At 45.0% G+C, this 227,723-nt stretch overlaps 3 protein-coding genes and 2 pseudogenes across 4 annotated transcripts; 4 read left to right on the forward strand and 1 right to left on the reverse strand.

Moving 5' to 3' along the window:
- The first annotated feature begins 3,065 nt into the window (after positions 1–3,065).
- Positions 3,066–125,700, forward strand: SH3PXD2B (SH3 and PX domains 2B). 2 transcript variants are annotated; one of them, XM_065905144.1, is made up of 13 exons: positions 3,066–3,285; positions 35,972–36,052; positions 51,677–51,752; positions 58,310–58,386; positions 69,471–69,562; positions 77,661–77,686; positions 85,548–85,682; positions 91,081–91,185; positions 95,890–96,007; positions 99,012–99,238; positions 100,799–100,848; positions 101,736–101,860; positions 124,616–125,700. In XM_065905144.1, the coding sequence occupies exons 1-13, from the start codon at positions 3,211–3,213 to the stop codon at positions 124,707–124,709; spliced, it is 1,281 nt and encodes a 426-aa protein (XP_065761216.1). In that variant the 5' UTR covers positions 3,066–3,210; the 3' UTR covers positions 124,710–125,700. The 2 variants fall into 2 exon arrangements, with proteins under 2 accessions (XP_065761216.1, XP_065761215.1); XM_065905143.1 differs by lacking the exon at positions 124,616–125,700 and adding an exon at positions 113,127–119,526 and having other exon boundaries at positions 101,736–101,861.
- Positions 125,701–136,530: 10,830 nt separating this feature from the next.
- Positions 136,531–137,320, forward strand: LOC136146538 (protein archease pseudogene; annotated as a pseudogene).
- Positions 137,321–145,007: 7,687 nt separating this feature from the next.
- LOC136146778 (U6 spliceosomal RNA) lies at positions 145,008–145,078 on the forward strand (annotated as a pseudogene).
- Positions 145,079–150,764: 5,686 nt separating this feature from the next.
- Positions 150,765–209,551, forward strand: UBTD2 (ubiquitin domain containing 2). The gene is made up of 3 exons (XM_065905590.1): positions 150,765–151,265; positions 193,947–194,183; positions 207,056–209,551. Exons 1-3 carry the CDS (start codon positions 151,196–151,198, stop codon positions 207,451–207,453), a joined length of 705 nt encoding a protein of 234 aa, XP_065761662.1. The 5' UTR covers positions 150,765–151,195; the 3' UTR covers positions 207,454–209,551.
- A 4,050-nt stretch (positions 209,552–213,601) lies between these two features.
- Positions 213,602–219,981, reverse strand: EFCAB9 (EF-hand calcium binding domain 9). The gene is made up of 5 exons (XM_065905309.1): positions 219,189–219,981; positions 215,892–216,040; positions 214,936–215,112; positions 213,871–213,993; positions 213,602–213,619 (listed from the first exon to the last, which is right to left on the reverse strand). Exons 1-5 carry the CDS (start codon positions 219,472–219,474, stop codon positions 213,602–213,604), a joined length of 753 nt encoding a protein of 250 aa, XP_065761381.1. The 5' UTR covers positions 219,475–219,981.
- Between the last annotated feature and the right edge of the window lie 7,742 nt (positions 219,982–227,723).

A 227,723-nucleotide genomic window follows, 5' to 3' on the forward strand; every position in this document is an offset into this window, starting at 1 on the left:
CTTCCCTGGCGGTCCAGTGGTTAGGAATCCTCCTTGCAAAGCGGGGAACATGAGTTTGATCCCTGGTGAAAGTAGGAGTCCCACATGCCGTGGGGCAAGTAGGCCCACGCGCCACCACTGAGCCTGCACGCCGCAGTGGAAGGTCCCACACGAGGCAACAAAGATTCTACATTCTGCAACTAAGACCCAATGCAGCCAAACAAATAAATATTTTTAAAAATTAGGTTTGGCATCTGGATGTAGGTTAAAAAGAGATACTTAGGGGTATCAGATTGGCTAGTAGCAAAATAACAAAAATAAGAGTGCTTTACCCATATTGTCTCATTTAGAGATCAGAACAAACCTACATGGTCAGTCGATATTCTTATCGCATCATAGAGATGCGGAGGTGGAGATATGGGGAGGTCAGGTAACTTGCTTAAAGTCATACACTTGGTAAGAGGTGGTTGCCAAGGGCTTGGGGAGGGGAAATGGGGAGTTAGTGTTTAAAGTGAACAGAATTTTAGTTTGGGAATATCAAAAAAGTCCTAGAAGTGTATATGTGTCAGTTGAGAGAGTAGTTAAAACAGATGGCTGGGGACCATGTTTAAAACAGACCGCTGGCAGGCAGCTGCTACAGAGTACAAGGGTCTCAGCTTGGTGCTCTGTGATGACCTAGAGGGGTGGGATGGCAGTGGGGTGGGAGGGAGGCCAGGAGGGCGGGGATATATGTGTACATAGACCTGATTCACCTTGTTGGACAGCAGAAACTTACACAACACTCTAAAGCAATTACCCTCCAATTTTAAAATTAATTTTTTTTAAGTTCTAGGGATGGATAGTGGTGATGGCTGCACACCAACGTGAATGTACTTAATGCCACAGAGCAGTATGCTTACAAAGGGTTCAAATGGTAAATTTCATGTCATGTGTATTTCAGTACAATAGAAGAAAAAGGAAGGGTGGGCATGGAAGGATGCAGGCATTGTATCTCTGCTACAGGCAGGTAGGGGGAAGGTGTGTCTCCTCCAGCCAGGCCTGCCACAGCGGACGAGGGGAACACACTCAGGAGGACCAGCTCCACTGCAGAGGGTGTGACTGAGGACAGGTCTCATTGCCTTTCTGGGAAAACCAAGGAAGCAGGCTGATTCACAGACTTCCTCTAGCGTCTGCCCTCCACGGTTCTGCCTTATTAGGAAGGCTTGGCTCATGCACACGATGAGGCAAAAGGCACCAAAAAGCCAAGCCTTCAAGCCACTGGACATTTCCATGTCCTTTAACTTGTAATTATGATTCAGAAGAAGGTGCCTTACACAAGTTACATCAATGAGGGCCCCACAAAACAAATGTCACCCACAAACTGGGTTACAGAGGAAAGTTTATTGAAGAGTCTATTTACAAAGTTGTGGGCAGGGCTTGGAGAGTCAAAGGAGAAGGGTGCAGTATAGGCAGGACTGTCACCATCCGTGGAGGGAACGCTGAGAGAGCCGGTAGGGGAAGGTTGCTTTGGGTAAGGACAACCCAGCAGGAAGAAAGTTTGGGAAGTGAATGCCCATACCTCTCTCTCCTCCTGCCCTCAGTGTCTTGCCCCCTATTCACCCAGCCCAACACGAAGCCAAAGGACAGGGAACCCATCAGTGAAATCCACACCAGTCAGCCTCCAGTGCCAGAGCAGGGTGGTAAAACCTGGCAAGAAACTTAGAGAGGCAAGGGGTGGCACAGAGCTAAAGGGAATCTGTACTGAAATCTCTAGGGGCCTGGCCAGGGCTGCTGAGAAGCATCCTCTCTGAATGACCCCCACCCACTTTCAAAGGCTGACCTTGGACCCAGGGTGGTGAGGAGCCCTGGGCTCTCACAGGCCTGGAAGGGAGCTGTGCGGTTTTTTGGACCTGCTTACTACTCACTATATGAGAACATTGGCCAGGAGCCTGAACCTCCTATCCTTGCACTGTGTACGCTCATTCAGACGGTCTGTTCAGTCAACATCTCCTGAAAATGACTCAGAGCAGAGCCAGGCCTGGGAGGCACTGGATAAAGAAATGTGGAGCGGCCCCAGGCACCCTCAGCTTCAGCCTGTGAACCGTGCCTAGGGCTGGCCAGCGACAGGGCCTCTCCCTCAGCTCTGAGACTCCAGAGGTTGCCCTCATTCGCCTTCTCGGCGCCTAAGTGCTAAGTCTTTCAGTCCTGTCCGACTCTTTGCAGTCCCATGGACTGTAGCACCCCAGGCTCCTCTGTCCATGGGCTTCTCCAGCCAAGAATACTGGAGTGGGTTGCCATTTCCTCCTCCAGGGGATTTTCCCGACTCAGGGATGGAACCCGAGTCCACTAGTACACCTGGGAAGCCCACCTCCTCCGTAATATGAGTCAACCACCTTTTCCCCCCACAGTCGGCCTGAGAATTCAAACAGAAATTATTTTTTACAAAACAGGAGGCGCTGGGCCAGGCATGGAGTAAGTGCTCCCAATTTGGGAATCAGTGTCCTTGTTACCAAGCACCCGCGGCGCCTCCCTCATTCACCACCCTCTTGCCCGGTTTTGCTGCTGTTATTGTCCTTATACCACACTTGTATGTTGGGGGTGTGGGGCTCTTTTCTGGCTCCTCCTTCAATACCCATGGCTTTGGGCTGAGTTGACAATTGCCAATATTTATAGTGCCACTGACATGCGCTTAAACCTGAAGACAGCCCCGCTTAGCAGGCAGCAGTACTAGGCCCATTTTATAGATGAAGAAATTGAGCCCAGAGAGGTTAAGCCCCTTGCCCAAGGTCACAGAGCCGAATAGCAGCAAAGTCCGGCCCTCAAATCCGGCGCCAGACCGCGGCTACCACAAGGGTTGAGGGAGAGAACGAAGCCACCAGTAAATCAGGATCGCAGGGCGGACGCGCGCCCGTCCCCTCCCCCGACCGCGGGGGCGCAGCGCCGGGACAAAGGCCCCGCGGCGGCCGGACGTTGGCCAGCCGGGTCCGCGCGGGGGACGGGAGCGGGGGGCCGGGCCCTTTAAGCGGGGCGGGCCGGCGGCGGGCCGGGGGCGGGTCGGGGGCGGGCCGGGGGCGGGCGGCGGCGGCGGCGGCGGTGGCCCGGCCGGAGGGCGCGCGGAGCGAAGGGCGGCGGCGGCGGCGGCAGCTCGCGCTCGGCCCGGGCTCCCGATCGCGCCCGGCCCCTGGTTCCCGGCCCGCGGCGGCGCGCCCCTGCATCCCCCGCGCCCGACCCCGGCCCCGCGGAGGAGCGGCCATGCCGCCGCGGCGCAGCATCGTGGAGGTGAAGGTGCTGGACGTGCAGAAGCGGCGGGTCCCCAACAAGCATTATGTGAGTGCCGCGCGGCCCCACGCCCCCGCGAGCCCGGGCCCCGTCGGGGGCGGCCGCGAGCCCCCGGCTCTGAGAACTTCTGCCTCCCGCTCCTTCTCCCCCGCCGCCTGCCGCGCGGCCCGGGTCTCTCCCGGCTCCTCCCTCGCCCCCTCCCCCTCCTCCCTGTCGCTCCGTTCAGCTCCTCCACCCTGTCCCCGGGCATCGCCCCTCGTCGCCTCTGTGCGTGCCGTCTCCCCCTTTCCCTCTCGCTCTGGTCCCCCCAGCCCCTTCCTCCCCATCCGTGGAGAAGTCTGGCCCCAGCCGGTGTAGGCAACGAGAGGCGCAGAGAGAGGCGCCTGTTCTCAGGCCGCCCGCCCTGTCCCTCCTTGTCCGGAGGCGCTCAGACCCGCAGCGCCCAGCCACAGGTAGCCCCGCCGGGGACCGCCAGGTTGGCCCCGTCCTTCTGGAAGAGGCAGCCTGAAATCTCTGAGAATGGATCCTTTCAGTGCCTGCACCAGGAAAACGGTTTTTTGTTTTGTTTTGGGTTTTTTTGGCCCCTTCTCTCCAGTAACTTCTGTTTAAAAATGTATGAAAGTTTTTTCCTGATACCTCCCTGACAAAATGAGAACTTGTTTAGAGCTGGTGAGGACTTGAGAAAATGGGCCAGTGGCCTCATTTTGCAGATGGGAAGGCTGAGACTCTGGGAGGCATTGGGTTCTGGAACAAGGCTGAGCTGGGTTTGGTTTTTTCCCTGCTTCTGGAAGATGTGCCTGGGGTAGACGGTGACCCCCACCCCCCCAGATGGGAATGGGTTCCCTCACCAGCCTAGGAGCTCAATTTGTGGGTTCAGAGGGCCTCAGAGGTTCTAGATAGGGGGCTGGTGGGGCTGGGGGGTGTTGGGCCCGGGTGAGGCCCTGGGGAGGCCTCTCTGCAGGAGGGAAGGGGGCTGTGGTGTCTCTGGTGGTGAGAAGGGGGCAGTGGCAGCGCCTAACTGCAGAGAAGTTAACCAGGAAGGGAAAAAAGAGCAAGAGGGAGGGAAAAAAAATCCTAACAAAGAAGTGTAGAACAATAAAGAGCAAGGGGCGTTGGCTGGCTCAATTCAGCTCCTTGATATCTCTGCAAGTCCTCTTTGGGTCTCTTTTCTTAAGAGGCTCCTTCTTTTAAGACAGATCTACATGCCCTCCACGGATAGTCTACACAATTCTGAAAGGAGATAGCCCAGAATCCACTCTGCACTCCCTATGAGAAAGGGTGTGCTGTGTGAGCCTGTATTGTTATTGGCTGGGCAGCCAGTTATTCAAGCCTTAGCCAGGCGGTGGGAAGCTATTTCCTGGACCTGTGGCATCTTTAAATAGAGTGAAGTTTCCCTTGATTCCAAGGCTAGGTTAAATTGTCTTTTTTTAATTCCATTTTTTTTTTTTTAACTGTTTCAAATGCTGCCAAGTCTTGGTTTCTTGTTTGAGCTTGTTGACTGTGTAACTGTGTTGCCTCTTTGGTATAAAGACAGTTTTTACCAATTTGGCAACAGGAGGATGTCTGAAAGTCCCCATGCTGCCTTCCCCCAGATCTGTGAGCCTGGAACACCAGAATACACACAGCCACCAAGAACTGGGCATCATGGTCCACTCTCCTGTCCTCTCCTATCACATCAGGTGCAGGTTCTTAATTAAGCCTACTTGACGGATGAGAAAACTAAGGCTCAGAAAGGTGAGGGCCTATGCCTGAGGTCACAACCAGGGCCAGAGCAGGAATATAAACCCAAGTCTATTCAACACCTGGAAGTGTTTTCCACCAGGCCACACCATTTTGCAGATTTCATGCCCCATAGTTTCCCTAAGCAGACTCCCCTCAAACACTAGGAAATCTGCCATCATTTGTGATCACTCTGAGGCTTTTCATTCTCTGCTTAGATCCATCCCTGCCAGTTTTTTGGAGGTTGTGCAGCTCTGAAGGTCATCTTTCTAAGCCTTCAACCACTTTTTGGGGGCCCCTTCAGATAAATCTCTACATATTAACATGGATTTCGGGTTAAATCTTGGCATCACAACTTGCTAGCTGTGTGACCTTGGTTTCCTCATCTATGAAATGGGGGTAATGGTGCCCACTTCTTAGGGGAAAGACCTTGTGACTGGCAGGGCTGACATCCCATAACTGCTAGCCGCCCGCCTCCCTGCCCCGTGGTATCCATGTCACTCTGGCTGGGAACATGCCGACGACGTCATGTGAGGAGGGTTTCACCGAGAATTTGTTTTTCTGCCTGTGGGTTTAGTCACTCTTGCAATTCAAAAGGGCCCCATCCCTCCCAGCCAGGCTTTTGGGTTCATCAGATGAAGAGGGGCAGCAGGTTGAGCAGAAGCCTGAGTCATCCACGGGAACAGAGAAAATTACGTGCCTTGATGGCAAGAAACCCACCAGAAACTGCCAGTGATCCCCACTCATGTTCTCAGGTCGTACCTGCCTCCGCCCCTCTGGAAGAACTGGGGTGGAAGTAGCTATTGGCTGAACCTGAACGTTTTCCCCGCTAGTACCCTCTCATCTGGAGTTGGCCCAGCCTCTCTGGAGAGAGACCGTGGGCAGGGGAGTGGGATAGCCGTGGGCTCCGCCGCTTCGGGCCGTGTGACCTTGAGCTGGTTTACCTCTGTGCACCTCTCTGAGCCCCCCGTCTATGTCTGCAAATTGTAGATACTGCTTTCCTCTAGAACAGAGTTTCTGAACCTTTGCACTGTCGATATTTGGGGCCAGATCATTCTTTGTTGTTGGGGGCTGGTCCTGTGTATTGTAGGATGTTCAGCAGCATCTGTAATTTCTACCCCCTAGTTGCCCGTAGCATCCCCCTCCCTGATTATAACAACCAAAAATGTCCCCACACGTGTCCCCCAACCTCTAACCCCTTGCCCCAACCACTCCATGAGAACATACAAGTCAGTTACGGAGGGTTCCCCACCACCCGCTGCTCCCCATTTGCAGCTGCTTTGATCTCCACTGCTCATAGCTCGGTTGCCTGAAAAAGAAAAACTCATAGGTGCTGTAGATCTCCAACTGCACCTGGAGGTTAGGGCTGCCTGCCAGGACCAGGCTGCTTGTTCCACCTGAAATGGCATCTTCTCCATGTTCAAGGTGGCATCTTTACCAGGCCTGGTCCCAGCCACCTTCACCTTGTGGGCAGAGACATCATCACTGGGCCCAAGGGCAGAGTCATAGGCCACATTTGGAGAATTCAGGGACAGAAGTTCCCAGGGCCCCTGAGATCCCAGTGGGTGAGTAGGGATCATTGTTGACAATGGTATCAACAGTATTATCATTTGGAGAGGACTTCCCTGGAGCCACTGCCCTCTGGCTCTGGGCCTTTCTCTGCTGGCCTCTATCCAGGCTTTCTGAATGAATGGAAAGGGGGCTTTCACGTGACACCCTGGAGACCCTCCCAGCTAGATTATCTTCCAGCTTGAGGGGAGAAGGATGTGCTCCATGTACATTTTGCAGGTTTTATTTGAATTGCCCCAGCCCCAGCACTGGAGAGGGATGTACAGAAGCCTTGGGGTTAGGAAAAAAGTCTGTTAGCAGGGGCCAGGAGACACTGGCTTGCTTTGTCTTGAGATCTTTAGATGTTAAGAAGAACAAGATGCTAGGAATAGTTATAGAAGCAATAATCTTCACAGCTGAAATTTAATCTGTTGTTGTGAGCCAGGCAGTAGATGAGCTATCAGTGTACATATTTAGTCGTCACAGTGGTCCTTTTAAATAAGTAGTTTTCCATTATACTAATACATAATTTTAAATATACAGATACATAGAATAAGTTAAATACCTCTCTCCCATCCTGCTGTCAGATCTTTACATTTTGCCGTATTCAAGTCATTTTTATTGTTTAAGAAATAAAATATTGCAGCTGCAAAGCCCCCTGTGCGTTCATCCCAACAAGCTCCCCTACAAAACAAAACACAGTATCCCACATTTGGTGCTTGTCATTCCCGTGCACATTTTAAAAATAGCCAACAGACATGATTTTTTTAATTCACTAGTTTTATTGAGGTATGATTTACATGCCGTAAATTCAACCATTGTAAGTATACGGTTGACTTATTCTTTAAAGAAATGTATAGAGCTGCGCAGCCATCATCTCAATCCAGCCTTATCACGTCTCCATCACCCCCAGAAAGATCCCTTGTGCCCTGTGGCAATCACTCCCCTTGCCTCCGAGGCCCCACGTACCTTTTAATGTTCTTACCTTTTCAACATTCCCCAGGATCTTACATGGAAAGTTTTGAAACTGTACAAAAACATGCTTTTGAGATCTATGTTGGTATATGGAGCTCTAGTTCATTTCAACTGCTGCTTCATATTCCATTTATGAATGTGTCTGTGCTGGTTCGTGCTCTTGGGGGAGACTCTCAGAATGCTGGCTTTCAGCGGCTTTGCGCACACAGCACAGTCGGTCAGACCCCAGCTCAGACCCGGCTTCTGGGTCCTGGGCTTCGTGCCTTTTCTAGTGTGCACTCCGTGTCCCTGGGAGCCGTGTCTGCGCGTCACTCTGCTCTGCGTCCTTGCTGACACTCTGAATTGTCAGACTTCTTGTTGTTGTTTAGTTGCTGAGTCGTGTCCGACCTTTGTGACCCCATGGACTGCAGCATGCCAGGGTTCTGTGTCCTTCACTATCCCCTGGAGTTTGCTCAGATTCATGTCCATTGAGTCGGTGATGCTATCTAATCATCTTATCCTCTGCTGCCCACTTTTCCTCCTGCCCTCAATCTTTCCCAGCATCAGGGTCTTTTTCAGTGAGTCAGCTTTTGGAATCAGGTGGCCAAAGTGTTGGAGTTTCAGCTTCAGCATCAGTCCTTCCAATGAATATTCAGGGTTGATTTCCTTTAGGATTGACTGGTTTGATCTCCTTACCATCCAAGGGACTCTCAAGAGTCTTCTCCAGCACCACGATTCAAAAACATCAGTTTGGTGCTCAGCCTTTATGGTCCAACTCTCACATCCCCTACATGACTACTGGAAAAACCATAGCTTTGACTTTTTAGGGTACAGAGGAGTATCTCATGGCAGTGTTTATTTGCATTTCCCTGCTCGCTAATAAAGTTAAGCATCTTTTCACACCTTTCTCAGCCATTTGAGTTTCCTCTTCTGTGAATTAATTGCTTGTTTTATCTTTTGGCCCCTTTTTAGTATATTGAGTTATTGGTTTTCTATTAATTTACAGGATTTATTTATACACTTGGGATCCTGGCCCTTCAGATAGTTACATTAGTGTTCCTGTTTTCCCCTTGAGACCAGAGGTTCAGAGTGCTACAGGCACATACCTGAGGTCCCGCAGCAAAGCCTGGCAGGGTGGAGATTGACGTATATGCACTCAGCAGCCCTGTGATCCCACCCCTGAACCCAGTGACCTTGGGTGGATCATTTAAGCCTCTAGGCGCCAGCTTCTGCATCCTGGCCTTTCCTCATCTCACTGCCTGCCTAGCCTCGGTTGACGAAGCACAGGCTGCCGCCAGCCCTTAGTCATTCTCACCCCAGAAAAGCTTTGGGTTGATTGTGCCCCTGGAGTGACGGGTTGGCAGACCCTGTGCTCCTGGCTTTGAGACCTCCCTCCTCACTTGCCAGGCTGGAAGAGCTGAGGGTCTCTCCTCTGAGCAGCTGACTTTTGCAGGATGGATCATGCCCATATGAGGCATCATCAGCATTCTTGTTTCAGTCTATGGGAGGCCATTGGCTGGCAGGCTCAATGGTCTGGAACGGACTGTGAATCTGCTGCCCAAATTAGGTACATTCTGTTTTCCAGCCTCCCCCGCCCCTCCCCCCAGACATCCTGGCACCCCATTTTGCAGAAACATGCAGGGCGGGCCAACAAACTTGAGTGAGAAGAACTTGGGCGTCAGAGACAAACATTTCTGCCTTCAAATTCTGCATGGTCTCGGGTGACTCACTCAGCCCCAAGCCTTAGTTTCTGTATCTGTAAAATGACAGTGTCACCCTTCTAGGATGATTGTGTGCTTGTTTAGATAATGCATGCAGTCGATCCATTCTCCTTCCCTCCTGCTGAGGGATGAATGCCACCTCCTAGCGTCTTACGGATGCACCATTGCTTCGTGCAGGAAGGACCTGGCTCTGAGCTCTCTTCACGAGTTCCTAACCTGGGTGACCTCACACAGCGGCTCCCTGGGGGCCTGTAAAATAGGAGCAGTAATAGCGCTTACCTCCAGAGACGTGGTACTCCTCACATATTGCTGAGCCTGACGCCTCCTGTAGAAAAGACGCCCAACCGTTGGCCATCACGCCTACTACTAGGCGTGAAAACTAATGTTAATGATAGTAATTGCCATGACCCACCTCTCTGCCTGTCTCCTGCCTGCTGCCCTGGGGGCCTGCCGAGTGTTTTCTCTAGGCAAGGTGCTGCCCCGGGCAGGACGCTTGCTGCCCTGGGAGAGGCCCACGAGCAAGGCAGAGCCCACCTGCCGTCCGTATAGGTGGGTTCTGCTCCCTGTCTGTGTCCACAGAGTTAGTACCCTCAGCAGACGTTAAGGCCCCTCGGGTAGGTTGGTTGGTTGGTTGGTTGGTTTCAATGGCCGTTGACCTTGTCAGCCGTGCTGTGCCATCCCATTCGCTCTGGTCCATGGTTACAAGGAGCCAGGCCCCTCACCCCACCTGCCAGGTCAGTCTTATACTCCAGACTCCTGCACTTGTCTGACGATCCAAGGGGGTGAGACTATCATATCTTCATATTTACTTAAATGTCACTTTAGTTCAGACTCTGAATCAGTGCCATTCCTTGCTTCTGGTAAGCAAAGAAAGTGCACCAAATGGCTTAGGTTCAAATTCCAGCCCTGCCACCTATGGACAGTGTGACTTCAGACAAATTACTTACCTTTTCTGCACCTCATCTCTGTTTCCTCATCTGTAAAGTGGGAATAATAATGGTAGCTCCAATTTCATTGGGCTGATGTGAGGACTAAATGGTCCTGGCACACAATAAGGGCTTAATAGCTATGAGCTATAGTAGGAATGTGCAAATTTAGTATCATTTATGATAGTAAAAGTTGGAAACCACTTAAACACCCATCAGTAGAGAATAAGATAAAACATACCATGACCACGAGCTACAAAGAGCTAGGATACCATCAAGATGGCAAAAATGTGTTCTATCTTCTGTCATGGGAATGTAAAATAGTAAAAGCAGGTGGCAAAACCAGTGGCAAAACCACGTGCTCAGACTGACTCCCACCTGGTTACAAATGAAAGCTGAAAATATGTGTCAGTGAAAGCACAGAAGTGTAGCTGATGAAATTTTTGTCACTTTCTTTTTGCTCATCTGTGCATTTCTATTTTCCAAATGTTCTGCGGAGAACCCATATTCCTGTTTTTAGTTAAAAATTAAAAAACAGCAAATGCTCATTTTAAAAGAGCAGCAGTGCCAGGGCACGGCGGCTCCAGCCAGGCTCCCGCATCCCTGCCCCCCTGTCCTGTCCTGAAGCCACAGAATTTCCAGCTCCTCCGAGAGCCTGTACTCTCCAGACAGATTCTAGCCTCCAAGACTCTCCCCAACTCATGCCGCAGAGTCGGGGCTCTGCATGTGGTTTTCCAGTCCTTGAGCCCAAGAAGTGGCAAGAGATGAGTTTACGGTTCCAAGAGGGAAGGAAGTCCAGAGCAGATGCTTTTGTGGGTGAAATGCTCCTTGCTCGGGGGCCAGGCTCTCTCCTCACTGAGGGGCCTGGGGTCTCCCACCAGTCGGCCAGTGGGGGGGAGCTAGTGCAGCTCCTCAGGGACTCTTATATCCGTAGTGCTTATATCAGAATGGGTTGGCAAGACTTACAGGCTGGAGTTCTAGGGTCTGCACCATAAGGCCGTAGGGGCACCAGGAAGGTCATTCAGGTTTAGAGGTGTGCACCCACACCCCACTCCCCTGGACGGATCGTCCATTGGCTTGTCACCCAACTGGAGGTGCACAGGCCTCAACACACAGCAGACTCATCACACCGCCAGAAAGACCTAGCGGACTATTCCATGCATGGACACTCATATCCTGTTGCAAGTCATGCATGCTTTTTTCCTTGAAGAGAGAGCTCTGGGAAGGTGAAAGCTCTTCCCTGGTGGTGTGACTCAGTTTTCTCCTTCCCCTGGGAGGCCAGGGTCAGCTGCAGGTCACTGCCGCTACGAGACAGGCGGCCGCCAGCTAATCGTCTGTCAGCCTGGTGGGCGCCCGTCGTGAGGCGTGAGCGCCTGGCCCCAGCGAGGAGGCCTCTTCAGGAGGCCGTGTGGTCGGAAGGGCGCGCGTGACGTCTGCGCCGAGACTGGGCTCGGGGCTGGTTCTGTTCTTCACTCACTCTGGGACCTGAGCCTTCTCCCCTGGGAAGTGGGCGGCTTTGGTGGGGAAGTGAAATGAGCTTCTGTGCAGAGCGCCTGAGGGTGCTGCTGTACCTTGGTGCTTCCTGGCCTGGGGTCATGCCCAGAAACTGGGGCCCTGGGGCCCCTCTCACAGAGCCCTTGTTCGTGGGGTCACCCAGATCGGGGTGGAGCTGGTATCCCTGCCCTCTGCTGCTTCATGGGGACTGGCTGATGGGGTAGACAGGAGGCCTGGGGTCTCCCACCAGTCAGCCTGTGGGGGAGTTTGTGCAGCTCCTCAGGGACTCCACCGGGAGCCTGCAGGCCCGAGCTTTGAGGGAAGCATCCTCCTTTTGCCCCTTTTTCCAAACTACAGGTGTTCTCTCATCTTTGCTGGCCCAGGTGCCGACCTGCAGACAGGAGATGACCCCAAGCCTGGGACTTTTTTCTTGTAGCAAAGGGACAGGGACCTAGAGGTGCATCTACTGTGTATGTGTGTTTAGCGGGTGGGGAGGCAGAGCTCTCCTGCCGGCTTTTGCAGGCCTCACTCCGGCTGTCCCAGAGCTTAAGGCTGCCAAATTTACCAAAGAAAATACACGGATACTCAGGGAAATTTGAATTTCAGATAAAAATGCAATATTTGGGACATACTTATACTAAAAAGTCATTCATTATTTATTTGAAATTCAAATTTCCCTGGGTATCTTGTGCTTGATCTGCTAAAACTACCACTTTCAGTAAGACAACTCAAGAAATGTTCATACTTTGTGATACTGACAGTTCTTAAGAATTCACTGAATTCAGGCACTTTTGAGCAGAGAGATGATACCCAGATGTGCAAAGCGGGGATCCAGACCTCAAGGAGGTCAGTGTCCTGAGAGAGAGATAGATGGCATTTTAGGACCAGGCTGGCACTGGGGAATGAGCAGGGGCCTGTGCCCTTGGACTCCGGGACACTGGACTTGGAGAAGGCAGCAGAGTACCCAAGGCCGCTCACATGGCACTGGAGTGATGCTGCCGAGTGGAGAAGGGTAAGGGGGCTTCGGGCAGAGAGCAGGACCAGGAAGCTACAGCCCTGGCATCGGGCGTGTCTGAGAAAAGCAGGAGAGGCTGGAGTGATGGAGCTGGAGCTTGATGGGTGGCTGGGGTCCCCGAGGGCCTGGGGGCTTCTGACTGAGCCAAAAACCATAAAAGAATAAGAGCAAAGGGGACTCCCTGACAGTCCAATGGTTACGGCTCCACCCTATTGCTGCCAGGGGCCTGAGTTCAATCCCTGGTTGGGGAACTAAATTCCCATAAGCCACTTGGCACAGCCCAAATAAATAAACATAGACTGTACCTTCAAGAAGGCCATGCCGCCTCCTCTCACTGCCCCCTCCCCCCAACACACACACAGCCAGTGCTCAGAGTCAGAGATGTCCCAAATGAAGGTTGCTGGAGACGTCAGGAGGGGCCGGGACTCAGGGACACTCCCCCGGCCTGATGGGTGGGGACACACGTTTCACAGGAGGATGGAAGGGGCAGACACAGAGCACACCCGGGAGGCGAGAGGGAGAGAACGCTGTCCACAGGCGGGCTGTGCAGACAGTAAAGGTGAAGTCAGAGAAGGAGGGAGGGGTGGGAAACATCAGAGGGGCCTGTGAAAGCTGGCAGGGCTTCCCTGGCGGCTCAGCAGGAGACGTGACAGAGGCTTTGATCCTTGGGTCAGAAAGGTCCTCTGGAGACGGGGGTGCAACCCACTCCAGTATTCTTGCCTGGAGAATCCCCTGGACAGAGGAGCCTGGCAGCCTACAGTCCATGGGGTCACAGGTCGGACATGACTTAGCAACTAAACCACCAACACCAACACCATGAATTCTGAAATTTGGGAGGGATTAAACAACTCTGGATTTGTTTGGTTCTCAAGACTTGATGATCATTTATTGTTATTATCATTGAACAACTTTCATTTACTCGAGTGCTTATTATATGCTTAAAAGCTTTTCATGCTTTATGTCATAGAATCTGAGCAGCAGTTCTGTGACATAAGGAGTATTACTCAGGATTCTTGGGTAGCAAGTGACAGAAACGAACCTAGCTAAGTTAAGCTGGAGGAAGTGTATTGGACAAATGGCTCTGGCAGAACTGGCTTAGCCCGCAGTCACAGAAAGGACCTGGCCAGCTGGAGTCATCCAGGGAGTTGAAGCTGCCAGCGGGCATCGGAGCATCACCAGGAGCAGGCACCTGCTCCACCCCTCAGCCCTGTGGCCGCTCAGGAGTCCAGTTCAGGGAGAGAGAAACTGATTGGTCGAGCCGGATCACCTGACCCTCCTTTGGTTAGGCAAGGGTGAGGAACTGTGATAGACAGTCCCAGTGAAATCGCCAATAGTTGTTGTAGGGGACTTGGGGTGCTGTGTCGCTGGAAGAAGTGGGGCAGGGTGCCTGAATAGGCGGAAACAATAGATGTCTGCTACACAGGCACTGTTCCTAGCCCATTTCACAAATATGGGAACTGAGGCTTAGATGAAGTCCTTTGCCCAGAGTCACACTTGGCTCTGCTGCCTGTCATTGAATGTAAAGAATGGAACCATCAACTCGCCACCACCTCCACCCCTCAGACTTGCCTTTAAAGTACCTAAGGATAGGATTTTCTGTTCTGCTTAATTAGGCAGAATTGTAGGGACCCCCCTGCCTGCTCCACTGACAAAGAAAGCCAGAAACCCACACGGAGGCGTCACCGTTTCCTCCTTCCCGGCCAAGGTGTGAATCAGCAGCCGGTGGCGCTGGGCCATCCTTGGCTGCCAGTCAGTTGCACAGATGTGGTTTATTGTCTGCCCTGGGCCAGGCCTGGCCCCACGCCAAAGAGAGGCTGCGATGTCCAGGCAGCCTTTGTCCTCCCCGAGGTCACCATCTGTTTAGAATGTGTCACTATGGTGTAAGGGCTGTGGTGGGGCCTGCTATAGGGCCGTGGGGACAGGGCAAGGGTTCGAAGCCTGGCTTGCCCATGCCCTGCTAGGGCAGAGAGGTGGCATTCTGAGCTGGGGTCCACAGGAGATGGGTGTTCCAGGACAAGGAGAGCCAACTAGCGGAGTTCTTAATATGGGTAGAATTTGGAACGTCCTTGAACTTTGAAGTGGGAGGAATACATTTTTATCATCAATAACCTCCAATAGCAATTTAGCATTGCCTTCCTTTATGAAGACAGCGACCCTTGGATATTTACTAATGCCTGTGACTTTGTCACAGGTGGAGTTACAGGTATTTTCACATCACTTTACAGTTGTTGCATGGACCCCAGTAGATCATTTACACTTACCTCTGCTTCAGAATCACGATGCTCTTTGGCCTACTGCTGGATTTTGTTACTTACTGCATTAATAAAGTGTGTGTCTATTCATTGTCTTTTGAAACATTTTTATTCAGTATTAGTTTCGTTTGGAATGTTACATCTTTATTCATTTTTAAGTTATTTTGAGAAGGGGACTGTTGATACCATCAGATTGCCAAGGGGCTCCGTGGCACATATACTCAAAAAGATGAAAGACTTCTGGGTAGAAGTTTCAGAGTTTGGGCTTGGAACTCAGGTGTCACTTTGACCTGGCCCTGCTAGTGACTGGCTGAGTGTATGACCTTCCTAAGTGACTTGACTTCTTTGTGCCTCAGGTTTTTCATCTGTAAAATGAGGGTAAGAATAGTACCTACTGTGGGTTATTTCCTCTAAAGGGTTTAGAGCAGTGCCTAGGACATAAAATACTGAATAGTTACCTGTTAGTATTATATTTATCATCATTATCATTCCCTAACGAATGATGTGCATTTTTAATAAGCTGCCTTGGACGATGTGACATGGGTGGTCTAGAATGCCCACACCTTGAGAAACATTCTCTAAATGGACGCCCCCCACCTCCTAAGACTTAAAAGCAATATTCCCTGAAGATTTATGTATTCGGATATTTAACAGTGTGGTGATTAAAATGATATTGAAAATAATATCAGTGCTTATCAGAGGCATGATTAAATAAATGGACTACTGAAGATCCTTCAAAATTTTTTCTCAAAGAATTTTTAATGAAATAGGGACTCACCATGTAACACAAGTGAAAAAGATCATATATACAATGTGATCTTAATTTCATAAACTAATGTACAGAAAAAGGATCTGGGAAGAAATATACCCAAAGCGTCATCTCTAGTGGTAGAAACGTGCATGCATGTTAAGACCTCAGATTCTGCCATCAGACTTCATTAGCAGCTGGATGGAACAGGTTACTTCACATACTGGATCTTACTTTCCACCACTGCTGAGTGGAAACAGTAACACAGTGTGGCCTCGTAGGAAACACATTGGAGACCATTGGTGGTTGTGAACAATTACATTGTTTTACATTGGGCTTCCCTGGTGGCTGAGAGGTTAAAGCATCTGTCTGCAATGCGGGAGACACAGGTTTGATCCCTAGGTTAGGAAGATTCCCTGGAGAAGGAAATGGCAACCCACTCCAGTATTCTTGCCTGGAGAATCCCATGGATGGAGGAGCCTGGTGGGCTACAGTCCACGGGGTCGCAAAGACTCAGACACGACTGAGTGACTTCACTCACTCACTCACATTGTGTTATATTTTTATGTATTATCCCAGGTTTCTCTAGAGGGTAGGACCACAGAGTCAGGAAAGCGTCCTGAAGGGAAGAGAAGGCGGGACCATGCTTCCCCTGCTCTTTTTTCCTGCCTCATAGACTTGTTTATGAAGCCCCAGAAGCTGGTGGGAAAGTCCACATCGGGGCTCACTCCAAGGCTGGGAGGAATGGTCTGCTGGGCGAGGAGGCCGGCGGGGCACAGCACAGGGGTGGCCACGGAACCCGCAGAGCCCGACCTTTGGGAACCACACGCAGGTTCCTGCAGGAGGAGGGGCTCCTTGGATGGGCACAGTTTGGTCCCCACTTATGCAGCCTCCCCCCCTCTATCTGGTGTGAGAATCCCTCATCCTCCTCTGATACCCCTGCTAGATGGCTGTGCGCAGGGTGTGAGGGCTCAGTCCCTCTGCACGCTCACCTGTTCCTTTTCTCCCTCCTGCCCTCAGGCCCCGTGGGATAGGAAGTGAAGCCGTGCTTTCTTGGAGGGGCAGATGTTTGGGGAGTATCCTGGAGCGCCTTATTTGGCCTGTGTCTGCCTGTCACTCAGCCAGGGCCTTCAGCTGCGGTGCTTCTTCGTGGACCAAGCCCGTCCCGGTGCTCACACACTGGGTCTGCTGCTGTTAACTTGTCTCCTCTCCGCTAGACCCTGAGTCCCTCGCAGTCCAGGACCTGACCCAGAACAAATCAGTTCTCGTTCTTTCAGTGAACCCTCTTAGTCCCATGATTCTAGGGTGATGGCCCCTGATGGCATCCTTCAGCTGAGACAGAACCAGACGCTTCGTGTTGGCCCGCTCCTGCCGCCAGACCGAGCACTGTGCCATAATGGATAAGCCACAGGCTTCGGAGGCAGCCAGGCCTGGGTGTAAATCCTGTCTTTGTTACTTTCTACCTGTGCAGTTTAGGGTTTCTTACTTAACCTCTCAGAACCTCAGTATCTTCTTCATCTTTAAATAGAGGAGTCATACCAGTAAGTGACACATAATAAACCCTCAAGAGGAAAGTAACTAATTCTCAGTCTAGTCCAGTGGACACAGATGGAGTACTCTAACCCCTTGGGATGCTACAAGGTCGAACCATACAAAATTGCCAGTTTTTGACCTAACAAATGGCAATTTCACTTAGTTCAACCTAATAATCTAGTTCGATTTGGGCCTATGAAACCCACTCTACTTGCGTGGCAGGGTATCAGGGGCCACCACTCTACCAGGCATCTTACCGACATTATCCCATTTACACTTTACAACAGCCCTGAGAGACAGGTAATACTACTCCAATCATCCCTTGGTATCCATGGGGGCTGGTTGCAAGGCCTCTTGTGGGTACCAAAATGCATGGATTCTCGAGTCCCTTATATACAGTGGCATAGTGTTTGCACATAACCTTGTGTATCCTCACAAATACTTTAATCATCTCTAGGTTACTTATAATACCTAATACAATGTAAATGCTATGTAGATAGTTGTAAATACAATGTAAATGCTATGTAAATAGTTGCTAGCAAACAGCAAATTCAAATTTTGTTTTTTTGGAACTTTCTGGATTTTCTTCCTCTTTTTTAATCTGAACTTGGTTGAATTCACAAATGCCAAGGGCTGACTGTATTAGCATGCCTATTTACCAGATGGGGAAACTGGGGCTCCTAAGTAGCTTGCTCAAGGAAGTATATAGCCAGGGTTGGAACCCAGGTCTGTCTGCCTGAGTCTGTGGCTGTTTGCTTTGCTGCTGTCTTGAGACGGGGATGCCTGTCTCCCCGTGAAGTGGCAGGAGAGCTCCCAGCACTCTCTTGGACCCCCTGGCCCAGGGGCTGGCAGCTATAGGCTGAAACTCCCTGAGACACTGCTGTGGGATGCCATGTTTCTTGTTCTGGTTTGGACAGTTGGCTTCTGCAGTTTCTGCTGCAGCGTCTGTAGCTTTGGTTGGGGACTATGAAGGGCATTATGGAGTCAGACAAATCTGGGCTCGAATCCTGGCCCCCTTCTCAAGCAGCGGTGTGGTCTTGGACCCGCCCTCAGTTTACCATGCTGTGAAATGGGTGGATGGTAAGCCTTACTCCATACGGTTCCCGAGAGCAGAGTGCTGAGGATTTCACAAGTGCTCATTAGTGTTTGTCCTCAGCTGGAGAGTCCCCGTGAATCCCTCCAGATTCAGAGCCTCTCCAAGCTCCACCGACAGAATTAGCCCTCCTCCTCCATGCTCCATCAGTGGCTTAAGGTGCCCCCTAGAGGGCCTGTGGCCTGTGAGAGGATTCTACTTCTGTCTTCTCTGCTGGGTACCTACTGTGTGTCGGGCACTGTGCTGGGCCCTTGAGGTGTGAACCAAAACCCCAGGTAGTGCAGTGGTAAAGAATCTGCCTGCCGGTGCAGGAGATGCAAGAGACTTGGGTTCGATCCCTTGGTCGGGAAGATCTTCTGCAGTAGGAATGGCAACCCATCCAGTATGCTTGCCTGGGGAATCTCACAGACAGAGGAACCTCGTGGGCTCCAGTCCGTGGGGACACGCAGAGTCGGACGCGACTGAGCGTGCACTCACTAAGACCCATGTGACTGCATATCTTGGGCTTTTTTTCACCATGTCTCACAGTCCTGGTTTATTTTATGGCCATGCCGCTGGCACGCGGGGGCTTAGTTCCCCGATCACGGATTGGACCCGGGCCCGAAGCACAGAATCTTAACCATTGGACCACCAGGGAAGACCCCACAGCCTGGTTTAGATCTTAACTCTCATGTGCTGGCCGTGTGACCTTCTGTCAGCCAGTGTCACCACACCCTATGCCCAATCTGCCAATGAACGTGGCCACTTTGATTCTTTTCGTTACTCAGCCTTATCCCTACTGCCTGTGTGCTTGCACACAGTGGGTGCTCTTGTTGGCTACCCAGTTCTCCACGGAGGAGAGGCCCTGATTTAAAGTCTCTCGGTTCCACTTCCTGCATTGCCCTGGGCTCCTCTGAGGCCTGGCAACCTGGGCGATCTCCACGAGCCCTCAGTGCTTGCCCTGGAGGCTTTCCTAGAAAGCTAGCCTTCAGGTTAGTTTCAGCAGAGCCTGGGCTCCGGCTGCCAACACCTCTGTTTGCCATTGGAAAGTTCCCCGTGCCGCTCTGGCCAGATGTGTGCAAGGCCGTGAGCTGGCAGCCAGAGGCCCGGCTGATGCTGCAGACCCAGTCCAGCAAGAGTTTCCACCAGCTCCGTGTCTCCGTCCAGAAGAACAGAGGGGCTGGGCCTCCACAGCCCTGTGGGTGGGTCATGCCTGTCCTCTGGGTGAGACCCCAGCAGTGAGGGAAAGACGGGCTTCAGGGAGGGCAGCTGATTGGATTTCACAGCGAGACATTCCTGACTTTTCCCTTTAACATAGCTTATCTCGAAAGATTTGAGTCAGCCCCAGAGGAGGGTGGGGGACAGGCTCAGCCTGAGCCTCTAGGGCCCCATCTCTGTGACGGAATTACTAGTGATTCACTCGAAGCTTCCTGTAAGTCAGGCTGTGTGCCAAGATTCTGCCCTGCATTAGCCTGTTGAATCCTTAGCCAACCCTGCAAAGTAGGTATGACTGTTCTGTCCATTTTACAAATAAGAAAATGGAGACTTGGAGCTATGAAGTGACTTATGAAGTCCCACAGCAGCATTAAGCTATAGAGCCCAGAATCACCCAGGTACCCAGAAGCCAGTGCCTTTTTTTTTTTTTTAATGACATTAAAGAGTAGTTGTTAATTTTAATTTTTTATTTATATGTGTTCATGCAGGAGGATTCCCTTTTTTGGTATCACATTCTGTTAGCTTTTGTGCCTGTGTAGGTTCTCATAACCACCACCCCAGACAGGAAGAATGAGCCCATCACCTCCTAAGAGTCTCCTTGGGCTGCCCTGACTCTTGGATGATGTGGAATGCTGCCTCCACCCGCAGTTGGAGTTGCTCCTGCACTGTTCTTGTATTCTCCATCGCCCATCCAGAGAGGTCGTGGGGTGAAGTGTGGACCTCTCTCCCAGGGCTGGGCCCTATGCCTGCATTCTTCTCTGTAACAAAGCCGATTCTGTTTCTAGCATGCTTGGCAGTTGAACTGTTCACTCAGCCATTCCAAGAGCATTGTTACCCCAGACTCAGAGCCTTGAATGAGGCCACCTTGATTTATGACCGTGTGGCCCTGTCTTGGCTTTCTATCATTCTGCCTGCCTGCCTATCCGTCCACCTGTTGGTCTCCTACCAGGCGGTTCCTGGGAGCAGGCACAGCACAGACGAGGGTGAGCCCGACAGGCCTGACTTGAGGGCCCCCAGGGGAGTGGGCTGAAGTCGTGTGAACAGACTTCCCGGAAGAACATGTGCTGAGCAAGGGCAGCCCTAGTGGGAACCCAGAGAATGACGGTCTCCAGGGAGGCTTCCAGGAGGAGGCAACCTCTCCGCTGACACCTGGGAAGTGAAGAGTTGCTATACAGGTGAAGGGAGAGAAGATGCTCCCTCCAGAGGCAATGGGAGGTGCAGGGGTCAGAGGCAGGAGAGCACCTGGTCAGGTGGGAGTGGGAGGAGGCCCCCTAAAGACCCCACATGCCTTTGTTGTCTTCCCCATCTGAGTGGAAAGCTCCGGAAGGGTCAGGACTTCTGTCTCCCTGGTTCACGGGCGTATCTCCAGCCTTTGGAAGGGAGCCTGGTACACAGCAGGTGCCCTCTGTTTGCTGAATGAGTGAATGAACTGGAGAGTTTGTAGCAGAAGACTCAGTTCTACTTGCACTTTAGAGATAAACTGAGCCTGTCTCCCACCTCCCAGCGTGGCACCCCTCTTCCCCTAGGTACAGTCTGAGACCTCAGCTTCACCGCCCACCTGAGCATTTACTGTCTGTCCTAGGGGCAAGGAGTGCAGGCAGTCCTAAACCAGGGCGTTGTATCTGCCGCTAACACCACAAGCACTTGCGTTTGGGCCCCTTTCCAAGCATTCACTTAATTGAAAAGATTGAAAAGAAAGAACCTTGGCTGCCGGCCGCACTCAGTATGTCCCTTGCTGTGGTGCCTGAGCTTGGCAGTCCTGACACTGACTGGGGACAGGAAAACGCTGCCTGGGGCCCAGAGAGCCAGGCCTGGCCTTGGGGGTCTGGGAGGAGGAGCAGGGACTTAGGAGGCTGGAGGAGCTGGGCTTGAGACTGAAGTCGCCTGCTTCCCAGCTCCATGGCCTTGACATGGCAGCAAGGCCCTGCTCTCCCCTGGGTTTCTACCTCCTCCTCCGGAGGGCGGCCCGACCTTCTGACAGGCCTTTCATGATGATTGACATGATGCTGGTAACATCCCAAAGACAAAAGAGCCCGGAGAGCTACAGTCCATGAGGTCACAAAAGGGTTGGACACAAGTTAGCAACTAAACAACAGCAAAGCGCCTGGCACAGGGTCAGCATGTAGCCAGCAGATTTCCTGGCGTGGATGCTGCTTTTATTTCAGGCCCCCACTCGGCTTGGGAAGATCCCCTGGAGAAGTAAATGGCAACCCACTCCAGTATTCTTGCTTGGAAAATTCCATGGACAGAGGAGCCTGGCGGGCTACAGTCCATGGGGTCGCTGAGAATCAGACAGGACTGAGCAACTAACACACACACACCACTCAGCTTGGTCCTGCCTCACTCTGACATCCTAGGTCTCAAAAGTGGCATTTCTCCAGGATTAAACTTAATGTCTGGAGAAGGAAATGGCAACCCACTCCAGTATTCTTGCCTGGAGAATCCCATGGACCAGGGAGCCTGGTGGGCTACAGTCATGGGGTCGCAAAGGGTCAGACACGACTGAGCAACTAACATAAACTTAATGTACCTTCTTTAAAAAGAGGAATAACACGTTTCTCAGCACTTCCGGTAGTGATGCTGCTCTGTGGTGTTGGGAAATCAAACACACAGCAGGGTGTTGCAATTCCAAAAAGAGGTTGGGAATGCTGACCTACATAGGCCAGATGTTGGGCAGACATCTGGGGAGAGCTGACAGATTGGGAACCGAAGGGAACGCGTGGTCTCCATGGGGAACAGCAGAATCATGTTTCCCATTAGTTAAGCTGGTGGAGCCTAGCCAACTGCCCCTGCCTCTCTCTGCTCTCCCCTTCTCCTCCACCCTTCTCTCCTCTTCTCCCTCCCTACCTCATCCTTCCTCCCACCCCAGCCCCCATACCTCCCTGCCCCTAGCGACTTTGTCCTCCGCCTTAAGCCCTGGCAGCAGATAGCCAGTGAGGTGGGCCTAGAGCCCAGCCAGTCGTTAATTACCAAGCTCTTCCCAGGAACCACCAACCCAGAAACCCACCCAGTGTGGGAGCTTTATTGGGGTGGCCCAGAAGGTCGCAGTTACCTTTCAAAGTCGGTTGCTTAAACGAGGGTTTATAGACTCTTGGGCGCCCTCAGTCATATTCCCAGGAACCCATCTAGATCTTGAAACTAACACTGCTGCTTCATTTCAGGGCTGCACATGTTTTGTGTTTAATAAAGGTTGCTCTGGCTGCAGTGCAGGAAAGCTTTAGTTTTCCTGGGCTGAGGACTTGCTGTAGGAACTGTGTGGTCTGTGAGCAGAAGTCATAGCCCCAAGGTATGGAGGATTCCCTGGAGCCTGGCGGGCTCCAGTCCATGGAGTTGCGAAGAGTTGGACAGGACTGAGGAACTGACGCTTTCACTTTTTTTCGTGCTGCATGAGAGATGGAGCTTTTCCTCCCAATCCCAAAAGAGCTCCCCGGACCTGAGAAACAGCATTCCAGATGGGAGCTCCAGCATCCTCAGCACCTCCTAAGAGAGCCCTCGATCTGGTTCCAACTCTCCTCCCTGCTTTCTGTGTGGCCTTGGCAAGTCCCTTCCCCTCTATGGCCTCATAACCCCAACTATAAAATGAGGGATGATCTAGAGCAGGGTTTTTGTTTATTTTAAAGTCTTACAACCCTGTGCTGTCGGCGTGAAGCAGGCAAAGGAGGACTGTGAGCGATGGAGGAGCCTGAGCCCTGTCTCAAGGCTCCACTGAGGGTTGCCTTGTGGCAGCGTGGACCTGCAGGCTGCCGGTTACACCCTCTTCCACATATAGAAGAGCTAAAAGCGGCAGCGCCTAGTGGAAACCAGGGTGGAGGGGCTGGGGACTCACCCACCTCACCAGCAGCCCTGAGCTTCTTGCAGGCCAATTTGACCACTGGCTGATCACCTGAGAGCTCTCCAAATGTGAAGTCCTCTGGGGTGTCATTGTGCAGAAAGCCCCAAGGAACTTGCAAGGAAATTTGGATACTACCATGGAAGTTTAAAGAGTCCATAGCTGGGAGTGGAGCCCCTAGCAAGTCACGACACTTCTCTGAATCCCCATTTGTAGCCCTGATCAGGGCTGTGTGTGGTACACGTCCTCCCGGGGCCTAGGGCCCAGGGCAGACATTGCTAATGGACCACAGATGCTCCTTTCTCTCAGCCCTTGCAGGAAAACAGCCCCAACCCTGCGGTCCTACTGGTGCCCTTGCTTTAGATGTTTTCGTTGGTCTCCCAGGTCATTCCAGGCTGCCCATCAATACTGTAGAGCCAGGAGAGGGCTTCCAACTTGAGAAATGTGGGCTCATTGGCCTGTAAACAACAGAGGTCCAGACAGATGAGACTGGCAAGGAATTCCACTTAGAACAGCACTGCCCTCATTGGTGACTGTCCTGCCGCCACCATCCTGCCACAACCCCCTCTCCCATATATCCTAAATCCTTAACTCAGTGTTGTTCTTCAGACTGACTCATTTTTTTTTTACTTACATTATTTTTAAAGGAAATTTTAGCTGTCCACTGTAAGTGGAAAACCAGCAGCCCTCGCTAGAAATAGAAGGAAACTAAATAGAAAGGAAAAAGAAAATCAGCGTGTTAGAGTTCTTCCTGGCAAGAGTTGCCTGCCCTGAGGTCTTCTGTCCCTTCTTCAGGAAATGAGAGCAACAAGTGCTGGAAGGGGTGTTAAGAAACCACTACTGCCAACTTTCTGAGCCAGTCAGGGCTGGAAGGGAACGGCCGAGACTGGCTTTCTCACTGTGGGCTTCCCTGCGGTCGGGTGCCGAGCCCTGAGTCGCCTGAGACCGGCTGGTGTGCCCAAGCTCCTGCGTGCCTTGAGACCGTCATCTGAGCAAAGACTGTCGCTGGAAGAGAGCTTGGACCACACCCGTCCCCAGACCCTCCCCCAAACGTAAACCTCTGGCCACTGCACCCTCCCATCAAAATGTAATCCCTTTGTCCTGTGACTAGTGCAGAAGCCACGCCCCTTCTAATTAGCATCAGCGAGGAATTGCAGCCCTGAAACCCCACCACAGAGGCCTGCAGAAACACAGTGTGATTGGAGGACATTCCCCCGTGCCTCAGGGATTTTATTCTCAGGGCAAAACACCTTCTCATGTTTTGTGAGTTCACATGATGAAAGCATATGAGATCACAGCACTCCCGAGGTGGGGCGACAGCTGTTTCATATCATCCTGCCCTGGGGAGGCTGTATCGGTGGAGTTCTGGGGCCTCTCCCAGGGCCGCGGCTGTGGGCAGAGCTCTGGGCCAGTGGGTCTGAGGGAGAGGGCATGTCAGTTAAACCGAGCTGCCTGGGGCTTGCCCGTTTCTGGGCCACTGCTTAGCCGTACCCAGGCCTGGTTCCAGGCATTTTTTAAAGGCCTCTAAACTTTGTTCCAGTTTAAATCTTTATTCGTGGGTGACCTCTTGGCTGTTGTCACTTAAAAATGGAATGTAAATTTCTGTGTGTTTAATGGGGTCTTCCAGGCACTGATGCTGCTGCTAAGTCGCGTCAGTCGTGTCTGACTCTGTGCGATCCCATAGACGGCAGCCCACCAGGCTCCTCCATCCCTGGGATTCTCCAGGCAAGAACACTGGAGTGGGTTGCCATCTCCTTCTCCAGTGCATGAAAGCGAAAAGTGAAAGTGAAGTTGCCCAGTCATGTCTGACTCTTCGAGACCCCATGGACTATAGCCCACCAGGCTCCTCTGTCCATGGGATTGTCCAGGCAAGAGTACTGGAGTGGGGTGTCATTGCCTTCTCTGTTCCAGGCACTGGGAGCCCCCAACTCCATGGGGCTGAGTTGGACCTGCCAAAGGAGGTGACTGGAGGCGGTAGGAAGCATTTTTGGAATATTCTCTCTCAAATCCCAGCCATGAGCAGAGATTCTGACCAAGGTAGATTCCATTTCAGGAACTTTGAAAAAAAGAATACCTCATTCAATCTTTGCCCGTGAGATAAGAAGGACGAGCATCCTTATCCCCAGTTTTCAGAGAACGCAGAGGCTCAAAGGGGCAAAGGACCTCCCCAAACTTAGAGTGAGGTCAGGGCTGAGGCCCCCCGCTGCCCACTCCCAGCTCCTCCCCGCCCCGCACTCCTGCCTCTGTCCTCAGCTGTGTCTGCACCCAGTGGGTGCTCCGTGATCTGGCCTGGCGTACCAGAGGATGAGCCGCGGTAGTGCGGGAAGGTGGGGCTCGTTCCACCCTGGAGTTCACGGTGCTGAGTCAGACACATTTCTTCCTGTTCTCCTAGGAAAGTGACTTTTTTTTTCCCCCTGACTGTAAAAGAAAACAGACTATAGAAAATATGAAGACTACAAGAAAGCATCAAGAGAATTTTTTAATATTCATTTACTTTTGGCCATGCTGGGCCTTTATTGCTGCAGCAAGTGGGGGCTGCTTTCCCGCCGTGGTTCGGGGGCTTCTCACTGCAAGGGCTTCTCTTGTGGCAGAGCATGGACTCTGGGCGCATGGCACGGTAGCTGTGGCTCGTAGACTTAGTTGGACCCCGACTTATGGAATCTTCCCAGACAAGGGATCAAACCTGTGTTGCCTGTATTGGCAGGTGGACACTGGACCACCAGGGAAGTCTCAAGAAGAGAAGTTTTAAAGTCTAATATTTCTACCAACCCAGAGCAAACCATATATGTACATTTATATGTCTACTTATTTATATGTGTATATCAGTGGTTTATGTACATATGCACATTTATATATAATATAGTTAATCCGTGTTATTTGCAGATTTCATATTTGGGGATTTGCCTATTTGCTGAACTTTATTTCTAATCCAGCCAATACTTGCAGGGCTTTCCCAGTCACTTGCAGACGTGGGCATGTGCGTGGCAGCAGAAGTTGTGTGCACCCTGATGTGCGTGTTCCCAGCTGGAGTTGAACAAAACGACCTCTGCTTACATGTTCCGGCTCTTAAAACTGAACAAGTGTCTTTGTCACGATCTGTTTAGTGCCACATTCTCTCTACATTCTTGCGCTCTTCATCAGCCATTTCACTGCTTAAAAAGGCCTCAGACGTGGTGCTGAAGGGCAGTCTAGGGTTCCTAAGCTCGGGATGGCTGGCCTTTTTGGAGAAAGCATAGGTGTTAGGTAAGCTTCGTTCAAGCATTAGTTACAGTGCCGCTGGCCATGAGTTCAAGGTTAGTGAATGAACAATATACATTAAGTACAGTGTCATTAAAGAGAAACATACAACCAGGCTGTGTATTATTGGTTAGTAGAGGAAAATGCTGTGATCAGAGGCTTGCACGGCCCCAGCCCTCGTTTCCCCGGGAGCAGCAGTTCTGTGTTCACTGAGTCAGTGTTCACAGTGACTAGAACGCGACTCTGTGTGTGCACTCGGTGTCCAGCTCTGCGGCCCCAGGGACTACAGCCCACCAGACCCCTCGGTCCAAGGAGTTTTCCAGGCAAGGATACTGGAGTGAGTTGCTATTTCTTTCTCCAGAATGTAGCTACACAAATTAAATATACACAAGCACATGCATACATTGATATATTGTATTCATAATTTTTTTTGAGATTGAAATCTGTTCTTAAACCTGAGATGATGCCTGAACTTTCCGCGGAATCACAGAATCCCTTTAGTTGCACACGCACCTTCTTCATGCCTAGAGGGGAGTTCACTGGACGCCGCTCCCCTGCCCTGTGTCCCGGCAGCCCTGGGCTGGCGGGCGGGCCCCAGGGGCAGGATCTGGAGTGTGGGTGGGAGCCAGGCAAGGCTCCTCTATGTCTCCTTCCTTCACCCTCCCTGCAGACCAAATGTCTGTCGCAAGCTGGAGGTGGCTCGGGCTACAGAAATATCCTCTCAGAGCCAGCGTATTCAGGTCTGATTTCAGGTTCCTGAGAGACACTGACCACCCCTGGCTGTGAGGTGGGGCGGGAGGCACTTCTCGTGTAGGGGGTCCGGGGGTGGATTCTTGGCGACTCCCAGGGGGCTCTTGTGTCCCCCAGAAGCAGTCCAAGTTGAAGAAAAGTGGACTCTGGAGGCCCTAGGACAGGGTGGGTTCCTGTGGCCCAGGCTTCAGGACACCTACTGGCATCGCTGAGCAGGTGGGCTTTGCATCCTCTTTATGATGACTCCTGGTGGGTCAGACTGACCTGGGCCTCCCTGGGACGGTCCTCAGACCCAGAGAGGAAGGGTCAGGGCCGCTGAAGCCCCAGCACCAGGCAGGCTCACGTGTTTCTGGTGGCCCAGCAGACAACGCAGCTCCCCTCCGCCAAGGCGGGGGCCAGGGATTGGGGTGGGAGGGGACAGCACCCTGGCTCATTCAGCAGGCCCTGAAGGGGCAGTCCCTCTGCACGGCCGTGGGGCCAGAGAAGACAGTGGAAGAGGCAGGGCCCTGGGGAGATGGGGACTGGAGAGGGGGCTTTGGAGGGCTCCCCTGTCAGAGAGCATGGGCAAGGTCCCCTCAGCTTCATGTCCCTGTGTTTAGCTCTTAGTGAGGATGACGACGATCGTGGCTTCTCTTCGTGGAACGTTTACCCTGTGCCAGGGCCCATGCTAAGCACTCTCTGTGCGTTTTCCCATTTATCACACCAGGTTGATGCTATTATGATCCCCCTGTTTTTATAGAGGAGGAAGCTGAGTTGCAGAGAGGTCAGGCCCCTTTCCCAAGATCATGCAGCTAGTTGAGATGGAGGCAGAGGGTGAGTCCAGGCCCTCTTAAGCCCTGAACTCAGAAGCCTCCAGCAGGCTCTAAGGAGGAGCTCTAAGATAGAAAGCGAGCAGGCACCTCCCCAGTCCAGCTGTGGCCCAGCTGCTGGGCGAGAGCCTGGTTCCCGGGGCGGCAAGGCTGTTAAAAGTAACGAGGAGGGCAGAGTCCTTGCGCTACACAGTGTAGCTTGTGACCTCAGGCAAGTCCCTGCATTTCTGAACCTCCATCGCTCATCAGGACAGTGTGGAAAGTGTTAGCCTGACCTGCAAGCTCATGAGGATCTGGGGGAGACCAAGCCCACCTCGACCCCGAGCACCCTGTTATGGCTCATCGCCCCCGCTGTAGCCTGCCCCTCGCCGCCAGTCATCTCCCTGCGGACTCAGAGGAAGTAGAAGCTCAGGACGTCTGGCCCTGGTGACTGAGCCGCTGTGGGAAACCCAGGCCTGGGGAGTGTAGGCTGAGTAAATGGTGCAGACTCTGCTGCTGAGGTTGTGTAAGAAGGGATTTCGATGGTGGCTAGTTCCAGTTTAAAGCCTCCTGTGGGGGCAAGAGGAAGCCCTCGGGGCCCTCAGACACCAGTGTGGTCTCCATTTCCTCATTCCCAGAGGAAGGGAGTCCCAGCTGCTCCTGGCGAAGGGTCATGCTGAAGCAGGGCAGAGCCAAAGAGGGCTTGACCTCCTGGCTTCTCTGTTTCTTCCTCATCCGCCCCCCCCCCCCCCCAAAATGTAGATTTTCCACTGTACTCAGCGCTGGGCATATAGTATTCAGTGTGTGTATAAAACAGTCATGGTTCCTGCTCTCAGCAAGTGCTGTAAAATGTGATTGACTTTGTGATGAGGAAGTGGGTTCCAAGAACACATGTACCACAGAGACCCAAGCTAATATTGATAGGGTGGGAGCAGTCAGGGAGGGCTTTCTGGAGGAGGTAGCATTTGAACTCTGCCCTGTGAGTAGACTTGTGAACCATTCCATCTTCTGGATCTGTCTGATTGTTTCCTTTTGGTGTCATTTAGCTTGTTTCTCTACCTCCTCTATTTCCTATGAATTTAAACTTGGGTCAAGAGGCTTGAGATTCAGGTTAGATATTTTGCTATCAATACTTGACAGAAGGTTTTGTATCACCTCAGGGACCATTCAGTGTCTAATTATCCCTCTTATTGGTGGCGTTAGGTTTGATCACCTATTACAGCTGTGGTCACCTGATCTCTCCTTTGCTGGGGAGAGTAATTCCTAGGGTGGTATCTTCAGCCTGTGCGACCCTCCCTTTCTCCAATAACCACTCACCCAGTGGTCCAGCATCCATCAAGGGTCTTTCCAGAGAAGCTGTGCCATCTTGCCTTCCCACCAGCAGTGTCTGAGAGTTCCTGCACCCCACATTTTTGTCAGCACTTGTTTTTGTCGGTATCTCCTATCCTAGCCATTCTAATGGGCATCTGGTGATACCTCATCATGGTTTTAATTTGCCTTTCTCTAATGCCTAATGATGTTGAACATCTTCTCATGCACTTACTTGCCATCCATATATCCTCTTCAATAAAGTGTCTGTTTAGGTCTTTTCTCATCATGTGATCAGGTTGGCTGTTTCCTTACTGTTGAGCTGGTTTTGTGTTTTTTAAAATATATTCTGGGTATAAAAGTTCTTCAGGTTTGCAGCACATGTTTTGAGGACTACGCTATAAAATTATAGTGTCATTTCCAGGCAGTATGACAGGTACTGTGTAAATCTCTGAAGGATATCTGCTTGTTTATTTATTTAAATTGTGATAAAATATGTATGACATAAATATTAGCATTTCAGCCATTTTTAAGGGTACAGTTTGGGGGTATGAAGTACATTCACATCGTTGTGCACCATCACCACCATCCGTTTCCACAACTCTTCTCATCTTCTGCAGCTGAACCTCCATAGCCCATTAAACACTAACTTTCCATGCCTCTTTCCCCAATCCCTGGCAGCCGCCATTCTCCTTTCTGTCTCTATGAATTTAACTACTCTAAGTACCTACTATGAGTGGAATGACACAGTATGTGTCTTTTTGTGACCGGCTTATTTCATTTAGTATCTCATGTCCTCAAGTTTCATCCATATTGTAGCATGTGGCAGAATTTCCTTTTTTAGGCCGAGTAATATTCCATTGTATGAATATACCACAGTTTGCTTACCCATTCATGTATCAGTGGACACTTGGATTGTTTCCACCTTTTGGCTGTTGTGAGTGATGCTGCTGTGAAAAAGTCTAATTTCTTAATGCCAGGCCACTGGGTATTAACTGTGTTTGGGATGTAATCTAAAAGCCAAGATTAGATGTGTTAGGATTGCTTTGGTTGAAAGTAACAGAAACTCACTCAAACTGACTTAAGTAAGTAAGAGAAAGTTTGGGCCTGTGTCTATGAGATGTCCAGGATGCTAGGTCCAGGAATTCAAACAGTGTCATAGGACTTGGCACCTTTCTGTCTCTGAGCTCTGCTTGATGCTGCAGTTTCTCCGTCTAAGTCTCGGTGTGATGGTCTCCCAGTTAGTCAGTGCAGGGAGGAAAGCAGTCTCTTTCCTGATCGGGCCGTCAGAAGTCCAGAATTGAGTCTCATCAGCCTGGCTTGGGTGACGTGCCCGTCCCTGAACCATTGTTGAAACCAGGGACTGATGATACTCTGGTAGCCAGGCTTGGACCACGACACTGTCTGTGACAAAGACAAGGGAAGGGAGAGGAGTGACTCTTCGAGGGAAAGTGAGGGCTGTTGCCGAACGGAGAGGAGGGGGCACCTGGCCAGCCGGAATACCAGACGCAGCTCGTGGGTGCTGGCCCTGGACGAGGCCCGGTGCGCCTCGTCATTATAGTGAGCCCTCAGGGGAATTAGTGTCCCCGTTCCATTTAGTTCATCTTTTATTAATTTTTATAGTACACTTGGTTTACACTGTTGTGTTAGTTTCAGGTACACGGCACAGTGAATCAGTTATACTTACACACGTGTCCACGCTTTCTTAGACTCTGTTCCCATACGGGTCATTGCAGAGTTCTGAGTTCCCTGTACTACGCAGCAGACTCTTGTTAGTTGTTGAGTTTATATATAGTAGTGTGTACATGTCAATCCCAACCTCCCAGTTTATCCCTCCTCCACTTACCCCTTGGGAACCATATGTTGGTTTCCTGTGGCCCCCATGTTAGAGAGGAGGAGGCTGTGGCCAGAGAGACTGATAACCTTGTGAGTTTCAACCCACAGCAGAGCTGGCGTTAGAACCCAGCACACGGGCTCTTTTACCAGCCCCCAAGCCCTGGGCAAGGCCAAAGCCCTGCAGTGGGACAATTCTTATTAAAAAGTTATATCTGTGCCTAAAAATTGAAGCTATCAAATGGTGTTCAGAGGTTGATTCCAGTAAGCCAATTAGATCTGCTGCAGAGTTCTTGTACCATAGGGACAGAACTTTTAAAATTGTAAGCAAGAGATCAAGAATGAATTGTGTAAGCAGAATTGTTTTCTTCCATTTATGGGTGTATGCTTTGTGTTGGCTTTTACATCTTCAATTGTCTTTCTTTTCTTGTTTTTTAATCCATATTGGCGTTGTCCTTCACAGATAGTCATCTAAACTTTGCTTATACATCCCCCAGGATGGGGACTCTTGGTAAGGTATATGCTGGGCCTCAGTTTACCCATCTGGAAGATGGGACCGTTGCGTTGACTCAGTTCCATGGTTCCTTTCAGATGTGGAAAAGCCCATTTACTAGTTTCCCTGCCCCTTTTCAAAACCATTTTCTGCACAACAGCCAGAGGTATGCATGTGTGTATATATATCTACATATATATTTATTTTTAAACATACATTAAATTATACCTCATGCTTTTTCCCTAACCCCCGCGCCTCTCAAACCTTCAACAGAATAAAGTTCCTCGCCCTGGCTTACAAGCCTGCAGTGATGCCGCCGCTGCCCCTCCTGGGAACACCCCCTTCCCCGCCAGCTCTGTTCTGCCTTAATGGTCTTCTGGTTCCTCAGACATGCCAAGCATTTTCCAGCCTGCGCATCTTTGTTTGCACTTTTCTCTCTGTGTGGAATACACATTCCTCAGCTCTTCTCCAGGCCAGTTCCTCATCTTTCAGGTGTCAGTTCAAGATGTCAGGCATCTTTCAGGTGCTTCAGAGGGACTTTGCTTTCCAGGAACACCCACCCCCACCACTCGTGTCTTGCACTGTCACAGCGGGCTTTGGGGTCCTTCCTGGCACTGACTGTAACTTAAATGACACACATATTTCTTCATCAGCTGGTTTATTGCCTGTCTTCCCACTCTCTAAGAGTAGGTTCCGGACTATCCGACTGTCTCCTTCATTCTAGTGAAGCAGAATTGGTGTTTTCTTTTTCATAACACTGATGACTATTGGGGTGGCTTTGACAACAACTCTTTTTGTTGTAAAATCACTTTTCCAGGGTGACTCTGTGTCCCAAAGGATGCCTTGACCTGTTCTTTGGCTCCATAAGCGACCCAGGACTAGTGGGAGAAAAAAAGGAGAGAAAAGGGCCAAGATGCTTGAATCCCTGTGAAATCATGAAATCATTTCTTTCTAAAACAGAGGCTGGGTAGGCACTGGGGAATCAGAGTGCAGGATACTAAGGCTTCTTGAACCTTTAGCTCAGAGCTTTATCTCTGATAATCATCATAAGTCTATGTGAGATGGGCTTGATGACTTCATTTTACAGATAAGGAAACTGAGGCTCTGGGGGTTGGGAAACTGATTCTAGATTCCAAGTTCTTTCCTCCCTGCCTTGCCTCACTGAAATGAAATAGATGTTGGATTTGGAGAGGTTGTTCCCAGTGAACCTCTGAGTTGGGCATTCAAGGGCACCTCCCACCTTGTCCTGATTTGTCTATCAATTTTTCATCTCTTCTCACTGGGAGAACCTTCTCCCTTCAGCCCCCAGTGTTTACAATGGGCTCTGGCTCCCTCTGCCCAAAGCTGGTCCTCCTTTTCCTGTTTTGAATGAAGGTATCCTAGAAAGAACTCATTTGGGGAGAGACTTTGTTTAAAACCACCTTGGAGACCTCTGCCAGCCTGGCCCCTGTACTCCCTGAGCTGGCCTCTGCTCCGCCGCCGTCCCCCACCGCCCACCGTCTCTCCCTTCCCTTCTGCTCTCTGCTTTGACCTGCCCTTCGAGGTACACCACAATGACTTCAAGCTTCAGAGAGCTCTCCTGCCCCGCTTCCTGTGCCAGTCAGGACTAAATTACATGTGTCAAAAACCCAACTCAAACTGGCTTCAAAAATAATCCCGGAGTGTGGGTGTGGTCCAAGATTTACTGGCTCAGGAAACTGGAGAGACCAGGAGCAGATTGAGCTGCATGCAGAGCTGGCCCTAAGGTCAGACTGTGTCATCAGAATCTACTGACAGTCTATGGCCCTACCACCCCGAACGAGCCCCATCTCGTCTGATCTCATCTGATCTCGGAAGCTAAGCAGGCTCGGGCCTGGTTAGTACTTGGATGGGAGAAACCTACTGATACTAGCATCGTTCTCAGGCACATTCCTCCTCAGTGATGATGAGATAGTCCCCCAGCAACTCCGGGTCGTGAACTAACAGCAGAGCAACCTCAGGGAAAAGAGAACTTGTTTTTCTCAAGGTCAGAGCAGAAGTCCCAGGGCTGATTCTTAATGGCTGTGATTGGCCTGGCATGAGTCATATGATCACTCCTTAACCAGTCGCTATGGACAGTGGTATCCGGCGTGGTGCCTAAAGGACTATGTTGAGGTGGGAAAGGAGGTTCCCAAGAGAAAAGTCCAGGCACTCTGGTTGAAAGAAAGGTTTATCAACACAGTAAAATAATGATACGCAGGGGAAGGAGAGGGTGGGAAGAACTGAGAGAGTGGCATTGACATGTATACCCTACCATGTGTAAACGTGACTTTTGGGAAGCTGCTGTCTTAACACGGGGAGCTCAGTCAGCACTCTGCAGTGACATAGAGCTGGGGGTGGGAGGGAGGTGCAGGACGGAGGGGATGTATGTATACTCACAGCTGATTCACATCGTTGTGTGGCAGAAGCCAATGCAACATTGTGAAGTAGTTATGCTCCAACTTAACAAAAATTTAAATGCAAAAAGTAATGATGTCTACTTTAGTTGTTCAGTCACTCAGTTGTATCTGAATGTTTGTAACCTCATGGACTATCCCCATGGCATTTGCTCAAAATCATGTCCATTGAATCGGTGATGCCATGCAACCATCTCATCCTCTGTTGCCCCCTTCTCCTCTTGCCTTCAATCTTTCCCAGCATCAGGGTCTTTTCAAATCAGTCAGCTCTGCACATCAGGTGGCCAAAGTATTGGAGCTTTAGCATCAGTCCTTCCAATGAATATTCAGGGTTGATATCCTTTAGGATTTACTGGTTTGATCTCCTTGCAGTCCAAGTGACTCTCAAGAATCTTCAGCACCACAGTTCAAAAGCATCAATTCTTTGGCACGCAGCCTTTGTGGTCCAACTCTCACATCGTACAGCACTACTGAAAAACCATAGCTTTGACTAGATGGACCATTGTCAGCAAAGTGATGTCTCTGCTTTTTAATATGCTGTCTAGGATTCTCATTGGAGATGGCAATGGCACCCCACTCTGGTGCCCCACTTGCCTGGAAAACCCCATGGATGGAGGAGCCTGGTGGGCTACAGTCCATGGGGTCGCTAAGAGTCGGACACGACTGAGCGACTTCACTTTCATTTTTCACTTTCATGCATTGGAGAAGGAAATGGCAACCCACTTCAGTGTTCTTGCCTGGGGAATCCCAGGGACGGGGGAGCCTGGTGGGCTGCCGTCTATGGGGTCTCACAGAGTTGGACACGACTGAAGTGACTTAGCAGCAGCAGCAGCAGGATTGTTGTAGCTTTTCTTCCAAGGAGCAAGTGTCTTTTAATTTTACGGCTGCAGTCACCGTCTGTAGTGATTTCCACTGTCCACATGTTATTTATCTTTATTTATGCACATGCTGTCTCCCCAGCTCACTCTTCACTCATGGAGTCAGAAGCCTTGCCCATGGACTCCTCTGCCTCTAACAACACCCAGCCCCTCGGGTTTATTTCTGTTTTTAGACGGCTTTCACACATGTATGTTTTACATGTCACAGCGCCTTGTAACCCCAGACTGTTTGTGCAAAGCAGGAATGGATGTGCTGATCCCTCATCCCGAGTGCCCAGGTGGTGTCCAGGGCCACCAGTGTCCCCAGCCAGAGGCCTCTGCCCTCCGTCGTCACCTTGGTTTGCCTGAGTTTGTTGTCGATGTATTATTTCTGTGCGTGCTTCAGTTAGTGACAGAGGTTAGAAACATGGCCCTGTGATCTGTAGAGTGGTTTCCCATCTTCTGCTTTATCGGAGCCTCACGCTATCCTGGTAGGCAGCAGAAACAGGTGGTATTAACCCACTTTACAGATGGAGAAACTGTCACATAGAGGGAAGTGATGACTCGGCCCAGGCCCCAGCTGGAGGAAATGACTCGATGGCTTAGCTTATGAGAAACGCAGGAGAGCTGAGAGCCACAGGTTGCTGTGACTTCTGACAAATCCAAGTCTTAAGAATGATGCTGACAAAATAACCAGCCTGAAAACTCCCTGAATTGAGTGGAGAGTAAGAAATCCTGAAAACAGCAGCATCTCCTGAGATAAGCAGGGTGCTTATGCTTTCCTAGACTAGACTTCTTGTGATCCTTTGCACAAGTCTCAGAGGCGAGGGTATTATACCCATTTTACTGGAGAGGAAGCTGGGTCTCAGCGAGGGCGAGTAGGCTGTCCCAAGTAATTCAGCTGGTCGGGGGCAGAGCTGAGAGTCAAACCCAGGCCTTCCTGCCTCTGACTCTTGCGCTTTGCTCTAGGCTCCTGGCGATGCAGAGGCTGCCTTGGCGTTAACGGCTGTCTCCATTCCCCCCTGCAGGTCTACATCATCCGGGTCACCTGGTCCAGTGGCTCCACGGAGGCCATTTACCGGCGCTACAGCAAGTTCTTCGATCTCCAGGTAAGGATGTGGGGTCTCCAGGGAGCTGCAGGGTGGGAAAGAGTGTGTATGGACCTACTTTCCGCTTTGACTTCAGAGCCTGGATCCTCACCCACAGTGGATGCACAGTATTTATTTTCTAGACTTAAAAATGATGTCCATGTGCTCGCCTCAGCAGCGCATCTACTATAAAGATGTAGAGAAGATGAGTCTGGCCCCTGTAGGGATATCACTGTAGGGATAACACAAATTTGTGGAGCATTCCATATTAAAAAAAAAAAAAAATTAAGGTGTCCATCACTTTGGGGACATAAGTGATGGGCTGTATTGCTTTTGCTTTGATATTCAGTATTTTTCAAATAAAAGAAAGCCTCCTGTTGACTGCTCTAGAATGGAGGCTAGTCTGGAAATTGTTTGTGTTTGGCTTTGGCGTTCAGATCTTAAACTTGTGTAGTCATGTTTGCTGGTGAGTTACGTGTGATCAGACTTTATGGGGCTATTCTGCTCTCAAGACAGACCCAAATCTTCCCTCACCTTGGCCTCCTCTCCCCATCAGGCTCCATGCTTAGCCCCTGAAACACCTGCTGTGTATTGAGGGATTCGCACTTGGCCTTTCCTCGCGCCGGCCCTCGCCTGAAACGCTTCCTGCACCCTCCAGGCCCTCATCGGCTCACCGCCCTTCAGGACTCTCAGCCCCTGGAGAGCCTGGTCTGGCTTCATTTCCCAGCCAGTGGGAGCCACATCTCCTCTGCCCCGACAGCTCTGTATCCCTTTGTCCTGACTCTGTTGAAGTTGTCTGCCTGTCCCGCTCTAATCCATGGCTCTTGTGGGCAGGAACCGCGTCTTCTTTATCCTCTCCCTCCTTCATGTTTCACTCAAGGACACTGTGTGTAGCCAGTCAGTGTTTGTGAATGAATGAATGAGCAAGTGAACAAAGAGACGAACTAATATCCATACTGAGCACCACCAGTCTCGTATGGAGCCTCTGGACAGCTCTGTGCAAGCCCCTCCCCACTGGGGCAAAAGACCTCTAATCCATGGATCAGTAGTGTTATCCTGACATCCCCAACGGCCAGGAAATCAGAGCAAGTGTATCTCGAGAAGTCACAGTGCCTGAGATCATGTAGCAAATTTCTTTAGAAAACACAGGCCTTAGGAGGAGATGGGAACTTGCGTGGCTTCCTGAATTCACAAGTGCTCCTTGCCATGTGGTGAGGGGTTCACATGCCTGGCAGGCCAGTGTAAGGCCTCGTGGAGATGACTGTCTTCTTTTCCTCTGTACCAGTTAGGCTGGTTTTGTTGCAAATGACGGAAACCCAACTCAAACTGGCCTAAGTAAACAGGAGGATTTAGGGGACTGTTGTAATAGAATGCCCTGGGAGAGGGACACTGGCAAGCTTCAGGCACAGCTTGATCCAGGGTTTTCCACTGTGTCCTCTCATCCAGCTTCTCTCTCTTGTCCTGGATTCCCAGTTCCCTGGCATTGGATTTATCTCAGGTCTCATGTGGTTGCAAAATGCTCTGGGCTCACACTCAGCAGGAAAGAGTGAAAGGTCACTTCACAGAAGTGCCAGCAAACACAGTGTTTTGTAGGCTCATCTCTAAGACAGTCAACAGGGCTGAGGAACGTGATGGCCAACAGACTTAGCCAGTCCCTGCCCAGCCTCCCAGTCGCGGGGCCGGGAACTGAGATGTGGAGAGAACAGCTGTGATCCGAGGTAGGGAAGGCACTGTGGGGCCGTCAGAAGGGCGCTGGTCCTCCACACACCAGCCTGTCTCTGTGCCTCCCATGTTCTTTCTGAAGGTTAGGTGATACTAACCACAGGCATCCTTGGTTGAACAGACCTAATCTGCTCCTGAAAATGTCAGACAGAAGATTTTCAGAGCCTGTGTTCCAATATTTTAAAGGGGGAGGAGTAATGTTAATGTGCTCTTAACCAGTTTCCCCAGCATCACCGAACAGTCTACATTACACACTGCCAAGAGTCATTGTACACGGGCCAGCCGTTAACCCCTGTCGCCTAGCTACTTAAAATGTAATGAACCCAGTGATGCAATAAAACCAAACAGGATCATATACAAACAATATTTTTCTTCTGGTCCACAGCAAACATGTACCAAATGTCAATACCCAAAGAGGCTCTGTGTTAAAGATGCTAAGATACTATCCACAACTGACTCGGCAGGGGACTTCGCCGGCAGTCCAGTGATTAAGACTCCATGCTTCCACTGCAGGGGGTGCGAGTTCAATCCCTGATTGGGGAACTAAGATCCTGAGATCCCACAAACCATGTGTCACAGCCAGTAAATAAATAAAGGAAGGAGCAGACACAGGCTTGGTGAGGGGGAGTAGGGTAGGGCTGACCCTGGGGCAAAGGCGGGGAAGGTGATAACTGTAATGCCCAGCGCCTCCAGACAGCATGAGCCGAACCTCAGTCCTGTGTGAAACTGATGGAGAGCCACACCCTCTTTCCCAGACACAGGAGTGATTTATGCAGACCCATTATGGCAGATCTCTAAAGCATGGGTGTTGGGTAAATATTTTGCAAGTTGTTAGGCTGATTTTTTTTTTTTAAACATTTATTTATTTATTTGGCTCTGCGGGTCTTAACTGCAGCATGTGGGAACTAGTTCCCTGACCAGGGATCGAACCCAAGACTCCTGAACTGAGAGCATGGAGTCTTTGCCACTGGGCCACCAGGGAAATCCCTAGGCTGATTTTTTTATGCACTGAGGGTCTGCACTGGGGGGAGAAGGAGTGCTCCCTGCATTTTGCTTTCAGAGGCCTCTTCCCTGCTTGATGCATCCAAGAAGGAGCAGAGGGGGCAGAGATGGGTGACGTGGGTGACTGCTCGCCTAGAGAATAATGGCATGCACAGAACAGACACACTCCCAGCTAGCTTAGGCAGACAGAAGTGGGGTGGATTGATGCGAGGAGGCAGGTGTGCCCCCATGGAACCCAGAGCGAGGAGTGTAGTTGGCTTCACAGGGTCCCGGAGCCAGTAATAGAATGACCCTCCAGAAGCCCCCAGGCCACGTATCACATGGCCAGAAACTCTCCTAACAAGCTCCCTTTCCTGCCAACCCCTCTGGGCCAGCTTCCTCTGCTGGCCCATTGACCCACATCCCGCGATCATCACCTTCACTCCCGAGGTGAAGTGCCCTTCCCCGTGTCCAGGCGCTGGAGTTTGGGTGCCGATTCCAGCGTCTGAGAGGGAGCACCTGAGTGTCAGTGTCCGGGGTCAGAGTCCACCCCGAGCCTGCCTTCTGTGGCCGAAGGGTGGAGCAGGTGGAACAGCGTTGCCTGGAGGAGGAAGTTCATGGGAAGAGGGTGAGGAGGCGGCCTGGGAGGCACGGGTGGAGATGCTCGCTGCGGCCCACTCACCCCGTGGGCCGGGCATTGTGTGCGGAATTTGATGGGTCATCGGTTTGCCCGTCCCAGCTGAGCTCAAGGCTTCTGACCTTGACTTCTGGGGTTTGACCGACCTGGGTTCACGTCTCACGTGGTGTCACCGCTCTGATTCTGAGCCCGTTTCCCCACCCCCGTGTTAAGAATGAAAGCACTTTCCCCGCATCTCTTGTGACAGCTCCCTGAGCGGCGCCGGCTCAATGAGCAGTAGCAGCCATCTGCTGTCACTGTGCTCAGATGGGACCTGCCCAAAGGGACATCATTTGGGGACATTTGAGGCGGGGCTGGATCCCAGGGCGCCCTGGCCCAGAGCCTGTATTCCCTCCACTCTCCTGTTCTAACTCAACTTTCTTACTTCTCCCAGAACTTAAAAGTGAGGTTTCCTCCCCGCCTCACCATAATAGGTAATAATTGGAGGTTTACTGTGACATAAAGCTGCCTGAGACTCCACTCCCATAACAAAGTCGTCTAGAGGCAGGGCTTAAGGGAGCTTTAAGGAGTTCCAGATGGGCAGCTGGAGTGGGAGAGTCCTGAAATTCCAGAGGGGCCTGCCCTGCCTCCAGCCCCATACCGGATTGGGGGAAACTGGAAGAAGTCAAGGCAGGACCCCACCCGCCAAAGTGGGCTGATCCCAAGGACCAGGCGAGGAGGAGGCCCGCCTGCATGGGACCACAGCACCCTGAAGTCGGGTGATTTCATGACTCACCCCGCCCCCACTCCTGGCTGGCGAGTAGCCTTGGCTTTTTCAGAAGCAGCTTGGCTCAGAGTGTTGGGGCCGGTCGATCTTCCGTGGAGGAGCAGCTCGGCCAGTGTGGCGTAATGGAAAGAGCAGAGGACTCGGTCAGGAGACTTGGGGCCCAGCCGGCTGTGCTGTGTGGCCGTGGGCACACCTCTTAACCCCTCTGTGCCCGATGGTGACTTCTTCATCAGTAGCGTGGGGTGGCCGTAGTGGAAACAGCTGGTATTCCTGGGATGTTGCCCACTCAGCCTCGAGATGAAATGACTTGTTTCATCCTCATGTCAAGCTTATCAGGTAGTACAGATGAAGAAACCCAGGCTCAGAAAGGTTCGGGCATCTGCCCAAGGTCACACAGCCAGTGAGCATTAGAGCTTGGATTTGAAGCTGGGCGGGCAACACCGGGGTCGCAGTCTCAGCCACTCTGCTGTGCCGTGCGCCCCTCATGAGTCACTACTTCACAAGGCTCCTCTGGAGTTAAAAGTGATGACGTGTGTCCGGAAGAGGCAAATCCATAGAGATAGAAAGCAGATTAGTGGTTGCCAGGAACCAGGGGGAGGGAGAAAGGAGGAGAGCCTGCTAATGGGTACTGGGTGTCTTTTGGGGGTGATGAAATTGTTCTGGAATCAGATAGCGGTCATGGTTGCACAACCTTGTAAATATACTAAAAACCACTGACTTGTACACTTTAAAGGGGTGAATTTTATGGTATGTGAAGTATATCTCAATTCCTTTTTGTAGAAAAGTGATGATGTGTGCGAGAGCAGTTTCTGGGCTGTCAAGCCCTCAGCAAATGTGAGCTGTTGGGATTATTGATGGGCGTGGGTTGCTGCTAGGAACTGGCATGAAGATTAGAGCAGGAGATGATGCCAGTTTAATAGAGTGGTTAAGATCCTGGGCTTTGATCCAAATGCTGCCACTTCCTGGCCATGAGACCTTGTTTTAGTCAGAACTGTTTTAGTTATGGATGACAGAAACCTAGTCTGTATGGATTATTCAAAAAGAACATTGATTAGCTAAATGGAACTGAGAAGACAGGGTCCTTGGCATCAGGTACAGCTGGATCTAGGGGCCACAGTGTCAATGAGGACCTGCCTTCCTCTAGTTCATGGCTTGCTCTGTGTCCAGACAGGGTGTTGACTGGTATGGTGGTGGCCACAGCTCCCAGCTTAATCGAACATCTCAGCTCAGTGACTTCAGGGGAAAACAGAACACCCCAGCGGTCTCAGCACAAGTCTTAGGGGTTCACCCTGGGTGACTGGCCAGGAGCAGCCCAGGAAGTGGAGGAACCGCACCACATCCATGCTTGCTGACTGGCAGAGGAGATCCCCCAGAAGAAGTCGAGACTTGCTGCCAGAGAAGACAGCCTGTAGGCGACACAGCAGTAATGTCCCCTGGCGGGGGCAGGACACTTGGCCAGAGAAAAAGGCCTGCACAGAGGCTATCAGGGTAAAAGGAAGGAGCCTGAGTCAGGCTCCTCTGTGGGAAAAGAGACAGTTCCCTGCAAGAAAGGCCCATCTGTCGCTTTCTGGGGACAGTCACGCCCACTGCTACTGGTTGGTATCTGGCCATGGGACTCGCGCGAGGGTGTCAGCAGGAGAACCCTGGGCTTGGAGTGGAAAGGCCTGGTGTCCAGTCCCAGGCCTCTGACCAGCTGTGTAGCCTTGGGCAGGCCCCTCAGCCTCTCTGAACCTCCCTTTCTGCCCTCATCTGAGCCACTCTGGAGAGTCTCGCAGAATGTAACAGAGAGCTGGCCTCCAAGCAGGGCTTTGGGCGGGGACAGGAGAGCCCAAAGAGCCGAGGGCAGAGCCTTGAGGAAATGTGGTTGGTTGAGCAATGTCATAACAAACAGAATCCGTGGCTGTTTACCAAAACATGCCAGCTGCCTGATTTATGCACCATTTCATATGGTCCTTGGGCTCCCGTGGTGGCTCAGTGGTAAAGAATCCGCCTGCAGTGCAGGAGATGCAGGTTGGATCCCTGAGTCGGGAAGATGCCCTGGAGGAGGGCATGGCAACACACTCCAGTGTTCTTGCCTGGAGCATCCCATGGACAGAGGAGCCTGCTTGGCTGCAGTCCATGGGGTCGCGAAGAGTCAGACACGACTGAAGTGACTGAGCACACACTCACGTACATTAAGTCCTCATTCACAGGCATGAAGTCAGATGGGGGAAGGGACGCTTGGAGAGCATCAGAATCACGTGTCTGGAAGGCGGCCTGGGTGGGATTCAGCCCTGGGCGTGGCTGAGTTTGAAGCCTGTGCTCCTAACCGCTGCACCCCCACCTCCTGGAGGCCCAGGATTGCCTTGGAGTCTGTCTCCTCATGGAGTTCTGCCCTTTGAAGAGAGCTGCTCTTTGAAGGCCCGCTTGGCACCTCCTTGTGAGGTTCAGGTAGGACCTGTCCTGCGGCGGCCTGCTCTGAGCAGGACCCGGCCCCTCGCAGGCAGACCCTGAGTGTGTGATGGATCTTCTCTACAGGCCTTGTGACCTGTGCCCTCTGAGTTTTCCCGGGAGTTCACTGCATCCCCCAGGCCGAGGGTCATGGTTGTCTCTGGAACCAAGGCTTCCCTCACGGAGGGCACAGTTAAAGATTTGCTGAGCCAGACTCCAGATACTGTCTGTCCCTGCGTCCTCTGTCCCAGCCAGGGAGCTCGGGCAGGGCTTGCTTCCTGGAGGAGGTGGCAGCCGAGCAGTCCTGACTGTGAGTAAGGAGTTGCCTCTCCAACAGGGTGAGGGAGGTCATTCCACACAGAGGACACCGTGTGCAGAGATGCAGAAGCGTGGAAGAGGACTGTTAGCTTGGCATCTTGCAGAAGTCCCATGGCGCATGGAGCCAGCCGGTCACCCCGCCAGGCAGGGAGCTGGCGGGAGAAGCACCGGCCACTTGTGTCCTGTAAGCAGGAGCCCTCCACACTCAGGGGACTGCTTCTGGGCACGGGTGCTTTCAGTGGGGTCTGTCCACATCACAGAGCTGAAGGCAGGCTGCCGCATCTTGGTCTGAGCCTTCTGTTTTTCCCCAGAGAAGGGAACTGAGACCCAGAGATGGGAGAGGCTGTCCCACGTCATATGGCAAACATCGTTTGTTTCCACTTTCTGTTGCGATAGGACAGGCCTATCTCCCTTGGGTTTGACAGCCCCTGACACACTTTATGAACTCTGGGAACTGCCAGAAGCCCCCAGGCTCCACCATGGAAGCCTCGGGGAGGGAGTGTTTTCGCCCGTCTTTTCTGGGAGCAGGTGTAGGAGGGGCACAGCTGAAGCTCTCGCTCCGCAGGCAGGCCTTGCCCAGCTGGGAAGACTTCCCGGCGAGCTCGTAGCCAACACTTGGACTGGGTTTCCACCAAGCATCTTTACCCAGATACTGTCTTTGCTGGCTCCTCAGACACACTTTCTTTCCCCAGACATTATCTTCTGAAATTGGGGTGTTATACACACTGGCATATTTGTTCCCTTGTATCTGAAAACCATTGCCATATTGATGGTGTAGAGCTGAGGCCATATAGGAGTTACCTTTCTTCTCACAGCATCTGTGGGAGAATTGATTCCAGGACCGCTCCCTTTCACCCCCCAACGGATACCAAAATCCAAAGATGCTCAAGTCCCTTTTATTAAATAATGTGCATGCCTACTCAGTCACTAAGTCGAGTCTGATTCTGTGGTCCCCATGGACTGTAGCCCACCAGGCTCCTCTGTCTATGGGATTTTCCAAACAAGAATACTAGAGTGAGTTGTCATTTCCTCCTCCAGGGGATCTTCTGAGCCAGAGATCAAACCTGCATCTCTGGCATTAGCTGGTGGGTTCTTTACCACTAGTACCACCTGGGAAGCCCATTATATAGTGTAGTATTTGCATATAGCCTACATACATTCTCCTATATAGCTTTAAATGATCTCTAGGTTACTTATAATACCTAACGCAATGTAAATGCTATGTAAATCGTTGCCAACTGTAGTACAATCAAGTTTTGCTTTTCTGGAACTTTCTGAAAGTTTTTTCCCTCAAATATTTTTGATCTGCCATTGGTTGAATCTGCAAGTAGGAGACCCGAGGATATGGAGGGCCAACTGTAATTCTTTATTTGGAAAACAGAAAGAGGGAAGGTTGTATTGGTTGACTGCATCTAAGGCCCAAACCAGGGCCTGTTGCCACCACCTGGAAAATAATTTCTTCATTTCTAGACAGTGGCTGACCAAACCAGTTACCCAGTTCTTCATTCATTTGTTCATCCATTGTTCATTCATTCTTTGCACATATATGTCCCATGGGCCTACCATGTACCGGAGAGGAGGTGATGGGGAGAGGGGATGGGCCAGAGGGCCGCCCAGTAAGGGGGTCAGGCTGAGAACATGCAGCCCTGCCTGAGAAGGGGCCGTAAGAAGGAGAGAGGTGGGGCCGTGGATAGACAGGACAGACAGCGGGCTCCAGTGGAGACCAGGACATGCCGACATTTAGGCAAAGCAAGCTCGTTGAGGGGCCAGAATCCCAGAGGCAACCAACAATGCACCGTCAATGGGAACTGCAGTCTGTGAGATGGCTGTGTGCAAGGAGAGGTGGTCAAAGCCTGGGAGCTGTTTTGCTTTTGGTCTTAGCGTGTCCTGCCCCGAGAACCACATGGCTCCCCGCCAGCCTGCAGCTGCCCATGACGGTCACCCGGGCCCTTCCCCACTGCCCGCGCTGGCTCTGCTGGGACACGGGGCCTTTGTCACAGTGCGGGAGTGCACCCCTCCAAGTCCAGGCTGCCACTAACACAAACCACGTGTGGGCCTCCATGCCGGCCTCATGGTGTTTTCCTTGGACAGCCCGCCTCCTCTCCCTCCACCACAAGCTGTGTCCTGAAAACTGCTGATGGAGTGTTCTCCCGTTCTCTTGTGATGTGGCCTCTTGACGTGGCTCCCTCTCCCTTCCTACCCGCCAGGCTGACTCACTTTCCTCCGGGGTTTCCAGTCCTCCTCACTCTCGGCACCACTTCCTTTCATTCTCTGAGGGGCGGGGCATGGACGTCCAGTCTCCAAGGGCACCGTCTGCAGTGGACTTGCCTGGCATGCCTCTGGTCCTGCTGGGGCAGGCAGCCTGGGGTCCCCACAGAGGGTCTGGGATGCTACCCGGCTCTGCTTCAAAGCCTGTGGGGGCCAAGTGTGACAGCTCCCTGGCTAGAAGCAGCTTGTGGCCTGTGAACTCCAAAACACTAAGACCTAAATAGCTCCCAGGCTTTGATCGCCTCTCTTGGCGAATAACAGTCATACAGATTGCAGTTACCATTGATGGGATAATAAAGAAAATGAAATAAAACTAGATATGGCTAAAAGAGGAGAATGAGTATTATAGTCCAGCCCTGTGCTATGCAATATGGTAGCCACTAGTCATGTGAGGCTACTTAAATTTAAGTTAGTTAAAATTGAATAAAATTAAAAGTTCAGTTCCTCCATCCAGTGAAGGGTCCATCTCCAATACAGGAGCTCCCTTTCAAGTGCTTAATAGCAATCCAGGGCCGATGACTACTGTAAGGGACATCACAGATGTAGAACATTTCTTTCATCATAGAAAATTCTACTGGAAAGCCCAGCTCTGGCCACTGTGGGGAGCTGGATAGTGGGAGGAGTTGGGCCAACCTTAAAACACAGCCTCATGGTGGAATATTATTCAGACCTAAAAAGGAAGGAAATTGCAGTGCATACTACAATATAGATGAAACTTGAAGATATTTTTCTAAGTGAAATAAGCCAGACACAAAGGACAGATATTTACATGCAGTCCCTAGAATAGTCAGATGTATAGAGATAAAAAGTAGGGTGGTGGTTGTCAAGGGCTGGAGGAGAGGAATGGACATAGAGCTTCAATGTGGAATGATGAAGAGGCTCTGAAGATGGAGGGTGACGATGGTGTACTTAATGTACAATGTACTTAATGCCACTTAATTGTATACTTGAAATGGTTGAAATGATCAATTTTATGTTATGTATGCTTAACCCAAAAACACAGTCTTATAAAATACTGATAATTACTCCCAGATGATTCTCAGAATCGCGTTCCTTGTGGGCAGAATGCAAGGGGGGGCCTTCCTTGTTGGGCACCTGCTGTGCCCCCATGTCCAGGCCACACAGCACTCATTTACACAACCCCCTGCCTAGCAGGCTGCATCCGTCGTTCTGCAAATGGTGAGTCAGACTCACTGGGCTCGGTCTCTGGCCAGGGGCACACAGCTGGCATGAAGAAACACCGGGATTAAACCCCAGGGCTGTCTGGTCTCCAGGGATAATGTCTGTGGTTAGACTTTGCAACATTAAACCGGAGACTACTGCTTCAAATTAATAATACCTGCCTCAAATTAGTACCACTTGGGGAGACACTTCAGCTCTTTGAGCTCCACTTATGTGGGTAAAAACAAGTTAGGACAGAGGGTGAATAACCTCCCGACAGCGGTGAAGGCCACAGGGCAATGCGGCAGTGGGCCTGGCCTCTGAGCCTGTGTGCGCACTCAGACAGAAGCTCAGCAGAAGCCTTGACGGGTGGACATAGGCAGGGTGTGGCTGATGGATTACCAGGGCATACCTTCTAAAAAAATGTCCCCTGTATTCCAACATTGCCTTCACAAGTAAAATTGAGAAGAAGAAAAGAAGATGCATACACTCTAAGTCACTTCGGTCGTGTCTGACTCTGTATGACCCTATGGACTGTAGCCCACCAGGCTCCTCTGTCCATGGGATTCTCCAGGGCAGGATACTGGAGTGAGCTGCCGTACCCTCCTCCAGGAAAAAAAGGATAGTGTTAAGACAAAACTTATACAGTGCCAAAAAGACTCTGCAGCTGAGCTTGATTAATCACTCTGCTTTTAAAAAGAAAGCATACTCCACCTGTGCATGGAATATGAAACTTAGCCTGGTCTCAGGCTGATTTTTCATGTTCATGTGACAGTCTGAAGCTGCCCAAGAGTGTGATCTTAGGGGAAAAGAAGAGGATTTAGGTTAAGGTATCTGAACTGGCTGCACCGCCACTTGAGGTGGTGACTGTGAGGTCACTGTGTGACCTCAAGCGGTTCACCGTGTCCTTCTGCTCTGGAGCTTCTCATCTGTGACATGGGGGTTGTGCATTGATTTCATAGGATTATTCTGAAGGACAGACGAATCCAGGTGTCTGAGAAGGCTTGTTAGCTGTAAACTGTCAAACCAACGTTCATAGTCATTACTAATTATTGTTTGTTATTAGTAATGCAGTGGCTCAGTGGTAAAGAATCCTCCTGCAATGCAGGAGTCGCAGGAGATGCGGGTTTCATCCCTGGGTCAGAAAGAGCCCCTAGAGGAGGGCACAGCAACCCACTCCAGTTTTCTTGCTTGGAGAATCCCATGGACAGAGGAGCCTGGCGGGCTACAGTCCATGGGGTCGCAAAGAGTCGGACACGACTGAAGTGACTTAGTGCACACACTCGTGTGTTAGTAATGTGAATATTATTAAGCAGGGATACTTCACAAGTATCTGAAGCTGCCCCTATTTCCAGATTTCATTTACATGCATTCATTGGCTTAACCATTTTTTACTGCATGCCTACTATGTGTCACCATTGAAAAGCTCTTGGATTCAAAAAGGGAAGCCTGCCTTTCCAGCAGGTCCTTTCCAGATGCTGATAAGCCTCAGTTCCCCATCACTACACAGCATAGCAGAGAGTAGGGGCCAACTGGCAATCACAAATAAAACCACAGCCTCGTGGGCAGCCCTTCAGGGTTGCCAGCCAAGTTGAGGGTGACCACCCCCTACTCAGGGGTGTCACACTGAACAGTACTAAGGAGACAAGGCACTCCTAAATGACCCTGTTTCCTGAGTACTGGGGAGCAATCCTTTTTAATGACCGCTGTAGCATCTCAGAGGCAGGTGACAGAACGGCAGAAAAGCCATGGGCTTCTGTCTGTGTGCCTCCTTTGCTGGCTGCAGGCCCATGGCCGATTTCTTCACTCCTCTGGACTTCAGTTCCCTAGATGATAATGTCCATCTCTTGAAGGGGTGTTCTGCAGATTTTGTGAGAGGATGTGTCTGGAGAATCTAAGTGCTTGGCGTGTATACATGTTTATCTGCTCCTACTTCAGGCCTCTCCTCCCTCCCCCTGCACCATTGCTGAGCTTATTTTTCCCAGGCTATTCAAAGCTGCTTTCATGCTATCAGAGGTATGCATCTTTTTTTTAATCACAGTATAGTTGATTCACCAACTTCCCTAGTAGCTCTGTTGGTAAAGAATCTGCCTGCATCGCAGGACACGCGGGTTCAATTCCTGGGTTGGGAAGATGCCCTGGAGGAGGAAATGGCAACCCACTTCAGTATTCTTGCCTGGAAAATCCCATGGGCAGAGGAGCCTGGGAGACTACAGCCCATGGGGTCGCAAGAGTCAGACACGGCTGAGTGACTAAATCACCACCACGTTGATTCACAGGGTTATGTTAGTTTTAGGTGTATAACATGGCGATTCAGTGTTTTTGTAGATTATACTTCATTATAGTTTTCTACAAGATAATGGCTCTAATTCTCTGCGCTATACAGTATATTCTTGTTGCTTCTTTATTTTATGTATAGTAGTTAGCGTGTTAATCCTCACCCCTGATTAGCCCCTCCCTCCTTGCCTTTCTCCCGTGGTAACTGCAAGTTTGCTTTCTGTGTCTCTGAGTCTGTTTCTGTTTTGCATATACATTTATTTGTATTATTTTTTAGATTCCACATACAAGTGATATTGTTAATATATAATGTTTGTCCTTCTCTGACATTTCACTAAGCAAAGTATTCTCTAGGTGCATCCATGTCACTGCAGATGGCAGCATCTCATTCTTTATGGCTGAATACTATTCCATTGTGTGTGTGTGTGTTACATGTATATGTGTGCACGCGCCCCCCACACCGTCCTAACCCGGTCACCTGTTGACGGGCCCTCGGGCTGCTCCTTGTCATCGTTATTGTAAATAGTTCTGCTGAGAGCGTTGGGGTGCATGTATCCTTTCAAATTGACGTTTCCATTCTTTTCAGGTATACACCCAGGGGTGGAATTGCTAGGTCATATGGTAGTTCTGTTTTCAGTTTCCTGAGGCACCTCCAGACTGTTTTCCACAGTGGCCACACCAGTTCACATTCCCAGCAGCAGTGCACTAGGGTTCCCTTTTTCCCGCGTCCAGAGGGACACATCTTAAGATCCAGGGTGACTTTCTCCTTGAGGTAAAATGATGGACAAGTTTCTCACATTCGGCCACCACTGTGGGAGGCTCAGGACTCGCTTTTCTTCTCCTTGAGTCCGGGGTCTGCACACTCATCAGACTGGGTTGAGATAGTCTGCTGTGAGACATAGGGAACAGACACGTGGACACAGCGGGTGAGAGGAGGGGGAGAACTGAGCGGTGCTGGCGTGTAAACGCACGGCCACATGTGGACACAGCGGGTGGGAGGAGGGGGAGAACTGAGCGGGGTGACGTGTACGCACGGCCACACGTGGACACGGCGGGTGAGAGGAGGGGGAGAACGGAGCGGTGCTGACGTGTACCACGGCCACACGTGGACACGGCGGGTGGGGGGGGAGAATGGAGCGGTGCTGACGTGTACACACGGCCACACGTGGACACGGCGGGTGGGAGGAGGGGGAGAACGGAGCGGGGTGACGTGTACGCGCGGCCACACGTGGACACAGGGCGTGGGAGGAGGGGGAGAACGGAGCGGTGCTGACGTGTACACACGGCCACACGTGGACACAGCGGGTGGGAGGAGGGGGAGAACTGAGCGGGGTGATGTGTACGCACGGCCACACGTGGACACAGCGGGTGGAGGGGGAGAACTGAGCAGGGCTGACGTGTACGCACGGCCACACGTGGACACGGCGGTAGGGGGGGGGAGAACGGAGCGGTGCTGACGTGTACACACGGCCACACGTGGACACAGCGGGTGACAGGAGGGGGAGAACTGAGCGGGGTGACATGTACGCACGGCCACACGTGGACACGGCGGGTGGGAGGAGGGGGGGAGAACTGAGCGGTGCTGACGTGTACCACGGCCACACGTGGACACGGCGGGTGGGAGGAGGGGGGAAAACGGAGCGGGGTGACGTGAACGCACGGCCACACGTGGACACAGTGGGTGGGAGGAGGGGGAGAACTGAGCGGGGTGACGTGTACGCACGGCCACACGTGGACACGGCGGGTGGGAGGAGGGGGAGAACTGAGTGGTGCTGACGTGTACGCACGGCCACACATGGAGCAGGTGGTGAGCAGCGCTGGACAGCACGGGAGCTCATCTCAGTGCTCCATGATGACCCGGGGCGGGGGAGGCAACTCCAGAGGGGTGGGATGTATGTGTGCATAGAGCTGATTCACTTCACTGCAACAGAAACTAACACCTTATAAAGCAGTTATATCCAATCATACACGGTTTACTTCTCACTCAGGAAATAAAGGCCGTCCATAGAGGTTACTGGGGGCTCTGGGCCCTCCCTCTAGGCCCCTTGCTGACGGAAAAGCCACACTCTGACCATGGCTGTCGCATGGCGGGCAGAACTGGAGAGGGATGAGTCAAGTGCCACTCCTAGCTCTTCTGCCTCAAAGTGAGCCATGTCCCTTCTGCTCACCTTGAATTTGCCGCATCTCATTTCAGGGGCATGGGGAGGTAGGAATCTACCACGTGCTGAAAGGAAGAACCAGAAATTGGAGACAGCATTAATGACCACCACATCCCAGCTTTAATCTGGAAAGCAACGCTGGCAGTGGGTACCATTATGGTCAACTAAGGATGAGGCGCAAGATATGTCACTTCCTCAGATCACAAATAAGAGATCCTGATGATTTTGTGTATCCGATCAGATACTCCACATTAATTCCTTAAACTATCAGAGATGCATTTGCTGTTATCAGAAGATATGAAAGGTTTTTGTTTGGGGTGTCCCATCCCTCTTCTTCATCTATGCCCACAGCAGCCTGTGCTACCTCTCAAGGTGCCTCCTACACCACCCTTCAATGATCAGTTTACTTTTCAGTCTCTCCCTAGACTCTGAGTCTCTTCATTGCTGCACCCCACGTGCCTGACTCAGAGCTAGGAACGGAGCCAGCCAGGCAATTCTTCCTGCAGCAGGAGTGTGTCATGACCTCACAGGTGGAGACCTAACCAGATTAATTGAGTCTCCATGGTTTGTTCCTGAGTACCACCCAGTGGTTCTTAGGAAACAGGATGACCTGCCATCCATGGAATTTTGGGAGCTGTAGTGAGCATTGTTCATGCTTCAGGTCCTGTGACTGGAGCCCACGGGAAAGCTGAGATTGGTCCCTCCCAGCCCTGAGCCTTCGCCAGGCCGCCAGCTGTGGGTCTAGAGAACTATTTGCATGGAGATCCTCCATCTGGTTGCCTTTGTCTTCCGTTAGTTTGGGTTTCTGGAACGCTGAACGAAGTGAGCTTTTCTCTATCAAATCACGTACTTCACTTAATTCCTGTAAACTGTCAGAGATGCTTTTATCATTTAAAGGTTTTCATTTTGTTATTCTTCCCATTTAGATGCAGATGTTGGACAAATTTCCCATGGAAGGAGGACAGAAGGACCCCAAACAGCGGATCATCCCCTTTCTCCCGGGTAAGTGGGACGCGTGCTCTCAGATGAGGCCTCGAGGCTCTCATGCAGCTCTTGGATCGCTCCCTCTTTGTCCCTGTCCGTTGTCCCAGTGACCAATAGAACTCAGTGCTTAAGAATATGGGTTTTGGAGTTAGATGCTACACCATTTACTAGCTGCATGACCTTAGGTAAGACACTTCACCTCTGGGATCCTCAGTTTCTCCCATCTCTGGGAGTAGGGACTTCCCTGATGGTCCAGCAGTTAAGACTATGCTTCCACTGCAGGAGGCATGGGTTCGATCCCTGGTTGGGGAACTAAGACGCCACATGCCAGGTGGCAAGGCCTCCCAAAATAAATTAATAATAAAAGGAATAATTTGAGCTTATGAAGTCTGTGTAGTGAGTGGCATCTATTTTAATGGCTACTGTATTTGTTTTCTGTTGCGTATAACAGATTACTACCCATTTAGCAGCTTAAAATGACACCCATTTATTATCTCATAGCTCTGCTGGTCTGGAGTCCAGGCAGGTTCAGCCGGCTTTTCTGTTTAGCATTTTAAAAGACCAAAGTCAGGGTCTTGACTGGGCTGGCCACTTACATGGAGGATTTAGGAAAGAATCCCTCCCCGTCTCACTCAGGTTGTTGGCAGAACTCGGTTCCTCACATCTTTAGAACCTAGATGCCTGTTTCCTTCCTGGCTGTCCGCTGGGAACTCAGCTTCCAGAGGCTGCCTGTATTCCTCATCCACCTTCAGGTTGGCAACAGGGCATTGAATCTCTCCTGGGCTTGGAACGTCTCTGACTTCCCCCGCCTGCCACCAGTGGGGAAAGTTGTCTGCATTTAAAGCCTCATGGGATTACCTTGTACCCACTTGGCTAATCCAGGATAATCTCCTTCTCTTGAAATGAACTGAGGCCTATCATGTAACATGATCCCAGGAGTGAGATCCCACTGTGTTGACAGGTGCTGAGATTAAGAAGAGACATCTTTGGGAGCCATTTAAGAAATCCTGCCTGGCTGCCCGCCTGCCACAGCCACCAAGTACCTTTTAAGGGCCAGGCTTAATGCAGCCATCACTGGCCCCTGCTCTCAGAACATCCCCCCCAAAGAGGTCTTACTAAAAAAATAGCATCAGGGCTTCAACTCAAAAAAATGAGCTACCCAAACCAGTGTTATAGCTTCCAGTAATAGCTACCATTTATTCGGTATCTGCTGTGGGCCAGTCACGGGGCTAAGTGCTTTCATTCGTTCATTTAGTCCTTAGAACAACCCAGCAGGGCAGACATTACTATGCCCACTTTGCAGATGAGGAAGTGAAGACTCAGAGAAATTATGATCACTTGCACAAATGGCAGAGCTGGGATTCAGACACAGGTATGGCAGGCTCTAAAATTTATGCCTAAAGTCAGATACCACAGGCTAAAATCCCAGTGTCTCTAATCATCCACTCTGTTCTCTTGGGTAAGTTACCTAAGCACACAGAGTTTCATTTCTACACTTGCACATTGGAGATCATAATGGTACATAAATGATAAAGTTGTTTTGAGGATTAGGTAAGTGCCTGGTGTGTAATTAGCAACAAGTAAGCACTTAACTAGTACTTTTCTGTACAGGTAATCAGCAAATTGACAATCACCCTAAATCACAAATATCACCCTAAATCACAAATATTTGGCCCTTAAGTCTTTTTCATTTTGAGGGGACAGCAGGGTAAGCCCCGAGATGGGGAGACTCTGAGTCAGCCAGGAGCTCATTCTCCCCTCTCCCACTTCAAGGTTCTATCAGCTTATCACTGTGGTCTTTCAAATACTGTCATTGTTGAGTGAGTTTAGAAACAGGGTAGATGTGTTTGCTAGGCCCCCATTTACTGGGAGTGTCGTTTACCTAAAAAATTATTGTTTTTAGTTCTTCCACGGGGAAAGAACACTGGAATGTTTTCCTCTATTGGAGATAACCCAGTGTGCCGGCTGCAGGAGTCAAATCTCAGTGCCCAGAGCACTTGCCGTGGAGTCCAGCAGACCAAGTCCTGTGACCTCAAGCAGACATCTCCCACCACCGAGCCTCAGTTTCCCCTTCTGTAAAATGGAATAGTGACCCCTGCTTCATAAGCTTCTCTCCCTGGCACATAGAAGGTTCTCAATAAAGGCAGAAACAGGGTTCGGGGACATTCGTTTGGAATTTCTGGGTATTTAGTATCATGGAATCCTGCTTAAGTGATCCATCTGGATATTCAAGTTGAAATGGGCTCTAAATGTATATTTTCTTCAAGACAGGAAAGGAAAACCGTGAGTTAGAGCTCTGCTGGATGAAAGGCAAAGCCAGCTCTGGAAAAACTTCCCAGAACAGGGAAGAACTTGAGCCGACCCTCTCCCCAGCCCCTGAAAGCTTTCGTGGTTACGTAATCCTCTTCCACCCACGAGTGCATGGAGGTGCAGTTCTCAGGGACTCGGCTCCACTGGCCTGCTCAGGAGACCCACTTGCAGCTTGGGGAGACCCCGCTGGGCCCCAGGGACCCTGGAGCATGCTTTCCAGGCCACCTCTTAGCTTTTCCTCGAGGCCAAGGCCAGGGGCAGGGATGGGTGGGAGGAACATCTCCCCCTCCGAGGGGTCAGTTTTCTGCCAAGACTGCCGCGTCAGCAGAACAAAAGCAAGTTTCTTGTTAGCACAAAGGCGGGGGAGGGGAGGGGAGAACAGGCCTGTGCAATTTTCCATCCCAGCAAGAGCTGGGGAAAGCCAACTTGGCAGAGGATGTGGCTTGAAAAATAAGAATTACAGTTTGGCCTTCCTCCACTATGGAAAACAAAAGCTTGCTCATTCCCACCAAAGGCTCTTCTCTCCTCTGAGGACCCTTTCCATTCCAGCAAGGCTGACCTGCGGGGAGGGCTGGGTGCAGGCTCGCTTGCCTTCCTTCCCCACAACTCGCACAGAACCCAGGCCGGGGGTGCGGCCCCATCAGCCTTTGCACCAGCCAAGCGGGTGCTGGCCCCGCAGTGCTGCCCCCCAGCCTGAGCGGTACTCCAGCTCCGCTGGGGATAAGTGATGAGGGAGCCTGTCGGTGACAGGTCTTAAGAAACCAAGTTAGGAATTGAAGAAAAGACATGTGCCCTTCCTAGTGGAGTGTCAGGCAGGTCCTGTAACCTTTCTTGTTGTTTTAAGTAATTACCTTTTTTAAGCACCTAGCAAGGGCCAAGCCCAGGGCTGGAGTGTCTTGGAGATTACTAAGACATGGGGTGGGTCTGGGGCGGTTCTCCCTTTTTGCAGATGAAGACACTGAGGCTCCAACAGGAAAATGCATTTCCCAAGGCAGTGCAGGAAGGAAGAGGACCCCCTGGGATTGGCCTGGGGCGCCCTGCTCATCACCCCAGAGCCTCTGCGTGTCTCCCTGCGCATGCTAATCTGCCACAGGGCTTCCTGCCCACTGTGTTGACATGAGCCCAGAGACTGTCCCACTAAGGCCACACGGGGAAGAGAAGAGACACTGCTGTGTCGCACCCCCAGGAGACGCTGAAGGCGCTGAGGTCCCCGTCCTCTCCCAGCCCCTGCAGGCCAGGCTGCAGGCAGATTCTCTCGGGAGGTGGCCCCTGCTGTTCCAGGGCCAGGGCCAGCCCCGCTGTAAAGATTTCGAGTCTGGTCACAGCCTTCTCGGTCAGCCTGTACACCCCACTCTGCCCACTTCCTCTGATTTTACAGAAGGGGAAATTGTACCAAACCGAGACCAAAATGTTTTTGATAGGGACTCCTCCTCCCATTTTGAGAAATGGATTAGAGGCAGGAAGCATTTGGCCTGTGGAATTTCTCTTCACAGGCATGCTTTTTTTTTTTTTTTAAAGGCTTGGGATTCTCCTAGAGATTCTGATCTTCAGGTGGTCCCACCCATGAGGGCGGTAATTTGATTATCACTGGGGCTGGGATGGGAACGGGAAGGCCAGCAGCCTTCTCTGGATTGGAGGCCAAGGATGCAAACCCCCTGCAGCACAGGGGCCCTGTTCCCCTCCTGGGAAACAGCAGCTGTCCAGTGTTGAGAAGGCAGGCCCCCAGTGCCCTGCACACGTGGGGCTCACACAGAGCCTGCACCTCGGGAGTCAGTGAGGGAATGCCGTCAGTTCTAGGAAGGCCAGGTTGTAAACCCCTTCCCACTTCCCTGCATAATTTCCTTTTTTCATTTTAAATGACATGAACGTTTTCGATTCCAGAAGTAATCAATGTTTAGGGTAGGGACTTTGGGGAAAGTATAAAGAAGAATACAAGAAGGCTTTGTCTTCCACCCTCAGAGACAAGCACTTTCCTCTGTGGTGCATTTCCACTGTGATGCATTTTCCTCTAGATTTTTTTCTCTCTTCTAACAGCCGTGGTATATCAGAAATTTGACTGATTCATCGGAATTAAACCCGTCACCACTATAAAGAAAGGAGAGCTTTGTTATTAAGGAATATTGATTTCATCTCCTTGTGGGTTTTTCTTTTTTTCCTTGTGGGTTTTTTTTAATTGATGGAAATGAGCAAAAAAGGATGACTGTTAGGTCGACCTTATCTACCTAATTTCCTGCTTGTGCCTTTTTGCCCAAGAGCAAGTTGTCCGATTATTTTACATGTGACATTAAGCATATGGCCTCTTTGGGTGCAAATCTCCTGACCACCTTGGATTGCAAATCTTCAAAAGTCAGAGGCTGTTTCCCATTATCCCTTCCAATTCTGTCCTATGACAAAATTCTTTGTTGACCTTTCCTGCCGTCTTGTCCCTGCTCACCCAAGCGTGACCCAGGCAGACAGCAGCCCCCAGCGCCGTCTCTCCTCACCCTGCCAGTTTTGTAACCCAAATTTGTTTCCATGACCTACCTCCTCGGACCAGGAGTAGGTGAAGTTCTCAGTAGGTGTCCGAGTTCCGCTGTCTGGAGGGCTGTGGCCTGCCCGTGCCGTCCTCTGTGAGCCCTGGAGACCCCTGGTCCGCCTGCATAAGCGTGGTGTGGGGGCTTGTCTGCGGCTCCCCCCGGCCCTCCTTGCTGTCTTATTTCTGGTTTTGCCTGCCCACTGTCTGTGTGGTGTGGCCACACTGCCTGGATCTTCAGTGCTTGAGCCTTGCCACCATCTCCCCATGAGAAGTGGCAGATCAGAGGGAACCCACTGATTTGCTTGAAACAAACCTCACCTGTAACATTTCAGCCTCTTGGATATTTCCCAAGGCCCTTGGTGACACCATTTATATACTTGCCTTTGCCCGTGACCCACATCCTCTGCCTCTGTGTCACATTGGAGGCTCTGGTATCACACCCCAGCACTCAGGTGTCAGCAGGCAAGCAGTGAGTGGGCCTCCTGTTAGTGTTCGGTGGGGGGAGGCGTGGAGCCTCTGTGACCACAGTGACTGGGGAAGGGATCGGAGGGATTTGCTGTCTTGGCAGGAAGAGTCCACCATCATACGTGGATCAGACGTGAGTGAGCGCCATGTGGCGGGGGCACAGAAGTGACTAAAACCCAGTCAACCCCTGTTTGGGCAGAGCCCCGTGACTGGTAGGAAGGAAGAAGAACTTGCAAATCATCAGTGTGATGTGTACAATAAGAAAGAGACAGGAACTCTTTTTTCTTTTTTATTAAAGTGTGGTTGATTTAAAATGTGTTAATTTCTACTATACAGAGAGTGACTCAGTTGTATATACTTTTTCATATTCTTTTCCATTATAGTTTATCGTAGGATATTGACTGTAGTTCCCTGTGCTCTTCAGTAGGACCTTGCTGTTTATCCATCCTGTATGTACTGGTCTGCTCTGCTGACCCCAAACTCCCAATCCACCCCCACCCCTTGGCGACCAAGTCTGCTCTGAAAGACACAGGAACTCATAGCCCATGTGAAGTGGGCAAGAGTTTCCCAGCAGGGATAGTGGGCGAGGTTGGGTGGGGAAGGTATTCCAGGAAGAGGGAAAGGCACTGCATTATGAGAGAGTACAGCACACCAGGGAAGCGTCAGGTGAGAGCAGGAAATATACAAAGAAGGAGGGGGGAAGGAGGCTGAGCTGTTGGGTGAGGGCATATCTGAGTGTTCCCTGAACTGCCCACGGTCTGAGAATGTTAGATTTAGACAGGGGGCCTCTGATCATCAGGTCTTCCTTCCTCGCTTCCAGTCTCCCCTATCTCACCAAAACTTAACCACTAAGTCCCACTCTGTCAGACCCTTGTACTAGAACTGTGGACAGGGTTTTGGGGGACCGGGCATGGGGTCATCCAAACCCTGCAGATGAGCAGCAGTGGGTATTGATGGCAGCCAGGAATTTAGGGACCACTTCTCAGATGGTGCAGTGGTAAAGAATTCGCCTGCCAGTGCAGGAGACCCAAGAGACGAGGGTTCGATCCCTAGGTTGGGAAGATACCCTGGAGTAGGAAATGGCAACCCACTCAAGTATTCTTGCCTAGAAAATCCATGGACAGAGGAGCCTGACGGGCTACAGTCCATGGGGCCCCAAAGAGCCAGACGTGACCAAGCACGCACACGCAAGCATACCAGAGGCAGCCACGTCCTCATCCTCCCAAGCTGCCGAGAGCTGGTCACCACTGCCTCTCAACACTGTATGCACTCTTGTCCTCCACAGGCAAAATTCTCTTCCGACGAAGCCACATTCGGGACGTGGCCGTAAAACGCCTGATACCAATAGATGAATACTGTAAGGTAAGTCTGAGAAATTCCAGTACTTTCCTGTGTCCCGTCTTCCCCTTGGATAGTTTTTTTTTTCCCTTCTCTTTTTCTGACTAAATGATGCCCATTGTGAAAGATCTGTACAGGTGAAAGAAATGTAAAGAAATTAGAAAAACCAACACCCATGACCCTTCAACTCAAAGGCAACAGTCATGAAGGTTTTTACATATTTCCTTTCTTTTTGTGTGCCTTTCATTACGACATTGAGACCATCCCATATGTGTTATTTTTGTCGCTCTTTCTCTTTTCTTTTGTATTATAAGAATTTCCCATGCTATTAAAAAATCTCCTTGAACCTTCTTTTAGTGGCTTCATAGTATTCCATTGTGCGTGAATGATCTAGAAGTTATTCAGCCAACTCCTGTTGTTGGACAGTGCAGCTGGCTTCCAGTCCCTTGAATGTTCTCAACCACGTGGAGCCTGTCTGCCTTTTGCTTTTATTTTGTTTGATTTGAGGTTGTGGTTGCGAAAGAAGCTTATTTTTCTTGTGTTTAGCTTCCTTAATCTTTAGGGTTTTTTTCTGTGACTCAAAATCACTAGCAGTTTGATTGGAGAATGGTGGGAATAGCGAAAACTGCCTTAAAAATGGAGCAGTGACTGCTTTTTCCCCCTAAGCTCAGGAACAAAGCAAGTGTGTTTGCTCTCTCCTCCTCTGTTCTGTGTTTGCCTGGAGACTGTGGCTGGTGTAAGCAGGCGAGAAAAAGAAATACAGGTAATACGGATTAGAAAGGAAGAAGGAGGGGTTTCCCTGGCGGTCCAGTGGTAGGAAGTCCACACTTCCAGTGCTTAGGCTCAATCCCTGATCAGGAAACTAGGATCCCGCATGCTGTGCGGCATGGCCAAATAAAAGGAAGAAAGAAGTAAAACTGCCTTGATTCACAGATGACATGATTCTACTATAAAAAACCGTAAGGGATCCACAAAAGCCTGCAGAAACTAATAAATGAACTTGCTTAGGCTACAAGACAAATATTAAAAACTCAATCGTATTTCTATATACTAGAAGTGAAAATGCCAAAAATGAAATTAAGAAAATAATTTCACTCACAATAACATCAAAAAGAATGGAGTAATTGGGAATAAATTTAATAAAAGAAATATACAGTTTATACGCTGTAACTGCAAAACATTGTTGAGAGAAATTAAAGAAACTAACTTAGTGAAGAGACATTCCATACTCATGGATTGGAAGACTCGATAGTGTTAAAATGGCAGTTCTCCCCCAATTGATCTACAGAATCAATTGGTATAAACTCTGCCAAAATCTTAGTAGGCTTTTTTGTGGAAATGAACAAGCTGATCCTAAAGTATATGGGGAAGTACAGAGAGTTCAGAATAGCCAAAACAATTTTGAAAAAAAGAAAAAGAACAAAATTGTACTACCCATTTTCCAAACTTCTTATGAAGCCGCAGTCATCAAGATAGTGATACTGGTATAAAGAGAGGCACATGAACCAGTGGAAGAGAATTGAGTCCGTAAGTAAACTCTTCAGATTTATACTCAGTTGATTTTCAACACAAATACCAAGAAATTCAATGGACAAGGGTAGTGTAGTCTTTTTAACAAATGATGGGATATTCATATGCAAAACAAATTTTTTTTTAATTAAATTGGACCCTGACCTCACACACATGCTTAAAAAATCAAGTCAAAAGCTCAAGCTCAAGTCAAAATGGATCACAGACCTAGACATAAAACTAAAACTACAAAACTTCTAGAAGCAAACATAGAAGAGAATCTTCATGACCTTGGTTTAGGCCAAGAGTTCACAGATACAGCACCAAAAGAGAAGAATTGATACACTGGACTTCATTAAACTTATACATTTCTGTGCTTCAAAGACATGCCACAGATTAGGAGAAAATATTTGTAAATCATATGTCTGAGGAGGGACTTTTGTTACGACTATATAAAGAGCTCTTACAACTTCAAGATAAAAAGACAACCAGCTTAAGGCTTTCTTGGTGGTCCAGTGGTTGGGACTCCAAGCTTCCTCTGCAGGGGACACAGGTTCAGCCCCTGGTCAGGGAACTAAGATTCCTCATGCCATGCAGCATGGTCAAAAAAATTAAATAAATACGCATATAAATAAGTAAATAGTTTTTTTTTTAAGGCAGCCAGTTTAACAATGGACAAAAGAGTGAATAGCAACTTCATCCATGAAGACATAACGATGCTTATTAAGCACATAAAAAGTTGTTCAACATCTTGAGTCATTAGGGCAAGATGAAATAAAATCGTCATAAGATGCCAACACAGCGCCCCAAATGCCTGTAATCAACAAGGCACAAGAGCAAAAGTTGGTGAGGATGTGGAGCAATGAGCTCCTCATTCTGTTAGGCGTGTGGCCGCATCACATGGCAAGCGGGATCTTAGTTCCCCAACCAGGGATCAAACCCACACCCCCTGCATTGGAAGCACACAGTTTCAACGCCCAAATGACCAGGGACATATGAAGGAACCTACTTTGGAAAACAGTTTTGGCAGTTTCTTCCAAAGTAACATTTACCACCCAACTACTCTCCGGTATATACTCACAAGAAGTGAACACTTCTATCCACACAGAGACTTGGATGCAGTTGTTCATCATAGCATTAATTCATGATAGCCCCAAAGTGGAAACAATCTCTATGTCTATAATCTGGTGAATAGATAAAGAATTCAATAGGCATTCAGTAGAGTATTATTAGACAGTGCAGTGCTGATCAGTGCTGCAAAATGAATGAATCTCAAAAACATGATGCTATGCGAAAGAAGCCAAATGCAAAAGGCTACATATTGTATGATTCCATTTACATGAAATGTGCAGAAAAGGCAGATTTAGAGAAAGCAGGTCAGTGGTTTCCTGGGCCTTGGGGCGGTGAAAATGGAGATTGACTGCAGATGAGGTTGGGGGAATTTTTGAGGTGATGGAAAAGTTCTAAAACTAGAATGTGGTGATGATTGCCCAACTCTATAATTTGAATTTGAATCATTGAATTGTACACTTATAATGGGTGAATTTTATGGTGCATAAATTTTACTTCAGTAAGTCTATTGAAAAATTTGAAGGGGAACAGTGCGGGGACAGATGCCCCCTCTCTTGGCAGGGGATGTCACGAAAGGGCAGAAAATCACTTCTCACTGTGCATCTGCTGTTTATCAGAGATGACCTTGTTTTGTCCCTGCAGTAACTTTGAGGAGGAGGTTTTCTCTCTCTTTTTGTGTTGATGAGAAAATGAAGACCCAGTAAAGTTACTTGCAGTAACAGTATTGGAGGCTTTGAGAGTTAAACCCGAGCCTTTTAGGACTTAGCACTCACATACCTCTTATCGCCTCTCTAAGAAAGTGATGGCCCCCTGATGCGAAGAGCTGACTCATTGGAAAAGATCCTGATGCTGGGAAAGATTGGGGGCAGGAGAAGGGGATGACAGAGAACAAGACAGTTGAATGGCATCACCGACTCAATGGACATGAGTTTGAGCAAGCTCAGGGAGATGGTGAAGGACAGGGAAGCCTGGCGTGCTGCTGTCCATGGGGTCAACAGAGAGGTGGACACAACTGAGCAGCTGAACAACAACAACAAGAAAGTACAAATTCAAGAGGCCGAAATAGCTAAGCTCATGTTTCACAGAAATAGACTTTTTCCCTCTCCTGAGGATGCCTTTAAAAGGGATGGAGGTGAGGGGCAGGGCCAGTCTCTCAGGCACAAAGAAACCACGTCTGCCTCCCTGATCTCAGAGGAAATTTCAGATCTTCCTCTCTTTGTCCTTTTCCAAATCTCTAGAGCCTGAAATTCCTCTGTCCAGGCCCTGCTGGCAGAAACTTCGTACTCTGGGGTCATCTTAGCCAACTGGAAAGTTCCACCTGGTACCTTCGCAGAAAGTGTTGTCTCTCAGCCCGTACACATTCTCCTGCTTCTTCCCCAGCCCAGCCAACTTCTCTCCAGAGTCACACCTTCCTCTCAAACCCGGGGTTCCCTGAACCCCTAGACACTTGATTTGGAAGAGGAAGTATAAAATCCTGGAGGAGTAAGGGACAGCAGCAGCTGCCTGCATCTGCTCTGCTTGGAGCAGTCCAGAGATCATGAATTGACCTGGATTAACCATAGGGGAGAAACTGCTTATGTTATATGAGCCACGTGGAAGTTACCGCCCCAGCTATTAATGCAGCGTAAGAAGCAGAGCAGATATTTGGGGGGTTTGGTTGGCCAGATTCCCTGAACTTGGCTTCAAGGAAACTGCCCTCCTGGAAGGAGATGAAACTTTATGTCTTGTATCACAAGGCCTGTGAAGTCTTTTAGAGACTGCATAGACCTTTATGTAACATTTGGGCTCTGTTATTGACATCATTGTGAGCTGACTTAAGCCAATGTGATCAGTCTCTGTTTTAGCATTATTTTGGTAGAAATTGGGCAATTTCCAACAGATGAAGATAGAAGAGGGCTGTAGATGTCCCTATAACTACCTACCAGCTAGGAAGTAACTTGCTGCTCAATCAGGCCTATTATAAAGTTTCTGTGATTACCATAATATGCCATCAGCACAAGGATAGACTAACCATTGCAACAGAATAGAGAACCCAAAAACAGATCCATGTGTATTTGGACACTTTGATATTAACAAAAGCAGCTTTGTAAGATCATTGAGGAAAGATAGGATTCCTCAGTAAATGGATGTCTATATTGGAAAAAAAACAAAAAGGATAACTAACTCCTGCCTCACACTACACATATAATCATTTCCAAGTACATTAAAGACTTAAATGTAAGAGGCAATTATAAAAGGTTTTGGAAAATAAAAATAGAAAAATTCCTCATAATCTCAAGGTATTGAGGGACTTCTAAAGACACAAAAAGTTCCAAGCATAAAACGGTGGAGTTATTGGACTACGTGAAGTTCAAGAACTTCTGTTCATCAAAAGACACAATGAGAACAAGACTCGGCCAAATCCTTCCCCACACACAAGCGTTTGTTATCAAGCAGTTCCCCAGACAGCTTCTCAAGTTGTTCTGTAAACTCGGTGAAATACCAGCTGTCTTGTCTGACACCACTTTGCATGAAAGTTTTCTCAAGACAGATGCAATGATATCATAGTGGCAGGATCAGCTAATCCTAACCATGGTGTGACAGGAAAATCTTCAGGAAGAGGCTGAACACAGAGGATTCAGAATCCGAGAGCCGGGACACCATGTCGAAGGGTGTTTAATGCTGGGCTAACCACGTTCTGTTCATGCAAGGGCCACCCCTCATTTTACCAGTGAAAATTATTTCTGACAACTGTTATGCTAGTGGATAGAGGCTCTGGTGTTGGTCAGAGGGGGATATACCTGAAGCCCCAAAGTTGCCTTTTCTGACGTGAGAACTTGTGATTAGAGTCTGTAACTTGCTAAAGTGTTCATTCCTGATGAAGGTCCTTCAGATAATAACTCACCATTATCAGGGTATAGGTTACTTTGACACACACACATGCATTTCCACGAGTTTGTGAGTGTTTATGCTCATGCCATAGTACCTGACTTTTTAATTTTATTCAAGTGTAATTGATTTACAGTGTTGTGTTAGTATCTGCTGCACAGCAGAATGAGTCAGCTTTGCACACGTGTTCTTTCTCATAGTCTTGCATTCTGGTTTATTGCAGGATATTGAATATAGTTCCCTGTGCTATCTAGTAGGACCTTGTTATTTAACCATGCTATATATAATAGTTTGTATCTGCTAACCCCAAACTCCCAATCCATCCCTCCCCCACCGCCTCTACTGTGCTGTAGGCAGTGTGGGGACTTCCCTGGTGGCTCAGATGGTAAAGAATCTGCCTCCAATGCAGGAGACCCAGGTTCCATCGCTGGGTTGGGAAGAGCCCCTGGAGAAGGGAATGGCTACCCACTCCAGTACTCTTGTCTGGAGAATGCTATGGATAGAGGAGCCTGGTGGGCTACAGTCCATGGGGTCACAAAGAGTCGGACACAACTGAGCGACTAACAGCAACAACATAGGCAAAATGTAACAACAGTGTCTATCAGACTCCAGCCCCTTGAGGCTTCGCCTGGAGATTCTTACCGTATTCAACCACCTGTATTACTATGAATATGTTTCTTCAATTAATTCACTTTTTAAACTTTTTAAAGAATATATATTTTAGAGGAAATTTTATATCACAATCATAATGTAAAACTGATTTCACTTACCCCAAAAGTAAAAATTAAACCAGCAATGCAACAGCAACAAGAAATATTTTTAAATCTAGCCAGCTGCTGTTACCTACTACCAGAGGAAAGTCTGTAAAGCCTGGTCATGTTCGTGGGAAGCAGGCTGGGGAAGTACTTTCTTCTAGCAATTGTATAGTTTCAGTCTTATGTTTAAGTCTTTAGTCCACTTTTGAGTTGATTTTTGTGCATGATATAAGATAAAGACACGATTTCATTTTTTTTGCATATGGGTATCAGTTTTCCCAGGACCATTTGTTTAAGAGACTGTCCTGTCCCTGTATGTATTCTTGGCGCCTTTGCTGAGGATCAGTTAACCACATGCGTGGCTTTATTTCAGCACTCTTGGCAATGATCTCATGGATATGACACCAAAAGTGCAGGCAACAGAAACAAAAATAAAGAAGTGGGAATGCATTGAACTAAAAAACTTCTGCACAACAAAGTATACTATCTATAGAATAAAAAGGCAGGCTACCAGATGGGAGCAAATATTTGCAAATTACATACCTGATAAGAAGGTAATCCCCCAAATACGTAAAGAACTCATACATCTCATTAAACAAAAAGAGCTAATAGTCCAATATTTAAATAGGCTAATGGCTTGAAATTCTCCAGAGAAGATACTCAAGTGACCGATAGGTATATGAAGAGTTGCTCAGTTTCACTAATCATCAGGGAAATGCAAATCAAAACCACAATATAATATCACCTCACATCTGTCATGATGGCTGGTATCAAAAACAGCAACGGCACCAGACAACGTGCCGGTGAGGATACAGGGAAATCGGCACCCTCGCACACCGTGCTGGAATGCAAAGTGCAGCCGAATGCAAAACAGTGTGGAGGATCCTCAAAAAGTTAAAAATAGAGCTATCGTGTAGTCAACCAATCCTATTTCTGGGTATTTGTCAAAGGAATTGAAATCGGGATATGAAAGCGGTATTAACACACCCATGTTCATTGCAGCACTGTTGACAACAGCCAAGATGTAGAAACAGCCTCCCTGTGGCCTGTGCATACGATGGAATACTATTCAGCCTATGCAAAGAAATTCAGCAATACACAGCAACAGGGGTAAACCTTAAGTTAAAGACGCTGTCCTAAGTGAAATAAGCCAGTCACAGAAAGACCAAATACTGTATGGTTCCACTTACTTGAGACATCTAAAATAGTCAGATTTGTGGAGTCAAAGAGTGAAATGGTTGGGACTTCCCTGGCCGTCCAGTGGCTAAGACTGCAACGCTCCCAGTGCAGGGAGCACAGTTTCCACCCCTGATTGGGGAGCTAAGATCCTGAATGCTGCAGGGCGTGACCTAAAAAGAGAAGAGGTGAAACAAGTGGTTTCCAGGGGCTGGTGGTGAGGGGAAAATGAGGAGCTAGTAATCAATAGGCGTAAGGTTTCAGTCAAGCAAGGTGAATCAGCTCTAGAAATCTGGTGTACCGCAGCCAACAGCACTGTGCTGTACGCTTAGAACTTTGTTGAAGACACACTCTCTCTCTATAGCTGAGGCATTGTTCCTGAACTGAATCACCTCGCTGACTCCAAAGTCACCCCTGCAAGCAGCACACTGTTGCTCTTGGTACAGTGCAGAGGGCCCAAGAGTTAACCACATGTTTATCAAGCAGCTAGTACATGATAGATACTTGCTCACTTGTTCTGTCGCACAACCCTCCAGGTAGGGTGTTACTTATTTCTCTTTTACAGACAGCAGACTGAGGCTCAGAGGTGCTAGAATGTGGCCAGGGCGGACCCAGGACCTGTCTGACATTACACAGACAAGCAGGACTTGCTCTCCTCACCTCTCCTTGTGCCCCTATGACAAGTAGCCACATCATCCCTTCCACGGGGAACAGAACCAGAGTTTTCCTGGGACTGTGATTCTCTGTCATTACTGACCAAACACGAGATGATTCTGGGGTATTTCAGAAGCAGAACTATTGCTGTGCCCTGGGTCATGTTTTTGGAAGTATCAAAGTATTCAGAACCGCCCTTTATGAGTAACTTGGCTTTATTTTATGCCTCGAGGGTTTGGTTGGGCTTTTACCTCCTTAGGAATTGCTCGGGAACAGACAAGAACCTGGTCTTGTCTTCTGTGGGCCTCATTGTCCCTTCTTCACTGGCCTCTTGGAATTTCTGCCCATTTTGGCAGACAGGCCCCCTCTAGGCAGAGACTCTGGCCACCTCAGGGCTTGCCCAGGGCCACGTGGCCACCTCCAGGCCTCATCCTCATTCATCCAGCAGACACTTTGGACCAGATGCCAGGGCCCTCTTGGCACTGTCGAGGCACCTGGGGAAGGTGCAGGAGGAAGCCCTCCGTAGATTTGAGGTAGAGCAGCTGCAGTCGGCTCCTTTGGCCCCGCGTCCTAGTTAACCCCCCCAGAACCCCCATTTCCCCATCTCTAGAGTAGGCCAGCCCTCTCAGGATGATATGACATGATGCAGACAGATGTATTTTAGGAGCCGTCAAGTGCTGAGCCCACAGAAAGGGAATGTTGTGTTTGCAGTCTGGGGGGAGCCGCAAGATTTCTGCCCACGAGGCAGCCAGGACACACCACAGTTCAGCATATGATCAGCTCCTTCATTATGTGGTTCCAACTGCAAGAACTGCAGGATTTCAGAGGAAAGAACGACCCACAGGGAGCCCCAGGATAGCAGGAGAGTAAATACTGTTCCAAACCAGAAGAGAAGGGGGTCAGAAATGATGGGGGGTGGTGATATCCGTTTTCTCCCTCCTGAGCTCTCTGCCTCTGGCCTGGATAAGACTGGTCCTGGAAAGTTGCTGCAGGGCAGAAGATCCTGCAAGGCTAATAAAAAGTATCAGTGAGTCACAGATACCAGGCCCTCCAAGTCAGCATCCTTTATCTTCCTTATCCATTGTAGAAAGTTGACAGTGGCCAGGGAAGGCACACTGCTAAAACACATGCACCCGCTGCTCCACTTTAGGTTTGGGCCAGGTCATACATGAGGAGAAGGGAGGTGACTTAAAGTCAGAGCCTGATTCAAAGGTCCTGTTGGATCTGCAACACACTGGAATCTCAAGGGGTGAATTAACAAAATGTGTCCTATACATACAATGGAATACCATTTAGCCTTGAAAAGGCAGGACATTCTGACACACACTGCATACTACTATGTGGATGAACCTTGAGGTCATGATGCTAAGTGAATCAGCCAGTCCTAAGGAGACACGTACTGCATGATTGCCCTTATATGAATGAGGTACCTGCAGTAGTCAAAGTCACACACACAGAAAGTGAATGGCAGTTGCCAGGTCCGGAGGAGAGTGAAGAGCTGTCATTTGATGGGAGCAGGATTGCAGTCTCCCAGGATGAGAAGAGATCTGGGGATTGATGGTGGTGATGCGTGACTGTACTCAATGCCCCTGAGTGGTACATAAAAATGATAAGGGTGGTAATGACATCATGTATATTTTACCACAACTAAAAGTTCTCTAAAACCAGGAAGATAAATCATGTAGGGGCAAAATACCCCCTGAAAATGCTGTAGAAGGTTCCACACTGGAGACCCCGCAGCCATCTCTCCATACTCCGTCATCGTCCAGTGGCAGGGTTAGAAAATCACTTTGGGTGGGGATGACTTTTAGAGCCTTGTTTCACAGAAAATACGAGACAAACCTTTTCCACTCCAAACTCCACACTCAGCATGGTAAGAAGGCATAGAAACCCCAGGGAATGAGGCCTTCTGTGGCGAGATCAGGGTCCCGCCTCACCCCATAGCACACCCATGCTGCTTAAATTCATGTGTCTGCACCGGCCCTGCCTGCTCAGAAGTTTATAATAAAGTGTGTACATGAAACAGCTCTACTTCACTCAGATTTGCATCCTCAGAACCTGTGCCAGAGGGGGCTTAAGTGAATATTTGCTAAATTAAGTTGTTTATTCATTTTGGAGCCATGGTCTTTGTTTCACATCCTTTCCTGATGGGATGTACCCTGTAATTCTGTCCTGTTTGACCCAGAAATCAGTCAGTGCTGGGCATAAAGTAAATGTCTGTTGAATCATTAAATAGCTGTTGGTAGATAAATTGCATAAGAAATGCCTGGGTCCACTTTGTGTCTCCACCCACACCCCCTCCACCACCACCTGCTTATCTAGCTGGTTGGGACAGTTGAGGCTCCTTTAAATGATGAACCATGGGGGCAGATGAACATGGACATGAGCAGTGGGATGTCCCGGGTATTTCAACCTCTCTGACCTCTACCTCAATCATGAAATAGTCACTTCACTTGAACCCTTCAGATCCATGAGTTAGGACATGTGGGCCTGTCATGTTGGAAGCAATGTAAACGTCACCAGTCAGTAGGCAGCTGGTTGAGTCAAGCATGAGATTTCCATCCAGCAGACACTGAGCATCCCGTAGAGATGGTGATGTAGAGAACAGGGCACGAAGTTCACAATTTTTAAAGGCATTTTTATTGAAGTATAGTTGATTTACAACGTTGTGTTAGCTTCTGGTTACAGCAAAGTGGTTTAGCTATATGCAGATATATATATATTCTTTTCCATATCCTGTTCCATTATGGTTTATTGCAAGATATTGAATATAGTTCCCTGTGCTATATAATAGGACCTTGTTCATAATTCATGGTTTTGTCTAAATATGTACATATTATTTGTTGAAGTATGCCTGTAATATATGTGTGTGTATATATTCTGTGTGTGTGTGTTCCCTAAGCCAGCCAGTGGAGCATCACCAGGAAACTTACTAGAGTTGTACATTCTCAGGCCCCACTCCAGACCTACTGAGTCTGAAAGTCTGGGGGGTGGGTGATCATGATGGAGTCTTGACTTTCTGCATCCTGACCACTCTTCCCTTCCGCTGAGCTTGCCTGCGTGTCTCTCCTGCAGGCCCTGATCCAGCTGCCACCGTATATCTCCCAGTGTGATGAGGTGCTGCAATTCTTTGAAACAAGACCGGAGGACCTGAACCCCCCCAGAGAGTAAGTTGGTTTGTGGATCTCCCTCCAGCGTGTTCTCACAGCCCTCCTTCCTGCCGGGCCAGCCAGCCCCAGGAGCAATTACAGGAAAGCTAAGTAGAAACGGAATTAGATTCTCTCAGTGGAGCCCCTGCCAGGCCTCACCTCTTATGGCCTCCTCAGTGACCACAGGCGGTGCAGGTGAGTTTTACAGGTGACGGAAGCTGGCCGCGTGCACCTCTGAATTCCCTAGCGCTCCCCATGGCACGTGAACGGGAGTCGGTGAGCCCCCGAGGTGGGGACTGTGTGCCCTGTCCTCGAAGGCGGGTGTGCTCACGACCATCGGGGACGTGAGTGAGGGGGGCCCCTTGGAGGCCCCGTCGCTCGTGTCGGGACCAGGGTCTGATCGCGTTCTCCTGCAGCAGATGGCCTGCGCTTCCAGGGGCCGGGCGGCTCCTCCCCCACCGTCCAGCGCACATCGCATGGAATCCAACACCACCTGCCCGCCGGCCGTCTCACTCCAGCAGTGGACGGCACCCGCAGGAAACGCTGACTTAGGCGTGGTGCTTTTTTCAAAAAGCCCGTTTGGGGGAAAATGCCTGTGTGTTTGCAGAAAGAAGGGATCTGTCTAATGGAGAAGTCACAGTAGAGGGAGTGGAGGACACAGACCACAGGTGCTGGGCTGTCCTGGGTCATAGGAGCAAGTGCTGGCAGGCTTGGGGGTCCACTGCCACCCTGGCAGGAAGAGCTGAGAAGTGCCAGCCAGGCACAGTTCTTGGAGGAGTGCGAATGTTCCTCTTAGCTCTGAGCGTAACTCACTGCCCAGAGCAGCAGTGGTGACCCAGGCTTTCATGGATTCAATATTAGGTGAGGCTTGCAAGACTCGCGTTGCCTTCTGGAAGTGAATCTGGTGAAGACACAGAGCTTAGTTTTTCAATAGCCCTGTAAGGTGAAAGCAGCAGAGAGTTCTAACAAGTAGAATCAAGCCATTTATACACACTCACAGAGCGACATGCAGAATCAAGTTTGGAGGTCACCCGAAGTGAGCTGCTCACTCGGGACTAATGGCTTAACTATCCGCAGGTGATAAGCTTAACTTTCTGTGATAAATATCGTTTCCTGTGACAAGCACAGTATAAGTGAAGATAGCTTCTCAGAGACAGCCTACAGAAGTGTGGGGGATGACATTTCATCAGGGACCCCAGTAAATCTTTTGAATCAGAACATCACAAGGGAATGCCTTGCCAACCCGGGGATTTTTTGGAAAGGTGCAGGATAAGTATAAAACTGCTCTGGGCCTACAGCCCATCCTGGCTGATATTTCCATTCCTGGTGCCTTCAGCATTTGTGCCTGGCCAACATTTCCCAGCTTTTATGGACAAAACAAGACATGGTGAAATATCCCCAAGGGATCTTCGTCTGCAGTGCTCCCAGGCAGTCAAGAGTTAAACTGTCAGTTCAGGCTTGTAGACCCTGACTTCGAGTCTCATCTCTAGGGGAGGTGAATCCAAGGATATGGAGTGTAGCATGTTCGGTTCCTACTTCATTGTCTCACAGAACTGCCAGGTAGGAGTTGTCATTCCATTTTCCAGGTGAGGAAGTTGAGGTTCACAGTAATGAAGGATACTTGCCCAAGGACACACAGTTTGGGAGAGGTGAGGTGACTCTTCCTCAGATCTACCTGAGTCTGAACGTAAGCTCTGTATATATCTTCCACAAAAGGGACAACCAGACTTAAGAGAAAGAGTCTGGGTTTGCAATCAGGTACATCCAGGTTCAAATCTTGCCTCTACCACACATGGGCTGTGTAGCCTGGGCCTTGATTTCCGTCCCTGTGAAATGGGAATAGCATTGCAGCTTATGGTTACAGTGACGATGGAGTGGCTACCACAAGTAGGAATTCCGGGAACCTGCCAAGAGCTCAAAAAGTGGTGGCCCGTGGTCTTTTCTCCTCTCTGGGTATCCAGCCATAGCTGGTTATATCCCAGAGTTGTTCAGGATGTCCCTCGATAGGCCCCCACTGGGAGGATTGCTAGGCCACTGTTAAGCCGAGTGGCTCTGGGCAGGCTGCTCCTCACGCCTGCGCCCATCTCCTGTCTCATGGGGTGGATCTGATAGCACCTCCCTTGCAGCTTTGCTCAAGAATCCAATGACAAGATGCAGAGAGAAGCTCTTGGCCAGCACTCCGCAAACCTGACTCAGTACCCACGGGAGAAAAGGCAAAATGCCAGCCTCTGAGGGGCAGAGCTGACCTGGGTGTGGCTTCCCTGATCCACTGGATTCGGTGACTTCCAGATTTTCTTCTACCTCGTCTCAGCATCCCAGAGATCTTAACTTTGAGGAGGATCACAGAGCATTTAGAGAACCCAATAAAAGCTTTCTTCCTTCTCTCAAAAAAAAAACAAAAACGCCCCAGTTTCTGGAGTCCCTCAGTTCTGTTGGGTCCCTTTCAGGGACCTGAAGTTAAGAACAGCCACCCAGGCGCCCCTGTGAGCGTTAATGCTCGCATGCCCTCGGCCTCCTGCCTGGCGAGGGTGGTGCGTGCGTCCCCAGCCTCCGAGCAGGCCTCACCCCAGCTCATCTGCAGACATGGGAGAGGGCCACGCCTGCCCGGGGCAGCCCGCTGTGCTGGAGAAGGGTCTGGCCACTTGTGTGCAGGAAGGAAGGACACTGGGGCCCGTGGGTGGGAGCCAGCCCTCTCAAGGGCCTGGGGTGTCGGGGAGGCTGGGTGGGGGCTTGATCACGCTCGCTGGTGCCACGGCATGACCTTCCCCACTTACTGGCTGGCTTGGGCTGGCAGAAGGGACACAGGGCCGGGAGGTCTGAGCCCAGGGGTGCCAGCATTGTTCATTCGTTCAGGAAATAGGTATCGAGCACCTGCCCACGGCCAGGCCCAAGGGCTGGGCACGGGGGACACGGAGAGGACATGCCAGATGCAGTCTGTGCCCACAGGGAGCTTCCAGTCTGCTGGCCAGGTAGCCAGCTGTTCCCCCCGGGCAGAGCAATCCCCTCCCCTCCCGCCTCACTTACTTCATCTGTGAAATGAGACTGCATCACCTGCCCCACCTGCATTATGGGGTTACTGGGAGACCGAACAGAAATACCAATGGGAAGATTAGGACATGATCAGCAGCTGGTTTTCTGGAGTTTGGGGGCTGAAATCATGATGGTGCCCCCTGGGTATTATGTTAGAAAATACCAAAGATAGATTTTCTCCAGTTTCCTGGAGTTAGAGTTTTGTTCTTATACTTTTCAGGTGGATCCATTTCCTCCCTTCTTTGGTGGGAATAATAGTACTGTCATTATTGACAAAGGAATTGGTTCCAAGGCCCCCCACAGATAGCAAAATCCACGGATGCTTAAGTCCCTTATATAAGATGGTGCAGTGTTTGCATATAACCTATGCACAGCCTCTCATATACATTAAATCATCTCTAGATTACTTATAATATCTGATGCAATATAAATGCTCTATAAATAGTTGCCAGGCACACAGCAAATTATGTTTTGCTTTTTGGAAATTTCTGGAATTTTTTCCCAAACATTTTCAATCCAAGGTTGGTTGAATCCATGGATGTGGGACCCACAGTCATTGTGAGGTTTGGCGTATGTGTGAAGGGCTTAGGACAGTGCCTGGCACGTAGTAAGTACACAGTTTTCACATCTCCTTGGCTGCCAGGGCCAAGATGCTTGGGTTCTGCAATCTTTTATGAGTTGCTAAGAAGGAAGCTAGCTGGTCTGTTTGGTTGTTGTACGTCCCTGGGAGGAGTGGCTACCGTGTGAAGATGCTTGTTCTCCTATGGGAGGACCAGAGTCTTTCCTCGCAGGCCTTCCAGATGGCTCTCACATCCCCCACATCTCTGGGCAAAACTCAACAGAGACAGGTCAGCCCATTCAAGTGTGTTAATTTCCTAAATGTTTCCCACAAGTGCCACCCACGCTGAAAGCCTGGAAAACAATCCCAGTTCTTGCCTTTGGGAGCCTTAAGGGCTGGTGGGCATTTTTTGAGCTAGGAAAGAGGGAAGCTGGTTGGCATTAAAGTTCAAGAGTAAGAAGTTCTTGACTTGTAGTTGGAAGGGGAAAATCTCTTTGCTCGGTTTTTTTGTTGGTTTTACTATTGTATATAGTAAGGAATATTTTGTTATTGTTTATATAGTAAGGAATTAGCTTTGCTGTATTTATTGTAAATATTTTTCTCTTTTATCATACATTTATATTTTGTTTCTGGGTTTTATGACATGCATAAGTTTTATATTTTTGTGAAGTCAAATCTGGTGCCCAGATTTTTCAGTTGTGACTTCTTTCACTTGCTTTCAGTCTAAGAAGGGCACTTATCATTCAGACACAAGATAGTTCCCTTAATTTTTTTCTAGTTGATTTATGGTTTGGGGTTTCTTTTAGTATTTACTCGTCAAATCGATTAGAATTCATTCCAACTTATGGTATGTGCTGAGAATCTAAATTTTTCTACAGTTATAACCTTTTTTGACTGCCAGAAGAAATCTCACTGCTCCAGTTATTTAAAAACAGAAAATAAAAAAGACCACGACCTGTAGTGTTTAATGATCATTTTCCTTCCTTCCCTCAGGAATAATACAAGAGAAAAATAGCACCTGCCCTCAGGAGATTTCTATACTGGTGGGAAAGGCTATGTGAGCATGTGAATACATGTCTGCATGTACACACACAAACACATACACACAAATAAGAACATAGACTAAAAATACAAAATGCAGCCTAGACTGTACCCCCCAAAAGCACAAAGTGACAGCTAAGATAAGCTAACCAGCATCCCCCAGAGTGTATCTACCTGGTTCCAAGAGGTTTCCTGGAAGGAAAGGGAAGTTTCCTATCTCTCTGTCCATTCCCTGCTGTGTGACCTTGGACAGGTGACTTGACTTCTCTGAGTTTCTCTGTCCTCATCAGTAAAGTGGGCATAGCTAACCTTGCTCACATCTTGGTTAAGCAGTATCCTGCTCGTAAAGGGTGATAATGGTGTCAGGCACATGACAGATACTTACCTAGTGATGCCTTCCTGTCCTTAAGCCAGGCTTTGATGAGGAAGGAAGGGAGGAAAGATGGAAGGAAGGAAGTTAGTTGCTGAGAGCCCACGGGGTGTCTCTGGGGCCCCAGCAGACAGCGTCACCTAGCTGCTGCTGTTCAGGGAGGAATGAACTGTGAGGGCAGCCGTTCAGTGGCCTTAGTCCCTGATCAAGTATCCGACGCTCAGCCCTGAGTGAGGCTTGCAGTGGAGATTGGGAGATTTGCCCAACAGTTTCTAAGCAAAGACATCATGGGTTCCAAATGGTGCTTTTAGAGGCAGGTTTTTTGCTGCCATACCTTGGAAAACTTGGGATCACCCTAAGCAAGTCTCACAGAAGAAACAGCGTACTCGCTTGAGCCCACACAAGCTGCTGCTTGACCCCAGGAGCCCCTGCTGCCCCTCACTCCCCGCTCCAGCTGGGCCAGCGCGGCGGTGGCGGTGGAACACGGCAGGGCGGGAGCCGGCATTTCAGGTGTCCCGGACCACGGCCCAGGTCACAGCCTGGAGGGCCATGCGGGCAGAGGGCACTCTGCTTAGAAGCAGACTTAAGAGGCCTTTGCTGGTGTGTCCTGAACCCGGCCGTTTAAGGACAGCTCCACCCGCAGGACGGTCGGGGTTTGGTCAGACAGTGAGCCCCAGCCAGGCCTGCCGCGTTCCAGTCCTGGGAGAAGCACACCTCTGCGGGCCTCCGTGTCTCCATACCTGCGGAGCGCAGTGATGGGAGCGTCCTGGGGGTCAGTCCAGGGACAGCACTCTGACCCTGTCCGCAGTGAACGGCTGGGACTGGGAGCCGGGAGATTCCCTGTCACCCTCACCTTCCCCCACACGGGGTGTGACGCTGGGCCTCGCTGGACAACACCTGGCCAGAGGACATCACTCCTGACCTGCCCAGCCCTGCTGCTGCTTCCAGACATGCAGGAGGGCAGCCCCTGGCTCCCGAGCTTAGCTCCCTGCTCCCCAACTTTTCAGATTACACCAAAACATGACGAAAAACCCATTTCTTCAGAAAAGATACAGAAATGGCCAGTGGGCATATGAAAAGATGCTCAGCGTCCTTCAGTCAGTTCAGTACAGTTCAGTCACTCAGTCATGTCCAATTCTGCGACCCCATGAATCGCTGCATGCCAGGCCTCCCTGTCCATCACCAGCTCCCAGAGTTTACTCAAACTCACGTCCATCGAGTCGGTGATGCTATTCAGCTATCTCATCCTCTGTCGTCCCCTTCTCCTCCTGCCCCCAATCCCTCCCAGCATCAGGGTCTTTTCCAATGAGTCAGCTCTTTGCATCAGGTGGCCAAAGTACTGGAGTTTCAGCTTCAGCATCAGTCCTTCCAATGAACACCAAGGACTGATCTCCTTTAGGATGGACTGGCTTGATCTCCTTGCAGTCCAAGGGACTCTCAAGAGTCTTCTCCAGTACCACAGTTCAAAAGCATCAGCATCCTTAGCCATCAGAAAATGCAAGTCCCGATCACAGGGAGATACCACTTCATACCCACTAGCGTGGCTGGACTCAGAAAGACAACACAGTAACAAGTGGTGTTGAGCACATGGAGGAATTGAAACCTCCTTACGTTGCTGGTGAGAATGTAAATGGTGTAGCCGCTGAGGGAGACAGCCTGACAGTTCCTCAAAAATTAAACCTAGAGTTACTGTTTCATCAGCGATTCCATCCCTATGTATATAACCAAGAGAAATAAAAATATGTACGTGAAAATTTGTGTGCAAAGTTCATAAAGCATTGTTCATAATAGCCAAAAAGTGGAAACCATGCCAATGTCCGGGAACAGAGAGAGTGTGATTTATCCGCACAATGGGATATTATTTAGCCATAGAATGGAGTGAAACGCTGGTGTGAGCTACAGCATGGATGACCCTTGAAAACATTATGTTACATGAAAGAAACCAGTCACAGGCCACCTATTGTATGATTCCATTCATAGTGAAAGTCCAGAATAGACAAATCCTTAGGAACAGCAAGCATGTTAATAGTTGTCAAAGGGCTGGAAGGACTGGAAATGGAGAGGAGCTGCTAAGGGGTTTCTTTTTGGATGAAAATTTCCTGGATTTGATGTTGTCAGTGGTTGCACAACTTTGTGAATATACTAAAAAAAAAAAAACAAAAGTGAAATTCTATACCTTAAAAGAATGAAATTTATGACAAGTGAATTGTATCTCAGTCCTTAAAAATTTAGATAGACTTGGATTCAGATGCTGGCTGTGCTACTTAGAAGCTGTGTGGCCTTGTGCAAGTTACTTACCCTCTCTGTGTCTCATTTTCCTTATCTGTAAAATGGGCATTTAGAGAGTACTTATTTCTGAGGTTATTATGAGTATTAAGTGAGTGAACTCAAAATACCTAGCAGGATCCTGGCACAAGGTAACAGCTTTATCAGGAATTTAGTAATAAGTATTTGCTAATATTGCTGTTGCCACCATATGTGTCTCAACTGACTGTCTCATCTTACTTTCTGTAGCACTGGAAAGCTCTTTACTAATGGGGCAGTTTACTTAAAAGTATGTTGTAAACCCTCATTTGTAACATTGTGTTCGTAATGCAGTTGTGTGTATAAGCTGACATGGTTAACAAGTGTAAGAAGTGATTACTCGTTCTGTATGGATTCCCACCCTTAATAGTGTTCTGTGTGACACCGTGAGGGAGATGTGCAGTGCATCCCACTCACCACCGAGGGTTTCCCGCTCCGACTGTTCAGCTCAGGGCACTGCTCGGGGCAGGTGAGGCCTCCCGTGCCTGATGAGGTGGCCTCGGGCCCCATGCGGCGTGGGGGCCTCCCTCCTGTTTTCAGATTGCATACCCCCCCTGCCCATCAACCCCCTGGAGCCCCCTCGGCCACAAACAGAGTGGGCGTGCTGTCCCCAGGGCCCCAGAGCAAAGGGAGGAAATCAAAAGGAATCCTTCTTCTAAGGAGGTCTGGGTCCCTGGGGCTGACTTGGAATTAGGTTCATCCACTGGACATGTGGGAGGGAGAAATCTCCTTTTCCTAATGGAATAATTCGTAGCAGTACCAAAGAGATACTGACTCATTACTCTTCCCCACCCCTATTCTTTCCTATACAGGGAACATGTTGGGAAAAAGAAATCTGGTAAGAATATTTTCCGTTTCTCCTATTGATTAGATGTTTAATGTATCCCTACTGACCAATGTCCCAGGCCCTGGACACTACATGGGGTATAGAGCGATGGGATGGCTGGCTGGATGGGTGGATGGATGGATGGATGGATGCTGAGGAGCAGTTGGGGCTGAGGGGACAGCGTGCGAGCTCAGCAACGCGAGTATGCAGTAGATTTGGGCCTGATCCATTCGCCAGCCTCAGTGCCAGGCCTGTCTGTGGGCTTCCTTGGATCAGACACTGATCTGGGCAGTGGTGACCGCTCTTGCAGGCAGCTCCCATACTCACTTCCACATAGTCAGTTCTCTGCCTTCCTAGTGCACTTTCATTGCCTGGACAGCATGACTCTTTCATCAAGAGCAATTGTGGGAAAAGAGAAGGTGAGATTTTGAGTATGTGCAGAGGAAAGATTGAGTCCTCACAGACCTGGGGTTGATAAGCTTAGATTTACAATCACCCAACTTTGTCCTCCTGCAGCCCAAGACCATCCTGCACGTCTGCAAAGGGCCAAGCCCGTGCCACATCTGGAACCAACATGGCCTTCAGAGCTTTCCAGACTTCTAAATTCTTTTCTTTATCTGGAACTCCAGGAAGTTTGAGGGGGTTGATAAGGAAGAGGGGAGAGAAGGCCAAGCAGAGATCCCTGAAGTGAAAAAGGATGCCTTCTTTATCATGGGCCTCAGTTTCCTCATCTGTAAAATGAGGATAAGGATAGTATTCTACCTTGTAGGATTATTACAGGATTTATTAATACAATAATATGTAAAGCACTTAGAACAGTGTGTGCCTTGCTCTAAGGATATGTGTGCTCTTTTTATGCTACCGTTATTCATTCAGAGCACAAGGGTGCTCTCATCCAGCATCTCTAATAATGCCAAATTCAACATCTTTTATCCCTTTACTTCCTCCTGGGTACCAGGCCTGTGGTCAGCTTTACAGGCCCCAAGGCTATTCTTGCACGGAAGAGTAGAAAAGAACTGCATCTCTTTGGCCTCAAGGTATGGGGTCATGCATGAAGTCCAGCCTTTTCCCAGTCTGTTTATAGCTCTGCTTTCTAGCTTAATAGGTACTGGCCGGAGCCGTGACATCCTGCTAAAGCTACAGATAGCCCTTGAGCCCTGAGGATAATGATAGGCTTCTTAGAAAAGAGCAGAGAGGAGAAGAGAAGCACACAGTCTTAGTCTGGTAGTAGAGCTCCTGGCTTTGAGTGTGCGGAGGCTTTCTGGGAGGGGATGGGTGGGAGGGAGGCAGGAAACAGACAGCTCTGGTTGGTGAGAACAAAGGTATTCAGTCAGAAGAGGCTTAATGAGGGGACTGGTCTGGAAAAGAAAGAAGGAGCTCTGTAATTTGTGGTGACCACTGTTGCATCATTCACCTGCAATGATGGGGGACAGATTTATTTATAGTTCAACTGGGTGGAAAATAGCATCTTTCTTCATTCAGACTAAGAACCCTTGCTGGGATTGGCCTTATTTTTTTATCTGACCTGTGAACACTTTCTTTAGGTTAGAACAAGCCTCCCTGATTAAATTCAAAAAGGATTTAATGTTGACAGCCCAAGCCCTGCAGTTTCTGTGCCGGAATTGTGAGTTGAAGAAGGCTTATCTCTCCAGCATGTGCCTGTAGTGGCTGGCTGGCTGGTTCCTGCAGACTTTGGCTAATGTGGTCTCAAATTCTGCTCATCCTGCAGGAAAAAAAATCCTCCTACCAAAATTTAACAGAGCATGTGATTATTTAAGGACCATCTCTTTCTGACTTTTCTACCCTTTACTTATCAAAGTAGTCTCTTGTTTGGGGGCTCTTTCAGCAAGACAGACAGTATAGTGAATTTCTAGAAATAAAGTCCTACTTTACCATTACTCATCAGTTAAAAAATTCTAAAGCTACCATCATGAAGAAAAAAGAAATAGCCAAACAGAAAGTTTTTGTGGTAGGTGAAAGCTTTTACCTTTCGAAGATATTTTATAGTATAATACTTCCTTAATGATAAAACTGCCCTTCCGCTGTCCTTTCTCCTGACCTTTCCCTTCTCTCTTGTTTCCTGCTGGACCACAATACTGACATTTCTAGAAATATTTGGTTTCAGCTTGTAACTCCTAGAACTTAGTTCTACCTGCATCAGCTTCTAAGCACTGTGATTACTGTGCATTATAAAGCCTGGTTGCAATGTCACAGTCCTCTAGTGGGTGTCTCCACCTAACCCTTAGTGGCCTGTGGCCTAGTTTGAGACTCCTGGTAGATCAAATGTATGATGTTTTTGATAAGTTGAGCCCTCTGGGTAAAACGAAGGTAACCTGCCCTGAAAGAACTGATGCTGAAAAAGCAGCTCCATTTCTGAGCCACTTAGTGGCAGGAAACTACAGTCTAAGGCTACTGTTAGAGAAGAATAGGAAGGAGATGTAAGTGAGGCTCAGACCTGGCCCCTGAGCAAGTCTTGGAAGGAGCGCCGTCCCTGAGCCCTGAGCCAGCACCTGGCCTGCTCATGCCAGCTCAGAGTCCCCCACCCTGCCCCCTGCCCTCCTCATTTCCTGACTTCACGTCTTGTTCACCGTGAGTCCCATCACTCCCCGGTCCTGTCACTGCTCATGGTTATCCTAGATTGGTTGGCAGCTTGGTGAGGAGAGTTGGCGCAGAAATGAGTAGATCAGTCCATTGAGCAGAGTCCCGACAATTGTATGTGGTACCACTGGACCACCATCAGTTGTTAAAAGCAGGTGGCAACTGCTAAATTTTCTGGACACACAACCTGACTTACCCAGACCCCGACTTAACCAGAGCCTCTGTCCCTACTATAGACAAGAAGGAGTAGTCTTTGTGTAAGGTGGACAGGCGCCTGCCGATGACTCAGCCCAGTGTGTTCCCAGGAAGAGGCCCGCGCTGTGTAGAGCAGGAAGGGTTTCTAGGTGTCTCCGATTCATCCTTTGTTCAGTCACAGCACAGATGTTCATTGAGCCTCTGTGCTGAATGAAGAAGACCAACATGGTTGTTTGTTCTTTGTCTGTTAAGCACCTACTGTGTGCCTGACAGTGTTCTAGGTCCCCAGGGAATGCAAAGGCCAGCATCATGTGGGAAATAACCTCACAGCTTGGTAGAAAAGACAGATGTGTAAACAAAATAAAACAGTGTAAATGCTGTGTGAGAAGACATTTGAGTGTCTCCCTGAGGTCAGAAGTCATTTAAAGCTGTTTTAAAATATTCATTCTTTTGTTCAAGTATTTATTAAGCCTTTCCAGATGCCATTCATGTTCTGGGGTCAAGGGTTGGCAAACGTTTTTTTCTCTAAATGGCCAGATAGTAAATAGTTCAGGCATTGCAAGCTGCATACAGACTCTGTCACTAATAGTAATTTTTTTATTTCCTCTTCTACTTATTTTCCCGCTTATTATTTACAAGGTTTTAAGGACGTAAAAGTACATTCTTTGCTCCCCTTGCACAAAAATGGACCGTGGGCCTGTGAGCCTTTAGGCAGTGTGGGTACAGCAGGAAACAAGAAACTGAATCCTTGCCTTCGTGGGAGCTTATGTTCTAGAGTAGAAAAACAGGCAAGGAGACAAGGAAATATGTAGAATTCATGATGGTTTTAAAAAAGCATGACGGCACAAAATAAAAAGGAGTGAAGTCATGCAGGGTGGTCAGGGGACATCTCTGATGAGATGCCACTTGAGCAGGAACCTGAAGGAAGGGAGGGAGGAGGCCCTGCAGATATCTAGGGGAAATGCATCCCTGGCAAGGGAACAGCAAATGCACAGTGCCCTGAGGTGGACATTGCTTTGTGTTATCAAACAGTAGCAAGGAAGCCTGAGCATAGTAACTAAAAATAAACGTGCCTTTACATTTTTAATTTTGTTTCTTAGTTCACATTCCATAGATAGTCCAGAAGTAATACTGTGTTTGACGATAAGAGTGACCCAGGCTCCTGTCTTGCTGCTCTGCCACACGTGGTCAGCATTTTCTGAGGTCATCTCACAGCCCAAGGTGGCTGCTACAGCACCAGCCATCACTTGCACATTTTAGCAAGCAGTAACAAGTAAAGGGTGAAATAGAGTAAGCCATTCCTGTAATGATTCTTACCAAGCAGTTACATAGAACCCTTCTACTTATATCCTGCTGGCTAACAGTTAGTCACATGACTCCCAGCATGAAGGAGTCTCATTCCAAGTAGCCCTGTGCCAAGCTAAAACTCAGGCAAGTCTATTTACTGCAGAAGAAGGAATGGGGGAGAAGTAGCCATCTGTGCCGCATTGGAGAGAGTGGAGAAGTAACTATCAGCACAGTCCAGGGAGGGCTTGTAGGCCAGTGGGACTCCTGAGTGAAGTGAAGGCCATTGCCAGGCCTTGAATTTCAAACTGTGATCTACTTTTTTTTTTTTTTTAAGTGTGATTCTTTTAGCTGCTGTGTCCAGAACAGACTGTAGGGGTCAAGGCTGGTAGCAGGAGGCCAGTTAGGAGGCTAAGAATAGGTGCTTCCTATTTGAATGCAGAGGAGAAGAGGAGACATCCCAGGCAGAGATAACAGCTATGCAAAGGCGCCTGCATGCTTTCCAGTTTTACAAGTGAGCCAGGAATGAGGTGGCCAAAAAGTGTAAGCAGAGAGAAGAGAAGAGTGCAGGTCCTGGAGAACCTGAGGTACAAGGGAGCCACAGCAGGTGCTCGGCAGAGGGTGGCGTGATCAGAGCAGCAGTTCTGAGTGAGCACTCTGGCTGCAGTGTGGGGGACACGCTGGAGGGGCGGGATGGAGAGCAATCACAGGGTGCCGCCTCTGCACCCCCGGCCCCAAGAAGCCGTTCTCAGACCCTGGTGCAGAGGATGTGGCTTCATGAGGATGTGGGTGAAGCGAGGTGATAGAGTGCTAGCAAGAATGTCCTCCCACATCAGGCCTGTGGCTCTGGGAGGGTGAGTCCTGACGGCCACCTCTAGGGGCAGCAGAGAACCACCCCCCTACACACATACACACGTGCGCACAGACACCTCCTACCCCTTCTGGCCTGCCCAGAAGACCTGGGCTGTCTCTGAGCATTAACCAGAGCAGCAGTCTCCGCTTGCAGCCTGACTGATGTGGCCACTTCTCTTCTGTCTCTAGTTCTTTGTCTCCAGTTGAGACCCAGGGAAGCGTAGTTACATGAACCCAGCCCCAAAGGGGTTAAAACAGAAGAAGCTGCATTCCTGGGGCTCCAAACCCTAGGGCAGGCTGTATTCTGGGGTAAAAACTGCAGACCCATGGTTTCTATCTGTTGCATTCACTAGGGAATGTGTCTCCCGCTCACAATGACCTGAGCCCAGAGGCTCTAGCAAGCCAGCGTCCGCTTTACTCATTCACAAGAGAGTACCTCTTAGGAGCACAGTGCCAGGGGTTAAGGAGACAGTCAAGAGGTCACTGTCCAGAAGGGCAGCAGGGAGGGCTCAGGCACTAGCCTGCTCTGGGGCCACTGAAAGGTGTTACCACTCAAGTGACCGGGCTGGTTTGGGCTGTCTGTCTTGCTTGAGGCTGGGAGGAAGTCAGCTCTGCAGACTGACCTAGGTGAGAGGTAACAGGGGAGAAGAGGGCTGGCAGTCGTGAGGACCGCCCTGAAGCTGCAAAGAAATAAGACCTGGGGGTGGTCGGGGGACCCCAGGGGAGGAGAGCAATACCTCAGACACCCTTCCTTCCTACCATCTTTTCTTTCCTCACCTGCTGCCACCACATGGACCTGGTTCAGATCTGGCCTTGTCACCAGCTAGCTTGGGATCTGAGGCAAGTCACCTGATATCTGAGCCTCTGTTTTCTTGTCCATAAAAGGAGAGTGGCAATACCCCCTTCCAGGGCGGTTGTGTCAAGGTGGTTTATGAACAGTGTAGCCTGTGGTAGGCATTCACATGGGGCCACTTCCCTCCCGGTCAGAGTTCAGAAAACTCTAATACCACATCTTCCTTCTCTTTTTCCACCTCTTTGTCTGTTCTCGCGCTTTTTCCACCCAGGGTACGTGCAGCAAGCTTACCCTGGGGCCCTGCCATTTTGCTTTGTACCCTCAGCCTGGAAGGGTGAGTGGCCAGAACTTGGTCACAGAGCCAAAATGCAGTGACCCTTTACCCGGCTACCATGCCCTGCTCTGATTTTCTGCCTTAGAAACGCAGAAAGCATGGTTCTAACAAAGGGCTCTTGTGTTGCTTCTGGATGCCAGAGTCTGGGGTGCAGTGGCCTGCTGATAAATACTTCACAACCAGCCCTCTGATGGAAAGCCCCGCTTTGTAGCATTCGCCAGTTTCCGTGGTGTAAATACTCCCACTGTGGCCCGTTTCAGTAAGGCGCCACCCAGCAGAATTGGGAAGAGATGCACAAACTCAGTTCCATGTGGGTGTATTGGGACACAGAATATAAACGGCTATTTTGGCGGTTTATGGAAACAATATAAGGGAATACTTCAAATCAGGACTTGGAGAAAACCAGGCCTGGTGGCAACAAGAGCCAGGCTGCCCTCCCACCACATTCAGCTTGTTGCTCTGAAAGCGCTGCCCCCTCTGTTTGGAGTGTCTGATGTCCTTTTACATTATCCACGTCCTGTGATAGCTTTCATTGATTTCTCGGATACGTCTTAGTACCTAACCAGGGCTGCACAGCACTGCACCCCGTGGAAAGAGCCTCCTCTGGGTCTCCTCTTCCCCACTGCCCCTGCCCTCGTTCAAAGCTACCATCCTGCCTTGTCTGCAAATCTACAATCTCCATCTGGTCTCCTGCTTTTTTTCTGGCTAGGCTCTAATCCAGTCTTCACGTGGCAGCCAGAATTGTCTTTGCAAAGATGTAAATCTTGTCATTCCCTTCTTAAAGCCCTTCAATGGCTTTCTCCTTTAGGGTTTAAAAAAATCCAGACTTGTTGCCTTGGTCCAGCAGGCCCTCCCTGCTCTGGCCCATGCCTGCCAGGGTGATCTCAGACAGGACTGCCCTCTCCTCACTCCTGGACGTTAGCCACCCCATTCCAGTTCCTCGAAGGCTCCAGGCCTGCCTGTCCTGTCCAACAGTCTGCCTGCATTGCTCTGTCCCCATTTCTTTGTGCCTTCTTGTCTCGGAGGTCTTTGCTTTATGTCACCTCCCTAGAGGGGTCTGCTGACCGCTCCATTTAATGTAGTCTCCTTTTTCCGCTCATTCTTTGTCTGCCATCTTGTTCGTTTCCAGCAATGCATGGATCAAAAACTTGTTGTTCAGTCACTAAGTCGTGTCCAACTTCTTGTGACCCCATGAACTGCAGCATGCCAGGCTTCCCTGTCCTTCCCTATCTCCTGGAGTTTGCTCAAATTCATGTCCATTGAGTTGGTGATGCTGTGTAACCATCTCATCCTCTGCACCTCCTTCTCCTTTTGCCTTCAATCTTTCCTAGCATTAGAGTCTTTTCCAATGAGTCACTTCTTCACATCAAGTGGACAGTATCAGCTTCAGTATCAGCCCCTTCAATGAATATTCAGGGTTGATTTCCTTTTGGATGGATGGATGGCAACAGATGGATGTTTGCTTGGATGGATGATGAGTGGATGCTTAGTTGAGTGGATGATGATGGGTGAATAATGGCAGATCGATAGATAGATAAATAGATATGAATGAATGGACTTTCCCACTAGGCTGTCATCCTCTTCGGGGCAAGTGCCATATCTTAATCAACTCTGAACCCTCAGTGCTTAGACAGGGACAGGCACGTGGTAAATTGCAGTGGTTGAGTGAGCAAATGAATGAAAGAATAAATGGATGCGGTGACCATTGAGACCAGTCCTGCCACAGGTTCTTTCTCTAATTGGAATATCCTCATGACCCACCTACCGCCTCCTGTTCCTTCACACGTGGATTGTGTGATGACAATTTGTATCCCCAGGGGGCGACCTGACCTCAGTGGACCCCATGGTCTTGGAGCAGTATGTGGTGGTGGCAGACTACCAGAAGCAGGAGAGCTCGGAGATCAGCCTCAGCGTGGGGCAAGTGGTGGACATCATCGAGAAGAACGAGTCAGGTAGGGGGCCTGGACGCCCTCCCTCCCTCCCTACACTGTCACCAAGCCGTTGGGCCAGGGGACACGGGGGAGTGCAGAAACTGCAGTGGCCAATCCAGGCTGGTCAGCTTCCACAGATCCAGCTGATGACTCTAGAAATCTGACTTTGTTTGATCACAATGCTTGAGTACCCCACTTGGTCACAGCTCACCAACATCCTTTTGGGTCACATGTTATCAGCTTGTTCTGAGGTTAACATTTGGTGAACATTCTTTCTGGTTTCAAAGCACCTGGAGACAACAGCCCCCCCATTACAATGGAAATTTGCTCTGTTGATTTGCCTTTGGCTACCATGGGAGTCCTCAGGAAGGTTCTGTCAGCTGTGGGCTCTGACGGGATGGACACCCTGCCTCAGCCTTCTTGCTGTCACAGGAACCACTGTTTACATACCATCAGACCTCAGAGATGTTGCAGATTCAGTTACAGACCACTGCCTTAAAGCAAATCACGTGAATTTTTTTTTGTTTCTCAGTGCAAATATAAGCCCATAATACCATGGGCTTCCCTGGTAGCTCAACTGGTAATGAATCCACCTGCAATGCAGGTGACCCTGATTGGATTCCTGGGTTGGGAAGATCCCCTTGGAGAAGGAATAGACTACCCACTCCAGTATTCTTGGGCTTCCCTGGTGGCTAAGATGGTAAAGAATCCTCCTGCAATGCGGGAGACCTGGGTTCGATCCCTGGGTTGGAAAGATCCCCTGGAGGAGGGCATGGCAACCCACTCCAGGATTCCTGCCTGGAGAATCCCCATGGACAGAGGACCCTGGTGGGCGACAGCCCATGAGGTCACAAAGAGTTGAGCCTGACTGAGTGACTCGGCGTAGCAGCACAGCATATAATACTGTCATCTGTTAAGCGTGCAATAGCATTGTGTCAAAAAAACAATGTAGGTACCTTAATTTAAAAAATACTGTCTTGCTAAAAAATGCTGACCATCATCTGAGCCTCCAGCGAGTCATAAACTTTTTGCAGTACTAACATCAAAGATCACCAATCACAGGGTGGTCCAGTGGCTAAGATTCTGTGCTCCAGTGCAGCTGGCCTGGCTTCAGTCCCTGATTAGGGAACTAGAACGCACACGCCACAATGTAAAAAGATCCTGTATGCTACAGTTAAGACCCGGTGCAGCCAAATAAATAAGTAATTTTTTTAAAAAGATCATAGATCTGTAACAAATATAATAAGGATTTAAAAGTTTGAAATATTGGGAGAATTACCAAAATGTGACACAGAGACAGAAAGTGAGCAAATGCTGTAAGAAAAGTGACGCTGATAGACTTGCTTGATGCAGGGTTGCCACAAACCTCCAATTAAAAAAAAAAATAAAAATAAAACACATTATCTGTGAAATGCAGTAAAGAGAAGCACCATAAAACATTTGTCTGGATACTGGCCAGAACAGAGTGTGATGAGATGCTGAGGAACTTAACCTGAACTCCGCATTTCACAGCCATCCAGGTCGTTTCATCAAAAAGGGTGCTTCAAGGATTAAATGAGGCAATACATAGAGAGTGCCCAAGCCTGTGTTTGGCACACAGCAAGTGCTCAAAAATATGAATTTCCTTCCCTTTTGTCTTCTTTATCCAGAATGGGGCATTGGCATCGTTGAAGACAGAGATCAAGGAGCAGGGCATAAATGGACCCACTCCAGGAAAAAGTGACATAAACCCACTGGTTTTGTTGCGGCTAAAATGTGACGTTGGCTAGCTGTATTAGTGGGCCAATCTCTGTGATATCCCAGTGACTAGCTAAGGTCCAACAAATAGGGGAAAAACCGTTTCCAGAGTCTCTGGAGTGTGTTCCCTTTAGTCAGGAGATGAGCGTTTAGCCAACCAAAACTCCTTGATTACTCAATACAGCAGTTGTTATTCCTGCTTCACAGCTGAAGACACAAAGACTCCAAGTGACTCGGTCACTCACCCAGAATCTCGTGACAGGTTGCCGAGCTGGAACTCCTAAGCAGTTCCAGCTGGCCCCAAGGCCATGTGACGTTCTAATTCCTGGAAATGAGTATAGTCAGCTCGTGGGTGTGACTGGGATGCTCCTTGGAGACTGAAGAAGGGAGCACCCACCCCCCTCTCCCCGCCTTTGCTTTGGCCTCTTGAGTGATGTTAGGAAGAACATGTTGCTGGGAGGAGAGGAGGAGCAGGGATGGGGTGGGAGACGAGCCTGGTGTGTCCAGAGGGCAGCAGGGGAAAGAGGACAGATGCTCAAATCTTCAAGTGGTCCACAAAGTCAACGCTTATTTTTAGTTATGTTTTACTTACCCAAGTAATATATGGATACGTTCTTCTTGAAACATTAATAATAAAGTTAAAATGTGATTTTTTCCACCAACTTCTTGCCTGGTCCCCTTTCCAGACATAGGTTGTTGCTCTTCTGTCAGTTTGGGGTGAATGCTTCTTGATAATTGTATGTGCAGGTGTATATAAGTATGTGTATATGTATGTGTACATATGTGTATATGCACAGTGTACACATTTGTACATGTGTGTATGCATGCATATCTGCATGTGCATACATACATGTATAACTGTGTACACACATACATACAGGTCATATTTCATGCATATTTTATAGGTTTTTTAACCCCAGTAGTGTATCCTTCTATACATTTTGACCTGCAGCTTGCTTTTCCTTTTTTGTTCATTGTTGTTGTTAAATTTTTTTATTTTTGGTGGTGCTGAGTGGCATTCAGGATCTTAGTTCCCCAACCAGGGATAGAGCTCGCACCCCCTGCAGTGGAAGCACAGAGTCGTAACTACTGGTGGTGGCTTAGTCACTCAGTCATGTCCGACTCTTGCAACGTCATGGACTGTAGCCCGCCAGGATCCTCTGTCCATGGGATCCTCCAGGCAAGAATACTGGAGTGGGTAGCCATTTCCTTCTGCAGGGGATCTTCCCGACCCAGGGATCGAACGTGGGTCTCCTACATTGCAGATTTATCCTTTACCGACTGAGCTACGAGGGAAGCCCTCTTAACTACTGGACCGCCGGGGAAGTCCAAACTTAAAAGTTAACTTTTCTTAAGTTAACTTTTAGCTCTTATTCCCATAACATCTGCACCCTATTTGAAAAGATGGCACACTCTCAGTCTTACCTTCTTCTAGTATGAACAGTATATCTCTGTGTGCCTGTGAGTGTCTCTTTAAGTTAGATACCCAGAAGACTGGCTTGGCAGTGGGCTTCCCAGGTGGTGCTAGCAAACCTGCCCGCCAGTGCAGGAGACATAAGAAATATGGGTTCGATCGCTGGGTCAGGAAGATCCCCTGGAGGCGGAAATGGCAATCCACTCCAGTATTTTTACCTGGAGAATCCCATGGACAGAAGAGCCTGGTAAGCTATGGTCCAGGGGGGTCTCAAAGAGTTGGACATGACTGAAACGACTTAGCACACACGTGCCCAGAACACTGCAGGACCATAAGATAGGCACATTTTAAATCTTAAGACACAGCCAAGTAACCTGCTTCCAAACTGTGGCCAAACCCATTTACTCTCCCTCTAGCAATGTATGAGGCATTAGTGCCAAGAGTTAAGAGCTGAGGCTTTGAAGCCAGACGGCCTGGGTGTGAATTTCGGCTCTACCTCTTTCTCGGTGACATTGGTCAAGTCACTGCCCCTCTCTGAACTCTGCTTCCCCATCTGTAAAATAGGGTCATAATAGAACACAGCTCAGGCTGCCGTGAGGACCTGGCAGGTCAGTGGTAGATACAAAGCTCTGTGATAGGTGGTCTGGTGCATCGCTGCCATCATTGCTGTTGTGACAGATTCTTTATCTGCCACACAGATGCCTACAAAGATGAGGCCTTAGGAAGGCATATATGGCATATTTCCTGATTTTCCACAGGTTTATCAACCCCATTCATTCATATACACACACATACATACACACCCACACTGCTCAGCCACCAAAACGTGTATTAAGAGGTGCACCCAGTCAAGCGAAGCCGAAGGTGGCTTCTACTTCAAGTAATTTGCAAGCCAAGGCCTGCCTGTGAGACCAGGAAGCTAGTTCAGAGTCTACCCCTTCTTTCTCCTCTTCTTTGGGGTCTCCAGGGCCTGGAGGTCTGTGATCTTGCAGCGCAGATCCTGTTTTTCCCATTTATGCTGTGCATGAGCCAGTTGGGCCCTGAGCTGATGCCCTATGACTGTTGTAATGAATTACCACAAACTTACAGACTTAACACAGCTTTATCATCATATGGTTTGAGGGGTTAGAAGTCCAGAATGGGTCCCACTGGACTAAAAGGCACTGTCGGGGCTATGTTCCCTTCTGCAGGTTCTGCTTCTTTGCCTTGTCCATTTTCTAGAGACCACCCACATCCCTCAGCTTGTGGTCCTTTCCTCCATCTTCGGGTCTAGCAGTTGCCGCCTTCCATGCCTTTCTTGCTTATCCACATCTCCCAACTGTTCTGCCTCACTTGAGATTATATTGGGCCCATCCAGATAAACCAGGATAACTTCCTATTTGAGTTCAACGGATTAACAATCTTAATCGTGTCTGCAACCTTAATTGTAACTGTTTGCCACATGACTCATTACTCTGCTGACCACAGGCCCCATGAGAGCCCTTTCTCTAAAGAGGGAGGGCCTGAGTCTGAGTGAACAGCCTCAAACTGTTACATCTGCAGGCAGATTTACCTTGACATGAATAGAGGCAAAATCTGTCTCAGATGAGTTACTAGGGCAGTGGTTTCAGTGTCCGAGAGCCCTGGGTGCAAGTTGCAGCCCAGCCATAAGCTCTGTGAACTTGGACAAGTCTTGCCTCTTGTAGCCTCAGTTTTGTGTGTGCAGTAGGGATAATGTAATACAAATAAAATGGTAAGTACCTTGCTCACCTTAGTGAAGGTAGCTACTTTCTTGACTCTCGTCTTTTAGCACAACCTTTCTCCACATCCCCACCTCTAACTCCCTTCCCCAGCCCTGTCCAAGGCTCAAGAGCAGGTTTCCCATTAGCCTGTCTGTAGCATTTAACAGTCAGTAAACATGGGTGTGCTCGGTCGCTTCATTCGTGTCCGACTCTTTACGACCCTACAGACTATAGCTCACCAGGCTCCTCTGTCCATAGGATTCTCCAGGCAAGAATACTGGAGTGGGTTGCCATGCCCTCCCCCAGAGAATCTTCCCAACCCAGGGATCGAACCCACATCTCTTATGTCTCCTGAGTTGTCAGGCGGGTTCTTTACCACTAGCACCGTCTGGGAAGCCCTGCGTGGGTCGTTGCATGCTGCTAACGAAGTGGTGACTTTTCAGCCTCACCCTGAGCATTGACTGCTCTCATGGCTGAGTCTCATTATGTTCTGATGCGCAGGCCTCCTCCCTGACCCACTGCCTTCTGTCTGCACTCTCTTTCCCAGGCTGGTGGTTCGTCAGCACTGCTGAAGAGCAAGGCTGGGTCCCTGCAACCTGCCTGGAAGGCCAGGACGGAGTGCAAGACGAGTTCTCCCTGCAGCCTGAAGAAGGTAGGAGGGGCCAGGCCCTGGGCCTGCGGTGCCGCCGGCCATCGCCCACGGGGGCCTCCTCTCCCAGCGCCTCCCCTTCAACCTCTGCCTCCGAGTCTCAGCCACTCCCCGGGGCTGGGACGGGGCGAGCCCGCCCGCTCTTGGGGGTCGTGGGGAGCCAGTCCAGGTGAGCCTGGCCAGAGCTGGGGCCCTGATGCCTCTATGGGGCCTCGGAGGGTCCAGCACAGCTGGATTGCTGTCCAGACCCCAGTCATCCTCCCTTGAATCATTCTGATGGCCAAGGCGCTGGGGCTGCTTCTGGCTTGTTTACAAAACATCTGAAGCCATCTGTAAAGACCTCTGTTTTGTCTGCTTTCTGTGTTGGTTTAATGGCCAAGCTTGGGTGTCAGGATCAGAACTGACCCTCTCCAGTCACTTCTGTTTCCCAGGGATCTTTGCCTACAGGTGTCCTAAAGAGTGGGTCCTGCTGCATCAGAAATCCTAACCCAGCCACCTCCCCTTCCCTCACCCCCCGAGCATTCCTAAATCGAGACCATGAACTCACTTTAGGTACTAAACAAAAGGGTTCTAGAGTCAGGCCTGAATTTGACTCTCACCACTGAATTTGAATTTGTACTACTAACTGGCTGAGTGATCTTGGACCAGCAACTTCACCTTTCTATGCCTCAGCCACCTCCTCTAAAAATGGAAATGATGGTATTGACATCTTGGGATTTTTTTTTAAGTTAAATGAGATCCCACATGCAAAGCAGTTGGCAAGAACCTAAAATAATAAATAACTAGGAACGGTTTTTATCACAGAGCTGTGGCTTACCTAGGGTTGAATATTTGGTGCTTCTAGTTGACTCTTTAGAAAGCACAGAGCTTCTTATATTTGTATTTAAAAGAAAAGAAAGTGAGGGAAAGGGGTATTTCTATGCTCAAAGGTTAGCAAAAAAAAAGCACACGCATGGTTTCGCATCTAGTTTTATTACAGCCAGCACCCGCAGAGTAAAATGCGTTTTGTTTTGCTCTGTGTTTGCAGGGCCACCAGGCTTTAGGGGCAGGGCTCATGAAGAAAAAGCACAAAAACCAACTCAGCGTAAAGATAGTGGTGTGCTGCATGGAAGCCATAGCTCTCTTAGACAGTTAATGATGCCCACCATGGGGTGTGTCTCTGTAAAGGACTGATTATTATCCCCATTTTACAGATGGGAAAACAATCTCGGAAAGGTAGAAACACTGGCTCAGGATCTCACAGCTAGAAGATGGGAGAGGGACCACATTTTCCTAAGGGTCTATACATTTTTTTCCCTCTGCCATGAGGCTTTCTCTTAGGGCCTCTTCATAATCATGCTGGGAATAGCCTGTGTCTACTGGGTGACTGTTCACTCAAGTTCAAGGCCAATCCTGAGGAATTCGGTCCTTCTGAGACAGCTAGGGCTTGGCAGAGGCACAGAATTAATTGCTCCTAAGTGGGAGCACATGCCGGGCGCTGCCTTTGCCTCAAGACCCTGGAGGTGCTGTCTTCTCACCCCTCCTTCTGCCCTTCTCCACATGCTGCCCGACCAGTCTCATGGAGGTACTGGTCTCTGCCCCAGCCCGCGGGTCGCCGCCGGACGCTGGGGGACTTGTATGCCATCAGCTGGCGTCAAGGTGCCTACCTTGGAGTTTTCCTCCCCATTCGGTGTTCAGAACTGGATCCTGCATCTGCATGCGCCCCCCTGCTCCAGGACTGCCCGTGCCTGTTGCATGTGAGAAACGGTGATCTGGTCTGTACCATGTATGTGTTGGCATGTATGTTTGGGAGGAGGGAGCCTGGGGTGTTTCTCGACCTGGGGCCCTAAAATTTCCCAGGTTAGAAAATGATACCTAGAGGTGTAGGTGCTAAAATTAACGAACAAAATAAAGTCCTTTTCTTAACTAAGGTTGTGTTATATTGCAGAGACAAAACTATCAAAGCCAGCTGTATTTTGTAGTGAATCAAAAGCAACATATTTTAAAAATCAAGCAAAAATATAAAAGCAAGAAATGTTAAATGTAAAAACAAATTATTGCAAAAAGGATAAAGATCATTTTATTCTAAAATAAAACAAAGTAAAAATAAATGATGCCCCGGGGCCTCTATAATGTTGATCCAGTGACCTTTTCCCTGTATCGGGCACATTTGAGTGACAACGGTAAAGAAACCCTTGTCACACCAGCTTAAGCAAAAGGGAAGTGCATTGACTCAGGTCACTGAAAACTCTAGTGTGGAGGCAGCTTCAAGTATGGCTGGATCCAGGAGCTTGAAAACATCTGTCAGCTGAAGAAAAATGCACAACGTAAAAGTTGTGAAGTAAGTTTTATTCATTCTTCCTGAGGACTGTAGCCTGGGAGACAGCTCTCAGGCACTGCCCCCGAAGAGGGAAGGGAAGAGCCAGGATATATAGGGGGTTTTTGTCTGGAAAAACAAAACATGTAGTCTAACATCAAAAGATTACTGCTAATCACAAAAAGCAGACATCTTAAGTTAATGATTTTAGTGCTTTTCTATGAGTGGAAAGATGTAAGAGTCTGGACTCATTGAAATTACTCCTTTGATATGTATCTTATCTATCTTGGGCCAGTACCCAGAGCACGGAATGCTTCCTATTTTTATCCATCTGAATTCCCCTCAGGGTGCACTCTTGGGGGTGGCTGCAGTGGCTGATGGCTTGATGGTGGGCATCATTCTTTGTTTACTGGCTTGGCAGGTACACTTCCTCTCCCCCTGCCCTTGGCACTGAGACTTAGGCTCGCCAGCCTCAGCTCCATGCTCTGCCTTGCTGGAACCATTCTCTCATGGGGATGGTAGTTCAGGCACTCTCTGGGGACACTCACCAAAGCGCATGCTTCTCCTTCAACACAGTCCCAGGATCTGATTCCAGCTGACCCGACTGGGTCATGTACCATCCCTAAACTAATCACAGTGGCCAGTCACTGGCCAGGCCAGGGGTAGGTGCCCTCCCCTCCCTCTAGGTGCTGGCGAGGTCAGCCTCACCCAGACATGTGGCTGGACGCTGCAGTGCCACCAGGAGAAGGGCAGACGGACGGTAAGCAGGTGGCGGCACCCACCATGCAGTCCGCAAGGCCTCCCGCCTTCAGCTTTGTTAGGGATCACTGGACATTCGATACGAGTCCAGAAAGGGCCTCTGGGTACTGGAGAACCCCCAGGAGTTTGGAGCCCGTCTGGGACCCAGGCAGTGCCCTTCTCACCTAGCCAGACAGAACTTCTCTGCCTCCACGGGGTTGGATTCCCTGCTGCAGCACCCGTGCCCCAGCCTGCATCCTGAGTGAGGAGAACCGCTGACTCCGCTGTACACAGGATGTGTGGCGTTTGAGTCAGCTCAGCCCCCACCGCGCAGGTCAGGGGGTAGATCAATAAATAAATAAACGCCCTGTGTGTTTTCCGCCACCTCCTGCACCAGCTGGGCAGGCCACAGGCAGCCCGTGGTGTTTCCCCGACAGGCTCACCGTCAACATCGGCGCACAGCTGGCTCGGTGACTCCCTGGGGTCTGGGATGTAACCAAAACAGGAAGGCCCTCTTCCCCGTCTCACTGGCTCCCCTGGGACTCTCATCTGTTATCTGTTTCAGCAGTCACTGCTAACAGTGCTGGGGATGGGAGCTATGCCCTTGCTCTGGGGAGGGCCCTGTCTGAATGGGGCAGTGAACAGCCCTTCCCGCGGGGCCTGCAGGGCGGTGGGAGGGACACTGCTGGAGGCAGTTCTCTTGGCTTTGGGGGTAAGGGAGCCGGGATCCACTGAGAGGGGGATGGAAGGCACCCGGTGACATTAATAAAAACAGAAGCAAGCAATCTTTCCATGATGCGTGTCTCAAACCATTATGTTGTACACATGAAACTGACACAGTGTGAGGTGTCCGTTATATCTCAATTAAAAAATAATTTTTTAATAAAACTTAAGCTTCAGGCATGGCTGGATCCAGGGACTTGAAAATAAATGTAAAGTGGAAATCAGCTACCAGCTAGGTAATAAAAAATGGCTATCTCCTCCGTGGTACTGATCCAACCCCATACTGTATGCTGCCAAATCCAGCTTGTCCCTGACCCCTCCACCAACAAGGACTGCAGAGGGGCCACCACAAGGGTTTAACACCGGTCCTCTACCCCCAGCATGAGCAAGGTACTCCCACCAGGCCTTCAGGACTTATTCATTTACTAAACCTTGGCTATTTTACTAAATAGTTCCAAAATATTCCCAGTACCATGCCCAGTGCTAGAGATAGAGGAATGAATGAGCCAGACTCAAATCCTGCCTTTCTGGAACTCTCTCTTCCATCTGGGGAAAGAGATGAAGCACAATAGATAAATAAATTATCTGATATGTTCGAAGGTTGTTCCTGGTAAGTGGGATGAGGGTGCCCTGGGTCCAGGTGTTACATAAGGCGTGTTCAGGGAAGGTGACCTGGAGGCACAAATTTGAGGAGGGTGAGTGTGATGTGTGATGCTGAGGGATTTCTGAGGACCTGCGCTTTGTCCTGTGTCTTGTTGCTGCTTGACCAGGGTCATCAAGGGCTAAGTGAGGGTCACTGGGGTGTGGTTGGGGGTTGGGGGAGGATGGTGCACAGAAGTCTCTGGAAGAAATCCTTCCCTGCAAGGGCATCTCAGGCTCACAGCCTTGGCCGTCAACATTCCAAGCTTACAGCATCCTTGACTTAGCCCAGCATCCCTTTGTCCCCACAGAAGAGAAGTACACAGTCATCTACCCCTACACAGCGCGTGACCAAGATGAAATGAACCTGGAGAGAGGAGCCGTGGTGGAGGTCATCCAGAAAAACCTGGAAGGCTGGTGGAAGATCAGGTACCCTGTGCAGCTGGGTGGGTTTCAGGTCACGTGGCCTCCAGCTATACAGATGTCTGTAAATGATTGCAGAGATGAGGCTGCAGCCTGCGCCATAAAAGGACACTTCTCCTCTGTGCTGTTTGGCTTCCTTCCATACCCATATCCTTCTCTAAAAAGCCATAGTAAGCAAAACTGTCTCTGAACACACTGAACCACAGATAGCAATAACCCCATTGAGCAAGACTGGTCTTCACCTCCAGATGTGTCTCGTAATGAGTAACTGGAGGCTGAAGCTGCCGTGTGGGAGTGATTTCCCACTCCAGTCCCACTGAGAGCAACAGGATGGGTAACACCACATGGACTGTAGCCCCTCGTGAAGCTCGTCATTTGCTGTCATCTCTCAGAGTCCGGTGTAGACCGACATTTCCAACACCTTGTTACAGTTCTTTGATCTGTGTGATGGGATCAGAAGCTCATCGGCAGGCAAGGTGGCCAGCTGGTCCTGCTGTGCTGGGACTTTCCCAGTTTTAGTAATAAGAGTCCTGGAACTCCCTGCTTGGTTACTCTGTGGGCAGGCTGCAACCTCAGGAAATCTGGGCAAGAGAGGAAGTCTGGGATCCCTGCCGCCTGGGGTCTGCGCCGTGGTGTGAGGCAGGACCTGGGGCCAGCCATCTGGGGCTCAGCGTGTGCCGCCTCGTTCACTGAGCAAAGCTACACCAGCATCTGTTCTGGGCCAAGCTGTACTCTGACACCTGGGGGCTCGACAGTGAGAAAGATACAGTAGTTCACACCCGCAGGCACAGAAGACAGGCCCGGATGCATGTACGGGGCAGGGAGTGGGTGCAGGGGGAGAGCGTGGGGACTTTGCGCCCAGAAGACAGCTCCGCAGCCTGGGGGTCAGGAGGACTTCTGAGAGTCAGGGCCTCAGGACTGAGGTGTGAGGGCGCACTTAGGACAGTGATGGGCGTCCCTGGTGGTTCGGACGGTAAAGAATCTGCCTGCAATGTAAGAGACCCAGATTCGATCCCTGGATGGAGAAGAAGGGAATGACTACCCACTCCAGTATTCTTGCTGGGTGAATCCCATGGACAGAGGAGCCTGGTGGGCTACAGTCCATGGGGTCGCAAAGCGCTGGACACAGCTGAGCCACTAACACTTACTTCAGCATACACTTAACGATGACAGTGAGAGCTCACAAGTCTTGAGTGTTTTATTTTGTGATATAACGAATTATCCCCAAACTGAGTGGCTCTGGAATTCAGGTGGCTTGACTGGGTTCAGGCTCCCTCATAAGGTGGCCGCAGGATGTTGCCGTGGTCATGAGAAGGTTTGACTGGAGCGAGAAAGTGACAGGGCCAGGTTTTGAACCTGTGCCTTTCTGACCCCAGAGCCCACTCAGCCGTGCCTCTCTGTTTATGGCCCTGTGCCTCCAGATGATGAGCTGTCTCACGGTGATGCCTGCATCATGTGGAGCCCAGCATGTTCCAGCTGGCATGAGATTGAGTCCTTCTCAAAGGATGTTTTAAGGTTGATAGACACCAAAATCTGCAGATTTCTGTCTCCTTATAAGTTTGCTTCTAGTTGAAAAAGACCCTTTTTGTTGAAACGCAGTGCTTAAAGTGATGCTTGATGAGAGATGGCCCTGCTATGTATCATCTCCAGTCCATTAGGCATATTCCCCAAAGGTCTGGGCACCTATTTTGTGGTTCAGACTAGTGGTCTGCTGGCAAATGTTTAACAGTTCCAGAAGGAAAACTGCTCTTGAGTTGTAGTCTTTGCCAGTTTCCATGGTGTAAATCCTCCCTCCGTGGTAGATTCCAAGCTTCCATTGTGATAGTGCTAAACATGGAGGTGGGAAGGGATGTGAACAGTTGGTTCTCACGAGCCGCCTCCTGCACACCTGTGGTCCCGATCAACCCCTCCGGTCACACTATTCAGCCACACTCCATTGTGCAGAGAATTAAATGATTGTTACACTCATTCAGTTCCCTTTGGAATTCAGTGAGCTGGGCTCTTAGGGTGTCAGTCATTCCAGAGTTCAGTGACCCTTGGTTACCCCGGAACCAGCCCCCGACCTGCTCCATTCCCGTCTGAATGCGTGTTTAATCTGCTTGTGGCCGGAGCCCCACCCCGCCTATACCAGGCTTTGTACCTGCATCTGTGGCTGCTGGGAAGAGTCTGCAGAGCAGAGGTGAACAGCACCGACAGGTGCCAGGCGTCTGGGGCTGAACCCGTTCCTGCCACACCCCCAGATTGGATGGGTGAAATGCATCGATAGCTATAAGATGCTTGAAACAGGACTGACGCGCAGTAGGTGCGCGTAAGTGGCAGTTACCATCGTCACCATTGTCACCGCGGTGATGACTCTGGGATGTATAAGGACTGTCGCAGAACTCTGTGGCTGCTCACTCTTGCCGGTTCCATTGACAGTTTGTCCACTTGTCCCCTTTTTTCTTCATTCAACTCACAGGCAGTGAGGCCCCATGTGGAGATGAATGGCCCGTGATCTCCACCCCCAGGACCTCACATTCTAAGTGGGGAAACAAGACCATCACAGCCCAGTGTCACTGGTGTTTTAGACGGGATGGTGTTGTGTGTGCAAGACCACCGGGGCACCGTGGAAGGAGGCTCAGGAAAGCCTTGAGAGGGCGCCTTAAGCGGAGCTGGGATGATAGGGAGGAAGATGATAGAGAATGGGTTTTCCAGGCAGAGGATCTCCCAGAGCAGGAGCGTGGGGCAACGGGGTGATAGTGGAGCATTTGGCTGCCTGGGGTGGGTGGGATGTAGAGGTTGCCGTGACAGCCGAGGCAAGGAGAGGCCAGAGTGGGGGGGCCTTGAATGCTCAGCTGGGGGCTTTGGCTTCATCAGGAGGCAGCAAGCAGTGTGCCAATCTCTGGCCCTGGGCAGCAATGGTCCATCATTCCTACCATCTGGGGCCGGACGGGAGATTCATTAGAGAAGCTCAACTTCTTCCCATGGGCCTGGCAGAGCAGGTTGGATGACATCTTTCCCCTTCCCCCAGGTACCAGGGCAAAGAGGGCTGGGCCCCAGCCTCCTACCTGAGGAAGAGCAGTGGAGAACCCTTACCCCCGAAGCTGGGCCCTGGCTCACCTGCCCACGTGGGCGTCCTGGAGCTCGATGGCGTCTCCCGGCAGCAGAACTCAGGGGGCCGGGAGAAGGAGCTGCTCAACAACCAGAGGGATGGCCGGTTTGAGGGCCGCCCCGCGCCCGACGGTGACATCAAGCAGAGTAAGTGGCGCCCACCTGACTCCCAGAGGCATGCCAGACTCTATGTCCAGACCTGCTCACGTGCTGTCCCTCACCCTCACAGCAGCCCCACGGCCCTCCATCCTATAGATGAGAAAATGGGCTCATGGCCCCAGGTCACTTGTTCCCAGATCATTCCACCAGCAAGTTGCAGAACCTGAGTGGAGAGATGTGGCTCTCCTACTCAAACTGTGGTTTTTCCACTGTCTCATGATAATCACCAGGCCTCCTGTTTCTCAAGCCCCTACCATGTGCCAGGAATGTTACAATCAGTTTCACTGATCCTTTGTAACAACCTTTGTAGGACTCACTGCTTTTGTTTTACAGATTAGGAAGCAGAGGGATGAAGTGGTTTGTCCAAGACTGCCCAAACAGTGCACAGTGGGGCTTGAACCCACATCCTTCTGACTCAAGGGCCAGTGTTCTCTCTGCAGGGCCTCATTTCTGAGCCTGGGGAAGAAAAAGTGGACCCTGTGTTGGGTTTACTCCAAAGATAGTTCTTTACTTATCTTGCTTTTCAGAACTTTGTTGTATATATTTTACAATTGAATGTTCCCAGCACACCTGAGAGTAGATTGTCTGGCCACATCCCTTTGGCTAGACTTAGTCAGAGGATGAGATGGTTGGATGGCATCACTGACTCAATGGACATGAGTTTGAGCAAGCTACAGGAGTTGGTGATGGACAGGGAAGCCTGGCGTGCTACAGTCCATGGGGTCACAAAGAGTCAGATACCACTGAGCAACTGAACTGAACTGAGTCCCGTGGCATTACCTAGCTGCAACGGAGTCTGGGAAATGTAGTCTTTATGTAGGCAGTCAAGTGTCTGGCTAAAATTCTGTTGCTATTTATTCTAATAGGAGACAGAGGAAATGGGTATTTAAGAGTTTAGCAGTCTTCCCCACCCCAGCTGCCAAACCACCCCTCTGTGCAGACTCATACTAAATCAGCTCTGGCAGCCTGTGGAGTGCCTTCCTCAATAGTCTGCCTTTAGCCAGGAGCATTGGCCCACTGCAGAGTCATCCTCTTCCTGACCCAGAGCAGGGGCAGCCCAATTCCAGAGTAAAAACCCCTGAAATCATCAGTCCAAGTTTGTTTGGCTCTGTTTATGCATTATTTAATTTGGGTTTGCTCCAGAGCCAACAAAGACAGGGGCAATAACCTTAATGCGTCCCTGCCACATGCCGAGAGCCGAGCTTATACCGTTGACCTTCATCTCCACCGCTACCTCCAGGAGGCAGGCGTTATCCCCACTCCTCAGAAGAGGGCCGCATGGCTCAAAGTCACATAAGTTGTTGCCTTTCCTGGAAGGCTTTCCGTCGCTGCAGGACTCAGAAGCATCCCCTCGCTGATAGAGTCCTGGACCCAGTCTGCGTGGCCCCGCCCCCGTCAGGCTCCTCCCCCAGGAAGGGTCACAGGGCGCTCCCTGATGCCTGTGCAAATCGTGCTGCCTCATCTCCTGCAGGGGAGATTAGATCTGTCTTGGTGTCACCTCCGGGATTATGTTCATCGTGTGTGAAACAAGATCTCGTCTCTTTATAGGATCACCCAAGATGAGGCAGAGGCCCCCTCCTCGCCGGGATATGACCATAGTAAGTGGACCCTTGCAAGTGGGGAGCCAGCCCCTGACCTAAGACTGGCCCCCCACACTCACCTCACCATTCCCAAGGCTGCGTTCTTCTACACGGCAGCCTTGTGACGCCAATCCCACTGACAGGCGGAAGAACGCAGGTCCGGGAGCTCACACAGTCTGCTTATGGCTTTGTGACAGCTAGGCCTGGGCGTGTGCTCTCTGCCTCCTGAGCCCACTCTGCTTTGTCTTAAATGAGTCTTCTCCAGGAAGGTGACTTGAGACTGAAATAGAATGAGGCACACATTTCTCTTACGGTGCCATTCTGGCGTTTTGCTTTCATATTCCATTTTTAATTCTTAGGTACCTTTCTAAGCAATACTGTGAAAAATGGACCTCTCGTTTTTAGTGTCTGCCATCTACTGAGCACCTATTGGGTGCTAGACAGAGTGCTTGTATATCACTACGTGAAATCATCGAATGTTCATGCTGACCCCACCAGGTAGATCCTGTTATTATCCCCATTTAACAGGAGATGAAACTGAGGCTCTCAGGAGGGGAAGGGCTTTGCCCAAAGTCACGCCAGTGTGTCTTGACTTGGAAACTTGTGTTCATTTCACAACCCTTATTATCTCTTAAGTTCAGAGAATATTGTCTTGCACCCGATTTTCATGACTGTAGGCAAATGTCCCGTGTTTTTTCTTATCACCCTAAAGCGAAAGGGCCAGTGACACATCTAGAAGATGATGATCTGAGCGATCCCCTTTGTTTTGTCCCTTAGAATCCAAATGGGCCCACCAGCACCCCTTGAAGGGTGATTGTGGGCCCCAGCCCCTTAGCCCCTCAGCCCCTCATTCAGCGCTGGGGAATGGAGTTATATTGGATTTAACACTGTTTTAATTGAACCAGCCTCGAGGTCTCAACCTGCCCAAGCCTCCCATCCCACCCCAAGTGGAGGAGGAGTATTACACCATTGCCGAATTCCAGACGACCATCCCTGATGGCATCAGCTTCCAGGCAGGCCTGAAGGTTGAGGTGAGTGGACCTGGTGTCCTTCTGCCTACTTGTGGTTCTTTTTCTTTCTTAATTTTTTTTGGAATATAGTTGACTTGCAATATTGTATTAATTGCTGTGGTACCAAAAAGTGATTTGGATATATTGGGTTGGCCAAAAAGTGTGTTCAGGTTTTTGACAACATCTTACGGACAACATCTTACGGAAAAACCTGAACACGCTTTTTGGCCAACCCAATACTTATATATATTTTCTTTTTCATATTCTTCACCATATGGTTTATCACAGGATATTGAATATAGTTCCCTGTGCTGTCCAGGAGAACCCTGTTGTTTATCCATACTATATGTAATACTTTGTATCTGCTGACCCCAGATTCCCAATTCATCCTTCCTTCTACTCCCTCTTCCCCTTAGCAACCGCAACTCAGTTCTCTATGTCTGTAAGTCTATTTCTGTCTCATAGATAAGTTTATTCATGTCATATTTTTTTTTTTTTTTTTTTTTTTTAATACTTATTTATTTGGCTGTGCTGGGTCTTAGTTGTGGCATGTGGAATCCAGTTCCCTGACCAGGTATCAAACCCAGGTCCCCTATATTAGGCACACGGAGTCTTACCCACTGGACCAGCAGGGAAGTCCCTATTTATGTCATGTTAGATTCCACGCATAAGTGATATCATACCATATTTGTTTCTCTCTTTCTGACTTACTTCAGTTAGTACAATAATTCTATGCCATCCATATCGCTGCAGTTGGCATTCATTTTTTATGAGTGAGTAGTACTCCATCATATCTCTGTATATGTACACACACACTGTATCTTTATCACTTATCATTCATCTGTCAGTGGAATTTAGGTTGTTTCTGTGCTTTAGCTGTGAATAGTGCTGCAGTGAACATTGAGTGCTTATCTTTTTGAGTTAGAGTTCTGTCTGGATATATATCCAGAAGTGGGGTTGCCAAATCATATGGCAAGTCTGTTTTTGGTTTTGTGAGGAACTTCCTTACTGTTCTCTCAATGGCTGCATCCATCTATATTCCCACCAACAATGTGGGAGGGTTTCCTTTTCTCCACAGCCTCTCCAGCATTATTGTAGATTTGTAGATTTTTTTAATGATGGCTATTCTGACCCATGTGACGTGATATTTCATTGTAGTTTTGGTTTGCATTTCTCTAGTAATTAGTGATATTGAGCATCTTTGCATGTGCCTGTTGGCCATCTCTGTGTCTTCTTTGGAGAAATGTTTCTTTAGGTCTTCTGCCCTTTTTTCAATTGGCCTGTTTGCTTTTTGTTGTTGAGTTGAATGAGCTGTTTATTTATTTTGGAAATTGAGCCTTGTCAGTTGCATCATATGTAAATATTCTTTCCCAGTCCGTGGGCTGTCCTTTCCTTTAGTTCATGGTTTTCTTTGCTGTAAACAGCTTACACTACTTGTGATTCTTGGTCTAGGCACCAGCTCCTACTTCTGTGTGTTTTTAATTTTGGTAGCAGCTTTATTGAGATATAATTCACATACCATACAAGTCAGTGGTTTAAGGTATAAAACTCAGTGGTTTTTTAGTATAGTTAGAGAGTTGTGCAACCATCACCATAATCAATGTGAGAGCCGTTCATCACCCACGTAAGAAGCCCTGTGCACGCTAGCAGTCCCTCTCCACTTCTCCTCACTCCCTCTAGTGCCCCAGCCCTAGGCAACCACTTCTCTGTTTTCTGTGTGCATAGGTTTATTGATTTTGGGCTTTTCGTATGCGTGGAATCATATACTATGTGGCCTTTGTGACTGGCTTGTATTCTGTTTTTATCACCTCCTCCCCTGCTTGCCTCTTCTCTCTCCTTTTATTTTCTCTCCTCTCCCATCTCTCTTCTCTTTCTCTCGGGGTTAGAGCTTGAAGGGAAGTCCATAAGTAACGGAGAAGCAGTTGGGTGTCAGCCACAGCACTCAGCACCTCACAGGCTGTGTCTCCCTTAATCATGTTGTCATTTACTCTTAAGAGGCAGGAATGGTTCAGTCCCTGTTTTTCAGATGAGGACGTTGTGGCTCAGAAAAAAGGTGCTATTCAAGGTCACACAGCCAAAAGGTGACAGAGTCGGGATTTGAACCCTTGTCTGTCTCCAGGTTAGAACCAGATGCATTGACAGCCTGCTGTTTATCTGCCCAGGATTTGAGGATCTCAGGAGGATGGAGAGCATATCTGTTTTTCACTTCTGTACCCCCACAGCTAGCACAGTGGCTGGCATATGTGGATTTGCAATAAATCTTGTTAAATCAGTGAAAATCCATCTCCCCACTAGCCTCCTGCTAATACCCAGAAAACCAGGGAATGTGTTTTCCTCTTCATTCTCGCCTCTGACCCTGTCTGGTCCACAATAGGTACTCAGAGAGCCGTTCCTTTATGAACGCACATTTGAGTGAATGAAGGGTACAGAGAGTGAGCAGATGGTCTTGAACCAGTGCATGAGTGTGGTATGTGTCCTCAGGGTCTTCTTTTTGGCCGTGCAGGGGCTCCCTTGTGGCACATGGGCTTCTCTGGCTGCCGTGTGTGGGCTTCGTTGCCCCACAGCATATGAGATCTTAGTGCCCCGACCAGAGACAGAACCCATGTGCCCTGCTTTGGAAAGCTGATCTTTTTTCTTTTTAACTTTTTATTTTATATTGGGGTGTGGCTGATTCTGAAGCTGGAGCTCCAGTACTTTGGCCACCTGATGCAAAGTGCCGACTCATGGGAAAAGACCCTGATGCTGGGAAAGATTGAGGGCAGCAGGAGAAGGGGGAGACAGAGGATGAGACGGTTGGATGGCATCATTGACTCAGTGGACATGAGTCTGAGCAAACTCCGGGAGATGGAGATGGACAGGGAGGCCTGATGTGCTGCAGTCCATGGGGTCACAAGGAATAGAGTCAGACAGGACCACGCGACTGAACACTACCACTAGTTGATTAACAGACAATGCTATAAGTTTCGTGTGAACAGTCAGAAACTCAGAAATACACATGCATGTATCCATTCTCCCCCAAACTTCCTTCCCATCCAGACTGTGGGAGGTGGATTCTTAACCACTAGACCACCAGGGAAGTCCCCTAAGGGTCTTCAGTCCCTTTTCTAGACCTCCAAAGCACCCACCATTTTTCTCCAGCTCCGACAGCTCCTGCCTCCCTCTCTCTTCTCACGTCCCGGGACAGTGGCCCAATGAGCCCAGGAGGAGATGCTTCCCATAGGTACATTGTGCACCTCTCCACCACTGATTCTGCCCAAGCTGCCCCAGAAACTTCTTATGCTCAGTGTTCTTCAGTTCATGCAGACATCAGGGGGGCTGTCTGAAGTGGTGTTTAAAGAACCTGAGTTGAAGCCTCTCAAACTTATTTTTATAAAATTCAAATCCCAATTCTAACAGAGAAACTGAGGGGACAGGAGAAATACTTCCAAGACTCTAAAAGTGTTTTTATCTGGTCCTATTATTTTTCTCCCAATCTGTTCTTACTAACTTCAAGTCCACAGAGCAAACTCTCAAGATATCCTACTTGGGCTTCAAGATAAATTCTATGCCCAGTTCTCCCGTTTTGCTACTGCAAAACATGTACGTTATTCTGCTGTGAAACATCTTTCCCCATCAAGGGCTGCTCCTCCTCCCACCACTGATCAGCCTTATTTTCACTGCTTTCCTCTGAACCCCTGCCCTACCTCTCTTGCTGTCTCTGCCTTTAGTTGTTGTTCAGTCACCAAGTCATGTCTGATTCTCTGTGACCCCATGGACTGCAGCACGCTAGACTTCCCTGTCGCTCTCTGCCTTTAACCTAGCTCTTAGCCCACCACCTGCTTTCTCATGGAAGGCACTCAAGGCCATTCTTTGAATGAAACTTGGCATATCAAAATCCAACTTATTCTTCACATCCCTGTCTCATCTGGGAAGCCTCCCTGGGTTCACAATGGTGTCCCTTCTCTACCCTTTTGGTAGTTTCTATGGGGATGTGTGGGCTTCCCAAGTGGCTCAGTGGTAAAGAATCTGCCTGCCAACACAGGAGGCATGGGTTTGATCCCTGGTTTGGGAAGATCCCCTGGAGGAGGAAATGGCATCCCACTCCAGTATTCTTGCCTGAAAGATTCCATGGACAGAGGAGCCTGGCAAGCTGCCGTCCATAGGGTTGCAAACACACACACATGCACAATGGGTCCATACATTTCAGTCCTTAACGAAGGGCAGGCCCTTATTTGTGTCCATAATGCTTTCTTGTTTTAATTCTGTTTTTGGCTGTGGTTGCACACGGGCTTTCTCTAGTTGCAACGAACAGGGGAGTCTTCCCAGACCAGGGATCAGACCTGTGTCTCCTTCATTTGCAGGAAGATCCTTATCCACTGGACCACCAGGGAAGCCCCATAATGCTTTCCTGATATTATGAGGAATGAATGTCATTCTCCCCCATTCTTCAGTGATTGACTTTTGAATTCCAGTCATCTTCCTTTGGCACGTTGAATAGATTATTCCATTCTCTTATCCCATTCTCTTCTTGCATCTACCGTTGCTAGTGAGGTGCTGCCAGCCACCTGTTCCTTGTTCTCTTTTTCATTAGCTGTCATTACTCTGATTTTCTCAGGGGTTCCTCACTGTCTTTAAAATGCTGACATTTCTCTAAAGCATGTCTAGGTTCCTTTCTTTATTTTCATCCTGCTCAGCATATGGTGGATCTTTTCAATTGTAGGACTAGGAGATCTACCTATAAAATTTCCCACTTGTACATAATTAAATATTAACTATCTTCACTCTTTTTATTCTTCCTCTCTGGAATGGTTATGAAACAGTATGAGAACTACATGTCTCTTAACTTTCCTTTCATATTTTTCATCTTCATCACTTTGTTCTGCATTCCTGTCATATTCTGCTTCATCTTTTAGTCCATTAATTGTTTTTTAAACAATTCAGTCTCTTTCTTATTTTATTTCAGCAATTATCATTTTTATTTCCAAGAGCTCGTACTGATTATTTTTCATAGTTACCTGTTCATGTTTCACAATAGCCTATTCTTTCATGATTTCTATACTGTTCTTTATCTGTCTAAGAATATTAAATGTGTTATCGTTCATGATCTCTTTCCTCAATGTTAAATCGTTTGCAGTGGTGTTGGTATTTATTTCAGTTCTTTTCATGGTATTAGTACTTGGGCTCTACAAAAAGAGGCAACAGACAGTCAAAAGCCCAGCTGGGGAGTATCTCCAAAGGGCTGGTTGACTTCCAGTGGCTTCGGTGCCAGATTAGAGACTATGAGCAGTGTCATGTCCCTGACCCAAGCTTACCTTTCCACTGTTTCCACTTGTGAGCAATCATTTCATTCTCTCCACCTGCTTTACAGAAATGGAATGAAGGTCACAGAGGGGTCAACCAGCATGGTTGCTTCTGCCCTGGTATCCCAGTTAATCAATCCCCGGTGACTTGCCCCTGGACCTCACTAATCCCAGATTCCACCTCCTTGAAGCCTGGCAGGCCTTTTGCGGCAGAACCCCCTATAGCATTCCTGGGCTACTGCCCCCACTTACAGCTTCCATCCATTCCTGGTCCACTCACTTCTTCTCTGCCTCCTTCTGAGCTTGGCTTTGTGTTCGTTTATTCGTTTCCTGGCTTTATTGCACTAAAAGGAAACTGCTGTTCATTCCATCTCCCATCTTGAAACCAGAAGTCCGCTTTGCAAATTATAAAAGTGTTTTGTTTTTTTCCCCAAGAGTGCTGAAAACCATGATAAAACCTTTTCCTTTAAGACTACGAGTTTCCAGCATTTTCTGCAAACACACTCCACTGTTTGAGCATGCCAGCTAACAGGACATTTGCTGATAAGTACCAGCACTCATTGGCTTAGAACGTTACAAAATCCACCCGGGAATCCAGACATTGTGCTGATGCTGAGGGCTGACTGTGTGCCATAGGGAGTGAGTGGATCCCTGGAGTTTTCTGGGGTGCTGGGGAGTCTCCCTTCAAGGCCCCACCCCCACTTCAAGCAAACCCATTCCCCTTTCTTGTTTCTGGCTTTTATCCTGTCTGTTTTTGCTCAAGCTGAGCCAATAAATAGCTCACATACCCAGCATTCTTTTCCAGAAGCACAGATGTAACCCATCCTTGAAACTTCTCTGCTTTATTGCTCTATGATGTTGGCATAGGTTCTGCCAGTGGTGACTTAAAGGACTCGGGTGAGAAATAGTTGTCCCTAGAGTTTTTGGTTTAACCAAGTACTCTTCTCTTAACATGATAAACACTGTTACCCTTTGTTTTCTTCTCTTTCAGTTTTGCTTCCTGATTCAATTCAACACCATCTTAGTGTTCAGAATTCATTAATGGAAGCACAGTATTCTAGCAGTATAGCTATAGGAATACCTTAGTTCTTTGTGTGGTCTGTGTATCTTCAAGCATGTTTTACTAATGATGTTATGATGATACAGGCACTTATCTGTGCCAGGTCCTTTATATCCTTGATAACTAATCTTCACAGAAGTCCCAAGAAGTTGATGATATGTTCAGCGCATTTTATACATGTATTTGAGACAAAGAGAGGTTAGGTAAATGTCCAAGGTTACATAGCTAGGAAGTGGTAGAGCTGGGATTTGAGCTTAGATCTCTCCTGTCTTAAAGTCCATGCTCTTTTCTTTCATCTCCATTCTTGTGATTTTGCATTTGCTTTTACAAGCCAACCTTAGAGATATTACAGGTTAAGTTCCAGACCACCACTATAAAGCCAAATTACAATAAAGCAAGTCATGTGAATGTTTTGGTTTCCTAGTGCATATAAAAATTATGTTGGAATTCCCTGGTGCTCCAGTGATTAGGGCTCTACGCTTCCACTTTAGGGACGGTGGGTTCAGTCCCTAGTCAGGGACGTGTTAAAGATATGCTTGCCACGTGCCTGCTGCGTTCCCAGTGCTCTCCCGTGAAGTTTAATTACTAGTAGATAACACTTTCCCTTCTTTACCAAAATTTACCAAACATTTTGGAGCCAAACACAGCGGAGCCAAAAAAAAATGTTATGTTGACACTACACTGTAGTCCATTAAGCTCTATGTCTAAAAAAATGTGCAGACTTTAGTTTAAAAAATACTTAATTGCTAAAAAAATGTTAATAGTCATCTGAAGCTTCAGTGAGTCATAATCTTTTTGCAACAATGACATCAAAGATCATTACTTATATGATAACAAGGAAGGAGTTTGAAATATGGTGTTATTCAGTCACTAAGTCCTGTCCGCCTCTTTGCAGCCCTGTGGACTGCAGCCCCCCAGGCTCCCCTGTCCTTCACTATCTCCCTGAGTTTGCTCAGATATATGTCCATTGAGTCAATGATGCTATCTAACCATCTAACATCTAACCTCTGCTGTCCCCTTCTCCTTTTGCCTTCAGTCTTTCCCAGCATCAGGGTCTTTTTATGAATCAGCTGTTGGCATTAGGTGGCCATAGCATTGGAGCTTCACTTTCAGCATCAGTCCTTCCAATGAATATTCATGGTGATTTCCTTTCGGATTGACTGGTTTGACCTTCCTGCAGTCCCAGGAATTCTCGAGATCCTCTCCAGCACCACAATTTGAAAGCACCAATTCTTTAGCCCTCAGTCTTCTTCGTGGTCCAACTCTCACATCCGTACATGAATACTGGAAAAACCATAGCTTTGACTATATGGACCTTTGTTAGCAACGTGATGTCTCTGCTTTTTAATATGCTGTCTAGGTTTGTCATAGCTTTCCTTCCAAAGAACATGCGTCTTTTAATTTCATGGCTGCAGTCACTGTCTACAGTGATTTTGGAGCCCAAGAAAATAAAATCTGTCACTGCTTCCATTTGTTCCCTGTTTGCCATGAAATGATGATACTGGATGCCATCATCTTAGCTTTTTGAATGTTGAATTTTAATCAGCTTTTTCACTCTCCTCTTTCACCCTCATTAAGAGACTCTTTAGTTTCTCTTCACTTTCTGTCATTAGAGTGGTATCATCTACATACCTGAGGTTGATATTGCTCCCAGCAATCTTGATTCCAGCTTGTGCTTCATCTAGCTCAGCATTTTGCATGATGTACTCTGCATATAAATTAAATAAGCAGGGTGACAGTATACAACCTTGTCATACTCCTTTCCCAATTTTGAACCAGTCAGTTGTCTCATAGTCAGTTTTAACTGTTGCTTCTTGACCTGTATACAGTTTTCTCAGGAAACAGGTAAGGTGGTCTGGTGTTCCCGTCTCTTTAAGAATTATCCACAGTTAGTTGTGATCCACAGAGTCAGAGGCTTCCCTGATGGCCGGGTAAATAATCTGCTTGTAATGTGGGAGAAACAGGAGCCGCGGGTTCGAATCCTGGGTGTGGAAGATCCCTTGGAGGAGGAAATGGCAACCCAATTCAGTATCCTTGCCTGAAAAACCCCATGGACAGAGAAGCCTGGTGGACTACAGTCCACAGGGCGGCAAAGAGTCAGAGAGGACTGAGCAACTAAGCACAGGCACACACACGTGCACAGTCGGTGGCTTCAGCACGATCACTGAAAAGGAAGTCAGCGCTTTTCTGGAATCCCCTAGCTTTCCCTGTGAGCCAAGGAATGTTGGCAAATTGATCTTTGGTTCCTCTGCCTTTTGTAAACCCAGCTTGTACATCTGGAAATTCTCAGCTCACATACGGATGAAGCCTAGCTTGAAGGATTTTGAGCATAACCTTGCTAGCATCTGAGATAAGGACAACTGCACAGTAGTTTGAACATTCTTTGGCATTGCCCTTCTTTGGAATTGGAATGAAAACTGACTTTTTCCAGTCCTATGGTGAGAATGACCAAAATGTGCCAGGAAGATATGAAGGGAGCAACTGCTGTTGAAAAAATGGCACCAATAGACTTGCTCAATGCAGTGTTGCCACAGACCTTCAATTTGTTTAAAAAAAAAAAAATGCAGTGTCTGTAGAGCACAATCGAGTGAGGCACAGGAAGACAGGTGTGTCTGTGTTCACAGCAGCTCTTCGCTTCTCTCTAATAAATGAAACTACCATCCGTGACAGGTAAGAACATAGGTACATGGGGGCTTCACGGGGGTCCAGGGGGCCTGCGTTCCACCCCTGATCAGGGAACTCGATCCCACAGGCTGCAACTAAGAGATCACATGCTGCATCCAATGTTTACAGCTTCTGCCACGGTACCTGGTAGAGTGTAAGCTTAACAAATCCTCACTGATGTATTAATTTGATTACTCTTCTGTTTTTATTTGCTCATGTACATACTTAGAGCTGTTAAATTTACGGATGTGCCAGCAATGACTTGTATGCCAAGAATCACCTGTAATCGTCACCAGAGCTAGCATGTGTTGATAAGGTGCTGGCGACTTCCATTTCTCATTACCCTTTCCTGGAGAGACTCCAGTGGGACGTGTTAAATATATGCCTGCCACGTGCCTGCTGCGTTCACAGTGCTCTCCCCTGAAGTTTAAGTCCTAGTAGGTAGCATTTTCCCTTCTGTACCAAGTGCTGTTGCACACACTCCCTTCTGTGGCCATCATGGAAACCCTGCGAGTGGGCGTGCTTCTTCTTCGCCTCCTCTCTGTTTCGTGGCGTGGCATCTCAGGCCCGGGGCTGGCCGGGGCTGTTCAGGCGGCCAGAACCGAGCCCGGCCTCTGCTCCTGCGCTGGGTCTGTGGCTGCCCTTCCTCTCTGGTCTGGGCAGCAGAGTGCAGCAGCAGAACTGCACCCACAGCCCTCAGCCTCGGCGGTTTCTCACCTCAGGCACCATTTCCCTCCCTCCGCCCCAAGCAGGGTCCACTTTCCAGGGCAGGGCTGGGTTGTGGTAAAGTCTCAGGCTCGGGAGCCTGCTCCCCAGCCTTTGACTCCCACCTCCACCCCTGACATTCTGTGTGAGCCTCTGCGAGTTCTTCAGCTCTCATGGAGCTCAGCTCTGCATCCGTACAATGGTGTGAAAATCCCTGTCTTCTCGGGCGGTTGTAATCATTAGTCAGCTCTCCCGTGCACAGAGCCTGCTGACGTATTGCTGTGTGCTGTGTATTAGTTTGCTCCGGCTCCCCTTACTAAAGACCACAGACTGGTTGGTTTAAGCAGCAGAGGTGTATTTTCTCGTATTCCTTTTTTTTTATTTTCTCATATTCTTAAGGCTGGATGTTCCAGGCCAAGGTGTCAGGTTTAGCCTCTCTGCTTGGTTCATAGCCGGTCACCTCCCTGGGTTCACACGTGGTCTTCCCTCATGCTGGATGTTCTGTGTCCTAATCTCCTCTTATAAGGATAACAATTCACGACCCCACCCCAACGACCCCATTTTAACCTAATTACCTCCTTAAAAGTTCTGTTTTCAAATATAGTCACAGTCTAGGTAGGGAGGTTAGGGCTTAGCGCATGAATTTGGGGGGCCTCAGTGCAGCCCATAATATGGAGCATGTACACCTTTCACCCGTGTGAATTCAGCCACATGGTACTAAGCCTAAAGGAGACAGGAAACATAAGATCTTAAATAATACGAGTGATTCTACCCACCATTCCAGTCAATGAGTGTGTGTCCCAGAGGGAAAGAGAGATGAGAGGGGAGTCTGTTTCACTTCCATCAGCATCGGTTCCCCTGTATCCAAACATGAGCAGGTGTGACTCCCACAGTTGAGGATGCACATTTTTCATACACCTTGCCTGTGAACACCAGCCAGCTTCTTTGTCTGGTACTCAACCAAAGGAGCAATGACCAAGGCTAGTTTGGACTGTCCTGGGGGTTTGTCTTCAACCACTTCAGAATTTTAGCAGACACTGCTGGTGGCCTGCCCTGCATCCCAGCCCCCTGACTGCTTCCCACCTCCTATGCTCGCCTGCGGGCACCACCCAGAAAGGGGGACGGTTAATGTCCAGGCGGTGGGGGAACCAGGAGTCAGGAGGTCAGTGTCCCCACCCCCAGTGTCTGATTCTGCACTGTCTCTCATAGGGTCCTCTTGGATTAAGCCCCACTGGCCTAGAGCCTTAACCTCTTCCTAAGTGGCTCTCCCTTCCCTCACTTGGGCTTCCTGGAATCATCTCTCGAATTAACTACCTACACCAGAGTTCATGTCTCAAGGACTGCTTTTGGGGGAATCCAAAAGTAGACAAGCACCTACCCCTGTGTAAGATGTTTCTTATACACAGCAGTCTCCATGGATGGTTCCCCCCCCTCCCCGCCATAGATACGGTCTAGGAACCTGCAGAATGTAAACAGTCTCTGATTCTAGAACCTCAGTTGCATGTGGTTCTCCCGGCCCGCCCTGGCCCCTGGCCCTGCCTCCATTCTTACTCTGCTTTCCTCTGCCCCACCTTTCAGGTGATCGAGAAGAACTTAAGCGGCTGGTGGTACATTCAGATCGAAGATAAGGAGGGCTGGGCCCCAGCAACCTTCATTGACAAGTATAAGAAGACTAGCAATGCCTCGAGACCCAACTTTCTGGCTCCCTTGCCCAACGAGGTGGCACAGCTCCGCCTGGGGGATGCGGCAGCAATGGAGAACAGCTCGGGCAGTGAAGCCAGCGGCCCCTCCCGACCCCTGCCCGACGCCCCGCACGGCACAGGGGACTCGGGGACACCGTGGGCCAAAGACTGGAAGGGTGGTAAGGAGGTGCTGAGGAAGGCGTCTTCAGACACGTCTTCGTGTGCAGGCTATGAGGAGATCTCAGACCCCGACCTGGAGGAGAAACCCAGCCTCCCTCCCCGGAAAGAATCCATTATCAAGTCGGAAGGGGAACTACAGGAGCGGCAGAGGATGGAGCAGTTCAGGGGTTCTTCCCCCAAGCCACCTGGCATGATCTTGCCAATGATCCCAGCCAAACACGCCCCGCCGGCCCGGGACAGCAGGAAACCAGAGCCCAAACCTGACAAAAGCAAGTTGTTCCAGCTGAAAAATGAGATGGGGCTGGAGTGCGGCCACAAAGTGTTGGCCAAGGAAGTGAAGAAGCCCAACCTGCGACCTATCTCCAGATCCAAAGCTGACCCGCCAGAGGAGAAGCCAGAAGCCGTTTCCCAGAACCTTTTCTTGAAGTCTAAACCTCAGGTTAGGCCAAAACCAGCTTCTTCCCCCAGGACAGAGCCACCTCAGGGCGAAGACCAAGTGGACATCTGTAACCTCCGGAGCAAGCTCAGGCCTGCCAAGTCCCAGGAGAAGGCCTCCGTAGATGGAGAGAGCAGCCACCAGGCGGGAGGAGGCCAGGATGGGGCCTTCAGTCGTGGCTTCCCTCCAGGGGAGGGGCCTGGCCGTCCCCAGGACAGGACGAGCAAGCAGGAGGGGCCCAGCCCAAAGGAGGCGCCCTGCAGAGCCCCTCCGAGGCCAACCAAGACCTCGGATCCTGTGCCCAAGAGCGCGCCAGTCCCTCTCCAAGAGGCTTCCCTCCAGAGACCTGTGGTTCCGCCTCGGAGACCGCCACCCCCCAAGAAAACCTCCTCATCATCTAGACCCCTTCCAGAGGTCAGAGGGCCCCTTCCAGAGGTCAGAGGTTCACTTCCAGAGGTCAGAGGGCCCCTTCCAGAGGTCAGAGGGCCGCAGCGGGAGAGCAGTGAAGGCAAGGCAGCTCCTGCCCCAGGCCGGGCCCTGCTTGTCCCTCCGAAAGCCAAACCTTTTCTCTCCAACTCCTCAGGGGGCCAGGATGACATGCGAGGCAAAGGTGGGCCAGGACCGCGGATGATGGGCAAGTCGGGAGAAAACAAGGAGAAAGTGGCTGCAGGCCCCTTCCCCAACACCGACGGCCCAAAGGACTTGTACGTGGCCGTGGCCAACTTTGAAGGCGACCAAGATACCAGCGGCTTCCAAGAGGGGACAGTGTTCGAGGTCCGGGAAAAGAACAGCAGCGGCTGGTGGTTCTGCCAGGTCCAGAGCGGGGCCCCATCCTGGGAAGGGTGGATTCCTTCCAACTATCTCAGAAAGAAGCCCTAGCTGCCTCCTCTCATGCCTGGAGGTCTTTCGCGTCCCTGCTGGCTTTACCCACATATTTAATATGCCTCTTAATTTATCATCCTCCACGAACCATCAAAGGAAGGAAGACTGGAATACTGTGGTTTCTTTCCTGGGTGGAGAGTGATCCCTCCCATCACATCCCCTGGAGACTCCGAGGACACACCCCTTTCTCTCAACATCCCTGCCTTAAGGCCAGTGGCATTGCCGCCCAGCAGCTCGCTGCCCACCCAGCAGTGGGACCCTGACTCTCTGAGGCTTCTGGGACCAGAACCCATCATCTGGAGAAACTGCAGAAAGGGTTTCTCGTTGCTCGGATCAGAGTCCTGACAGTGTCCCCAGCTTCCTACCCAGTTCATTCATGTCCAGCGACTTGTTTCACTCACTTCCCAAATGCCTGGTCCCAGAAGGAACTTTCTCGTGTAGAAGTCGGCTCCATTGCTGGTCCCAGGGAGGTGTCCCCTTCCCCAAGGCCTCAGGTCCCCGGGTCTCTCAGGTTCAAGCAGCTGCAGCTGCCCCAGGCATGGGGCCTGGAGGCCCGCCCAGCCGTCCTCCCTTCTGCTCTAGGACCCTGATCAGTTCTAGAGGAGTGCTGCCAGCTCCAAGCATGCTTCACTTTCCTGCTGCAGACTCTGGTCCAACCCAAGGCATTTAAACAAGAGTCCCCAGTCTGCTTTTGGGGTGGCCTTTCACTTCTGCCTCCCTAGTACAAGAATCTCAAAGTTTGTTTGAGAAAGGGGACCCTTCACAGGCCACGCGCCTTGGGAACTCCTCCTTGCTGAATATCTAATTAGTGCCAAAGGCTGTAACGTCGCGCTTTCCCTTCATGTGGAGCCCTCAGAATAGCCCTCTCTGATCCAGTGTACCTGTTTTATAGATGAGGAAACTGGGGTTCAGTGTGCCCCAGGGCACACTAACTGGGAAGAGGAGGGAAGGGGGTGTGAGTCTAGGCTGGCCTGACTTCCATGCCTGTGCCCTGTGACAGCCAACCAGGCGGCGGAGAGGGAGATGCCGGCGGGCTGCCCGGAAGCGCGTCAGGGGGCGACGTGGCTGCTTCCGCTCCCAACACCCCTCCAACCCCTTGTGGCATCTGTTGAAGGCTGCCCTGCACCCCCACACCACCCAGGGGCTGCCCAGCATCCTGGTGTCGCCACAGAGCCCTGCTCCCTGCTTTTGTGCTGGTGCCCCCCAGGGGATAGAGCGTATGAAGCAAGGGGAGCCAAGGTGGTCTCACATGCCAGTCCCAAGGGGCCCCCCTGGCTCAAGGGCCAGCGGCTGGATCTCCAGCAGACAGCAGAGTTAAGCAGTAGCCCCGTAGGGGGCCCAGGGGCCAGGCAGAACCTCTGTCTCTCCTGCTGCTTCCTGCTGCTCTCTGGTCCTTGAAGAGTAGTTTTCTTTCTTTTCTTTTCTTTCCATGCGCACTCCCTCTCTGTGGTCTCGTGGGAAAGAACCCAGGGCAGCCCTTGCACCCATTTGACTGATGTGGCTCACTGAGGCACACAGAGGCACAGCTGCAGTACGGAACAAGAACAGGACCCAGGGTTTCTGGCTCCTAGCCCGCAGCCTGTGACCCAGGTTGCCTGGGCTGGGGTGGGGCTGGGGACAGCACCCACCCTGTCCCCCCCACTCTGCCGGACAAGTAGCAGCCCCGTCCTGCCCCGGAGACTGACTCAAGAGTCGTCATCTGCTGCGTGTTCTTGTGGCTTCCTGGGGGCTGCTCGCAGTGCCGAGGACTGATGTGCAAACAGTCCTCTTCCGCCCTCCGCCGACTCCCGCCCCCCCCCTCCGGCCCCCGCCTCATTGCCACATGGGCTGTGGATGCTGCTACAGGAGAAGGAGCCTCCCCTGGTCCACAGGAGCATCTTTACTCCTTCCTTCAGCAGGTCCGTACATCCCCCACCCCAGAGTCTGGGACAGGGCTCCAAGCTTCCCTTGCAGCACCCCCTTGACCCTTGGCCCTGTGCCCAGAACTGTAGGGGGGTCAGTAGCAGCCAGGGGCAGGAGGCAGAATGGGAGAAGGCTGCCCACCTCCAAGGTCCCCTCATTTGGGGGGACGCCCCGTAGCATGTTTCCCTGAGTTTTTGACCCACGTTGGTTTAAACACCATTTGTGAAGCTGTTATGTAGGATTTGACTACCTTTCAAAAGACAGAACTCTCAATTTCTTTTCCCCAGTTCTTTCTCTGCCTTCATGAAAGTTTTCTACTATTATGTGAGGGCCTACTATGTGCCAGGCGCTGAGGATAGACCAGGCCGTGGGTGGCTCCATGCCTGGCTGTGAAGACCTTGGGCTCCTGGGTGCAGATTCCACTGAAGGGGTTTGTCTTTGACCTCATCTCCTCCTCCCAGGGGTCAGCTAGGTGGGAAGGACAGCTTCTCCCTTTCCCAGGGCAGAAAGTTTTCCCTGCACTTGGAAGAATTCGCCTTTTATTATTATTCTGACATGAACTGAAGGTACTAAAGCCACGCTTCTCTCTGTTCACCATTCTATCTTGAGGATGCCTCTGCAGCCTGAGTCTCGTCTCTCCACTCTTCCTGTCACGGTGATGGCCCTTTCCCAGGCAGCTGCAGGGGATGGTCCCAGTGGCCAGGAGCCGTCCCTCACTGTCCTCACCTGGGGACTTAGGTTTACACCATCCAGGACTGTAGCCACCACTCTCAGCCTTTGATGGAACAAATGCAAACTTCCTGGACCTGGAGTCGCCACTGTGGCACCTGTCATAGGGATGGCGTGGGGTCATGGGAGTATCTGCCGTGCCGAGCACCGGGCGGGTTACTGGTGCCTCAACACTCCCTCCTTTAACTTCCTCCTCACTTCAACCCTGTGAGGTGCATAGGATCAGCCCCAATCTGCAATGAGAACATTGGGGTTCAGAGGATGAAGTCACGTGCCCAGCGTCATCCAAACAGTGACCAAGCCGAGACTTGAATCTGGGAGTTTTTCTCCCTTTCAGGGAAGCAGTGACCCTCCTTCTTAATTTAGATTTTTCCTCCCCTTAATTTAGGTTTTTCCTCCCCGGCCCCACAGTCACACATGTCAGTAGGTCACAGGCCAAATGCCAGTCCAAAAAAGGCAGGCGTCCTTGGGATGGCTCTTTTATCTTATGTCCTAGGGCAAAATTACAGCTCGTGGTAGTGCCAGATCTTTGGGAAAAACAGAATTTTAGGACCACTGCTTGATAAAATAAGCCTTTGCTCAAGTTTTTTACTCTGAATTTATTTGCCATTTGACGGATTTATGTCCTGGTCTCAGGATGAGACTTGGGGAGAGCGGGGCTGCAGCTCAAAGCACTTTTAATGCCTTGCGCTACCAGGGCCTCGCTGCAGCCCCGCCAGGCTTCCAGTAGGTGTGTTAGGCGTCCTCCACAAAGCCTCTCCCTGTGATTGGTTTCTTAGGCCAAATTCTTGGCCTTAAAACATTTCTGGGCCCACTGGGGATTTCCTCATCAAGTAGAATGTAGGAAAACAAACTTGCCACATTAAAGGACCAATGCCAAATCTCCCCCAAAGCTTGGAAGGCCCTGTGCGTAGGCTGAGATGGGACATTCTAGTCTTTGCTCAGTTTGTTCTGAGCGGGATGGAGAAGAAATGGCTCCTGCCCTCCAATAGCTGCCAAGTCAGCACCGTCAGGAGCAGGAGTGTGCGTGGCTCGGCTCAGCTCCCATTCTTTGTCTCCGAGTCTCAGGCTGCTCTCTGGGAGGTCTTGCCCTTCACTTTGGGCTGTGACATTGGACACAAAACAGCCTGAGTCACGTGTGGCAGTCTTGTCCCCTCCTCGATTGTCCAGGCCCATCCTTCGGGGCTTCTGCTGCAAACAGCCATATATACTGTAGACCAAAGATGACCTGTCGTCAGACCATGGGGCCTGAAAGAGGAGGAGACTGGCTGGCACTGAGACCTGAGGGTGCAGAGAGCCCTCCGTTGGCCTGGAGGAAGTGCTCCTGCCTTGGCTAAGGTTCTCACATCCGATGCGCCTCAACCCGTGAAGATCACGGAGCTGTGGAGTTGCAGAGTTAAATCCAGTGGGCTCCAGGGTGGTCCAACCCCAGATGGTACCATCCAGCCCTGTGGGGGCAATGTCTGCTTTCTGCTGCCACCTTGCCAAGTTCTCAAGCCACGCACTGTGTGTCAGCATCCTACCTTCTCTCCCGTTTTTATCTATCCTCCAAAGTCAGCCTTTTTGGCTCCAGTCAGGGACAAGGGACTCAACTTCTGTCTTTGAAGAGACCAAACCCAGTGCCACAGCCAGCATCCTTCGCTTTCGGGTCTTCTGTAAACATACAGAAGGAGGTGCCCCCGCCAGGCTTATTACAGCAATAAGCAATTCTAACACAACTAAAGGTGTCCATATTTTATCCCAGAGTGTGCCTGTCTATGCCACTGTGCCCAAGAAATTGGTAATAGCCACACCCCCTTCGTTCTCAGGGGGTGATGACATAATGGTCACCTTGGCTACAGCCCACATTTCCTGCTTCAGGAAGCCACCAAGTAACTAGGCCGCTTCTTGCATGCCTTCAGGAGCAGTGGCCACTGACAGCATTGCCCACCGCCTGGTGTCTACTCCCAGGATGACGCTGGAGGTCTCTGGGTATCTCAGCACTCCTCGTACCCGTGGCAACACAAAAATATATGTGAGCATATATAATGTGAGGGGGAGGGGTGAGGAACAATGAATTAGCTGTAGCATGTATAAACTATATACTTTACCATTAGACTTTCTCCTTTCTTTCTTTCTTTTTTTTAATAAAAAAGAGTGCTTGACTGGTTTCAAGCTTCATTGTGAAGATGTGTCTATGGATTTTATTTGGCTGAAGAAAGGGTGAGTAGCTTTGTGCCCTCACATCTTGGCCTGGATTCGAAGATCAAAAAACAGGAGCCTGTGTGAGCTCGGTTTGGGCATTGCACAGAAATAGGGATGACTTCTCTCTGGGCTCTTGTGCACTTTGATTCTTTTAACTGCAGCATTCAGAAAGCAAGAGAAAACTTCCCTGTATTTGCTGGGTGTCTCCTCCATCTTGGCCCGGTGTATAAAGATGGAAAACTTTATGTGTCCGGGGAGTTTGGACCTCTCTCTGGCATTGCCTGCTGATGGGCAGGGAGGTGGTGGGTGTAGTCAGGGTTGGGACTGCCCAAGCTCCTTGCTCCTGGGAGGCAGAGAGCACTGCCTGATGTTTTAAGGCTTTCCCAAGGGCTGAGCTAAGAAAAAGCCCACCACCAGTGTGGGGCCTCCTTGGTCCCAGGTAAAACTTTAAACAAAAGGACACGACCACCCACCTTCCTAAGAACAGAACAATGGAACCAGGCAGAGTCCCTGCACAAAAGAACTTAAAGGGGGAGCGTTTATATACAATATTCATCCCGCCTTGGAGGAAGCAGTCTAAAGCAGTGATCTTCTGGTGCATCTAACTTAAGAATCATCTTCGTTCATATAGTAAGCTCTGTTCCCATAAGAAAAGTCATTATGTGGTTTACCCCCTACTCCTTCCCCTCCCACCTCCCCAACAAGAAGCATTTTCTCCCAAATCTCCCAAACCAGGAGCGCTTAGTCACAAGAGCACACCTGGTAATGAACGTGGCATGGCTTCCCGGGGCAGGCGCGCAGCGGCCCCAGAGCCTCATGGCTTGGGATGGGAACTGGTCAGGAGTTATGACTTTGTCTCTTGGGGGCCTCTCACCCATTCCACTCCTTCTGGTCTGCCTTGGCACTGGCACACTCACCAGTTCTCTCCTGTTGCAGGAATGCCATGCCAAGCACGAGCCCGCTCACCCACACCTGCAAACACTCCAAGGGGTCATGGTGAACTTGGGGGTCCAAAACTCATGTTGAGGGACCACTCTTCTCCATTCCTTCTCTAGTTCATGTCCATCTGCTCCAAGTGTGATACCTCATCATCTTGCAACCCCCATGGCTCCCAGTCACCGGTTCTCAAATTTTGGTGACCAGAAGATTTAGTCAGGGAGCTTGCCAAAGTATGCATGCCTGGGCTGCACCCCCTGAAGGTCAGAATCAGCAAGAATCTGCATCCTTTAAAAGTACATTGTGGGACATCCCTGGTAGTCCAGTGGTTAAGACTCTGCGTTCCCAAAGCAGGGGGCCTGGGGTTGATCCCTGGTCAGGGGACTAGATGCCACATGCAGCAACTAAGAGTTCACATGCCACAACTAAAGATCTAAGATCCCACGTGCTGCAACTAAGACCTGGTGCAGCCAAATTTAAAAAAAATTTTTTAAGTACATTGTGAGGAAGTGGTCTGCATGCTGCACTATGAAGAAATGTCCAAATTCAGCTGCTTGCCTGCCATTGTATGAGTGTTCAAAAATGGTGCTTCGTACTAGTGTGATCATGTCACCATTATTTTTCTGAGCATTTGCTGTGTGTCAGACCTGGGGGCACATTGCCTACACTTTTATTTCATCCTCAGAATGCTCCATGAAGTAGATACCTGCATTTTATACCTGTGACGGTGCTAAGTTTCAGGAAGGTGAAGACACTAGCTGAAGGTCTCGCATAGCTAGTACATGGCATGTCTGACCCTAAAACTGACTTTCTTACCCCGTAATATGTCTCCTCCCAAATGCTAATCTAGGCACATTTCTTATCCTGTTGCAATCCTCTCCTGGATTCACAGTCATATTCAAGAACTACTTTCTGTTTCCAAAACCTAATGCTGCAATTGAGGGGGAAAGGCCTACTTTTTGTTGAGTACATGCTATTGTCTGGTTGTGAGTGTGTGTGCTCCGTCCATGCTGACTTTGCAGCCCCATGGACGGTAGCCCACCAGGCTCCTCTGTTCATGGCATTCGCCAGGCAGGAATCCTAGAGCAGGTTGCTGCTTCATGTTCCAGGGGACCTTCCTGACCTGAACCCAGCTCTTGTGTCTCCTGCGTTGGTAGGTGGATTCTTTGCCACTAGCACCACCTTGGCTAGTTACCTTGTACATATTCTCTCTTCAATCTTCACTGCAATTCTTCTAGGTAGGAATTATACCCATTTTATAGATGAGGAAGTTAATAGTCTGAGAAGTTGTTCACAGATTGTCACAGATAACATGAGGATGACCTTGGATCTATAGCTCCTTAATAGAATAAAACCAACAAACCCCCAAATCTATAATTTTTCCAGTCAGCATTTTCCAAAGTGTGCCTTCCAAAACAAATGTCAACACATAATGAAATAAGTGTCCTGTGAACACATACATTTGAGAATTGCTTGGTAAAATTAAGTTATTCAGTTTTTGTTTGGTGGGGGAGTTACTCGTTTTATTCTGTTTTTTGCAGAACTCTTTGGAGCTCCTTGTGTAAAAACATGTAGTATGACTATCTGAGAGGGAGTTTATTTATAGCTAGTTCTTCAGCTGTGCTAGACTGAAACCACAAAGCATCTAGCAAGAGTACTATTTCTTGTCATAAATTCTGGAAAAGGTCAAATTTTACATTTCATCTCTACCTTGACTTCTGAACTCAAACTGATCCCTCCTAATTCCAGCTGTAACTCCACCCCTCCCTGTAGCCTGGGCTTCAAGCTATCACTCACAGCATCGTGACTACAAAATATTAATGCTTCTTTGAATGGACCCATGAACTTCAAGGCTTCCTATTTGCTATTGGTCTAACTTGGAGCTCTCTGAGTGGATTTCTCCATAGCAAGATCACCACTCAAGTAGGAAACTTCAGAAAACAGCCACTGGAAGTGGAATTTGTTTTCTAGCTCATAAACAAGTTTTCCTTCAGAGACCTGTAAATTAATGGCAGCGTTCTCTGTTTCACTTTCAACTGCAGGGAACTTTACTTGACTGTACATGTGTGTGGCTGAGGTTCCCTGCAGTTGAAAGTGAAACAGAGAACACAGTTTATTGTAGGATCTGGGCCTCCTGGGTCTTAAGAGGAAAAGAATCTGGACTTTACTGACTTGCTTTTGAATGCTCTGAACTGATCATCAAGCATTAGATCCTGGAGGCTGGGGACCCCCAATATACAATATTGTCAGGTGGAAAATTCTCACACCCCGTGCCTGGGGCTCCTTCCCACAGGAAGGGAGAGCTCCATTCGCATACTGCTCCAGCCCCCCCTCCTCCCTCTCCCTATAGAAGAAGAGGGAATGATACAGGAGATCAATACTTAGGAGTGCAGGAGCCAGGCGTGTGTAGTTCAGCCCCCCACCTCCTGTGTGGGGACAGATGTCTTCAGGGAGCACCCTCTTCCTCTGTCAGTGGAAGGCTTACTCATTCAGGGGCCCCCACAGAAGCCATCCTGTGCTTTTTAGGGGTGCCTGTGACTGGATCAAGGGACATGACTATTTCTGAAATTCAGCCTTAGGAAGCCCATTAACCACCACACACCTCACCTAAGCAGATTCTCCCACGGCTCTCTCGGGAGGAAAGGTGGCGTTTCGTTCTCCAGTCCCTGAATCCCTCCGTCTCTCTCGGCTACTTCTGAGCTCAGGTAAGGAGAAAGGGGAGCAGATTATGAGGGTCCTGAAAAACTGTCTACTGGCTACGGATTTAGGCTAGTTTTAGCTGATTACTATAATAATTATGATGTAGTATAATAAAATACTCAAAATTTAAAGTGAAGGATAAGTTAAAACTACGTGAAATGAAAGATCTAGTTTTGCACTGTGCTCCAGTGGTTTGTCTTCTCTGCCCCCCTAGAATACATGGGCCCTACTTGGTAAACCACTGACAGAGGAACCATGACCGACTTTGGGGTTGGACCTGGGTTTGAGTTCTGTCTCATCCCCACCATCCTTCTCTGATACTCAGCTTTCTCGTCTGTAAAATGCAGACCATAATGCCTTCTCACAGAGTTGTTGTGACCATTAATGGAATAGCACATGCGTCGCACAGGGCTTTCCCAGGTGGCTCAGTGGAAAAGAATCCTCCAGCCAGATAGGAGATGCAAGTTTGATCACTGCATCCGGAAGATCCCCTGGAGAAGGAAATAGCAACCCATTCCAGTATTTCTGCCTGGAAAATCCCACGGATAGAGGAGCCTGGAGGGCTACAGTCCATGGGGTTGCAAAGAGCTGGACACGACTTAGCAACTGAAAAACAACATGCCTCACAAATAGTAGGCACTTCTAACAGGACATCATAACCATTACTGCTTCCATGAAGAGTCAAAAACAATGAGCATTCTTTAAATATTTTCATTGCCTAGTACACGAGTTGAAAGACTTTTTCTTAAAGAGCCAAATAGTAAATATTTGGGGCTCAGGAAACCAAAAGGCAAAATCAGAATATTATCAAGGACTTACACAACTATTTAAAATGGAACCATTTGAACATGTAAAAGTTATTCTTAGTTCTGTGAAAAAACAAGTAGCTGGATGTAGGCCCAAGGGCTGCAGGTTGCTGACCCCTAACTGGGTGCATATCCATTTCCTATTTTATTACTTTTCTCTAAATTCCAGTTTTTCCAAAGTGGGTTTATGAAACATCAGTCCTTCACATGATCCTGAAAAAGCATGAACCTGTGTGGTCAGATTCATTTGGCAAACACTTACATGAGTGTTCTCCAAGCCTCCCTGCTTGGAATCCGGGTCACACACTAGCACGACTCTCAGAAGACTGCAGTAACCTGTTTAATCATGTGACAAAGTGTATCTCATAGCAGAATTTTTTTCACATAACATTTATGGACATCTCACAGAACACACTTTGGAAAATGCTGCTGTAGGTCCTAGAGTTTAATGGCTATTGAGCATTTCACTGTATTGAGTTGAGTTTGTGCTCCATCACGATGCATCCACCTGAGAACTCTGGCTTGGACACTGTGTGTTAGTTACTATCTTCAGCAGAGTAAATAGGCCAAGTTGGTCTTCCGTTTGCAAGAGCTGCAGGCTTGCTGATTTTCCTCCCTGTGTTTATCTCGGGACCATGAAAATGTTCACTTGGAGAGCCCAGTGGAAGTGCCTCTTGGAAGGATCAAGATGCCTCAGGCAGCACTTGTGCGCCTTGGGAAGTAGGCAGAGCTGCTGTGTGTATTTGAAGAAGATTGAAAACCCGGCCCCTTCCTTGCTGCTGTGGCATGGATTTGCTAAGCTACTTTCACTGTATGTTGTGTGTATATTCACTGTATATTGTTTGTATAGTGTGAATGCACACAATACCTCTGAATTGTATACTTAAAAGTCAGAGAAGACAAATATCAAGTGATATCACTTATACACAGAATCTAAAAAAATGTTACAAATGAACTTATTTACAGAAATAGACTCGTAGACCAAGAAAACAAACTTAACGGTTGCCAAAGAGGAAAGGTGAAGGTAAAATAAACATAACACAAAATTTACCATTTCAGTCATTTACTGGAGAAGACTCTTGAGAGTCGCTTGGACTGCAAGGAGATAAAACCAGTCAATCCTAAAGGAAATCACCCTGAATATTCATCAGAAGGACTGTTGCTGAAGCTCCAGAACTTTGGCCAGCTGATGGGAAGAGCTGACTCATTGGAAAAGACCCTGATGCTAGGAGATATTGAAGGCAGAAGGAGAAGGCGGCAGCAGAGGATGAGATGGTTAGATAGCACCGCTGACTCAATGGACATGAATTTGAGCAAACTCTGGGAGATAGTGGAGGACTGTAGCCTGGCATGCTATAGTCCATGGGGTTGCAAAGAGTCAGACACAGCTTAGCAACTGAACAACAACAAAAATAAATTGACCTTATACCCTGTATGGGTTCGTTTCTGAGCTCTCTGTTCTGTTACATTGATCTGTGTGTTTTTATTGCCAGTATCATACTACATTTATTACTATAGCTTTGTAATATAGTTTGAAATCAGGGCATGTGATTTAGGACACCTAGCTTTGTTTTACTTTGTCAAGATTGTTTTAGCTATTCAGCATCTTTTGTGGTTCCATACACATTTTAGGATTGGAACTTTGCTAGGGATTGCATTGAACCTGAAGATTGTTTTGGGTAGTATGGACATTTTCACAATATTAATATTTCTAATCCATGAGCATGGAGTATCTTTCCATTTATTTGTGTCTTCTTCCATTTCTTTCCCCAGCATCTTATAGTTTTCAGTGTATAGGTCTTTCACCTCATTGGTTAAAATTATTCCTACATATTTTATTCTTTTTACTATAATTATAAATAGGATTATTTTTCTTAATTTCTCTTTCTGTTTGTTATTAGTGTTTAGAAATGCAACTTATTTTTGTGTGTTGATTTTGTATCCTGCAACTTCACTGCATTTGTTATTAGTTCTAACGGTTTTTGGTGGTGGTGGTTTTTGTGTTTGCTTTTTGTTTTGGGGGAGGGGTTTGGTGGAGTCTTTAGGGTTTCCTATATATAGTATTATGTCACCTGGAAGTAGTAACAGTTTTACTTGTTCCTTTCTGATTTGAGTGTCTTTCATTTCCTTTTCTCCCTTTATTGATGTGGCTAGGACTTCCCATCGATGTTGAATGAAAGTGAGGAGGGTGAACATAGAACACATTTTTGAGATGGAGTTCCTTATGTTTAAGAATGACTTTTCAAATTTGAATTTGTACCGACTAATTTTAAAGATAATAAAATTCTTATAGGCTCCCAATGTTTAGGCTCCTGCACTGGAAGGCAGATCTCCTGGGATGTCCCACTGGCTGTTGAATATAGTTCCCTGAGCTATGCATCAGGACCTTGTTGTTTATCCACTCTAAATGTAATAGTTAGTTCGCTACTAATATTAAAAAATACTGTGGACTGACTGGCTTATAAACAACAGAAATTTATTTTTCACATTTCTAGAGGCTGGAAGTCTGAGACCAGAGTGATTGTCAGGTTCTGACGAGGGCCGGACTTGCAGACTGCTGACTTACTGTATGCTCGCATGGCAGGAAGACAGTAAGCCAGCTTTCTGGCCTCCATTATTAATATAAGGGCACTAATCTCATTCTGAGGGTCCCTCCCTCATGACCTAATTACTTCCCATAGGCCGCATCTCCAAATATGCTCACACCAAGGATTAGATTTCAATACTGGAATAGCGGGGTGGGCACAAGCATTCAGTCCATAACATGTATTTAATTAAACTTGGTTCTTTTCTCAATGGCCCATGAAACTGAAAGTACTGGCCTGGGACCACAGTTTACTTGCTAACAGAACTATTGTTGAGGCCAACTTTCAGATGATCTAGAATATGCCTATCCATCTTTTAAAAAATATTATCAGAATGGAAACATGAAATTTAAACACCCTCATAGAGAAGTGGTATATCCAAGTTAAGAAATACTGTCTTCCTTTTTAATCCTAAACCTCCCCTTAACTGTGCCAAGCCCTGAGGATGAGCAGACAAATGGTCTCCAGTTGGAAAATCTTTTTACCACCAACCTCTCCACTTCCTCTAAGCACCCTCCACGAATGAGGAAGGGCATACAGAAGCTCTGTGTGTGTTCTGGAAGACATTTGAAAAGTGGTGGGATCACCTAGCAACTCCCGTTCACCCTGGGGCTGGCTCCCAAGGAGCATAGCAGCAGTGTGTTAAGAGATGCCCCAAGCTGCTTCTGGAACGTGATTTTCATCCAGAAGCTGGTGATAGGAAAAAAAGTTGGGAGTAGAGATTTAAGCAATTTCACCAGGAACTTATTTTACTCATTTTCATATTGAAACAAGCAAGGAAATGTTATGCTATAGAAAATAAAACTCACCTGCATTTTCAAGATAAACCCACAGACTTCAAAGAAATGTTGGCTTCAGTGGCCTCCTTTGGGCCAGGCCCCAGGCCCTTTGAGAGAATTTGAGTAAGCAGAGTTGGAGAAACAAAGTGATTAATCACTCCTGCCACTGGCAAGTGGGTCAAAGCCAATTAGGAGACTTCCTTTTTCCAGGTGCATCTCTGCTCATTGGGCTTATTATCAATCAAAACCAGATGTGCCACAGGGGATGCGCTGTAGAGGTTCTCAGAAACACACTCCATGTTAGTGATCTAAGTGTAGGCAGAAATGGTTTGTTTATAAAAGCAAATACCTCCAAGAACCTCCTGCTTTTCAGAAGCCTTTTAGTTCTGGTCATGTGATGGGTAGTGCTTCGATTAAGTTCTGCCTGTATTTAATTACCTTAAAAAAAAAAAAACAAACTTGGTAGTTTTTCAGCTAAGGGATGAAAGTTTGGGGTGAGGGTGGGGTGGAAAGAGAATGCCTGGATTCCCAAAAGTGCTTTTCAGAATCAGGATCTAGGGACTCAGACATCAAGGTTTGATGTTCAGATACTCCCTCTTCATCTCCTGCTCTCCCTTACTCACACATACACAGGATAAGAATTCCCGATTCATCCCGCATTGAAAGGCGGATGTTCCAGCATCAACCAAAGTGTCCCTTGTAGCTGAGCTGAAAGACAGCTGCCCAGGGGCACACTAGCACGTGGGGTGGTGGCAGGGAGAAAGGAGAGCCACACCCCTTACAGACTGCCCTCATTCAGTCTATGGGGCCACTGCGTCCCCTTCAGAGTCCAAGTCTGCCCCTCGCCTCTGACAGTGGGCCAGTAAGAGCAGCCAAGAACACACTCTGGGCCGTGCTTCCCTAGCCGCTCACATCCATTAGGGCTCCAGTGTGCCCTACTGAAGTTCCTTCACACATGTCCCCGCTGACTCCAGCAGGTTCATGACAGACAGACTGCCAAACGGCGGGGCTGCCGCCGAGGCAGCTGAGTCTTGATCCCATCAGGAAAGCCTGAAACCTCCATCTTCACAAACAAGAGCACAGAAATAACCAGCCTAGTCCACCTGCTCTGGGAGCTGAGGACAAAGAAATGAATAAGGCAAATTATAGTCTAGCCGGAAAGACTGCCTTGTAGACAGTTAAAAAACCACAGTTAACTATAGGTAACCGTGGGGAGAATTACAAGAGAATTTTGCACAAAGTGTCCGAGAGACCCAGAGTGGGAAGGGAAACCTGCCTGGGGGCGATGATTATCAAAAACTGCCAAATAGGAAACTCAATAGATGAGGACATTGTTCCCCAAACTTGAGCTGAGTAGCACCCTCACAAATGTTGCTCTGTCCACATCCCCCATATCAGCGTTTTCTTCATAATTTACTTGAAATTGATAAACTCAAAAGTCAAATATGTTTCTTTAAAGGGAAGCTATAACATGACAGTTGGAAAGCCTGTATAGTTCTCCATTCATAAAAGCTAACTCGAAAAGGAAACACAATGAGGGACTTCCCTGGTAGTCCAATGGTTAAGACTCTATGCTCCCAACACAGGGGTCCCAGGTTCAATCCTTGGTCAGGGAACTAGATCCTACAACTAATGATCCCACGTGCTGCGACTAACACCCTGTGCAGCTGAATAAATAAATATTTTTTAAATAAAATAAAACAAAAGTAAACACAATGAAAGCAAAATAGTGTCATTTAGTTCCAGCTGAGGCGAAGGCAATGGCACCCTACTCCAGCACTCTTGCCTGGAAAATCCCATGGAAGGAGGAGCCTGGTGGGCTGCTGTCTATGGGGTCACACGGAGTCGGACACGACTGAAGCGACTTCGCAGCAGCAGCAGCAGTTCCAGCTGGGTCCTGAGGATTTCTCTCTCTGTGTCTCTCTCTGCTAAAAGGAGATTAGCATGTGTTAAGGACGTGCTGGGGCTTCCCTGCTGGCTCAGATGGTAAAGAATCTGCCTGCAATGTGGCAGATCCAGGTTCAATCCCTGGATCAGGAAGATCCCCTGGAGAAGGGAATGGCTGCCCACACTAGTATTCTTGTCTGGAGAATTCCATGGACAGAGGAGCCCATGGACATGGGCTTGTGTCCATGGGGCTGCAAAGAATCTGACATGACTGAGCAACTAACAGTTTCATTTTTCACTCTTTCAAGGAGGTGTTAAAGACAAGTTAACATCGAAATGAGATTTGTATACTCCATTAAAAGAACTATATGAAGACATATATACAGAAGGATTACTAAATCAACTCTATCTCAAAAAACAAAACAAAACAAAACAGAAGAATTGTAAGAATACTGGAAATGGTAGTTATTGTACACTGTAATTTAATGTCATTTCACATATATGAGAATACTACCTCAAATGGCCTCTCCTACACTGAAATGATACTGGATTAATCAGGATGCTTTTGTGAGGTCTAGGGGAAACAGGACAATTTAGCCAGAACATGGACTAGACGTTTTGGGAGAGGTGGACACATCAGGGTGGACAAAGCACTCTGAAGCAGACAGCAGGGGAGCAGCATGTGCATTCTCCTTATTTGACCAGGATCATCCCCATTTGATCACTCTTTTCTGGATCTAAGGATCTTTGTTGAGGTACATGGTACAAATAATTTTGATTCTAACTGAGATTCTTTGAGCCTCTTTTCATAACACTACTGAGTTATAATAAGATTTTAAAACCCCTTTGTGTGGAAGGAAACAAAAGAAAAATTCCTTCTAGAGACTGTTGCTCAAACACTTAACACACTGTGCAGTGTGAAAGTGAAAGTTTTAGTTGCTTAGATGTGTCCGGCTCTTTGTGACCCCATGGACTGTAGCCCACCAGGCTCCTCTGTGGAATTCTCCAGGCAAGAATACTGGAGTGGGTTGCCATTTCCTACTCCAGGGGATCTTTCCGACCTTGGAATCAGCCCCAGGTCTCCTGCATTGCAGGCAGATTCTTCACTGTCTGAGCCACAGGGAAACAATCCTGTGTTTATGTGTCTGTCTCCCTGACAAAACTGGCACCCCTCTGGGCCAGGGATCTCCTGTTACTTTTGAGTATCTGGTAGAAGATTCAGATGTTATAGAGCTCAGTGTTTGCTGCATGAATGGCCAGATTGGGTGGTATAAGGGGGGAAAAATATCAAATACTCTTCCTATACTTCTGACCTGTGTTGTCTTAGTTTGAGACAAACTAATTTGAGTTTAGACAGACTTGAACTCTTGCCTGTAATGTGAGGATAGGAATAGCACCTGCCTCACGGTACTGGTGTAAGAATTAAATGAGTCACTAGATGTAAAATGAGTAAACAGTGCTGGTGTTGCTTTAGTCGTATTTAGTTTAGTCGTGGCCAACTTTTTTGAGACCCTATGGTCTGTAGCCCGCCAGGCTCCTCTGTCCATGGGATTTTCCAGGCAAGAATACTGGAGTGGGCTGCCATTTCCTTCTCCAGGGGATTGTTCCTGGATCGACCCAGGGGTCAAACCGCGTCTCCTGCATTGACAGGTGGATTCTTTACCACTAAGCCACCTGGGAAGTCCCCAGAACAGTGCTAGGATATAGTAAATACTGAGTCGATGGTAGTTATCATTATTACTGTTTTTGTTATAACTGCACACGGGAATTATCAGATGTTTGTATATAATGCACATGGTGAGGTTCAGCTCTTCCCCTTTCTTCAGGTAATATGACCCTCAGTTTTCTCTCTACTCCTAGTCCATGGGATTTGGATGAAGCTTCACTCCTTGGTGCCAAGAATGGCCATGTTACTCAGACCAACTGGCTTAGTAATGGTCACATGACCCAAGCCAAGCCAATGAGACTTGATCTCAGGACCTTTGCCAGAGATATTGAGGAAGAGGAACTTTTTCCTACTGGTCTTGCTAAGCTGGCAGAATTTAGCCCATAGATTCTGGTGACCATCCTTGTCATCTCCTGCACAGAACTTGCCTAAGAATGAAGCCTAAAGCAAAGGAAAGCAGAAGCAAAAGATATAGAGAAAGAGAGTGTGGGTGACACTGAAAATCTGGATCTAGCTGTTCCTAAAGGTGACTGATGACTGGTTTTTTATTTTTTGTCTCGTTCAGTTTGAGCTTCTGGCAGTGGTCATAGGGAGTCAGAGAACATGCGTATCTTTGATCATTTCCCCCCCCCAAAAATGGTTTATTTAGAGATTGAGTTTCACCAGTTCAATCAACAAACTGGCATTAAGGACACCGTGGAGAGTGTGGGGAGAGCTGGAAAAAGAAACATGAATAAGACTATGTGCCCTCAAGGATCACATCTAGAAAGAAATACAAACTGGTCCTTACAATCATACCATAATACAACTGGTAATTGAGAAACAATGAGAGTAAAAGAAGATTAGGAGATAAACATCAGTCTGCCACAGGATTGTCTGGGAGAAAAGGGAGTGGGGATGTTTGACCATAAAATAATTTTCAAACGTTTAGCAGTCTTCTCTTGCCTGAATTCTGGAAGCCATTCACAGGATGCTTGTTTCAATTAGATTTTAGTCACCCACAGCTAGGCATTCCTTTAATGAGTGCCTGATGTTACCCTGCGGAGTGAAGCGTGCTCTGCTGCTGACTCTGGATGTGTGCAGTCCTGTCTCGTGGACACCTCAAAGTCTCCTTGTAGGAGTAGCTGGAGTCGGTAAAGGGGAAGGCACTTGGGGGAATTACCAAACAGAACCCCTATTGCTCACATACCGCTAGAGGGGGCATGTAACTCAGGTACAGCTCCATCCTCCTGTCATCAGCAGGTGTGTGATTTCAGCTAGGTGGGCTATGAGGTAGGAGTATCATGTTCACTACTGCGTGCTTTTGCAAGCAGCCAAAACGCCAGACTCTTCCCACCTGTAGCTCCAATACACAAAATATTGCCTGTGTCTGCTGCTGAAGGTCCTTCAGTGATTCCTCACCTGTCCAAGATAAAGTCTAAATCCTTTTACCTTGAAACACAAGGAAGGTTCTTCATGAGGCTGCCAGGCATTGTTTTAGATTCTTCAGAGACAGAGAGAGATAAAATCCAGTTCCTATTCTCAAGCAAAGGAATCCCAACTCAAACAGACTTACAGGGAATACAGTGAAAATGAATTGACTTATGGATCTGAAAATTTCAGGCAGTAGATTTAGACATCACTGGATCTAGCTCAAAATGGCAGCCCACTCCAATATTCTTGCCTGCAGAATCCCATGGACAAAGGAGCCTGGCGGGCTACAGTTGACAGGATCACAAAGGGTCAGACACAACTGAAGCGACTTAGCACGCACGCACAGATCCTGCTCAGATCACCTTCAGGGCTTGGCTTCTTCCTGTTTCTCAGCTGTATTTTCCTCAGTCTTGGCTTGCCTCTTGGGTAGGCTCTCTCCTATTGGAAAGTGGCCCCAATCTTTCGTCTGACGTGGGCGCCAGGTAGCTCCAAGTTTATGTCCTCCAAATTCATGTTCAGAAAAAAAAAAAAAAGATTCTTTCTTATAAACAGTTGTGAGAAAAACATCTTGAATCTGATTCTAATTTGTCCAAAATGGGTCACATTCCCATCCTAAACCCCTTCATGGTTTTCAAATGCACTGATTGACTAAGTCTGGGTTTACCCTGGAGTGGGGGATGGTATGGACTGACTCATGGCTGGGAGGGATTTGTTCTTCAAAGTGACCTCAGGGCACTGTTACTAGAAGAATGAATGAATACTAGGCAAGGCAATACATGTACTCAAATCTAACCTTTATTCAGCTGTTGCAATAAGTCTACTGTCTAGTCCTAATACAGAGAGTTCGGGATGGAGTCCAGAAAATTGAATTAGAGAACAAGATTTTAATCGGGTCTCTTCCACACTTTTGAAGGGACAGAATATTCTGGTTTTCAGAATTGATTCCATTTATCCAGAGAAAAGTGTATCTGCTTATTTGCAGACTAGAGGAAGAAAAGATAGAAAACAAGTTAACAGAAGTATTCCTTAGAAGATCCTTGGCCTTGGATGTTCCTAAGGATCCAACTTAGGTTTCAATTATTTGCTTAACAAGCAACCTTCTGAGTTTGGTCTCTTTAAAAGACCCACCTGTGATACTAGGCGGGATATTCTGGCACAAATAACCAGGACTGGATAATTATTTTCCCAGGGATAAATGAATAATGTGGCACTCGGTCACATGGATCTATTCCTTGCATTTCCCTGAACTTTCACCCTCCATGAAAAGATAAAATCAGGTACCTTGGGTTAGAAACCCTCAGCAAGTGGAGATGACGTCTCAGTCAGGCAGGCTGGAGGAACCAGTCTCTCCCTTTGCTACAACATTGCCCTTTTAAGGGGAAAAAACAAAACAGGAAAGGTAATATTTTCATCCCTATCAATTTCTCAAGATTTTTTTTTAAAGTTTTCAGGGTCTTTTGAATTTCCATACAAATTTCAGAATTATTTGTTCTAGTTCTGTGATAAATGCCATTGGCATTTTGATAGGGATTGTATTGAGTCTGTGGATTGCTTGGGTCATAGGGTTATTTTAGCACATTAATTTGTCCAATCCATGCACACAGTGTATCTTTCCATTTGCTTATGTTGTCTTCATTTTCTTTCATCAGTATCTTAATAGTTTTCCGGGTACAGGTCTTTTACCTCCTTGGTTAGATTTATTCCAGGTATTATCCTTTTTGATGCAAATTATAAATGGAATTGCTTCCTTAATTTTTCTTTGGCAACCGGGTCCTGCCTCAGGTGGAGTCGCTGATTAGTGGGCTGAGTTCCAACAGAACTGGCAGTTGGGTCTGGGGAGGGCAGGGGCGGGGCCCAATGTTGGCGCTGGCCCGCGGGAACAGGGCTGGCTCCCAGTGTTGGCGCTGGGCCGCGGGAACAGGGCTGGCTCCCAGTGTTGGCCCTGGGCCACGGGAACAGGGCTGGCTCCTGGTGACTCTGGCTGTGGCGCCCAGTGGGTTTAGGGGCTGGTGCTGGCTTCCTGGTAGCCAGGTTCTGGACCTGCTGGTGGGTAGGGCTGGATTCCCACTAGCAGGGTGCTTGGCTTGGGTTGACCCAGGACTGTTGCCAACCAGCTGGTGGGTGAATAAGCTCCCAATGCTAACAGGTTAGAAGGAGGACTCCAATATGGCTCTTGATGAAATCAGCATCTTTGTGGTATATCAAGCTCCCCAAAATGTCTTCTGCCAGCATGTGTATGCCCAGGGGGAGTTCTCACTTGCCTCCTGCCTCTCTAGGATAGGAGGCTCTCTAAGATCAGCACGTGGGTCTGCTTCAGGATCTTTTCAGATTACTGCTTCTGCGCGGGGTCTCGGAGCATGTGAGATTTTGTGTGCACCCTTTAGGCATAGAGTCTCTTTCCCACAGCCTCACAGCTCTCCCATACATAAACCCCACTGGCCTCCAAAACCAGACGGTCTGGGGGCTTTGGGTGCATGAGTCCTGGGCCGGGGTACCCAGAGTGAGGCTCAGACCCCTCACTCCTTGGAGATAATCTTTGCAATTGTGATTATCCTCCCATTTGTGAGTCATCTACCTGTGGGTGTGGGTCTTGACTAAACCATGCTACCTGTCTCGTTGTGGTTGTTTTTTATATCTTTAGCGGTAGGAGGTCTTTTCTGCTAGTCTTCAGATCGATCTCATTGTAGGTTGTAATTTTGGTGTGCCCATGGGAGAACATGAGCTCGGGGTCTTCCCACTCTGCCGTCTTGATCACTCACCTCCTTGTGTGTTAGTTTTATTTGCTGTACCCTTCAGAATTCTTTTACTGTTTGATTTAATATGATCATTGGTTTCCCAGGGTTCACAGGTACACTATCACGTCTTTGGCAGATAGAACTAATTATATTTGATTTTTTTTCAATTCTTATGCCTATCCTGACTTTCCTTGTCTAACTGCATTGACCTATACCTTCAAGGCAATGTTAAACATTAGTGGAGGTAGTGGGTATCTTTAGTGTTTCCCATTTAAGATACTGACTTTAGGACTAAGGTATATATATATGTTCTATCATGTTAGGGCAGTGTCCATTCTTACTTCCTTAAGAGGTTTTTGTTGTTTCATTGGTTTTTGTTTGTTTTTTGGAATTAAACAAAATTGAATTTTGTTAAAGTTTTTAAAGCACATATGGTTAAAGCATATAATTACATGGTTTTTCTTCTTAGTTCTTATGGGAATAACAACATGATTTTTCTTCCTAGACACAAACATGTTAAATTATATTAACAGATATCTTAATGTTGAACCATACTTGCATTATTTTCAACACTACTTGACCGTGGTTTATAATTTTCTTAATTTTCTGTGTTCTAAAGTTTGGACTTTTAAATTCAATATTTGTAAACAACATTAGTCTATAATTTTATCTTGTGTGTGCCACTTAATTAACGAGTAGTATCAATGTTAACATGCATCATAAAAAGAATGTAGAAGTTTGCCTTCATTTCTCTGTACTCTGAAATGATTTATGCAGAATAGGACAGTCTCTTAAATATTTGGTAGAATTATCTTGTGAAAACATCTGAGCTTGGTATTTTGATACGGGATAGTTGTTGTTTTTTAATAGCATTCTATATTTCATCCTTCGAGTTGATTTGTTAAACTTTTTATCTTCAAGAGGTGGTCAATTTTGGTCTACTATATTGCCATAAGACTTTATTCATTTTATTAGGTTTATAGTTTTTGCATGGCACTATGGAACTAAAATAACTGTTTTATGATCTTCTGGCTTCCTCTGTGTTAACAGCTACTTTTCTCTTATTATTTCTTACTCTTACATATTTTTGCCTTCTCCTTCCTACACACTTTAAAAATTAAATTTCCTAGTGGTTTGTCTATGTTCTGACTTTATTCGAAGAAACTGAATTTTTATTTTGATCTACTGTTCTAGTTCTCTACCTCATTACTTCTTGCTTTTATCTTTATTATTTTTTTCTTTGTGGTTTCTTTTGTTCTTTTTCTGACTTATATGGGAAATTTAAAAAATTAATTTAATTCAGTTTATTGTTTAATTTTATTGATATAGATTTTAGGACTATAAATTTTCATTGGATATATGGATTTTCCTTGGGAATATACCACAGATTCTAAACATGTAGCAATTCTGTAATTTATGTGATTCTCTTATACCCAAGCATTGCTAAATATAAGGTTTTAAGCTTTCTAGGTAGAAAATTATGGAGTTTGGGTCCAAACCTGCAATCATGGCACAGGAAGGGGAAGATGTAAGAGATTACAATTTGACTGAGGAGCAGAAGGCGATCAAGGCCAAGTATCCTCCAGTCAGTCAGAAGTACCAGTATTTGGATCATACAGTCAATGTCCAGTTACATGCTTGGGGAGACACTCTGGAGGAAGCTTTTGAACAATGTGCAATGGCCATGTTTGGTTACATGACAGATACTTGGACTGTGGAGCCCCTGCAAACATTAGAAGTAGAAACCCAAGGCGATGACTTGGGTCATCAACTGTCTCTTCTGTTTCACTTTTTGGATGAGTGGCTTCATAAATTCAGTGCTGATGAATTCTTCATACCCCGGGAAGTCAGAGTACTTAATATCAACCAAAGAAATTTCAAAATACGGTCAATTGGGTGGGGAGAAGAATTCTCATTGTCCAAGCACCCTCAGGGAACTGAAGTCAAAGGAATAACATACTCAGTAATGCAGGTCTATATGAAGAGAAGCCAGAAGTTTTTGTGATCATTGACATTTAAAATACCAAAAAAAAAAAAAAAGAGAGAGAGATTCGTATGAAGAACTGTTCTTTTCTCTTCCTTTTGATAAGATACCATGATATAAACTCTGCATGGAGAATTTACATATGGAGTTTTGTAGAACAGAAATTTTTTTGACTTAAAGTGTGACTTTCAGAAAGGAAAAATCAAGGTACAGCCTTGGTCTTTGTTACCCAAATAATCAAACTTTAAATAATTCTTTAAGTGGCAAGTATGGCTTCTCCTTCGTTAATTCCCCTTTGTAGCAGCAGGTGCCTTACACCTTTCCAACAGAATGCAAGTCCTCCAGCCTGGTCCCAAGAACGATCATTGATGTAAGAGCAGCCCGACAGACACTGAAGCCCCTGTACTGTTACTAAATGCACCTTGGAAAAAATGTAATTTGACAAATCCTACAACCAGTATTTTGCTTTTCTTCCAATGTGGTTAACACATATATTTTCTATATGTACATTAAAAGAGGTTGTGTTTGGGAAAAAAAAAAAAGAAAATTATGCCAGTTATCAAATTACTGCATCTCAAATCTAAAATCACTCTTCATTGCCTGCTTTGTGAAAATGGATGTGGGCCCTTTAAATATTGTGCCTTTGCCAGTAAGCACATGTTTAGCTTTAAGGGTAGAGGGCACTGGAGAGACACCACAGGAGGAATTCCCAGTTCCCCTTGGCTGCGGTAGCATGGGTCACCTTCGGGCCAGGTTCCTGTGACGTGCCCAGTCTGTGCATTGCCTAGCTCCTGTAGCACAGACAGCTTCTCTCATGCAGCTCCTTTAAGACACACAACTGCTTCAACACCAGCTTCCTGCAATGGCAGCAGCTTCCTCAAGATCGAGCTCCTGCAATACACAGAAGCCAACACCTAGCAAGCAACAGCTTCCCCAGGCACTCCCTCTCAGGTATTCGGAGCAGAATGACTCTGGTAAGACAATTTCTAGCACCCTATAGGGTGGATTTCCAGCAATTTCACTGGTGTGACACAACAGTAACCATTCTGCATGCATGCATGCTAAGTCTCATCAGTTGTGTCCAACCCTTTGTGACCCCATAGACTATATAGCTTGCTAGGTAGGCTCCTTTGTCCATGGGGATTCTCCAGGTAAGAATATAGAAAATTTTTTTCCAAAAACTTGAAATGCTATTGATACCGGGTGACACAGTAGTAAAGAATCTGCCTGTCAGTGAGGGAGAAGCAGGTTCACCCCTGGGCCAGGAAGATCCCCTGCAGAAGGGAATGGCAACCTGCTCCAGGGTCCTTGCCTGGGAAATCACATGGACAGAGGAGCCTGATAGGCTACAGTCCATGAGGTTGCAAACAGCCAGACACAACTGAGTAACAGCATGCATGCACACATTGATATTAAAACTAAAGAAAAAATGTTAAGAAAAATAAACATAGACAAATATCCTTCACAAACATAGATGAAAAAATTCCAAACATAATTTTAACAAGGTGAATCTAATAGTATATAAAGAGGACAACCATCATGATTAAGTCAGATTTAGCCAAGGTTTAATATTTGAAAATTAATCAGCATAATCCATCATAAAGTGTTAGTCACTCAGTCATGTCCAACTCTTTGCGATCCCATGGACTGTTGCCCACCAGGCTCCTCTGTCCATGGAATTCTCCAGGCAAGAATACTGGAGTGGGTTGCCATTTCCTTCTCCAATAAACTAAAAATGAAAAGCCATGTAACTATCCCAAAGCATTTGGCAAACCATTTTTTATTAAAAATAAAAGCTGTAAACTATGAATGGAAGTGGTCAAACAGGAGATGGCAAGAGTTAACATTGACATTCTAGGAATCAGCGAACCAAGATGGACTAGAATGGGTGAATTTAACTCAGATGACCATTATATCTACTACTGTGGGCAGGAATCCCTTAGAAGAAATGGAGTAGCCATCATAGTCAACAAAAGAGTCCGAAATGCAGTACTTGGATGCAATCTCAAAAATGACAGAATGATTTCTGTTCATTTCCAAGGCAAGCCATTCATGGTAATACAAGTCTATGCCCCAACCAGTAATGCTGAAGAAGCTGAAGTTGAACAGTTCTATGAAGACCTACAAGAACTTCTAGAACTAATACCCAAAAAAGATGTCCTTTTCATTATAGGGGACTGGAATGCAAAAGTAGGAAGTTAAGAAACACCTGGACAAACAGGCAAATTTGGCCTTGGAGTACAGAATGAAGCAGGGCAAAGGCTAACAGAGTTCTGCCAAGAGAACCACTGGTCATAGCAAACACCCTCTTCCAACAACACAAGAGAAGACTCTACACATGGACATCACCACATGGTCAACACTGAAATCAGATTGATTATATTCTTTGCAGCCAAATATGGAGAAGTTCTATACAGTCAGCAAAAACAAGACTGGGAGCAGACTGTGGCTCAGATCGTGAACTCCTTATTGCCAAATTCAGATTTAAATTGAAGAAAGTGGGGAAAACCACTAGATCATTCAGGTATGACCTAAATCAAATCTCTTATGACTATACAGTGAAAGTGAGAAGTAGATTTAAGGGACTAGATCTGATAGACAGAGTGCTTGATGAACTATGGACGGAGATTTGTGACATTGTACAGGAGGCAGGAAGCAAGACCATCCCCAAGAAAAAGAAATGCAAAAAAGCAAAATGGCTGTCTGAGGATACCTTACAAATAGCTGTGAAATGAAGAGAAAAGAAAAGCAAAGGAGAAAAGGAAAGATATTCCCATTTGAATGCAGAGTTCCAAAGAATAGCAAGGAGAGATAAGAAAGTCTTTCTCATCAATCAATGCAAAGAAATAGAAGAAAACAATAGAATGGGAAAGACTAGAAATCTCTTCAAGAAAATCAGAGATACCAAGGGAACATTTCATGCAAAGATGGGCTCCATAAAGGGCAGAAATAGTATGGACCTAACAGAAGCAGAAGATATTAAGAAGAGGTGGCAAGAATACACAGAAGAACTGTACAATAAAGATCTTCACGACCCAGATAATCACGAAGGTGTGATCACTCACACTCACCTAGAGCTGGACATCCTGGAATGTGAAGTCACGTGGGCCTTAGGAAGCATCACTATGAACAAAGTTAGTGGAGGTGATGGAATTCCAGTTGAGCTACTTCAAATCCTAAAAGATGATGCTGTGAAAGTGTTGCACTCAATATGCCAGCAAATTTGGAAAATTCAGCAGTGGCCACAGGACCAGAAGAGGTCAGTTTTCACTCCAATCCCAAAGAAAGGTAATGCCAAAGAATGCTCAAACTACCATACAATTGCACTCATCTCACACGCTAGTAAAGTAATGCTCAAAATTCTCCAAGCCAGGCTTCATCAATATGTGAACTGTGCACTTCCAGATGTTCAAGCTGGTTTTAGAAAAAGCAGAGGAAGCAGAGATCAAATTGCCAACATTTGCTGGATCATTGAAAAAGCAAGACAGTTCCAGAAAAACATCTATTTCTGCCTTATTGACTATGCCAAAGCCTTTGACTGTGTGGATCACAATAAACTGTGGAAAATTCTCAAAGAAATGGGAATACCAGACCATCTGACCTGCCTCCTGAGAAACCTATATACAGGTCAGGAAGCAACAGTTAGAACCTGACATGGAACAACAGACTGGTTCCAAATAAGAAAAGGAGTATGTCAAGGCTGTTTATTGTCACCTTGCTTATTTAACTTATATGCAGAGTACATCATGAGAAACGCTGGGTTGGAGGAAGCACAAACTGGAATCAAGATTCCTGGGAGAAATATCAGTAACCTCAGATATGCAGATGATACCACCCTTATGGCAGAAAGTGAAGAAGAACCAAAGAGCCTCTTGATGAAAGTGAAAGAGGAGATTGAAAAAGTTGGCTTAAAACTCAACATTCAGAAAACTAAGATCATGGCATCTGGTCCCATCACTTCATGGCAAATAGATGGGGAAAAAGTGGAAACAGTGGCTGACTTTATTTTTCTGGGCTCCAAAATCACTGCGAATGGTGATTGCAGCCATGAAATTAAAAGACGTTTACTCCTTGGAAGGAAAGTTATGACCAACCTAAACAGCATATTAAAAAGCAGAGATATTACTTTGCCACCAAAGGTCCATCTAGTCAAGGCTATGGTTTTTCAATTGTCATGTATGGATGTGAGAGTTGGACTATAAAGAAAGCTGAGTGCCAAAGAACTGATGCTATTGAACTATGGTGTTGGAGAAGACTCTTGAGAGTCCCTTGGCCTGCAAGGAGATTCAACCAGTCCATCCTAAAGTAGATCAGTCATGGGTGTTCATTGGAAGGACTGATGCTGAAGCTGAAACTCCAATACTTTGGCCACCTGATGTGAAGAGCTGACTTACTGGAAAAGACCCTGATGCTGGGAAAGATTGAAGGCAGGAGAAGAGGGGGCGACAGAGGATGAGATGCTTGGATGACATCACTGACTCAATGGACATGGGTTTGGGTGGACTCCGGGAGTTGGTAATGGACAGGGAGGTCTGGCATGCTGCCATTCATGGTGTCACAAAGATTCCAACATGACTGAGCGACTGAACTGAACTGAACTGAACTGAACTGAACTGATGAATGGAAAGGAACTTCTTCAATCTAAAAAGGGCATCTGTTAAAAACCTACAGCTAATTCTTACAACTCAGCAACAAAAAGAAAAGTCAACTTAAAGAAACATAGAGCTAGGTGGCATTTTAGAGGTTTCCAGGGGCTTGGAGGAAGAGGAATGGAGAGTGGTTACTTAATGGTCACCAGGTTTCTTTTTGCGAAGATTAAACAGTTCTGAAACCAAATCATAGTAATGTTTGCAAAACATGAATGCTCTTAATGCCACTGAATTGAACACTTGAAAATGATAAATAGCATATTATGTATATTTTGTCAGACTATTTAAAAATAATCCTAGAGCTGGCATCATACTTAATGGTGAAGTGGAATGGAACAAGTAAGGATATTTGTACGTTGTCATGCCTACTAACCAATGAAATTAGACAAGGAACAAAAGCATATACCAATTGGAAAAGAAGTAAAATTCTCTTCATCCACAGATAACCTGAGCATCTATTTAGTAAATCCAATGGAATCTCTAAAGAACTACAAGAAGTGACCAATGATTTAGCAAGATTGCACAATATCAACATCCAAAAATAAAAATAAATATAAAATATTTATATTTTATAAATATAAAAATTTTATAAAAATAAAAATATTGTATATCTATATGCTAGCAACAAACATGCAGTAACTGGAGCTATAAAAACACTATTGTTATTGATAACATCAGAAAATGAAGTCTCTAGTGGTACATCTGACAAAAGATACACAAGACTCGTGTATTTATGGAGTCCTCTGGCAGTCCAGTGGTTAGGACCTGGTGCTTTCACTGTCATGAGCCTGGGTTCAGTGCCCAGCCAGGGAACTAAGATTCTACAAGTGGCGTGGTGCAGCCAAAAAAGAAAAAAAGCCTGGGTACTTAAAATTACAGAGCATTACTGAGAGAAAGTAAAGATTAAAAAAGATATAAACAAAAAATATATATACTGTGTTCCTGCTTCAAAAGATTCTGTATTGTTCCTGTGTCAATTTTCCCAGTCTATTTATAGAGTCAATGTTAATTCAATCAAAATCACTACAGGGTATTGTTTGGTTTAAAAAAAATCATTGAAAAGATGATTCTAAAATTAGCATGGAACTGCAAAAAACAAAGAATAGTCAAAACTACTTTGAAAGGAAAAAACAAAGTTGAAGGATTAATACAATCTGATTTCAAGACTTATTTCAGGATAGGCAGAATGTGATCTTGGCATCAATATCAAATAGATCAATGAAATAGGGTAGAGAGTCCAGAAATAGACTTACACACATATGGGTAAATCTTTTTTAAAAAATTGAAGTACAGTTGATTTACAATGTTGTATTAGTTTCTGGTGTACGGCAAAGTGATTCAGTTACATGTATATACATATACATTTATGTGTGTATGTTCTTTTCCATTGTGATTTGTTATAGGATATTGAATATAGTTTCCTGTGCTGTACAGTAGGATCTTGCTGATTACCTATGCTATATATGATATATCTGTTTGTATCTGCTAATCCCAAACTCCTAGTCTGTCCCTCCCCGTCTTTCCCCTTTGGTAACTGTAAGCTTGTTTTCTATGTCTGTCAGTCTGCTTGCATGTTATAAATAAATTAATTGGTATCATACTTTAGATTCCACATGTAAGTGATATCACATGATATCTTTCTGACTTATTTCACTTAGGATGATAATCTCTAGGTCCATTCATGTTGCTGCAAATGGCATAAAGTCTTGAGTAGTATTCCATTCTGGGCTTCCCTGATGGCTCAGTGGTAAAGAAACTGCTTGCCAATGCAGGAGACAAGGGTTAATCCCTGAGTCGGGAAGATCCCCTGGAGAAGGAAATGGCAACCCACTCCAGTGTTCTTCCCTGCAAAATCCCATGCACAGAGGAGTCTGGCAAGCTACAAGTCCCTGGGGTCACCAAAGAGTCAGTCGTGACTTAATGACTAAACAACAAGTATTCCACTGTGTGTATATATATATCTATATATCTTCTTTATCCATTCATCTGTCAATGGACATATAGGTTGCTTCCATGTCTTAACTATTAAGAACTGGACAGATTTTTTTTTTAAAGGTGCAAAGGCAGTTCAGTGGAGAAAAGAGTCTGTCAACAAATGTTGCTAAATATTGATAGATGTATTTTTATATTCAAAACCAAATTCACAAAAAAACATACTTTGATCCATATCTCACATAATATGCAAAAATTAATTCAAAATGGATAATAGACCTAAATGTAAAACCCCAGACTATAAAGGGCCAAGAAGAAAAAAAGGGAGAAAGATTTTTTGACTTTGATTTAGGCAAATTTTTTTTATACGACACCAAATACATGATCTACAAAAGAACACATTGATAAACTGTACTTCATCAAAATTTTTAAATTGTTTTTTCAAAAGACATTCTTAAGAGAATAAAGAGAATTCCCTGGTGGTCTAGCGATTAAAACTCTGAACATTTACCACCAAGGGTCCAGGTTCAATCCTGGTCAGGGAACTAAGATCCCAGAAGCTGTATGGAGTAGCCAGTTAAAAAAGAGAGATGGAGAGAGAGTAAAAATATAAAGCAAAGACTAATTTGCAAATTAAATATTCGATAAAAGAGTTGTATCCAGAAAATATAGAGAACTTTCAAAGCTCAAGAATAAGAAACTCAGCATACAAATGGGCAAAAGATTTGACCATACACTTTACAAAAGAAGATACACAAATGGTGAATAATAACAGGAGAAGATGTTCAATGTCGTTAGTCATTAGGGAAGCAAAAACTAAAACTACAGAGAGATAGTCACTAAACACTTATTGGTGGTGCTTGTGGTTTAGTCTCTCAGTCGTGTCCAACTTTTGTGATCCTACGGACTGTAGCCCACCAGACTCCTCTGTTCATGGGATTCTCCAGGCAAGAATACTGGAGTGGGTTGCCATTTCCTTCTCCAGGTGATCTTTCTGACCCAGGAATCGAACACAGGTCTCCTGTGTTGCAGGCAGATTCTTTACCAACTAAGCTATTAGACCTGACCCAAATCAAGTGTTGGTGATGATATAGAGGAACTGGAGTTTTCATATAATACTAATGGGAATCTAAATGATAAGGCCACTTTGGAAAATAGTTTGGTAGCTTCTTTAAAAAAAACAAAACATAAAAACATGACTATATGTTCCATTCATTCTACTACTAGGCACTTAGCCAGTAAAAAGAAAAAGATGTGCCTATACATAGACTTTACAACTTTACTTGTAATCATGAAACGTTGGAAACATCCCAAAAGTTCAACAAGTGATTGGACAAACTGACATTTCCCTACCATGGGAAACTATTCAGTATTTAAAAGGAATAAACCCTAGTGCTTGCTTCAGCAGCACATATAATAAAATTGGAATGTTACAAAGAAGATTAGCATGGCCCCTGCACAAGAAGATGGCTTCCCAGGTGGTGCTAGTGGTAAAGAACCCGCCTGCCAATGCAGGAGACATAAGAGACTTGGGTTGGATCCCTGGGTTGGACTCTGCTTTTTATTTTTACTCTCTCTTCATCTCTCTTTTTAACTGGCTGCACCAGGCAGCTTCTGGGATCTTATTTCCCTGAACAAGGATTGAACCTGGGCCCTTGGTGGTGAATGTGCAGAGTCCTAATCTAGTCCCATGGACAGAGAAGCCTGGCTGGCTACAGTCCATAGGGCTGCAAAAAGTTGGACACAACTGTAGCAACTTAGCACACATGCTGAGCAAGGATGACAAAAAAAGGGAATAAACCCTAAAATTTGGATGAATCTCAAAGTAATAATGCTGAATGAAAGAAGTCATACAAAAGAGAGTACATATCGTGTGGTTTCATTTACAGAAACTTTTGGAAAATGTAAAGTAATCTGTAGTGACATAAGGCAGATCACTGGTTGCCTGGGGACAGGTGACTTGGGAGATAGAGTAAACAAGGATTACAGAAATTGGACTATAGAAATGGTACTATAGTACATCCAATTTTTCAAGTCTCAAACTTAAGAGTTATTAGTGATTCCTCCATCTTCCTCACTTCTTGCATCCAGGGATTACCAAGGGATATGAAGAAACTTTTGGGGGTGATGAATGAATATATTGATTGTGGTAATGGTTTCACAGGTGTATATATTTGTTAAACTTATAAAGGTATACACTTCAAGTACGTGCAGGTTTGTTGTTAAAATTTTTTTAAATCATGCTGGCTGCTGACTAGAGAATGAATTATAGGAGAAGGCAAGAAAGAGTGCAGGAAAGCAAGTTGGGAGAATATTGTAGCAGCCAAAGTGGGAGATGATGGTGGCGACAGAGACAGAGAAAAAGAGGAGAGATTCAGAATATATTTAATGGATAGAGTATAAAGGATTTGATAATGGGCTGGGTGCAAGAGGTGAGGAACATGGGGGAATCACTAATAACTCTTAAGTTCGAGACTTGAAAAATTGGATGGACTATAGTGCCATTTCTAGAGGATGAAAAAGACTAAAGTAAAAACAGGTTGGCAGAGAATATGGAGAATCAAGTTTTGTCAAGAACATGTGTTCTGTGAAATTCCATCTGTGGACCAAACTGCCTCAGGAAATGCCTGATGCCTGCATTAAAAATGCTGGTTCCATGACTCCACCACAGACCCACTGAATCAGAATTTCTGAGAAATTGTGATTTAAAAAAAATATATTTATTTGGTTGTGCTGGGTCTTAGTTGCAGCATGCAAGATCGTCAGTCTTCATTATGGCATAAAGGATCTTTGGTTGTGGCAGGCGAACTCTTGGTTGCAGCATCTGGGATCTAGCTCCCTGACCAGAGATCCAACCCAAGCCTTCTGCATTGTGAGTGTGGAGTCTTAGCCACTGGACCACCAGGGAAGTCCCAATAACATAAACTTTTTATCAAAGTTTAGAACTTTCATGCTTCAAAGGGCACTATCAACAAAATTAGAAAATAATTCACAATGGGAGAAAATATTTGCAAATCATATATCTGCTAAGGGATGTGTTATCAGAATATATGAAAAACCCTTATTACTCAATATAAAAAGACAAATAATCCTATTTTTAAATGGGCAAATGATCTTAGTAGACATTTTTCTAAAAGCAGATATACAAATCACCAGTAAGTACATGAAAAGACACTCAACATTATTAGTCATTGGGGAAATGCATGTAACTGAATGAGATATTCTTGTTGTTGTTCAGTCACTCAGTCCTGTCTGACTCTTTGGGACCCTATGGATTGCAACATGCCAGGCTTCCCTGTCCTTCACCAACTCCTGGAGCTTGCTCAAATTCATGTCCATTGAGTCGGTGATGTCATCTAACCATCTCATCCTCTGTCATCCTCTTTTCCTCCTGCCCTCAATCTTTCCCAGCAATAGGGTCTTTTCCCATGACTCAGCTGTTCGCATCAGGTGGCCAAAGTATTGGAGCTTCAGCTTCAGTATCAGTACTTCCAATGAATCAGTTCAACCCAAGGGTTGATTTCCTTTAGGACTGACTGGTTTGACCTCCTTGCTGTCCAAGGGACTCTCAAGAGTTTTCTCCAACACCACAGTTTGAAGGCATTAATGAAAAAGGTGCTCAGCCTTTTTTATTGTCCACCTCTCACATCCATACATGACTACTGGAAAAACCATAGCTTTGACTCTATGGACCTTTGTAAGCAATTATTAGTCATTGGGGAAATGCAAGTCAAAATCTCAATGAGATATTCTATATACCCAAAATGGCTGCACCATTTTATATGCTCTTATAAATTGCTAATGAGAATATAAAGTGGTATGATCTTCTTGGAAAATACAGTTTGCCAATTCCTCAGAAACTTAAGAGTTACCATATGAGCAAGTAATTTCACTGCTAGGTATATGCCCAGAACAATTGAAAACCTACATTCACACAAAAACTTGTACATGAATGTCATAACAACTTTATTCATAATAGCCAAAAGTGGAAACAACCTAAATGCTCATCAGCTGATGTAAGATAAACAAAACGTAGTATATCCACACAACGGAATATTGTTCAGTCATAAAAGAATGAAGTACTGATATAAGCTACAACATGAACTTGGAAAACATTATGCTACATGAAGGAAATCAGTCACAAAAAACTTCATATGACTCCATTTGTACGAAAGGTCCATTAGCAACTTTCAAATATGCAATATGGTATTAATTAAAGCCATCATGCATGATTTAAGGTGACTTACATCATTATGATTTATTTATTTATTTTATATCTGGAAGTTTGTATTGTTTGACTCCTTCACCCATTTTGCTAACACCCTACTCGCTGCCTCTGGCAACCACCTATCTGTTCCGTGAGTTTGATTTTTTTTTTTTTTTTTCAGATTTCATATATAAATAAGATCATATGGTATTTATCTTTCCATCTGATTTATTTCACATAGCAAATGCCCTCAAGGTCCATGTTATCACAGATGACAAAATCTTCTTTAATGGCTGGATAATATTCCATTGTATGTATACACCACATTTTCTCTATCTATTCATCCATTGATGACACTATGGTTGTTTCCATACCTTGGCTATTGTAAACAGTGCTGCAGTGAACATGGGGTACATACATCTTTTCAAGTTAGTGTTTTTAATTTTCTTTGGATAAATATCTAGAGGTAGAATTTCTGCATTATATGCCAGTTTTATTCTTAATTTTTTGAGGAATCTCCATAGTGTTTTCCACAGTGGCACCACTGTTTACTTGAATCCTACCCTCTAAATTGGTGAAATATATGGAATATAAATTATATCTTAATAAAGATGTTATTAAAAACCAGAAAAGCACACACACACAGAAGGCTTGTTTCTATGGAACATCTTAAGTGGGTTGGCTCATGCAGTGAATTTAGACAGGTCATGCTAGAAGAGCGTAAAGAGGAGAGCTAATGAGTTCCCACAGCGTTTACAGCATTGTTATTGGCCCAGTTTTACAGGTGAGGAAACTGAGCTATACAGAAATTTAAGATCATATAGCTAGTACAGGTCAGGTATCAGATTCTGTAGGGCGTTTAGCAGCCCTAATACTATCTCCTGGGAATGTGTCTCTGTTTTAAGATGAAAGCAAGGTGGAGAACATCTACAGCTAAGGATTTCTCAATGGAATTGCTCTCTCCTCAAGGTTGCCAAATCCTCAGTGCTCCTTGGCCTTCCTTGATAGCTCAGTTGGTAAAGAATCCGCCTGCAATTCAGGAGACCCCAGTTCAATTCCTGGGAAGATCTGCTAGAGAAGGAATAACCTACCCACTCCAGTATTCTTGGGCTTCCTTTGCAGCTCAGCTGGTAAAGAATCTGCCTGCAATGTGGGAGACCTGGGTTCGATCCCTGGGTTGGGACGATCCCCTGGAGGAGGGAGGGAACGGCTACCCACTCCAGTATTCTGACCTGGAGAATTCCATGGACTCTATGGTCCATGGGGCTGCAGAGTCCGACAGGACTTGGTTTCTTGGTTTAGAGCAAAATTTAGGACAAAGCAATCCCTTTGAAGCTATCAGTATGCAATCCCTTTGAAGCTATCAGTATGCAGCTTCTTTCCTTCGGGGGAGTGATGAAGTGATGTCTGTCTGGCTATATGAATACTTAGCTGAGGATGAACAGATAGAAGACTTTATGACACAGTACCTGAATATCAGAGCACCTTCTGAAAACTCACAAAGATGTCACTTGCATATAAGCTCCTCGAATGTTCATGAGTACCTAGGACAACACTCATTAGTCAGTATAAATTTACTATAGCAGACTTCTATTTCTCACAAGGCACTTTGTTTTCATGTAAGTATAGGGTTTTGTTTATTGGACATTCGTTTTAATCTGATTGTCAAATGAATACAAGGACTGAAATCTTTGCCTCCATTTTGGACTGTTTCTCTGAGCTACATTCCCATCCTGAGTCAAAGGGTATGAACATTTTTAAGTCTCTTGATCTGCAATCCAAATTGCTTTGCAAAAAGACTGAACCAATTTACACTCCCACCAGCAGTGTATGAAAATATATTTAAATGCAAATTCCAAGCTGCATAGAGCCACTTTCCTAGGTATTTTACTTGAAAATTTTTCTTTAATGCTAAGCAAAAGCTGACCCAGGACGTTAAAAAAAGAAATCTGATTATAAAAATGGAGCAGATAGTTAAAACAGCTCTTAGGAAGAAGTAAGCTTTAGAAAGACCCAAGCCAGGTGATAAAAAAAATTTTAAGGCATCCTGGCACAATTCTAGAGGGACCATTAACAATTTGGCTTCAGACTGGGAGAGCAACGGCCAAGAATGTCGGGCGTGGTCAGTGTACCAAATTCTAGTTTAGAAAAAGCAGGGTATTTTATTTATTTACATTTCAATTTGTTCTAAGGACGATTTGGGACTCTTAAAGGCAGGATCTTGAGAAGTAGCATTGTGTCTGAATAATCCTGTGAGGAGGAAACAAACCCACGCCCCCCTGAACTACGGTCCACGCTTATCTCTCGCAGCCCCGGATGCCTTGCCTCTGTAATCTCAGCCCAGTTTGCAACCACAAAGACTGCCTCTACGTCTAGTAATGGGGCACAGAGATTGCAGGGGGCAGGGGGATGGGGCGGCCAAGGAGAAGCCCGGACTTGGGATAGCAACCCACTGGACTCTACACAGATCCAAAAGGTGCTGGGACTTGAATCTCCAGCCAGGAGCACCCCTCCGCCGGGCACGTGGGAACCCGCCCGCGGGCCTTCCGTCACTACTCCTCCGTGCGCCACCCCCGCCCGCCCCCGACCCACATCTACCAGAAGGAGAGGACGCTCGAGGAGGGGTCAGAAACTCCATTTCGCCCCTTTCCACTTTTCCTAGTCACTTTTGCTCTGCCTATCCTGCTCTCTCTCCCTCCATCGCTTTCTCTGCTCATTCCCGTCTTTCCCTCTCCCTCCTCCACGCCCGCTTTCTCGGCTTCTTCCCGGGGACGGAACCCCCAGCAGCCTCCCTCCCTCGGGTTCGGGGGCCCGCTCCCGCCCTCCTCGCAACCCCTCCGCGCCTCCCCGCCTCCCGCCCCGCCCCTCCGCCCGCAGCCAATCAGCGCGCGACCTCCCGCGGCCCCGCCCCCCGGCCGTTTCAGGAGGGCCCGGCGGAGCCCAGGCCTCGATGCGGAGGGCGGCGCCGCGGGGCGGGGGCCGATGGGGTCTGGCGGACGCGGGGCGCCGGCGCGGGGCTCGCCTGCACGCGGGAGCGCGGGGCTGTGAAGGCGTGAGGTGGGCGCCGCGGCCCGCCCGGGATGGGCCAGCCCCAGCCTGGCGAGGCCGAGCCGGAGGCGAGGGCGGCGCGCGGGCCGGGCCTGCTGGGCGGGCGGCCCGGGGACTGAGGTAGAAGTGGGCGCGGAGGAAGGGGCCGAGCCAAGGCGGTGGGTGGAGCGGAGAGGGGGGCGGAGGCTGGGCCGCGGCGGGCGAGCGGAGCGGAGCGCTGGTCCGGAGCTCGGCGGCGGCGGCGGCGGCAGCGCCTGAGGAACCGGAGGCGGCGGCGGGCCCGGACGAGCGCCTGGAGGTGGCGGACGAGGCGCCGGGGGCCCCCATGGGCGGGTGTGTGGGCGCCCAGCACGACTCCTCGGGCAGCCTCAACGAGAACTCGGAGGGCACCGGAGGTAGGTGAGCGCCAGGGGGCAGCCTCGGCCCCCCATTGTTCCCGGCCGGGCCTGGCCACCTGTCCCGGCCCCTGCGGGCCTCGCGGCCGGGGCCCCCGCGCCCCTTTGTCATCCCCTCTTCCACGTCACTCCGCGCGCTCCGCTTCCGGCCGGCCGCCGGGTCCCCCCCTTTTTTGCTTGACCACCCCCCGCCCTCAGACAAGCACTCCGCGCTCCGGGAAGGTAGCCCACGGCCTCTCGACCCCACCGCCTCGGCTGGGGAAACTCGGACCAGAAACTGCCTCTGGCTCCGTCGCTCTCTCTCCAGCCCGTTTAATTATTCAGGAACAGGATGGCGGCGCTGGGGTTGCAGGAAAGCGAACTGATGGGGGTGGGAGGGGGGGTGGGGAGGGGAGCCTAATGCATTCCCTCCGACGGGCCCCGCCACATCTCTCCGAACCCGGCCTTGTTCAGCAGAGTTGGCTGGTCTCCGCTTTCCTGAGTTTCAGATGACAGCTGCCCTGGTTGGTTCCAATTTGGCCATTTAAACCTGCAAGTTTCTGGAACTCGGCTGGGGAAGTCTCAAGTGGCCACAGGCATTATTTTAACGAGGGGTGGGGAAATGGTCTGCCGGAGTAAAACGTGGCTTCTTGCTCCAGCCTGGGGATATTGGGCCAGTGCACTGTCGGGGTGGGCTAGTCAAATTCCTATCCATCTTACGTAAAGGAAAATATGTAGGATAAAAGTACAAATGCTGTTACCCCAGTAGGATTCGTACTTTAAAAGTTTCTGTGAAACGGAACGCACTTGAACTTTATTGTAAATATGTTTGCTGAGGAGAGGTATTTTAATTCAATCAATGTTGTAGTATAGGAGAAGAGTAATCCAGTTAATTCTACTTTTAGTTATATGACCTTTTACTGGGTCCATTCTATAGCTTGTGTAGAGGACAAAATGTTTTAGTTAAAGAAACAGCTTTTAGAAATAGCAAATATGACAGTGTTGGTTTTGTTCCAGCCTTATGTTAGATGTCACAAAAATGTGGGGTGTAAGTTCCTAAACTAAATCGTTTGGGTGGGTGGGTTTACAACTTTTTCTTAACCTGCTGGCATTTGGACCAGTTGCTTGCCTGTCATTAAACTCCATGTACACCTAACTTTTGACTTACAAATGTCCTGATTACATGATGTTTAGCCATGCTACTTCGTTAAAATGTACGGGCATCCTGTATGACTAAATCCCGGGCAAACTGAGAGCTCAGCAAAGCATCTTGAAAAAAAATTGTCCATGGCAAGTGGTACTTTGTAGTGCATTTCAAGTCATAGCATAATTACTCAGTGGCACGTTAACAATGAGATTTGCGGTAAAAACCAAGCAGGAAGATAAAAGGCGCATGGTTTAAAATAACCTTGGGTTAAGATCAAATTGAGGGTCAAAATCCTGTGGGTGAGGTGATCGTTAATGGTACCAGACTACAGGTAGTATTACTTTTTGGTAAGTATAGATAGTGTGCTTGTTATAGGTAGTTTTTTCACACTCATTTTAACATTCTAATTGAACAGTTTTCTCCTGTTGGTAGTGCACTTGAACTAATTTATGGTTTTAAGGCTTTTTGGTGGTGTGACTTGTGACCGGCAGATGTTATTAGCATGGACTTTTAAAAGCAAGAAGTATTAGCTTTAGGTAGTTTATTATTACCAGTGGTACCTACTTAGATAGTTATAGTGTCAGCTTCTTTGAGAACTGAGTTCTCTGGATTTTAAGCTGTGCTTTACCTTTTCAGGGTAAAGTTTAGGAAAAAAGTCGTGAAATGTTGGTTTTATTTTTGGAGAGAAGGCAAGACACTGATGTAACTGGGGTGAAGGAGTGAGCTGTGTGGGATAAAAGGATTATTTCTAGAATTTAATTTGTGGAGGCCTTTATTCTCCATTATTGTCATGAAAGTTAAAGCGTTAATTGTGGTTTAAAGGAATTAGCCCAGGTGAGTGTTTCAGGTTAACTTGTTAAATAGTTACTAGCTTACTACAGTAGATTTTTGTTTGGAAGGGAAAGACTTTTTCCAAAGGGTGTTGGCACAGATCCTTCACTTTCCAGATATACAGTAGTGGTTTTAATCTGGACATATTGGGCTATGAAAAATTTTTTTTCAGCATGGAGTAAAGCACAGTTTCCCAGTGTTTTTCATGACAGATTTAAGATTTTCATGACAGATTTAATTACATCCACAGTGTTGTGCAAACATCATCATTTTAGGATGGCTTCACTTTCTGAATATCAGCAGACTTGGTAAAATGACTTAAAAAACTTTTTGGGCCATTTGAGGTACTGTACTTTCCCTTTCCCTCTGAATCTTAAGTATGCAAATAAATGTGTATATTGAGAATAACTTCCATTCTAGGTGCAGTATTTTGAAGAAATTTGGGAAATTTTTGTAGGAGTTTTTAGAATATAGAAATGGCTTAATTAATATCGTAAGATTTGTGTTATGTATTGTTTTGGAATCAGTTGCTGTATCTTATGGTATACCTTGCCTAGAATTCAATTTTTGAGTTTCAGCTATTTTGACCATTTTTTAAATGCCTAATTTTAATCAAGAAAGTTATATTATAGAATTTATGCAAGATTATTTAACAGTACTCTGCAAGCTTCCACACTCCTAGAATTTCCAGCTGTTTTGACATTTTCAGACAGCATATTTTGTATAGTTTTCCACTTTATGATGACATTGTGATGCTGAGGTTGGCACTTAGGTCCTCTAGACAAAACTGTGGCCCATGGAATTTACTAAGTAATTAAATCTCTGATGAGTTTAAAAAATAAGAAATATATGATTAAAAAAACAATAAAATGAAATTCATTGAAGACAGCCAATTCCCTTCTTTTCATATTTTGATCCTTTAGTGAAAGTAGTGATGTATCAATGCAAAGTAGGTTCTCACCTTTGGATATGTCATTTATTTTGTACCTTCAGTGATATCCCAAGAGTAATGACCAAGGTGGTCACCAGTTTCTAGGTTTACAGGAGGAGAACTCTGAATACTGAACATTGATTTGTTTGGTTTTTTTGGCTGCTGCATGCAGCATGTGGGATTTTAGTTCCCCAACTACCGATTGAACCCACCCATACCTTTGCGGTGAAAGTGCAAATTCTTAACTACTGGACAGCCAGGGAAATCTCAAACATTGACTTCTTTATTTCAGAGTGTCTTGAGAATATCATGGAGTTCTTTCGGATATCCATTTATAGCAGCCTTAACACCTACTTGATGAGAACAATGCTTTTTGAGTAATAATAGCTACCCATTTAATCCAATATTTATTGTGTAACAGGTATTTTGATTATGTTCTCACTTAGTCTTCAACAACTCTGGGAGGTGGATAGTATCTGTTTTATAGATGGATTGATGCTGGGAGAAATTAAATAACTTGCTTAACATGGCAGAGCTTCCAAATGGCAGAGTCAGAGCTTAAACTGGGGCTAAAATAAAAAAAAATGCTGAATTTTCCCCCTTTTCTTCTAGTTTAATTTTTTTAAATTTTAGTAAAATACATATAAAACTTGTTATTTTAACCACTTTTAAGTGTATACTTCAATGGCATTAATTATATCCACAGCATGCAACCAACATCACTATGTATTTAGAGAGTTTTCATCACTCCAAACAGACTCTGGATCCATTAAGCAATATCTTTGCTCCCCTCTCCTCCTAACCCCTAGTAACTCTGATCTATGATTTGTCTCTGAATTTGCCTATTCTAGATATCTCATATAAGTAGAATCATACAGTATTTATTGTTTTGTTGGTAGTATATTTTACTTAACATGTCTTACAGGTTTATCCTGTTGTACCAAGTATCAGTAATCCTTTTTATAGCTGAATAATATTCTGTTGTGTATACATGCCATATTTTGATTATCCGTTCATCAGTTGAGAGACATTAGGATTGTCTCCACTTTTTGGCTATTGTGATTAATGCAGCTATGAACTTTAGTGTACAGAGAGTAAATCCCTGTTTTCAATGCTTTGGGATATATACCTAGGAGAACCTAGGAATTGAGAGATCATGTTAATTCTATGTTTACTTCTTAGAGGTAAATTTTCCCACAGTGCATGCACCATTTTACATTTATTTTAGCAGCATACAAGGGTTCTAGTTTCTTCACATTTTCACCAATGCTTGTTATTTCCCATTTTAAAAATTATAGCTTTTATAGTGGGTGTAAAGCGAGGGACATCTTATGGTTCTGGCTTGAATTTTGTAATAGGGATGTTAATGTGCTCATTTGGCATTTGAATATCTTCTTTTATTTATTTTTTTTATTTTTATTTTTTCTTGTATGTTAATTTTTTTTTCATTTATTTTTATTAGTTGGAGGCTAATTACTTTACAATATTGAGGTGGGTTTTGTCATACATTGTGGGCTGTCATATATCAGCCATGGAGTTACATGTATTCCCCATCCCGATCCCCCCTCCCGAATATCTTCTTTTAATAGAAATATTTATTTAAGTCCTTTGCCTTTTTGTTTTTAATTGAGTTTGGGCTTTGTTGTTATTGAGTTGTAGGAGTATATTAACCCTTATTCTGTATATTAAACCCTTATCAAGATACATGCATTCCAAAGAGTTGCACGGAGAGATAAGAAAACCTTCCGAAGTGATCAATGCAAAGAAATAGAGGAAAACAATAGAATTGGAAAGACTAGAGAGCTCTTCAAGAAAATTAGAGAAATCATGCAAATTAGAAATCAGAAAATTAGAGAAATCCTTGCAAAGATGGACACAATAAAGGACATACGGTATAGAAACAGCAGATGTTTAAAAGAGGTGGCAAGAATACACGGTAGAACTATACCAAAAGATCTTAATGACCCAGATAACCACGATGGTGTGATCACTAACCTAGAGCCAGACATCCTGGAATGCGAAGTCAAGTGGGCCTTAGGAAGCATCACTATGAACAAAGCTAGTAGAAGTGGTAGAATTCCAGCTGAATTATTTCAAATACTAAAAGATGATGCTGTGAAAGTGCTGCACTCAATATACCAGCAGATTTGGGTAACTCAGCAGTGGCCACAGGACTGGAAGAAGTGAGTTTTCATTCTAATCCCAAAGAAGGGCAATGCCAAAGAATGTGCAAACTACTGCACAATTGCATGATTTCATGTGCTAGCAAACTAATGCTCAAAATTCTCCAAGCTAGGCTTCAGCAGTACATGAACTGAGAACTTCTGGATGTTCAAACTGAATTTAGAAAAGGCATAGGAACCAGAAATCAAGTTGCCAACATCCATGCCAACGTTGGATCATAGAAAAAGCAAGAGAATTCCAGAAAAACATCTGTTTCTGCTTCATTGACTATGCCACAGCCTTTGACTATGTGGATCACAACAAACTGGAAAATTGTTAAAGAGATGGGATTACTAGACAACCTTACCTGCCTCCTGAGAAACCTGTGTGCAGGTCAAGAAGCAACAGTTAGAACCAGACATGGAACAACAGACTGGTTCCAGTTTGGGAAAGGAGTATGTCAAGGCTGTATATTGTCACCCTGATTATTTAACTTATATGCAGAGTATATCATGCGAAATCCCGGGCTGGATGAAGAACAAGCAGGAATCAAGATTGCCAGGAGAAATATCAATAACCTCAGATACGCAGATGACACCACCCTTATGGTAGAAAGTGAAGAGAAACTAAAGAGCCTCGTGATGAAAGTGAAAGTGGAGAGTGAAAAAGTTGGCTTAAAGCTCAACATTTAGAAAACTAAGATCATGGCATCTGGTCCCATCACTTCATGGCAAATAGATGGGGAAACAACAGAAACAGTGACAGAAACAACAAAATCACTGCAGATGGTGATTGCAGCCATGAAATTAAAAGACACTTACTCCTTGGAAGAAAAGCTATGACCAACCTAGACAGCATATTAAAAAGCAGAGTCATTACTTTGCCAACAAAGGTCCATCTAGTCAAGGCTGTGGTTTTTCCAGTAGTCATGTATGGATGTGAGAGTTGAACCATAAAGAAGGTGGAGCACCAAAGAATTGATGCTTTTGAACTGTGGTGTTGGAGAAGGCTCTTGGGAGTCCCTTGGACTGCAAAGAGATCCAGCCAGTCAATCCTAAAGGAAATCAGCCCTGAATATTCTTTGGAAGGACTGATGCTGAAGCTGAAACTTCAATACTTTGGCCACCTGATGCAAAGAGCCAACTCAGTAGAAAAGGCCTTGATAATGGGAAAGATTGACGGCAGGAGGAGAAGGGGATGACAGAGGATGCAATGGTTGGATGGCATCACTGTCTCAAAGGACATGAGTTTAAGTATCTCCAGGAGTTGGTGAAGAACAGGGAAGCTTGGTGTGCTGTGGTCCTTGGGGTCCTGAGCGTCTGAACAACAACAATAAGATACATGACTTGCAAATATTTTCTCCCATTCTGTAGGTTGTCTTTTCATGTCCTGATGATGTCTTTTGATTCACAAAAGTTTGTTGAAGTTCAGTATATCTGTTTGTGCCTTTGTTGCCTGTGCTTATAGTTTCAGTTTTAAATTTATTTTTAATCACTGATGGATAAAGAATAAATCTATAACCAATAATTTACAAATGTGATAGCTAACATTTGCTTTAACTATGAATAGAAAGCTGTTTTAAGCTTATTTCCTCTGTCAGATCTAATGAAAAGGTTGATATGCAGTGAAATTGTTTTTAAAATTTGACAGGTGATCCATAAACCCCTTTCAGTTTCTTAATCAAGAGATGAGTATTGTCTTTTTTGGGGAAGCATTTTACAATTAGCAACCATTGAGAACCCACAGGATGCCCAACTTTGTATTGGTTGCTGTTGTTCCAAAAAAAGGAATCATTATCCTATTTCTTGAGTATGTCAGAATCCTTTTTTTAGGAAAGCATAATAAAATGTGCATGTATGAGACAACTAAAAAACACTGTTTAAACAGATAAAAAATACCACTGAATAAATTGTGCATGTGCTGAGAGAATAAAGGAACACAGGGTGGCCTCTGCTGCCAGAAGGTGTGGTTCTTCAGCCAGCAGCCTTGTCATCAGGTGGGCGCATGTTAGAAATGCAGAATCTCAGGCCCAGGCTGTAAACTGCTGAATCAGAATCTGCATTTTAATGGTATTCCCCAACAGTTCCCATGCACGTTCAAGTTCCAGATGCATTGATAAAGGATTGCTTACAGTGGGAAGAGACTGGAGTGAGGAATACATTAGGGGGGAAAATGGCAAGAGTTGGTGGTTTTTTGGATGTGGGGATATAGAAAATAATCTCATTTGTGAACCTGGGTAAACCAAGAATACTGAGGTGGCATGTCAGATTTTGGAGAATAAGAAAGAGCTATCTGGAGAAAGCAGCCTTTCAGTATGTTACAGTTTAATTGACAGAAGAATTTTTAAGTTGAGACATCATTTTGAAGTTTAGATATGGAACTCCTAAATGTTCAAGATTATGAATGTGGATTTTGGAGTCAGCTGGGGAAATTGACTGAAGGTGTAAAAGTGAATGAAGGCTATAAGTAAGTGAAAAGAGGAGGAAAGTACTAAGAATTGAGTTATGAAATTTTCACAAAGTGGAGAAATGAGAAATCACCTTTCAGGACCTGACTGTAGTGAGTACTTAGTATACTGAATTTTGTTGAGTTACTGGGAAACAGGTCTGTCTGTGAAACTGATAGATCTAATTGCATTTGAACTTTTCATTCTAGTGTGGTTGTGGAAATTCTAGTCATAGTCTGGTACTCATATCCTAATATAAGACAGACTTCTTGGGTGTCCAACTCCAGAATATACCAACGGCCCCTTTGAGATTGGTGTACTTCAGAACAGACACTTTCTCTACAAGACGTCAGTTACTTTCTTCAAGAATATCATGCAAATCTATTCTTTATATATTTCCAGTGTTTCATGTATTACTTACACTTGTCATCTCACTACGTTGTTTATTGAATTTTCTTTTGCTGCTTCTCTTAGGGCTGTGCCTATGGTTAAAAAAAAAAAAGCAAATTGAACATGACTGGGACTAAAGATTAAGTCTCCTCGTTTTATCCCTCGTGTGGCAGTAGAAGTAAAAATCTTTCATGTTTTTCTGGGTTGGTGAGCTCTGGGGCTTTATGAGAGGATGCATAACATTTCATACCAATTGGAGAGAGAAATACTGTGAAATAGGAAGCTTTACTTGATGTAAAGCAGAAAGGGGCTGATTTTACTAGGAGGAATGGAGTTGTGTGGAAAGAACCAAAAGGAAAATATACAGCCAAAAAAGGTAGGTTGGAAATACAGTGGTACTTTGGGTACCTCTGTAGGTTCAGTAGGTATGAGAACTGAAATTAGATGGGAAACTGCAGTTGGAAAATACTGCCATATGAGGCAAGCTGAATCTTCTTTAAAAAAGAATTAAGCACCCCAGTTTACATTGAAGGCTGCTGTGGTATGTGGTAGCCCCTGCCTCGTTTGCTTCCTCCCATGGGCTTGTCCCACTCATTTTCAATTTTCTACTAAGTAGAGGGTTGAAATTTTTTCCCAGATAAGATTATCTGGGAACTTACGTTGGAATTTTAAATGAAGAGTCTTATTATGGCTATTAAATGAGCTGTCTTTTTCATCTCTGATTTTATATTTAGAAATCAGTGTCTAGAGTTACATAGTATGAACAGAAGATTTAAGCCATTAGAAATATAGGAATTGTCATTCCCTTGATTTTTGATAGTCCTAGTCTATGATACCTGTCTTTCTTAGGGAGAAATTTTAATCAGTGGATTTTTAAATCTGATTTTCTTACTATAAATGCAAAGCTTTGGAAGCACCTTGCTAGTAGTACTATATCCAGGTGAGTCTTCCAGTGAGAATAATTATTGGGTGTTAATAACAGTAGTAAGGAACTTTTGCTTTTATGTTAATCAATTAGTTATCTCTCTTGTGATTTTTGACTGAAACACAGTCTTGTTGCAAGAAAGCATTAGGTTGGTTTTGGTAAGCAACATGATCATATTAATTGGGCATGATGACCAGTTTGCTGATTTAGTGATTCTCTCATTTTTCCTTACTGCAGACCACCTGAATGGTTTATCTTCATTTGGTGGACCACTGCACCTGATTGTTCCCGCCACCCCTCACCATCCCTACCCAGCTTTCTGCTTCTGCTTATCGGGTAGTACTAGGCTACCAGCAAGTTCCTCATGATTCACTGGTAGTTCAAGAACCATAGGTTGAGACTTTACTAACGCGTATGTACTTAAAGATGCATGTGTGTTGACCAAGAACAGTCAAGCATGTATTCCATCTTGCATCAGGTCCTTTGACTTGCAACCAGCAAGAATCAAGTTTGGTTTGGAATATACTCCATGTATTGACCTGAGAGGTTAAATATAGCTGAGTATACATTGGATGTTGTAATGCCATACTTTTGCATGTTTGCAGTAAAATTTGCTTAAGTTTCCATTGTAGCTCAGTTTTTAGGAACAAAATTTTATTGAAGGAGTTATCTGAGGATGAGAAATATTTACATGTGGGGGATAATTTTATGTAAATTGTACTTGAATGTGAAGTCTTAGCGATACATTTGCTCACAACTTTAATAAGTAATGAATTAGTGACTCCTGGGCCCTTCTGATTAAATTCTTACATCACAAGAAACCCTTCAGATAGCTTTTGCGTTTATTATAACTGACTGGCAGATATAAGCAAGGTCAGCTTGCTTCATTGCATTTGTTCACGTAGTTTCCATGCTTGTGGTCTGTGTGACAAAAGTGTCACAGGGAACGAGTAACTGGAGACTGGTAGATCTCAGTCTAACAGAGTATGTGTGATTCTTTACTTCCTAGGCTATAGTAGGTCCAAAGTCCAAGGTTTTCCTGCTGCTTTTCTGCTGTCTTAACTTCCAACAGTGGGATAGTCTTTTATTGCTGAACAAGTATGAGCCTTTTTCTTTTCCACCCAGGATTGATCCTGCCGTCCTGAACATCGTAGTACTGTTCTTGAGTGCTTATTCTCCTCTCTCCGTCTTTGCCTCAGCTTTATTGAGGACTAATTGACAACTATTTATTGACAGATATAGTATACAATGTCATGATATAGCATACATTGTGAAACAGTTACCAGAATCAAAATAATTAACACATTCTTGTTGTGAGAATCTTTAAGATCTCCTCAGCAACTTTATAAAGTACTGTATTATTAACAGTAACCATACTGAACATTAGATCTTTATAACTTGTGCTTCTTAAAACTGCAAGTTTGTACCATTTGATCCACCTCCCCTCTCCCTTTTTCCCGAAAATCTATCCTGGTTATTTTTGTATATTTACTTGTCTCCTCAGAGCATAAGCTACACTGTACCTGGGGACAGTGACTTCAGTTTTCTCATAGTACTTTAGGTTCAGTTAACAATTGTGTGAAGCACATCTTTAACTTTACAACGGTTTTAGGGAGAAAATGATAACTTTCTTAATAGGAGGTTCACTTAATTCTAGAGCAAGAACCTTGTTAAATAAGACCATGTAGTGTAATAAAAAGATTTAGGAGTCAAAATTCTTCAGTTCTGGTTCCACTTCTGCTTTTTGTATCTGCTACCTTTAAATGAGCATGTTGGATGAAATCAGTAGGCTCCAGCATTTTAAACAGTTGGATCTTTTTATCAGTCTCAGCATTTGATTTCTTTTTCTTTTGATTGTATATAGTCTCTAAAAAATAAAAATAAATGATTTAGAGGCTCATAAAATTCTGTAGAAGATTTTTTAGAAGTTTGACTTACTAACACTATCAGCTGTACTCAGAACTCAAATGATAACATGTCTCACTGTTACAGTTTGTTTTATTTTCACTGAGCATTGTTCAGTTAATTTTATGATAAGAGCACATACTGAACAGATGAGTATGCTTTGACATTTAATGAAACCTAGACATCCATGTGCTGTATCAGTGTGTTCCCTCAGTCAGTTCAGTTCAGCTCCCTCAGTTCACTTCCCTCAGTCGCTCAGTCGTGTCTGAGTCTTTGCAACCTCATGGACTGCAGCACGCCAGGCTTCCCTGTCCATCATAATCTCCTGGAGCTTACTCAGACTCACGTCCGTCGAGTTGGTGATGCCATCCAACCATCTCGTCCTCTGTCATCCCCTTCTCCTGCCTTCAATCTTTCCTAGCATCAGGGACTTTTCTAATGAGTCAGCCCTTTGCATCAGGTCGCCAAAGTATTGGAGCTTCAGCATCAGTCCTTCCAATGAATATTCAGGATTGATTTCCTTTAGGATTGACTGGTTTGATCTCCTGTCTGTCCAAGAGACTCTCAAGAGTCTTCTCCAACACCACAGTTCAAAAGTGGTATTACATGAGTGAACATGTATGTGCATGTATTAATAAAAGGCACATTCAGAACTGTGGTTTTCCCAGTCAGTGACACAGTTACAAAAATTTCCTTAAGTTCACATATGCAAAGAATAGACAAGAGAAACATTCCAATGACTCCAAGATCAGTTTGACCCAACAGCATAAGCTAACATCTTTCATGATGGTCTTTATGTTTGAAATTTAACGTTTGATGTGTGGTTCTTAAAAAGTAGCAAAAATATATTTTACAAAACAGTTATATTTTTGGAATGCTGAAACAAATGTTTGTTTCTGTCTCTTGAGTTTTTTGGGACCAATTTAAAGTCATGTGACTAGATTCTAGAAACAATCTTTACTTGACACATGTAATTTCAGTCAGTTTTTATCTTCTCAGGATAGGTGCACTGTGTTGGGCATTGTATTACATATTTGAAGTTTCATAGGATTACTGAAAGAATAATACTGTATTAAGAAGTTTATACAGTTTAGAGAAATGCAGTGCTATCCAAATTAATTTTGATGCTAGCTTTGAGAGAAAACAAAGGCAAGATAAAACATTAAAAATAGTGAAGGGATGAAGGAGATGGTGTCTGTTGTAGCTATACCACTAACTGCCATCTGGTTACAGATCTGGAAGTTGGTTCACTTACTCCCACTAATTGATTTGCCTTCACCAGGAATTAAAAGGGTCAGGAACAAGCCCTCAGGGTGGTCTTTCTTTTCTGGAGCAACTTTTAGCTTAGAATGCACTCTGTATGTGAAGATAATTGATTATTTAAGATGTAAACTTTATCTCTCAGTTCATTTGAAGCTGAAAGTACACCTTGGTACTGTTAGGCCTTTGCTTCTCCCTGTCTTTGACATGGCTTCACTTTCCTCTCTCTTGGGTATAAAATATTCCAACTCTGCCTACAGTTGGGACAATCTAGTGTTATATTTAACCTTTGGAAGTTCAAGACAGCGAGGGTATCATAGAAAAGGGGTTGTTGGATGAGACCTTGTGTTTGTGGCTTATGCAGGAGGAACTAGAATCAGAAGAGATGCTGAGAAGGACCTGGTAGGTGAGGTCTGGTGTCTGCCATGTTTGTGAGAATCTGACTCTTGCTTATGAAAAATGGACTAGATTGAGATGAATCCTAGAAGGGATGTCAGTGGATCTCTGTATCTAGTAATTAAAGAGTGAAGTGAAAGTTGCTCAGTCGTGTCCAAGTTTTGCGACTCCATGGACTTAATATAGTCCATGGAATTCTCCAGGCCAGAATACTGGAGTGGTTACCCCTTCCCTTCTCCAGGGGATCTTCCCAACCCAGGGATTGAACCCAGGTCTCCCTCACTGCAAGCGGATTGTTCACCAGCTGAGCCACAAGGGAAGCCCAAGAATACTGGAGTGGGTAGCCTATCCCCTCTCCAGCTGATTTTCCTGCCCCAGGAATCGAACTGGGGTCTCCTGCATTGCAGGTGGATTCTTTACCAACTGAACTATGAGGGAAGCCCACCTAGGGCCTTTGCTTTAATGTAAATAAATATTTGCTTTGTGGTGCTTTTATTACAGTTCCTAAAAGTAGCGTGATCTCCCTCATTTTTTAATACTGCTTTTGGACATTATTTGTTTACTTATTTATTTCTTCTCCCACAATATTGTAAGCTCTGAGGTCTGGGGCCTTTTCTGATTCTTCTTTACTGTATGCCTAGTTTCTTGTATAGTTCCTGGTACATGTGCATTCAGTAGTTGCTGACTGAATAAGTAAGTGAAATAATGAGTGAATAGTTAAAATTGTTTTATCACTTGGAGGATGAAAATTTTTTCTACTTGGCTTTAGTTATTTCATTTGCTTTTGGGGTGAAATTTATAGTAATAAAAACTATTGTAATGTTGCACGATTATTTCCCATTATCTTTAGAGACTTTCCTCATGATAATTCTGGGATAGATTCTTTTTTGGCTATTTGATAAAAGGGAGGGAGTGATCTAATTTGCTTGTTAAAATCTCCCCACTTATTTTGTGTTTAGTTGTGTATTATTCTGTCATACTTCACAAACTTAGTGGTGATTTGAATTGCTTTGAATATGAAAAGAGGGTTAATTGCCATCCAGCCCAGTGGGTGTTAGGCTGTTCTTGAGCTGATTCTGTGCTTACACTGAATGCAGCAGCAGTCCAGGTTTTGCGTGCAGCCTGTAAAGCATCATATGAAGAGGAAATCGTGAAGATGTCTTGTGAGACTTGTCTGACTTTAGGTGCTGGGGGTTTGAAGCAGGTCTTCTGGGAGGTGTTGGAGCAGAGCAGAGCCTGGCACAGATGGTAGACAGAGTGCTCTCACACTGCTTGCTCATGCTCACCTGCCTCAGTCACGTCTGGCTCTGCGGACTGCAGCCTGCCAGGCTCCTCAGTCCAAGGGTTCTCCAGGCAAGGATACTGGAGTGGGTTGCCACGCGCTTCTCCACGGAATCTTCCCAACCCAGGGATCGAACCCGTATGTCCTGCATGACAGGTGAATTGTTTACCATTGAGCCACTGGGTAAGCCAAAAGAAAGTTACAGTCATTATGGGGTTTTAGTGTTGATGGTTTAGTTGCTGAGTCATATCTGACTCTTGCGATCCCATGGGCTGCAGCCCACCAGGCTCCTCAGTTCCTTTATTTACTTTCTAAACCACATTCCTCCATATAAAATCTGTAAATAAAGAGTATTGTGTTTGGGGTGGAGATAGTCATTAATGTAAATATAACTTTATAACATGTATAATTTTGTAACACATGTCTGATATTATGAGATATTTAGCAGTGCAAATACTTGTTTTAGCAATGCAAACAACTTTTTGTGCTAAATTTTTAGATTTATCTTTTTATTTTTGACTGTCATGGGTCTTCATTGCTGCACACAGGCTTTCTCTGGTTGTGGTGAGCGAGGGCAGCTCGTTGCAGAGCACAGACGGCAGGCGTGCTGGATTCAGTTGTTGCGCCTCATGGGCTCTAAGCGTCGGCTAGTGCTGGAGGCGCGGGGCTCAGTTGCTGCACACCGTGTGCGGTCTTCCCGACCGTGGATGGAATGGTGTCCCACTGGCATTGCACGGGCGGTTCTTAACCACTGGGCCCTATTTTTACCTATAAAATCTCCCTTCCTGACTATGTTGTTTGCACAGCCAACATGCATTGAGTATACTGTGTGACATACTTGTATGTATGTATCTCAACAGGGTCTAGCACAGGGGCTTATAGGATGTAGGTTCATAATGTTGAATGAGTGGATCTTATTGAAGTCATTAAAATAATGGTTTTTCAGTGGTTTAAGGTTTACAGAGACAGCTACGCAAGAAAAACCATGATTTCAGTACATTCTTTGTTGTAATTTTGTTTTTTTTAAAATCTTCATATACATTTTCTTGATTCTTACAAGGAAGCTTTGACTTTGAGGAAGTCTCATATTAATATTGACATTTTAGAAGAGAGAAAACTGAGGCACAGGGAAGTTTTAATCTGATTAAGGAATAAAAAGAGTAGCCCAAACTGTAAGTTTTGTCTTCTGTTTTCTAATTCAGTATTCTTTCCGCCGATGGTGAGGGTTTGGTTGACTCTTCTTTCCTTGCAGCAGAAGTGTATGTGTGAGTGTTTTCTTTCATGGCAGTAAACATAGTTGAGGGCAGTTAATGATGCATGGTTCTTAAGGACTCTTAATGTTCATACTCCAAAATGGAGATGGCAGCAGTAAAAAATGAGTAATTGTCTTTGATTTTAGTCAACAAATTATATTGCATCTCACAAGATAGAAGTTTCAAACTAAAATCTTAATTATCTAACAGGATCAAATGGAAAAAAATGATCATCTTTTCTAAAATTCTTTATGCCCATTTACTCAGTTATCTTCTTTTTCATCATTACCTCTGCTTGCTATCCCAGACTGAATGTTTTCAGCTTAATATTCAGTTTTATTTAAGCTTGACTTGAATTTAGCAGTTGAGCTTTGTGGGAAAACCGGTCTCCTTGAGGTCCTTAAAGTACAAGAAAAAGAAGACTTCGTTTAATTTAGAGAAAGCATAATGAAATCTTTCTAGGCCTGTGATCTTAAATCACCATTTAGTTCAGTTCAGTTCAGTCGGTCAGTCATGTTCAACTCTTTGCGACCCCGTGAATCGAAGCACGCCAGGCCTCCCTATCCATCACCAACTCCAGGAGTTTACTCAAACCCATGTCCATCGAGTTGGTAATGCCAACCAGCCATCTCATCCTCTGTCGTCCCCTTCTCCTCCTGCCCCCAATCCCTCCCAGCATCAGGGTCTTTTCCAATGAGTCAACTCTTCGCATGAGGTGGCCAAAGTATTGGAATTTCAGCTTTTAGCTTCAGTCCTTCCAATGAACACCCATGACTGATCTCCTTTAGGATGGACTGGTTGGATCTCCTTGCAGTCCAAGGGACTCTCAAGAGTCTTCTCCAACACCGCAGTTCAAAAGCATCAATTCTTTGGCTCTCAGCTTTCTTCACAGTCCAACTCTCACATCCATGCATGACCACTGGAAAAACCATAGCCTTGACTAGATGGACCTTTGGTGGCAAAGTAATGTCTCTGCTTTTTAATATGCTGTTTAGGTTGGTCATAACTTTCCTTCCAAGGATGTAAGTAAGTGTCTTTTAATTTCATGGCTGCAATCACCATCCGCAGTGATTTTGGAGCCCAGAAAAATAAAAGTCAGCCACTGTTTCCACTGTCTCCCCATCTGTTTGCCATGAAGTGATGGGACCAGATGCCATGCTCTTAGTTTTCTGAATGTTTAGCTTTAAGCCAACTTTTTCACTCTCTTTACATTTCATCAAGAGGCTTTTTAGTTCAATTTTCACTTTCTGTTATAAGGGTGGTGACATCTACATATCTGAGGTTGTTTATATTTCTCCCAGCAATCTTGATTCCAGCTTGTGCTTCTTCCAGCCCAGTGTTTGTCATGATGTACTCTGCATATAAGTTAAATAAGCAGGGTGACAATATACAGTCTTGACGTACTCCTTTTCCTATTTGGAAGCAGTCTGTTGTTCCATGTCCAGTTCTAACTGTTGCTTCCTGACCTGCATACAGGTGTCTCAAGAGGCAGTTCAGGTGGTTTGGATCCCATCTCTTTGAGAATTTTCCACAGTTTATTGTGACCCACACAGTCAAAGGCTTTGGCATAGTCAATAAAGCAGAAATAGATGTTTTTCTGGATTTCTCTTCCTTTTATGATGATCCAGCGGATGTTGGCAATTTGATCTCTGGTTCCTCTCACCGTTAGTGGAGTATTAAAATATCTATCTGTTTCAAATCAGAGTGGTGATTCTCCTGAGGGGTGAGTTGAAGGAGGTGTCATGAAAGTTCATTCTGATTGGCATATCCAGCAATTTAAGGATGGGGATTGGAACCCATATGTTAATGACTGTCTGTACTTACAATATCAGTGTATGGACACTTGAAACCACCTCCTGGGAAGCTCCGGTGCCTCAGCGGTAAAGAATCCACCTGCAATGCGGGAGATACAGGAGACTTGGGTTCGATGCCTGGATTGGGAAGATCCCCTGGAGGAGGGCATGGCAACCCACTCCAGTGTTCTTACCTGGAGACTCCCCGTGGACAGAGGAGCCTGGCGGGCTGTAGTCCAGGGAGTCTGAAAGAGTTGGACACTACTGGGTGACTGAACTCACACACAGGGTTTTATAGCTGAGAAAAGGAACTGAGGCCATCTACCACCAGGAGTGTCCCATTTAGAAGTGGGGAGGGGGACCTGTGATCAGTAGTACAGCTTCACTGTCACATCCTGTGCTTTTTCTGACAGTCACCGATTTGCCTTGGACTTCAGTTACCCTGGAAATAAAAATTTTAACTTGGTGGTGATTAAAAAGCTTTGGACCTTTGATCATTGTTTTGTTGCCAAAAATTAACGCACAGGGCCTGTTGAACAAACCCTTCTGTGAATTTGGCTCTTTTGGTTCTTAGTTTGTGATGATTGCATCTTGTGTGAATATGTCTCTCTTCCCAAATGACTCAGAATAGTTTATATGCCCTTTAATCCCTCATAATTATGAAGTGAAAAATTGAGGTGTGTCACTACATATAATAAGTAGGACGTTAGAAACTTGAGAAAACAATAAAATGATGCCCAGTATTTCTGGAATGAATATTGAATAAGACATTTAAGCTACAACAGGAGTTTTGAGAATGGGGAAAATTGTTTACCTGTAATAAAATGTAATAAATACTCCTAGAAGCAAGAAGGAGACTATCTTTTTTTGTATTGAATCCTTTGTGGGGTAGAAAACAGATTTTTGTGTGTGTTTGTATTTTCGTTTTCTGTATACCAGCACTAAATGTACTGTCTAGAAATTACAACATAACTGCATAGGGCAAGCAAATGACTTGAGTAAAAGTTTTTGTTTTTTCTGTCACAGATGATCCTTAACCATTTTAAGGAGGGAATAATAAATAGACACAGAACTTACATTTCAGTGATAGAGGTAGGTTTTTCAATTTGGGACAAGGATGTATACTGAAAGTCTTAAGTGTATGAAAGTAAAGTTTCACTGTTTATCAAAAAAGGGGGAAGGAAGACATTTTCAGATGAAACATTGAGGAGGATTAAAGGAAATTTAGATGTAGAGTAAATTTCCATTTGCATTGAGAAATTATCCTGATTTAATAATAAAAAGGAAGTATATGGGACTTCACTGGTGGTCCAATGGCTAAGACTCCAGGCTCCCACATGCAGGGCGCCTGGGTTTGATCCCTGGTCAGGGAACAAGAGATCCCACATGCTGCAAGGAAGAGAGCCGCCTGCTGTAACTCAGATCCTGCCTGCTGCAACGAAGACCAAAGATCCCAAGTGCCAAACTTAAGACCCGATGCAGCCAAAGAAATAAGTAAATAAATAATAATAATAAATAGGAAGTATAAAAATCATTGGCAAGTTATTTTTGTAATAAAATCTTGAGAGGAAATGCTATGCAATTTTAATATAGTTAAGTATTGATTAACAATATCTTTAAATTTACTCCTGACACAATCTAAAAGCTACTTATAACATTGCTAATTTGTGGTCATAATTAAATTTTTTTAAAAACTGAAAAAATTTTAAGTGTCAAAGAGCATATCTAAGAAAAAAAATTTATCCTATGACCTATTGTAAATATTTTGCTGTATATTGTGTCAGACTCAGAGTATATGGCTATGAGTCTAAAAGAGAGAGTGAAATAAAAGTGGTCTCATACATGTTTAGAGAAATTGTGACGTGCTTCTTGAGGTCAGCTACAACTTCTGGTGTTTAACTCTGTTGATGTTTTAGCTTTGGGTTAAAATGAGAATGTTGTTAGCTTTTCATTTAGGGAGGATTGTCAGTATTTTTTCTAAAATTGAGCTTGCTGTTTTAAAAGTTAGGATTTAGTAGAGTCATCACAAGGATGTGAGAGATGCACATCCAAGGACTTTTTTGAAAACGATTTTCATGGGCGTGTAGTTGCTCTACAGTGCTGTGTTAGTTTCTGCGGACACTGCAGTCAGCCCGCCACGTGTGTGCACACACCCCTTCTCTTGGGTTTCCTTCCCGTGGAGGCCTTCACAGAGCATTGAGTAGGGTTCCCTCTGCTCTGCAGTCGGTTCTCATTGCTTTCCTGTTTTGTGCATAGCAGTCTACATGGCAGTCCCAGTCTCCCAGTTTAAACCCCCTACTCCCCTTGGTACCCATGCTTTCTCTTTTTTCTCTACATCACTGCCTTTATTTCTGATTTACAAATAAGCTCATTGTATCATTTTTCTAGATTCCACATATAAGTGATATTATGTGATATTAGTTTTTCTCTTTCTGACTTACTTTAGTCTGTATGACAGTTTGTAGGTCCATCTATGTCTCTGCAAATGGCAAATTTCATTACTTCTTATGGCTGAGTAATATCCCATTGTATATATGTACCACATCTTCTTCATCCATTCCTCTGTTAAGGGACATCTAGGTTGCTTCCATGTCCTGGCTATTGTAAATAGTGCTGCAGTAAACATTGGGTGCATGTATCTTTTTGAATTATGATTTTCTCTGGGTATATGCCCAAAAGTGGATTTGCTGGGTCATATGGTACTTCTATTTTTAGTTTTTTTCAGGAACCTCCATATTGTTCTCCATAGTGACTATGAATTTAAGTCTTGGGATGTACTGGGAATGTAATATGAGGAGATGCAGTGTAAACTGTAGCAAAGGAATACTCTGGTATAACTGGGCAAGTTTCTCAAGTCTCTTGTAGGGGCATTTGCAAGAATATAGTATTTCTTTTCTGTTGTTGACAGTACTTCCTTCTGAGCAGTTCAGTTAAATAAGATGAAAGTAAAGCTTGGGATTTTGTAATGGTGATAGCCACAGATGCAGTTTTTAAAGGATTAAATGACATCCAAGATAATATCCATTTTCCCATGAATCTAACCCAGAGGCAATACATTTTCTAGTAGTTTTTCTGTTACTTTGAGTATTATTTTCTTTATACATTGATAGAATTAATGTTTAAGCTCCAGTTCTGCTTTATGGTTTTTGTGGCAAAATCTTGGACAAGCCAAAATATCATTATGGCTCTGTTGCACCCACTGTTGTGTTCTTATATGTTCTTAGAAGCATGAGTGCTTTGAGTACACTTGGAAACCTATTCAAGGAGAAGGACTTTGCAAATGAACACAATTTCAAGTGAAGTGTGTTTACCCATATTTTTGCCAGGCTCTTATAAACATTAAGCAAAGGAAACTTTTCAGATTGAAGAGGGGGACAATCTTGAATAAAGAGTTGTATGAACTGCTGATGTCTTTTCTCACGAAACACTTAGTACTAATTTTGGAAATGGGCTTGGAACAGGTACCAACCTGCTTTTGGTAATTGGTATATGCTGATTAGGAAATAGTGTATTATTTGGGCACTTCAGTTCAGTGTTGACTTGCTATGCTGTCTTAAGCACTGGTTCACACCTTTGAAACCTCATGGAAGCCCAAGACCTTAGAGATGGATTGATCATGTAGTTTTACTTTGTAGGTGAAAGTTTGAGACCAGCTTGAACATTTATTCTAGTAATTCTTAAAGTCATGAGCTGCTGCTGCTGCTACATCACTTCAGTTGTGCCTGATTCTGTGCGACCCCATAGACGGTAGCTCTCCAGGCTTCTCTGTCCATGGGCCTTTCCAGGCAAGAACACTGGAGTGGGTTGCCATTTCCTTCTCCAGTGCATGAAAGTGAAAAGTGAAAGCGAAGTTGCTCAGTCATGTCCGACTCTTTGTGACCCCATGGACTGCAGCCCACCAGGCTCCTCCATCCATGGGACTTTCCAGGCAAGAGTACTGGAGTGGGGTGCAAGAGTACTGGAGTGGGGTGCCAATATAAACCTTGGAGTTTGTCTAGGTTTGATTCTCAGCTGTACCATTTAGCTGTATGACCTTTGGGATTTATTATTATTATTCATCTCACAGACACAGGTATAGTGTTTTATGTTCCAGAAACGGTTGTAATTGTGTGAGAAATATTACCCCAATAAATCTTCATAACAATCCTATGAGATATTATTACTGTAGTCTCCCTTATCCTCCTCCCTGCCTAGGTTGTTTCTTCATGTTAAGATGGAGACTCCGCTAGAGCTATTGAGAAGATTGAAAGGGACTGTATATAGAGGGCACGGTGCGCAGTGGCTGGACCACTGACAGTATGCATTCTTTGTTGACTGTTATTTTTTCTGAGAAAAGCAACATTTTTGGCAAACTGCTACCTTCACCAGTAACGTAATGGTTAGAGTAGTAGGAATCCTTCCCTGCAGGGTTTTCTAAATGCTTATAGGAACTTTCCTTTTCCTGAAGAATTTTTGAGTTGGTCAAGTAAAGTCTCAGAGGATCTAATTCTCTCTAGACTCAATCAGCACCGTTAGGTGTCCTGTGTCTTTGGGGCTAAGTGAGGTCTGAGTTAGCTTGGCGGGCTGTAGTCCATGGGGTGGCTAAGAGTCAGACATGACTGAGCAACTGAGCATGAACTTGTGAGATCCTAGTTACCGTGGCTGCTCTGCCAAATCCAAACCTGTATCCAAGGGATTATCAGAAGGTCAAAGGTCCTTTTTTTTTTTTTTACTTTATTTCAGAATAACATCAAACATACGGAAAAGTTGCATATGTACAGCAGTACAAAGAAGTTCTGATACTCTTCATTCTGGTTTCCCCAAATGTTAATATTTTATCACATCTGCTTTATTATATTTTCTTTATATGTATCTGTTGTTGTTGTTGTTTGTTCACTAGGTTGTGTCTCACTCTTTGCACCCCATGAACTGTAGCCTGGCAGGTTTCCCAGGCAAGTATACTAGAGTGGGTTGCCATTTCTTTCTTCAGGGGTTCTTCCCAACCCAGGGATTGAAACCGTGGCTCCTGCTTTGGCAGGCAGATTCTTTACCACTGAGCCACCAGGGAAGTCCTTTATATATATGTACATGTATGTAAATGCTTAAATATTCTTGAGCCATTAGATAAAGTTGCACACAATAAACCCTTTTACCCTGAAATACTTTAGTGTGTATTTCCTAAGAATAAGCACTTTCTCTCACCTACCCACAATTCAGTAATCAAAATCAAGAAGTGAATATTGATATAATGTTAATATTTACAGCCTTTATTCAGATTTCATCATTGTCTTCATTAATATTCTGAGAAAATCATCTAGGATCATGCATTATGTTGTTATATCTCTTTAGCCTGCTTTAATCCAGTACAGTTCTGGAGACTTTTTGTCTTTTGTGACCTTTGCATTTTGAAAAGTATATGCTAGTTATTTTGCAGAGTGTTCATCAGTTGCACTTTGTCTGATGTTTTCTCATGCATAGGTTCCTCCATGATTATGTAGTCTGGGCAAGCATACCACGAAAGTGAGATTGTGTCCTTAGTGTATTATGTCAAGAGTCATATAATGTCTTTTTTTCCTATTATTGGTGATGTTAACTTTAATCATGTATGGTGCCAACCACATTTCTTCCTGCAAAGTTATTATTTTTTCCTCTGCTAATAATAAGTATTTAGTATGAAGATTGGTTCTATGTAAACATTTTTTTTTTTATCAAACAGGCAGTAGTTTTAGCATCCGTTGGTAGTTCTTGCCTGAAATAATTATGGTGATTGTCAAATGGTGATTTTTCTAATTTCACTATTTCTTTTATATTTATTGATCAGCATTTTAACGTAAGAAAGAGCTCTCTCATCTCAACTATTTGTTTGCTTATTTATATTGGTATGGATTCATGGTTTTCTGTGTTTTTTCCATGCGGGTATAATCTGTTGCTATTGTTATTTATGTTGATGCTCAAATCATACCACATTGGCCAGTGGGAGCTCCTCTAAGCTGATCTCTGTGGTCTTTTGACATGACTTTGTTATTCTTTGAACACTTCTTTGTTTCTGGCATAACAAGTTGTCCCAGGTTCATATTATATTTTACCTGTCAGAGTCCTGAAATCAGCTAGGGATCCCTAGTTCCTTTTAGTGTAAAAGGAAGTACAGAAGTACCTTTCAGAAGTAAAAATCTAGACTCCAGGTGTGTTTGATGGTGTTGGAGTAACATTTCGTGTAGGTCGTCTTAAGTGGAAAGAGCTTGGATACATATATCTCCTATATAGCCCTAAGCTATATAGAAGATATGGATATATATGATATATACATAAGTGAGTGAAAGTCTCAGTTGTGTCTAACTCTTTGTGACCCCATGGACTATACAGTCCATGGAATTCTCCAGGCCAGAGTACTGGAAGAAGTAGGGCCAGAAGGGAAAGAAGCCTTTCCCTTCTCCAGGAGATCTTCCCGACCCAGGGATCGAACCCAGGTCTCCCACATGGCAGGTGGATTCTTTACCAGCTGAGCCATCAGGGCCATGCATGTGTATATTTTTATATATTAAAAACGAGGTTCATACAGATCTCTCTCATTCAAGTCTAATAGTATTAATACAAGATTTATTCTAGATTTTGCCTGTTCATATATTTACAATTCTCTTTCTAAAAGTGAAGAAATGTGACACCTAATTTCCACAGTATATTTACTTATTTACTCAATCTGAGGATACACATAAAATCTTTTGGAATCACTAATTTATTTCATTGTGAAAAGAAAACTGCTAACTTGAGTTCAGTATTCATTTACAGTTCTCTATATCTGTAGCCTGAGGGTAAAATTACTAAAAAAAAAAAAATACTGTGTTCAAATGTTAGGTACATGCCCTTTTAATGTGGTTTGTTAATCCTTTGAAATACAGTTCATTTATTTCTAGTTGTGTTCTTTTTTAGTTTTCCCCCTTTTGATTTTGTTTGCTTATTTGAGTATGTGTGATGGTAGTATTAGTCTCTCAGTCGTGTCTGACCCTTTGAGACCCCATGGACTGTAGCCCACCAGGCTCCTCTGTCCATGGAATTCTCCAGGCAAAATACTGGAGTGGGTTGCCATGTCGTTCTCCAGGGGATCTTCCCAACCCAAAGATCAAGCCCAGGTCTCCTGCTTCGCAGGGAGAGTCTTCACTGTCTGCGCCACCTGACAAGCTGTGTGATGGCAACACAGTTCTGAAGGTCACAACTAGGCAAAAAGGTCTACTTAGAAGCATAACCCTTACTCATTACTACCTTTCACCCATCCTGCCATTGTTTCCATTCTGTTCTCATCCACCCTCTGTAAGTAACCAATATGACTGATTTCTGATTTATCCTTCTATTTTCTTTTGTACTAATGAGCTGAGCATACATGTCTGTCTGCTTTCCTTTCTTTTTCTGTTTGTAGGACTTTCTATGTATAGTGAGTATTTGGTTCTCCAGTAGGGATATTATACCTTTCAGGCTATTTTTTGGCCTTACAGTGACTCATCAACATGTACCTACTCAGAATACATCTGTATAAATACATAGTGATTATACATAACTTGATTTAGGTGTTGTGTTTGGTATATGGTTTCCCAGGTGATGCAGTTGGTAAAGAATCCATCAGCCAATTCAGGAGATATAAGAGAGGTGAGTTCAATCCCTGGGTCGGGAAGATCCCCTGGAATAGGAAATGGCAACCCACTCCAGTATTCTTGCCTGGACGGTTCCATGGACAGAAGAGCCTGGCAGGCTACAGTCCCTGGGGTTGCAGAGTCAGACACAGATGAGCACTCGCGCTTGCACACCTTTGGAATACAGTCTCATTACTTTATAGTTCTACCATCTTGCACAGTGATAACTATGCTGTAAGATTTTTCATTTCTCGTAGAATTCCTTATTTGAAATAAGGCTAGTTTCTTTCCATTGTATGTAGTTCAGATATTTAATGATTGTCATCATTGCAGATGTTTAAAGGATGCTTTTGTACATTCTCTTATGTAGTTTACCATGACTGAAATAAAAAGTTTTAAGTTCCCAAAGAATAGTTAACTTTTTTGCCTGGCTGTGTGATGACGCCCCGGTACTTAGATGATCTCTGTCTCTCTCTCTCTCACAGCAGCAATAGAATGTCTTAGCTTGTCTTCTTGATCTTGGTGTGGGGAGGGTGCTTTCAGTGTGTGCTTTCATTGAGTGTGATGTTAGCTGTGAGTTTTTCATAAAGACCCTTTATCATGTCATATAACTTACTGTTTATTCCTAGCTTTACATGTTTTTATCATGAAAGAGTGTTGGGTTTTGTCATGTCCTTTTTCTGCAGTCGTGGAGATGATTGTGTGGGGGTTTTTTCCTTTGTTTTATTAATATGGCATATTATTTTGATTTTCTTATGCTGAATCAGTCTTGCATTCCTGGGGTAAATCCCACTTGTTCTTGGTGCATAATCTTTTTAGTATACTGTTGGATTCAGTTTGCAAGAATTATATTGAGCATTTTTGCATTTATCTTCTTAAGGGATATTGGTCTGTAGTGTTTTTATATTTGTCTCATTTTGGTTAAGGAATGATGGCTTTATAGAATGAGTTAGAAAGTGTTCTTCCTGTTCTGTTTTTTTGGAAGCTTTTGAGAGTTGGTGTTAATTCTTCTTTAAATGTTTGGTAAAATGCCCCAGTGAAGCCATCTGGTCCTGGGCTTTTCTTTGTTGGAAAGATTTTGCTTAATGATTCAATCTCTTGATAGAAGTCTGTTGAGAGTTTCTGTTTCTTCTTAAGCCGGTTTTAATAATTTTGTGTTTCTAGGAACTTGTTCTTTTCACCAAATTATTTAATTTGTTAGTGTACAACAATTAATAGTATTCTAATATTGTCTTTATTTCTGTAAGATCAGTAGTAATATTTGCTCTTTTTGCAAATAACAGAAGTTTCAAATAACTTCTTTGAAACTTCTGTTTTGTAAGAACAGAACAGAACAAAAAAGTCTAGCTAAATGTTTGTTGATTTTGATCATCTTTTAAAAGGACTAGCATTTGGTTTTGTTAAATCTGTTTGCTGTCCTTTGTTTATCTCCACTCTAGTCTTTATTTATACCTTCTTTCTGCTGGCTTTGGGTTTACTTTGCTTTTCTGTTTTTAGTTCCTTAAGGTGTAAACTTGGGTAACTGAGTAAGATCTGTCTTCTATTTTAATGTAGATGTTTAGAGTTCCAAATTTTCCTCTGAGCACTGCTTTTGCTGTATCCCATGAGTTTTTTATTTGTGTTTTTATTTTCATTTGTCTTAATATATTTTCTCATTTTATTTTTGAGGGCTTCCCTGGTGGCTCAGAGGTTAAAGCGTCTGTCTGCAATGCAGGAGACCTGGTTTCGGTCCCTGGGTTGGGAAGATCCCCTGGAGAAGAAAATGGCAACCCACTCCAGTATTCTTGCCTGGAGAATCCTATGGATGGAGGATCCTGGTGGGCTACAGTCCACGGGGTCACAAAGAGTCTTAATATATTTTCTCATTTTATTTTTGATTTCTTACTTGGTCTATTTGTTGTATAAGAGTGTGCTGTTTAATTTCCATTTACTTGTGGATGTTCCAGTTTTCTTTCTGTTATTAATTCCTCACTTTATTCCATTATGGTCAGAGAAGATATGTTGTATGATTTCGTCTAAAGTTTACTGAGACTTGTTTTGTGGCCTAACTTGTTAGTCTGGGTGGAGTGTTCTATATATGTACAAGTGTTAAACAAATTGTGGTTAATCTGTGTATAACTTATAGTTGATCCTCTGCATCTGTGACTTCTCCACATCTGTGGTTTCAGCCAGCCTCAGACCATATAGACTATTGAAAACCATCTGTGTGTATGTAGACCTGAGCAGTTCAAACCCATGTTATTCAAGGGTCAACTGTCTACCTGTATATTAGGTTTAATTAATTGGTTTCTATTGTTGTTTAAGTCCTCTGATTCTGTATTGATATTCTGTCTAGATATGCTATCCATTATTGAAAATAGACTATTGAAGTTTCTATTATTGTAGAACTATTTCTTCCTTAGTTCTGTCAGTATTTCCTTCATATTTTCTAGGGCTGTGTTGTTAGGTGCATATATGTGTTTAATTTGTTAGGTCTTCTCAGTGAATTGACCCATTTATTATAAATGTCCTTTGTCTCTAGTAAAAAGTTTTGTCTTAAAGTCTATTTTGTTTGATATAAATATAGCCATTCCACTTTTGATGACAGCTTGCTTGATACATCTTTTTCATCTTTTTGCTTTCAACTTAAATATGTTTTTTAATCTAAAATGTCTCCTTTGTAGATAGCATGTAGTTGGATTGTGTATTTTGGTCCATTCTGCAAATTTTATCACTTTGATTGGAATATTTAATATTTATATTTAATGTAATTATTAGTAATTTAGGATTTATACCTGGCATTTTGCTGTTTATTGCTGTATGTCTTATTCCTTTTTAACTTTCATTCTTCCATTAGTGCCTTCTTTTGTCTTAGATATTTTCTAGTGTATCATTTTAATTCTTTTTTCATTTTTTTACTATATATTTTTGAGTCATTTTCCTAATGGTTGCTCTGGGGATTATAATTAATATCTTAATTTATAATATTTCAGTTCTAATTGAAACTAACTTGATTTCAGTAGCATATAAAATGCTACTTATAGAACTCCATTTCCTCCCTCCCTTCTTTGGACTGTTATTAATATACAAATTATATCTTTAAGCATTGTAGGCTCATCAACACAAATTTTTAATTATTTTTTATGCATTTGTCTTAAAAATCAAATGGGAGGAAGCAGAGTTACAAAGAAATAATATACATATGCTGCCTTTTACATGGACTTGTGTAATGTTACTGATGTCTTTATTTCTTAATGTATATTAAAGTTATTGTCTAGTATCCTTTATTTAATACCCGAAGACTCCCTATAGAATTTTTTCTGAGCTAGTGTGTTGCCAACAAGTCCTTTCAGGTTTTGTTTACCTGGGAATATTTTATTTTCTCTTTAATTTTCAAAGGATATTCTTTTCTGGATATAGAATTCTTGGTTGACACACTCTTTCTTTCATTAGTTTGTCTGTGTTGTCCCACTGCCCTCTGTTCTCCATGTCTTCTGATGGGAAATCAGCTGTTAAACTTTTTGAGGGTGCCTTGTGTATCTTGAGTTGCTTCTTGTTCTTTCAAGATTCTTAATCTTTGACTTTCGACAGCTTGATTATGCAGTGTCTAGGTAGTGATCTCTGAGCTTGTTGAGCCTCTCGCGTGTGTAGATTGGTTTTTCATCGAATGAGTTCTCAGCCATTCCTTCTTTCAGTGCTGTCTCCTTTCTCCCTTCTAGGGCTCTCATTTTGTGTATATTGGTCACCGTGATGGTGCCCACCTGAGGCGCTGTTCATTTTCGTTCATGTTCCTCAGACTAGGTCATCTCAGTTGACCTGTCTTAAAGTTCACTGATTCTTCCTTCTGCCTGTTCAGATATACTATTGAGGCTTTCTAGTGAATTTTTCATTTGTTTTTTCAATTCTATAATTTTAAAAATAATTTCTTTTTATTGGAACATAATTGGAACAATATTGGAACATTGCTTTAGTTCTTTACTAAAGAACTATATTTAAACTATCTGATTTAAAATCTTTGCCTAGTAAGCCCAGTGTCTGGGCTTCCTCAGTGACAGTTTCTATTTGCTTTTTTGCCCGTTGTGTGTGGGCCACACTCTCTTGTTTGTTTGCATGTCTAATAAATTTTGGACATTTACTATTTGGCAACACTGGAAATCAGAGTCTCCCTTCTCCCTTAGGGTTTATTATTGTTGTTGCTTTTTGTTTACTGACTTTCCTGAACTTATTCTGTTAAGTTTATGTTCTCTGTTAGGTGTAGCCACTGAAATCTGCTTAATGAGCTTAGTGGTGAGCTAATGATTGCACAGATTTCCTTAATAGTCTAGAACAAGTAAGTCTCTTGTTCTTTGCTAAGTGGCTCTGTGTTCATATTAGGGCTTACTTTCAAAACTCAGGCAGTTTCCTTAAACTCATATTTCCCATGTGCTCAAAGCCTCAATATCAGTCAGGAGTGAGAGCTGAGGACCTTTTCAGATATTTCTTGAACATGTGCTCATCCCTGTATGTACACAGTTATATGCGTATATGTACCCTTTTAGAGTCACAGTAAGATGTCAGTTTTTTTCTGGACATCTCATTCCCCAGCTTTGATTAGTTTCTTGTTCCAAATTCTTCACTGCCCCATGCAAGTTCACTGTTAGGCAATTGCTGCTGATTGTTTTTGACAAATGCGCCCAGGAAAAGGCTGTTCATACTGGGTTATCGCTTACGTCAGGTCAAATAAGGACAAGAACTTTCAGATAGGCCAAAAAATGACACTTCTCTACAAAGGGGGCTTTTAACGCATACCAACCCTGTTTTGACCCCTCCTGTGGCTGCTGAACTAGTGGCTTTCATTGTAATTGCTATCTGTTGGTTTTCAAGGCTACCCCTGAGCTGGGGAGAAGGGGGATGGGTATAGTGCATGCTAAAACACCACATACAGTAGCTGTTTTCCTTGAATAAGAAAGAATAAATGTTCCCTGGATTGTTCCAAGTCTTTGGTTAATTTCCAGAGTACTTAAGTTTGAGTTTTTGCCAATGTTCTCATTGCATTAATGGAGAAGAAGATTTTTGGAAGTCCTTACTCTGCCTTTTCCGATGATATCACTCATAAGGAGATATGAATAATAATTTTAAATCTTTTATTTTTATCCATGTAGTTATCCATTTCTGGTGCTCTCTATTCCTTCATGTAGATTCAGGTTTCCATCTGTTATCATTTTATTTCTGCCCAAAGACTTTTTAATGTTTCCTTTAGTACAGGTGTGTAGATGATGAATTCTTTGAGCCCTGTTATGACTGTTAAGGTCTTTATGTCATCTCTGTGTCTATGATACTTTTGGTTTTGTTGATAGTTGATAATTTTCTTATGTTTGTCTGGTTTTGTTATCAGTGCAGTTTAGATAAATTTGAGTGTGTTCCCTTCTGTTTTTAAAATAAATTATTTATTTTATTTTTGGCTGCTCTGGACCTTGGTTACCGGGTGTGGGCTTCTCATTGCAGTGGCTTCTCCTATGGCTGAGCACAGGCCCCAGGCTCCTGAGCTTCAGTAGTTGCAGTGTGCAGACTCAGCAGTTGCAGTGTATGGGCTCTAGGACGCACAGGCTTCAGTAGCTGTGGTACACGGACTTAGTGTTCCATGGCATGTCAAACCTTCCCAGACCAGGGATCAAACCTGTGTCCCCTGCATTGGCAAGTGGATTCTCATCCACTGTACCACTAGGGAAATCCTCCTGAGCTCTTTTGTTTTCTGAAAGTTATTTTGAATAATTAGTATTATCTCTTCCTTGTATTTTGGTAGAATTCAGTAATGAAACCATTTGAACCTGAAAATTTCTTTGTTGGGGTTTTTTAAAGACAAATAAATGTAGTATCTTTATTATATAGACAATATATAGAGAGCTAATAGGAAAAGGAGTATGTCAAGGCTGTATATTGTCACCCTGCTTATTTAATTTATATGCAGAGTACATCATGAGAAACGCTGGGCTTGAGGAAGCACAAGCTGGAATCAAGATTGCTGGGAGAAATATCAATAACCTCAGATATGCAGATGACACCACCCTTATGACAGAAAGTGAAGAGGAACTAAAAGCCTCTTGATGAAAGTGAAAGAGGAGAGTGAAAAAGTTGGCTTAAAGCTCAACATTTAGAAAACTAAGATCATGGCATCCGGTCCTATCACATCATGGGAAATAGATGGGGAAAGAGTGGAAACAGTGGCTGACTTTATTTTTCTGAGCTCCAAAATCACTGCGGATGGTGATTGAGCCATGAAATTAAAAGATGCTTACTCCTTGGAAGGAAAGTTATGACCAACCTAGACAGCATATTAAAAAGCAGAGACATTACTTTGTCCACAAAGGTCCGTCTAGTCAAGGCTATGGTTTTTCCAGTGGTCATGTATGGATGTGAGAGTTGTATTGTAAAGAAAGCTGAGCACAGAAGAATTGATGCTTTTGAACTATGGTGTTGGAGAAGACTCTTAGAGTCCCTTGGACTTCAAGGAGATCCAACCAGTCCATCCTAAAGGAAAGCAGTCCTGGGTGTTCATTGGAAGGACTGATGTTGAAGTTGAAACTCCAACACTTTGGCCACCTGATGCTAAGAGCTGACTCATTTGAAGAGACCCTGATTATGGGAAAGATTGAGGGCCGGAGGAGAAGGGGAAGACAGAGGATGAGATGGTTGGATGGCATCACTGACTCAATGGACATGGGTTAGGGTGGACTCTGGGAGTTTGTGATGGATAGGAGGCCTGGCGTGCTGCGGTTCATGGGGTCGCAAAGAGTTGGACATGACTGACTGACTGACTGAACTGAACTGAACTGAACTGAACCAAGTTATCCTTTTCTTCATGAATGGATATTCCTTTATTATCCCTTTAATGTCTGCTGAGTCTCTAGTGATATGACCTCTTTCATCCCTGATGTTGGTCTTCTTTCTTGATCAGCCTAAGAGGTTTGTCAGTTTAATATTTTTAAAGAACCAGATTTTGCTTTTATGATTTTCTATATTTTCTGTTTTCAGTTTCTTTGGTTTCTGCTTTTTATTTTTTTCTTTCTTAAAGTTAGTTTAATTTTTTCTTTTTCTTTTTTATTTTTTTTTCTTTTAGTTTTTGTTGTTCTTTTAGTCTTAAGGTGGAAGCCTGCTTCATTGATTTGAGACTTTTCTAATAGAAACATGTTAATGCTCTTAAGTTTTCGTCGAAGCAGTATGTTTTAGCAGCATCATAAAGTTTTGAGGTATTTTCATTTTCACTCTGTTGAAATTATTTTCTAATTTCCCTTTGACTCATGACTTATATGTATCATTTAATTTCTAGTTAGTTGGGGATTTTTCCAGCTATCTTCATGTTACTGATTTCTAATTTAATTTCATTGCAGTTATATAGAACACACTTTGTATGACTTCTGCTCTTTTAAGCTTTGTGTGATCTGTGTTGGTGAATGGTCTGTATATGTGCTTGACAAGAATGTATGTTCTCTCTTTGTTGGGTGGGATGTCCTACAATGTCATTTAAGTCCAGTTTGTTGGTAATGTTTAGGTCTCCGTGTTCTTACTGATTTTCTGGCTCCTTGGTCTATCTGTTACTAATAGAAAACTGTTAATGTGTTTAAGTGTGATTGTAGTATGGTCTGTCTCCTTTAATTCAGTTTTTTCTTCATGTACTTTGAAGTCCTGTTGTTAGGTACATACACATTTATTGCTGTATTTTCCTGGTAAATTGACTCTCATTATTATTTAATGTTCTTTTAGATATTATTGCTCAGTTATTAACTTTTTGTCCTAAATAAGCACTAACCCATAGATGAAAATTTAAGAAAATTAACTGTTCAGTACTTCTGTTGCTTTTGAGTTTTGTAGATGGTCCCAGCCAGGTTCAGTGCTCAAGGATAGTCATTGGAATCTGAACATGGGAATGTATAAGAGGACTAGGCCTGTACCTGAAAGCCTTACCTAAATAGAACTCTGAAACTGGGGTGCAAGGATTCAGCTTTGAGGAGCAAGAATTCAGCTTCTGAATTGTATACTTAATATCTTAAATGTATAATTCCTGTATCTTTTATTAAAATCAAATATGGGGAACTTCAACAGTTGTGTGAACATAATGAGAAGTATCCAAAAGGTGTGATATCAGGCTGAGAACTGAAGTGCCTGATACAGTGCATTCATGTCTTTCTGTTTTTCAGGGTTTGTGTTTTGTCCCCTGAATTTTTATTGTGAATATATTCAAACATGAAAAAATAGTATAATGAATACACATATACTCCCCATGTAAATTTAGTGCTTCTTGCTATATACACATTTTTCTGTTTTGTTTGTGTTTATATGTATAGACATGCACACCCTCCATTTTAATAGCTGAACCAGTTGAAAGTTGTAGGCATCATAACACTTAACACTTCTGAAAACTTCATCATACCTCTACTTTATGAATAAGACTATTTTCCTGTGTCATTATAATATTATTATCATTCCTAAGAAAATTTGAAAGTAATTTCTTAATGACATCTATTATCTAGCCTTATTTAGATTTATCTAGTTGTCTTTTATAGCTTTTTTCCATACTAGGTTCCAACCAAACTTCATATTTTGTCTCATTTGGTGTAGACCAGTGGTTCTCAACAGGGACAGTTTTACCCTCCAGGAAATGTTTGGCAGTGTCTGAAGATGTTTTAACTCACTGTGTTAGTCTTTACATTTCCTATAAATGAGAAGTTAAGTTTAGAAGTTTAAGTAGATTCAAGTTATACATTTTGGAAAAGAATCCTTCATCTTTGTATACTTCATATTGCAGCATCTCAGAAAGCTACTAAGTTTGGTCACTTGGTTAAGGTAATGAACGTCAGGTATCTACTGTCTGATTTCTTTTTAGCAGTTCACAATATTGGTGATGGTCCTCTCACACCTTGTATATCCTGCCATGATGATGTAGCATATTTAGTAATAATCCTTACCTGATGTAAAGAATGATTCTTTTAAATATGTCATTCTTTTCTTTATTACCAGCATCCTTCAGTAAGAAAGAGCCTTTCTCCTATTATTTTTCCCTTTTTGAATTAGTATTTTTCTCTTTTTCTGTTATTTTTCCCTTTTAGTATTAGTATTAGAATTTTTATTTATTCAATATTTTAAAAATTATTTTATTTTTGGGCTGTGTCCAAAAAATGCAAGATCTTAGTTCCCCAACTAGGGATTGAACCTGTGTCCTCCAGTGGAAGTGGGGGCAGGGGGATGGGTCTTAACCACTAGACTGCCAGGGAAGTCCCTGATTTAGTATTTTAAAGTCTATTTCAGTCATTCTGAAAACTATTTAGTTTTTTTTGCCTGCACTGGGTCTTTATGTGGCATTCATTGTGGCATTCACCAGGTCTGATTGTGGCATTGTGGTCTTCATTGTGGCATCTGTCTTAGTTGTGGAATGTGAAACTCTTAGTTGTGGCATGTAGGATCTAGTTCCCTGACCAGGAATCAAACCTGGGCCCTCTGCATTGGGAGTGCAGTCTTAGCCTCTGGATCACCAGGGAAGTCCTGCAGTCATTATTCTTGATGCTCCAAAACTGATGCAGATGTTGTCTCCTTCAGATCCTCTCCTTTGTGCCTTTGACATGATCTCATTAATATACTAGTTTTTTTTAGTACTTTCTTGCCTTCTTAACAGCCAGCTGTCCCAGTTTTGCTTTAAATTTTCCCAGCTCTGGCCATGGAACTAGCCATTTCTCTAAATAGCCCTAGGGCCTTTTTAGTGGGGAATGGTGTTTAAAACTAAGATCTGGGAGCTAGGTATGCTCATTGCTACTGGGTTGTCATTGTTTTTAAGTCCCTTTAGTCAACAGAACTATAAAATACTTTTTATTGTTAAATTATAAGTTCCTATTGGTATTTCCAATTCAAAATTAACTTTTTTCTTTTTATTTTGTATTTTATTTTCTCTTTAATAAAAAATCTTGCTTTCTATTGATAATAATATTGTTCCTTACTTGCTTCATCCTACAGTAAACATCATATGTTTTAGAATTATAGTAATTGGGCCAGTCCTTGGTCGGGAAACTAAGACTCCACAAGTTGCATGGCATGACACCCCCCTAAAAGGTTTAAGATGTCTTTGTGGTGTATCTTTGGTTCCTTAGAATTTGTCCCATTAAAGATGTATGGTCAGGGTATCATGTTCAAAATTAGCTTGAAATCACTGTATTCTTTGTATGGTACTTTAAACACGTGATACAGTTAGATTAATTTCTCTGTTCAGTGTTTGGGTTTGCTGCTGCTATTTTTGGTTTGCTTTTTGTTTTGTGAATGTAACATACTTACAATTTTTCAAAAGTCAATCTACACAGAGTCTTGCTCTTATCTCTGTTGCTTCTGCCCTGTAGCTCCATGGCCGTTTTTGGTAGTTTCTGGCTTATTCTTTCAGTGTGTGTGATTTTTTGGTTTGTTTTATACACACACACACACACACACACACACGTATTTTCTAAACAAAACGTGTATATGTACTTTTCTGTGTCTTGCCTTTTCTTATATATTCTAGAGATCTCTCCATTTGAGTGCATAGGGCTTCTCCTCTTTCTGTACAGTTGCATTGTACTTCATTGTGTGGGTGTATGATAGTACATCCGTTAGATTGTTTCTGATACAAATAAGCCTGTAGGAAATAACCTTTTATGTTTCATATTGATGGAAGTATATCTTGAAAGTAGAATCCTAAAACCAGGGTTGCTGGCTCAATGAGTGAATGAATAAGTGATTTTGTTAGATGTTGTCAGAGTCCCCCTCCATCTAGGAATCCTGTAGGCGATAATCCTATGGGATCTTAGACTCTTAGCATGTGTAGAAGCATATCTATTTCTGCACAACTCAGTGGCATAATGTGTTGTCAGATTCCTGATTATTTCCTAAGAGCCAGAGAAATAATTCTAGCATAGTTTTCACTTTGCTTTCTCTTATATCTGACACTTGGGGGCTTCCCTGGTGGCTCAGCTAGTAAAGAATCTGCCTGCAGTGCAAGAGATCCTGGTTCGATTCCTGGGTCAGGACGATCCCCTGGAGAAGGGATAGGCTACCCACTCCTGCATTCTTGGGCTTCCCTTGTGGTAAAGTCTGCCCACAGTTCAGGAGCCCTGGGTTGGGGAGATCCCCTGGAGGAGGGTATGGCAACCCACTCCAGTATTCTTGCCTGGAGAATCCCATGGACAGAGGAGCCTGGCGGCTCTAGTCCATGGGATCGCAAAGAGTTGGACTCGACTGAGCGGCTAAGCACACAGCATAACTGAGGTTAGAAATTTTTTCATATGTCATTTCCTATTTTCCTTTCAAATATAAGGTCACATCTGTTGCCCGTTTTTCTGTCACAGTTTCCCCTTTTTTCCTTCATTTTTAAGAGTTTTAACTATGAGGAAAATCAGCCTTTTGTGACAGAAAGTTGCAGATAGTTTCTCTAGGCTTGTCATTTGTGTTTTGACTCTTCCTGCCCCCATGCAAAAATTTAGATAAGATTAAATTTATCGGGCTTTTTTCATTTCTTTTGAAAAGCATTCACTATTCCTAGGTTATAGAGAAACTTATCTGTATCTTCTTCTACTACTTATATTAATTTTTACATGTAGACCTTTTATATGTAGATTCCTTTGGAGTTTATTTTGGTGTGCAATTTAAATTATTGACCCAATTTTATCTTTTTGTAAATAGTTGTCCAGCTCTGACACTATTTCTTAAAATCCCTATTTTTCTCCAATGGATTAACATAAAATATTTATCATGTAGTAAATATCCATTGCATACATGGTTTTTTTGAACTTTATTCTGTTCCATTGATCTAAATAGTCATGTGCTTTACATGCTTCTAATTGTAATGCTTTTATAGTGTGCTTTATATTTATAGGACTAGCTCACTTATGTTTATTTTTCAGGATTCTTTTAACTGTTCCTCCTTGTTTGTTTTTCCATATGTGTTTTAGAATCACTTCATCTAGTATCAGAAAAAGTTTTAAAAAAAATATTTTCACTGGAATTGTATTAAATGTGGATATTAACTTTAGAAGAATTGATATCTTTATAAAGTTGATGTCCAAGTACAAGAGATTGTTTTCATTGTTTCGAGTCTACTTTTATCTTTCATTAGTTTTAAAAGTTTTCCTGAGGTGTTGCATTCCAAGTATTATATCTTTTATGTTTCTATTATAAACAAGACCTTTTCATTCATTGCATCTCCTAGCTGGACATTTTATGTATATAAGAAGGCCTGCATTTTATGTCCTGCTACCATGTTAATTTCTATTTCGTTTTAGCACCAGCTTTCTCGTATTTTGCAGTCATGCCATCATACCATCTGCAGTTAGAGGTGGCTCTCTTCCATTCTGGCCCTGATGCCTCTGACTGTTTTAGTTTGCCCGGTTGTGCTGGCCAGCGCGTCGATGCAGTGCTAGATGGTAGTGGGCGTTGTGTGTGCTCCCCTCCCCCAGGCTGTCCAGGAAGTGAGGGGAGAGAAGCTCCCTGCCTTCTGAAGAGTGTAATGCTGGATGAGGCCACTCCCCTCCCCAAGTAGAAGGAACCATCTGAAAGTTTCAGTAGTAGGTAGAAGGTGCAGTGTGCTGGTGTTAGGTGAGTGTATTCTTTTCCCAACTTTGTGTAATGTTGCCCTTTTTTAAAGGGCTGTGTGTGTGAGAGGGAGAGATTTAATTCTATGCTTTTACAACATCTTTAATGATTCATTTAAAAAGTCCTTGGGTCTAATGCAACCACAAGGGCCTTTTTAGAGAGGTTGTGAAAAGAGTTGGAGACAAAGAGAGACTGGAAGATGTTATGTTCATGGAGAAAGAGACCACGAGCCATTGAATGTGGTGACTTGAAAAAACTGGGAAAGATGAGTAAATGGTCTCTACTCAAGACTTTCAGAAAGAACACAGCTCTGGCACCATATTAATTTTAGCTTGTAAGACCCATTCACGGTTTTGATCCATAGAACTGTAAGTAATAAATTTGTCTTATTTTAAAAAAAAAAGAAAAAGAAAAAGTCCTTGAAACATTATGTTGCGGTTAGGCTTTCCTGTGGGCTCGCCTGGTAGCTCAGCTGGTAAAGAATCCGCCTGCAATGCAGGTGACCTGGGTTCCATCCCTGGGTCGGCATGATCCCCTGGAGAAGGGAAAGGCTGCCCACTCCAGGATTCTGGCCTGGAGAATTCCATGGACTACATATAGTCCATGGGGTCGCAAAGAGTCGGACAAGACTGAGCAACTTTCACTATACTAGACTTTCCTGTTGCCTATTTGTATGCTCAGGCTATAAGTAAGTAGACTTATACTCTGAGAAACGGTGCAGAGAAGTCCATATGATTAATAGACTTTTCCATTTTTTGATTGATAAATCAAAAATTATGTTGATTTTTCCCCCCTCAATAAAGGTAGCTCAAACATTAGAAATTATCATATATGCTTTTAAAATTATGCTCCAGATGCTTAATTTTTACAAACTTTAGGATAGAAACATACTCAAAAGTTCTCATTTGTATTTATTGTAAAAGTGCAACATAGAAAGTGGTGTATCTGACTTACTTAAGTATGCATACATGTGATCTTTGGTGCCTGATCTTGTATAGATGCTGAGTACTTTGTAAATTGAAACTGACAGACCAGGAAACCGTACTGCCTCTTCCCCTATGGGATTCTCCTTTGGAGAGCTGGAGTTTCTTGGTTAGCTTTTCCTTTGTCCTACCAGAGCCATTGCATTGGTCATAGTGAAGCTTGGAAAAGATGCACGGTACTAGAGGTGCACGGTACTAGAAAAACAGCTTGACACATGCTTTATTTTGAGTGAACCTTCATAATTGATTTGGTACTTCTGTAAAAGCAAGCATACTCGTCAGCTCTGGTAAGACATGGGGTGCTGTAATGAAAAGAGAGCTCTGGCCTTTGAATATAGTCATCTGGATTCTAGTTTTAGCTCTTTTTGACTCTCAGCAGTGTTATTTATCCTTGTTAGGTTTTCTGTCAAATATTAATAGTAACCTTGACTTACACCATCTGAGATCTCTTCCACCTCTAAATCCTCAAGACAGTAGAGCAGATATGGGTATGATGTTGACTATTGGCATGTTGATGCTCTTATTTTAGGCATTTTAAACCCCATATTCCTATTTTTATTTTAGCAGTTAGTTGCTTTAGGGAATATTTGTGTGTGTATGTGTATATATAGAGTATTCTAAATTTAAATGAGAATAAAATATTTTACAACTGTCCTCTTAGGCTAGCACAGTCTGTTACAGAAGGTTCTGTAGGATCTATTCTTAATTTTTGAAGTGAGGGGAAAATTTCCTTTTCATTTTCATGATGTTAAGACTCTAATCAATCTAAAATAGGTACATTATCCTAATTGTATTCCATGCTGCTTTAAAGTTTTCAGAATTCTTTTAAGCAACATTTTTCCCTTTGATGGTGATCTTTTTAAATATTCAGTTTTTTTCCTTCAGGCTGTTGTGCTAGGAAAACTGATTCTTTAAGTTTATAGTCTCTTAAAGCTATTATTTCTTGAGTCATATCTTGATACCTGCAGTATCTGTGCTTTATGGCCTCTCCTTCCTTTATTTGAAGAGTCCCAATATTAAATGAGTTTTCAGAGAGGAACCAAAAGCAGGCAGACAATTATAAACATATTTCACTCTGGATGTCATTGTTTTTTGCCAATAAAGTGTGCGAATGAGTTGCAAAATGCGTTCAGTTGTGGGGTAGAAATATTAAGATTATATTGCTATTTATCTCTGAGAAGCAAATCTTTCTTGGGTTTTTTACATGTTAGATCTATTTATTTGTCACATTGTGGGAAGAAATGTCGAAAGGTTGCTAGGAAAGATAAGGAGTAGATGAACGTGGTCAAGAGGCTGCTGAGAAAGTGAGTTTTTGGCAAAGTTTTGAAAGTAAATGTGCAATGATAGGGAAAAAAGGATGTTTCCTAAAATAACCTAGATTTTTAAAAAATTAGATTTCTTTATTAATCTTTGGTATCTTGTATGTTAAACCATGGGATTAAATAAACTTAGTATCATTGGTTGCCTACAATTTAAAGGTTTAGAAACCAAGATTTGGGGAATAAGTTGTTTCCTGTCTCTAAATGTATTGTTGGAGCGTATTACTTAGTTCTAGATACTGTAATTGATACTAAGCATCTCTCTTGGCATCAGGAGTTTGAAGTTGTGGGAGACAAGGTAAATGTGAAAGGTTCAGAGTATAAAATGTAATCTAATTGAATATATATATTTTATGTCTTATTTCTTAATAATTGAAAATGATTGACTTGGTGCAAACATAGTTACTTAGTTGCTGCATCGATTTCTGTGTTATAAGTGGACATTTGATAGGCAGATATCCTTTGTTACTTATGTTTGAGATATAGGAAAAGCAGACACCTAGATGGAAATAAAAGTAAACTTTACTTATATGTCACAAGCATTTATTTTCTCTGATTTACTTTTGCCTAAAGTAATTACTTTTAAACTGTTGACAGCATAGATTTGAAAATGCATTTACAACAGTGATTATCCCCAAGCAGCATAATGTATCATCTGTCCTTTTTATTTGACTTTATTCATATGTCTTCTACAGATAGGGGGAGGTAAAATAAAGCCCTATATTTGTAAGGAAGGCATTTTACTTTCTTTATGCAAACTATTTTCCATCTTTATTACAAGATAGTTTTTCTGTTGAGTTCTTCTCTTTGAGGGCCTTTTCGTTTCCTTCATTTAAGTACTGAGATTGTGGAGGTTTTTTTATTTTACCTTTGCCTTGCTATTCTCTCACAGTGATAAGAATTATACCAACTTTCCCTCTGGTACATTTAATATATATGATATTAGAGAGTTCTCTGGAACTACTCACGTAGACATGAAATTTTACTCGAATAAGTATTTATTTGAGCATTGAGTTAGATGTCTATGATGCCCTGTCTTCCACTCTCTGCTCAGTAAACTAATAGTGTTGTCTCTAAACTGTTTCTGACTCATCTAAAGGTTAATGTAGCAGAAAATAAAATTTATCTTCAATTTTACCTTGTTGGTGGAATCATTCCGGGGTTGAATGTAATTATCTGACATATTCTGAACACCTTTTGGGGAATAAAGCTTAATCTATTTATCTGTATTATTGAGAAGATACAGGGAAAAGTCAATAGTATAGATTATGTTTCTCACATTTGAACCTGATATGAACACCTGATATAACATATGTAGTGTTATCCTTAGCGGACACTCAGTAAATACTCGTTCATTAAGTAAGGAGACGGGTTCTGTATTCAGCTCTGCCACTTAATAGCTTTCCTTCTTCTGTATACACTCTTTTAGAACTCAACTGGTTTGCATCTCACTAAGACAAATTAGAGGGCCAAATAATACAATGAGTCAAAATACTGAGTGTTTTCATATATATGGAACCTAAAGAGATAGCACTGATGAATTTACTCTCAGGGCGGCAAAGAAAAAACAGACATGGAGAACAGACCTATAGACATGGGGGTAGGAGAGGAGGGAGAAGGGGAGATGAATGGAGAGTTAACATAGAAATTTACAATACCGCATGTAAAACAGATAGCCAGTGGGGATTTGCTGCTTGACTCAGGGAAGTCAAGCAGGGCCTCTGTGACAGGGTGGGGTGGGGAGGGGAGGGGACATGGGAGTACCTATGGCTGATTCTTGTTAATGTATGACAGGAAACCACAACATTCTGTAAAGCAGTTAAGGTTCAATTAAAAAATTAAAAACGAAAACACTGAGTGTTTTAAAGAAAAACAGCTGGCACTGGCATGGTGTGCTACTCTGAAGTGGGGAGGACGAGACCTGATACGGAGATGCTGCTTTGGGATAAAGTGGCCAGATTGGGTGAAGAGAGATCATGATTTAATCCAAGTGTCAAACCAGAGACATTTTGCAGCAAGAAATGGTTCTGTCATCTGGGAATATAGACTAGTATAGGACGTAGAGATTGCCTAGGGGCTAGAGTCATTTTATTTCTTTTATGAATAACCCAAATATCATTTGGCCCTGGGCCAGTGAGGGAGTGGTTAATTTCTGGGATTCTTTAGAATCATTTTGAGAGTAATTTCTTTTAATTATTGGTCTTCCTGTAATTAAATATAAAACATCGAATTTTGACATATACCCTCTGCTTCCTACCCACTCTGTCATTTATTTCAAGCCCACTCTTACCCAATACTCCATGGAGCCTCAGCTTTCTTTTTACCTCTTCTTCCATCTGTTTAAGAACTTCTCACCTGTGGCACTGTGTAAGATAAGTGTCTGTATGTCAGTTTGCGACCAGTGATCATGTGCCAGGTAAGTGTCTGGGTGTAAAGAAGCTGCTTCAGACTCACTCTAGCATTATGGTAGCACTACTGCTTTTCTCTAAGGAGCCATGCTGCCCCTGAGAGCAAAAAAAGGAGTGGACTCTTACCCTCTTTTTTCTTCTCCTCTTGAACTGAAACTGGAGTGTTTAGTTCTCCCTGTAGTTGGAAGTTTCTCCCTTGACGCAGTATCAAGGGTCGCTGGTTCAGTTCTCGTCCCCCCAGAAAGTAAAGCAGTACCCACCTCTCTCCCCCATCCCTTTCTAAATCAGCTTCAGTATTTGAGTTACAGAGAAAGGTGTTCACAGTTCTAGACTCAAGTCCAGAACAGGTTGCTAGCGGAAGCTTTTCTGGGGTCGACTGTCCTTGTGGGTCTCATGGTCCGGCTGCTCTTCCCTGGACACCATAGAGCAGTCTCTCCGTCTGCGAGATCTCTCAGTTCCTGCTCTTGGGCCTCATGTGACCCTGAGATTCAGGCCACTGCAGTCATTTGGCTTCTCCTAGAATCTCACCCTCTTTCATGGCATCCTTCAACTGTTTATTTTTCTATTTTAACTTTTAAATGTTTTTTGGTACACCACATCTTAGTCGCTGCACACGGGGTCTTTTAAGTTGCCACATGCAGAATCTTTAGTTGCAACATGTGAACTTAGTTGGAGCATGCAGGATCTAGTTCCCTGACCAAGGATCAAACCCAGGTCCCGTGCATTGGGAGCATGGAGTCTTAGCCACTGAACCACCGGGCAAGTCCCTCCTTTGACTCTTTTCAAATCCTGCCACTACTGACTGATGGAACACTTAACTACTGTTTCTCTAGGTAATTTAAAAAATCCTCCTTTGGAGGAGACAGACTGAATGAAAAAGAGGTACCAACTTGCCCTGGAAGATTTGAGTAGAACCACCTAATGTCTCCATTTGCTCTTGTAGATCTAAAATAAAATAGGTTAGAGGAATTTCGGAATGTAAGAATTAGCCAGTAAGCCAGCTTCTAGCTATAATTTTGATGAAAGAATCAAAGAAGAATGACCAGATAACTATTAATACATCTTTTATAAATTTTGGTTTTGATGTCAGCCTTTTATTTTTCTTCAGTTGCTTTAGGTCGTAACCAGCCTTTGAAAAAGGAGAAACCTAAATGGAAAAGCGATTATCCCATGACAGATGGACAGCTGCGCAGCAAGAGAGATGAATTTTGGGATACTGCACCAGCTTTTGAAGGCCGTAAAGAGATTTGGGATGCCTTGAAGGCTGCAGCACATGCTTTTGAAAGCAATGATCATGAACTGGCACAAGCAATCATTGATGGTGCAAACATAACGTTACCACATGGTAGGTTTGGTTATCTTCCAGAACAAAGTAGAACATCATCAACTCCTTTCTAATGGCAAGAAACCAAATAGGAAGTGTTCATTTTCCTACTAGGCATTATTCTAGCTGTTTTTTCCTTCAGTATAGTGAAGAGGAGCATTCCTCTTTGCTTCTTTTAGCTGGAGATAGGTTTACTGTGTGTGTGTTTTGGTCTCAATAAAGAGAACACTCGATAAACCTGTATTTTCTTTTTTATATATATTTATTATTTATTTATTTAGCAGCACTTAGCTGTGGCATGCAGAATCTCTTAGTTGTGGCATGTGGGATCTAGTTCCCTGACCAGGGATAGAAGCCGAGCCCCCTGCATTGGGAGCATGGAGTCTTAGCCACTGGACCACAGGGAAGTCCCTAAACCTGTATTTTCTAACTTCCATATAATCTAGTTCTCCATCAAGGATTGACCCTGCCCCAGTCTTCTAGAGCTTCTACTTCACTGATTTCCTGCTTGCACTAGAGAAGTAGTCTCAGATTAGATCTCAGAAGCCATAGAGAGTCAGTGAACTCACCTTTAGTCATTATCCTTCTTCGTCAAGGCCTGTTTTCAGCATAATGAACAAACCTAAACTTGGAAGTGAGTCTTACATATTTTTAAGGACAGTTCTATGATTGAATCCCTGAGCATTATTAGAAACCTGTCTCCTTTGCTTAGGAATGTGACTCTAAGAACCACTGTAAGCTTTGAATGTTTCCAGGAACACATATATCCTGGACACAGGCATATCTTCATGTTTAGTCTCCTGGATTAGAAACAAATTTCATGCTATACTAAGATTTAGATGTTAATTTTATATTATAATTTTGTTCTGTTATTTACTGTATTTATAAATTTTTCTCTTCACTTTTTCAAGTTAACATTTTTCTAAGTTGTCTCTTTTGCTCCTATATAATCCTTTGTGTAGCTTTCTATTTCTTTTTGTTGTTATTGTTATACTTTTATTGGTTGTTTCTTTTTCAGTATCCTCCTATTTCCCCCCCCCCCACCTCCCCAGGAATCTTTAGTAAAAGAGAAAAGATTCATATGATCTGAAGAGAAACACAACAGTGGATCAGTATCTTCCTTTATTTGTCTACGTGAAAGGAGCACTGCTTTCCACTGTTTAATTCTCTGCTTTTTGTCCTTTGCTGCTGCCGCTAAGTCGCTTTAGTTGTGTCCTTTGATTCTTTGTCAAGTAAAGGATGTTCAACTTAGTAGCCTTCCTGGTTTTCCAAATCTCCATTAATTTTTTGAATTAACTGCATGTCTAAGAAACTTTTAAAAAATATATATTCCATAGCTATCTTCTTCTTTTATTAATGAAAGCTTATTAGCATGGCCTTGGGTTAGTAACATTGGCACCCACTATATAGAGATCACTTTTTCTACACAGGTATAAAAATGATCCCTTCTACTTTTGAAAAATTTATAATGGAATGCTGTTTCAGTATGACTCTTTAGTTGGTATTTTCATGGATAATCTCTGAATTCTTTACCTCTTACGTGACTGAAGTAGACATCATTTTGCTCCATTGCTTTTTTTAGTTCTATAACTTGTCTTCAGATACTATCTTTATATAATATAAAGGGAAGGGCTTTCCTTTATAAGTAGTTTTATCATCCTTCTCTTTTTAATGCTTGTGAGTGAGGGGGTGAAAGCCGCTCAGGCGTGTCCGACTCTTTGTGGCCCCGTGGACAGCACAGTGCGTGGAATTCTCCAGACCGGACACTAGAGTGGGCAGCCTTTCCCTGCTGCAGGGGCTCTTCCCAACCCAGGGTCGAACCCAGCTCTCCCTCGCTGCAGGCAGATTCTCTACCAGCTGAGCCACCAGGAAGCCTATCCCTTCTCTAGCGGATCCTCCCAACCCAGGAATCAAACCGTGGTCTCCTACATTGCAGGTGGATTCTTTACCAACTGAGCTATCAGGGAAGCCCTTATATTCTATTTAAAGCAGAATATGTTTGTATTTCTAAGGCCTACAAGTGGAGCTGGGGGTGGTGTTTATCTGTGGTTGTCTTAATTTGGAAACTCAAGACCCAGAACCTTAGAACTTTAACTTCCTTACTTTCATAGTTACCTATGGGAAAATCTGACTTCGTTCAATAAATTATGGCCTAGTTTACAAGTTCATGGAGGCATCACAGCCCTGTTTTATTTAAGGCGGGGTCTAACATATGGGCTCAATCTCTAAAAACTCAAGTCTCTCACTTCTGCTTTTATCTGCGTGACTGAAGAGTGGTGATCCTGGCAGCTCCAGCAACTGACAGATTAAGGAGAAGTATTCTTGGAAAATTGAGAATATTAGATGAGCTTCTACTCTTCCCCTCTATGTTAAGGAATATTTTCTGCATTAGCATGAAAGATTCAAATAGACTTTCTCAAGCTTTCTGTTTGAAAGTTCTATAATAACTTCCCATGTATTATTATCATTGGTACCCTTGATTGATTTCCCTTGTTCATATCTGAAACTTACCAATAATGTTTCTTGAATGGACTTTTGAATTATATTTTGCCATGTACTCTAACTCACCATCAGTTTATAGCTTAGTTATAAGGTTATAAGGTTTTAAGTATATAGTTATACTTATATATATATATATATACCTTATATAGTTATAAGGTCTTGAGCTTCTAAATTAAGTTACATGTTTTTACCTAGACCTCCTCAGTGGTATTGGTGAAATCCCTTCTATCTTTTAGATGTAATTATGTAATTGAAATTTTATCTTTGACACGTTTTGTTGTGTTAAACCCTAAAATCCTAAAGTATTCAATACTTCATATTTTGAATTTAAAATATTGCATTGGCGTTAGCTCTTGTTTAGCTCAAGCTTTGGTATGAGACCTAGCCTTATTTCTTGTCTTTACTGTATTATAGCTGTGTACCTTTGGGCAAATCACTTCTGTAAGCTTCAGTTCTCTCATCTATAAAATATGGATTGTAAGTACCTGCCTTGTAAGGTGGTTATATTGATTAAATGTGGTAATAACACGTGTAAGTTGCTTACCCTGGTCCAGAACACACTTAATAAATGGTACTGCTGATGATTGTATTTCTTGAACTCTGACATTAACAAGTAAATTCCTTGTACCAAAATCTTAAATTATAGATTTCAGTCATTTTTTGGTTGTAATATTTACTTGTGACCATCTTTCTTTGGTTTTTAAGATATCCTTCTCTTGGGCATATGCCTGATGGAATTTTGAGGTTAACATTGATTCAGTGCAACAGCAGTAATAGATTTGTTAATTTATTAGTTACTGTGAGGACATTGTTAGCTGAGCATCATCTCACACCTGACTCGTGCCTGTCCCCTTTGTCTATAGCAGTCAGTGGTGTTCACACGCTTACTGAACTGATCATAGACTGACAGCCTGGGGAGATCCTAGGATATATGCTCCTTTCTAAATTATCTCCTGTTTTTTAAGTATATATAAGTATGCTCTCTTCTCTTCCCATAGTCTTTTTGTTATCTCAGACTTACTCATGTTATCTTCCCAGTATAAATATTATAAAAAGCTCTTTAAAGTCTGAAAGCCATATGAAACTGTCTTTGTAAATGTCTTTATAAATAAGCAAGGACTGTGCTCGTCTTGGTTTGCTGTATTTAGTGTCAGTGTTGTGTGCATAAAAATTATGTGTCTTTCCTTGGCCTGTTTTCTTGTGTTACAAGGAAACAACAAAAAACCTTTTCCCTATGTTTTCTTCTTTGTTTCCTTTTCTTACAGTGGTTCCCTTGATAACTACGTGTGTTTTATCTTAATTCTAGTCAGCAGGTCATATTCATTATATTCCTGCCTTGTGCAAGCATAAAGTAAGTCTATGCTTTTGAATTATCTTCCTCTGTTATTATCAGTGAGAAATCTTTAGTTTGTTTCTCTCAAAAGGCAGTAGCGATTGTGATGAGGGAAGTTGGTGTCCTAAAACTACCTGGGGATTTTATATATGAAGGTGTGTTTTCACTGTGGAAATTATGACTCAGGTAGAGGATGGTATGAACATGTGTAATACTGTACTGTTGTGGAAAAAGCTCCCTGGGTGATTCTAATGTCTGGTTCTTCTTTTCCACAGCCTTCCCATTCTAAAGGAGCTTTATTTTTCATTATTTACACAGCATTTTTTTACTCATGGTCTTAAATTTCTTAGAGCTTACTTTTATCTAGTTGAGTACTGTTTTATCACTACCTAAAATTCCCCCAAACAGATTATAGGTTAAGTGACTTGCCCAAATTAGCATAAACAGGGTGAAAAAAAAGGGTCGTGATTTTCATTTTCATTTTTCACAGTCTGGTTCATAGTGGTTATTCTGATATTTTCAGTGAAAGGTTGTTCAGAAACAATATATGTTTATCTTGTAAAGAGGAGGATTTAATTCTCTTTCTTAAATTACTATTTAGAAGATTTATAAGGATTTTAAAAATTGCCTGCTTGTCTTCCATGGAACGTTCCCTGCCTTCTAGAAAAGTTTTTTTTTTTTTTCTTTAGCATCTACAATTAGTATGTATTCCAACTCCCTGCAGTTCACATGTAAAAGCTCCCTTCTTAACCATCCTTGTGTAGGAGGAGGAGCTGTTCACCTCCCCAAACACTTTCTCATACTTAAAGACTTAACCCCAACTTTATTCTTACTGCTTATCGCTAAACATTGCCAGTTCTTCAGATGAACTTTTGAAGGCCAGTTTCTTTTGTCCTTTCTCATGCTTCAGGATATGAGAAATAGAATATGGTATTCTTTAAAACACATACCTTTTTTATTCACCTTCAAAATACAGGTGGGAACGGAGTTGCCCATTTTCTTTTCTTTTTCCTGGTCTTTCTTACTGCAAAATATATCAAATGTAAATAAATTACATATAATGCAGTTTAAGTTTTTAAAAACCAAGGCACTTATAAGTATCATTCATGGAACATTTCTGTGTTTAGGGAACCAACATGATAAAAAATCGTGGACTGAGAATCAGAAATAATAAAATACTACCAATTCATGTTTTGAATTGATTTTATTTAATTTTCACCCTGTGATAATCACCTACAACAGTCCCTATTTTAAACAGATGAGAAAACTGAAGCACAAGGAAGTTACGTCATTTTTCCGAGGTAGAAGTCATGAAATTGGGTTTTAAACTCCAGTCCTAGATCTAACTAACTAAAGCAGTTAAATTACAAGGTCAAGTCATTTCATCTGTGTTTTCTGTGAAGTTACTGCACAAGTAATCTCCAGTGTTAATTCCATATCTACCATTTTAAGTCCCTCCCACACTATACAGAGTACTTTAAAATGATATAATTCTATTAATAGTAAAGAGAAACAAGTGGGTTCTTTAAGGCAGGAAATGCATTAGTGTGTTAGAGGCTCCTTAAGAAGCAAGTCATGAATTCTGAGTCCTTTAAAGGTCCCTATAAGAATTTGTCATTTAATAAACTTAATTCATGAAGATAAAATTTTAAGAACAGAAGCATGAACCTCCTGTACATACAGCAGAGACGGAATTTTTACCAGACTTGTATTTGGAAATGAAAACAGGGTCTTAATAAAGGATCTGATGGCTGATTTATCATAAATTAAATGTTGTATCTTTTTCCTCTCTTTATCTTCAAAAAGACAAAAATGATTTGGAGATATACAATGTAGCTTTATCTGCTCCTCAGCTACTGTCACCCTTTTTCTTCTAATAAAGCAACAAAGTCCCTAAAATAGCTGAGGTGGGAGTTTGTCCCCGACTCAGTAGGCTTGTCTCTGAAGAAGACCTCCTTTCTTCCATTCTGGGTGGTGAGAGTGGAGGGAAAGAGGGATTTCTGATGTGGCCCCAAAACATACACTGCCCCAACTTGTACCTCTGTAAAGCCGGGTCAGCTAAATAAACCAGTTACAAGTGCTGCTGATCTGTTCCTCTGTCCTTTTAGGGAGCTGGACTTGAAAGATGAGTGTCTCCTTAGAAATGTGGCCAAATGTTACACAAGCTCTTAGTCATGGTCTAACCTTCATACGACTTTGGTAATGCATCCAGACTAAGTCACTTTTCACCTATGCTTGCTAAAAGAGATGATAGTCTTGGTGCTTCTGAATCCCGGTCTTAATAGCTAATTTGGTGGGATAAGATACCTGAACCTGCTTCTCCTAAAGCCTGATTACCAGACATAAGCTTAATTTAATTCCCAGTAAAGAGTTTGCATGAGGGAGCCTGTAATTTGTTAGTTTTGAAAGACTGCTCATAATATCTGGATGAAGGGTAATCTTGATGGCCCTTTTGACATTGTGGTGTTTGCAGAGGACCTCGTGAAGCCTAAAGCAGTGAACTCAAACATGGTGAAATTTTTTGATCCTTTGTGATACTGCTATTGGTGAACTACCCCCTATAAGTTTAGTTCTGAGATTTAAAACTTACTTGAGAAGGGAACTGACATTATTGAGTGTTTCTATGAATTCATTGTATGTACTAGTCAATTTTGCATGTGTTTTATTTAATCCTTAAAACAACTTTGTGAGGTAGATACTATAGTCCTCGAGGAAACAGACTGAGTATGTCTAGGATTAGAATCCAAATTAAAATTTTGGTGTGATGGCTCCAAAGCCACTGTTCTTTATATCAGATTCACTGCTTTTCCATTCTTATGTTCCTCTGACAGACTGAACAGTGGGCTGCCTGAGTCATAGGTCTAACACAGTATTTCTTTCCTTCCCATTCTTTCTGCTACTTCGGATTCTTTTCCTTTTTAACTGTGTCCAAGTCACTTATGTGTAGGTCTTCTGTTGCCTTAGGAAGTCATGGTTTTTGTAGAGTTCATGCCTTCCTGGTCAGTTTGAAAAGTGAAGTAAAAGACATCCTTTCTCATCCTTGGAAGAAACCCCAAGTGTGATACAAGCCTTGCAGTTCTAGCACATAGCTTTCCTGATTAATTTTGGGAGGGAGATTTCCTCTATCAGATTGTCAATATGTTTTCAATATTAGCAGTAAATGTTTTCAACACTATTAAGGTATATTGAGGAACACTAAATAACAAATATTTGAGTTTGATCAATCAAAATCAAAATCAAAAGTTTGATCAGCTTTGACATGTAAACACCCGTGACTGCAATCAAAATAACATTTTAATATCCTCAAAAGTTTCCTTACATAAAAATTGATTTTCAGGTTTGATGATGTAACACTGCAAGTTTCACGTGGTAAAAATTTTAAGACCTAGCTGGTCTTTAACATAGAGGGAAAACCAGTGAGGCCTTTGTATGCTTAAAAAGATGTCTTTTTTTTAATCTGAAAGACTGCTTGAGAAAGAGTAAAGTGTTAGATGTTATGACATTTAATAAAGCTATTTTTATTATTTGGTATTTTATTTAGTCTTGTCTTTATAATTTTCTTGTGAAATATTTTGCAGCCAAATTAAAAGCAGCCATAGAAAACAAGGAAAATTGAACATCTGAGCCAGTCATCTAGATAGACGATAAATAAGAACAAGTTCAAACAATTGTGTATGAAATCAGGACAGAAGGTAGTCTTGGCAGCTTTCTTCCTGCCCTGGGGAGCTTTCGGGGCTTCCTGACCCGGGGAAGCAGTGGCCTGGTGGCGTTTATCCCCGTGGCCATCTGTCTCTCTCTTCTAGGACTCGGTTGAGGCCTATAATGATGTTTTGAGGAGAAGGAGGAATAAAAGACAGGTGTACTTCCACAAAGAACGTTCAGTGAGCAATCTAAGCAACCCTGGCTAGAACATCTTTAGAACTAGTGGAGAATTGTTAGATGAACTGCACCATCAGTGGTCAGTGGGTGATAATTAAAAACCTTTTGTAAATCGCAAACGCAAACGCAAACATAGCTAGGAGTGATTTTTTGAAAGGTTAAAAAAAATCCTTATGTTATCAACTTTTAGAGTGGTCCCTTCCCTTTTGTGTTCATACACAGGGTTTCTTTAAGGGAAACTCTCCATCTTCTAACCATACTCTGTTTTTTACACACTCCTCTCAAATATTGTAAATGAAACAGTGACAGCAATATGTCCATTTTGTCACTACATGTGGTGGCTTCAGAGCACTGAAACTTCTTAGTCACCACTTCCTCTTGCCTCCTCTTCTGTGTCCTCCTCTGCTCAGTCACTCACAGCACCGGCAAATGTATTTTTGGGTGGCGCTGCGCCTTGTGATTCGTGTTTGGCTTTTCATCCCTCTTTTATTTGTCCTTTGCCTTTTTCCCAGAGCGCTTCTTCCTCCCACTAGCCATATCATTAACCTGAGAGTCCAGTAGAGCTGTCACAAGCCCTGAAGCCTTATCCGTGTGCCATACATTTACTTATTCAGGAATCAGATTATTTTACTTTGTTACTCTCTGACCCTGGACAAGTTACCTCTCTCTTCTTCAGTTTTCCCATTTGTAAAATGAGTATGATAAACTTACTTTACAGGGTCATTGTGAGGATTAAATGTCAATGTATATAAAGTGGTCAGACAGAGCTAGTAAGCCGTCTTTTTTTAAGTGTTTGCTTTTATGTTTAAGCTTGTACATTCAAGATTATTACTGTACACACTGCTTTTACCTTTTTCCCAGTATGCTTCTTCAGTTACCTTCAGATAACTCAATTGAAGTATCTCCCCATACCTGTAGCAGTTAAGACTAAGCAAAGAGTCTTATAACCCTGAATTCTTTATCAGTCTCATTTTCTAGTTAGGTGACTTGCCTTTCCTAAACTATCATTGGGCTTCCCTGGTGGCTTAGATGGTAAAGAGTCCGCCTGCATTGCAGGAGACCTGGGTTCGGTCTCTGGGCTGGGAAGATCCCCTGGAGGAGAGCATGGCAACCCCCTCCAGGATTCTTCCCTGAAGAATCTCAGTGGACAGAGGGGCCTGGCAGGCTGCAGTTCATGGGGCCGCAAAGAGTCAGACACGACTGAGTCTCTGAGGCTAAGCACACACTCTATCACTGGGTCCTGCCGGTCACCACCAGTTCTTTCAGACCCATGTCTTTCCATTGTCAGGCGGTCATTTTAGCTGGTTCCCCTAACTCCAGTCAGTCACTCTTGCTTCCTGCAAATGATAAAAGAATCTTCAGGCTTTGCCTTGTTCACTGGCATAATATTGCTTGGCATATGGTAGGCACTCAGTATTTGTAGATGATTCATGGATTGGTATTTGCCACCTTTAGAAATTTTCTATAGTATTAAGTCTGAACTCCCTAAGCCTTCTATTAGATTTTCACTGTTGCTGTTTAGTGATTTCACACAGTTGATGCTGTATTTCACCTCAGTAAAGCCACTTTTTATTGCATACTTACATTAATTCTTGTTTCCATATAATTCGTATTTCTTGGGATGCCCTTCATTTGTATTGTGTCATGCCTGTAGTGAAGTAAAGTGTTAGTTGTGCAGTCATGTCTGACTCTTTGCGACCCCGTGGACTGTATGTAGCTTCCCAGGCTCTTCTGTCCATGGAATTCTCCAGGCAGGAATACTGGAGTGGGTAGCCACTCCCTTCTCCAGGTGGTCTTGCCGACCCAGGGATCGAACCTGGGTCTCCTGGACTGTAGGCAGATTCTTTACTGCCTGAGCCACCAGGGAAGCACCCTGTGTTATGCTTGGAGCACACTATTTTTATAGAAATTTTTCTTTCTTGGCTCTACCAACTCTAGTCCCACTACTGTTGTGTGATGTCTTGGCCCCTATGTCTGGTTTTCAGTGCATCAATTTGTATTTAAATCCTTGGTGGTTATGCTATGTCTGTTTTCCTTGATTATAAGCTCCTGGGGATCAAGGACAGTCTTGGCTTTCTTGTAACCTTCTGTACTCAGCACCAGTGACATACCCTAACACTTCTAGGTGTTTAGTAACTGATAGAGACCACTGTTAGTTTTGTCTTTAATAAAAAGTTACAGGGCCACAAAATGGTGGGGGATTTGGGAATGTATTGTTCAAAAGAGTTTGAGCCTACATAGGAGTCATTCTGCTCTGTATAGGTAATTCTGCGGTAGTACTCAGCTCTGGTCTATATTTATTTTTTAGTTTAATCTAAAACTGGAACATATTTGTAATTCAGTTTGCAATATAATTTGACTAGCAGAAGTGAAGAACAGAGTAAACCAGAAAATTTCATCTTAGATAAATTGAAGTTACTTTTACCAAAAATATCGGAATATAGGAGCTTCTTAGCAGTAGAATCTGGGTAGTTTATTTCCAGCATTTAGATGTGAGGCTCCCTGAGCTGGAATACGAAGATATGCCATCCAGCAATACCTCATCCACAGAGTTTTTATTCTCACCCATTTGAATCTGAAAACTGAACCCTTGACTTATTGGGCTGAAGGGCAGATGGGGAAAGACTCAGCTTTCCATTGTGATGAAAAAGTGAGTATTCAGATCTAGGAAGAGTCACAGTGCCTGGTAGGCTGTACATCTGTTCTAAGGTTGACTCGAACTACTGTTTCAGCCCTGTACAAGAAGCTGCCTCAGCGCCTCTCATCCTTGTTTCCTGGGAGGCTAAAAATGTAGGCTGTCTTTTGGTCAAGACATGATTCTGCCTACAGTTTGACAGCTTTGATTTGCTTTCCTGTTTTCTATCTCTTATGGTACATGAATATGAAGCAGTGTGTATAAACCTAAAACCAATTTAGAGGTCATTTTTATCCTGCCTCATTTAGCTAATTGAGAAAAGTATTTGAGGTTAAAGAATGTTGCTCGAGGTTGTATACCTAATTAATAACAAGGCTGGGAATATCGTCATGGTCTCCTGATTCCAAAAGTAATGATTTAAATTGGTCTCTTGGGACTTCCCTGGCATTTAAGACTTCCCGCTTCCACTGCAGGGGGTGCTCAGATTTGATCCTGGTCAGGGAGCTAAGATCCTGCATGCCATACTTTGAGGTCAAAAAAAAGCAACCAAAAACCAAGGTGTAGAATGGTGCCTCTCTAAGAGAACTTTTTTTTAGCAGAACAGTTATGTAAATATATGGGCTTCCCCGGTGACTCAATGGTAAAGAATCTGCCTGCAATGCAGGAGACGCAGGAGACTGGTTCAATCCCTGGGTCAGGAAGATCCCCTGGAGGAGGGCGTGGCAACCCACTCCAGTATTCTTGCCTGGAGAATCCCATGGACAGAGGAGCCTGGTGGGCTACGGTCCATGGAGTTGCACAGAGTCAGACACGACTGAAGGATCTTAGCATGCACGCATGTAAATATTTATATGCTCTTGTACCTATCAGGCTGGTATCAGTGGGATGTGTATCTGAAGGTATTTTCCTGAGAGAGATGATGAGTCTGTAGTGAACTCTCCACCTTCTCTTTGCTAGTTTTCCTAATGGTCAGGCCATCTGAAAGACACTGGTAGGTTTCTTTGCCTTAGAACAAGGCTATATATCAAGTATGTACACAGTGAAGTTTGCACAACTGATTTTATAAATAACATACTACAGTGTGATGGCTACTAGTGTAGGAAACTGCTGGTGATCACAACTAGGCTTGAAACATACCCATCTTTACAGTTTCATAGCAGTGTTCAGATTAATTAGTGAACAACACAGAGGCTGAACATTAAACACAGAGGAAGGGGAGATTCACGTGTATTAATACTTGGTGACTGAGGTCTCACCCCAGCCCATCTTACGTAACATAGAAAGCATGCCCAGGTCAACCCCTGGTGCGCTGGTGACAGTTCCAGTCTCATGTGGGATTCTTTGTATTCTCAGCCTATTAATAGTGGCCACAGAGATCAGTTTATTAACTCACCTGTTCATTGATAACCATTTCTCAGTGTCCCATTTCCCATATTCATTAGCCTGTGTATGAGTGTTTTATATATAGATGTTTTTGGTTTTTATCTTTATTGAACAAGGGACACATTATGAATACCTTACAATAAAGCATTCATTCAGTGTGCCCTCAAGTTCCCCAAGGGAAGCTCTGGTAATTACAATGCAGTTTATAAAGAAATTAACCATGGAATATCTTCTTTTAAACTGCAAACACTTTTTATCCCCTCCCCTTAGCAGTGGGTTACACACTTCATACTCCTTTTGTTCTTCCTTTTTAACCCATAGCTTCTTTGTAACAGATTGACTAATAATTAGGGTAAATAAAACACCTCAGTCACTTCTGTGGTAACTGTGCTAATGAGATTCATATATAAGCCATGAGCCAGTGGCAGCTGGTAAGCTTGTCATCTCTAGTTTGTGATTTCTTTCTACTGAGGTCTTCTGGCGAAGGAAGTCTAGGCATTAAGAGAACCACTCTGGGACACTATTGTGGAGAATTGGGCTTAGAGATCTGTTTTTTTTTTTTTTTTTTTTTTTTAAGGTTAACTGATTCATTTCCTAAAAAGATAGCCCACTGTAGTTTGAATTTCCCTTTAATTTGGTCTGAGCATTGATATATTAGTAAATTGGAGTTTTGTGTGCTTTTTTCCCCCTTTTTTTAAAATGAAAATGTAAATGAGGTATGAAATGACTTAGAAGTGTGAGGGTAAGGAGCTAAGGCCCTGGTTCATTTGATAAACACTCAGATAATTGGGGGCTTCCCCGGTGACTCAGACAGTGAAGAATTTGCCTGCAACGCAGGAGACCCAGGTCTGATCCCTGGGTCAGAAAGATCCCCTGGAGAAGGAAATGGCTACCCACTCCAGTATCCTTGCCTGGAGAATCCCATGGACAGAGGAGCCTGGCAGGCTACAGTCCACGGGGTTGCAAAGAATCAGACACGACTGAGCAACTAGCTAACACTTTCACTTTTTCAGATAATTGGTCACGGGCCTTGATAATGGTCATTGACCACTGACAGAGATTGGTCTTATTTTACATTTTTTTCCCTTGAGCATTTGCACGATGTAAAGAAAAATGCATTCATTTAGGCTAAACCCTTTTTCATTTCTTCTCTTTCTGAAGGTGCACTCACAGAGTGCTATGATGAACTGGGGAATAGATACCAGCTTCCAGTCTATTGCTTGGCACCACCAATCAACATGATAGAGGAAAAGAGCGACATAGAGACTCTGGATATTCCTGAGCCACCGCCCAATTCTGGGTATGAATCTCAGCTCCGTTTGCGCCTCTCCACTGGCAAAGACCTCAAGCTTGTGGTCCGCAGCACAGACACAGTGTACCACATGAAGAGACGACTGCATGCTGCGGAAGGAGTGGAACCAGCTAGTCAGCGGTGGTTCTTTTCTGGCAGACCTCTCACCGACAAAATGAAATTGGAAGAGCTGAAGATCCCAAAGGACTATGTCGTACAGGTTATAATGAGCCAACCTCTGCAGAATCCAACACCAGTTGAGAACTGACCTAGTCCTGTTGGCTGTCCCCAAATCCTTCATGCCCCTTTTTATTGTTGTTATCATTTCCTACTCTATGGCGTGAAATCTATTTTCACTGCTCTGAATTCCGTATGAATGGATTTAGTTCTGAGGAATTATCAGTGAAAAATTCCATCTGTGATGGAGACCAACAAAAATAATTAATAAAACACAAAGAGCCAGCCTTTGAGACTCATGTAATTACAATTTCTAATTCAAGAGGCAATTAAGAAATAGATAACCTTTTATTTTAAAATACCCAACAACTATGTAATGGCTGTATTTAAATGATTTGGACTGTAAATAGAAGAGTGCATCCATGAAGAACAGCATCAAACACCTGTGAATACAGAGTTCTTAAATATAATTTCCAGAAGTCATCAATAACAGTTATAAAACTTGAGCTTTTTGAAATGGAAACTAAACAGAGCAGTACTTGAGGTTCAGTAACTTTTCTGGTCTTAGTTCTTTGCTCAAGTAATATTTAGCCATAAAGGAATAGAGACTGGCAAATTGTGTTTCAGGATTGCTATTCCCATGCTCATAGGTTGAGCTCCTTATTTACGTTCACACTAAATTTTGGTGCCTTTCTAGCGCGTTGGTGGCAGGCATCTTTCTGGAACACTAGGCAATAATTTAGTCAGTGCATTCAGATCTCTGATTTTCAACTGATAATTAGTTGAAAAGTCTATTGTCTTCTTGCTGCATAAGTATTTTGAAATGTCTGTTATAATGAAGCTGTTTTCACATCCAGGCTTAGAAGGTCACTACTATATATATAATACCTTTATTGATCTACCTATTCTGCTTGAAACTTTCAGAGCTAACTGTGCCCAAAATGCATGCATACTAGGCCAGGGAATGCACAGAATCAATAAAGTAATTATCTTGTCTCCCCCAGTTTGCAGGAAGGTTGTAAGGAAAACCTGTTCTGTCTGTGCCTAGGAGAATTGTGCCTGTCTTCAATCTTTCAGAAAAAAATTTCAAGTCATAATTTACTAGTGAAAAATTTCCTGACATCACTTAAACATCGGCAGTGAGACCTAATGATGATACATACGTTGCTTTATACTTCAGTGCTTAGCATAGCTCACTATTACCTGTAGTTGTGGTGGATGAGAATTTTCCTCTCTCATCTTTCCTAGCAAAGAGGCAAATTAAGAAGCATCTGCAGATTATAAGACTGAAAAATTCCATGGGATAACCTGATTCTTCTGTACAATGACTGGAATAAAGCTGCCAAGGATTGTATTTAATTCAGAGCCTTTTCAAAGTTGGTTCCATAGGTGAGAAGGGGGCTAGCACATACACCATCTCTGAAGCCCTGGGAATCTGTGAGATGGAGAAACAGAGGCAAGAAGGCACTCACGTAGTTCTTAAATGGGAAGTAATCAGACCTCCACACTCATTTTGGATGTGAAGCACCATTATCAATTTCAATAGCAGACAAACTGCTATTTAGTTTAAATGTTATGTTTAAAATGTTATTAAATTTCCTATAGCCTGATTAGATACAATATCTATAATTGTAACATAGCCTGTTTCTGAAAGCTTTAACTGTTTCTCTTTTTTATGCAATCATTTTAAAGATTGTGGCTACATTTAATTTAGCTTTGCTGATAATTGAATCTAAATTCAAGAGGAGACAGCAGCATTAATTCCAAAGGAATATTTTTATATGTGGAGGCGGAGGTATGTGAGGGTGTTTTAGTATAATGCCCCCATCATCAAAATGTTTCTTAATTTGTGTGCCACAGTAAACAGCAGCATCTCTCAAAGTTTGTCAACTGGAGGAAAAAGAAAATGTTCAAATCTATTTTTCTTAAGTAAATTCGGTGATATAATTATCTATGGTTGGTAAAAGTTTTTTGTTGGGGATTTGAGCTCTGTTAAGAGTTTATTTTATTTTAAAGGAACATATACTTTGAATAACAATTTTCTGGGCATGTTTAACTAACCTAGGTGAGAAAACCATGGTGCTGTTTAATTGTAAATAGATTGATATAAGATTGGACCAATACTTGATGTGTACAATTTTAGTATGTAGGGTTTTTGTGCTTTTTTAAAAAAAAAAAGTTCAATTTTTCTCTTTGTCTTTGCCTTTATTCTGGGTGTTTAATTATTATTACTGTCCACAGTAAGGGTAATCTGCTTCTTTCTGATAAAACTTCTAAAAAGATCTTTCCCCTTTTAAAAACCTTCCAGGTCAGTAAATAACGAGTTCCTTATCACCAAACCTAGACTCTGCAGTATCAAACCATGCACGGTCACTTATAGATATACTTTATTTGCTGCATTGAAATCTTGGTCTCAGGAGGTTGTTGTTTTTTTCTTTTAAGAATCATGCTGTAAACCAAAACCCAACATTCAGTTTTTCAGAAGGATTATCCATTTTGGATCAAAGTAGCAGGTTTTGATTGTTGAATTTTTATTTAAAATAGGTGATATGCACACATGGGAAAAAATCCGAACATACCAAAAAGTCTCTCTTCGACTCCTGCTCTTCATCTCGCATTTCTTCTCTCCAGCCGTAACAGCTGTTCCCAGTTTTCTGGATATCTTTAGAGATATTCTAGCACACTGGTTCTCACACTTTAGCATACATCAGAATTACCTGGAAGGCTTATTAAAAACACAGATTTAAAAAACATACAGATTGCTGGACTCCTTTCCCAGAGGTTCCAAGTTAGTAGGTCTGAATCGGGGGGTACAAAAATTTGCATTTCCAAAAGTTTCCAGGTGGTGCTGCTACTGCTGATGCCAGCGTGAGAACCACTGCTCTAGTGTGTGTGAATATATTCACCCATCCTGCCTTGTCTTTTTCATAAATAACATACGCTATTCTATACATTTGACTTTGGTGAATCTTAAGAGATTGTTCCCTATAACTAGAGCTCGATCTGCTTCATTCCTCTTATAGCTGCAGTGGTATTCTATTGTTTGGAGTACCACAGGTCTTTCTAGACTTTTGGTACTGTAAACTGTGCTCCTGTGAAATATCCTTTTCTGTAGTTACATCTTTGTGTCTGTGTACAGCTATGGAATATATTGCTGAAGAGGGAGTATTGCTCGATCAGTGTATACATATGGAGAGCAGATGCTGAATTGCCCTCCAAATGGATTTTTACCAGATTAATGCTATGGACTATGTCTGCTCTTATTTTGCTATACCCTGACTGACTTTTTGATCTTTGACAGTCTAGGTGGAAACCTGTGTCTTGTGATTTAAGTTTGTTTTTTTCCTTTGAGTGAAACTTAGCATTATACTGTATATTTTAAGGCTATTTGTTTTTTTTTTTTGTTTTTTTTCTCCTATGAATTATCTATGTTTGCCCATTTTCCTAATCCATTTTGGTCTTTATCCTCTTGATTTCTGGATATTTTTTCTATATTAAGGATATAATGCCCTTAATATAGGATTTGTTGTTCTCTATCATCTGTTATCATTTGTTTTTGTGTAATTTACCATGTAAAATTTTTGCTTTGCATGGTCAGATCTATCAGTCTTGTATTTTATGGCTTCATGGTTTTCTTCCTAAGGTCTTACCCACTCTGAGATTATAGATTTTTCAGGACATGAATAATGACCCCTCTCAGCAGGTGTTCACCAAGTTGATTTGGCCTTTTCTAGTCCTTGGCTAAGAACTAATGCAAGAAATTCTTTGCCCTTTGCAACTGAAATAGATTGTGGACCTGTAGTCCCGTGGCCCTGGGCTGAAACTGGAGCCACACCTCCAGCTGCATGTGCGTTTCTCCCGTCCCTCCAGTGCTGCTCCTCACCCACTGCTGAGACCCTTAGGGAATATACACTTTGCTGACCCAGGAATTCTAACGAAACTGACATAGAGTTTTCCTGCCATCCAAAAACTTATCTAAACGTGCTTGGTCTAACCTCTACCCTTAATAGCACAGTGGATTAACTCACTGTGGAGATAATGAAACCTAAAGCATCTACATGCATACCTGCAAAATGTAATGGGCACTGACATTATTTTCTCTATTGTACTCCTGGTCCCAAAAAAGTGCCATTTTACTGATGCAATTGAATTTTAATTTTTAACTGAGTTTGAGTTTGGGCCTGTCAGAACTAAATGCTCAGTCCCCTGATTCCAGTCTAGAATCACTCGGTTTATAAAAACTCCCTTAAAATTAATAGGTCATGATACTTTTTATAGTTACCATATTACAGTTACATGCCCTGGTGATTTTCAAAGAGGAGGGGAAGACTGCTACCTGCTCATTCCTGAAACTTCAGTCATTAAATTTAATATTAATTTATTTAAAATTTGAAATTTTCATTGAATAAATTTTAGTTTAAAATGTATTTAGCCCAGGGATTTCCCTGGTTGTCCAGTGGTTAAGACTTCGCACTGCCAATGCAGGGGGTGTGGGTTCGATCCCTGGTCTGGGGACTAAGATCCCATATGCCATGTGGAATGGCCAACAGATAAAATTTTTTAAAGAAATGTATTTAGCCCAAATTAAAACCTAGTATACCCTATTATTTGGCTATCCCTCAATCCTTCCTGCTCCCCACTCTAAAACAATAAAAGGAATGATATCTTCATTGCCTTAGAGACCATGCCTAGGGAAAAAAAAGACATATACCATTGTTGAGTTACCTTTATATATCTCAAGCGTGCTACCCTGGGAAAATGGGAAAGAGAAGACTTCTCAGACCTCACAGTTTATCCTTCCAGAACTGCACCCGGGTTGTGAGGCTGTCTGGTAGCAAAAGCTATTGAGGCTGCGTGAAAAGAGGCAGAAACCCATCCCAAGGTAAGCCTACTGGTGTGGTGAGGCGCTTTGAAATGATGGTTAATCTCTTGCTGTCATTTTCCAGCCAGATACTGCTAGTCTCTCAGTACAATACTCTTATAGGTGTAGTAGTGTCCAAACTTATTTGCAAGAGGGTGTTCTCCTTGGAGAATTAACTGTTCACCAAATCAGGGGAGAAGAGCATTGTTCTAAGTGAGATGCTTTCCATCTTCCTGGTCTTCACAACAGTTGTTGAGATGGATCCCATTATCCCCGTGTATAAACCAGAAATCAAGAGATGTGTGTTTCAGGGGGGCTTTTTGGTCTTTTGCTAGTTCCATTTAGTTTTTGTAGTACTGTTGTGGGGAAGAGAGAAGGTTTGATTTCTAAACATTACTCATAAGTAATTAAAATCTCATGACCATGAGAGTAAATACAAAGGATGTTCATAGTAATTAACATGATCTCAATTACTACAACTTTGACTTATGAATGACAATTTTTGATAAGCAGTATTCTTGTCTGTTGCACGTTGACAAAGTAATGTTGATGATTATTAAGAACTCTGAATGCTGTGTCAGTTATATTACGTCATGTATCCTTAAGAAATCCTTGGTTTATAGGAATTGGGCTGCATTTCTCCAGGCACCAAACTTGTCCCTCTGAAATCTATGGTCGAAGGACATATGGTGATTAGCATTATGCAGAAGTGATTTCTGAGCCAGTGAAATGTCAGCTTGAAACTTAAACAGGATCTGCTAGGACTGAAGTGAGTTAGATCAGTTGTTCTAAGCACCTTGAATTTGAACTCTGGTCCTACCACTGTGACTCATTAAGAACCTTAGGTAGGTTCTTAATCTTGACACCTCAATATCCTCATCTGTAAATTGAGAGTAACAGTTTGCAGGGTTAGGAGGATAAATAAAGCCATGTGTCTAAAGCCCCTGCCTCACCCATAGCAAGTGCTTACTGAATGGTAGTTATATTTAATATCATAGTACAGTCTGGCAGGGAGGGTTCACAAATCCCACACTAAAAACACTTACAAATTATTCAAGGTATTACTCACACAAAAAATTAAAGTTACACAAGGACATGTAATAATTATTTTACCCTAGTAGATTTGGGTATAGTTGCTTAAGCACCTAAACTCATCAAAGAGTAATTCAGGTTCTAGGAAGAACACAGTCCCCATATCCTTAAAAGTCAATTTCCCTTATGCGTGGAGGCGCATTTCCATTTTGAAGTTTGTTTTTAGCCTTAAGAATTGGGAGAATAGAATTCTGAAAGTATTGGACCTCTTGTGGCAAATCTTAGGAAAGCATCGACTTCCAACTGCTTAGCTCCAGGAAGAGCTAGTAATTGATACACAGGGACCCTAGTGGACAGGGTTGATCTGAAAAGCAACAGCAGAACTGGGACATGTTAAAAAAAGAAGTGATTACATCACTGAGTCATGTGAGGCCTCAGGGTTATTAAGGTTAAGAATCTGTGGGTTGAATGCTCATCTGAACCCTGCATGTGTAAAAATCAGAAATACTTACTTTGATGTTCTAAATTTATTTTTAAGACATGTTAACAATTGTAATTACTTATACTTTCAAACTGTTTTGTTCCAAGAAGACTCTTTCTCTGGCTCTCGTTAACTTGTGCCACTTTCTTTTGGAGTAAAGCTTTCTCATTCTTCTTCTCTTTCTCTACTTTCTGACTCTCCTGATATTTGTCCATGGAGAAGATAGTAAACAGCTTAAATTCCTTGTAATTAAGAAGCTTGTGTTGGGAAGGAAAAAAGGAAAGTTTTTTCAGAAAGGATTTGATACTTTGTTTCAGATGGGAGCAGGATTGTAATCACTTCTCATTTAAAAGCTTGGAACCTTGATTAAAGAGGCCCAGTAATTAGGATGTAATTACAGTCTGCTTGTAGTCTAGACCCAGAAACAGTCTATTGTAGGCTCAAAAGGCACCAAGGGGTACTTCTTCCTTCTGCTACCTCAGGTCCAGACATGTTCAGGCTACCATCTGAGCTTTCTCACAGTGTGGTCCATCTTTTTAAAGCTTAAACTTTAGCTCTCATTTGCTAGTCAACATGGACTTGGAATAGGCCCTTCACTGAATGGACTTGAAATAGATATTCACTGTTTTCTCCATAGCTGTTTTCTCTTGGAATTTAACTCATGTGTTCCCATCTAAGAATTTCTTCATTTCTGCTTATTAAAATCTATAACCCTTCCTCTTAAGACCAATTCCTGCCATTTTAAAATATTTCCTTCTTTCAACTAAAATTCCAACAGAATTTCCTTCTCTAAACTTCTCTCACTTTATATCCACATTATGTGATGTAGCACTTACTCAGTCCTCTCTCTTCCACAGGCCTGTCCATCTCCTCAGGTGTTTTATGATCCCAGTGCCATGACACTCCAGTGGGTTTTTCCTTCCCTCCTCCTTCCCTGTCTCCACTGTAGGTGTCAAGACACAGTCCTCTAGCTCTGGACAGAGGGGCTGCCAGGCCACAGCTTCACAGGTGGCTTGGGGTAAGGAGTCTGCCTGCCAATGCAGGAGAGGCAGGTTCAATCCCTGGGTCGGGAGGATCCCGAGGAAGTGGCGACCCCAGGGACAGAGGAACCTGGTGAGCTACAGTCCAGGGGGTCACAAAGAGTTGGACACGACTGAGCATGCACGCTGCTAGGCCACATGTTAGGGACTTGCACTTACGCGGTCACCTGTGATGTCGAAGTTATAGTAGAGGTCTCTGAGTTGCTCTTTTTTAATATTAAAGAGAAAGTTGTACATGTGCAAGTTGTCTGGGCCAATTTTCAGCTCCCCATCCAGGTCAAGCAACTCAAAAACAGGCCGGGAATGGCGGAAGATAAATTGCTCTTCCAAATGGTTCTGTTTTGAGAGAAAAACGTAAGGAAAGGAACAGTATTGTTGGTGCTACTTTCTAAACTTGCCACATGAGGACTCATCTATTCACTAGTCCATTGCCTAGAGAGCTAACAGCCAAAGGCAGAATCAGCAGCTCAGGGCCGAAAGGGTGCTGTGGTCAGTGTATCAGACCCGCCTCAGCAGCTGCCTTCCAGGGGACTGATGCTCTCTGCAGTGATTAGTGCTGCTAGATGGAACTCTCAGTAGTAGAATGCATTTCCTGTGTTCAGTGAAAATCTACATAAGAAAATTTCAGTGCTGGCGATAAAATGATGAAGGCATGAGGTGCCCTTCCTTAAGGAAAGGGAAAGAGGTGAACACACTCGAGGAGTGTGTGCAAGGCAAGGTGGGTACCCAAAGACGAGCAGGTCTTGTCTTGCTCATTCATCCCCTTCAGAGTATTCTGTGCAGAAGGGGATCACTGAGGAAGAGAGGCAACTGGGATTACTGGTGATTATTTAAGACCCACCAGCGAGAAGGGCATGCCAAGGAGAGATGTGATAGGATGAGATTTGTTCTTTATAAAGGCAAAGTGGGAGGGAAGCTGGGTAACCTTTCGAAACTCCTAGGTTATAGATGGACCATTTAGGAACCAAAAGTAGTACTCGCCCTGTTTCTTCTTCCTGTTTCAAGTGAAGAGAAGAAAAATTCTGACGCACTCTTAATTTGGTGCTACCTTTAGCAACATGGTGGCTGCAGCCAAGCTCTGCCGCCTCTGCCCCAGAACCTGACTGGCTACTCGCCTCTTGTGCCAGCAGTATGCACACCAGCATGTAGAACTGGTCAAAACCAATCTCGCCCACTGCATTCCAGTCCAGCATGTTGAACACAATTGTGATCTGGTTCCGTTTCAAGTCAGTCACATGATGAAGGAAGTGGTAAAACAGCACATCTGTTGACAGGGAGATGAGAGGGGTTATTCTGAAACAGTTCCAAGACGTTCAGCATCTGGGAGCCACAGAAATGGTGGTGCTGTTGGAAGCTTGTTGACCTGGCAGTAGTAATGATAATACTTTGTTTTTGGCTTTGCCACTGCACACTCCATGGTGCCTGGACTTGGGAAGAAGGAGAGAGTGGGCAGGGCTTGGTTCCCGAGCGCAGCTCATGAGCTCAGTAGAACAGACCGGTGTGTCTACATGACCAATTAAAGGCTCAACGTGATCCTCGTGCATAGAAGGGAGCGCTTAGTTCTCACTGGGGACCCAGGACATGTTCTTGGAAAAGCTGACACTTCATCTGGGTCTTTCACTTGAGAGAATTAAAACAAGAAATTTAAAAATCATTCCTCTTCTGTAAAAGTATCACTGTGCCTCATGCTTACCTAACACAAATGCTTTCGACTGTGGGGAAAGGAGCTATCATCAGGCATCTTAGCTGCTGGGTGCTTTAAGTGCTGAGTGTTACTGAACCCAGGCAGCTGCACAGCCTTTTACAATAAGCTCTGGGTGATAACGAGGCTTGGGGCTTCTCGAGCGGTAACGGGCACACCAGTCAGTTGGGGATCTTGTAAATACAGTGGTTGTGATTAGGAACTCTGGCTCGGGACTGCTGAGTCTGCATCCTAACAAGTTCCCAAGTGATGCGGCCGCTGCTGCTGTGTGGACCACACTTGGAGGGGCAGAGCTGGACTTCACAGGTGGTCCATCTGACTCCACAGCCTTGCTCTGTCTACAGGGAAGCTGCATCTTCTGCACATTAGTTAATGCATCTGCAGTCATATACAATCGGAGGGAAAAAACTCTGTAGTTTCAAGGACAGGGAAGGTTTTTGCCTGAAATTCCACTCACTCGTCATCTGTCTCGGGGAATGTTAGATGGAAGAAACAAACATGGTGATATGTTTACACAGTGGTATGTAGCTGTACAGGTTGTATGTACAGATCACCCACAAGATTTCAGAGATTCTCAAGTGTAACTGTCTACATGTGATTTCTTCTTGCCCATTGATTACTGAGGGCTTCGAACCCACATCTCTTGCAGCTCCTGCATTGGCAGGCAGGTTCCTTACCACTAGCGCCACCTGGGAAGCCCTACCTTATTTATACCCAGTCCTAAAAGAGACAAAAACCAAAAGACGAACAAACAAAAAAAGCCCTAAAGTGTTAAAGCCCTAAAGAACCCACCTGCCAATCGATGCAGGAGACACAAGAGACCCGTGTGCGGCCCCTGGATCAGGAAGATCTAGAGGAGGGCATGGCAATCCACTCCAGTATTGTTGCATGAAAAATTTCATGGACAGAGGAGCCTGGGCTTGCAAAGAGTCAGACACGACTGAGCAACTGAGCATGCACACATACACACTAGTTACATTGTCTTGTGTCTCCTGAGCAAGACATGGCCCCACTAAATCTGTAAAGCATATCTGTGTGGTTGGAGTCCTGGCTGAAGCGGGCCAAGGGTACAGTGCACCAGTCAACACAGTGTCATGGTCTGAGAGCCTCTGATGGCCGCTTGGTGTTCCACCTGGTGTGAGCGCTGGGGACACACCATGTGTAAACATGGTGACGCCTGTGTCCTTGCTTCTTGAGGCGTGTTTTATTGTAAGGCTGAGTAGCTAATTAACAAATAGTTTTTCAGTCAGCCAACAGCATCCAGGGCTCTACGTCACCACATCCCTGGCAGGCAGAGCTCACGCCTGTGCCTTCCTCCAGGTCGCCATCTGTTCCCTTGGTGACCAGAAATCACAAGTGTGACTTCATCTCTCAAGTGTTGCATCAGCGGGGAGTGACTTAGTCATCAGGGAGATCAGACTGCTCAGCAAACACTGGTGAGACTTAGGAGTATGGGCTTTAGAGTCAAAAGCCTTGGGTTTTGGGGCCAGCTTTTCTGTTTATAGCAAGGTGCTCTACAGGTGCTTTATCTGGGACTGGGTTATTGGGAAGATTTGGTGACATACTGTGTATAAATCTGAGGCATGAAAGTATGAATAAATGAAGGTATCTTTATTATAAGGATTGAATGAACTCTTAAAAATTTTTTATGGAAGAAACTCCTTGTTGATTTCTCTCCCTCAGATTATAATGAGTGAATAGGGTACCTTATTTATGCTAAATCTCTTCAGTCATGTCTGACTCTGTGACCTGATGGACTGCAGCCCGCCAGGCTCCTCTATCCATGGGATTCTCTAGGCAAGAAGACCGGAGTAGTTAGTCATTCCCTTCTCCAGAGGATCTTACCGACCCAGGGATCAAACTCACACCTCTTGCAGCTCCTGCATTGGCAGGCAAGTTCTTTACCACTAGCACCACCTGGGAAGCCCTACCTTATTTATACCTAGTCCTAAGAGAAATAAAAGCCAAACAAACAGACAGAAAGCCCTGAAGTGTTGTAATTGGTCTTCTGTTAGTTTCTGCACTCAACAGCAGGGTTGAGCTCTCAACACTTCTCGGTCACAAGTACCAAGAATTAGAAGGGACCGTGCAGATTACCTGACTCAATTCTCCCATTCTATGGAAAAGCTTTGCGAAGGGACTCTTGAGGGTTAAGGCCTGAGTGGGGTCAGCCACCAGGAAAGCTGTCATAATAATGAACACACTAAATTCTTAGAGTGTGCCGAGCACTGTGCTAAGCAGTTTCCGTACATTATCTAATTTCATGACCCTTTTTCTTTGGCTGCACCATGCAGCATGAAGCATCTGAGCTCCCAAACCAAGGACTGAACCCACGGCCCGTGAAGTGGAAGCACAGAGACTTAACCACTGCACTGCCAAGGAAGTCCCTCATTCTCGTTCTTTTCCAACCATGAGATGGACTCCACTATTAGAAGCCTCACTTACGGATGGAGAAAATTGGACTTCAAATAGGATGATGACATGCTGCAAGTCACCAGGAGTAACAGGTGCAGCCAAGAGCTAATCCCAGAACTTGTCCTGTCTGCCTCACTGAACTGCCGTCAAGGCTCGGCTGGCAGGGCTTCTCTCTGCTTCATTTCGAAGATGTAACGCATGTGTTAATGAACTACTTTCTGGTTCTGCAAGTTCTCCTGCACATTCGTTAAAAACCAAGTAACGACCCAGAAGAAGCACTTACGGAAGTACTGACCATTCAAGGTTTTCTTGCGGTGCACGTCAAGAAGGTGAAAATACTCCACCAAGGCCTTCACATTTCTCACGGATAATAAGCAATACAGCTTGTCCAGGTAAAGGTACCACAGAAACGATCCTTGCTTCAGTTTCATTATCGAGCCCTTTAAGCCAAAGACTCTGGCAACCTGAAGTAGAACAGAGAATTCTGCCTCAGAACTAGAATGTTGGGTGGAGAAAAGCTCTGGTAGTAAAGCTCTTCCTAGCTCAGATGTCACAGGAAACAGCCAATAAAAATTTAACATTTCGGCAGTTCCCCTGGCTGACCAGTGGCGACGACTCGGCGCTTTCACTTCAGAGGCCCAGGTTCAATCCCTAGTCGAGGAACTAAGATCCCACAAGCTAAGCAGGGTGGCCAAAAATAAAAAATGAGAATTTTCCAAAGTCAGTGAGAGACACCCACCCACAGACTGTGCTCATTATCGAAGCGAACAGCTATGTAACTACAAGCCAGGCGCTCTTCTAAGTGTGCCAATATAGTGACTCATTTAGTCTGAAGACTGGTCATAGAGTCCTGAGAGGCAGAGATTATCACAACTATTTTACAGACTAAGAAACAGGCTCAAGGCACAAACTGCTGTGTATAAAATAAGCTACAAGGATATATTATACAAGGAATATACATTCTATAGTGTGTGTATATATATGTATATATAAAAGATACATATATATTTGGCTCTGCCTCACAGCTTGCAGGATCTCAGTTCTCTAACCAGGGATTGAACTTGTGCCCTTAGTAGTGAAAGCGTAAACTCCTAACCACAGAACCAGCAGGGAATTCCCTAGCCAATATTTTATAATGACTGTAAATATAATATAACCTTTAAAAATTGTGGACCACTATGTTGTACACCTGTAAGTTATTAATACTGTACATCAACTATATCAATAAAAAACATAAAGAAACAGGCTCAGAAAAGTAGTTTTCCTAATGTCAATAGGCTAATTAATGGTGAAGTCAGCATGTGAACCCAGATAGTCTGACAATAATCACTGCTTTTTAATAGCCATGCAGTATTGCTTCTCAAAACCTTGAAGTCCTAAGTAGCTGAAATAAAAAGAAATACAGGGAGGGGTGATCAGGATGGGGAAAACATGTAACTCCATAGCTGATTCATGTCAATGTATGACAAAACCCACTGCAATGTTGCGAAGTAATTAGTCTCCAACTAACAAAAGTATTTGAAAAAAAAAGAAGAAATACATATCTGTACACATCAGAGTGAAACTGTCTTCTACCAAAGACAAAGATTTTAAAGGCAATCAGAGAAGAAAGATTACTTTCAAAGGACTGATGATTAACAATCCACTTCACAACATGGAAACCAAAACATAATGGAGTAATGTTTCAATGTGCAAAAACAATCTAGCCAACTAAAATTATGCTCAGTAAAATCATCTTTCAAGACTGAAGGGAAGTTCCTTAAAAAGTTAAACATGAAATTACCATTATTTTTAGTGTTAGTCACTCAGTTGTGTCTGATTCTTTTCGACCCCATGCCATATGACCTAGCAATTTCACTCCTAGATATATATCCAAAAGAAATGAAAAGTATTCAAACACTTGTACAAAATGTTTGTAACAGCACTATTCACAATAGGCAAAAGGTGAAAACAACCCAGTGTTCCACAAACTGATGAAAGGACAAATGAAATGTAGTACATTGATACAATGTAGTACATTGATACAGCGAAATATCATTCTGTCATGAAAGGGAATGATACATGTTACAATGTAGATGAACCTTGGTAAGTGAAAGAAGCCAAGCCCAGAAAGTCACATGTTACATGATTCCATTTATATTAAGTATCCACAAGAAGCAATGTCATAGAAAAGCAGATCAGCCATTGCCAGGAGCTGGGAGAGAGGGTAATGGGATGACAGCTTACTGGATTCCCAGTGGGATGAAGATGTTTCAAAGCTGACAGGTGATAGATGAGTAAGGCTGTCAGTGTACTAAGGCCACGGAATTGTACACTTTTAAAAATTAAAAGTGTTGGCTTACTTTTGCCGTGCTGGGTCTTTGTTGCTGCGCGGGCTTCCTCTAGCTGCAGCGAGCAGGGCCCACGCTCTGGTTGTGGTGCCTGGACTTCTCACTGGGGTGCCTTCTCTTGCTGCGGAGCATGGGCTCTGGAGTGTGCGGACTCAGGACCTGTGGCACACGGACTTAGTTGCCTCTCGGCACGTGGGGTCTGCCTGGACCAGGGATGGAGCCCGTGACCCTGCCTGGATTCTTAACCACTGGACCGCCAGGGAAGTCTCTGTACGCTTTAAAATAGCTAATTTTATATCTTTTGTGAATTTTACTTTCGTAAAAGAATTAGGAGAAAAATCAAACCTGAATTTGACCATTTTACAGAAAATATAAATGAGGGAAATAGGACAGCAGATGCCCATGTTAAATGACACCACTGAGACACAATGAACAAAGCTCAGACTGTGGAAAGCTCTAAAGCAAAGGGACTCCACTGCTTCAATAAAAGTTTACAAGAAAAGAAAAAGAGATGGAAGAAGGATCTATAGACTAACAGTTTAAAGTCTTTCAGACCCCAATTACACTGTATGGACTTATTAGGACCCTTATTAATACAGACTGTGTATTTGAAAACCCACAGAAACAAACAGCTTACCAAAAAGCATGAGATGATGGAGAACCATGAACACTGACTGGATATAATCTTAGAAATTACAACAGATGAGGTTGTTGTTTAAAAAGACAAAATGATAAGATGCTGGGATGTGCTTCAGAGTGATCCAGGCTCATGGGTAATCGTGTACATATATTAGGGATGTTCAAACATGAACTGACCAATGATATACAGGAGTACTGCCTTCTATTCTTTCTACTTTGAACATGTTTGAAATTTTCTATAGTGAAGAGAAAAAAAATAGGATGAGATAAAGCTGTATTCAGGCAAAAGCAAACAGACAAACCCCCCAAACAACTAAGAATGATCACTAATGAACTATCCCAAAAGAAATTCTGAAAGATCAACTTTGAATAGTCAGAGAATGATCACAGAGAGAAAATCCAGGATGTAAGAAGGGACAGAGAGCAACAAAGTAGTAAAAATATGTGGGTCAGTCCAAGGAAACCAAGGCAGAGTAAAGTGGTAACAGTGTCATAAACTTCAGGGAATTCCCTGACCTTCCACTGGCTAAAACATGCTTTCCATGCAGGAGGCCTGGGTTCAATCCCTGGTCAGGGAACCTGATCCCGCATGCTAAAATTAAGAGTTTGCATACCACAGCTAAAGGTCCCACATGCTGCAAGAGTTGAAGATCCTGCGTGCAATAGCTAAGACCCAGCACTACCAAATAAACACACAAATATTTTTTAAAAGGCTTTAAAAATGATAAAATTTATTATTATTATTATTATTTATCTTTTGGCCATGCCACACAGCATGTGGGATCTTAGTTCTGGGACTAGGGGTAGAAAAACTGCACCCCTGTGCCTTGGCAGCGTGGAGTCTTAACCACTGGACCACTAGAGAAGTCCCCAAAATGATAAAATTTAAATGCAATACAATTATGACAGAAGGAAGGAGCTAACAAAATAAACCCATACACACAAAAACTGAGAAAATTAACACCCATAAGGGAATTCTTCGAACACAGAAAAATAATCCCCTATGGAAACACATTCAGGGAGGAATGAGAAGTACCAGAAATGAAATACGTGTGAGTAGATCTAAATGAATATTCACTGTAAAAAATGCTAAAAATAATGTCATATGAAGAAGCTAGCTGTGGGTGCCGTCAGAACTCACCAGGAGCTACATAGGGGAAGATCTGTTGCTGCTAGAGGACAGGAGAAAAAATGGTGTAAAATTTAACTGCATTTTCCCAGTGTGTTAATTAGGGTAAGGACTGCTAACTACTGTACTACTGTAACTAACAATTCCCCAAATATCAGAACTAACTGTCTTTTCCAATGCCATAGTAACCAGTAACATTCAAGAGGACGGTGCTCTGAGCGTGCTGTGTACACAGAATAGGAATATAATGAACATATGAAACTTATTTAATGTTATAAACCAAAGTTCAGTTCAGTTGCTCAGTTGTGTCCGACTGTGACCCCATGGACTGCAGCACACCAGGCCTCCCTGTCTATCACCAACTCCTGGAGTTTACTCAAACTCATGTCCGTTGAGTTGAGTAATGGTGATGCCATCCAACCGTCTCATCCTCTGTCATCCCCTTCTCCCCCTGCCTTCAATCTTTCCCAGCATCAGGGTCTTTTCAAATGTGTCAGTTCTTTGCATCAAGTAGCCAAAGTATTGGAGTTTCAGCTTCAGCATCAGTCCTTCCAATGAATATTCAGGACTGATTTCCTTTAGGATGAACTGGTTGGATCTCCTTGCAGTCCAAGGGACTCTCAAGAATCTTCTCCAACACCACAGTTCAAAAGCATCAGCTCTTCAGCACTCAGCTTTCTTTATAGTCCAAGTCACATCCATCCATGACTAGTGGAAAAACCATAGCTTTGACTAGACCTTTGTTGCCAAAGTAATGTCTCTGCTTTTTAATATGCTGTCTAGGTTGGTCATAACCAAAGTTACCCCTATAAAAAATAAATTTAAAAATAAATGATGGTTCCCTTTCCGCCTGAGTTCCTCAGTGACTATACAAAAAGACAGAGGATCTTCCCTTGCCCTGGGAGGTGAGAACCATGGATTTTCATCTGGGGCTTGAGAGTGACAGAGTCTCCTCTCCCAGCAGCAGAAAGCTATTGCTTTGAAGGGTTTTGCTACTTCTGAGGAAGCAGATGAGACCTTATGCTCGTCTCCTGGCAGCCGCCAACCTTCTCCTTTACTCCTGCATCAGCAAGAATTGGCATTCTCCAGTCTGCTGCCTGCCCCCAGTTTTTCTCACAAGCACCCACTGGAGACACATGGGAAGGAGTTTGCCAATGCATGTGATTGTGCCTTGTATCTGGGAACTCCAGCTAACCCACACTGACATGGTAGCCCAAACTTTGCCTCTAATGACTTGCTCAAACTTTAGTTACTTTCTTCTCTACCACTTGTATGGCAACTGCCATTTTCAGCCGTGTTCTACCAAAGGTTCAATAGTTGGGGTGTCTTATCTCCTTGGTTGTTCTTTCTTGGCATCCAGTTTCCTTGGTTGCCTTGTGACCTCAGTCCTCTGATATTCTCAAGAAAAGTTTTGTAGAGCATCCATCTTTTTTTCTCACTAGGATAGATGTGACATTCTTTGTAGCTTTCTGTACAGTCAGTAAGAAATCCATCCTAATTGTGTGAAGACTTTACTGCAGCATAACTTGGCCTATTCAAATGGATAGGGTGTTTTTTATCTACATTTCTCTGATGACTAATGATGTGGAGCACGTTTACATGTACATATTTGCCATCTGTACCTTCTGTTTCAAGACAAAGCACAGATATTGATATAAGGATAGACATTTCCTATCTTAGATATAGAAAGCACTTCTCCGGGAGAAGGTGAGGGTGGGATGTTTCAAAAGAACAGCATGTATATTATCTATGGTGAAACAGATCACTAGCCCAGGTGAGATGCATGAGACGCGTGCTCAGGCCTGGTGCACTGGGAGGACCCAGAGGAGTCGGGTGGAGAGGGAGGTGGGAGGGGGGATCGGGATGGGGAATACGTGTAACTCTATGGCTGATTCGTGTCAATGTGTGACAAAACCCACTGAAATGTTGTGAAGTAATTGGCCTCCAACTAATAAAATAAAATTAAAAGAAAAAAGAAAGCACTTCTCCAAAGAGCCATAGTTCCATTTTATGGAAAATTTTATTTGGAGACCACAAGGCTCTGCTTAGCCTTTTAGTTTATGAGCCTATTGGCTTCCTGTTTGATTTCATGGCCTCTTTCCTATGTAGTTTAGGATTTTGCAAATGTCTTGAGGGCAAAAGCCTAGAGTAAGGTAACATTACACATTCACTGGAATGGCTAGAGTTTTAAGAACTGATGATATCAATATGATTGGAGCAGTATCATTTGGGGGAATGTAAAGTGACACAATCCTTTCTAAAATACTTGAATAGTCTCTTATGAAGTTAACCATATACTTAGGGTATGATCCAGCAGTTGCACTCCTAGGTGCATCTAGGAAAATGAAAATATATATCCATGCAAAGCTTCATAAGCATTTGTAGCATCTTTATTCATGATAACTTAAGACTGCAAGTGGTCATCAGCAGCTGACTGGATAAACAAATTGTGGTATATCCATACACTGGAATACTACTCAGCATTTAGGAAGAATGAACCACAAATACATGTAACAACATGATGAATCTCAAAATATGCTGAGTGAAAAGAAAGCAAACTTAAAAGAGCATACAAAGAAAAAAAAAAGCACTACAGTATCATTCCATTCATATCATGAACTAGGAAATACATTTCCCATATATGGTGACAGAGAACAGATTAGTGGTTGCCTGGGGTGAGGATGGTGAGTGGGGATTAATTTATGATCAAGGAAAAGAAATTTTCTGAGCTGAGGAGAAAGTTCTGTACCTTGAGTATGGTGATGGTTGCGTGCTAAGTCACTTCAGTTATGTCCGACTGTTTGCGACACTACGGACTGTAGCCAGGCTCCTCTGTCCATGGGATTCCCCAGGCAAGAATACTGGAGTGGGTTGCCATGCCCTCCTCCAGGGAAATCTTCCTGATCCAGGGATTGAACCTGAGTCTCTTATATCTTCTGCACTGGCAGGTGGGTTCTTTACCACTAACACCACCTGGGAAGCCCATGGTGATGGTTACACGGATGTATATATTTGCCAAAACTTTTGAACTCGTTTTATTAAATATAAACAAAACCTCAATGAAGTTGACTTAAAAATTTTTTTAAGACAAAAAAATTCAATTACATCAGTATTAAGCATTCTTGCTCAACGAAAGTCATTGGAAAGTTAACAGGTGTGTGATAAATCGGAAGGACATCTGCGGTGTCTAAACTTTTTAAATCTTACAGTCAAAAAATGAGAAAGGAAATCTAACAGGAAAATGGGCAAAGAATATGGACCAGCAATATGAACCAACAAAGAACCTGAAATGCAAACATCTAACAAACTTATGAAGACATACTCCAACTCTAATTAAGAATTAGAGCTTTGCAAATTTAAAACCATATTTTGTACCGAACTTACAATGAACAGATAGATAATTCCTATCTTAAACTGGTCCATAAAATTTAAAAAAAAAGAATAATGTTCTGATTTTAAAACTAGACAGAGACAGCACAAGAAAAGTATAGGTGCATTTGGTTTGTGCACATAGACATAAAAATCCTAGGTGTAAAATTTGCCCGTCAAAGTCAATGGTATATGTATAAATATACATTATGACTAAGAGGCAACTGAACATAGCAGTTAACACAAACAGATGCAGAGACTTTGGCATCAGACTACTTAGGTTCAAATCCAAGCTCTGCCACTGGTTAGCTGTGTGACCTTGGGCTTGTGTTACTTAGCCTTTCTAGAGGAAGATAAAATATTCTCTGAGAATGCAAGAGTATTTAATCAGTGAAACTTACCATGACTATAGGCTGGATGAGAAAACTCATGTAATTAATCATAAGATTAACTTATATGGTAAATGCAGAAAAAAATATGATAAAGTTCTACAGCTATGAGAAAAAGTTATTAGCAAATTAGAAATAGCAGGAAGGTGGCTCAGTGGGTAAAGAGTCTGCCTACAATGCAGGAGATTCGGGTTTGCTCCCTGAGTCAGGAAGATCCCTTGGAGGAGGCATGGCAACCCAGTCCAGTATTCTTGTCTGGAGAATCCCATGGACAGAGAAGCCTGGTGGGCTACAGTTCCATGGGGTCGCAAAGAATCAGACAGAACTGAAGTGACTGAGCACATACGTATGAAGATTTTTTGCCACAGTCTTTCATAAATATCATACTTAAAGGAGAAACTTTAAACCCTTTTCCATTAAATACTGGACCAAGACAAGAATTCCTATTTTCACTGTTAGTGTTTAACATAACAGTAAAATCATTTGCTAAAGAAAGATTCTAGCAAATGCTATAGGACAAAGGAGAAGAAATAAGAAATATGAGGATTTTATAGCAGAAGCTGTACAAAGTGCCGTGACATGTCTCAACTTAAGAGATGTGCTGTGGGCTCTCAAGCCTGGCAAGCTAGCAGCGCTGGCCCAGGGAGCAGCCCTTGGTCAAGGACAGAGAGGCTTAGAGAAAAATTCCCCAGTTTCCTTGACTCTTAGGCTGAGTCTGCAGTATGCTGTATCCTGATCCCCAGAACACCCAAGTGGGTTAAGCCCCGTTTGCCATAGCAGTAATCAGCTCTCTTTACGGGCTTCAACATCACCTCCCAAATAAACTGTTTGTATTCAGATCCTTGTCTCTGGGAAAATCCAACCTAAGAAAACAGCCAAATGCTTTTTCTGTGACTACTGAGACTATGCAATTTTCTTTGTCAACGCGGTGTCTTCCTTTAATAGCTTTTGTTTCTGGATAGAACCATTCTTTT

Source organism: Muntiacus reevesi, chromosome 14, assembly GCF_963930625.1.
Source record: "Muntiacus reevesi chromosome 14, mMunRee1.1, whole genome shotgun sequence".
In the NCBI taxonomy this organism is placed as follows: Eukaryota; Metazoa; Chordata; class Mammalia; order Artiodactyla; family Cervidae; genus Muntiacus; species Muntiacus reevesi.

Coding starts and splice junctions, on each gene's coding strand:
- SH3PXD2B (XM_065905143.1), top strand. CDS start 3,211: ATGCCGCCGCGGCGCAGCATCGTGGAGGTGAAGGTGCTGGACGTGCAG. Junction 77,687..85,547: donor TGTTGGGAAAAAGAAATCTG/GTAAGAATATTT, acceptor TTGTATCCCCAG/GGGGCGACCTGACCTCAGTG. Junction 91,186..95,889: donor CTCCCTGCAGCCTGAAGAAG/GTAGGAGGGGCC, acceptor TTGTCCCCACAG/AAGAGAAGTACACAGTCATC.
- UBTD2 (XM_065905590.1), top strand. CDS start 151,196: ATGGGCGGGTGTGTGGGCGCCCAGCACGACTCCTCGGGCAGCCTCAAC. Junction 151,266..193,946: donor GAACTCGGAGGGCACCGGAG/GTAGGTGAGCGC, acceptor ATTTTTCTTCAG/TTGCTTTAGGTCGTAACCAG. Junction 194,184..207,055: donor AAACATAACGTTACCACATG/GTAGGTTTGGTT, acceptor CTCTTTCTGAAG/GTGCACTCACAGAGTGCTAT.
- EFCAB9 (XM_065905309.1), bottom strand. CDS start 219,474: ATGTTAAATTTTTATTGGCTGTTTCCTGTGACATCTGAGCTAGGAAGA. Junction 216,041..219,188: donor CCGCAAGAAAACCTTGAATG/GTCAGTACTTCC, acceptor CCCTGTCAACAG/ATGTGCTGTTTTACCACTTC. Junction 215,113..215,891: donor GCATACTGCTGGCACAAGAG/GCGAGTAGCCAG, acceptor CTCTCAAAACAG/AACCATTTGGAAGAGCAATT.